The sequence below is a fragment of the Sorex fumeus genome, unplaced genomic scaffold (genome assembly GCF_029834395.1).
Source record: "Sorex fumeus unplaced genomic scaffold, SorFum_2.1 ptg000021l, whole genome shotgun sequence".
Taxonomy (NCBI): domain Eukaryota; kingdom Metazoa; phylum Chordata; class Mammalia; order Eulipotyphla; family Soricidae; genus Sorex; species Sorex fumeus.
The window spans coordinates 5383870-5644976 of record NW_026606078.1 but is presented as its reverse complement, the minus strand read 5'-3'; the positions used below and the strand labels follow the sequence as shown (position 1 = coordinate 5644976).

Sequence of the window (261107 nt, the reverse complement as noted above, 5' to 3'; positions counted from 1 at the left end):
TAAAACTGGCTTTTACTAGGCCAGAGAGTATAGGGATTTAGGCATTTGCTTTGGATTGACCCTTATTGGTCTCTGTTGAACCCCGATACCATATATGGTCCCCTAAGCATTGCCAAGAGTGATCCCTGAGTGCAGAATCAGGGGTAGAGCCAGAAATTTTGAAGATAAGTTATGTAGGATCTACTGATAGATGATATGTGTATTGAGAAAGATATGAGTTTAGGCTGACTTCAAAGGTTTTTGTCTAAATAAACATTGCATCAGTGACAATGAATATAAATATCATTACTCTGTCAGTCAAAAGTCAAAGATGGTCAATTTGTGAGGTCTAGGGATAGTTTTATGTCAAGGTATCTGTCTTGAAAGCTCAAACTCAAGGCCAAGTTACAGCACTTGCACTGCATCATTTGCCCTGAACATGATCTCAGAGAAACTAATCATAGGGAATCCCTGTCTTAACAACAGTGTTCAGTGTTCATCATATCATAGTCAAGTGAGTGCAAGCACCACAATTAAAGAGAGTGATTCCCTGCTGCACCACAATTGATTGTGTGAACAGCATTGACAGGTGTGCAACCCCTATCAAACATATGTGTAAACAGCACAACTAAGTGGGTGAGCACAATTTTAAAAAGGAGAGAGAAAATTTTTAATTGTTTGTTTTGGGGGGGTCACACCAATATGCTCAGGGCTTACCCCTGGCTCTGTGCTCAAAGATAACTTCTGGCAGAGCTCACAGGACCATACACAGTGCTGGGGATCAAAAATAGGTTGACTGATACAAGGCAAGTGTATGCAGTACCTTAACTCACTATATTTTCTCTACAACGTCAAAGGTTTATTTTATTTTTCAGTGAAGCAAGATATTTTTTCCCCTTGTTAATGCTATGTACATTTATAGATATTTAGATTCTGAATATAAAACAATGAATGGTCTATAGACTTTTTTAGTACATCCTCATATATCTGTTATAATTAATGGAACTCTGCTCTAATGGTGCTTATTTGAATGTGTTGGCCAATAGGGTAGCAAATTCAGAAGCAAGATAGTTTTCATTAAACAAAACTTGTTTAGCTATATGTGAGATGATGAGGTCAGAGCTATAGTACAATGGGTAGCCATTTGCCTTGAACATGGCCAACCAGGGTTCAGTCCTCAGCACCTCATATGATCCCTGAGCACTGATAGGAGTGATCCCTGAGTATTGAGTCAGGAGTAAATCTTGAGCACTGGTGAGTATGGCAAACACACAAACAGAAGTGAGAGAGGAAAACAGAGAGAAAATTGTGTGTTCATGAGAGAATACTGGTTTCTCCAGAGTGGAAAAAGCTTGCAAAGAGGTATAATGACAAGCATGTGAAATATAAGCTCAAAGAAGAACACAGACTCAAAGAGCAAACAGGTTTATTTTTATTAATATTTTTTCCTATGGGTCTCCCAAGAAATGCTTAGGGGTCTAGGAAACACTCCCCTAGTACTCAGCTTACTATGGGGTCTGAGATTTACCATTCAAGTCTAGCCATGTGGTGCTGCTCAGCTGCAGTGCTATGGGTTCCAGGGTCACAACTGGAGGTGCTCAGTCCAGGAGTTCTTTTTTGTTTGTTTTGCAAGGAGCAGGCAGGTGAATTGGGAAACTCTGGAAACATGAGCAACTTGGGGGGAGGGATTACACCTGGCTGTGCACAGGATTTACTTCTGGCTCCTAACTCAGGGATCATTCTGTCAGTTCTCAGAAAACCACGTAGGATGCCGGAGATTGACTGGAGATTGAACCTGGCTCGTCATGTGTAAGGCAAGCATCTGTCTCCAGTCCCAGCTATGAATAATTTTGCATTAAATTTCAGGGAGTTAATTAATTATTTGAAGTCCTGGGGACTTCAAAAACCAAACAAACAAAAAAATCAAGTCCACTAATGGGCCTCAAAGGAGCCCTTAGAACTCTGGTTAAGAACCCATCCCCTGGGGACCAGAGAGAGAAATAATACAGCAGGTAGGATGTTTGCCTTGCACACAGCCAACTGGGGTTGGATATCCAGTATCCTATTTGGTCCCCCTAACCACTACCAGGAGTAATTCCTGAGTACAGAGGCAAAATTAACTCTGAGAATCTCCGTGTGTGACCTCAAAAACAAAAACAAAACAAAAGAACCACCCCTTGCTCTTTCAATGAGATAGACTCTTCCAGTCTCCTTTCTGGGTTACTCCCTCCCCTCCTTGCTTACTGCTCTGGTGCTACATACTCTCTTGGTAACTGCATTTACTTTCTTGGTTTTTCATTTATTTATTTATCGGGTGGGCTGGAGTGATAGCACAGTGGGTAGGGCGTTTGTCTTGCACGCGGCTGACTCGGATTCAATTCCTCCGCTCCTCTCGGAGAGCCGGGCAAGCTACTGAAAGTATCCCACTTGCACAGCAGAGTCTGGCAAGCTACCCATGACGTATTCAATATGCCAAAAACAGTAACAAGAAGTCTCACAATGGAGACATTATCGGTGCCCGTTCAAGCAAATCGATGAACAGTGCTATAGTGGTATGTATTGGGAATGTTGGGGGCCACACACAGTGGTGCTCACAGAATATTCCTGATTGTGTGCTCAAGGGTCCCTCCTAGTAGTGCTTGGGGACTGTTTTGTGGTAACAGGAGGGACTGGAATCAACCACATGCAAGAAAAGCACCTTACCTACTTTACTCTCACTTCAATCCTGCTTTCTTGGCTTTTTACAATACCAAAGCTATGGCATAGCAGTAGGGCATTTGCCTTGCGCGCAGCCAGCCTGGCCAAGCCGGGTTCGATTCCTCTGCCCCTCTAGAAGAGCCCGGCAAATCCTGGCAAGCTACCCGTGATATATTCGATATGCATAGTAACAAGTCCCCAAAAAATGGAGACGTTACTGGGCCTGCTCGAGCAAATCGATGAACAATGGGAGGACAGTGACAGCGATATACCTACAGAAGCTTTTTGGAAGAAGATCAAGGCCAGAGAGATAATAAATATGGTCAAGAGTTTGCCTTGAACGCACCAGATCCAGAGTCAATTCCCAGCACTTTATATGGCACCACAAACCCTACCAGGAGTAATCTCTGAGCACAAAGCCAGAAATAAACCCTGAGCAGAGATGGGTGTGGCCGCAAGACAGAAAACAGCAACCAAAAGGTCAAGATCAGTTAGATCAACCTGAATTAGAGAGATTTATGTGATTTCACAGTTCCTAACTGGTGGGCATGATAGAAATTAAGGTTGCGACTAATTCTCCATTAAGTACATTTTGTAAAGGATTAATAAAAAGAAAAAAATCATCCCTATTTACTGAGTTATATTTTTAGAATATAGAATTTCTGGGCAATAATAAATATTTTTAACTTATCTACAAAAGAAAAAAAGGAAATCAAGAGTTAATTGTTGCAATAAACATTTCACAATCTCCTTTCAGATCTCTCTTCTTCTGAACTCCCCGGGAGGTCACAGTGACAGATGCTTATCAAGTCATGTTCCCTTGAGCCTTCTTGTACTGTTTTCCATTGTTTTGTTTTGTTTTGGACACACCCTGCCATCCTCAGGGCTTACTCCTGGCTGTGTGATTAGGGATCACTTCCTGCTTGGCTCAGAAGATCATATGCGGTACCAAGGAGCAAGCCAGGATTGGTCGTGAATAAGACTAGAGCCTTACCTTTGTACTATTTTTTTGGCCTGAGTCATCTTTTATTTTGAAAAAAAAAGATTATTTTTTATTTAGGCATTATAAAATATTCACTTGATCACTTGCTCACTTGACATCCCGTTACTCACTGATTTGCCCGAGCAGGCGCCAGTAACGTCTCCATCCCTGTCACATGCTAGTGTAGCCCAATGATAAAATATTAAACATGATAAAGTGTTTAATATTAATGTTTTAGATATATGATGTTGCGGTTCCACACTGGTCATCAGAGTATCAGCATCCCTCCCCTGCTTGTTGGTAACCTCATGCTCCCACCACTGAACAATATCAATTCTATGGGTAGCCTCTCAGGGGCTGTTATAATTGACTGTCATTTATTCCCATAGTGTGTCTTTATATTCCACATATAAGATCATTCCTCAAATTTTTTTTTCCATTCTGTTTTTTTTAAACCACAGCTTGTGATGCTCAGGGTCTACTCCCACCACAAAACTCATGGTCACTCCTGGCATCCATGGAGGAACATGGAAATTAGGGTCTATGGTATGCAAAACATGCATTCCCACCTGTTGAGAGTTTTCTGGAGCCTTATCCTCAGGCCTTATTATGAGCTTATAACATTTTCTGAACTGTAACTTTTCTTTGGATATGCTGGTTGTAAGGATTAATTATATGTGTCAATTTAGAGCATAACATCCAGGTATTTGGTCAAATATGAGTCTAGATGTTGCTGTGATGGGATGTTTAAGATGAGATTAGCAATCAAATTGTTCCAAAAATTTGAAATTTCTCATCTACTAAAAGATGTTTCCACATTCTCCATCTTATTTTGATATTTTAGCACTTTAGTTCATATAATATGTTCTCAGCAGTCTTCTCAAAGGGATAAACACATCAACTCAGTTTAGCATCTTGAAGATTATGAGTATTTTTCCTCCATCTCTTCTCAGGAATAGGAGAAAATTTCATTTTAATCAGCACTAGGGTCTCCTGCCCGCTGGTAGCTACACCAACCACCAACTTCTGGCAATTTAGGATATGCCTGAATAGGCCAGAAAGACAGTACAGGAGTTAGGTTCCTCAGGGCTGCTGTAAGTAACCCCTGAGCACACAGAGTCAGGATTAAGTCTTGAGCACAGTAGGTGGGGTCCCCCCCAAAAAAAAACAGATATATTCTTATCTGTAGCTACTACTATTAGTAGTATTAATGCTATTATTATTTTTGGCAAAAGTTCAAGGGGCACACCTGCTGGTGTTCAGGAATCATTCCTAGAAGGGCTCAGGGATCAATTTAGGAGATAATTTATAGTGCCAGAAGTTGAACCTGAGTTGGTTGCATGTAAGGCAAATCACCAGCCCTTTTTCCATACATATTTATCAAGGAAGTATATAATCTCCATTCCCTTTTTTGTTTGATGATCAGGGGTTGCATAGACCAAATTGTGGTGCTCATACACCAGCTAAACAGGGTCACTGTGGTGGTAACACACTGGTTTGCAAAGGGTTATACTCCTGACCTAATGCTCATACATCTTCTGATTGTGAAGCTTGCAAAAGGGCTTGCATTTTTGTTGTAATGCCCACACAGCCGGGTATGTGCTGAGACTGCGAGACTCTTTTGTGTCTTTGGGACCTTAAAAAGCAGAGTTGCAGGAACTATTCTGGCACCTGTTGTTAGCACCTGTTAAACTCATGACCTCATTTTGTAAGACTGGTATCTTATGCCATTGAGCTGTCCCCTTAGGTCCAGAAGGAGTATAATTGAAGACTATCACAAAAGTAAAGTTACAAATGACTCAACAATTTCACTCCTCAATATATACCTGTTCAAGGTGACTTGGGTTGCCTCAAAAAATACCATATTTCAAGTGGCTTACATTACAAATTTAGGGGCCAGAGTGATGGATAGCAGGTAGAGCACTTGCTTTGCATAAGGCCCACATGGATTTGATCACCAGCATCCCATATTGCTGGATAACATTGGGTTGTCCTTGTTTCTCCTGCAGGGAGCTTAGGTTTATTAAGTTACTCCCAAAACAGTGACCCTGAAGTACACCCAATTCCATCAAGTACTAATAATCCTATATTGCCTTTCTCTTTCCTTTATGTCCTTTGCGTGGATTATTTAGCAATGTCCTTTTCATATAGACATAGGAAGACAGTTGATGCTATGCTTTTATAGCTTGGGAGTGAATTGGCTCCAAATAATATTTACTCCTGGGCATCAATCATATTTACCTGTCTTAAATCTTAGTTGCCTTTACTTCCTACCATCCCCGACGAAGACAACTCAGGTGCCAGGTCATTCGTCACATTGACTTTTTGACCTAGGTACATGTAACTGTTGCATTCAGAGATGGTCGATCCATTGAGAGCAAACATCAACAGCGACATCAGTCAGGCAAGACCATCGATTAAATATGATGTGGTCAATTTCGTTGTGGAACCGTCCACCAGGAGACTCCCATGTCCAGCATTTAGATTCGGCCTTCTGGAATTGTGAGTTACTATGGATGGTCTTGGTCGACATGATGAACTCAGACAGTCTCTCACCCTGTTCATTCCATTCTAGGCCATGGGTCCTGATGTGGAGTTCTTGGGCTGATCTTCTTGGTCATTTATTATTGTTTTGATTTGGCAAGAAGTCTGTTGCAATTTGGGTATAATCAGATGTTTTCCCCTTAGGGCTCCTTTACAAAATACTAACGTTAAGCGGTGGGGTTAATCAGTGGATGGAAAATTACAGAGAACACATCAAGGCAAAGGGTTTCTTGCTAAACTGATGTCACAGGACTCTGGAGAAAGGTAAGCCAAAGTGATTCAACCATTAAGGGTCAGAGATGAAGAATTTGATCAGGTATCTCTCAAGCAATACACCTCTCATTTCTCAGGTTATAATTGGCACTCAATCATACATGTCAAACTTATTTATTTTCCTTTTAGTTTCTTTTACCTTTTTTTCTTTTCCTTCTTCTGGAATTGTGAGTTACCATGCATGGTCTTGGTCGACATGATGAACTCAGACAGACTCTCACAATGTTCGTTCCATTCTAGAACATAGGTCCCTATGTGGAGTTCTTCGGTTGGTCTTCTTAGTCCTATCTTGGCATTAAAATCACCGACAATGATCTTGTAGAAGGTGTGGTCTTCTTTATAGAACTTCTCCAGCTCCATGTAGAACTTCTCAATTTCTCCTTCATCATAATTGGATGTTTGTGTGTAGACCATATGGGGTGGTTAAACCATATGTCAAGGATTAAACCCTGGGTCAGCCAAATGTAAGGCAAGTGCCCCTTACCCACTGTACTATCTTTCCAGCCCTGAAGCCTAATGTTAAAATGATGGAATTTGGGGCTGGAGTGATAGCACAGCGGGTAGGGCATTTGCCTCACATGCGGCCGACTGGGGTTCAATTCCCAGCATCCCATATGGTTCCCTGAGCACTGCCAGGAGTGATTCCTGAGTGCAAAGCCAGGAATAACCCCTGAGCATCACCAAGTGTGACCTGAAAAGCAAAATAAAATAAAATAAAATAAAATGATGGAATTTGATTCCTGCTAAGAGTATTTTCTTCTGGGCACACAGAGTGTTATTTTTAAGTGTGTTCTCACAAGGCAGAGATTAAAAAAAAAGAAAAAAGCACAGTGGTAGGGTGTTTGCCTTGCGTGCAGCCAGCCCAGCCGAGCCAGGTTTGATTCCCCCACCCCTCTCGGAGAGTCGGTCAAGCTACCGAGAGTATCTTACCCGCACGGTAAAGCCTGGCCATGATGTATTCAATATGCCAAAAACAGTAACAACAAGTCTCACAGTTTGTTCTGAGACGTTTCTGATGCCCGCTTGAGCAAACAACAGGAAAGACAGTGCTACAGTGCTATAGCATATTAACTTTATTGTAAGCCACTTACAAAAATATTGTAATCATGTTACCTAATCATAATAAAAAAAAGGAGGTTTTTTATTTGGAGGGGGGAGGACATATCCAGCAGTGCTCAGGGCTTACTCCTGGCTCTGCAGCCAGGGATCATTCCTGGTGGGACTTGGGTACTATATGAGATGCTAAGGATTGAACCTGGGTTGGCTGCACGCAAGGCAAGTGCCCTACCCCACTGTACTATCATTCTGCCCCCTGTAATGAAAACTTGTAGATAAATGTACAAAGCATCATTATTCATAACAGTCAAAGAAACAGAAACAACCCAAGCAGTCATCAAGTAATAAAAGAATAAACAAAATGAGGTATACATACATCATATGTATATACCAAGAGTATCCCGCCTGCACAGCAGAGCCTGGCAAGCTCCCTGTGGCATATTTGATATGCCAAAATGTCTCACAATGGAGAAGTTACGCTTGAGCAAATTGATGAACAGCGGGAGGACAGTGCTACAGTGCTGTGTCCATACAAAAAGGACATTGCTTTAAAGTAAACTATGCTAAGGATGGAGAAAAGCAATATTTAACTTACAATATAAGTTCAATGTCCTAGAAGGATCTGATCTTACAAGTTAACAGAATCTGATAGGGAAAAAGGTGATTAACTGGTTGGGGAGAGCACAGAGAAGAGTTCACAAATAAATAGTGGCATGGGAGTGTCTCCCCCCAGAGTGCTTAAACCTAAGCTCCCTTGTGGCAAGGGAGAAACACATACCAACGTTATCCTAAAATGTTCAGAGCTATACTCCAACAGTCTGGCTCCTATATCATATACATTGGAAAGATTCTCCTACCTGAAGATCTTTGTATTCCTTTTTCTTTAACAGCTCTTCACCGGGTCAGAGCTGTACCCCACGTAACACCAGGAGTGATCGCTGAGTGCAATCAGGAGAAAGCCGGGCACAGTTGGGTGCGGCCCCAAAACAAAAACTAAACTAAGACTAAAGGCTCTTCAGGGTTGCAGTAAGGCTACTTTCTGACTGAGAACTCAGCTTAAACTCATTTTCTGGGGACCGGAGCGATAGCACAGCGGGTAGGGTGTTTGCCTTGCATGCAGCCAACCCGGATTCGATCCCTGGTATCCCATATGGTCCCCCAAGCGCTGCCAAGAGTAATTCCTAAATGCAAAGCCAGGAGTAACCCCTGAGCATTGCTGGGTGTGACCCAAAAAGCAAAAACAAACAACAAAAAACCCCCTCATTTTCCTCAAGGAGCTCTTACCTGAATACGCAATATAAGTAGTCAACCTTTTAAAATTATCTGATATGGGCTGGAGTGATAGCACAGCGGATAGGGCGTTTGCTTTGCACACAGCCAACATGGCCAACACAGGTTCGATTCCCAGCATCCCATATGGTCCCCCGAAGCACCACCAGGAGCAATTCCTGAGTGCAAGAGCCAGGAGTAACCCCTGAGCATTGCAGGGTGTGACCCAAAAAGCAAAAATAAATAAATAAATAAATAAATAAATAAATAAAATTATCTGATAAGGGGTCAGAGATATAGCTCAGGTGGTAGAGCACATGCATAGTATGCATGAGGCCCTGAATTCGATCCTGGCACTACTTTGCTAGATATGGAGTCTGTGAATTTTTTTTTTGGGGGGGCACACCTGGCAGTACTCAGGGGTTACTACTGGTTCTGCACTCAGGAATTATTCCTGGTGGTGTATGGAAGAACATATGAGATGCTGGGGATTGAACCTAGTTTAGCTACGAGAAAGACAAGAACTCTACTCTCCATACTATCACTCCATCCCCCTATTAAAATGTTTTTGTCTGCTCAAGCTGTAGAGACAGCATAGTGGAGGAATATACTTTGAACATGACTGACTCCAAGTACCACAATGAGTAAACTGCTGAGCATAGAACCATTAGTAAGCCCCAAGCACCACTGGGTGAGACCCCAGAACAACTTCCCCCTGTCCCCCCAAAACACACACAAATTTGTTTACCACTTACTGATAGTGTTACCTAGCTACTAGTCTTTCTGTAAATTATTGGGGGGGATGGGAACAGAAATTTTGCAACAAGTTTTCCATATTTGAATAGATAGACTTTCATAAGTTTCAATCACTTGATCACTTGACATCCCATTACTCATCGATTTGCTCGAGCGGGTGCCAGTAATGTCTCCATTCATCCCTGTCACGTGCTAATGTAGCTCAATGGCATCTGCTCATTCTAAGGAACACAAACAGCCTCAAACCAATCGTTCAGGGTCTTGACGAAGAAGTCTGACCATCTCGTAGGTGGGCGGCCACGCAATCTTTTGACGTCCCGAGAATCCAGTTGGTAACATCTCTAGTCCAGCGGTCATCCACTACCTCTACTACCCAGCTACTGACACGCTCCAGGACGCTTTCCAGCCCACGTGGCCTGCACCATATTTGATTGCATTGAAATATGGTTTGAACCATGGGAACACCTGCAAGGACGATTAGAGGCTGCTCTAAAAGCCTCTATCCCTCTCGGAGAGCCTGGCAAGATACTGAGAGTGTTCCGCCCACACGGCAGAGCCTGGCAAGCTATTCGCGATGTATTCAATATGCCAAAACCAGTAAATACAATGGGTCTTATAAGCTTCAAATGTAAAAGAAAAAGCAAACAGTGAAAAGATCTCTTCTTGCTACTCCTGTTTCCCAGTCTGTCTCAGTTCCTAATTTAGGAATAAGTTATACAAATATTTTTCTTTCATTTCATTTCATTTCACACAAATGGTAACTTAATATACAATCTCTTAAGCAATCTTGTATTTTCTTCTTCTCTTCCGGTAACTTGGAGATCTGCCTAACTTAGGAAGGGATTTATTTAAGCAATACTAGGTCTGGATACAAAGAACCATGATAGAACAAGAATTAGAAAATGAAACAAACTCATGCAGTGGGTTGGTCATCTGCCAAATGAATGGAATCTTCCTGGAGTACCGCAGAGATGTCATAGTGTCGTAGGTGTTATTCCAGACAGACCCTGGCACCACATAATTTTCCTCAGCATTGCTGGCTGCAGCCCTGGAGACCCACAGGTGCTGCATTGGAGCACCAGGGGATCTTAGACACTGCAGAGCCCGAGCAGCCATATCCTTGGACCTCAGCATTGAAGTTCAGACCAGTTGTGCATAAAGTGCTGAGAACAACACTTGGACCTATGGAAACAAAATGGAACTGCCTAGCTTAGGCCATAAATTACCAATGGAGAACAGAGGAAAGATACTAAAACCTTCTGAGGACACTCTTTTTTTCAATAGCACTGTAGCACTGTCCTCCCATTTTTCATCGATTTGCTTGAGCAGGCCCAGTAACGTCTTCATCATGAGACTTGTTGTTACTGTGTTTGGCATATCAAATATGTCACGGGAGCTTGCCAGGCTCTGCCGTGCAGGCGAGATACTCTCGGTAGCTTGCCGGGCTCTCTGGGAGGGGCGGAGGAATCGAACTCGGGTTGGCCATGTTGACTGCTTGTAAGGCTGTGCTATTGCTCCAGCCTAAAAATTATTATTATTATTTTGTTGTTGTTTGGGGCCACATATGGTTTTGCACAGGGCCTATTCCTGGCGCCGTCCCCAGGGATTACTCCTGGTGGTGCCAGAGACTGAATAGCGCTTAGCCATGTGCAAGTCAAGCATCCCACCCACTTTACTATCTCTCTGGTCCAGTAGAGCAGTTTCTTATGATGTTTCATTGAATGCCACTTCACCCTATCAACATTGATGGTGGAAGGTGGCGGGGAACAGGATTGCTATCTGGGGCTGCTGTCAGCTTGGAATTTGAATTTCTTGATCATGTCTCCATGGGTCTTCTCTGTGTACTCCCATTTCCTCCCTCATCCCAAAGGTGGATGTGCAGATAGAAGTGTTCTTTCCCAGTTTGTTTCCTTTCTGTTTTGTGTCCTAAGTTGCCAGGATAAATTCTTACCACCTGAGACTCTGAACTGGAAAATGAATGAATATTCAAGTCACAAATTGTATAATCTCTGGGCGGCTAGGGAAAGCCCTGACGGCCGCTCGCCCACCCTAGGCAGCCCAGGCCATGGGCAGATGAAGGAGGAAGCGAGGGCCAAGCCGGTTGATGATCAGTTGCCTTTTATTCCATTCTTTTATTCTTTTATTCCAGTCTCTCTAAGCTCCCCATTCTAGTCTCACCCGTCTCTCCGCGCACCTGCTCCCGCATTCTTCCCCATAATTCTTCTCCCTCTGTCCCCCTTGCTAGTCTCTCTGTGCTCCATCTTGCTGCCCTGACCTCTCTCTCTCTCTTCTCTCTCGTCTCTCTCCAACTCCCCTCCCCACCTCTCTCTGACTCTCTCAAGTTTCTCTCCAACTCCCTGTTTCTCTCCAACTCCCTGTCGTACTGGGGTTAGTCACCACACCCCATCCGCAGCAAAATCAACATATCAAAAACCCTTCTTCTGCTCAAGGGCAAAATACCACTTAGGGGTGTTTCTTTCCTTTCCTTAGTCCAATAATTTCATTAACATCTTAATTCTACTTCTTAATATTAGATATTTTGTATGGACACAGTAAGATATACATTGAGCTTATAGGTTGGCTCTCCTGAGTCTCGCCATAGACTCAGGCTACAGTGCTCAGGCCGGATTAATCACTCCTAACCCTAGCAGGGTCCAAATCAAGTTATTGCTTTTTGGATCATAACAGCATTTGTCCATGACCATGCTGGCGCTTTGACCAGGCCCATTTCGATGCCAGAGTAGCACACAGCTCACAGCTTGCCCTGGGTCCATCCAGTCCCTTGTCGGGCCCCTACATTTGGGGTGCTAGGAAGTAAGGGCAACTGAGGCTTAGGTTGAGAGAACAGATGCCCCAGAGGTAATATTATCTGGAGTCAATTAACTCCCATGTTACAAAAGCATAGCATTACCTGTCTTCTTGTGTCATACAAAAAGGACATTGCTCTGAATTAACTATGCAAAGGACTTAAGGAGAAGAGAAAAACAATATTTACAAGTCAACAGAGCACATAGAAAGAAGTTACAAATAAACACAGAGGAATGGGAGCACTGTGATGGGAGTAACCCAATAAACCTAATCTCCCTGTGGCAAGGCGGAAAGGACAAACCAATGTTAACCTACAACAAATATGCAATTATTCAGTAAGAACTTAGTTTCATTATATATTGTTTTACTTAAAGTTTCATGTAAAGGCACAGTTTCCAGGAGGCTACCCATGATATTTATTGAGCACTTACTATACACAACTGGGGAGAGGTAATTCACCAAAATAAACAAAAAGGAGCAAGGAATATGATTTGCAAGAATTAGGATGAAAGAACGGACATAAACAAGTTTATCTATAGAAGCTATGCTTTTTTTTTACATACAAAATAAGAATTGTTAAGCAAAACAATCTAGGTCACAGTAGGGGCTCAGGGTGCTTTTCCCTCTTCTGTTTCTGTTTTTGGGCCATAAGTGGAGGAGCTATCCAGAACCTGTTGCTTGGGGTCACTCCTGGTGGTACTAGGGACTATAAGGTACTAGTACAGGAGCAAACCTAAGTCTCCCTCTGCAGACCAAATTCACTAGCTCTTTGAACTATTTTCCTTTCTTTCTTTCTTTCTTTCTTTCTTTCTTTCTTTCTTTCTTTCTTTCTTTCTTTCTTTCTCTCTCTTTCTCTCTCTCTTTCTTTCTTTCTTTCTTTCTTTCTTTCTTTCTCTCTCTCTCTCTCTTTCTCTCTTTCTTTCTTTCTTTCTTTCTTTCTTTCTTTCTTTTTTCTCTCTCTCTTTCTCTCTCTTTCTTTCTTTCTTTCTTTTTCTCTCTCTCTTTCTTTCTTTCTTTCTTTCTTTCTTTCTTTCTTTCTTTCTTTCTTTCTTTCTTTCTTTCTTTCTTTTGCTTGTTGAGTCACACCCGTCAATGCACAGGGGTTACTCCTGGCTCTGCATTCAGGAATCACCCCGGTGGTGCTTGGGGACCATATGGGATGCTGGCAAATGCCCTACCCGCTGTGCTATTGCTCCAGCCCTGAACTATTTTCTAATGGCTGCAATTGTTTAATCCCCCCCCCCTCCTCCTCTTTCTCTTCCTCCTCCTCCTCCTCCTTCTCCTCCTTCTCCCCGGGTGCTTAGAGGCCACTCCTGGGTGTGCTGGGGGACCACACGCGATATGGTTCGGAATAAACTGGGGTCAGCCATTGGCTAGTACATTAACCCTTACGATGGCACATTATTTAAGTTGAAGAAACACTACTTTTTTTTAAAAATTTATTTATTTATTTATTTATTGAATCACCATGGGAAAGGTTACAAAGCTTTCAGGTTTAGGTCTCAGTCATGCAAATATCAAGCACATTTCCCTTTACCAAAACTTATTTTTTACCATGAAGAACCCCAATAAAACCCCACCCCCACCCCTCCCAGTCCCTGGAAGAAACACTACTTTTTAATCACGACTTAAAAAACATTTCCAGATGCCTTACAGTGGTTGGTGCTTCTCATTATTAGCAAGAAAAGGGTGTGGTAGGATAACAGAAAGACCCTCTATAATGCCTTTTGTTTTTTTGGTAGCACCAGGGATTGAATTTGAGGTCTCATATATAAAGGCATGGACTATTCTACATTCTTGACCCAGTCACACACCTTTTATTGGTTAATTCATTCCTTTGTTAACTTAAGGCCATATTTCTGCTTTGTTCTGAAAGGTCTCTACTAAATATGTAGGTCTAAGCTATTCTCTTATTAAGTTTATATCTAGGTGGAAGGAACAGTTTCTTTTAGTTATAGCATTATTATAAAGATATTTTTATTTGGAAAACAATCCCCTGCTAGAAATATAGCTTATGGGCTGGAGCAATAGCACAGCATGTAGGGTGTTTACCTTGCACGCGCCTGACCCAGATTCAATCCCTGGAATCCCACATGGTCCCCTGAGCACCACCAGGAGTAATCCCTAAGTGCAGATCCAGGTGTAGCCCCTGAGCATCGCCCGTTGTGACCCAGAAAACAAACAAACAAAAGAGAAAGAAAGAAGGAAGGAAGGAAGAAAGAAAGAAAGAAAGAAAGAAAGAAAGAAAGAAAGAAAGAAAGAAGGAAAGACAGTTTAGGCTTTAGAGATTAATCAAGTTCTGGTGTCAAGGTCAAGGGAACATTTCAAGCAAGCATGAGTCAGGCTTGAAGATGGAATGTTTACAATGTCTCTTTCATTTTGTTTTTTGGGTCACACTTCCCAATGCTCAGGACTTGCTCCTGGCTCTGCTCTCAGTTATCACTCCTAGTAGTACTGGGGGAACCATATAGGATGCTTGGGGTTGAACCTTGGTGAATTGCATGCAAGGCCTTACCTGCTCTGGCCCTATCTACAACTTTTTTAGGTGAGAATAGGTATAGTAAATGCTAGGACAAGAAGTGAAGGAGCAGGAGTGATAGTACAGTGGATAGGGCATTTGCTGTGCACAGAGGATGACTTGGATTCAATTCTCAGCATCCCATATGGTCCCCTGGACTCACCAGGAGAGATTTCTGAGCACAGAGCCAGGAGTAACCCCGGAGCATCGCCGGATATGACTCAAAAATAAATGACAGGAAGTAGGTTTAGTGAGTTCTGATTATGAAGCTAATTATTCCATGAGGGAATTTTTGAACAAAGACATAACATGAAAACAAATAATTAAGGTTATTTTGGCAGTTGTGTGCAACATGGGGTAATGAAAGAGAAGGAAATTCCAGTAAAATACGTTAGGTGTCATTAATTATCTCTAGATGCTATTATGCTATTCCAAGTTAGGAGGAAGTTATTGGTCTTTTGTTGGAACAGTCACTAGTTAAATGGTTCTCTTAGAACCATGATAAAACACAGTTAACTGATATAAATTCTTCTAAAAACTATCATAAAATTAATACTTGGGTGACTTGTGGTTTCAAAAAAATGAGGATGTCTTTTAATATTAATAGAAGTCTTCATGGTCCTTGATATTAATTACTTATAAATTTATCAAACCAAAAAATAATTTTCATAAAAATTGTTAGAAAAGTCTGTGTCTTTTGGAATAATCACTTTGTTCAAAAGGCTCATCATTGTTTCAATAAACTTCATTTTCAGTTTCCTTTAACTAGTTTTATCATGTCCAATTCTCCATTAAGTGAGTTACTCTGTCATCTTTAAAAATTCAGATGGGGCTGGAGAGATAGCATGCGATATAATATTTGCATTATTATTCTTGCATGTGCCAAATCAGGGTTCTATCCCTGGCAACTCATATGGTCCCCCGGAAGTAATTCCTGAGAAATTCCTGAAGCACCACCAGGAGTAATTCCTGAGTACAGAGACAGGAGTAACACTGAGCATAGTTGGATCTGATCCCTTCCCCCCAAATCAGGTGTTGAGGTGGTACCTCAAGGGGCTCAAGGGGCCTTGAATTTGGAGGCTCTGGTTCCAGCTTTGGAACATGGTGCCCAGGTAGCACACAGCCCTGCATTTCTGGGCCTTAGCACTAAACTCTCAGGTCCACAGTGAAGGACAATGAAACCAGGGTCCAAGCATCCTTGTGACCTCCCACCTCTTGCCCAAGTCAAAAAATGGATGTTAGAAAATAATTTATGAAAGCTAAATCTCTAAAGGTTTTATTTTTGGTGTGTGGGTGGGTTTTTGGGTCTTACTTGGCACATTTTTTTATTCTTTTTTTTTTTTTAATTTTTGTTAGTGAAACACCATGAGGTACAGTTGTAGACTTACAAATTTTTGTGCTTGTATTTCAATTATACAATGATCAAATACCCATCCCTCCACTGGTGCCCATTTCCCACCACCACAGATCCCAGTATCTCTCCCACCCCCCATGCCCCCCATCCCACCCTGCTTCTGTGGCAGGGCATTCTCCTCTGTTCTCTCTCTCCTTTTGGGTGTTGTGGGTTTGCAAAAGAGATATTGAGTGGCAATCATGTTTGGTCTATAGTCTACTTTCAGCATGCTTCTCCCATCCTGGGAGGATCCTCCCAACACCTTTTATTTGGTGCTCTCTTCTCTATCTGAGCTGCCTTTTCTCCTAGCATATGTCATGTGTGACTGACCTCCAAGCCACGGAGCAAAATTTCTGGTACTAATCTTGGCCATTCTTGGGTGTTAGTCTCCTATTTTGTTACTTTATGTTCCCCAGATGAATGCAATCTTTCTATGTCTATCCCTCTCTTTCTGACTCATTTCACTTAACATGATACTTTCCATGTAGTACCACTTGAATGTAAATTTCATGACTTCATCTTTTCTAACAGCTACATAGTACTCCATTATGTAGATGTACCAAAGTTTCCTTAACGAGTCATCTGTTCTTGGGCACTCAGGTTTTTTCCAGATTCTGGCTATTGTAAAGAGTGCTACTACTTTATAAAAATAAAACAAATTTTAAGAAAAAAAAAAGAGTGCTGTAATGAACAAACAAGTTGGCACATTATTTACCATGCTCAGGGGACCATGTGGGATGCTGAGAATTGAACCTGGGTCAGCCACGAGCAAGGCAAATACCCTCCTCTTTGTACTATTACTCAGACCCCCTTAAATTTCTTAAAATTTTTATTCCTCATTCTTTACACCTATTTTATAATTTCTAAGTGATTTAATACATTTTGATAAGATTCGTATCTGTAGCCCACTTCTATTTCATTTATTGAGGTTAATAACTTCCATTATTCATTATACTAATTCTTAGATCTTCAAATACATTTTTTGTACTGCAAAAAATATAACTCAAATATTTTCACTTGATCATTATCCTTAAGTGTAGAGTACTTTAAAAACATTGTGTGGGAGAGGAACAGACTCAGAATGATCTGTCTCATATGTGGGACATAAAGAAACTTTGTAGGGTAGTATCAAATGCCCAACGTCAATAGAAAGGAAAAGCAGGAGAACTGATCTTCAGTAGGAAGCTTGACACTGGGGCAGGGGGTAAGTTAGGAATGGGAACACTAGGCAATGGGGGAGGGGAAAAGTGCTTGCCACAGAGGCAGGCTGGAATGTGGGAGGGAACTGGAGACATTGGTGGAGGGTAGTGTGCATTGGTGAAGGGATTGGTGTTCAAACATTGTATACCTGAAACCCATAAATATCTGTGTCACTGTCATTGTCACTGTCACTGTGCTCCTGTTGTTCATTGATTTTCTCGAGTGGGCCTAGTAATGTCTCCATTTTGAGACTTTGTTGTTACTGCGTTTGGCATATCAAACAAGTCACGGGTAGCTTGTCAGGCTTTGCCGTGTGGGTGAGAAATATCTGTGTAACTTTGAAAATCATAAATATATTTTTAACTTTGCAATTTACTGTGATTCAATTAAAAAACACATTTTGTAGGGGCTGGAGTGATTGTACAGCAGGTAAAGCACTGCCTTACAGGTGGCTGACATAGTTTTATCTTGACACCCCATAAGCGTCCCCTGTGCACCACCAGAGTGAGCCCTGGAACGCACAGCCAGAACTAAGTCCTGAGCACTGTTGGATGTGGCCCTAAGCCCAAAATAAATAAAATAAAAACACAGTGCATTACACAACAGCCAATATTGCCAATGTTTCCCTGATCTATGACAGAATGTCCCTAAGAGAATGATTAAAGAGGGGCTGGAGCGATAGCACAGCGGGTAGGGCGTTCGCCTTACACGCGGCCAACATGGCCGACCCGAGTTCGATTCCTCCGCCCCTCTCGGAGAGCCCGGCAAGCTACCGAGAGTATTCGATATGCCAGACACAGTAACAACAAAGTCTCCAATGGAGACGTTACTGGGCCCGCTCGAGCAAATCGACGATCAACGGGAGGGCCTTTACTTTACTTTATGAGCCAGTTGTAACCCCTGTGCTTCGCTGAGTGTGACTCAAAAAGCAAAAAAAAAAAAAAAAGAGTAAAAAATGATTATAAAATATTTTACAAAATTAACTTGAACTACTGGGTTACTGTAATTAATATTATTGCTGCTGTGCTGTTATCTATTTTACCAGGACAGGGTAAACTATTTATTTATTTATGTAGGAGTACTGCTATTTATTCAGTCACTGATTAGCTGATTGAATTGGGCATGAACTCCACCTTACCTTTTTTTTAAATTTTTTATAATTTTATTTATTGAACTCGGGTCGGCCATGTTGGCCGCGTGTAAGGCGAACCACCATAAGAGCAGTTACAAAGCTTCCGGGTTTAAGCCTCGGTTCATACAATGAAACACCTGTACCTTCACCAGTGCCCATTCTCCACCACAAAAAAACCCAGTATACCCCCCTCCCACACCTTCCCCCTACCTGTGGGGCAGATGATTTCCACATTACTCTTTCTCTACTTTGATTACATTCAATATTTTGACACCTGACCCACCATTATTATTTGGGATTTTATCCCAACACTCAGATCTGCTGAAAAGGCAACAGTAGACAATTTGCTTTCTATTGCTGGTTAAGAATAACATATGATAAATAGCAGTACTCCTACAAAAAACAAAAAAGAATAACATATGATGTCGCATGGCTGTAGTAGTGGCCACATGATTTTGAAATTCCGAAATTTTAACACTTAAATTTGGACTGATTTCTGCCAAAACCTGCTGTGTTCCGAGATTTGTTCCTGAGTCTCTGGGATCATGGCCGTTAAGCAGCTTGATCAGGAGCCAGAAAGGCCGTTCATGGGTGGCAACTCGGGATCTCTTTGGGGTGGGGAGGAAAGGGCCGGCTCCACTTCCATCCCTTGAGGCCCCACATATCTCATCACTGTGGGCCCAAACCTGACTATCCAATGGCCTCTGGAAGATGGTGGCCATGAGCCATCTAGGGGGAGCAGGTGGAGGGACGGCACCCTTTCCCCGCTGGGGTAGCCTTGCGACAGTAACCTACTACATGGTCGGGACGCATTTCTGCCAAAAGCTGCTGGGTTTCGAGATTTGTTTCTGAGTCTCTGGGATCATGGCCATTAAGCAACTTGATCAGAAGACAGAAAGACCATTTGTGGGCGGCGACTCGGGGTCTCATTGGGGTGGGGAGGAAAGGGCCGGCTCCACCTCCATCCCGTGAGGTCTCACGTATCTTGTCACTGTAGGCCCAAACCTGACTGTCCAGTGACCTCTGGAGGATGATGGCCACCGGGTCGCCAGGGGAAACAGGCCAAGGTACAAAACCTATTCCCAACTCGGGTGGCCCGGCACTGGTAACCTATTGCAGGGACCAGACACATTTCTGAAAAAAGCTGTTGGGTTTCAAGATTTGTTTCTGAGTCTCTGGGATCATGGCCATTAAGCAGTTCGATCAGGAACCAGAGTGGCCATGTCTCCAATTATATAGCTGAGCTGGAGGTGGTTTGTGGGTGTGTCTCCCACAAACCTAACTTTTGGCCCTTTACTTTCTTGGTAAACTTTGCCCCAAGTTTTTGGGGTTTGGCCAAAGGCACAGCAACAATTTTGGGGTATCTGGAAGTCTGCAGGTACCATCAGGCTGATGATGCACTCGCCTCACAGGTACAGATTGACCTGCTGGCGGCACCAGACACCCTATTTATTTATTTTTGATAGCACAGCTAGTAGGGCGTTTGCCTTGCACGCAGCTGACCCAGGTTCGATTCCTCTGTTCCTCTTGGGAGAGCCCAACAAGCAACTGAGAGTATCCCGCCCACACGGCAGAGCCTGACAAGCTCCTCGTGGTGTATTCAATATGCCAAAAAACAGTAACAAGTCTCATAATGGAGACATTACTGGTGCCCGCTTGAGCAAATCGATGAACAACAGGAGGACAGTGCTATTTATTTATTTTTGCTTTTTGGGTCAAACCTGGTGATACACTCAAGAATTACACCTGGTGGTGCTCGGGGACCATATGGGATGCTGGAACTCTAACCCGGGTTGGTCACATGCAAGGCAAATGCCCTACCTGCTGTGCTATCACTCCAACCCCGTTTTTCTTTTTGAGCCACACCCGGCTGTGCCAAGGACTTACTCCTAGTTCTGTGTTCAGGAGTCACTCTTGGCAGTGCTCAGGGAAATGTATGTGGTTCCAGGGATCAAACTGTATGCAAGGCAAACACCTAAACTCCTATATTATCCTGGTCTATGTCTGTGAATATACTTTATTTTGCCATGCACTATGCCTTTCAGGTGGTAAAACCTGATATATTTAATCACATGACTGCAGTATTTATAAAATCAATTAAATAACAGGACCAAGCCTGCAGTTAGCCAGTTGGAGGTGGTAGAGCTTTGGGTGTTCCGATGTATTGTATCCAAATTGACTTTAGTGACGCATTTGTCTTGCCTGTAGCCAACCTGAGTTGAATCACTGGCATACTACATGGTCTCCTGAGCCTTGCCAGGCTGATTCCTGATAGCAGAGCCAGGAGTAAGTCCTGAGCACTGCTGGGTGTGGCCCACAAACCAAACCAAGTAAAAAAAAATTTAAAAGGGGGGTCCAGGAACGTGCCTCTGCAAAACAGAACCATCCCTCTATGTGTGAAACTTTGATTCCCAGCACCACCCCACATCATGTGATCCCCCGCACACTGCAACCAAATATATGTCTCCTAGTGAGCACTACAACCAAGTGTGTATGGGTCCCAGACATCCCAACAATGACAATAAAGGGGAAGGGAAGCGGGAAAAGACTGTAGCACATTTGAAGACTGTAGCACTGTCCTCCCATTGTTCATCAATTTGCTTGAGTGGGCACCAGTAACGTCTCCATTGTGAGACTTGTTATTGTTTTTGGCATATCAGATACACCACGGGGAGCTTTCCAGGCTCTGTCGTGTGAGTGGGATACTCTCGGTAGCATGCTGGGCTCTCCGAGAGGGGCGGAGGAGTTGAACCTGGGTCGGCCACGTGCAAAGCAAATAAATGCCCTACCCACTGTGCTATAGCTCCAGACCACCATGAATAATTAACAAAATCAAATGTAATATGTTTTTCTTTTCAAAAATGAAGCAAATTTCTACTTCTAAAATGAACATTATTTATTTTGAGTTAATCATCCACTGAAAATAGCTATAAATATTCTTATCAAGTTATGGGCTGGAGCGATAGCACAGCGGTAGGGCGTTTGCCTTGCATGCAGCCAACATGGCCGACCCGAGTTCGATTCCTCCACCCTTCTTGGAGAGGAGAGTATCTCGTCCACACTGCAGAGCCTGGCAAGCCACCCGTGATGTATTCGATATGCCAAACACAGTAACAACACAATCTCCAATGGAGACGTTACTGGGCCTGCTCGAGCAAATCGACGAACAACGGGAGGGCCTTTACCTTTTAGCTTTATCAAGTTATAAAACTGTTCATTTGAAGTAATCAGAGAGATAAGGAGGAACTGGGAGGACACGAGCCTGAAAGAGGGTCCAGGAGACAATGCAGAATTTAGGGTGCATGGATGTGCTTCAGCTGAGTTCTTTTCCAGCACCACATGGCCTCCGTGCATCCCTGAGTATGCACAAGAGCACCACCAGGTAACCCCTTATGGTTCCTGGTACTGCAAAGCCCAAGCAACTTCATATGCTCACAGGCTTGATTTCTTAGGTATCATCAGGAGGTGCCCAGGATCTCCTTGAGTACCACCTGGGAGGTATACCCTGAAAAAAATCTGAGAGAATAAAAGCCAAGAGAAGTGTAACTCCAAGCAGTTGCTGAAAGGTCTAATTGGTGTTTCTCAAAATGAACAATAGATATGATCCTCAGTCTTACTTGGAAGGGAGGGGGCACTTTCTATTTGCTCATTTAAAGAAAGTACATTCCTAGAGGACACTGTGTCTTTTTTTTTTTTTCTGGAAAAAAAATGGGGACAATGAACCAAATAAGTTTTAGGGACTCTATAAAAAAATCAGTGTTTGTCAACTGGGACCTCATTGTTGGTTGGTAAGATTGCTCAATTGCCTATGGAAAATAGTATGGAGTTGTCTCATACAAACACTTCAACACTTCTACCGTGTGATCTAACAATTCCATATATATATGGAATATATATATATGAGAGAGAGAGAGAGAGAGAGAGAGAGAGAGAGAGAGAGAGAGAGACTATAAGGTAGATAATACAGTGATGTCTTTCTTTGGTCCAGGGCAGGACGACAAACAATTTTTGAGATAAATGGCACACTATGTGAAGACATATCTAAATGGGATAGAAGAAAAAAGTCAGGAGTTTATGTTTAATGGGAGAGGTGAGGAGAAACAGGGACAATTACCTTGAAGCATTTACAACATCAGGATTAAGGGGTGCAGTGTCGCTAGCAGGGCAATCCTTACCCGTGGGGAGAGTACGTCAACAGCCTTTTGATACCTTTTGGCTTCCTGATACCCCCAAATTGCCGCTGTGCCTCTGGCCAGAATCCCAACAACTCGGGACTAAGTTTCCAGAGAAACTAAATGACCAAAAGTTAGGTATGTGAGAGTCACGACCACAAACCATTTCCGGTTCAGCTATACAAGGTCATTTATCAGCCTTGCTTCAGAGACCCATAAATAAATCTCAAAAGAGATTAAAAACAAAACAAAGCAAAACAGTTAATCTCAGATCCGTGCAAAGCTAACAGACCTGGGTAAATGGGGTGATGGATTGGGGGGATCAGCCTGATGCCCGCACAAGCAGAGCTCCCAGCAGCTGCTTATTTCCATAATCCAAAATCACCGCCTTGTCCTGGGCTGGACTCCACTATCTCAGGATGGACCTCACAAAGATAATCTGCTGAAAATTCAGGTATGTGCATTTTGTGACTGAAATCTCCAGGCTTTCTCAGTCAGGATGGGCTACATTCTCCCACCTCCCTGTACTTCCATAAGTCACATCCATACCCCAAAGTTCCTTTAACCAAGTTAAAATAGCTACTCCAGCCTTACCTTCCTGATAAAAATACTGAACACCCTGAACAAACATGATGACTTCTTGGTACCTGTATTGAAAACCATAATGCTCAAAAGGAGAGAAAGAAAAAAAGTGCCTGCCATATTAATGGCAGGCTGGGGAGAGTTGGGGGTTGCTGGGAGGGAGACAGGGGACACTGATGGTCAGAAATGTACGCTGGTGGAGGATGGGTATTGGGATCATTGGATGATTGAAACCTGATCATGAACAGCTTTGTAATGATCTATTTCAAGGATATTGAATTAAAAAAAAAGTTAAAAGGTTAAAAAAATCTGGGCTGGAGCGATAGTACAGTGGGTAGGGCGTTTGCCTTGCACATGGCTGCTCTGGGTTCGATTCCCAGCATCCCATATGGTCCCCCGAGCACTGCCAGGAGTGATTCCTGAGTGCAGAGCTATGAATAACCCCTGTGCATCGCAGGGTGTGACCCCCCCCAAAAAAAAGTTAAATAAAATCTGTGAGGATTAGACGAAAAAGAAAATAATTATCAAGACTGTTTTTTTTTTTTTTTTTTTTTTTTTTTGCATTTTGAGTAACTCCTGGCTCATGCACTCAGGAATCACTCCTGGCGGTGCTCGGGGGACCATATAGGATGCTGGGAATCGAACCTGTGTTGGCCATGTTGGCTGCATGCAAGGCAAACGCCCTACCCGCTGTGCTATCGCTCCAGCCCCAATTATCAAGACTGTAAACCATTACTTTGCAATGACTACAATAGTTCTGAAATGTTCCTGAGCAGCAATTAGCAACACAGGAGAGTAAAGAATATGTACCTTCTGATTTAGCCAGGATTAGGATTAGGATTAGGCCTAAGGATAGGAGGAATATGACTTGAGATCAAGTTCTTAAAAGGCTCCTTTTGCCTTGTTTATGTGAAGCCCCAGTTCAATCCCTGGCTCCATAAAACAGAAACAACAATCAAGCAGCTTCCTGAAATGAATGATTGTAGGGCATAGATTAGAATATTGGGGCTGGGAGAGAGAGAACAGCTGGTGGGATGCTTGCCTTGCATGCAGATGACCCATGACCCAGATTTGATCATTGCCATCCCAGAAGGGCCCCCAATCACTGCCAGGAGTGATTTCTGAGTGCTGAGCCAGGAATAACCCCTGACCATCACAGGGTGTGATTCCTCACCGCCCCAAAATTCAAGTCAGGAAGCTGACAAAGCAGAACTGATAATTAAAAATCTTGTTGAGGTCAGAAATTGGTTTGTGACAACAAAACTTGTCACTGTCACTGTCCTCCCCGTTGTTCATCGATTTGTTTGAGTGGGCCCAGTAGTCTCCATTGTGACACTTGTTACTGTGTTTGGCATATCGAATACGTCATGGGTAGCTACAAAACTAGGACTAATTAATTTTTCATTTTGATAAAGATTTCAGTGGAATAAAGGGAGGACCGAGTCACACCTGGAAGTATGCCATACATGATGTTGGTGATTTGAACCAGTTTGCATGCAAGACAAGTGCCTTACCTCCTGCACGATTTCTCTGATCCCCAATATATCTTTTTAATCCTGAGACCAGATAATGTGAAAATAAATGCTTTAGAATTATACTTTTGTTTTTGGGCAACACTTAGCAGTGTTCAGGGCTTACTCCTGGTTCTGTGCTCAGGGATCACTCTTGGCAGGTTTGAGGGACCATATGGGGCACCAAGGATCAAACCTGTGCAAGGTTAATGCCCAATCTATTGCAGTACTTCTTCTCTGTACCCAGGGCCTCACACATGCAAGTGCTCTACCACTAAGCTAGAGATCACTGGTACAAAATGAGGTAATTTTGGGGAGGTGGGGGGCTCTCTAGCAATGTTGGGAGCCACCAGAGCTATATTTGGAGGTGCATGGAAGGCATTCTGTACCAGCAACTCAACCTGGGGGCAGGAAATAAAAAAGCCTTTGTTTTTGATTTTGGCTCACACCTGGTGATGTTCAGGTGTTATTCTTGGCTCTGCACTAAAGAACTACTCCTAGTGATGTTCGGGGGCTGGGAGTGAACCCAGGTCAGCTGCATCAAGGCCAAGGGTCCAAACTGTTGCACTATCTCTCTGGCCACTGAACCTGCCCTTTGAGCTATCTCCCTATTCTAAAGATACTCCTTTATACAGGGAGCGAGGGGGAAACACTTAAATCTATGTGGATCAACTATTTTACTGATTTAAACTACTCACACTTTCTTCTGTTTAGTTCAAAGAAAAAAATTAATAAATAAAATACAAAATGACTCAGCCATAAAAGTTCCCAATATTAAGCATGTATGTCACTAGCAGAAAATAAAAATGACAAAAGAACCATGAATAGCATTAGGTCAAAATTTGATTAGATAAGGAATGATCTACTTACGCATTTTTTTATAAAGGTAAATAATTTGCCTATATAGTTTGCATTATGTACTTTTGAATATTTGTGAAACATTTTTTTGTTATGATCAGAAACAAAAAGTCCAAATTTCCAGTGTAACACTCATAATTTTAAAGTTTAATAAATTGAAATCGGAGATCCAAATTTTTTAAACATTATCATCCAACTTCTCAAGATTTCAGTGGAGTGCTTAGATGAAAACTTATCAAAGTATTACATCTGAATAATTACATTATAAAGTCAATCAACCAAGATGTACTTTTGAGAAATACACTTGTCAGAAATATAAATTTTTAAGTTGCTTAAACTTCTAATATAGGAATCAGGGTCATATATTTTCCCCTATCTTTTGGGTAAGACAGTTCTAAGGGGCTTAGGGCTGAAGATTACATGAATTAGTCAGGGTTAAGGCATTTCATAACTTGTGCCTGAAATTGTAGCTTTGGCTAAACCCGGCAATGCACAGGGGTTACTCCTGGCTCTGCACAAAGGAATTACCCCTGGTGGTGCTCAGGGGACCATATGGGATGCTGGGAATTGAACCCGGGTGGGCCACATGCAAGGCAACTGCGCTACCTACTGAGCTATCACTCCAGCCCCATTGCTTTTCTTTCTATTAACCGGATATTAAAGATGCCTATTCTTTCCCTTTCCGTTGTCACCAATTATTGTGGAGTGGATGAGGGTTGTGAAGATTTGTGATGTGGGCAGGAAGGGTCTACCTAAAATCTTACAGCTTTGGTATCTGAAGTAAGCAACAGCTTACTACTACTACTGAAACTATAAAAGAATCGAAAAGTGCCATCCTCTGATACTTTATAGCTTCCCCCCTCCCCCCCATGGAAATATATTGCTCTAACCAGAGCTCTATTGACCAGTTTTGGGAATAATAATTTTAAGAAAAAAAAAAAAAAGCATTTCAGTTTGCATGTAAAGTTTTCTCTTCCCTTCGGTTTTGGGTCACACCTGGTGATGCTCAAGGGTGATTCCTAGCTCTGTAGTCAGGAATTACTCCTGGCAGTGTTCCCTAGAGATGATATGAGTCAGGTGTGTGAAAGGCAAGTGCCTTACCCACTGTATTATCTCTTTTTGCCTGTAAATTTTATAGCCACTCTTTCAAGAAAAGAATTTGCTTTGTTGGGAAGGACAAAAAGGGGAAAAGGCCCACAGTGTTTACTGCTTATCACCATCAGCTTTTTGATTGACTATTTAAGGGCGAAAGTTTCAAAGGAGTGAGTAGACCGAGATGTTTTAAATAGCAACTTTAGGAAGAAAGAGGATGTCCTGTGGTCTTTGGGTCAGGGAACTGTGGAAACTGGTTCCAAGTAGTCACTGGCTTGGAACCGGGGTAAATGAACTGAAAACTGGATGTTATCTGTATAAAAATTCCTGGAAGTCTTTATTGACAGAATCAATAGACCAGTTTGTGGCAGAGTTGGCTGGACAACCCCATCAAAGCACACTAGAAAACTGAAATTAGATCTATTTAAGTGTGGTTTCTTTTGATTCTTTCAACTTTTTTACATGATTATTTGTATAGTAGGATTCTAAATTGAAACCATCTCACTCACATTGTCCTTATTCATTCTGATCCTGGAGATCAAAACCTTAAAAAATTTTCAAAGATGATTAAAACAAAAAACCCAACTAATTTAAGCTATCAAGCCTAAACGAGAACTGCTTACTCTTCCTCTTCTTTGAACATTTTACTTAAGTGGCTTACTAGAGCTACGAGCTCAGGGTTTCCACCACATGCATCTATTTGTTTATAGGCTTTAGATTCAAGTTCTTTAAGAGTATTCCGAGTATATTCAAAAGAACCTACATCCTTGAGATAATGTACACAGTATTTTTTAATATCTATGTTTTCAGTTCTCTGGCGCAAAATATTCTGCACCTGGGTGCTTTCAGGTCTTGACCAAATAGCATGAATAGTAGGGAATGAGAATTTTCCCTCTGTTAGATCTTCACAAAAGCTTTTGTTTTCACTATATTCTTTGGAGTGTAGATTAGCATAATCATCCCTAATTTGGAAAAAGAGGCCAAGTGTATCGAGTAGAGGCTTTAAATCTTCTTTGTACTCAGAGAACAACTGCATGAGACCTACTGCTAATCCAAATAGTCCACCTGTCTTTTGTAGCACCATAGTTTTATATTCTTCTTCAGTAGGACAAATGTAATTATCCCTCCAATAAATATCTAGGCCTTGTCCCTTATGAAGTTCCAAAAGTTGACGTGTAAAAATTTTGACTGCATGTGGATGATCAAGCGTTAAGACTTTCTCCAGGCCAAGAAAGTACACATAATTTGCAGAATTGATGACAGAAGGAATTCCATAGATGCTATGTGCCACTGGAAAGCCACGCCGAAGTTTTGAGTTGTCTTCAATATCATCAATAAGTAAACTGGCGTTATGCAACATTTCCGTCACTTCAATGATAATCTAACAAAAGAGACAGTTAAAAATTTTATTTGAGTGATTAAAAAATCTTATAAATACATAATAAGTAGCTTATGAGAATTTTCTTTTTTGGGGGGGAGGGTTTGTGGATGAGGGTGGGGGGAAGAGAACCCAGTGGTATTCAGGAGGTCCATAAGTGGTGCCAGAGATTTGGATGTGAGTTTTGGCTGTCAAAGCCAAATAGAAGTCAAGTGTCTTAATCCTATATTATCTCTCTGGCCCAAGAGTCTTGGTTTTCGTTTTCATAATTATTTAGCAACTTCAATATAAAAAATACATGAACATTAAACTAGATTAAGAGCTAAGAATGTTTTCACATGACATTTATTAAATTCTCTAACCAATTCTGACATGTTAGAATTGCCTAATTACCTGTAGTTTGTCTTCAGGAACCTTTAGCCAATGATTAAATGCCTGTGAAAGTTTGGTTCTCACTTGTTTACCTGAAATTAAAGAATGAAAAATGGATAATAAAATTAAAATTTGAATTAAAAAGCATTTAGGAACTTTCTCTAATACTTATCGAACTTATTAATTCTAGTCCTATTGATCCCATGCAGAGCTTACTTTCTACTGCTGGAATCCTGTGTCAAAATTCGCATATGAAGTATACACTCAATCTTTTAAAATTTGGGAAGCAAAGATTCTGAAACAGGTCAGTACAAGCATCTTACCCATTGTATTATTTCTCTGACCTCAGGCTTTCACTTTTCATGTAAGTTTTATCAACAAAGTGAAAAGGAATTTAGTCTAGTTAAAGGAATTAACACTATTTCAGAGAAATATAGGTCGTTTTAACAAAACATACCTTGTTATCAAATTCTCTCAAAAAATGATCTCTTAAAATTACTGATTATTGAATTAGGGTTTCAGGGACTTGAATAGCTCTAATTCCTTGCTATCAAAAACATTACTGGGACCGAAGAGTGCTTGCCTTACAACTGACTGACCTAGGTGTGATCCCTGCATTTCATTTGGTCTCTCAAGTTCACTAGGAGTAAGCCACATGGGATGCTTGGGATTGAACCTGGGCTAGGTGTGTGCAAGGTAAATACCTTATCTGCAGTACTATATCTCCAGTACCCCCATTTTTAATATTAAGTAAGATTTTCCGAAGTCCACAGTTTAATCTATGAACATCTATTCTAGTATAGTTCTCTCAAATGCACTTGCTCAGTGTGCTCAGGGCTTATTACTGGGCTCTGCTCCAGGGACCTTTCTGGCTGGGATGGAAGTAGGGGCACATACAGGTTGCTGGGGATCAAATCTGGTTCAGCTGCATATAAGGCAAGCACCTTTACCCACTGTACTACCTCTCTGGCCCTATGACTTGGTTATTATTTATTTATTTATTTTTGCCTTTTTGGGTCACACCTGGCGATGCACAGGGGTTACTCCTGGCTCTGCACGCAGAAATCACTCCTGGCGGTGCTCAGGGGACCATATGGGATGCTGGGAATCGAACCTGGGTCGGCTGCGTGCAAGGCAAATGCCCTACCCGCTGTGCTATCTCTCCAGCCCCAACTTGGTTATTTTTAACCTACGTAGTATCTAACTGCACTTAGTGACAGAGATTCCCTCACAATTAAAATGAACAACAAACATTACAAATTCCCTTGCTACTTTTCCTCTTTCTTCCTCCACTCTCAAACCCATTTACCATCTCTTGTTGCAAAGGTATGGACACCAATACCAGGGCAAATAAACAACCAACAAAAAAATCATTCAACTTCACCAACTTCATAAAATCTTTTTAACTTCATAAAATCTTAACAGCAATTGTTATTATTTTTAACTGATTTTAAAAGTTGAATCACCATGCATTACAAAGATATTTATGATTTGTTTCAGGCATATATTGTTTCAATCCATTCACCAGTGCTCACTACTCTCCACCAATGCCTCCAGTTTCACTTCTGCCACCCAACCTGCCTGTGGCAGGAACTTCTCCCCCCTTGTCCTAATGTTTCCTTCCCTAACTTATCTCCCCCACTCCTTCCCCAGTGCCAAGCTTCCTACTGAAGACGAATTCTCCTGCTCTTCATTTCTATTGCCCTTGGGCATTTGATATTCCCCTATGAGGTTTCTTTATATCCCATATATGAGAGAGATCATTCTGAGTCTGTTCCTCTCCCTCTGGCATGATACTCTTCAGATCCATCCACATGGCAGCAAATTGCATGATTTTATCATTTAAGGCTGAGTAGTACTCCATTATGCATATGTACCTATTTCTTTATCCAGTTATTAGTTCATAAGCATTTGGGTTGTTTCCATATTTCAGCTCTTGTGAGTAGTGCTTCACTGAACATAGGAGTGAAGATATCTTTTCTACTTTGCATATTTGGACCCTTGGGGTATAGTCCAGGAGTGGAATGCTGGGTCAGATGGAAGTTCAATTCCTAGTTTGTTGAGGAATGTCCACACTGTCTTGCAAAAATCTAAACCAGTTCAAAGTCCTAACAACAGTGAATGAGGGTCCCTTTTCCCTCACATTCTCACTAACACTGGTTGTTGTTTTTTTTGATGAGTGCCAGTCTCTGTGGTGTGAGGTGGTGTTTTATTGTTGTTTTCATTTGCATTTCCCTGATGAGAACTGATATAGAGCATTTTATCATATGCTTTTTGGCATTTTGAAAGTGATTATTATTATTTAGCTTTTAATTATTTATTTAAATATAACTGAATCACCGTGAGATAGTCACAAGCTTTCATGTTTGGGTTATAATCAGACAATGATCAAACACCCATCCCTCCACCACCAACTTACCAGTAGCACTGCACTGTAGCACTATCCTTCTGTTGTTCATTGATTTGCTCAAGCGGGAATCAGCAATGTTTCCATTCTGAGACTTGTTATTACTGTTTCTGGCATACTGAATATGCCACGGAGAGCTTGCCAGGCTCTGTCTTGTGGGCGGGATACTCTTAGTAGCTTGCTGGGCGCTCAGAGAGGGACGGAGGAATCGAACCTGGGTTGGCCGCGTGCAAGGCAAACACCCTGCCTGCTGTGCTGTCACTCCAGCCCAACTTATCAGTAAGAATAATAATTTTAGGGGCTGGAACAATAGTACAGCGAGTAGGGCATTTGCCTTGCACGCAGCAGACCCGGGTTCGATTCCCAGCATCCCATATGGTCCCCTAAGCACCACCAGGAGCAATTCCTGAGTGCATGAGCCAGGAGTAACCCCTGTGGAACGCTGGGTGTGACCCAAAAAGCAAAAAAAAAAAAAAAAAAAAAAGATTTTTTTTTTTTATGTAGGAGTATTGCTATTTATCCAGCCACTGATTAACTGATTGAATTGTGCATGAACTCCACATGAATGATAATTTTGTAGTAGTATAAATAAGTTGTCTGGCCCACCTTTAAGTTACTTCAATAACCCTGAATCTCTCTATGAAAATAGGTTATTTATTCCCTTTGTCTTTGTTGTTGGTTTAATGTTTGTGAAGGGTTACATACTTGATTGTGATGCTCAAACACCTTGTGGTAGAAACATCTTTTGCAGTTATGTTCTATCACATATACAAATATAATTTTAAAGAGGGTCTAAATAATTAATTCTGAGTATGCTATCTAATGGCTTAAAATATTACATCCAGGGCCTGGAGAAACAGTGTAGTGGTTTAGAGTACCTGCCTTGCAAGCATATGACCAGGTGTTTAAATCACCAGCGTCCCACATGTACTGAAAATAATTCTGGTAGCAGAACGGTTTGAGCCTGGCAGCTATGCTGTCTGTGATGCCCAGCACTTCAAGCCACACTATACTCAGGTGTTTGTGAGTAGCACACAAAGGAGGGCAGCTCCCAGTGAGTACCTAAAATGTGCAAATGCCACCATCAGGAAGTGCATTTAGTGGAGTGATGCCTGGCAAGCACAAGTGTAATTTGTGTGCCTCAACTCAGAGCATAACTCTAACTCTGGGGACTGAAGCGGTAGTACAGGGGTTAAGGCACTTGACTCGCATCAATCCCCGGCACCTACCAGTGAGCACTTCCAGAGGTCACTTGAAACAGTCAGCAAGGAACAGCCCTGGCCACCACCAGCTGTGGCCCAAACCACCTCCCTGTCCCCCAGAAAAAGAGTTCAACCCTGGTGAGCACATATCTAAGTGCCACCCCAAGGGAGCATCACAGCTACAAATGTGTGAGCACTATAGTTGGATGTATACAATCCCAGTTAGTGCTACAACATTGCAGTGATAATAAAGTGAGGTGGGAGAGATTTTCAAAAAAGCAGGGAGGTGGGTGGAGTTATAGTACAGTGGGGAGGGTGTTTGCCTTGCACGAAGTTGACCTGGGTTTGATCCCTGGCATCCCATATGGTCCCCCTAGAAATGCCAGGAGTAATTCCTGAGTGCAGAGCCAGGAGTAAGCCCTGAGCATCTGAGCATCCATGGGTGTGAGCCAAAAAGTGGGGGGGGGGGGGGGGGGGGGGGGCAGGGGATCAGAGAGATTTTTAAAAAGCAAGGGATGGAGGAATGGAGTGCATGTTTTGCATGTGGGAGGTCAGGGTTTGTTCCCTGGCATGATATGGTCCCTGAGTACCAATAACCCTTACATACAAAGAAGGGAGTAGCCTTCAAGCACTGCTGGTATGGAGCAAAGATAAAAAGATTTAAACTGCTTTAAAAGATGTTCGAATATAAAGAAGAAAAACAATTACTTCCAGATAATAAGAGTTTATTTAAAAAAAAACTTACAATAGGAATATCCCTTTACCTTCCCTTTACCAGCGGTAGGGCGTTCGCCTTCCAAGCGGCCAACATGGCCGACCCGAGTTCGATTCCTCCGCCCCTCTCGGAGAGCCCGGCAAGCTACCGAGAGTATTCGATATGCCAGACACAGTAACAACAAAGTCTCCAATGGAGACGTTACTGGGCCCGCTCGAGCAAATCGACGATCAACGGGAGGGCCTTTACCTTTACCTTTACCTATGTCTAACACTCAGATCTTGTCCAGCGTGATCATTCCCAGCTGTTAAGGGATATTCTTGATAACCTTTCAGGATCAATATTGAAAACCACAATGCCCAAAAAGGAGCGGAGAAGGAGGGGGGGAGAGGGGTGAGGGAGGGGGAAGAGGGGGAGAGAAAGAGAGAGAGAGAGAGAGAGAGAGAGAGAGAGAGAGAGAGACAGAGAGAGACAGAGACAGAGAGGGAGGGCGGGAAGGAGGAACGGGAAAAGCGCCTGCCATAAAGGCAGGCTGGGGTGTGTGGGAGGTGATGGGAGGGAACCGGGGGATACCAGTGCTGGGAAATGTACAATGGTGGAGGGATGGGTGCTAGAATACTGTATGACTGAAGTCTAGTCATGAACAGCTTTGTAAGGGTCTATCTCACAGTGATTCAATAAAAAAGTAAAAAAAAAAAAAGTTATAACAGTTCATTACATAGGTAAGTTCCCCCCACCCCCTTTTTGGATCATACCAGCGATGCTCAGGGGTTATTCCTGACTCTGCACTCAGGAATTGCTCCTGGCAGTGCTTTGGGACCATATGGGATGCTGGGGATAGAACCTGGGTCAGTTCCGTGCAAGGCAAATGTCCTACCTACTGTACTACTGCTCTGGCTCCTACATAGGTTAAGTTTTATGGTTAAAATGTAACTTCAAGGGTTGGAGAGATAGTATAGAGGATAAGGTGCTTGCCTTATATGTGGTTGATATGGAATTGAGCTTCCATATCCCATAAGGTCCCCTGAGCCTCACCAAGAGTGGTCCCTGAGTGCAGCCAGGAGGAAGGCTTGGGCACTGCTGGGTGTGCCCTCCTCACCCCTAGCAGTTGTTTTTTGTACAATAATAGGTTGTTACTATTGTTAGCAAGTAAATAGTAACGTTTTATGATAGCCCAGTTTTAGACAGTCTTTGTTAATTTGTTACAAAAGAAGTCTAGTAATAGATGGGCAGAGTCCAGGAAAAGTAGAACCTTATTTCTCAATGGGATTTCCTAAAATAAGAGTTAGTTACTAGTTGATAAATAAACTTAGCTCAAAAGCAGTGTTGTCTTATTAAAAAACAGAGTAACTTTCCCTTTTCATTTTCCATTTCTATTTTCCCTCTAATCTTCTGAAGCAGTGATATTAATAGGTTTATCTTCCTTATGGTCTGCTAGAGGGCTGGAGCGATAGCACAGCGGTAGGGCGTTTGCCTTGCACGCAGCCAACACGGCCGACCGGAGTTCGATTCCTCCGCCCCTCTCGGAGAGCCCGGCAAGCTACAGAGAGTATCTCGCCTTCAAGGCAGAGCCTGACAAGCTACCCATGAACTGACTTATTCGATATGCCAAACACAGTAACAACAAAGTTTCCAATGGAGACGTAAACACAGTAACAACAAAGTCTCCAATGGAGACATTACTGGGCCCCGAGAAAATCCATGAACAACGGGAGGACAGTGACAGTGAAATAGTCTGCTAGAATAGACATGAGTCTGATCATGTCATGATGGTTTCCAATGTACAGCTAGGAAGCTACTACTTTGTCTGTTTTTGCAGAATAAACCCAAAGTTTCCTATATGGAAGCAGTCTACCACTGAGTACATTCACAATCTAGAGCTATCACTCTATGAATCTTATTAACAATTTATTCTTCCAAGCCTCATGAAGAACAGAAATGCAACGATATTATAGAGATGCATGCTTTCCAAGTCAGAGTCCTGAGTATGATACTACGATATAGTCCTATGAACATGACTAGGAGTGGTCATACCCCCAAGCCCTCAAATACTGAATAAACTGTTCATTTAATATGTGTGCTCATAAAATAAAAATGTACACTTTAAAACAGAAAAAAAGTGCTTATTGTGAATGTGTTGGGCTGGAGCGATAGCATAGCGGGTAGGGCATTTGCCTTGCGCTCAGCCACTATGGCCGACCCGAGTTCGATTCCTCTGCCCCTCTCGGAGAGCCCGGCAAGCTACCGAGAGTATCTCGCCCGCATGGCAAAGCCTGGCAAGCTCCCTGTGACATATTCAATATACCAAACACAGTAACAACCAAGTCTCACAATGGAGACGTTACTGGGCCCGCTCGAGAAAATCGATGAACAACGGGAGGACAGTGACAGACTGTGAATGTGCTGAGAGTATCATTAGACTATAGCACATTATGGGGCTAAATAGGCTTCTATGATTTACTTATGAGCACCTTTTACACTTTCATAAAAAAAAAATTTCAAGTTCCAAGTAACCAATTTGTCATTTTGTTTTGTTTGGGGGGTCACAGAAAGGATTACTCTTGATTTTGTGCTCAGGGGTTACTCACAGATTATTTGGAGGATCATATAGTACCAGGAATTAAATCCTTCTGCATGCAAAGCATGCTCTCAAGCCTACTGAGTTCTCTCTCTGATCCCAAGTAACTTTGATTAATAGTTGAACTTTTGTACCAAAAACCACACATAAGGCCAGAGAGAGAGCTCAAAGGGTCAAGTATGTGCTTTATAAGCAGTAAGCACGGGTCTGATACCCAGTAATGCATGTCCTTTGAACACTGCTGGGAGATTCCTGAATACCAAACTGGGATGAGCCCCTGAACACTGGCTAAATACCCAAAAACTAAAAGAAAAAATTTAAAACAATTAGGCTGGAGCAGTAGTGCAACAGGTAGGGCAGTTGCCTTGTACACAGCAGGGTTCAAATCCTAGTATCCAATATGGTCTCTGAGCTTCACCAGAAATGATGCCTGAGGACAGAGCCAGGAATAAGCCCTGAGCACTGCCCAAAATCTAAAACAGTAACAAACCCCCCAATGTCTACACTTAAATTAGAGCTTCAAGCTTCACATATATGAGGCCCTGAGTTTTCATTCCTCAGTATCAATACCAAAACCAAGGCAACAGTATAAAGCTATGCAATGTAAAGCAACAGTGGAATATGAATGAACATGGAAGATAAAATTTGAATTTGAAAAGGAATCTTTTGGGGCCAGAGCGACAGCACAATGGGGAGAAAATTTGCCTTGCATGTGGCCGATCTGGATTCAATCCCCAGCATCCCATATGGTCCTCCAAGCATAGCCAGCCTGAGTGAAAAGCCAGGAGTAACCCCTAAGCATTGCTGGGTGTGTGAAAAAAAGAAACAAAGAAAAGGAATCTTCTGTTCTACAAATTGGTGTAACTTATCCTTATAGCTGAACAGTAAGGAATAGGAATATGCAGCATTCATAAAGAATAAAACCTTGGGTAAGGGAAATAGTACAAGAGTGAAGGCTCTTGCCTTACATGCAGCAGACCCCAGTTCAAATCCCTGACCTCCAAGCATTGCCAAAGTCACTCCTGAGTACAGAGCCAGGAATAGACCCTGAGCACTTCCATGTGTGGCCCACACTGCCCTTCCTGTCCCTGAAAGAACAAAATGCACATTTTTGTATTTTTGGTTTTTAAGATGTGATAATTAAATTTGTGTGTGTGTGTGTGTGTGTGTGTGTGTGTGTGTGTTTGACTATGCCAAGCAGTGCTCAGAGCTCATTCCTGGTGAAGCTTAAGAGACCATACTGCATACTGGGGTTCAAACCTAGGCTGCATGCAAGGAAACTGCCCTATCTGCTGCACTGCTGCTCCAGCCTGATTGTTCAGTTTTTTTTCTTTTAGTTTTTGGGTCACACCTGGTGATGCTCAGGGGTTACTCCTGGCTCTGTGCTCAGGAATTACTCCTGGCAGTGCTTGGGGGACAATATGGGATACCAGGGATTGAACCTGGACTGGACGAGTGCGAGGCAAGCACCCTATCTGCTTTATTATATCTCCTGCTCAGATTACTGAATTTTTATCTAAAACATACTCCCCCCCCCTTTTTAACTTAAAAAAAAAATCAATCTACTATTCTCTGAGCTTGTGCAATAGCACAGTGGGTAGGGCGTTTAACTTGCATGCGACCCACCTTGGTTCGATTCCTCCACCCTTCTCGGAGAGCCCAGCAAACTACCAAGAGTGTCTCGCCCACACAGCAAAGCCTGGCAAGCTACCTGTGATGTATTCGATATGCCAAAAACAGTAACAAGTCTCACAATTTGTTGTGAGATGTTACTGGTGCCCGCTCAAGCAAATTGATGAACAACGGGAGGACAGTGCTACAGTAATACAGTGCTACTACTATTTATAACATTCATTGAAAATACACAGAGCTAGAAAATTTACCCTTTCTGCATAGTAATATTTGAATGACTAGTTATGGGTCAAAACCAAACTGTTACCTGGTAACTGAAGTAAGTATTTGTAGGGCTCTAGAAGAACTTTTTCGACTGTTTCTTGAGTCTTCTCCATTGTTTTTAAATTTCAAACCTGACCTGTTAAAAAGGAGAAACATAAAAATTGTGTTAACTATCTTCAGTGCCAAATGACTAATTTGAATCTCAAAGAAAAAAAAATTTTTTTTTTTTGGTGTGTGTTGGGGGGCATACCTGGCAATGATCCTAGTTTTACTCCTGGCTGTGCACTCAGGAATCACTCCTGGAAGGGCTCAGGGGGATCACATGGGATGCTGGGGATCAAACCAGGGTCAGCCACGTGCAAGGCAGGCCTTTCCTGCTGTACTACTGCTCCAGCCCAAACACTTATAAATCTTAAAAAATATTATGCTTTGTGAAAGAAGACATCACAAAAAGATCATGTATTTTATTTTAATGAAATATTCAGAATAGACAATCTATAGAGACAAACTAGATTAATGATTTTTTAAAGTTAGGATAAAGGGAAAAGGAGGATTATAAATGAGTATAGGGTTTATTTTTGGAGGATTCAAAATGTTCTAAAATTAGATTGTGATGAATATACTAAAATTCTGTGAATATAATAAAAATCACAAACTTGTAGACTTTCAATAGATGAATTATATGGCATACAAATTATCTTATGATAAAAAAAAGTAAAGATATGGGGCTGGAGTTATAGTACAGAGGGTAGGGCGTTTGCCTTGCACGGTGCTGACCCGGGTTCAATGCCCAGAATCCCTTATTGTCCACTGAGCACCGCCAGGAGTAATTCCCGAGTGCAGAGTTAGGAGTAAGCCCTGTGCATCGATGGGTGTGACCCAGAAAGAAAAAAAAATCTAAAGACATGTAAGTGATTACACTGGTCAAAGTATTCATCTGAATTTTTTTGTCAAGGAACCAACTGGTGTTGGGCATTAAATCTGGAGCTCCCACATGCAAAGTGTGTGCTCTAGTCCTCTGAGTCATCTCTGCCCTATTTTCACTTTTTTTGTTTGTTTTGTTTTGTTTTTGGGCCACACCCTGTGGTGCTCAGGGCTCTCGGTTTAGGATTACTCCTGGCAATACTAGGGGTAATACAAGGTGCTGGGGATCAAACCCGGATTGACCATAAGCAAGGTAAACACCCTACCCATAGTACAATCTCTCCAGTCTGTCACTTAAATGTTTGTTGTTTCTGGGTTACACCCAGCGGTAGTGGTATTTGGGGATACTCTCAGTTCTGTTCTCAGGGAACCCACAAAGTACCAGGGATTGAATCCAGGCCTCCTGCATGCAAAGCATGTGCTCAGTCCATTGAGTTATCTCTCCAGTCTTACCTGCTTGGATAGTTAGTGGTTACCTTAGTTATAAAACTTAAACTCTTTCTTAATCAACTCCAAAAGTTTTCAATTATTGACATCAAACATCAAAATAAATCCACATAATTATATATTTCTGTATTTGACTATTTACATAAATTACTAAGTAACTTTTCCCCCTGTGAGCATATTTTACATTATTTAAAATTTGCTCGAGCAAGCAAAGCAATTTAAGGCAGGCTCAGAGTGATATAGTACAGCAGGTAGGGTGCTTGCCTCACATGTGGCTGACCGTGGTTCAGCCCCTGGCACCATATAAGGTCCCCTGAGCACAGAGCCAGAGGTAAGTCCTGAGCACTGCTGGGTGTGACCCCCCAAAAAACCCAAACAAAACAAATGAAAATTTAAGGGTTTTCCCTTAAATTTTTAACTCCTTTTAAATTTTTAAGGAGTTTTTAACTCCTCTCATGTATTTTCTCTATAATCTCAGGGATTTTAATTTTAATTACCTAAATTATATATAATTATAATAAAACATATAAATATAAAATATAAAATATATAATTATATAATATAAATACTCCTATTGGGACTGGAGATAGAGTACCATAGGTCAGGAGCTTGCTGTGCATGCAGCTAACATGGGTCCAACCCATGAGCACAGAGACAAGAGTAAGCCCAGAGCTCACTCAGTATGGCCCTTTTTAGAGAAACAAAAAATTCCTTTATGGTGACAAAGCGGTTATTATTAATTTGTGAAGTAAAATATTTTTGAGATATTATCGATTCTTTTTTTATTGGGTAAAGGTAAAGGCCCTCCCGTTGATCATCGATTTGCTCTAGCGGGCCCAGTAATGTCTCCATTGGAGACTTTTGTTGTTACTGTGTTTGGCATATCGAATACTCTCGGTAGCTTGCGGGGGGGGGGGGGGGGGTGCTGGTTCACACTTGGCAGTGTTCAGGGGGACATGTGCAGTGCTAGAGATTTAACCCTGTTACTGTATCTCCCATCTCAGGGAGGACAGTAACTCTTTATTTTTAAATTTTTTGATTGTAGGGCTACACCCAGTGATGTTCAGGGATTACTTCTGGCTTGGCACTTAAGAATTACTCCTGGAGGTGCTTAGGGAAGCATATGAGATGCTGGAGACAGAATTCAGCTGACCCACATGCAAGGCAAACTCCCTACCTGCTGTATTATAGCTCTGACCCCAAGGAGGGTAGCAACTCTAAGGAAAATATGATTCTAGAGAGAGAGAGAGAGAGGGAGAGGGAGAGGAAAAAAAACTTATAAGGAGAATGTGGGGGGGAAAGGAGCATAGGAAAAACCAAGAGGACAGAGAGAGTTCGCCTTACAATCATCTGACCTGGTTTGGAACCCAGTTACCACAGTTGCCTAAGTACCCACAGCACAGAACCATCCAGGAGTAAGCCTTGAACATAGACAGGTGTGGTGCTCAAAATAAAAGAAAAAGGAAAAGAAATTCATATCCCACACAACCTACAGTACTACAGTGAGAACCCCAGAGTGAATGTTGTAAAATAATACAAATCTGGCTACTGAGAATACCTCGCCCGCACGGCAAAGCCTGGAAAGCTATCCATGACGTATTCGATATGCCAAAAAACAGTAGCAACAAGTCTCAAAATTTGTTGTGAGATGTTACTGGTGCCCGCTCGAGCAAACTGATGAACAACGGGAGGGCAGTGCTACAGTGCTTCTAGGGATTAGATTCTGTCTTTAGTTGAAAAAAAAAAAATCAAAGAAAAATGATGAAATAAAGGTTTTTTATTAAGGACGATACCCATTCTCAGATATAGGCAAGGGTTTAGAGAGAGTAAGGAAAGGGAGAGAGAAAAGGGAGGATGTGAGGGAGAGAAGGGGGGGTGTTACTGGCACTCTGAGATGCCAGTAACCCCAATACTGCAGGGCTGTAGTGACTGTTCTGAATTTTACATTTAATGTATTCTAGAATTTACCCATTTTCTTTCATGTTGAATCTGTTTGTTGTTTATATGGCCACACCAGGCAGTGCTCAGGCTTATTCCTGGCTCTGTGCTCAGGGATCACTTATGGTGGTGCTTGGGGAACCATATGAGGGTCCCAGGGATGGAACTTGGGTTAGCTGCATGGGAGGCCAAGTGCCTTACCTGCTGTACTACGGCTCTGCCCTTTACTGTTCCTTTGTAAATGTTTGTTTTGGGGTCATACCTGGAGGTTCTCAGGGCTTACTCCAGGATTCAAGCTCAAGTAATATTCCTGGTGGTGCTCTGGGATCATAAGCAATTCAAGGCAAGTGCTTTACCCTCATACTCTATCTCTACCTCTCCATTGCTATTTTCGTTTGTCCTATCAGTTACCCAAGTAGTTGCTCTGATATGCTTGAACAGTTTAGTTTTCTTACCATTGTGTCTTATTTTTGGTTTTTGGGTCATATCTGGCCGTGCTCAGTGGACCATGTGGCACAGGGAAATCAAAGCCTCACACACATAAGGGAAGTGCTACACTTTGATTTACCTCTTTGCTTCCTTTTGCTTCTTAGGATGATGACTCGAATGGTCTCTAGAATTCTTAGCATAAAGGACAGAAAAGTCTGTCTTTTTCTATTTTACTCTGGAGTGGCTAGGTGGTTTTTGGGGGTGTGTGTGACAGGAATCAAACCCTTGGCTTCACACATATAAAGCCCATGCATTACCATAGAGCTCAATCTCTGGCTTGTCTGACTGATCACCCTGACAAAAAAATCATCTTAGCAATATAAACTCAAAGAAAAAAATCTACATCAGCCTTGACTGAAAATAAATAGATCACAAGGGGAAACAATATGTGAAAAGACAATATGTGAAAATAATCTAGGGGCCCAAGAGATAATATAGTAGATACTTGTCCTCCATGTGGCCAACCCAGGTTGGATCTTGGGCACCACATATCATCCCCTAGAGCACCATCAGGAGCGATCCCTGAGTGCACAGCCAGGAGTAAGGGCTGAACACTGCACCCTCCCTCAAAAAAACCCCCAAAACCAAAGAAAACCCCAAAATGCCAATTTAGTAACCTATTACCTATACTATTTGAATTTTGACACTTTATTTCTTTATACTTTTTGGATCATACCGGAGGTGCTGGAGTCTAGTCCTGGGTGTTTGCTCAGGGATCATACCTGGTGTAGGGGTGACACCACCTATGATGCTGGGAACATTGCTTTCTTCCTGATCTGGGCCACAAGCTTAGCCCAAGGGCCAAGGAAAGGGGAGGTTGGGAGAGTGTGTGTGCGTGTATGCTTGAGTGCGTGTGTGTGACACATGGTGCTGGGAATGTAACCCACATCTACCTGCATCCTAAATAGCTGTACTGTCTTCTGGTCTCCTGTTACATCGCTTTTAAAAGCAATTATGTGAGGGGGGAAAAAAGGGAAATAATCCCTTACATAAAATATTTCTCAGGGGGCGAGAGAAGAGATGAGTACAGTGGGTAGGGTGTTTGTCTTGGACTCTGCAGATCCGAGTTTGATCATCAGGATCCCTAATGGCCTCCTAAGTACCTCCAGAAATAATTCCTAAGTGCAGAGCCAAGTCAGGAGTAACCCAAGTATCGCTGGGTGTATGTGACCCAAAAACAAAAACAAAACGAAACAAAAAGGGTCATTCATATCCTTCTTTAAACTTTATTTTTTTTCCATAAAAAATTGTATTTCACAAAAATCCCCACTTAATTTTTTCTTGGGAATTCTGGGAGATGTGGGTGGTGACAGGTTCAGTGCAAAGGTGGGGGGAGGGAGGGAAAAATGAAATGCTGCTAGGCTCCATGTGTGCATGTGTATACACATGGGGGGGGGGGTGGCAGGAAACACAGGATGCCAGAAATGCAACTCATGCCCAGCTTGCACCATCTCCCAGCCTTCTTTTACCTAACTTTGTCTTTTTCCTTTTTTGTTTCTGGGCCGCACCTGGCAGCACTCAGGTCTTACTCCTGGCAGCCTTGGAGGACCACATGGAGTGCTGGGGATTGAACCTGGATTGGCCATGTGTAAGGCAAATACCCAACCTCTGTAACTATCTCTTATCTCACTTCTAAAAGCAGTTAAAGGGAGAAAGATATAATGATTTCTTAGGTAAAAGGTTACTCAATAGAATCACAGGTAGAAACAAACATGTATCTCATATCCTCCTTTATTTAAACCGGCTCATAAATACAGCTCCTTCAAACAGCGAATGACTGCATTCAGGGATTAAAAAAAACAAAACCAACCCAAACAAGGAAACAATCACAGCATTTGATTAACACCCCAAAACCGTAGAAACAAGGGCCAGGAGGACTGGCCCATGGTGGGAGTACAGTTAGGACAGAGAAAGGACCACTATGACAATGATTGTTGGAAACTATCATTCTGGACAAGAATTGAGTGCTGAAAGGAGGTAAAATGATACCCTTTCAGTAACAGTATTGCGAATCACAGAGCCTAAAAGGAAATGAGAGTGCAATAGAGAAATGGAGAGAGAGGGAGAGAGGGAGGGAGGGAGGGAGGAAGGGAGGGAGAAGGGGGTGAGAGAGACCGAGAGGGAGAAAGAGCAAGAGAGAGCAGAGCACCAGCGACGTGTCTGCCTTAGAGGCAGGTTGGGAGTTCGGAGCCGAGGGGAGGAAATGTGCACTGCTGAAGGGCTGAGTGTTGGAACATTGTATGACCGAAACGCAATCACGAACAACTTTGTAACTGTATGCCTCAGGGTGTACTCAATTAAAAAAAAACACGAAAAAAATCGCTCAAATAGGTGAGAGCAAAAAAAAAAAAATCTTTTTCTTTTTCAGCTTTCATCAATCAATCAATGAGATCTGCGGAAGACCCCAGGCACGGGAAGAGGAGGAGGAGTCAGAAAACAAAACTCTATTCTATTGACAGTAGGCTTCCTAACAGGAAGTTCCTTCTGGAACGTTCTTTCGTTAAATGACTCCAGTTAAAACCGTAACCGTTTCAGCTCTCAAACTCGTTTGCGGGGCACCACCTCTCTCTCCCTCCCTGCCTCTGTCTCTTTCTGTGTCTTTCTGCCTCTCTCTCCTCTCTCTCTTGCGCACACGCACACACACACACACACACACACACACAAGCGCGCGCGTGTGCTTTCACGTTTTTCTCTCACTGGGTTTGAATTCACCCGGCAAGGGCATACCTTGTACCCGTTTTCCTACCAGGTCCGCGCTCTGTAAGTAACGGGAAAGAGCGAAAGAACAGACGCAAAGTGCCCCGCACCCGCAACGCCTTCGGGAACTGAACTCCGGGCAGACTTCCTTCCTCGCGGCTGCCACTCAGCTCCCTTCAGACTGCAGCCTGGTCTCAGACTCGCCCAACTGACTACCAAATCGGTGCGCAGCCACCCAGAGCGGGATTCATCTTTCCGCTCAAAATCCGGAAAAGGATGGCCGGGCGAAAACTGCCGGGGACCCGGGTTTATGTGAAAAAAAAAAAAAAATCCACAAAAACCTAGAGACCGATTTTCCAGAGACGTCTTGCTGAGCGGCTTCAGGGTGCGGGAGGGTCCAACTTGCTCGGCTTTGAGACCCCCCTTCCGCCCCCTGGGGTGGTCACTCACCGCTCCCCCCTTTCTCTGGCGAGATGGAAAATTCATACACTATCCGGTTCAGCATCCGGGTCCTTACCCTCCTTTCTTTCTTTCCTTTCGGCCCCGCCTTCCAGTCTCTCCTCCACCCCCCCCCACCCCATCCGGGTTCCCCCCAGTCGCCACCACCGCCACTCACAGTTCAACGATGATCTCACGACTTTCACACGGCCGGGCCGGGGGTACCAGCACTGAGCATCAGCCTCCTACTTTTATAGTTCAGATCAAGCCTCCTCGGGTTGGCTACATGAATCCCGGCCACTATTGCTCCACAGAACTCTCCGCCTTCCTCAGCTGCCAGCGACGCCGCATTACTCGGTGCAAGAAAATGCGCCATCCCGCTTATACTGCGCAGGCGTTGTTGCCACCTCCCACTGCTTGGTCGCCCCGCCTCCTTTCCCTCCCTCTCCCTCCCCCTTCCCCGTCCAGCCAATGCAGGCGCGGGGCATTGAGGGTCTTGCAGTTCTCCGGGGCCAGGGCTTGCGCATTGGACCCCCAGGCTGGACTACAGATCCCGGGAAGCTTTGAGGCGTAACTTTCTGTTTCCATAGAACTGGTGGGAAAATGGCGTCGTTGTTTGTATCCCGAGGACCAATGAGCTCAGGGGGTGGGCGGGTCCTGAAGAATTCCATCCAATCCGCGGGCGTCCGAGGGGCCATCCGGGAACGAGGTAGGGGAGGGGAGGAAAAAATCGAGGGGCGGGGAGAGAGACGGGAAGGGGGGGACCGGGGAAGGGGGGGGAAAGCGATGTTTGCCCGTCAGTCGAGTCCGGAGTAAGGAGCTCGGGCGCCGGAGCGGAGGGAGACGCTTGGAGCTTTTGCTCGCCGCCGCCACGGCCGCTGCTTGGATCTCTGCCCGGAGGGAGCCGCAGAGGGTCTGTCGCCGCCGTCCTCTGGAGGGCAGCGCGACTGGGGGCCCGGACCTCCAGTCCGGGAGGGATTTTTCGTGGTCCCCCTCCCCCCAACGAGGGAGCCCGAGCGGCCGCCAAACAAAGGTACCAGTCGCCGCCGCGGGAGGAGGAGGAGCCGGAGCTTCAGCCTCAGCAACCGCTGGACCCGCCGCCCTTCTTCCCCCATCTCTCCCCCTGGCCTGGCTGGTTTTGGGGCGGGGGGGGAGTAGGGGAGAAGGGACTCCGGACGTGCCGGGGTCAGAGCTCGCCTCTGTGGAAGGTAGGGCATTTTCGGAGGCGCTCGCGTTCTCGTGCGGGGTTCCTTGCGGGGTGGGGGAGTCATCGGGCCGCGTCAAGGAGCCGGGGACGATCGCTGTGGCCGTCTCCTTCCGAGTGCCCGAATCCGGGCCTCGGCCTCCGGGGAGCAGCCCCCCCAGTGGGGGGCCCACTCCCCTTCCCGCAGTTTCGGGAGTCCGAGCCGTGCCCCGGCCTGGGGGTCGCGCCCTCGGCGGCTCAGCGGCCCTCGGCGGCGGAGGGGGGGGGCGCCCCGGGCCAGCGCGGGAGGGGAGCGGCCCCTCTCCCCCTCCCCGCCCCCGGCCCGTGGGCCTGTCCCCGGCGCCGGGCTCGACGGGTCGCTGGTGGGGCCCGCTCCCACTTGTCGGGGCCCCGCGGGCGACCGGGACGTGGGCAGCGGCTCCGAGGTGGGTCGTCCTGCTCGGCGCCCCGAGCGAGGCTCCTTCCCCTCCCCCCGTTCCCGCGCCCCTGCGGCCCCCGCCGGGCTCCTCGAGGCCCGGCCCGGCCCTTCGGGTCCCGACGCCCGGGCCGGGGCGCGCAAGGCCTGCGGGGAGGGCGGGCGGCCCCGCGGCCCCGCGCCGGGCCCCGGCTGCTGGGGAGTTTTCTTCGCTGACAGAAATGGCGTCATTGTCGGAGACGACAAACTCCATCGCGTCCCGACAATGGGGACGGGAAGCCGCCGAGCTGTGTAGGTGGCCGGGTTGGCGGGGGATGACGAGACCGGGGTGGGGGGCGGTGGTTCGCGGGAGGTGGGGAGACCCCGAATCGGCCTTCGGTTTGCCCGCGGTGGGGGGCGGTCGCCGCCGTCGCGGTCGTGGTCGGCGCCGGCCTTCGGGGTGCGGGCAGCGCCGGGGGCGCTCCCTCCGCCGCCCCCCGTTCGGGACCGAGAAGCGGGTACCCCGTGGTGTTGACCGGGGGGGTGTCTTTTTGTTTCTTCTCTCAGGTGCAGGTGACGCGGGTGTTCTCGAGGGGAGCCTCGGCCCCGGATCACCATGAAGGTAAGATCGCCCCGGGCAGCCCGACCACCGCGGGCGCGGGATGAAGTAGGAAGTGGAGGGGTGGGTCGGGCGAGCGCCGGAGGAAGGTGTGCTTGGTCGCCGGGTGCCGAGGCCTGCCCCAGGAAACCCCGGGGGTGGGGGGCTGGGGGTGGTGGCCGCCGGCCGGGGGTGGCCGCGGGCCTCGCTCAAGGAGTTGGAGCCAGTTGAAAGATGTCTCGCCGAGGCCCATTTCGCCCGTGTTGAACGTGTCTTTTATTATTTATTTATTTACTTATCTATTTATTTTGAGGGGGGATGCGGGGGGGGGGGAGGTTGCAGGACCGATAGGATAGAAATGCAAGAATTAGAGTGGTTTGGAAGGTAAAACAGAAAAAGGACAAAAAAAAGCAGGTGAAGTCATCCGATTCTAGAAGCCGAACTGTATATTGGGGTGCTCGCGAGGTTACGTTGATGAAGCAGGATCTCATTTATTGTTGTAAACAGGACTTGGGAATTTTAGCGGAATTTGATTTAACCGGGAAAAGAATTTGGAATGGAGAGGTTCTGAAAGAGAATGTTGGTGATCTTGAATGCAACTTCTTCCAGAGCAGTTCTTTTCTTGGGTTTCCAGGGATTTTGGGTTTGGTGATTTGTTTTCCTTTATTGATCCTGTAAATTGTCAGATGCTATTTTGCGTTGTGATGAAACTGAAGTGAAGGGGATTGGCTGGGTTCCTTTCAAATGTAAATATGTCCCCAAAGTGCAATTTGCTTAATTGTTGGGAGAGATTAGAGAAGTAGAAGTCCTCACTTTTTTATTTGAGAGTGAGTGAGTGAATGATGTGGTTTTTTTTTTTTTTGGTCTTTAGAATAAAATGCTTTAGCTATCTGAAATATTCAGATTAAACTAGAGGGCTCATTTATAGGCTAGCAGATAGTTCTTAGAAGTTCTTGAAAAAGGATAATGTGTTTCCTGTAGAAAGCAACAGATAGTACTTTAAAACGTAAATGTCATCTATTTTTGAACGGTTCTTTTAAATCACTATCCCCTTATTCACCCTTTTTCCTATCCTGGCCCCCTTCACCTGTTTCTTTCCTGTGTGTCCCAGCCACCTCTCCACCCTCCCCGTTGGCTCCTGCTGTGGCCCCCTCATTTGCCATTTTTCACCTGTGGCCTCCTTTGACACCCACTCCTTGAGAAACACTTTTAAAGATTATTCGTAAAAGATTTTCTTCACTTTTCTGCATAAAAACAAGTACTGCATTTATATTAAGATATCGTTTATGCTTATGGAAAAAAGTGAAAACTGGCTACTTAAATTTCAGCTATGCCAAGTAATTAAGTTCAGTCTCAATTTTCTTATTTTTCTTTTTGAGTTTGGAGTGCTCTGAACAACTACATGACACAGTTTTTTTTTTTTTGCTGACTTTCTGTCTCACTGTCATGTAAAATGAGAAAATAATCGGTAAGATTCAGAAACTATTCCCTTTTGTTAGTCATTCAGAAGCTATCTGCATTTCATGTAAGTGCTGTAGAACAGCAACAAGTGAATTCGCTAGGAAAAGTGAATTCACCTTATCTTGCTTGGTATTGTATGACAATCTATTAAGAAAAGTTTCAGTTTGAATAATGTAAATATGATCTAAATCTGAATAATACAGCATTTTGTTTGGAATAAATACTTTAATCTCACAACTTTGTATGTAAAGCCTCATACATCTTAGGTTAATGCTTGGTTAAAGGAACTAGTAAATTGAAGGTCTTTCAGATTTAAATGTTCTTTTTTCCATTTTTTCCTTTCATTTACTCCCCCTGCACCCCAGCTTGTCTGAGAAATGAAAGTATATTGGAAACTTTAGTCTTAAAAAAGTTTTGCAGTATTAGGAAAATGTAAATTTCAGGTTATGGTTTTAGAACTGCTGGGTTTATTTATTTATTTATTTTTGCCACAAATTTGGTGGTGCTCAGGGCTTACCTTGACTCAGTGCTCAGGATCACTCCTAGCAGGACTCAGCAACGTATGTGGTGGTGAACCCATGTATAATGCATGCAATGCAAGAGTGCCCTAGCTGCTGTACTATTGCTGTGGCCTGAACAGCTAGTTTTAAGTGCTCAGTATTTCCATTATTACTGCCTTTAAATGAAGATTCTATTAGCATTAAGAGAAAAAGGATTACTATAATGAATTTCTAATTTTACACAAAAACTTACTCCAAAAGCTTAAGTTCTCTTTGGGAATATACTAGTAACATAGTAGTAAGTCCTAGAAGCACAGCCAATTCTTTTTTGGGGGCGGGAGGCCATATCTTGTGGTGCTCAGGGCTTACTCCCGGCTCTGTACTTAGGGATCTCTTAGCAGGGTTTGGGGATCTTACAGAATGTGTGTAACCAGACCTGGGTATGTGGCTTGCAAAGCCAGCACCCTGCCCGCAGTCCTATCTTTCTGACCTCTTTAACATGTTTTGTACATCTTAATATTTTGTGTAGTAAAAGTTGAGAAGTTGTCCATATTTAATATTTTACTTTAACAAAATTGCAATTAGAATTAAGTATTGATTGTATTGAGCCTTTTTGTGTTTCCTTTTTGTGTTCTCTTTTTCTTTAAAAAAATTGAAATTTTTGGGGCTGGAGTGATAGCACAGCAGGAAGGGCGTTTGCCTTGCACGCGGCTGACCCGGCTTCAATTCCCAGCATCCCATATGATCTTCTGGGCACCGCCAGGAGTAATTCCTGAGTGCATGAGCCAGGAGTAACCCCTGTGCATTGCCAGGTGTGACCCAAAAAGCGAAAAAAAAAAAATTGAAATTTTTTTTATTGAACCACCTTGAGATATATACACAGTTACAAAGTTGTTTATAATTGAGTTTCAGTGGTACAATGTTCTAACACCCATCCTTTTACCAGTGTACATTTCCCATCGCCAATGTCCCCATTGTCCCTCCCCACCTCCATGGAAGACACTTTTCTTCTCTCTCTCTCCCTCTCTTCTTCCATCTCCCTTTTCCTCATAGGCACTGTGGTTTGCGATACTGTTGCCACAAGGGTATCATGTATATTACTTTACCTTTTTTCAGTACCCAGTTTTTTTCCAGAGTGATCATTTCCAGTCCTTGTCTATCAGAACTATACTCCCCCACCCACTTTGGCAAGCTTACTACTATGGACCAGTCCTCGTAGCCCTCATTTCTATTGTCTTTGGATATTACTCTCATGCTGTTTTTTTTTTAAATTATCATCCATCATTCTATGTCTGTCCCTCTGTCTCTGACTCATTTTGCTTAGCATGATACTCTCCATGTCCATCCATGTATATGCAAATTTCATGACTTCAGTTTTCCTAATGGCTGTGGAGTCCATTGTGTAGATGTACCATAGTTTTCTTATCTCTTCATCTGTTCTTGGGTGTTTGGGTTGTTTCCAGATTCTGGTTATTGTGAATAGTGCTGCAATGAACATAGAAGTGCAGATGCCTTTTTTGCCTTATGTTTTTTAGGCTCTAGGGTACAGGGTATATTCCCAGGAGCATTATTATGGGGTCTTATGGGAACTCAGTTTCTAGTTTTTTGAGGAATATCCATATTGTTTTCCCAAAAGGCTGGAAGAACAACATGCCTACCAGTAGTGAATAAGAGCCCCTTTTCTCCTTTTTTTTTCTCCCACATACCCATCAGCACTGGTTGTTCTTGTTCTTTTTGATGTGTGTCAGTCTTTGTGATGTGAAATATCTTATCGTTGTTTGGTTTGCATGATGATGATGTGGAGCATTTTATTTATTTTTTTGTTTAAAGATGATACAGTATTTTAATGAAAATAAATTTTAAAAGTACAAAGATTTTCTTTTGTCTAATATTTTCTTTGGTTAGATAATTTTCTTTATTGGATAGTTTTCTTCTATTGTGGAGCATTTTAACATGTGTCATTTGGCTATTTATATTTCTTCTTTCAAGAAGTTTCTGTTATCTCCTCCATTTTTTGATGGGGTTGGATTTTTTTTTCTAGTAAAGTTCTGCCTTATATGTATCTTGGGTATTAACCCCTTATCAGATACATGTTGGGTAAATAATTTCTCCAATTCTGTGTACTTTATATCTAGGTCATCATTTCCTTTGAGATACAGAAACTTCTTAATTTAACGTAGTACCATTTGTTTATGTTTGCTTCCACTTGCTTGGTCGGTGGTGTTTCATCCTTGAAGACGCCTGTAGCTTCAATGTCAGGGAGAATTCTGCCTACATTTTCCTCTATTTACCTTATGGATTCAGGTCTGTTAGCAAGGTGGCTGGAGCGATAGCACAGCGGGTAGGGCGTTCGCCTTACAAGCGGCCAACATGGCCGACCCGAGTTCGATTCCTCCGCCCCTCTCGGAGAGCCCGGCAAGCTACCGAGAGTATTCGATATGCCAGACACAGTAACAACAGTCTCCAATGGAGACGTTACTGGGCCCGCTCGAGCAAATCGACGATCAACGGGAGGGCCTTTACCTTTACCTTTTGAGGTTTTCCCTGCTTCACTTCTTATTTCTTATTCCTTTATCAAAGATTAACTGATCATATTCCTGAGTTCTCATCTTCTTTCATTTTTGAGGGGAGTGGGATGTTTGGGCCATACCCAGTGGTGCTCAAGAATAGGATCATTCCTGGTGGTCATCTAGGTGTCATGTATGGTGCCAGGGATCGAATTGGCCTCACGCAAGATAAGTGCCTAGCTCTCTGTCTCCATGCTTTTATTTTTTGTATTTAAATGAAAGAATTTATTTTTTAGAAGGATTTATGTTTATGATATTTTACCACATATTTGTATTTTGAAGTAATTTTTTTTTGTTTTTGGATCTCACTTGCTGGTGCTCAGGGTTTTCTCCTGACTTTATGTTCAGGTATAACTCTAGATGTTGGGACTTGAAGGACTATATTGGGTGCCAGGAATTGAACTCAGGTAGGCAAGTGCCCTAGTATCTCTCTGACCCCCTGATGTAAGACTTTCTATTTTTATTCTATTTGTCACAAAGTTTTTTTTAAAAAAAAGATCATTATGTGACAGTATATTTTGGTAATTGAAAGACTCCTTAGTGATGCTTAGGTTCTTTGGGCTACCGGTGGTGCTCAGGGCTTACTCCTGGTTCTGAACTCAGGAATTACTTCTTGTGGGGCTGGGACACCTATGGAATGCTAGTAATAGAACCTTGGTTGGCCCTGTGGAAGGCAAGTGCCCTAACCTGATGTCTCTGGCTCTGGTTCTAGTGATGCTTTTTTTTAAATGTTGCTTTTAAGATATGCAGATAAAGGGCCCGAGAGATATTATAGGGATTAAAGCACCCATCTTGCATGGCACAAACACCAGTTATAACCCCGCACCACATAATCCTTGAATAACTTTGGGAATAGGCTCCAGCACCACTAACTAAGGCTCAGACCCCACCTCCACCCTAAATGAAGTACTGAAAAAAAATGTATTTGTCATTTTCAATGTTAAAAAATATTAAATTCTTTCAAGAATGTATTTAAGTAGAATCCTATAACTGAATAGTATGCTCTGTAATGTGTGATTTTTGCCCAGTGTGCTTTTGAGAAATTCCTAACAAAAGCATTTTTGTGCTTTAACATAGATCAGGATGTTGTTACCTTGGACTTATTTTTGTTTGTTTCATGGGCAATACTCGGCAATGCTCAGGGTTTACTCCTGGGTCTGCACTCAGGAATTATTCCTGGTGGTGCTTGGGGGACCACATAGGATGCTGGGGATTGAACCCAGGTCTACCACATACAAGGCAAATGTGCTAACTGGTATGTTATCGCTTTGGTCCCCAGTCCTTATTATTTTATTTGGGGGTCACATACAGAGGTGCTCAGGGCTTAAGCCTGGCTGTACACTCAGGGATCACTCCTGCTGGGCATGAGGTCACCACAAGGTGTATCAGAGAGCGAATCCAGGTTGACTGCTTCCAAGGCAAGTGCTCTACGGATGTACTATCTCTCTAGCTACTGGATTTATTTTTCACACTTTTTTTTTTTATGGGGGTAGGGACACACCCAGTGGTGCACAGGACTTCTTGCTTTGTACTCAGGGATCTCTCCTGGCAGGTTTGGGGCACTATTGGGGGTGCTGGTGATTAAACCTAGGTCAGCCATGTGCAAGGCAAGCCTCATACCTGCTGCACTATGACTCCAGCTCCTTTCTTTCATACTTCTGATAGACCTTTTAGTTTCAGTGGTAGTACATTATTACTGAAATGATAGATAATGATGATTATTTTTGGGGGGCTGTACCGGGCTATGCTCAGAGCTTACTCTCTGACTCTGTGCTTAGTGGTACCTCCTTCCTGGGCCTGGAGGATTGACCATATATGGTGCTGGGGATGGAACCCAGGTCTGCTGCTTGCCAGGCAAGTTTCTTCCCACGTACTATCTTCTTACCCCTAATATGGTAGATTATTACAGTTTATAACTTATAAAACTTATAAGAATCATGCTAGATTCATGTTCTATTTCGTATTCTGTGTCACATGGTGGTACTTAGGAACTATTTCCTGCTTAGTATTTGAGAATATTCTTTATCAGTGCTCAAGGCACCATGTGGTGACCAAGACTGAATTTGACCTCTTGCATACAGAGCATGTACTCAAGTTCGTTGAGCTGTCTCTTGGGTTACCCAGTGATGCTTGGGTTACACCTGGCTCTGTGTTCAGGAATTACTCCTGGTGGTACTTGGGGGACCATATGGGATGCTGGGGATTGAACTCATGTTGGCTGCGTGCGAGGCAAACACCCTACCCGCTGTACTATTGCTTCGGCCCCGTTATTTATTTTTTTTTCCAAAATATTTCAGAAAGAACTGCTGCTGGGTCTGGGGTGGTAGCTCAGTGGTGAAACAATTTCTTTGCATTTGTGGAACCCTGGATTTGGAAGGAAAACAATAGATAATACACATACACACGCACACACACATACATATGTATGTATAGAGAATATAATATGGAGGATAACTAGACTGGAAGTAGGTAGAATGATTACAAGACTGTAAAGTTCTGTTGAGTGATGGTAATGGGTCAGCTCTGGGAAGTGGTTTGTATAGAATGTGAGGATTACAGAATTTGAGTAGACTGTATGTGACAGAACAGTTGTGCTTTCTGCTGCTCTACTGAGAGAGGACTAAACTCTCTTCTCTTTAATACAATTTTGCTGTGTTGGGATAGAAGGAACACAGAGAGCAGTGAACATTGAGTTGGGCAGTACTTTCTGTATGTTTTCGGGGGCCACCCATAGCAGTGCTCAAAATTCAGTGATACTCTGTGTGCCTGCAGGGATGGTTCAGTGCTTGGGTCTGGTGATGCTAGGGGATGTCAGGGCCAATCAGGTGATGCTCAGGAGCCACCAAACCATCCATCCCCAGTAGTACTGGGTGGCCATGAGGACTGCTTCTTTGGTGCTGAGGGAACCATGTGGTGATGGCACTTGAACTCAGGGCCTTGTTAATGCCAGTCATATCCTCAGCACTTTGTGCTCTTTTCCTCACCCCCTTTTTTGTATTTTTATTTTATTGGGGGGGGGGGAAGACAGAGAGAGGGAGAGAGAGAGAGATGCTCAGGAGAGAACACAGATTTCTACAGAGGCAGAAAAATCTATTTTAATTTTGTTTTTCAATTAAAAAAATTGAAAAAAGAAAGAAAAAACAAAATCTGCCCTTTTACAGTCAGCAATTTAGTGGCATTCATGCCTGCTTCCGTAAGCTTAATCAGTGGCTGAATAAGTAGCAGTACTCCTACATTTAAATAATAAATAAATAAAAACTTAAAGTCTACAGTTCAGGGCTGGAAAGATAGCTCAGCACATATGGTGCTTGCCTTGTACCTGGCAGCCCATGGTTTGAGCCCTGGCGTCCCATGCGGTCCTCCAAACACCACCAGGAATAATTCCTGAGTGCAGAGCCAGGAGTAACCCCTGAGCATCACCGGGTGTGGCCCCAAAACAAATACAAACAAAATTTTTACAATTCAGAATTTTTACAATGTCTTCTAAGAGTTTGCATTTATCAGTACTGTTAATTCCACAACATTTTCATTTTGTCAAAAGGAAATGTTCCCATTACCTGTTTTTCCTTGTTCTCTCTTTCCTGTTTTCCTCCTCTGGTAAACACTAATATACTGGCTATCTTTCAGAATTAGGCTGCTCTGGATATTTTCTATTAGTGTAAGCATACAACGTGTGGCTTTTTGTGTCTGATTTCTTTCCCTTAGCTGAATAACTCTCAAGGTTCATTTATAGCTTGTGTCAGTAGTTTCATTGCAGAATGATATTCCATCTTAAAATGTACTACATTTGTAAGTCTATAGTTGAATATGTAGATTATTTTTAATTTTTGATAATATGATGAATTGAGGAAGTGTCAAAAGCATACAAATATGTGCTAGCTTTTGTGGTGTTGATAATCAATAATCAGATTGAGAGTTGAGTTTAACTTTAGATGTTTTGTGTTATTTTGACATGTGACTACCAAGGAGTTGTCCATTTAAAAAATGCATTCGGGGGGCCGGAGTAATAGTACAGTGGGTAAGGCACTTGCCTTGCGTGCAGCTGACCTGGGTTCAATCCCTGGCATCCCACAGGGTCCCCTGAACCCTTCAGGAGTGATTCCTGAGTGCAGAATCAGGAGTAAGCCATGAACATGGTCATGTGTGGGCCTTTCAAAAAAACAAATGGGCTCATTATTTAATTAACACTATGTGGTGTTGAGGATAAATGCGTGAACATTCTATTTTAATAGGCAAAATAAGAACAATCATACAATCATAATTTGCTCATCATGAAACGGGCAGTATGAAAGTAAATAGGTTAGACAATTTGGATTTTAGAGCAGTTGGTACTATTAAATAAGATGATCAAGTACTTTTTTTTTTTTTTTTTTTGCTTTTTGGGTCACGCCTGGCAATGCACAGGGTTATTCCTGGCTCTGCACTCAGGAATTACTCCTGGCGGTGCTCAGGGGACCATATGGGATGCTGGGAATCAAACTCAGGTCGGCCGCGTGCAAGGCAAACGCCCTACTCGCTGTGCTATTGCTCCAGCCCCTCAAGTATGCTTTTTGAGAAGACCTTTACACCAGAATTTGATGGGAAGTATGTGAGGTTATTGGAAATGTAGCTTGAAAGGTAATTCATTATGCTTAGTGAACTATGCTCTCCTGTCTTAAATTGTGAGTTGTGACCCAATATGCGCTCACACAGTTTTTTAAAAAAAAAAAACTGTTTAAAGGACTGGAAAAGTAGTACAAGGGTAAGGTACTTAACTTGAACTTAACTTGCCAACACTGATTCAGTTTCATTGCTGTGCTTGGTCCCTGTATATCACCAGTAAGTGATCCCTGAGCACAGAACCAGGAGTATGTCCTGAGTCCAACACTCCTCCAGTTTCTTTTGTTTGTAAATAAATTTCTCTATGAGTAAATGTTTGATTTATGTACTTTATATTCATATATATTCACATATACAGTATTTTCATATATATTCAAATATATTCATATGTATGAATACTCATATTTCATATTTATTCATATATTCACATATTTATATGAACATACAGTAGCACTGTAGCACTGTCTTCCCGTTGTTGCTCGAGCGGGCACCAGTAATGTCTCCATTGTGAGATTTGTTTTTACTGTTTCTGGCATATTGAATTCATCACGGGTAGCTTGCCAGGCTTTGTTGTGTAGGCGGGATACTCTTGGTAGCTTGTCCTGCTCTCCGAGAGAGGCGGAGAAATCGAACCCGGTTCCGCCGAGTGCAAGGCAAACCCCCTATCTGCGGTGCTATCGCTCCAGCCATACAGTAAGTATATAAAATTTACATGGTTATATATGGCCATGTAAAAATTTCTCATGCAAAAACGTGGTTGTGAGTGGAAAAAAATTAAGAAAACTGAACTACACAAAGACCAGGGTTGCTGGAATGGAATAAAGTGAATGGGATCAGTGAGGGGGTCAGATTAGACCAGATCACTTAGGACACTGAAGGTATTATATGTAATATTTGGCTCTTATCTGACAGCTATAGGGACCAACTGCAGTTTTGGTGTTTCGTTGGTTTATTTTTGGTCTATGCCTGGTTGTGTCAAAAGTTCTGACTCAGTGTTGGAAGGTCTTTCCTGGTGGTGCTCAGGGCACCATGCAGTCCTAGGGATTGAATCATTACCTCATATATATGAACTCTCTTCCCGGGCTTCCAATTGCAGTTTTGAAAACAGGAGTAATAGAATCAGAAAGTAGCATATTCTCACTGTATTTTAAATATTCTGTTATTAGAACATGCTGCATATAAGTCAAAGATAGAAGATGACCAGTTGAAAAACATTTTTAAATAAGGGATAATGGTGGGATGATGGTTATTGGTGACCTCCACATTCAGAAGGGGAAGGATTGCAGATTCTGTATGTTTTTTTGAAGGTGCAGCTGACAGGAGTTTCTGTCAGATTAAATGTGAAGGAAAGAAAATGCATCAATAAGGACAAGGTTTATTTGTTTGACTGCAAACTTGAGGGTTATGTAATTTTTGGAAATGAACATTTATATTTTATACTTGTGGAAAAAATACTATCTCATTTATGTGTGTCAAAAATGCCTCCATAGATGATATAGACAGGCTATATTAAATTTTATTTCCAGTAATGGGTTATTAAAAAGAGCTGTAAACTTCCATTCTTTATGTTTCATTTTCTTTTTTGTTTTTTTAATCTAAAGTTGTTGTTGTTGTTATTATTATCATTGTTATTATTATTTGGCTTTTTCAGTCATACCCAGGGAAGCTCAGGGGTTACTCCTGACTCTGCACCAGGAATTACTCCTGGAAGTGCTTGGGGGACTATATGGGATGCTGGGGATCAAATCTTGATTCGCTGTGTGCAGCCTATTGTACTAGCACTCCAGTCCCTCTTTTTTCGTTTTTAGCAGCCACATTTGGTAGTGCTATAGGAATCCCCAGCTATGTTAAAGAGAACTCTGTGGTGCAGGGGCTTGAGTCACATGTAAAGCAGGCACACACCAGCTCATTGTGCTGCCTATAGACCTCTATTTGTTTGTTTTGTTTTGTTTTGGACCACACCTGGAGGTGCTCAAGGTTTACTCGTGACTCTGTGCTCAGGATGACTTCTGGCAGCCTTGAGATCCTGCCTCTGTGGTGCTGGGGTTAGAACCCCAGTCAGCCTTGTGTGTATTAGGCTCCTTTTAAAAAAATTCCCCCACCCTCAGGCCCCTATTTTTAACAAATTGTTTGAAAATAAGAAATCTCTGTGCCTTTAATTTCAGTGTTACAGAACAAAGGTATCTCTGCCTTGGTTATATGTTTGTGCATACTAGTATTTTATGTAGGATGGCATCCATTGAAAGCAGTATTTTATGTGGGATGACATTCATAGAAATCATATTAATCCTTTCTAATATTCAGATCTTGCAGAATTTGTATAGAATGAATTTTGGTAAGGCAAAATGAACATAGACTTTTGAGATTTTGTTGTCTAGGTGCAAAGCATAACTTTTTGCTTGTAAATTTGAGTAGACAGGAAATTATTAAAGAAAATGTTCCAATATTACTTTCTTTTCTGTTGGGCCTGTTTAAAAAAATAGAATGGGTATTGTCCTGGGTAATTGAAATATTTTCAATTACTTTATACCAGATTATCATCATTACTATTATCTTTGTGTGTGTGTGTGTGTGTGTGTGTGTGTGTGTGTGTATAGGTGGGGGTTGGGCCACACTTGGTGGTGCTTGGGTTACTTCTGGCTCTGCACTCAAGAATTACTTCTGTTAGTACTTGGGACCATATGGGACGCCAGGAATCGAACCAGTCAGCTGTATGCAAGATAGGTGTCCTGCCTGCTGAATTACTTTCTAGTCCCATGAATAAATTGTTACATTTTAAACTACTAATCAGAAGCTTTAAAAACTTTGAAAGAGAGCTTCTGTCTAAAAATTATTACATTTCTGCTCTGTCAGGCATAGTGAATCCTTAAAATTTTCCGAGGAAGATAACGTAAGATAATGTGTTTATACAAATTAGATCATTTTCATACTAAAACTGGAGAAAGTCTTTAGATTTGGGGAGGAAAAATGTTAAATACATAGCTGGAGGTGACCCAGAAAACAAACAAACAAAAAATAAAGCAAAAAAGACAACCACTGACAGAATCCAGAGAGATATAGTCAGGCTAAGTGCTTGCTTTGCAGGTTAAGTGTTTGCAGAAGGAGGTCGGATTTGATTCATAGTATTGAATAGTTTTCTAGGTGATCCTTGAGCACAGAACCAGAAATAGCTCCCTTAGCACTGCCGGGTGTGGCCCCAGAACAAAATATGCTACAGCTTACTGAAAATCTAAGACAGATCTATTAAGGTAAGCTTACAGTCAAACTAAACGTCACTGTTACTTAATTTTATTTTAGGCTGCTAATAGAAGGTAGTTAAATTATTACAGTGTAAGGGATAATTGGGGTGTAGAGCATTAGTACAGAGAATAAGGCTGCTACTACCTTGCATAAGAAAAACCCTGGTTCGATCCTGGGAACCACTAAGCAAGGGGATAATTGTTTGCACATCCGTATATCAATATTAAAAAAGTAATAATCTGCTGGTCATCAGATTCTAATTAAATTTTGTTTTAATTTTTATTCTAACAGTGCTAGGTGTGGGTCCCCGAGCCCTCCAAATAAAGTAAGTGATGAGGGGAAGAATCTTAAACCAGTACCTTAATTGAGCTGGGGAGATGGCTCAAAGGGCTGGAGTACATGCATTTTGATCCTTTATACTGTAACGGTCCCCCCCAGCAGTCTCAGATGTAGTCCCAAACAAATATTGAGAGTTCCCAGTATTTTTGTTTGTTTTTTGTGCCACTTCTGGTGCTGTTCTGGTCTTAGGCTCTAAATTTAGGGATCACTCCTGGAAAGCTTGGGGACTGTATGAGGTGTTGGGGATTGAACCTAGGTTGACTGTGTGTAAGGTAAGTGTGCCATCCACGGTACTATGTCTCCAGCCCTCCTCCCAGTATTTTTAAATTACTACTCATACTCTACTTAGGAGATCTGTGTATGGATATCAAGATTTCTAAGAAATATTTACATTCTTAATCAGTTATATACGAAATTTTGTATGGTTATATTTTGTATGCTTTTTGGGGGGAGTGTTACTATATATTTCATTAGCGTTTTGACAAAATTGACAGTACAGATGTTAAGAATTACAGTTCAGGGGCTGGAGCCATAGCACAGCGAGTAGGGCATTTGCCTTGCCCATGGCTGTCCCAGGTTCGATTCCCAGCATCCCATATAGTCCTTGAGCACTGCCAGGGGTAATTCCTGAGTACAGAGCCAGGAGTGACCCCTGTGCATCGTTGGGTGTGATCCAAAAAGAAAAAAAATTACAGTTCAGTATTATTATTAACTGATCTGCTAATCATGTTAATAGGAGTAATTGTTTGCACATCCTTATACTCAACATTAAAAAAGTAATAATTTTCTGGTCACTATACTAATTAGTTTTTATTCTAACTTAAAAAAATACTGTAGCATATTCAGAAGTTTTTAATCATCATTCCCAAAATGTTAGCATTTACATAAATGTGCATTTAGTTTTGAATGTTTTATTTTTAATTTTTAAGACTATACTGATCTTTTTCAGTTACAACTGTCAAATTACTTTGGGAATTTGGGAATATAGTGTTAGTGCATTGAATATCATTTATGAAAGTTATAAAAATTAATGTATATTTGATCTTTTCCATTATTTTGGAAAATATATTTTTCCGTTAATTTGGCTAATGGGTCATCCCAAACAAGGGAATATAGTTGATTAACATGGTGTACTTTAAAATTTTGTTTGGGGTTAGAGTGATAGTACAGTGGGTAGGCGTTTGCCATGCATATGGCTGACCTAGGTTCGATCCCTAGAATCCCATATGGGCTCCTGAGCACTGCCAGGAGTAATTTCTGAGTGCAGAACCAGGAGTAATCTCTGAGCTTCTCTGGGTAGAACCAAAAGCGCCAAAATAAAAAAATAACCCAAATTTTGTTAATCTGGTATGAGTGTTGAGAGGCTGATTCTCTAGGCCAGTGTTCCTTTTGACCTTGCTTCCTGCATGTGGCATTCCAGTTCTGTGGGTTGTTACCTAGTCTTGTGCTGTGGCATCCCTGTTATGTGATTTTCACCTCTGACCCTTTTGGAATATCCTGAGGTCCCATAGCCCCCATTGAGAAATGCTGCTCTATTTCATTATTCACAAATATAGCACTGTACTCCTGTTGTTCATTGATTTGCTCGAGCGGGCCCAGTAACATCTCCGTTGTGAGACTTGTTGTTACCGTGTTTGGCATAGTGACTGTGTTTGGCATATTGAGTACGTTACGGGTAGCTTGCCAGGCTTTGCTGTGCGGGTGAGATACTCTGGGTAGCTTGCCAGGCTTTGCTGTGTGGGCGAGATACTCTGGGTAGCCTGCGGGCTCTCTGAGAGTGGCGGAGGAATTGAACCTGGCTCGACCAGGCTGGGCTGCATGCAAGGCAAACGCCCTACCGCTGATTTTTAAAAATCCTCTTTGCCTTTTCCCCTTCTTTTCTATTGTTGTAATGATCAGGGGTCACCTAGATGCCTGACTGTCTTCCGTATTTAGTTGTGCTTCCTGGGGGTTGCAGTTTAGGTCGTGTTTGTCTTGTACACTCTGCCACAGTACTCACCACGGGTTATAGTTCTGCTTGTGGTGCTTTCTGAAAGGTGCAGCCTTCTGTTGTGTTGGAACACATTATGGTCCCTAGTGCCTGCTGGGAGGTTGTTGAAGTGCTAACGTGTGTTTGCCAGAGGTTACACTCGTTGGCTGTGGAGCTTGCACATCTTTTGAGATGCCCACTGGGGGTTGCACTTCTTTAGTTTCAGTGCTCTCACGCAGTGCTCAGGCACACTGTAATGTAATTGGAAATTGCTTGCTGGACTTGAAATCACCAAGCAGAGCTGCCATGCTCAGACAGAAGGGCTGTCAGGATGGCGCATATGGTAACAGACCAGAGAATGAGCTAGTGGTCTTATACTTGTAATGAAGGTGTTCTAAGCCACTGAGCTATCACTGGACCCGTTTTTATGATTTTTAAGGAAAAATTTTTACAGAAGATACTGTATCAGTTTTAGGTAATACAGTTAGCTATCAATTGTATGATAATTCTGTATATTCTTTCATACTCATGTTTGTCAAATTGTAGCATTTCTTGGGTAGTAGGATAAATAGTTTAGAAATTAGTTGTTTTGTTTTGTTATTGGGTTATACCCAGTGTGTTCCTAGTGGTGCTTTGGGACCAGACTATGTACTGGGGTTGGGGATTGAACCAGTATCAGCCACATGCAAGGTGACTCCTGGCTCTAGGAAAAAAAAGAAAAGAATTGTTTTTTGAGTCATACGAAGCAGTGCTCAGGATTTACTCCTGGTTATGTGCTCAGAGGTCACTCCTGGTGGGGTTTAAGGAACCAACCCCAGGATGCTGGGGATCAAAACTCTGTTGACTGTGCACAAGGCAACCACTCTATATTATCTCTTTGGCCCCTGAGTCATTTTTATAAGTAACAGGATGCTAACTTTTAATTTGATACTCTTGTAGGACATATTTACTTTTGACAACATAGTGATAATGACTTAGTAAGATCATTGCAAATCATACTCTTTTTATCTTTGCTTCAACAGCAGAAATGTAGATTATAAACTATTAAACTTTTGAGTAGATGGCATTTAAAGATTCAGGATCAGAGAGGCAGCTCAGTGGACTAAGGTGCATGCTTCCATGCAGGAGCCCCAGTTTCAATCTTTGATATTGTGTGGGCTCCTGAACATCACTGGGAGCAGTTTCTGGGCATTGAGCTAGGAGAAGCCCCCAAGCACTGCTGGGTGTTGTCCTTTCCAAAAACATTTCTCTTCTTGCTGATAATAATTATATGTATATGACTGTAAAAAGTTCCTTATTTCAAGTATCCAGTAAGGGGCTGGAGAGATATAATACCCTGAGTATAGCGCTAGCTTTGCATGCAGCCTACCTGGGTTTGATCCCTGGCATCCCATGTGGTTCCCTGAGCACCACCAGAAATATTTCCTGAGTTCAGAGCCAGAAGCAAACCCTGAGCATCACTGGGTATAGCCCCAAAGCAAAAACAGCAACTAAAAAGTATCTAATAAACACTAAACTTAGTGATTAGGAGCATATAACTTGGGTGAGAGTGATAGTGTAGGGGTAAAGCACTTGTCTTGAATATGGCTGACCTGGGTTCCATCCTGTGCACTGCATATGGTTCCCTGAGCGCCACCGGATTAATCCCTAGGCACAGTGCCAGGGGTAATCCCTGAATATGACTAGATGTGGCCCCAAAACAAAACAAAACAAAATGCCATGTATGGCATACAAAAAGTAAAACAAATATATCATGTGTGGCATAGTGCTGAGCAATTAGTACATGGTTATACCTGTGGCCTCAAATCTAAAATAACATAAAAGAGGATTAAAAAAAAATTTTTTTTTGTTTGTTTTTGGATCACACCTGGAGATGCTCAGGGTTAGGCTCTGCACTCAGGAGTTACTCCTGGCAGTGCTCAGAAGACCATATGGGATGTCAGGGATCAAACCCAGGTTGGCTTTGTGCAAGGCAAGTATCCTACCTGCTGTGCTACCATTCTAGCCCCGACAAAGGAGAGATTTTTTTGATGTACTTACCTCTTGAGATTGTTTGAGGGTGGTTAAATGTAATAACAGCATCTATATACTCAGTTCTCGATAAATTGAAGTTTTATTGATTCTATAGAAAATATGTGCAAACTAGTGAATTTAAATAGGCTCTGAAGGTGGTGTTTTTAGTGCTTTTTAATTTGCAGTTTAGTGGAAGTTTCATCAGGTGACAGAGGGAGAACTGAAAATATTTTATTAAATCCATTTATTTTGTTTTTGGGGTTTGGGCAACACGTGGTGGTGCACAGGGCTTAATCATGGTTCTGAAGAAAAGCAAAGTTCTGTTTAAGTTATCAATAAATAAATAAATAGAGGCCTAAAAATAGTATAGCAAAATTGCATGAATTTCAATTGTGAGGTCATAGATTCAATCCCTAGTCTGTCTACAGACACCAAGCATAGTGCGTGCTTGGTCCCTGGACATCTGCTCTCTGGAAGCCCCAGAATCACAAGTATGTTGTCTCCATTTGCACCTCATCCATGTGAGTGCAATCACTGCAACTAAAGATGTGTGAGCATTGTGGCCAGGAACACCGCCCCAATGAGTATGCGTACATACAATACAGGCTGTAGCAAGCACTGCATCCAAGTGTGTGGGCACTACAACTAGGAACTGTGTGTGATTCTCAGTCATGGTAACAAAACAGCTACTACTATTAGGGCAGTCTAATTGTACAAAATTGTTATTAAAGGTATGCAGTGAGAGTTATCATGAAAGAGCCTCACTTCGAATGAAAACTGTGCTCTCTAAAGATGCTAATGCTGTTCTTGGGGTTTGCAGTAAGTTAGTATTATTTGGGCTGCAGAGTTAGCACAGAGGACAGGGCACTTGCCTTGCATTTGGCTGACCTAGTTTTGATCCCTGGCATCCCATATGCCCTCTTAAGCAATGCGAGGAACAAATTTTTGAATGCAGAGCTACTTGTCTTCTGGGTTCATTGCATACAGTGGTCTGCTGTAAGGGTAACCTTTCTTTTTATGGGGGAAATGGTTTGGAGCCACACCCGGCAGTACTCAGAGCTTATTCCTGGTTCTGTCCTTAGAGATCATTCCTAACTGGGCTTGAGGGAATGTGTCAGGTGCATGGGGTTGAATGTGGGTTGGCCACATGCAAGGTAAGTGGCTTACCTGCTATAGTATCTTCAGCCCTATAGTTAATACTTTTAAATGTTATATCCCATATCCCCCTTTTTTTATATATAATTTTACATTTTTTAATCACTTGAATTACTATGTTAAAAAGTTACTTATTATTAAGTTCAGACAATGTTCCAAAGCCAGTCCCTTCACCTGTGTCCACTTCCCTCCACCAGTGTCCCAGTTTCCCTCCTATACTCCAACCTATCTCTAGAGTAGGCACTTTACTCTAGAGTAGGCACAGTACAGTGCTATTGTACTGGTTTTCTTTCCCCTAATTTATCTCCCCTATCTGTAATCCAGTTACAAGCTTCCTACTGAAGAACAGTAATCCTTTGTTGTTAACAGTAACTGGGGGTTGCACAATACTGCTTTTGGTGCTCCCATTTTTAGTTGTGATTGGGGGCTTTGCTTCTTGGTTGTGGTGCTTGTACACATGGTCGCTGGGTTTGTACTCATCAGTGGTTTAATGCATTCTGGGTTTTTTTGTTTGTTTGTTTGTTTGTTTTTGTTTTTTGGTCTCACCCTAGTGGTGCTTGTAGTTTTCACCTGATTCTTTGTTCAGGGATCATTCCTGATGGTGGTGTTCAGGGGACCGTATGAGGTGCCAGGGATCAAACCCTGGCTGCCTGCAAGGCAAGAGCCTTACCTGCTGTACCTTTGCTTTGGCCCTGGCTTATGTTTTTGTTTTTGGGTCACACACAGCTGTGCTCATGGTTTACTCCTGGCTCTATGCTTAGGGCTTACTCCTGGCTCTATGCTTAGGACTCACTCCTGGCTGTGCTCGAGGTACCATATTTGATGTGGGACTTTAAACTTGGTCATTTGTGTTCAAAGCAAGCACCTTGCCTGCTGTGCTATCTGATTCCTCTCTGCATTCTGTAGTAATGCTTGCTTGGTGTTACTGCAGTGTTCACATAGATGCTTGCCATTGATTGCACTTCCGATGCTTCCCAGGGGTCTGAACCCTTAAATTGTGATTCTGAAGCACACCCTGCTGTGTGTGGTGAGAAATCACTTGTGATACCAGGAATCACAGATAGCAGATCTGCCAGGTGCTCATTAGGGATTAAATTTGCAAACTTGTAAGGTAGATATATAAACCACTGAGCTATTTCATTGCACCAGCACTTTGTTTTTTATTTATTTATTTTACTTTATGTTTTTTAAAGTTAACTAATCATTAGTTATTTTTAAAAAAGTTTCCTTGAGGAAGAACAACAATGATTTTTCTTTCTCCAATTTGAAGAAGCATTTGTAACTATGTAGAATGATTTGTCCAGTGATACGCATTAAATTGATAGCAGAATCTTTTCTTTTTTTTTCTTGCACTTTGTTGGTTATTTATTTTTATTAGTGAGACACCATGAGGTACAGTTGTAGGCTTACAAATTTTGTGCTTGGGTTTCAATTATACAGTGATCAAATGCCCATTCCTCCACCAGTGCCCATTTCCCACCACCATGGATTCTAGTATCCCACCCACCCCCCAGACCCCCATCCCTCCCTGCCTCTGTGGCAGGGCATTCCCCTCTGTTCTCTCTCTTTTTGGGTGTTATGGTTTGCAAAAGAGGCATTGAATGGCAATTATGTTTGGTCTATAGTCTACTTTCAGCATGCTTCTCTCATCCTGAGAGGATCCTCCCAACACCCTTTATTTGGTGCTCCCTTTTCTATCTGAGCTGCCTTTTTCCCTAGCATGTTGGCTGACCTCCAAGCCATAGAGCAAAATTCCGGGTGCTAATCTCGGCCATTCTTGGGTGTTAGTCTCCTATTTTGTTGCTTTGTGTTCCCCAGATGAATGCAATCTTCTATGTCTGTCCCTCTCTTTCTGACTCATTTCGCTTAACATGATACTTTCTATGTAGTACCATTTGTATGTAAATTTCATAACTTCATCTTTTTAACTGCTGCATAGTACTCCATTGTGTAAATGTACCAAAGTTTCTTTAACCAGTCATCTGTTCTTGGGCACTCAGGTTTTTTCCATATTCTGGCTATTGTAAAGAGTGCAGATCTCCCAAACTAAAAGACCCCAAACAACAAATACTTTTGGGATTGGAGAGATAGTAACAATGGCTAGGAAACTTGCCTTATATGCAGCCAACCTGGGTTCGATCCCCAACACTCCACCCTGAGCACCACCAGGAGTAATCACTGAGTATTGCCGATGTAGCTAAAAAATCAAACATGAACAAACCAACATTTCATAGGCTAGGAGAGAATTCAGATGGTAGGTCCCTAAACTCAGTTCTTGACTCTGTGTCTCTAGTACCAGGGGTGTGGTCTTGGTGACACTTAGGTACTGCTCTGTGACCTTAGTGGCCTCTAGCGACTGTCATGTAAGATCTATTAAATATTTTATGAAATTTTGAAATGAATGTGGTAGGAGTTGGAATCAGATACTGAAGAAAAGAGATTCTTTTAAGGTACATAAATGTATTTAATATTTCAATTTTCAGGCTTTTAAATACTCTGTTTTGGAGAGGAGTTGGGCCACACTTGGGTGGTGCTCAGGGGTTATTCCTGACTCTGTGGTCAGGAGACTCATAGCCTTGCTTGAAAGACCATATCAGTGTTGGAGATCAGACCAGGATTGTGGCTGAAGCAACTGCCTGCAAAGTGTATGCACTGTGCTGTCTCTCTGGCCCTCATAAATCCCATATTTTTATGCAACACAGAAAACAGAAGATGCTGAGTTCCATTAAATTTTCATAAAATGTCAAACTTTGTTCTAGAAAGTGTAAACTTTGTGTATTTAGAAATCAGTGTTGGGTTGGAGAGATAGCACAGCAGGTAGGGCGTTTGCCTTACACACGGTTGACCTGGGTTCGATTCCCAGCATCCCATACGGTCCCCTGAGCACCGCCAGGAGTAACTCCTGAGTGCAGAACCAGGAGTAACCCTTGTGCATTGCCAGATGTGACCCAAAAAAAGCGAAAAAAAAAGAAATCAGTGTTGAGATCCGCATGGTGACCTCTGCTGACCCTGGGGAGCAATCTGGGGGGCGACCTCGAGGGCAGCTGCAGTTGGTGCTGTAGCCTGAGCTGTGGGGCCCACCCATCCCACAGAGGCCGCTGCTATAGCCAGTTGGGTAGGAGGCGGTCAAACTCTGTTAGGGCCGCAGTCGCAGCCTTGCTGCTCTGAGTCCTGTGTACCTCGTGCCAGATCCTGTGCTCAGGGTGCCTTGGTGAAGGGTGAGTTCGAAGTGGTGATCATGGTCTCCTCCCGGGCCTCAACTGCCTCCATGAAGCAGAACAAGCAGCAGTGGCAAAACTGTACCACTACACCCCTGTCTTGGTGGCAAGGCTTGCCAACCGTGAAGCCGCAGCTCCGCATCAAAGGGTCTGTATGATCTGGACCAGTAGAATGACCTGTACCTGGCTATCACCGATCACCATTGTTTTGCCAGTCTCTAAAGCAATTCAGGAGTTCATTTAATATATATTATTTAAGCATGGGTAATGAACTTGAATATGACAGCCTCTGCAGATTCTAGATCACCCAATCTGGCAATGGTTTTTAAGTATTGTTGCAGGATAATTAAGAAATTAAAGACTATTACAATGATGAGTAGCACAGTGGTAGGGTGTTTGCCTTGCATGTGGCCGACCTGGCCCACCCGAATTGAATTCCTCTGCCCCTCTCGGAGAGCCTGGCAAACTACTGAGAGTATCTCGCCCGCATGGCAAAGCCTGGCAAGCTCCCTGTGACGTATTGGATATGCCAATAGTAACAGCAAGTCTCACAGTGGAGATGTTACTGGGCCAGCTCGAGCAAATTGGTGAACAACAGGAGGACAGTGCTATAGTGCTACAATGATAATACATTTTACAGAAAATACGTTTTACTGACTCTCATCAGAAAAAAGTAAATGCTGCCTTCATTATTGAATGATGATATGGCACCATTATTGTAAGATAATCTTCATTGTCATCATTGAAGCATTAACAGGAGGACTGTGTCACTATAGTAGAAAAATGGAAACATGCTCTATCGTTCACTTTCAAAATTGTATAATCCTGTCACATCCCACAGCAGACATGTAGGTAATGGCTAAGCTTCACAGCTTCATTACTGATCTTGGATGAGATGCAGGCCAAGCCACTGAAACTCCCTGCTACAGGGAGTTTGATCCTCGGGCTGAAAACTCTGGGGACTCTTAAGAGGGAGGGAAGCTGAGAATTGTCCCATTTCTACAGATCCAGGAGCAACATCTCCAAATTCCACAATACTGACAGCCTTTTAGGAGCTTACCAAATTAGTTGGGAAAGTAGCATAGAAGCCTGCCAAGCTCAAATAAAAACAGTATTGCAGAAGACTCAGTTAGCAACAAACAGCTCCATAAACCGTCCCACAATTACTTGATTTTAAAAAATTTTTATTTTTAATTTTTAAAATTTTAATAAAAGTTGTTCATGGGGCTGGAGTGATAGTACAGTGGGTAGGGCATTTGCCTTGCACGTGGCCGACCCAGGTTCAGTTCCCAGCATCCCACATGGTCTCCCGAGCACCACCAGAAGTAATTCCTGAGTGCAGTATCAAGAGTAACCCCTGTGCATCGCTGGGTGTGACCCAAAAAAGCAAAAAAAAAAAAAGTTGTTCACAATAATAGATAACATTCAATATTTCACTACCAGCCTCACCACCATTACACCTTCCCACCACCATTATTTTGAAATTTCCTTCTACCACTCAAGCCTGCCCCAAAGGCAGATGCTAGATAATTTATTTTGTATTGCTTATTATGAATAGAGGGCTGGAGCAATAGCACAGTGGGTAGGGCGTTTGCCTTACAAGCGGCCAACATGGCCGACCCGAGTTCGATTCCTCCGCCCCTCTCGGAGAGCCCGGCAAGCTACCGAGAGTATTGGATATGCCAGACACAGTAACAACAAAGTCTCCAATGGAGACGTTACTGGGCCCGCTCGAGCAAATCGACGATCAACGGGAGGGCCTTTACCTTTACCTTTACCTTTATTATGAATAGAATGAGATGTCTGTAAGGGTGTATCTCACAGTGATTCAACAAAAAAGCCAAAAAAAAAAAAAAAGGATGAGATGTTGCGCTACCACAAAAGCAGCAAGGCATTCCTGGGATTCTAAAATTTCAAATAATTGGAGTTTGGAACCATCTCTGCAGTGAGCTGCTCGTTTCCGAGATTCATTTGTGAGTCTCTGGATCATGGCCATTAATGTGCTTACATGGAGGCTGGAGGCAGTTTATGGGCATGACAGCCAGAACCCCAGCCAAGGAAGATGGGATGGGACGGCCCAGTCCTGACACCGTAAGGCCTGCCTGGCGTTTTCAGTCCCTGGTCCCGCCTACCTGGGATTTTCAGTGGATTTATTCTCTTGTGTGGGAGGCCGAGGACCAGTCTGTGGAGATTGGCCATGAGGGTGGCGGTGATCGGGTTCTGGAGTTTTGCGGCTGTTGGCGTTCTGGTGCAGACGGGGAGAGGACGCCTGCTCCCATCTGAGATGTCCTGGTGAAATCAACCTGGCGCATGGTCCAGAGCCGTCTCTGTAGCAAGCTGCTTGGTTCTGTGTTTGTGATTCTCTCCATAATTAATGACTCCGTTCTGAGATACAACAATTTCACATTTTTGTTGTTGTTGTTGTTGTTGTTTGTTTTCTTCGGGGAGGTGGGAGTAGGACAAAGGTTATTCCTGGCTTAGGATTTTTTGGTCTTGTTTGTTGGTTTTTGGGGGGCAAGTCTAGGGATTACTCCTGGCTCTGCACTTAGGAATTACTCTTGGCGATGCTTGGGAGCCATGTGGGATGCCAGAAATCAAACCCAGGTCAGCTGTGTGCGAGGCAAATAGCCTACCATCGCCACTATTTCTCTTGCACTCTCATAAATTTTTTCTTACTGAAGTGTTTTTCAATAATTCCATTTGCTCTTTTGTGGTAACAAGCAATATAAAGTAAATTTTTGCCTGCTAAAGGGGCATGCAGGGTGGGGGGGGTGTGGGGAACTGGGAGACAGTGGCAAAGGGAAGGTCACACTGGTGGTGGGATTGGTGTTGGAACATTGAACGATGAAACAACTATATTATGAACAACTTTGTAAACCATGGTGTTTAAAAAAAATTAAACATAAGGAAAAAAATCAGTGTCAGTGGGTACTTCATTCTTTGTTGGTGCCAGACACATATGTTTTTGTATGTATATTATAGTTGCTATTAATGAAATCTAGCCGCACATAATAGCCATTAAAGGTTTGCAGTGAGGGTTAGTGAAGAAGTCTCACTTCACTGAAGAAGTTAGACTTCTTCACTAACCCTCACTTTAAAACTTACAGTCTTCAATGACTACTTCTATAAAGGCCAAGGCTGTTTTTTGATTCTCAGTAACGTAAGAAAGTTTATTTTTATAGCTGGCCTCTGTATACAGAGATCTGAGCAGATATTTAGAATCAGAATGTATAGTTATATACATTCGCTTCGCTTTATTTTAGGACCACTCCTGACTGTGCTTTTAGGGACTACTCCTGGCTCTGTGCTGGTAGCGGTGAAGGGGAGCTTACTTGACTCCTTCTCTGGAGAGTCATTCTGTATGTGGTGTCATCCCATACTTGAGTCTCCTCCATACAAGACAAATTTCGGCCCTCAGAGCTATCTACCCACCTCTTGGCAATTGTACCTTTTGCAGAATGGTGTCAATATTAGTCTTTCTAAGACTATGTACTTGTTATTGCTGCTGTCACGAAATGCCTTACTTTTGGTGACTTAAAAAAATAGTTACTGTACTTTTGGTGACTTAAGTCAAGTCACCAAACGGTATTTTGTGACAGCAGCAATAACAAGTACAAAAATTTGTAAATCTACAACTGTACCTCATGGTGTTTCACTATTAAAAATCTAAATAAAATAGTTATTATTTTAAAGTTCTAGAGGTTAGATATCTAGAAGTGGGTCTCCCTGGACTGCATTCTTTTCAGGTTCTAAGGGAAAATGTGTTTTGATTATTTTTTGTTGTGTGATGTCCAAGAGCAAGCTCCAGAGGCATATGCTCTACCAAAGAATTACTTCCCCAACCCTTGATTTTTCTTTCAGCTTCTAGTTGCTCTAAACATTCCTTTTGCTCATAGTCTTGTCTCCATCTTATTTATCTATTTATTTATTTATTTACATTGAATAAATACCACCGTGAGATACAGTTACAAAACTTTCATGTTTGGTTTTTAGTCACACAATAATTGAACACCCATCCCTTCACCAGTGCATGTTCTCTACCACCAATGTCCCCAGTATTACCCCCCCCCCCCGCCCTTTCCAACCTTGCCCTTGCCTCTGTGGCAGACAATTTCCCCCATACTCTCTCTCTAGTCTTGGGTATTATTGTTTGCAATATATCATCTCCATCTTCAAAGCCAGCAAGCAGGCTCTTATATATGGTTGCAACTCTGTCTCTGTGGCCCCTCATTTGATTTAGGCAATGAAACCTTTGTAATTTCATTGGTCCTATCCAGAAGGTCAAGAATAATCTTTATTTCCAGAAACCTTAAATTTTTACCCAGAATCTTTTTTTGGAGGGGTGCCCCCACTCCTGGCTCAGAAGTCACTTCTGACAGTGTGCCATACAGGGTGCTGGGTATTGAATTTGGGATTGGCTGCATGCAGATGAAACACTGTAAACCTCTGCTGGGTATTAGGTTATGGACATCCTTGATGAAGGTGGTTCTGTTTACCATAGGCTCTTCAATTTAACAGTTATTTAGCCTTTCATGCATTTTAAAAAAAATGAAATAGTTATTTTTACTGTTTGGGGGCCAGGAAGACAGTTCAGATGGTTGGAACACATGTTTTGTATGCTGAATTCCTGGGTTCAGTTTCTGATATTGTATGGTCCCCCAAACACCAGACCATTTGGAGTGACCTCAGAAACATTGCTGGGCCATAGCTCAGCACCCACTCCATCCCATCACATTACCATTTACTACAAAAAATTTTATAAAAATTGAAATTTTTTGTCAGATGTGTGCAAACCTTGCACAGAATATACTTAGAAGTGCTTCTTGTTTTTTTCTGTTTGGTGAATATTTGGAGTCTCTAAGGTAATTTTTTTTTGAAGTAAATAGATTTTATTTGGAGGATTTTTAGCTATGGAGGGAGTGAGAGAGAGAGTAACGTACTCAAGAGAGAACACGGGCTTCTCTAAGGGCAGAGAGAGAGAGCCCCTACACACATCCTAGCATTAGACAAGAAAACATGAAAGTACACATCTCAGGAGGGGAGATGCGGCCGACACATGTGCTCAGGCACCACATGTGCTCGGCCACGTGGGCGCAAGCAGTACATGGGCTCGGGCAGCGTATGCGCCTGGAGTCTCTAAGGTAATTTGAAGGCTTGGTAAACCTGGAGTTAAGCAGTTAAGATGTCAGTGATTCAAAGACTTCCTGGTGTGAGACTTTCTTACTGTTGTTTACCTGTCATTTGACTCTTACAGAGGCAAGCTTTTGTTTTAGAATTTAGCATTTCCAGGTTTTTATTGAGGATAAGAATTTATAGCAGTGTTGAAAAAACAGTCAAGTTCTAATTTGAATTATTTTATTATTTGAACCTGGTCTAGTATTAAAAAAGGCACTAATATTTAATTCTCGGGGCAGGGGTGTCACACCCAGTGATGATTAGCTTACTCCTGGCTCTGCACTAAGGAATTAACTCCTGGTGGTACTCTGGGAACATGGAGGATGCTAGGGATTGAACTCGGTTTGGCTGTTTGCAAGGCAGATGCCCTTTCCACTGTACTATCACTGTAGCCCTCAGTTTTTAATAGAGATGATAAATTCAGTTACCATTCTACATTCTAAAGTGTTTTAGAAAGCAAAGAGGATATTTTAAGATGTCTTACTTGTCACATCACTCTGATTATAGGGGGATGACTTTGTTGTTCTGATTCTGATTTTACCTAGTTGCATGACCTTTTACAATTTAATTGTCTTATTTTCAGCATTTCAAAAAGAGAATGAATTTCTGCATTTATTTTAATACATAATTTATTGCTGTTAGGTATATACAAATTGCTTGTTATTTTGTTTGGTTTATCAATGCCAAAAACTAATAATATATAACATGTTGAATAGGGAAACATTATTTTTACTTCATGTCTTCAAATTATTAATAGTTTAGAACAGATTTTTCTTAAATTAGACAGAGGATATGCCTTTCTCAACCCTCTGGCCTGGAGGCTGCACTAAGGAATAATGGGGGATGGTATCCTTGGGTATAACAGGGAGGCAATTTCTTTTTGCTTATTGGAAGATAGATTTCCAGGTGGCACTGAATAATCAATCTTTTCTGAAGTAGGCTGTAGGCAAAAACGTTTGGGACCTTTTTTTTTTTTTTTCCCCCGTTTTGGGTCACATCTGGCACAGGGGTTGCTCCTAGCTCATGCACTCAGGAATTTCTCCTGGAGGTGCTTGAGGAATCATACGGGATGCTGGGGATTGAAGCTGGCAAATGCCCTAACCTCTGTGCTGTTGCTCCAGCACCCGTTTGGGAATTTCTGGTTTAAGATGTGTACTTAGTATGGCCAGTGTGCATATATCATAAGTTAAAGAGAGTGCTTAATATCCATGTCTTGCCAGAAGCCAAATATATACAGGTTTGAGGAAATAATTGTTCTTGGAGGTCCCTCACCCATTTTTTTTTTTAATCATACCTGGCGATGCTCAGGGGTTACTCTTGGTTCTGCACTCAGGAATTACTCCTGGTGGTGCACAGGGACCATATGGGATGCCAGGGATGAACCTAGGTAGGGCACATGCAAGGCAAACGCCCTACCTGCTGTACTGTCATTCTGCACCCCCCCCAACCTAATTTTTTGGCATTTATTCTTCCCTGTAGTGTTAAGTGAAAAAAGGAAATTAAATGGAAAATTTTCACTTGAAAATAAGTTTTGTGAGCAAGATCTTTAATGTAAAATTCAAGGATATAAACATATGAATGGGAGATAATTGAGCTTTGGTCATTAGGAATACAATTTTTGAAATCAGGTTTAATTCTTATCCTGGCACAGTTATGTACTGAATTGTGACCTGGGCATTTTTGATGCTCAGTTTAAAATCTTGGCAATGAGGATAATAATAAAACCTACCTTCTAGAGAGATTGAGATAATTCATACAAAGCGTTTATTAAGATGCCCAACATTTACTCCATTAACAAGAGCTGTTACTTGATGAAACAGAAAATGCGGTAGAGGCTGAGCACTTGCTTTGCATGCTGGATGCCCGGGTGCCTGTCACTGCATTGTTTTCTGAGCATTAAGCCAGGAGGAGTTGGCCCTGAGTAGCCAAGAGTAGCTCACGAGCTAGTCAGTTAATAAAGAAGGGATAAATATTGTTCAGATGTATTGTTTTGAGCACTGTTCTCAGTAGGAATTTACTTTGAGGCATGTGTAATATTAAGTTTTCTAAGGGCTACATTAAAAAATAATGGGGCCAGAGCAACAGTACAGTGGGTAGGGTGCTTGCCTTGCTTGCTGACCTGGGTTCAATCCTCAGCACCTGGTATGTTCCCCTGTGCACCACCAGGAATGATCCCTGAGTGCAGAGCCCTGAGCACTTCCAGGTGTGATTCACCCCCTCACCCACCCAAATAAAACAAACAAATAAAACAAATAAAAAACCCAAATAAAACAAGCAGCTAGAAGGCCGAGGACATAGCTCAGAAGTCTGATGTGCATACTTAGGTATGCTGGAGGCCTGGGTTCTATGTTGATATAAGTTTCCCATGTACCACCAGGTGTGAACCAAAAACAAAGCAAACAAACTGTACCGCATGGTGTTTCACTAATAAAAATCTAAATTAAAAAAAAGAGAGATGCTGGAATACAAGAGATATTACAGTAGGTCAGACATTTGCCTTACACGTGGCTGACCCAGTACCCGATATGGTCCCCTGAGTCTGCCAGGAGTGAACCTTGAGGCAAAAGATGTTTTAGAGCTTGCCAGGCGCTGCCATGCGGGAGGGATACTCTCAGTAACTTGCTGGGTTCTCAGAGAGGGACAGAGGAATCAAACCCGGGTCGACCGTGTGCAAGGCAAACACTCTACCCGCTGTGCTATCGCTCCAGCCCACTTAAAAATATTCTTTTTTTTTTTTTTTTTTTTTTTTTTTATTTATTGAATCACTGTGGGAAAGGTTACAAAGCTTTCAGGTTTATGTCTCAGTCATGCAAATATCAAACACATTTCCCTTTACCAATACTTATTTTTTTCCCATGAAGAACCCCAATAAAACCCTACCCCCCACCCCTCCCCGTCCCTGTGAGGCAGATGAATTCTAGTTAACACTCTATTCGCTTTGATTAGATTGTTTCAATAAAAGATTCACCACTATTATTTAGAGTTTACCCCCCCCCCCCCCAAATCAGACATGCTGAAAAAGCATTGTGAAGTGATTTGCTTTCTACAGCTGGGTTCAAGAATTAAATGTTGGTTTTGGATTTCTGCTATTTTACCTATTGACCCTGGAAGTATTTCTACTGAAAGTCAGATAGTTAAGAAATTGGTTTCTGTGTTCTGGAGTCGTGGCCGTGCTGGAGAGCCGCTCGTGGGGGGCAACTGGTGGCCTCGGTAGGGCGTGAAGGGTGGAGCGAAATGCCCCCCTTCCCATGAGGTTTTAGTCGCCCCCACACTCCCGGCTCATACCTGCTGTTCACAAGGCTCCCATGTGGCCGCCATCTTTCTTTCCAGAGAGGAGAGGGCGAATGGGGCAACACCCTTTCCCCTCCGGCAGACTTGATGGGCTGGATCAACGCATAGTCCGTTCACTTTTCTGCTCCAAGCTGCTGGGTTCTGCATTAAGTCCTTGTGCTTCTGGGGCCATGGCCGTGCTGGAGAGCCGCTCGCGGGGGGCGACTTGTGACCTCGGTAGGGCGTGAAGGACGGACCGGAACGCCCCCCGACCCATGAGGTTTTAGTCGCCCCCACACCCCCGGCTCATACCTGCTGTCCACAAGGTTCCCATGTGACCGCCATCTTTCTTTCCAGAGAGGAGAGGGCGAATGGGGCAACACCCTTTCCCCTCCGGCAGACTTGATGGCCTGGATCAATGCATAGTCCGTTCACTTTTCTGCTCCAAGCTGCTGGGTTCTGCATTAAGTCCTTGTGCTTCTGGGGCCGTGGCTGTGCTGGAGAGCCGCTCGTGGGGGGCAACTGGTGACCTCGGTAGGGCGTGAAGGACGGACCGGAACGCCCCCCTTCCCATGAGGTTTTAGTCGCCCCCACACCCCCGGCTCATACCTGCTGTCCACAAGGCTCCCATGTGGCCGCCATCTTTCTTTCCAGAGAGGAGAGGGCGAATGGGGCAACACCCTTTCCCCTCCGGCAGACTTGATGGCCTGGGCCAATGCATAGTCCGTTCACTTTTCTGCTCCAAGCTGCTGGGTTCTGCATTAAGTCCTTGTGCTTCTGGGGCCGTGGCTGTGCTGGAGAGCCGCTCGTGGGGGGTGACTGGTGACCTCGGTAGGGCGTGAAGGACGGACCGGAACGCCCCCCTTCCCATGAGGTTTTAGTCGCCCCCACACCCCCGGCTCATACCTGCTGTCCACAAGGCTCCCATGTGGCCGCCATCTTTCTTTCCAGAGGGAGGAGGGCGGAAGGGAGCAACACCCTTTCCCCTCTGGGCAGAAATGATTGCCTGGATTAACGCATAGTCCTTTCACTTTTCTGCTCCAAGCTGCTGGGTTCTGCATTAAGCCCTTGTGCTTCTGGGGCTGTGGCCGTGCTGGAGAGCCGCTCGTGGGGGGCAACTGGTGACCTCGGTAGGGCGTGAAGGACGGACCGGAACGCCCCCCTTCCCATGAGGTTTTAGTCGCCCCCACACTCCCGGCTCATACCTGCTGTCCACAAGGCTCCCATGTGACCGCCATCTTTCTTTCCAGAGAGGAGAGGGCGAATGGGGCAACACCCTTTCCCCTCCGGCAGACTTGATGGCCTGGGTCAATGCATAGTCCGTTCACTTTTCTGCTCCAAGCTGCTGGGTTCTGCATTAAGTCCTTGTGCTTAAAAATATTCCTATGTAATGTAGTTAAGGTATGTAGATTTGTATATAATGCTGTTTTAATTTGTTGACTTCATTGGGTAGGCATATTAATTTATATATTTCTTAGAAGAGGTGTGGAGAAGATATAGCACAAAAAGAGTTAGTACTCATTTTTTGCATATGGGGAGGTCTAGATTAATCCCTGGTATTTCATGGTCCTCTGAGCAATGTCTTGCAGTTCTTGTATTTGTTTGTTTGGTTTTTGGACCACACCCGGCTGTGCTCAAGGGTTACTCCTGTCTCTGCACTCAGGGATCACACCTAATAGGACTTGAGGACCATATCGGGTGCTGGGGATTAAACTTGGGTTAGCCGCGTGCAAGGCAATAGTACAGCTTCCTGCTATACCATTTGTCCAGCCCCCCCAAACCAAGATAATTTTTAAAATTAAAAGCTTTAAAAATATTTGGAGCTAGAGCGATAGATAATACAGTGGGGAGGGCATTTGCCTTGCATGAAGTTGACCTGGGATTGATCCCCGGCATCTCATAAGGTCCCGCAGCACCACCAGGAGCACTACCTGAGTGCAGAGCCAGGAGTAAGCCCTGAGCATTGCTGTGTGTGACCCAAAAACAGCCTCTCCCCTCCCCCCAAAAAACCCTTAAAATTTATTTTTAAAAGATGTGAAAGGATTGATAACATGTTAACAGTGATTCTCTTCAGAGAGAGTGATTGTCTTCAGAGAGTGAGAGTATAGAAAAATTTTAAAAACCTTTCTTATACAGTTGTATTTGCTTCCTTATACTGTTCTATTAAAAAATTTCTACTTGTATTTGTATAGTGATTATTAATTCAAACGTAGAAAAAAGGGAGAGAGTGAAAATCTGCTAGGTTCATATAAATCTTTGCTTTTAATTCTGACATTTTAATCATAAAATGTTGATTCTTAGTGCTTTGTTCTGACGTGATTTTGTATTCATATCATTTTTTCAGTATTAAAGACAATATTATTAAAGTAAAATGTCTGGTACTTGGTGATCCATTAGTAGAATAGAAACTATGGTCTTGATAGGTCCTAGGTTTACTGCCCTGCACATAACTATACAAATAATATGTATAGTTATGTGGATGTATCGGGAGTGTTTTGTGGAATCTTAGGAGAGTTTCTTATTTATTCATATCTATAATCTCCCTTGAAACTTACATATTTTTCCTAAGTGCCTTAAGGCAAGCTCTATTTTATTTTGGCTTTTTTGAGGTTACACCCGGTGGTTATTTGGGATAATTCCTGGCTCTGCATTCAAGAATTACTCCTGGCATGCTAGAGAACTCAGGTTGGCTGTGTGCAAGGCAAATGCCCCACCCCTGTATTGTCCCTCAAGCCCCTTTGAAACTTTCTTCATGACTTTATATGCTTCAGCTTTTCTCACCTGTAAGTATATTTCCAGATGATTGTTCTACCTACCTGGAACTATAGGAATGAATTAGTTCTATTACTGGTAGCAGCAAATCTATAAATTTATCTTGTTCTGTAAAAACTATAAAAATTTCTGCCCAGAGAGATAGATATAGAGGTCAAGGCAGGTCTTATAACCAGCCCTGGTTTCATCCATGGCAGTACCTGTGGTCTCCTAAGCACACCAGTAGTGATCCCGAAAGAGAGTCAGGAGCAAGCCCTGTGCACCACTTGGTCTGTTACCAGGGTTGAGGTTGGCCCTAAAACAGAAAGAAAAGTCAAGAACTCAAGTTTTACACACCTCCTGGATTAGACTGCTACCCCAAACTTGATGAGATCATGATTGTTAAATTCCCCACCCCCCATCATGCTGGGGGATCATATATAGTGTTGAGAATTAAAAGTGGGTCAATTGCGATGTGCTAGGCAAGTGACTTAACTCCTGCATTGTTTTTGTTTTTGCTTTTGTTTTTGGGGTCACACCCGGCAATGCTCAGGTGTTACTCCTGACTTTGCACTGAGGAATTACTCCTGGTGGTGCTCGGGGGAACCATATGGGATGCTGGGAATCGAACCCGAGTCAGCCGCATGCAAGGCAAATGGTCTACCCACTGTGCTATTGCTCCAGCCCCTGCACTATTTTCTTGGCTCCTAATTCTTTAAAAAAATTTTCTTCTCTGTATGGGAGGTGTCCCCAGCAGTGCTTGGAGACTAGGGATCCCTCCTGGTAGTACCCTGTCCAACAGTATGTTTTTAATGTTTAGTGCCTGGGCTTGGTTATCCTGTGCTTTTTTGTGGGGCGGGGGGGAGGTGGCTTTTAAGCAGTGCTCAGGTAGTTAGGTGGTTAACCTGAGGATTGTGGTTTCAGGGTCTGCCAGGGCCAAGGGTGGAGGTACTTGGTGGTCATATATAGTACCAGGATTTGAATCTGGTAACTAAACCATCTTTTGGCCCCTTCCAGATTTTATTTATTTTTCAGATACACCTGGTGGTGCTCAAACTTATGTCTCATGTTATTTTTGATGGGGTCTTAACACTCAGTGCTCAGAGGAATCCTTGGTCTGTTACCAGGGTTGAGGGCAAGGTCCCAGCAGTGTTGAGAATATTTCTGAAAGTCAAACCCAGGGCCTCACATATACAAGGCAAGTGCTCTGTCACTGTGCGACATCTCCAGTTTCTTTTTTTGAGGGGAGGGGCCCAACACATCACTCAAGAGATCTCAGAATCCCTCCTGGGATTGTTGACCAAATGAGTCGGCAGTTCAGTGTGAATGAGGATCCAAAGTTGTCATGTTGTTCAGGTCCTGTGGGGTTGGTGATTACCCAGGTCACTCCTGCAGTGCTTGGGAGCCTTGAGAGTTACTCTCAGTGTTGCTTGGAGCCCCCAGGGCCTTGCCCTGAAGTGTTTGGAAGACCATGTGGTGCCTGGGATCAAATCTGGGTCACCCACATCAAGACATGCGCATTACCCTCTCAGGTCTCATAGTTTTCTTGTGAAGTCTTTAGGGTTTTCTATGCACATTAAAGTGTCATTTGCAAATAATGACAATTTTGGAGGGCAAGAGGGTCATACCCAACTATGCTCAGGACTTATTCCTAGCTCTGCCTTTAGAGATTACTCCTGGTGGTGCTTGTGGGACCATATGGGGTGCCAGGGATGGAACCCAGGTTAGCCTTGTACAAAGCAAGCACCCTATGCTATGCTCTGGGTACTATTGCTCTGCCCCAACAAATGATGATAGTTTTATTTATTTTGCAATTTGTATTCCTTTTAATAGCACGGTGGTAGAGCGTTTGCCTTGCATGCGGCCAGCCCAGCCGAGCTGGGTTCGATTCTTCCGCCCCTCTCGGAGAACCCCTCAAGCTACCTAGAGTATCTTGCCTGCGCGACAAAGCCTGGCAAGCTACCCATGATGTATTCGATATGCCAAACACAGTAACAACAAGTCTCACAATGGAGACGTTACTGGGCCCGCTCGAGCAACTCGATGAACAACGGGAGGACAGTGCTACAGTGCTAATTCCTTTTAAAATCTTTAAATTGCTTAATTGCTCTAGTAAGAATTTCTAAAAGTGTGATGAAAACTTCAGGAGTACCTACCATGTAGAGCTCCTCTCTGCCTTACGAGCATGAAGTTGATGAGGCTGTAAGTTCCTTCTGCAGCACTACTCTGTATGCCTGAGAATAATAATCCCAGCATTTCTGCTACTTAGGAACCTTGGTGCCACAACACAGTGAGTACTATCTCTTGAGAATGCACCACAAACAAGTTTACTACCACTCAACTAAAATGTATGAGCACTCTATTGTGAGAACACTGTAATAAAGTATGTGACTCTAGTGAGCTTTATAGCCAAATGTGTGAGCACTATTAAGTGTGTTGACTCCAGCAGACACCATGCAAGTATTGCCACCAAGTGTATGTGACACCCTGCAATCACAGAAATAACAAGGGGAGAGTAGTAATGATAAAAGGCATTGTTACTGACTTAAGATTTTCGAGGAAAAGCTCTCAGTCTTCTAACCATTGAATATGATTTTTGCTGTGGGCTTGTCATTTATAATAGGTTGAGTTATGTATTGTCCTTCCAATCTCATCACAGACGAGCATGCCAGAAGTACCATAAATTTAGTTATGGTACTTATACACATGTTTGCCAGGCCATTGCCTTAGCCCTGGTGCTTACATATCTTTTTAGGTTGTGTTTGTACAGTGTTGCATGCTTTGTTGTGGTGCTTGTGCACACCTGAAGTGTGGAACAGCTGGAAATTGCTTGTGATGTTGGCAGTCACAAACATAAGATTAAATTGTCTGGAAATAGTGCTTCATAGTTTTCTTGTGATGTCATCATGTGTCAGGATGATTTTTTTTTTTTTTTGGCTTTTTGGGTCACACCCGGTGATGCACAGGGGTTGCTCCTGGCTTTGCACTCAGGAATTATTCCTGGCAGTGCTCAGGGGACCATATGAGATGCTGGGATTGAATCCGGGTCAGCCGCGTGCAAGGCAAATGGCTTACTCGCTGTACTATTGCTTCAGCTTCGTGTCAGGATGATAGTCATGTATAGTACTATCTAGCAAGAGTGGGAAATGTCTTGCCTGTGGGCCATATATAACCTTCAGAATCTGGTACTTGATGAGACAGACATGTATGTTTTGCCTGTGGGCCATATAAAATTTACAAGCACTGGTACTTGATGGGACAGACATGTATGTTTCTTGTCAGCTGCAATGACTTGTCTGCCTATGTATTGCATGGCCTGTGAATGATAGAAATGTACAAATGAATTTTGGGGGCAAAGTTTTCTCATCCCTGCGGTAAGGATGCTATTTTGGGGTTGGGGGCTACTTTCTTTTTTCATTAGAACTTTTTTTTAATTTGCTGGTGGAGCTGTTTGGGTCTTACAGATTATTTTGTTTGTTTTAGTAAAATTTTTTTTTTTCTTTTTGGGTCACACCTGCTGATGCACGGGGTTACTCCTGGTTTGCACTCCTGGCAGTGCTCAGGGGACCATCTGGGATGCTGGGACTCGAACCCGGGTTGGCTGCATGCAAGGCAAACGCCCTACCCGCTGTGCTATCTCTCCAGCCCCAGTAAAATGGTTTTATTTAAAGAAAGTGCTATTTAAGAGAGAAAACTGGCTTTTCCAGACAGGAAAACTTGTTTTCTTTGAGAAGGTTTTTTTTTTAACCAAGTACAGACATTTTTTTTGGGGGGGGGGTGCCTGGGCCTCACACATATAAGGCAGGTGCTATACCTGAGCTGCATCCCTAGCCCCCAGTTTTTAAAGTGGAATGAGGTCTTGTCCAGTTGTCATGTTGAGTATGCTTTTGTGTTTGTGTCTGTGAAGGAATTTGTCCATTTAAAAGTTTATTTTTCTCCCTTTTTTTGGTGCTAGGGAGGGCATACTCCCCCCCCCCCCCAGGCACATCTGGTGCGATGTTCAGGGGTTAACTTTTGGCATTGTGCTCAGGAATTAATTACTCATGTTGGACTGGGGTGCTGAATTTGGGTCAGCCTGTGTAAGGCAAGTGTGCTATCTGCTTTACTATTTATTGTTCTAGCTCCTCTAGTTGAGATTTTTTGACACATGAAATATAATACATGTCTAGGTATTTGATGCTCATATATGCTAATTCCAACATGATAATGCTGTGTTGGTTTTTAGGGATTGATAGGAATATCTAGGAATATCTTTGTTTAGTAACCTTTGAGTGATAGACATTGAGAATTTTGCCATGGTGGATGCAAGGTATTTGGGTATTTCTGTATAATCTTATCTTTTTTCTTTTTCCTCTCTCTCTCTCTCTCTCTCTCTCTCTCTCTCTCTCTCTCTCTCTCTCTCTCTCTCTCTCTCTCTGTCACACCCAGCAATGCTCAGGGGTTACTCCTGGCTTTGCACTCAGGAATTAACTCCTGGCGGTGCTTGGGGGGACTGACTATATGGGATGCTGGGGCTCGAACCTGGTTCAGCCGCATACAAGGCAAACGCCCTACCTGTTGTACTATAACTCTAGCCTCTTTCCTTTATCTTTATCTTATTTTTTCTCTGGTGCTTGAGATTGAACCCAGGTTTCATGATGAAAGGCACGTGCTTTACCACTGAGTTTAAAATGCCCTGCTCCGTAAACATTTTCTTAGGATATAGTTAATTTACTTGGAAACTGCTTCATCTTTTGGAATCTTTAAAAATGCTGGAGCTATAGCACAGTGGGTAGGGCGTTTACCTTGCAAGCGGCCTACATCACCGACCCGAGTTCGATTCCTCTGCCCTCCTCGGAGAGCATCCGAGAGTATCTTGCCCGCTCGGCAAAGCCTGGCAAGTTACCGGTGACGTATTTGATATGCCAAACACAGTAACAATTGTCAAAATGGAGATGTTACTGGGCCTGCTCGAGCAAAATTGATGAACAACCTGAGGACAATGACAGTGAAAAATGTGAGGAAGATCTGAGCAATACTCATTTAAGGACTAATTATTCTCCACTACCAGAACAGGCTTTCTTAAGTAATACCCAAGGCCATAAATTCTTTTTTGTTTGTTTGTTTTTGTTTTGAAACCACACCTGGCAGTGCGTACTTTCTGACTGTACTCAGGGATCATTACTCACAGGGTCAAGGGAATGTATGGTGTGAAAAAGTATTCCCCCTCTCCCATCCCCCTAACACTAGCACTGTTTCCTGGTATTCCTTTCTAATTTTTCCTCCCATGGCCTCAGGTACTTTGCTTGTACCATGTACTGTAGTGAATTCTCTACTGAGTACTCAAGGGAACATCTGTAGATGTCTAGGGTTCTCTTTCTGTGCAGCCTTTTTCTCTCAAGCAAACTGAGTTCTAACTACTTTGTCTCCCTAGACTTTTGTCTCTGTTTTCAGCTCTGTTTTTCTTGCCTTACTTTCCTTTACTTATGACATAACCTAATAATGCGCAAAGAAATAAAAATTAGGGGTAGTTAATAGCATTCAGCTTATTTAGGAGTATCTGTCTCTTTTCTTCCCTCAGTGCTCAGTGATTTGAAACATGTTTTTAATTTGTGCATTGGCAGCTGTTTGATTTACTTGTCAGATTTATCTCTGGGAAAGGAAGAGACAAGTACTTTCTTTAAAAGATGTTTTTTGGGACGGGGCAGAGCCGTAGTACCGCATCCAGCAACTAGGGCATTCACCTTGCACAAGCCTGACTTGGGTTTAGTCGCTGGCTATATGGTTCCCTGAGCATCACTGGGTCGTGGCCCAAAAACAAATGAAAAAAGATATCTTGGAATTGGAGAACTAATTAAGGAGCTAGTTAAGGAGCCTGTTTTGCACAGTAGAAATGACATCTGCATCTGTATGTTCATTACAGCACTGTTCACAATAGCCAGAATATGGAAACAACCGAGAACAAATGACTGGTTAAAGAAACTTTGGTACATCTACACAATGGAATACTATGGAATTGTTAGGAAAGATGAAGTCATAAAATTTGCTTATAAGTGGATGGTCATTGATACTATCATGCTAAGTGAATAGTCAGAAAGAGAGGGACAGATATCGAATGACTGTACTCATTTGTGGAATATAAAATAATAATATGAGACTGACACCCAGGGTCAGTAGAGACAGGGTCAGCCTCATGAGCTGGGGGAGAAGGCAGCTGGAATAGAGAAGGGAATCACGAAATCAGTAATGGTTGGAGGGATTGATCGGGTTGGGAGTTGTGTGCTGAAAGTAGATAAAGGACCAAATGTTATAGCCTCTTAGTATCTATTTTGCAAACCATAATGCCCAGAAGTAGAGGGAGAGTAAGGGGGAAATTGTCTGCCATAGAAGCAGGGGGAGGGTTGGGTTGGGTTGGGGTATTGGGGACATTGGTGGTGGAAGGTGTGCACTGATAGAAAGATGGGTGTTCAATCACTGTATGACTGAAACTCAACATGAAAAACTTTGTAACAGTATCTAAAGTGATTCAATTTAAAAAAAAAAGAGAGCGAGAGAAGAAAAGAAACCTGCTTTGCATGAACCAGCCCCGATTCAGTCCTGAGTTTCACATGGTCCCCCATGCAGGCATTGTTGGATATAACTCAGGAGGCTCTTGGGCACTGCTGAATATAGTAGTGTAGGCCTTTGACCACTATTAGGGTGGTTCTGGTAATCCCTGACATCTCAGGAGTCTGATCAGTATCACATCCTAGGACCCTTCATACTGGACTTCTGGCCCAGTTTGCTGAGAATCTCTGGGAATGAGGGCTCCACAGTTCCTCCCTTCCAACACTGCTTCCAGCACCGGAGACCCTCTAAAATAAATTTCAAAAAGATATCACACTTTAAAAAAGTTAACATTTGTACCATGGAGATTATTCAAAGAGCAGGAGTTTACCTGTGGGAAGTTAGAGTTTGAGCCCAGCCACTTCTTTGAAAGTCCCTCAAAATTTGCCAGGCCCCTCCCCAAAAAGTCATGATTATAGAAACACAGAATTAAAGCATCAACATTTATGCCTAGTGTCTGTTGAAGAAGATGTAAGTAGTTTCTAAGTTAACAACAATTCTGGAATTGGGGCTGATGATATTTATGTTTGTGAGTTAGTTACAGGTTAGTTTGTTGTCAAGAATTTCATTCTGGGGGACAGATACAAAATGATTTCCTTCATAATCTGGGGCATGAAGAAACATAATAAGGACACAACAAATGCCCAGTTGCAACGGAAACTGGTCTGTAGTAGGAGCATATCACTCTGCTGGGTTGGGGGATGAGACACTGGAAAACTATGGTGGAGGGAAGCTGGCACCTGGTGGAGGCTGTGGTTTTGAATGTTTCATGCATGGAACCCTGCTATTATCTTGATTGTAAATTACTGTGCCTGAAATACAATTAAAAAAAATTTCATCCTGGGCGGATGAGCTCAGTGGTAGATAACTTGTCATCCATGGATGTGTCCCTGGATTTGAGCCCTTACTCTGCCCAATAAAAAATAGGAATTTTTTTTTTTTTTAGGAATTTCGTTCTTTTATCGAGCATATTTATTCCTCTATTGTTCACTTGCACTGTCTTTTACATTGTGCTTATTTAGACTGGATACAGATACATTTTGATGTCATAGATGTTACTTTTGGAGTACATGCCTTGTGTTGGAGACAGAATTTACATCCTGTTAGTCCAAAATGTATGGGCCGGAAAGATGGCTCAGTGAACAGGAGCCCAATACTTTGTATATAGGGAGTCTGGAGTTTAATTTCTGGCACTTGCTTGTCTCCCCAAGTGCTTCTAGGAGTGACCCACAAGCACCTAGCCAGGAATAGCTCCTAAGTACAACTGGGTGTGTCTTAAAACAAAAAGGTTACCTTTAACTGTATTTTCTGAACAGGGCTTCTTAATAGGATTTTTCCACTAGAAAATAACCCACCCAACTTGTTGTTTGGCCACACCCACCAGTGCTCATGACTTACTCCTGGTTCTGCACTCAGGGATAACTCCTGGTGGGAGTCAGAGGACCATATGGGATACTGGGGATTGAACTAAGGTCACCCTTATGTCACCTTGCACCTTATATTATCTCTCTGGCCCCTGGAAACACCTTCACGATCACGATCATGATCATCCTGTTATTCGTCGATTGCCTCGAGCAGGCCCCAGTAATGTCTCCTTCTACCTAGCCCTGAGATTTTTAAAAAAGTGCCAAATTCAAGGCTCTTTCAGAGTTAGGAGAATGAGACCCATCATTGTTACTGGTATTTGGCATATTGGGTATGCCACGGGGAGTTTGCCAGACTCTGCCGTGTGGGCAGGTTACATTCGGTAACCTTATTGGAAACACCTTATTGCCCAAGAAATTGCTACACAACTCTGTGTATATAGGTAAATTAAATAGGTATACAAATATAATCATAAACTGTTAATAATTCATAAAGAAATTATTAAATAAGTTTGTTTTTTGTATTTACTCTTTAAAGCTAGAGTCCAGAATAGATTACCCTCTGTGAGTTAGAGGCATCATAGGGTATGAAATTAATGCTAAAGTTCTTGGGTTAGTCAATGTAAAAATTTATCTGTTAAATATATAAAAGCAAAAGTGGGGATATAAACAGTTTTTCATAATAACGAAGATTAATGGGCAGCCTGGATGAGTACTAGGATAATGACCTACTGGAGACTGTTACTAGTCAGGAACCTTTATTTTATGTAGTGATTGTATTTTATATTTACTTGCTAGGGGAACCATTGTGCATGGTGCTCTAGCCAGATATTTGGAGACCTTTAGGGCCCTTATCAATCTATGGAGCTTCGCCATACAATGCAGGAATGGGAGGACAAAACTCAACCCAGAGCCTTTCACATGCAAACCCTTTATGGATCTCTTGAACCACATCCATTACTCCTGGGTGACTTTTTAACGGAAGCACTGTGAGATACATAGTTACAGAGTTGTTCATGATTGGGTTTCATTCATACTGTATTCCAATACCTTCTCTTCACTAGTGTACATTTTCTACCACCAGTGCCTCACCTCTGAGTGACTTTTTTTTTTTTTTTTTGCTTTTTTTGGGTCACACCAGCAATGCTCAGGGGTTACTCCTGGCTCTGCACTCAGGAACCACTCCTGGCCGTGCTCGGAAGACCATATGGGATGCTGGGAATCGAACCTGGGTTGGCCACGTGCAAGGCAAATGTCCTACCCGCTGTGCTATCACTCCATCCCCTGAGTGACTTCTTAAAAAAATTTTCAATTTTTGGGGCTGGAGCAATAGCACAGCGGGTAGGGCATTTGCCTTGCACGCAGCTGACCCGGGTTCGATTCCCAGCATCCCATATGGTCCCCTGAGCACCGCCAGGAGTAATTCTAGAGCGCAGAGTCAGGAGTAAACCCTGTATATTTCCAGGTGTGACCCCCTCCCAAAAAGCAAAAGAATTTCAATTTTAAAATTATTTTTATTTTTAAATTTTTTGTAGGGTGTGGGGGTGGTGGACCACACCTAATGCTTCTGCCAGAGGTCTGTACTTAAGAATTACTCCTGGTCTTGCAGTGCTGCTCTGTTCAGATGGTGCTGATGTTGGGGGTTGGGGGGCTGCCAGCACCGTACTGGATGGTGATGAGGTAAAGTCCTGGGGCTCAAACTCAAGGCAAAGCATTGTGCCACCAATTTGAGCTATCTCAAGGTTGCTGTAATTTTGATTTTTCTTTGTAAAAAAACAAACTGGGTTTCCTGCTAGGAACTTGTAATTTCCAAATCATGACATTTAAATATTTTTTAGAAGTGTGGCATATCCTGAGTTGTCTTACTTAAAAAAATTATTCATTTTAATTAAATCATCATGATATACAAAGTTACAATGTTGTCCCTTATTGGGCTTCAGACAGTGTTCTAACACCCTTCCCTTCACCAGTGTACATTTCCCACCACCAATGTTCCAAGTCTTCCCCGCCCTCATCATGGCAGACACTTCTTCTCTGTCTCCCTCTTTCCATTTCTATTATTTTTAAGCAGATTCATTTGCACTTGAATAAGGTTGCTGCTTCATTAGCGAAAATAACATAAGAGTAAAGCTTGAAAAAAAAATATATAAAATCAACCAGGAGCTACACAGATACAAAGTTGTTCAGTCATATAATGTTCCAACATCCATCCCTTCACCAGTGCACATTTCCTACAACCAGTATCCCCAGTTTCCCTCCTGCCCAGCCCCTACAGTCCGCCTCTCTGGCAGACACTTTTCTTATCTTTGTCTAATTTTCCTTTTAAGTACTATAGTTTGTAATATTGTTTCTGTAAGGGTGTCATGTATATTATTTGATCTCCTTTTAGTACTCAGCTTTCTCCAGAGTGATCATTTCCAAATCTCATTACCATAATGGTCCCTTCTCTGTTCTAACTGCACTCTCTGTCCCCCTTTTTTTGCAAGCTTCTTACTATGGACCAGTCCTCCTGGCCCATGTTTCTGTGTCTTTCGGTATTAATCACATACCATGTATTTTATTTTTAAATATTTCCCAGAAATGAACGCAGTCATTCTGTTTGTCCCTTTCCCTCTGATTTCACTCAGCATAATACTCTCCATGGCCATCCATGCATAAGCAAATTTCCTGACTTAATTTTTTCTAACTCTTGCATAGTGGTCCGTTGTGTACATGTAACATAGTTTCTATATCCACTCCTCTGTTCTTGGGCACTTTGGTTGTTTGTTTTCTTGGGACCCCAGTTACTGCTGAATTTGCGGTCAAGACTTACTCCTGGTGGTGCTGGGGAGACCATATGTGGTGCTGAGTTGCAAGTGATGCTTAACTTGCTGGGTTGCAAGTTAAGTGTCTTCCCTGCTGTGCTATCACTCTGGTCCCAGGAGTAAACTTTAAAGTCAAAATATGTGGGCTACTTCTGTATAAATGAGAAAGTGCTTGATTTTTTTTTTTTGCTTTATTTTTTTTTTAATTTAGAGAAATAGAAGAAAGTAAGTTATGTGTTAATGTATGGTGTGATTTAGAAATCAAGATAGAGAATTTTTGTTGTTAGGGGACGGGTTATTGCTCTTGATATTTTTTGTGGTGGTATTAGGAAAACATGAATGTAAACATGCTTGCAGATGCACATGTATATGCATGTACTTATATATAACTTGTTGAATATGCCCATATCATGCTATTCTGAAGATATATTTCTAATTCCATTTTGACATCTTAGACTTCTTTATAGCCTTCCCACTTCTTTCCTTTTAAATTTCTTGGGACGTGAAAAACAAGACCTTACTGTGTTCTTAGTGTATTTCCTGTTTGATCATTTGATCAGTGTAACAGATCTTCTTACCATGTTGCTTATTTCCTCTCTATTCCTACTCCTACTTTGTGCCACAAAGTTTGGTAACATACTCTCATGTCTTGTGCAGCTTCTCTGTGTTACCTTAAATAGTAATCATCTGTCTCTTACCTCTCAGGCCTCACCGGTGCACTACTATGTTACATATGTCCTTAGTTACTATAGGAAAGCCTGGCAAACTAGTATCTCACCTGCACGGCAAAGCCTGGCAAGCTACCAGTGATGTATTTGATATGCCAAAAACAATTTGTTGTGAGACATTACTGGTGCCCGCATCAAGCAAATTGATGAACAACGGGAGGACAGTGCTACTATAGGAAAAGGAAGGGAAGTGACTCCAGAATTTTTTTTGCTTTTTGTGTCACACCCAGTGATTCACAGGGGTTACTCCTGGCTTTGCACTTAGAAATTACTCTTGGCAGTGCTGAGGGAACCGTATGGGATGCTGGGAATCGAACCCGGGTCGGTCACATGCAAGGCAAATGCCCTACCTGTCTTGCTATTGCTCCAACCCCCAGAAAATATAGTCAGATTGCATAGTCAGTTTTATTTTGTAAATTTTTAGTGTATCCTTTTAAAAATGTGCATTTTAATTGTATGTACTTTCTTGTTTTGGTTTTGAACTGTACCTGCCACTGCTCGGATGCTATTCCCAGTCTGCCTGGTGCCCAGCCTCCAGCATGCAAGTCATGTGCCCTTTTGAGTTACTTCTCTGGCCCTTACACTTAGTTTTTAAACTGTTACATCACATCCTTTGTTGTGTAGATGGAGAGTATTTTTGATTCATTTGTTAGAAGTATTGCCTTTATTGGGACCAGAGTGATAGTACAGCTAGTAGTACTTGCATGAGGCTGATTGGGGTTCGATCCCAGTACTACATTTTCTCCTAGCACCTCCAGGAGTGATCCCTGAGCTCAGCACTTGGCATAGCCCAAACCAAAAAATGTTTCTTTTGTTTTTAATACTTCTGAGGTAGAAAGGTTTTTTTTCCATCAACGTATCACTGGAGCGATAGCACAGCGGTAGGGCGTTCGCCTTACAAGCGGTCAACATGGCCGACCCGAGTTCGATTCCTCCGCCCCTCTCGGAGAGCCCGGCAAGCCACCGAGAGTATTCGATATGCCAGACACAGTAACAACAAAGTCTCCAATGGAGACGTTACTGGGCCCGCTCGAGCAAATCAACGATCAACGGGAGGGCCAAAAAAAAAAAAAATAAGTGCATTGGATTTACTGAGTATTTTAACATAATATATTTTTGTTTTCTAATTCTCTTGGCCTCATTGGGACAGTCTTAGTAATCAGCTTAGTGTTTACTCTTCTTTTTTAAGCAAAATAGTTTTTATTGAAAGAAATTTAGAGCGGTATGAAGGTAGAGGAAGAGAGCGAAGGATTTATGTTAACATGGGCTTCTCCGGAGTGGAAAAAGCCTAATTTTCACTCTTTTTTAAAAATGATGAAAACGTTATGTACAAGTTTTGCTTTACAAAAAGCAAACGCTAAATAACAGTATTTCCTATAGACACTTTTAACATTAGTCAGCACTTAGGAGAATTGATTCAGCTGTTGTCTTCCTAAAACTTACATATTTGGTATATTCTAGCCCTGGGGCACATTTGAAATTACTGTCGAATCATCATACACTTTTTTGTTTCCCTTGCATTTTGGTTTCTTCAAGGATTATAGCTAATAGGAAAATGGCTTATGCTTCCTTGGTGTAGTGTCCCCATGTTTTAATGCTTTCAGGTATTAGTTAGGGCACATAGTTGATTGACGAGAAAAATAAAATGTGTAAGTGTACTGAATAACTGAACTGTTGCCATGACAACTAGAAAAATGGTATTGTTTGCTTAGCAAAGGGGATGTAATTTAATACTTTCCTTTTTGTCATCGAGATACTACATAAAAACATTTTATTTTAGCCTCTGAGGTGATCTATATTTCTAAAATCAGGGAAGCAGAACTAAAAGTTGTTCTGGTCGTTAAACATGTATGCCTAGCAGAGTTGGTGTTGGTGTTGGTTAAAGGAATCTTCGTTAACTTCGTTAACTTATATGTACTTCTATATCTTAATCTGTTAACATGATTGTATACTTCTGTTTTGAGCCAAAATACAGTAATTCTAACACATAAGGAGTGTATGCTCTGATTACTGAGCCACATCCCTGGCAAGAAGTCTGGTTTTAACTATTATAATACTGATGCATCGATATAATCATTATTTTATAGAACATAGAAAGTACTAGATATATGTACTCTACAATGCCAATTGCTACAGCAAATAATACGATAAATTCATGTTAATCTGGGGTTATTGCTTTGTAAGCCATGATGCATAACAATTGTAATCAAACAAGGTTTAGGAATAGGTAGTATACATATGAGACAGAATGTCTATAAATTAATTGTTGAAGACAAATATTAGTGTACTGGGGGTTTATTATGCTATTCTATTTTCTTTGGAATGTTTAAAATGCTTGTTAGAATATATTTTAAAACACAAAGATGCACTTGTAAGTAAGCAGAAAGTTTTTATTTTAAATATTGGATCTTTGGAAGACTAGAAAAAAATAACAGTCATATACACAGTCTTCCGTTCTGCCTTTTCCAAAGCTTACTCCTTCTTAACAGTTGTTTTTATTTATTTACTTACTTTTGCTTTTTTGGGGGTGTCACACCTGGCGATGCACAGGGGTTCCTCCTGGCTCTGCACTCAGGAATTACTCCTGGCCGTGCTCAGGGGACCATATGGAATGCTGGGAATCAAACCCGGGTCGGCCATGTGCAAGGCAAACGCCCTACCCGCTGTGCTATCACTCCAGCCCCAACAGTTGTTTCTATACTACACTTTCTTCCCTATGTGTAATGACACCTAGGTCTTTATTTTCACATTTGTAGAGTGGAAAAGTATAACATGTGAAAGGCATTAACACAATACCAAACATTTTTGAATTGTTTTTTTTCATTGTATCTACTACTGCAAAGGTAAAGGTAAAGGTAAAGGCCCTCCCGTTGATTGTCGATTTGCTCGAGCGGGCCCAGTAACGTCTCCATTGGAGACTTTGTTGTTACTGTGTCAGGCATATCGAATACTCTCGGTAGCTTGCCGGGCTCTCCGAGAGGGGCGGAGGAATCGAACTCGGGTTGGCCATGTTGGCTGCTTGTAAGGCGAACGCCCTACCCGCTGTGCTATCGCTCCAGCCCAGCTACTACTGCAAAGTATTTATTATTCAATTTCAATAATTGACAAACTTTGTACTTTTTTATGGTGATAAATTACTTAGAATGAGGCGTTTTCTCCCACATTTTAAAAAGTAAAAAGTAGAGTGCTAAATCTTAATTTGCACCGGAATGATAGTCCACACTGTTTCATTAGTACTGAGTAATTGTTAATAGGAATATACTTCAGGCATTACAACTCATGTGATTTCTAGTCTTTACCTTGTTTTTCTCTTGTGGAGCTTAGCGAGAGTTTTAGTAGCCTGCAACTCATCTAGCTAGTAAAAGGAATAGAGCTGGGATCTGGACTTGGTTTGTCTGCTTTGAATGCCTGTGCTGGGTCTCGCATGATGGTACAGCAGGTAGGGTCCTTACCTTGCATGTAGCTTACCAGGGTTCAATCCCTGACACCCCATATGATCCCCTGAGCCTCCCATTAGTGTTCCCTGAGGGCAGAGCCAGGAATAAACCCTGAGGACAGAACCAAAAGTAAGCCCCTGAGCACTGCTAGTTCTGACCCAAAGGGGGTGGGGAGTGGTGGGAGTGATTTGTTTAAAAAATGAAATATTTGCTTCATCCTCAGTCCATGTACATGTGTACTTTTTAGTTGATTTTTATTTCCTACATTTTAGTTTGTTTTCTCACCAGTTGTTCATGTTTTAGCACTGTGATATAAAAGGACACTGCCCATCAGGCAAGATGTGTTTATGGAAGAGATTTCAAGTTCCAAAGAATAATGAGCCCATTTGGGTTTTTTTTTTTTTTAGAATAATGCGGAGTATTAGTTGGACTATAAAATGCATTGATAGTTTTTTGAAATTTTTGGAGTAGTGTTTCTTTGATATTCTTAAAGTTTCTAGCTTATCTTGGAATATATTTGTTTTTTGTTCTTGTACCACACCTGGCTTTGTGTTCAGGGGTCACTCCTGAAAGGTGATCAGGGAACTATGTATGGTGCTGGGACCAAACCAGGGTTGACTATGTGCAAAGAAAGTACCTTAATTCCAGTATTGTCTCTCTGACCCTCACACTTACGTGTATTGGTCACGACTGTTAGAACTAATTTATATTTAGTCAGTTGAAATTGTTGATCACACCTATGTGTCTTGGTCACAACTATTAGCACGTTTATAGCAATAGTCAATTAAAATTGTTATTTTTATTATTGTTATATAACAGCGTTTCCTACCTCATGGAATTTGTACAGAATGTTAATGTGTATTATTTAGAGAAATAGTCTTCTTTGGACAAATAGAGAGGGAAATTATCTAACTTTCAATTAACCTGCCTTGGTAGCTCAGTGTTGGGTGAGTGGGTACGTTGTTTCTTTGGTCCTGGGGTTTTGAGGTTTATCTGGATCATTCTGTTGGTACTTAAGTGCTTTTAGGGCTGTACCTTGAGATGCTAGGAGTACCATGTGGTGCTAGGAATCCATATTGGGGTTGGCCTTACTATAAACATCTTGACCATAATATAAATAGAACTTTCAGTATAAATATATGTCCTCTGCAGAAATGTATATGATTTTAATGTCAGAGATACTACATTAAGAACTAAATCACATGATGCATGGTGATTCATTAAAATAAAAAAAATTTAAACAAAGAAGTAAATCACATGAAGAAACTTAAATTATTATTCAGCAGAAGGTGAACCTATGTTAAAATAGTTTTTGACACTTTACAGATTTGATTTGCCAGTTTAAATGTTTGTAATTTCCCTCCTCTGAGCCATTCTCTAGAATTATCTCAATAGGTATATAATACACCCATTCTGAATTGGGGTAGCTATGACCTAAATATTAAAAGTAATTTTCTCAGACTTTGAGCTTTAGAAATATTCTTCTAGCAAATTGACCTTTTTGAACTAATTTACATCATTAGCTATTAAAATTGTGTTTATATATATTTCAAGATTAATGTTTCATGTTTTGATGAGCCTTTGGTATAATTTTTGTAATAATTTTCTCTTAGAGTATTGTATAGATGCACTCAACTAGTCTGGCACTCAAAAGTTTTAATAGATTAGATTTGTGATCTTGATTGTGAGATAGAATTTTAGAGTTTAAGTATAATTATGTTTATCTGCATTTTTTAGGCCCTTGATGAGCCTCCCTATTTGACAGTGGGCACTGATGTTAGTGCTAAATACAGAGGAGCCTTTTGTGAAGCCAAGATCAAGACAGCAAAAAGACTTGTCAAAGTTAAGGTATTGTATACATAGACAATTTAAACTTAATAGTTTAATATAAATGTTATATTGAGCAAATTAAATTAGATATTGAACTTTTATTTGGTGTGTTTTGAATTTTTATACTTGTTCCATGCAACGTGAGTTTAGTTTTAAGAGTGATTTTAATATTTGGCTTCCCGGCCACATCTGGTGATGTGCAGGTCTTACTACTGGCTCTGCATTCGGGGATCACTCCCAGCAGTGTTCAGGTTACTTGACCAGGTGTAGTGTCCGGAATCAACTCAAGTTGGCCACATTAAGGCATGCACTCTGCTGAAATGTCTGACTGACCCCCAAAGAGTGATTTTTTACTTGTTTATTTTTGGTGTGGTATTACTTTACTTTTGATGTAGAGATTGGATAGTGCCTCATATGGTCATTTTATGAATGAGCTATATCCCATGTTCTAAGGAGGGACAGTTTAAAAATACATATGATTGTGGGGGCAAAGTCATTCTTTTTTTTTTTTTTTTAAATTTAGGAGTACAGCTCTTTATTCAGCCACTGATTAGGCTGATTGATTTGGGCATGAACTCCACCTTACTTTTTTTTTTCCATTTTTTATAATTTTATTTATTGAATCACTGTGAGAGCAGTTACAAAGCTTTCGAATTTAAGTCTTGGTCATACAATGAAACACCCGTACCTTCACCAGTACCTATTCTGCACCCCCAAAACCCCCAGTATACCCACGTTCCACACCCTTCCCCTACCTGTGGGGCAGATGATTTCCACATTACTCTCTCTACTTTGATTACATTCAACATTTTGACACCTGACCCACCATTACTATTTGGGATTTTACCCCAACACTCGGATCTGCCAAAAAGGCAACAGTAGACAATTTGTTTTCTATTGCTGGTTATGAATAACATATGATGTAGCATAGCTGCAGTAGTAGCCACATGATTTTGAAATTCTGAAATTTTAACAATTAAATCTGGAGGGATTTCTGCCAAAACCTTCTGGGTTCCAAGATTTGAGTCTCTGGGATCATGGCCGTTTAGCAGCTTGATCAGGAGCCAGAGAGGCTTTTCATGGGTGGCAACTCTGGGTCTCGTTGGAATGGGGAGGAAAGGGCCAGCTCCACCCCCATCCCGTGAGGCCCCATGCGTCTCATCACTGAGGGTCCAAACCTGACTGTCCAATGGCCTCTGGAAGATGTCGGCCACCAAGCCACCTAGGGGGAGCAGGTGGAGGGACAGCACCCTTTTCCCCCTGGGGTGACTCGGCGACAGTAACCTACTGCTGGGTCCGGATGCATTTCTGCCAAAAGCCGCTAGGTTTCAAGATCTGTTTCTGAGTCTTTGGGATCAAGGTCGTTAAGCATCTTGATCAGGAGCCAGAGAGGCCGTTCATGGGTGGCGACTCAGGGTCTTGTTGGGACAAGGAGGAAAAGGCCGGCTCCACCCCCATCCCGTGAGGCCCTGTGTGTCTCATCACTGTGGGCACAAACCTGGCTGTCCAGTGGCCTTTGGCGGATGGTGGCAAGGGGGAGCAGGCGGAGAGACAGCACCCTTTCCCCCTGGGGTGGCCCGAAGACAGTAACCTACTGTGGGGTCCGGACGCATTTCTGCCAAAAGCCACTGGGATTCGAAATTTGTTTCTGAATCTCTGGGATCATGGCCATTAAACAGTCTGGTCAGGAACCAGAGAGACCATGCCTCCAATTTTATAGCTGAGCCGGAGGTGGTTTGTGGGTGTGTCTCCCACATACCTAACTTTTGGCCGTTGACTTTCTTGGTAAACTTTGCCCCAAGTTTTTGGGGTCTGGCCAAATGCACAGCAACAATTTTGGGGTATCTGGAAGTCTGAAGGCGCCATCAGGCTGTTAATGCACTCGCCTCGCAGGTACAGATTGCCTGCTGGCGGCACCATACCCCCCAAAGTCATTCTTAAGTCATTTAAAGTCATTTTATCTAATTGGAATAAAAGTAGACACAACTATTTTTTTATTGTTTTGATATTTTGGTATTTTGATGGGCTGGAGAGATAGCACAGCAGTAGGGCGTTTGCCTTGCACGCGGCTGGCTCAACTGAGCCAGGTTCAATTCCTCAGCTCCTCTCGGAGAGCCCGGCAAGCTACCGAGAGTATCTCGCCCGCACGGCAGAGCCTGGCAAGCTCCCCGTGACGTATTCGATATGCCAGACACAGTAACAAGAAGTCTCACAATGGAGATGTTACTGGGCCCGCTTGAGCAAATTGATGAACAACAGGAGGACGGTGCTAGAGTGGTATTTTGGTGTTTGCTTTCAGTTTTGAGTCCACAACTGAGGTGCTCAGGGCTTACTCCTGGTTCCGTGCTCAGGTATCACAAATGTTAGTATTCAGTGGACCATATGTCAACCTTGTACAAGGAAGGCAAACATGTTACCCATTGTACTATCTGTCCAGCCTCTAGATCACAACTCTTGAAACTATATAAGAATTTAATTAAATTAGGGCTGGAGCGATAGCACAGCGGGTAGGGCGTTCGCCTTACAAGCGGCCAACATGGCCGACCCGAGTTCGATTCCTCCGCCCCTCTCGGAGAGCCTGGCAAGCTACCGAGAGTATTGGATATGCCAGACACAGTAACAACAAAGTCTCCAATGGAGACGTTACTGGGCCCGCTCGAGCAAAGAATTTATATAGTTTAAATTTTTAATATTGTATTATTATTTATTATTTCTTTGAAATTTTTTTTGTACATTTGTGTTTTGTATCATATATTACAGAGAAAGAAATAGTTTACTTATTATTAAAAACACAAGTGAAGTCTTTAAAGGTCTATTGAGTGGGAAACTATGCAGGATAGTTAGTTAAGTGAGGCGGCGATATGAGGATGAGATTGATCTGATTTTTTTGTCTTTAAAGGATCTATAATCCAGATAAACCCTAGAGGTGTTATCCTGCTGATAGTTATCAGTATCAGTACTGGATTTTCCCCCATGCTTACATGTATGCTTTTTTCCTTGTTGGTGAATATGTGAAAAAAGTGCCCTGGTTGACTTTAATTTTTACTCCTAATCAAGAACCATTGTGATGAAGTCTTAAGATTATTTTATTAACAGAATAATGTAAACTATATTCTGCTGGTCTTGGTCCCACCCTACTTTCTGTTTTCACTTAGTGAGGATGATGAGCTTTGTGATTTTTTAAATTTGATTATACTGGAACTCTTAAAGTTCTTTTATGGTGACCTTTCCTTTTCTGTTTCACACGTTTGTATTATCTGAGAGCATTTTTTTTTGCTTCCTGCTATATTAGAGATGAAGGGAAAACTTTGTTTTTAGTCACTTGTCTCACTTTTCCAAACAGTTACTACTACACGCATAACGCCTCTCTGTAAATTAGATAAAAACCCTCTGTCCCAGTGGAGAGCCTCTTTGGCATAGCCTGTTATAGAGATAAACACTTTTATGCCCCTTAGAGAAATGGGTGCCCTTTGGATAAGAACAGTGATTGGTCTTCAGAGCACAGACTGACTTTTAACCCTGACCTCAAATCTCTGAAGTGTGTACCTGTGTAATGAATGAATTAGGAAAATTCATTCTTTCCTTGCAGTTAGTAACACGAAGAAAACTGTTAGTACCAGTGCCTACAAATAATGGATATCTAAATAATGGATATCTGCTGCTTATTTTTTTGTTATTGTTTTCCAAAAATCTGTTTATAATTCAAAGTTATTTTCTCAGCAAATATGGTAGTTTATACCAGCTAGTTTATCTTCCAAAGTTAATAAATTTTCAACAGTTTACTGATACAGTTTTTCCCCATTAGTTTTCACTTATTGATCACTTTGTGCTAAACTTTAAACTTTAAATTTAAACTTTAATGTTGAGATCTGTTTTCCACTTGTAAGTAGTTTGTGGTCTAACTGAATGACACAGATACTTAAATACATAATTTGAATAAAGTATGATACTTGCTTTTGTGTTAGATAGACATGCCTAGGATGTTGTGAATTCAAGACACCTCATAGCTTTACATGCACTAGTTCTTTGATTTTGGACTATTTATACTTATTATTCCTCAGTCTTTCCAGCAAAATTGAATCATGATACTTTTCTAGTAAGGTTGTTACAAGGTGATACATGATATTTGAAATTAATGATCACTTGCTTTGAGTACCTAATCATCTGGGAATTTCATCTCCCTCCCTCCCTCCCTCCCTCCCTCCCTCCCTCTCATTTTATTTTATTTTGAAGGGAGAGATGGTCTACACCTGATGTTGCTCAGGAACTCACTTCTGGCTTCAGGAACCATGTGGTGTTGAAGATTATATCCAGTGCTCTTGCACGGAGTGCACTTCAGTTCTTTGGCCCATTTTTCTGGCCCACCACTCTCTCTCTTGTTTTTTGGTGGGGAAGGGAAAAGGAAATATGTAACTTAAACAAATCCTGAGAGTGTTAAATAAATATAAAGTATGAGATGTCAAACATCACCAATTTAGTCTTGGAAGTTGTTGAAATAAGTTTTCCAGTTAGTGTAGATAGAGATTGGGTTCTGTGTAAGCTAGGAAGCTGTTGGTTTTAATTGTAATAGAAACAAATTTATGCATTACTGAATTTGTGTTGCTTAATGGTTTCTATTGTTGGTGGCTAATTAAATTTATAATCTCTAGGTGACATTTAGGCATGATTCTTCAACAGTGGAAGTTCAGGATGACCACATAAAGGGCCCACTAAAGGTAATGCATTTATTAATTTATTCATTATTCTAGGAACATTATTATGCATTATTAAACATAATTGTACATAGCTCTTTTTTGCCTTCATTACCTGTTTTGTTATTGAATAGATAAATGGGTAATTATCTCTAGATTGATAGAAAAGATAAATTCGGTATTCAGTAAAACCTGATATGATAACAAAATTAACAGTTTATTCAGAAATAAAATGAACCTTAAGGCAGCATGGGGGCCAGAGCGATAGCACAGTGGATAGGGCGTTTGCCCGGCACGCGGCCATCCCAGGTTCAATCCCCAGCATCCCATATGATCCCCCAAGCACAGCCAGGAGTAATTCCTGAGTGCAAAGCCAGGAGTAACCCCTGAGCATTGCTGGATGTACCCAAAAAGCAAAAAAAAAAAAAAGACAGCATGGACAGTCTTTTATTTACTCATCCACTTGGTTTTCACCTGATGATGAATACTAGGGATTAAATGATAAAAATTTTATGATGAACAGTACGAAAGTAGCAGAGAGAGGGAAAAATTTTCAGAGCTTTTAGTTCTTCGCATCAGCTACTACTAGGTGAAAGATTAAAGGGCAGGGCCTAAGATTATCATCAGTGAAACAGACTGGATTTGGGAAGAGGTGGTCTTAGAGGTGATTAGTGATAGTGGTGAGAATCTTGGGCACTTTGGTTTTATTTATTTATTTTCATGCTTTTTGGGGTGGGGGCATACCTGGCGATGTGCAGGAAATACTCATGGTTCTGCACTCAGGAATTACTCCTGTCAGTGCTTGGGGACCATATGGGTTGCTGGGGATCAGACCCGGGTTGGCTGCATGCAAGGCAAACACCCTACCCTCTGTGCTATCGCTCCAGCCCCAAATCTTGGCCACTTTGATGTGGTGGGTAACAGTAACTTGTGCCTGTTAGTACTGCTGTATGTTAGTACTGCTATAACCATATTACCTATGGAGCCCCACCCTACTCAGACCTGTCTGCTTCCACCAACCACCAGAGACCCAGGGATTAGAAGGATTACCTATACTATATTAAAAAACAAATTATTAAAAATATGCTAAGAAGAACAAAACAATAAAGTACTGAATGGTTTCTAATGTCTAATAAACGTTTTAAGTGGTGAACTTGCTTATATGTAAAGCCTGATTTTAAGTATTTTGTTGTTTTTGTTTCGTTTTGGTTTTTGGGAGCCATACCCAGTTGTGCTCAGGGCTTAATCCTGGCTCTGCACTCAGAGATCACTCCTGGTTGTGCTCAGGGAATCATATAGGGTGCCAGCGATTAAATCCAGATCAGCTGTGTGCAAAGGAAACCCCTACCTGCTGTAGTATCACTCCAGCCTCTGAAATTCAGTTTTATTTCTTTGAATTCATTTGTCCTCATTGTCCATTCCAATAAATGCTGCTTTTTTAAAATTTTTCTCTTAACGAGCAAATTAAAAGGGAATGTGTTGATAGCTACTGTATGTTTTTTGAAAATGGACATTTTTTCTGATAGTTTTATGAATTGCAAATTTTGTGTGCAACAAAAACCCTTTACTGATGAAGCTATTAGATACGTAGATGTTGTAGCTATCAGGTTCTGTTGTGGTTGGCTTTAGAAACTTTAAAATACAAACTGCCTATGTAGTAGGTACTATGAAGAATTGAAATTTATAATTTTTTCTTTTGTTTTTATAAATATTATTGTGGCTATTTCTGTTCTGTAGGTTCTTCCTGTTGTTATCATATTCGGGAACCAGACTCTGGGATGGAACCAAGGGCCTCATACAAACTAGGCATGTGTTCTACCTGAGCCATACACCCAGTCCTTGTAGTGCCACTTTGATATTACATGTACAAATTTATCTCTTGCAGAATCTAAAGGACAAAAATAAGTCCATTCGTAATGAAATTTTACTCTCTATTAATGCTGAGTACTTGCCATTTTATGTACTTCATGTATAATATATTTAATATTATTTCTTGTATTCACCCAAGATCTCTCCATAGAAGAGGAAATTGAGAGGAGAGAAGACATTCTGGCCCATTGCTTATAATAGTAATGGTAGAGCCAGAATTCTGGTATTTTCACAGCCTGTAGTTGAAGCATTGATCCCTTAGGGTGCTGTAAAATACACATCTCTCTATTTGCATTTTTGATCTTTAGGCTACCACCATAGCTAGAACTAGCACCTTACAAAAACCAGTTCTACAAAGGGATAGAAAAAACTTTAATCCACCTTCGTCTCCTTATTTTTTTGGTCTCCTATTTTTTTGGGTCATGCCTGGCATGCTCAGGGTTTTATTCCTGGCTCTGTGCTCAGAAAATACTCTGGCGGGCTCAAGGAACCCTATGGGGTTTCAGGGATCAGACTCAGATTGGCATCATGCAAGGCAAAGGCCCTGCTCACTATGCTGTATCTCCAGCCCCCAGGTTTGTCTCCTTTTACAGCCTCCCTGATTGTGATATAATTGGTTTACTTGATTTTTTAAATAAATCTTTTCTTTGTGATTAAGACTTAGGAGCATTCCGATTTTGAAGGAAGTGAGTCTTAGTAAAATTTAAGATTATAAAAATATTTTTGTAAATTTTGATCTATAGATAAATTTTTGTAAAGTAGATTTTGTATTGTTTCCTTATATACTTTGTTGCTTTCTATCAGCTGGTAGAAAATTTCAGTATTTAGTCTTGTTCTTCAAGCCCTTGAACTTGTATCTGACTTACTTGTCTCTGTGTCTTTGCTTTTTCCACTCTGAAGAAGCTTGTGTTCTCTCTTGAACATGTGCTTCCTCTCTCTTCTCTCACTTCTAAGTAAGTTTCAGTAAAAACTATATTTGCTTCCTAAAGATTTTTTTTTTTTTGGTGGGGTGAAAGGCAGCGGACCCAGAATAACTGTGACAGTTGTTCAAACCCACTTCGGACTGACTTTCTTTTCCTGCAAAGTTAGAACTTTCCTTTCCAGTCTGAGTCTGAAGTTCCTCAGTAATTGAGTTGTAGGAATTCATGCTGTGCAGAACAAGTGGACTCAGGTGCAGTTTGATGGCTGCCTCTGGGGGGTGGAAAGATGTAAGCCTCTGTGCCCTGTCAGTGCTTGTAGTAAACTTTGCTAGTCCTATTACAGCCAGGCATTTCCTTAATCGCTGGTAGCTGAGGTGGGTCATCCAGAGAGGTGGAAGCAGTTTTTTCTTGAGTTGACCTCTCTAGCTCTCCCCACTATCTGCCAGCCTGCAACAAAATAGTGGCAAACCTGTGGCCTTGGCAGAACTGAGATTACTAGGCACTGGATTTAGAGGGATTCGGGAAGGAGGATGAGGACCAAAAGGATACTGTTGGAGCGTCTTGTGCTTCGGTGGTGGTGACATCGTGCATCAACACCATGGACATTATTATAGCCTCTCACTTAGACTTCAATTTTAAAAGCAAAATTAAAATTTGGCAAAAAAATAAAGCAAAATTTTAGTGTTTGGATAAATGTTTTCTTAGAAGAAATAAATCTACTAAAAGTAAGAAGTTTATGGAACTGGAGCAGTAGCACAGTGGGTAGAGTGCTTGCCTTGCATGTGACGGACCCATATCCCTTTTGGTCTCCTGAGCACCACAAGAAGTAATCCCTGAGGGCATAGCCAGGACTAACCCGTGAGTATTGTGAGGTGTGGCCCAAAAACAAAACCAAAGTTTTTACTCTCCAGAGATTCATTCATCATTTGGGGCATTTCATAAGTAACAGTTTCTTCTGACCACTTTTTATTTTTGTTATCACAGTAAAGTATCCGTAAATAACATCTTTCTGGTCAGGTGAAAAATATTTTAAATGATTGTTAGTAGGGCATTTTAGTTCTGCTGGGTATGGGGGGAGATGAAGTCTTAGGGATACAGCTCAGGGCCTCATAAATGGAAATTTATGCCATAGATTTTTTGTTTCTTTTGGGCTACCTACTCCCAGTGGTGCTCAGGCCAGGCTTACTTCTGGTGGGGCTTAGGGCACCATATGGGAAGCCAGGGATCAAAGCTAGGTCTGCTGCATGCAGAGCAAATGCCATTCCCATAGTACTATCAATACAACCCCTATGCTCTACATTTTAACTTGGGGGGAAAAAAAACCAACCTTGTGTGCTATTCCCAGAAATGCTTAGGTTCTGCTGGGCTGTGTAGGATTGAACCAGGGATTCAAACATGATAGGAATTTGATTTATCACTTAAACCACATCTTCAGCCCCATTCTTTTATTTGTGAGTGGTGGGTTGGGGGGACTGGGGCACACTGGTGGCGCTCAGGGCTTACTTTTGTGTCTGTGCTCAGGAATCACTCCTGACTATGCTCTGGGGAATATATGTTATTCTGGGGATTGAACAGGTGTTGGCTGTGTGCAAGGCAAGCTTCTACACTCCTGTCCTATCTTAAGCCCTGCAACCCCCTTCTAACTCTTAAGGAGACCGTGTGTTCCTACCCTTCTGCCATTGTCTTCTTGAGGAAGAGTGGTAATATGTGACAAGGAGAGTTGTCCTCTAAAAGCATTCTGAGAATCCCTGAGATAGTCCCCATGAGTCTATTAAGGAGGTTGTAAGGATAAAACCATTTTTATGACAACTCTTCAGTATTATTTGCTTTTTAAATTATATTAACATTTTACATATGGGTTTAAAGCAGTGGTGGGAAAAACTGCTGGTACTTAACATCAAAGAAAGCAGTGATTATTTTACTCTGCGTTTTTTTTTTTTTTTAAATAAAAACAGCTTAAGAGATTGGAGTGATACCACAGCAGGTAGGGCATTTGCCTTGCATGCGGCTGACCGGGATTTGATTCCCAGCATCTCATATGGTCCCCCAAGCACCTCTAGGAGTAATTCCTGAGTGCATGAGCCAGGAATAACCTCTCTGTATTGCCGGGTGTAACCCAAAAAGCAAAAACAAACAAACAAAAAAAAAACAGCTTAGGGTTGATTTATATATTTTCTAAAAACTTTTTCCAACTTCTTTCTAATAATTTAGGTTGGAGCTATTGTGGAAGTGAAGAATCTTGATGGAGCATATCAAGAAGCTGTTATCAATAAGTTAACAGATGCGAGTTGGTACACTGTCGGTAAGGAAATAAAATTCGAAATGTACTTCTGGACTGGAGATATTACAATGACCAGAGCTTGTGCACCCTACCCAGATTCTATTCTCCCACACTGCATGGTCTCCAGGTATCGCCAGGTATAGTTTCAGAGGCCCCTTAGCTCCCTGGCTGGTTCAAATAATCTCCAGCACCACAGGACACAAAGACCAGTGCATCCTTCCCTCTTGCATTAAACTGCTTATCTGCTTGGCCAGGAATCGCCATTATGGTGTCTGGCCTCCTGAAAGTCATCCTCTTCTCCCCCACTATATATTTTTAAAGTACTGTAGCACTGTCCTCACGTTCATTATTTGTTTGAGCGAGCCCAGTAATGTCTCCATTGTGAGACTTCTTGTTACTGTGTTTGGCATATCGAATATGTCACGGGGAGCTTGCCAGGCTTTGCCGTGCAAGCGAGATACTCTTGGTAGCTTGCCAGGCTCTCCAAGAGGGGTGGAGGAATCGAACCTGGGCTGACTGGGTTGGCCAAGTGCAAGGCAAATGCCTTACCCGCTGAAAATTTTCTTTCTGTTCTAGCACCATAGATTGTATTATTATGATAATAGTTTTTATCTTAAAAATTGATCTTATGGACTTGAGATCCTTAAAGGGTGGAATACATGATGCTAACCAGATATTTATCCTTGGAACTGGGTAATCTAGCATTGCAGGAAACATCACCCAGGTACCACTTGGTGTGACCCTGAACCAAAACAGATGAACTTCTTTCATGCATATGTGCATATAATATAATTTGAAATTGTTTTTATTATAAATTAAGTTTATAGTATTCTTTCCCACTTTTAAATTGTATCTTAAATTTGTGACACCGCAGAGATAGTCCAGTGGGTTAGATACTTGTCTTGCATGTAATATTCCTGGGCTTGATGCTCAGCAGTCATATTGGTCCCCTGAGTATTGCCAGGAGAGAAATTTGTTTTCATCTTATCTATTTTAAGTGTATATTTCACTGGTATGCCTGTTTCAAAAAAGAAGTTTCTAACTAGTTTATTTTATATTTGATAGACTGCAGTATATTTTCTCTGATGGTATTGTCAGTTTTCTTGTTCTTAAATGCTGGATTTAATGTGTTTTGTGTGTATGTGTGTGTGTGTGTGTGTGTACTTAATGTTTTTGTCAATGCATGTATACTATACTGTTTGCATTGAGAAATAGAGATTGAAGGGAAGTATACTTTAAAAAATATCAGTAGAGGGGCTGGAGTGATAGTATTGTGGATAGGATATTTGCCTTGCATGTGGCTGACTCAGGTTTGATTCCCAGCAACCCATCTGATTCTCCCAAGCCCTGCAAAGAGTGGCCCTTGAATGCAGAGCCAGGAGTAACTCCTGAGCACTACCGTGTGTTGCTCAAAAAACAGAACCAAAATAAATATATAAATACCATCAGTAGGAGGTCAGGGGCTGGAAAGATAGCACAGCGGGTAGGGCGTTTGCCTTGCACATGGCCGACCTGGGTTCGATTCCCAGCATCCCATATGGTCCCCTGAGCACCACCAGGAGTAATTCCTGAGTGCATGACCCAGGAATCACCGCTGTGCATCACTGGGTGTTACCCAAAAAGCAAAAAAACATGTATATCTCTATCTATCTATCTATCTATCTATCTATCTATCTATCTATCTGAGGTCAAAGACATAGGGGTTAAAGTACTTGTGTTACATCCTGCTGATTCTGGTTAGAATCCCCCATGTGTTGTTGTTATGAGCATCAAGCCAGAAATTGTCTCTAAATTCCACTGAGTGGAACAGCCCCCCAATTCCTTGCAGTGGTTAGGGAACCGTGTGGTTCTGCAGTCATTTTGTGTGAAAGGCAAGTTCCTTAATCCGCAGACCATCACTCTGCACCCCTTTGATTTATTAGTTTTTATTTAAGCACTGCGATTTATAATACTGTTAATAGTGAAGTTTTAGGCATACAATAAATATTCCAACACCATCAGCTTCCCTCTACCAATAATGTCTTTTTACTCTACAAAGAAATACTTTTCAACTGGGTCAAATTTATTCTCCGGAAGACTAACACCCAAGAGTGGCCGAGATTAGTATATCAGGAATTTTGCTCCATGGCTTGGAGGCCAGCCACACATGCTAGGGGAAAAGGGATCTCAGATAGAGGAGGGAGCACCAAGTAAAGGGTGTTGGGAGGATCCTCCCAGGATGGGAGAAGCATGCTGAAAGTAGACTATAGACCGAACATGACTGCCACTCAATGCCTCTTTTGCAAACCACAACACCCAAAAGGAGAGTGTGAGAACAAAAGGGAATGCCTTGCCACAGAGGCAGGGTGGGATGGGGGAAATGGGGGGAGGGGAGGGATACTGGGACCTGTGGTGGTGGAAAATGGGCACTGGTGGAGGGATGGGTACTTGATCATTGTATAACTGAAACCCAAGCACAAAAATTTGTAAGTCTTACAACTGTACCTCATGGTGTTTCACTTAACAAAAAAAAAATTTTATTCTCCTGGAAAATTTTTGATAGCATCCAGAAACATTATTGATTGTCAGTAGTGGGATAGGAATGCTACTAGCATCAAATAGCTAGAGTCACAGATGGCTGTTTAATATTCAGTAGAGTGTAGGACAGCCCCCATGACAAAGAATTATCTGATTTGTTGTAAAATTGTGGTAATTCTGAGATTGAGAAACCCTACTTTAAATAATATAGAATAATTTTAGCATTAATCTGGACATATTAGTTGCAAATTCGGTTTCCTATTTCTTACGTAAACCTGTCCATATATATTAGCAGGAAAATTTGTCTATTCATTTGAAAGGGGGTGAGTTAATATTTAAAATGATTTTTTTACTGAAACATCAACTTCTGTTTTTATTTGGTGTTTCTTTTTCAGAAAAGTTTATTTTTAGACATGTTTTTTTTTACCCCTAGAAATTTGCAAAGATGCAAAAAAAAGAAATTTGCAAAGATGCTAATTATTTGAAGTTGTCTTTTGTTTTTGGAACCTCACTTGACTGTCCTGCACTTAGTCTTTTGTGCAGGGTTCTTTTTTGTGTGTGTGGCGTCATATATGGTGCTAGGGACTGAACTGAGGTTGATCACCAAAATACCTTACTCTTTGTACAGTTTCTCTGACCCCTGAAGTTGTCTTTTTGAAAATGTGGACAGCTTCAAATATAATCGAAAACAATAGCTGTACTTACACTTGGAAAGTTAAATGGCGTATGTAATTTTATTAAGTGTGAGAAATTCTTCAGTAATTTCTATTTGCCTCTTAGTATTTGATGATGGAGATGAGAAGACACTGAGACGATCTTCATTGTGCCTAAAAGGAGAGAGACATTTTGCTGAAAGTGAAGTAAGTTATCATTTAATGAATGACTCTATCCTAATATGTGTTGCAGATGCAATTTTTTTTCATAGCTAAAGAAAATTGTTAGAACAGTTCTTTGGTACACAGCATAATGTATCCTATGGAACATTTTTAAAAGACTTGTATTTGAACCTTTAATATGTGAAGCACTGTCTTTTTTGTCTTAAGGTATTTAATTATAGAAAGGTATCTGATTATATATACTTGGACCTTGTCATCATGAAAGATTATGTAGATACTATAAACAGTCCTGAACAGCTACTAGCGGACATGATAGTTTTTCCTCAATGAAGTCTTTGCTGACTGCCCAGTCTAGAATAGTCCTTTCTATCTCTCTTAGACTTAGGTTGAATTGGTTTTTGTTATATATATAATTTCTTGACATCAAAAACTTATATTGTTTATTGTCTGTCTTCCTCACTAGAATATTTCACAAGGTCAGGGCTTTTTTAAGAAAGTCAAGCCTGACCGTTCTTTTGTTCCTAGAACAGTACCTGGCACAGTGTCAAAACTAAATAAATATTAATTGAATTAATAAGTGAAGTACTTTGCCAGTGTCTTTACTATTTTATATTTGTTATCAGATCTACAACTTTATTGCATACATACTATTATTATCTTTAATTTACAGAAACTAGAACTGATGAGCAGAGCTTCATAGCACTTTCTGGTACCAAAGCCATTTTCTAAAATTGAAAGGTATTACTACTAATAATAGAGGGTGCTAGGGACTTAACTGAGGTTGGTTACCAAGATGCCTTACTCTTTGTACTGTTTCTCTGATCCCTGAAGTTGTCTTTTTGAAAATGTGGACAGCTTCAGATATAATCCAAAATAATAGCTGTACTTACACTTGGAAAATTAAATGGTTTATAAAGTTTTATAAATCAGTAGCTTGCAATTCAGAATTTTAGGTGAACATATTGTTAGTGTTACATTTACTGTCCTACTTTATAAATACTAATAAGTGTACAGTAGTATGAACCATCATTTCATTTTTACTGGACACTACAGAATAATGTCTTTGGGAATATCCTAATAATTTTAATTTGAGACCGTTTTGTTGGGGCTGGAGCAATAGTACCAGGTAGGGCATTTGCTTTGCACATGCAGCAACCTGAGTTTGATCCCCATGCATTCCATATGGTCCCCCGAGTACTATCATGACTAATTCCTGAGTGTAGAGCCAGGAGTTACCTGTCAGCATCACCGAGTGAAACCCTCCCCCTCAAAAAAAAAGAGGACCCTTTTGTGAGAGTGTTTTGAGTCACACTGGACTATTCTGAGAGTTATTCTTTAGGAATCACTTTTAGTAGTACTTGGGGTACCCTAAGCAGTTTTCCTGTTCATCTAAATGCATAGTAGCATCTCTCTGTTCCCAGACTTTCACTTTTTATTCTTTGGAAAAGATTTTCCTTTTCTTTAATTGATTCCGCTCTATTTCAATTTGAAATTTGAAACAGGATCTTCATACTCTGATTCTGGCCTATATCTTAGTCTCATTCAATCATATATTTCTAGATTATGGCACAGAACTTTTTTCTTGGTTCCTGTTTCACCTTGCTCCTCCTAAGACCACTAGATGTGCTTGTTCCTCTCTATGAAATTTTATCTTGTTAATCATTTATTCTTTTGTGCTTCTTTTGTTCTTTTATGATCTTTTTATTGCTTTTCTGTTTTCCTTAAAAGAATTTAATCTGTTTTTTTGGGGGGGAGGGCGGGGAGCTAGGGAACTAAGCAGTTTTTTTAAAAAAATTTAATGATAGGCTCTTTTTTTCTTTCCCAGCAGTATTTACCACTCAAGTGCTTTTAATAGGTTTTTGTTAAATTAATGTTTTTATTTCATTCCTTCCCCTCACCTCTTGCCTTCTGATTTTGTTGCTTGAGATGGAGGGTTTGTAGTCATACCTGGCTGTGGAGCTTTGCACATTTTTAGTTGTGGTACTTGCCAGGGTTCACTTTGAAGTTTGGCAGATGTATTCTCTGAGGTTTGCATGCCTTTAATTGCATGCATTCATAATATTTATCTAGTGAACACTCTTAGTTGAGCCCCATCTGTTATGTTTAGTGTTCACTGAGGATTATTGCAGAGCTTACACATGTACTGTCCTCATCACAGATCACACCCCTTTGTCTGGTGTTCACACATAACTAGTTGTGGTGCAGCTGGAAATCACTTCAGTTTTCAGGGTCTGCAGATAGCAGAGCTTTCAGACTCAAACCACAGAACAGTCAGAATCATACTCTGCACATGTGGGACATGGAAGGTTTGAACTTGTGACCATAGGCTTTAAGGGTGACTCTCTAAGCCACTGTGCTAATTATGTGGGCCCAAGGTACAAATCTTTTGAAAATCATTTATTTATATCGAGTCCTTATATTTATATCTGTGAAGATAAAAATTTGAGGACTTGAAGACTTGATTTTTTTTTCCTGTTAAATGAAGGCAGGAAACGCATTTTGTTTTTGTTTGGAGAACTTCAAATTGAAGTAGTTCATCTGAGAGATGTAGTACAGAGTAAGAAAGTATCTCAGCATTTTTCTTTTAGTTTCAAGGAGGTTCTGTTTTACCATGTGCATCCATACATACTTTACGTTTTGCTGGAAGGCATATAGAATGCTCTGTTACTCCTTATCCCATCCCTGTAAACTAGGAGCTGGTCTAGATACTGGGGATACAAGATTAGGCCAAGTGGATCATAAGTAGATCAGACCATGGGGTAATTTATTGGAGGTGTACAACTTTTAATGATAATGATTAGAAATAGTTTTTCCCCTTTTGGCAGGGTATGGGACACATCCAGAGGTGCTCAAGATTTACTCCCTGGCTCTGCATAAAAGGACCGTTTCTGGCAGTGCTTGGAACCCACTATGGGTTCTAGGTATCCGACTTGGGCTAACCTTGTAATGAAGGCACCCTATCCTCTGTACTATCTCTAGCCCCAAAGATACTTTGTAATTGTAAAGTGTATTGTACTCTGAATACCCAGCCAGGAGTAGCACTGAGAAATGTAATGTCATCTCTACCTTTAAATTGCTGTTTTAAATTTTTACTTTTTAAAAGATTTCTCAGAAGATTGTTACTGTTGGTAATGACTTTGACCTTTGAGAGGAAGGCCGCTTTGTTCTTGCTCTATTTTGAATCATTAATTCCATTAATAAATTACATTCCTAAAGATTCAAATTCAAGATTTCCCTGATATGAGGTCATAAGCACTTTGCACTGTCTAAATTCCTGATTGTAGCAGTGCCATAATCAACTCATTGAGTAAGTTGCCCGCTGCCTAACATATGTCACAAGTGTTAAAATCTATTAGGGTTCATAATTTGAGTATTCTGTGAAAATAGGTTCATTAGTTGATATTCTCTTTGATTGAATCAAAAACTCTTAAACGTTAGTTAAAATTTCAACTCAGTACTATCAGTTTCCTTATAGTACAGAAGATTGAGTGCCTGCCATCCAAGGAACCAAGGATGTGGCTAAGCAGTACAGCACATCTCTTACCTGTAAGGCTGTGGATTTGATCCCACACAATCATTTAATATTAATAGAAGTCCAGCTCCATATTTCCTCAAGCTCAGTTTAAGTAACAAGGCGGAAGAGATGTCTTCTCGGCTTCAAGAATTTTCTTTACCTTTTATTATAAATGAAGAATGTGTTTTTGTTTTTTTCCTCTTTAGTAAGGGAAAAAACATTCTCCTTTCGTCTTTTCTGTCACTGTAAAATTAAGGTTTTTATAACATGAATTGAAGCTTGGTCTAAGATACTGTTACAATTTTTATTACTATGGAGAGATTGTGTTTTATATAGAATTCTTTTATGTGACTCTTAGATAACTCTTCAGAAACCCTAGTATTTTCTTTCCTAATATGTAAAATGACAAGATAGCTTAAAATAGAAATAGCAGTATAGAATTTTCTGCTTTCAAGAGAGCTATTTTTTAAATGAGGAGATTTGATCTATGTATTAGTTTGGTAGGAAGTGAATACAGATTAATTTTCTCTATCATAGTGTTTTGAAATTTTTTTTCTTGGGAACCACAAGTAGAAGTTAATGACAATTTAATGACTTCTAGAGAGTTCCATTGTGGCATATTACTATATTTGAGCCAAGTTTGCCTCCCAATAAAAATTTTAAATGCCCAACTTAAAAAATGAATTTAAAGATAACTTTGCCCCATAAAAATTGTGCTTTTGTTTCTCATTTGTGTTTTTTTTGTTTTGTTTTGATGTATTTTTGGTTTCTTTTGAACTGGCCTACAACCACCAGTTCTCAGGGTTTTCTTCTGGTTCTGCACTCAGGGATCACTTCTGATGGGGCCCAGGGAATCATATGTGGTACAGGGGTACAGAGTATTGAGTTTGGGCTGGCCATATGTAAGGCAAGGGCCATACCTGCTATATTGTCACTTCAGCCAAATTTTGTTTATACTTTGAAAAAAGTAATAGTCAATGGTTCATGGGCAGTGTTGTTTTAACTACCTTAGTTTTTGGTTATGGGTGCATAGTCATATGTACTTTAAAGCATCTTCTTATTTTCTAGCAAATGATGCAAAATGCATTATTAATGTGTTTTCTCTTCACATTTTAGTTCATTAATCTTTCAACAAAATTTTCTGTTTTAAAAAGTTAGAAACTATCTTTTACATGGTCAGAGTGATAATACAATGGGTAGCACACTTGCTTTATGCTCAGCTTAACCACGTTGGATCCCTGTCACCCTAATATGGTTCCCTGAGCACCACTAGGGGTATCCCTTAGTGCAGAGCCAGGAGTAAAAACTGCTGGGTGTTACCCCAAAACAAACCAAAACAAATTACCTTTTAAATATTAGAAGCAGTTTGTATTTAAGTAACTCTTTAAATGCAAGTTTATAGACACTGCAAGTTTATACAGCCCTTTGATTTGTAACTTTGAGATGCCTTTAACCTGAGTTGATCTTTACTTTAAAACTTGGTGTTCACGAAGTATCTGCAATAATAAGGATTCTATTAGAGGGATAAAAGTAATAACAACTATGGGTTGAAGCGATAGCACAGCGGGTAGGGCGTTTGCCTTGCATGAGGCCGACCCGGATTTGATTCCCAGCATCCCATGTCGTCCTCTGAGCACCACCAGGAGTAATTCCTGAGTAGCATGAGCCAGGAGTAACCCCAGTACATCTCCAGGTGTGACCCAGAATGCAAAAAAAAAATGGAATAAAAAGTATAAAAAAATCTTCAAAATCTTATGAAAGGATTATCACAAATTGATATAAAGATTAGTCGAAATTGTATTTTCAGATTTGATACCATATTTTAAAATTTATAAATCTTTTAATGAAATAATTTGTTCAGAAAATTATATTTTAAATAATATATTCAGAAAATTTTAAAGAAATAATTGAAATGAAGAGGATCATTCTAAAATCTTTCTGCTTTGAACATCAATCAGTTCTTTCCTTGAAACCTTTATTCTTATATAGAGTGAGAAACAAGGATTGCCATATGTTGTCTGTTGATAAATAAAATGACATATCCATCTATTGATTTTTATCTTTACATCAATCATAATACTGGATGCTGCAGCTTTGAAAGAGGGGAACATAAAATATTGAATGTAGAAAAACTAATACTCATTTCCTTTAAAAAAAGATTTAGTAGACAAAATGTTTGCAAAGTAAGTTAGCCTTTCTGGAGCTTTTTCCAAGCGTTTGATTTTTTATGATCATCTTGTTTATTATATTTTATAGATTGTCATTCTATGTATGCAAAGAAAAATATGAACTATAGTTGGCTTTTGTTGTTGTTGTTTTTTGGGTCACACCCAGTGATGCTCAGGGGTTACTCCTGGCTCTGCACTCAGGAATTACTCCTGGCGGTGCTCAGGGGACCATGTGGGATGCTGGGAATCGAACCTGAGTCGGCTGCATGCAAGGCAAACGCCCTACCTGTGTGCTATTGCTCCAGTCCCTATAGTTGGCTTTTAAGAGTTGGTTCTATAAGTAGGATAAGGATATTTACTCTATCATTCTCAAGTACAGTTTTCCACTGAGCTGTTTTGTATTTTAATCATTCTTAGAGATCTGTTAACTCTCAAATTGATAATAAAAAGCACCTAGAGTAAGCAGTTAATTTTTTTCGACCTTTTTTTTTGTAACAATGGGCTTAATCATATTTATTTTAATATATTTGTTACTAGAGATTTTATTTTGAGTAAAGTTGTACCTTAATCTTCCTTGGGGGAAATTTTTAGTCTTAATATAAGTATATATTAAAACTGATTAAAACTGATTTGGTTTTAAAAAGTGACCAGATTGCAACATAGTAACTTTTGATGGGTTTATGTTCTTACCCACAGACATTAGACCAGCTCCCACTCACCAACCCTGAACACTTTGGTACTCCAGTCATAGGAAAGAAAACAAATAGAGGAAGAAGATCTAATCATATGTAAGTTCATATCATAAATGTTAGTTGAACTTGAACTAATTTCTTCCAATATTGTTTTGATAGCTATCCATTTAAATTTGTAATGTGCAAAATACCAAATGGATTTGATGGTAATTTCAGAGCTAATAGTACTTTTGGACTCCTTAGCATGAGTGCTCAGCCAACTTGAATAGCTGTGTATGTACATTACATTTCTTGATGCTGTAGTCAAAATAGCACTTGTTTGCATTCTTGTTTACATTCTTTGTTTTCCTTATATTGTGCTATTTTTTTATACTGGTATTTTACGATAACTGTTTCACTCAATTCTTAGCATAAATGTGTCTACCGTTGTGTGAACCATTTTGCTCTCCCACTCTTTGCTTTAGAAATGGAGATGTTTTCTTGTCCTCTGAGCACTAGAAATCATTGCATTTGTCTAATTCACCAAGTATTTTACTACTTTTTATTGTAGTATTTACTTTTCTTTTGTGTTTTTTCATCTCTCTGATAGCAGGAACTGCTTTTAAGTTAACATGTATTCTACATATTTGGGGCTGGGGCGATAGCACAGCGGGTAGGGCATTTGCCTTGCATGTGGCCAACCTGGGTTCAATTCCCAGCGTCCCATATGGTCCCCTGAGCACTACCAGGGGTAATTCCTGGGTGCAGAGCCAGGATAACCCTTGTGCATCACCGGGTGTGACACAAAAAGCAAAACATGTATTCTGCATATTTAACAAATTAGTTTCAATTTGTTTTGAAAGACAAATAATTCATAGCAAAATAATAGAAATAAATGGCATCAGACTTTTCAATAACACTAGATGATAATAGTATAATAAAGAATGGAAGTCTTTATTTAATAAAGGATTCAAGGACCAAGAATATATTTTAGCAATTGAGCATTTGCTTTTCATATTTGATGCTCTAGGATCAATCCCAGTACCATATAGATAAATGAATTGTATATATGTCTATTTATGATACCATATATTATGATTGGGTAAGATGGCTTAAGTGGTAGAGCATTTGCACGGAATGTGTGTGATCCAGAGTTCTGTCCTTGGGGTGGCTCTGGTGGCCTCTGAGCACCACTGAATCTGAGTAGAGAAAACTTTATCAGTAGGATGGAGGGGAGGTGGCTTAAATGTGAATTAAGTTCTTGTATCAATGGGAAGTTAATAAAATGTCTAAAATATATAAATAAGTACTAGTAGAATAATACCATTTAGTTCTAGGGCAATAGCTCAAAGGCATGGAGCACATGCTTTGCATGCACAAAACCCGTGGTTTGACACCTGCCACTATATGGTTTCTTAAATACTACTGGGAATGATCCCTGAACACTGAGCAAGGAGCAGACTCCAGCAATACCTGGTGTGGCCTTAAATTAAGAAAATAAATAAAGAGAATATTATCCAAGAGTTGGTAGGTAGTTACTGCCAGCAGACAGTTATTAAAGTAAGTAACTCAGGACCAAAACCATAGTACAGTGGGTAGTGCCTTTGTCGTGCATGTAGTCAACCCAGATTGGAACTTTGGCACCCCACATGATTCCCTGAGCTTGACTTGGAGTAAGCCCTGAGTATTGCCTGGTATTGCCCAAGACTGTGCCCCTTCCCCACCTTCCATCCCCCCAAAAGAAGAAATGAGTTGAATTTTTGAAAAGTTCATTGCAAGTGGATCCTTTCTAGCCAGTAAAATTAGATGTTAAAGTTAGTGGTATCTGAATTTTGGTGATAGAAAAATTATGGAAATATTAGGTTCAGCTTTACAGCAGACTCATGAAGGTAGGTATTACCTATCCCAGAACAAAAACCAAAAAAAGATGTCAAATTCTATAGATCTCATTTGTGGCTAAACTATGTCTTAGTTTTTAAGAGCATGAATTGTAGAGGCAGATTGGCTTGGATTTGAGTTCTGCTTTGGCATGCCTTTGCTGAGTGACACTGGGCAGATAGTCTTATGCCTAATTTTCTCATCTGTAAGATTGAGATTAATATTGTTATTTGTTTCTTTGTTTAAATCAATGAATACCAATTCTTAAACTCCATCCAAGTACTAGGTAATACTATGTATTAAATGGAAAAATTTTCATGAAATATGGCATATGTATGACAGGGTTTCACTTTTATATAATAAAAACTTGTATATGGGAAAAGTTCTGGGGCTGGAGCAATAGTATGGCAGGTAGGGTTCTTGCCTTGCACATGGTTGACCTGAGTTCAGTCCCCGGCCACATATCTTTTCCTGAGCTCAACCCAGAATGATCCCTGAGCACAGACCCAGGGGTAAGTCCTGAGTACTTACCGGGTGTATCTCCCCCAAACCCCCAAAAAAACAAGAGAGACAGAGAGAAGTATTTAATAGAAAAACCTGTCTTGCTTTTAGGAGTACAACAGGTACAGCACTTGCCTTGCATGAGGCTGACCCAGATTTGATCCCTAGCACCCTATATGGTCCCCTGCCAGGAGTGATCCCTGAGCACAGAACTAGAAATAAGCCCTGAGTTTTACCAGGAGTGTCTCAAAACAAAACAAAATTTCTGTATGTATATGTATTTATATTTGTATTTATATATTCCCATTTTTATATATTAAAGAGAAAGGTTTTAATTGAGATTTTATTTTAGAAAAATGCATATAATTTTAAATTTTATTATTCTACAACTGCCATCCAGAAATATAAAAGTTTAAAACACAATCTGGGTCAGGCCTATAGCTCATTGGTGGGGCATATGCCTCACTTGTATGAGAGCCCTGGGTTTAATTCCTGATATCACACATCACACACAAAAAGATACTTATATCACAAAGACTGGTATACAAAATGAACATAAGCTATAATGTGTTAAAGAAGTGTTTTGTGAGCTGGGGAGATAGTTCAATGGGCTAGTGCAGTAATCTTTGTATGTAGGAGGCCCCGTTTAATCTCCAGCACCACCTGTCTCCTTAAGTACTATGTGAGCAATGTGCCAGGAGTTACCTTTGACACCCCAAAGTCCAGCAACAGTAGAAAATGTTTTCTGTTTTTAAATTAAAAGTCCTTTTCAAATATGAGAATAAAATGCAGTTATAATTGAGCAAGTTATTTTCCAAAGACTAGGAAATATTGTGATGTGACTTTCCTGTTGAGAAAAGATTTGTGATTGGAATTCTTTTGTACATGTGTGAAGTATGAAATCACAAAGGTGAGAGTTACTAGCATATAAGTTTATATATACTAGTGTTATATAAGACATGAAAACTAGTGACTGAAATCCAATCATGAACAACTTTATAACTTTAGTTTTTTGTTTGTTTGTTTGTTTGTTTTTGGATTTTTGGGTCACACCCGGTGATGCTCAGTGGTTACTCCTAGCTCTGCACTCAGTAATCACTCCTGGCAGTACTTGGGGACAATATGGGATGCTAGGGATCGAATCTGGGTCAGCCATGTGCAAGGCAAATGCCCTGCCTTCTGTACTATCACTACAGCCCTGACAATTTTAACTTTGTATCTCGTGGTGATTCAATTAAAAAATAAGAAACTAAGACTAATTCTTCAATAATACTGGTTTTTGTTTATCCTTACTTACAGTTGTGGTCTTGCTCACGGCCAAGAGATAATGTTCATTGTTAGTTGATTTATGTATCTTCAACCAACCTTCTTCTTTCCTTCCCTCTTTCCTTCCTTCCCTCTGTTTTTGAGACACAACCAGTGGTTCTCAGAGCTTACCTGGCTCTATGCTCTGGAACCATTCCTGGTAGGTTGAGGTTTGGATCACCATATGGGGTGCCAGGGATCAAACTTGGGTCAGCTGCGTGCAGTGCCCAACCCTCTGTATGATCACTCCAGCCTCCTCAGTTATCTTTTAATGACCATCTTTCAGATTTTTTTTGTCTTTTAAGTTTTTTGACCATACCTGATGGCAGTGCTAGGGGCTTGCCTCTGGCTCTATACTTCAGGTATCACTCCTGATCAGGCTCAGGAATGGTAGAAATTGAAATTGGGTAGGCTGTGTGCAAGTCACATGGCTTATCCACTGTACTATCTCTCTGGCCCCTACTTTAATTTGTTTAAAGCAAGTTATTCCCCTCTTTCCTTTTTATTAAAATCAGTGTATAACCTGATCAAAAACATTTCCCCTCCCCCGCCACCGGAGACACTATCAGAAGTATTCAGGGGCTATTCCTGACTGTGCTCAGGAGTGACTCCTGGCAGTGTTCAAGGGAACATTTGTAGTATCTGAGATTTGACAGTTAATATCCAACATAGATAAATATTCAGCCTGTCAGGCTATATAATGTGTATTTTTTATTTATATGTAATAACTAGAGATATTGGGCTGGACTGATAGCACAGTGGGTAGGGCATTTGCCTTGCATGCGGCCGACCCGGGTTTCATTCCTCCGCCTCTCTCTCGAGAGTCCTGCAAGCTACCGAGAGTATCCCGCTCGCATGGCGGAGCCTGGCAAGCTCCCCATAGTGTATTCGATATGCCAAAAACAGTAACAAGTCTAACAATGGAGGCATTAATGGTGCCCACTTGAGCAAATTGATGAATGATAGGGGACAGTGCTATAGTGCTAACTAGAGACATGCCATATTATATGAATGATAATAAATATAACTTTTGGTGTTTGAAATCTTTTTTTTTTTATTTAATGTAGGAGTACTGTTATTTATTCAGCCATTGATTAAACTAGATTGAATTGGGCATGAACTCCTCTGATGTTTGAAATCTTATACTTGTTAAATCTTAAGAATTTAGAATTTTATAAAGATTCAGATGCATTAATTAGCCAAAGTCCGAGTCTTCTCATAATTCTTCTACAGATTTAATATATGATATCTGTGACATTGTGACTTTCTGTCTTGCTAATGGTAATGGTAATAATAAAGAGGGTGTCCTTAAAACCCTTCCTGAGTGAGTCTTCTGTGACTACTTTTAAAAAAAAAAAAGCAGCCACCAGTAACTATTATTAGTGGTTGATTTTTATGGTAATTAGTTGTGTAATCTCCTGGAGGCTAGGGAAAGCCCTGGCAGCTCTCCATTGTCACCTGCCTTTGGTGGTCTTGGGCCACTCGCCCACCCTGGATGGCCGATGCCATGGGCAGAAGAAGGAGGAAATGAGGCCGCCTGGCAGGTTGGTGATCAGTTGCATTTATTCCATTCTCCCATGCTCCTGTTCCAGTCTCACTAAGCTTCCCATTCTATTCTCACACTGCCCCTCGTTCCCCTCTCCTCCTGTCACTCCCGCTCATCTCTCCACACTCCATCTCTCTGCCCTCATCTCTGGTCTCTCCATGCACCTGCTCCTGCATTCTTCCCCTACATTCTTCTCCCTCTGTCCCCCTTGCTAGTCTCTCTGCGGTCCATCTTGCTGCCCTGCTCATCAGCTCCCCAGCATTGGGGGTAGACACCACACCCCATCTGGTGGCACAATCAACATATCAAATGCCCTTCCTGATCGCCCATCAGGCTCAAGGGAGGGAAATATCACGCAGGGGTGTTTCTCCTCTCCTTAGTTTAATAACCTAATTAACATCTTAATTAGCATCTTAATACTACTTCTTAATATTAGTTATTTTGTATGGACATGGTAGGAGATACATTGATCTTGTGGGGTGGCTATACTGGGGACATCTCACTATAGATCTCAGACTACAGTGCTCAGGCCAGATTAATCTTTCCTAACCCTAGCAGGGTCCTATCCAGTTGTACTTTTTGGATCGTGACAGAATTTGTCCATGACCATGCTCTTATAGTTAAGTATTATGGCACTTTGGCCAGGCCCATTTCGATGCCACAGTAGCTCACAGCTTACCCTGGGTCCATCCAGTCCCTAATTGAGACCCTGCTTTTGGAGTGTTAGGAACTAAGGACAACCGAGGCTTACGTTGAGAGAACAGATGCCCAAGAGTGAATATGATTTGGAGTCAATAAACTCCCAAGTTACAAAAGCATAGCATTAACTGTCTTCCTATGTCTGTACAAAAAGGACATTGCTCTGAATTAAGTATGCAAAGGACTTAAGAAGAGAAAAACAATATTTCAAAGTTAACAGTCTGATTAGGAGATAAAGGTTGGGGAAGCAGAGCACAAAGAAAGAAGTTGCAAGTAAACACAGAGGAATAGGAGCACTGTGATGGGAGTAACCCAGTAATCCTAAACTCCCTGTGGCAGCTGGAAATGACAAACTAGTGTTATTCTACTAAGTGAAGAGATAAATTTTTCTCCTTGAGGAGTTCTACTAATTTGAGTAAAATCAGATGAAGTCTGTCATTACTATTCCAAGCTATATGTCTAGATAAGGTTTTGTGATTTGCTAATGTGAAGAAATGTTTGTTTTTTTCCTGTTACCTACTTTATAAGTAGGGACTTAAAATGCTATATGTGTCATTCAGGAATAAACGTTGATAATATACTTTAACCATGATCAACTTTTAAATGATGTGGTTTGCTATTAAAATCAAATAGTAATATTAATCATTTGTTCTAGAATGCTTGATGATGTAATAACTTTGTTCATACTTATCCTGAAATATATAAACATAAAAGGCTAACATTGTCATCCCTTTGGAAAAAGTACCAACGCCAGTCTCACTACCAGTGTGACCTTCCTTCTACCATTGTCCCCCAGTTTTCTTCCCGCCAGCCCAAGCCTGCCCTCTTGGCAAGCACAAAGTAATTTATTTTATTTTGCTTATTACAATGAAATGGAAGTGGAGTTAGGAAAATGTAGTTTGAGAGAAGAAAGTTTGTGAAAATTGTTATTTACTTCTAGCTTTTAATTATACTCCCTCTGTCATCAATTGGATGGTTTTCAGTAGTTTCTTTTTCTACTGGCATTTGCTATCCATATAATTTATTCATCTAATATATATAGTCTATTATTGAAATGACTTTAACATAATATGAAAGATCATATTGAACATTTTCTCAGTACTTGGTTTGTGTCTATTATTATAAAAGATAGCATTGGTTGGGGCTGGAATGATAGTACAGTGGGTAAGGCGTTTGCCACATTGATCCCTAGAATTGATCCCTTACATCCGATATGGTCCCTTGAGCACTTCAGGAGTAATGCCTGAATGTAGAGCTAGGGGTAACCACTAAGCATCACCAGGTGTAGGCCAAAAACAAAAAATAAAAAAGGATAGCATTGGTGATCTCAAAAGAGTGTCTCCTTTCCCCATACTGATTCCCAGTTAAGATCTGCCTTTCCTTTTAAAAATCAACTTTGTACTGGAAATGTAAAATTATTATCTTTAAAACTTGAATCTGAGAGTGAATGAGATAAATAATATAGAGTAATTTTGTGTGTTTAATCTGGGCCTTCAACATTTTGAGAATTTGAATTTTGAGAATTTGAGACTGATGTTTACTTTTTAATATTGCTTATAGTCTTTTAAATTACACAAAATGAACCCAAGAATTTTTAGGAAAATTATTTGCTTTCTTGTAATAACTTCTAATTAATTGTTTTGCTGGTTTAAGGAAATGGGATTTCTAGAATATCCATATTCATCAACTTTTTAGTATCCTTTTGGTAAAGATAAATGGAAATACTCTTTTTTTTTTTCCTTTATAGACCAGAGGAAGAATCTTCATCATCCTCCAGTGATGAAGATGAGGATGATAGGAAACAGATTGACGAACTACTAGGAAAAGTTGTATGTGTAGATTATGTTAGTTTGGATAAAAAGAAAGCACTCTGGTTTCCTGCATTGGTGAGTACCTTAAATATTAAGGAACATTAATTTTCACCTATGTCAATTCATGAGGAAAGCAGTTGATATCTTGCTAGTGGCATCTGACAGTACACAGTGGGAAAAATCATTTTAACATTATCCAGATCACTTTAAGATTGGTCTGTGACTTCAGTTCTATCCTCAAGACATGAGACTGGCATTTAAGACTTAAGAGAGAAGAGTGTTTTGTCTTTGGATACAAAAAAAGCATTCAAAAAAGACAGTCATGATTATTGTAGAGGCTAGACCTATGGAAGTTATTTTATTGCTCTGTTCTGGTAGAAAATTTGTAATGCAAAGTCCAAATATCTCTAAATCTTCCATGCAAAAGAAAAACAGAAACTTTTCCACTGTGTCTACAAATTCTGTCATGGTCTTTTAGCAAAATTATTTTGTCTTGTTTTGTTGTATGCCTTCTGGTGTTTAGTTTGGTGCTCTGGAGTTGTTCTCAGAAATCCTGAAGGGAAGGGAATCATTTGGTACCTGTGATTGAACCTTGGGTACCAGCATGCAAATTATGTGTTCCAGCCCTCTGAGCAGGAACACATAATATCTTGTTGTTCCCTCGCTTCATGTTTTTTATTTCTTGTACTTAGTTTAGTGTTTTGCACAGAGGTAGTACCCAATACATTAAATAAATTTAATTATGATGAAAACTAATGAGAAAATTTTGTTTCAATAGCAATGAATATTTTATGGTGTCTTTGTCCTTCCACATTATCCACAACCAACATTTTATACCTAGTAGTAAGTGCAAGGTTTGTACTAAGAACTTCAAAAGGATTTGGAGATTTCTGAATTAGAGCAGTGTTTTGCAAACACTGGGACAATTGCAGGGGGTGGGGGTGGGGGGCACATTAGTAGCCTTATGTGCAGTTGTTTTGTTTTTGTTTTTTTGGTTGTTTACTTAAGGTAGATTTCTAGTGGGTCACTGAGTGATTTTTCTTCTTACACTTTTTGCTACTTTGGGTTTTGGGTCACACCTGGCAATGCTCAATGGTTGCTCCCGACTCCTTCACTCACGAATTACTCCTTGAAGTGCTCATGGGACCATATGAGATTCTGGGGGTTGAACTCAGGTTAGCCATATGCAAGGACTTACTAGCTGAATTGTCTCTCCACCCACCCACCCTTTTTTTCCCCTTGAAAAGGCAGCAGAACAAATTTGGGAAGCTCTATGTTTGGAGAATTTGAAAGGCTACATAAATTGTCCCTGCACAGCAGAGCCTGGCTAGCTCCCGTGGCGTATTTGATATGCCAAAAAACAGTAACAATGATGTGTCTCATTCCCCTGACCGTGAAAGAGCCTCCAATGTGGCACCATTGGGAAGGATGAGTAAGGAGAGGCTGCTAAAATCTCAGGGCTAGGACAAATGCAGACGTTCTGGTTCCTGCTCCAGCAAATCAATGAATAATGGAATGGCAGTGACAGTGACTTAAAATTGTCAGGGTTTTGGTCAGCAGTAAGTTAAATACTTCAGTGTCAAGTTATGTGATAAATTTTTTCACTGCATAACACTGAGATTAATCTTAGCACTGTATCCCTAGGAAGGGCCCCATGGCCCCTGCTTGGGATGTCACACCCCTTTAAAAAAATCCACTAATATTCTTTTTAAGAATTTCTATTGCGGGTTGAAGAAATGGTACAATCAGAAGGACGCTTGCCTTGAATGTGGTCAACCCAGATTTGATCCCTGGTATCCCATATGGTCCCCAGAACACCACCAGAAGAATTCCTGAGTGCAGAGCCAGGAGTAACCCCTGACCATTGCCGGATGTGGTACAAAAACAAAAACCAACAAATTACTTTGAAATTATGTTTTTTAAAAGTTTTGTGTCTTGGGGCTGGAGAGATAGTACAGCGGGTAGGGCGTTTGCCTTGCACGCGACCAACCCGGGTTCGATTCCCAGCATCCCATATGGTCCCCTGAGCACCGCCAGGAGTAACTCCTGAGTGCAGAGCCAGGAGTAACCCCTGTGCATTGCCGGGTGTGACCCAAAAAGCAAAAAAAAAAGTTTTGTGTCTTATTCCACAAGGTGACCATTCAATTTTCAGTTAGTTTTTCAGTATTCATATGTCCTCACTATAATAGTTTCTTTAATGATGAGAAAACTATTTAAAAATTTCTGATAATTATGTTTACCATTTTGTTATTTTAAAAAAATCTTTGAATTATTGATATGATGTATTCTCTCCTCATCCTAAATTATGGTTTTTAGACAACTATAAATGTATTTTGTAAAATGTATGAAATTGAGGGGCTGGAGTGGTAGCACAGCAGGTAGGTGTAATTCCATGAGCACCGCCAGGAGTAATTCCTGAGTGCAGAGCCAGACATAACCTTTGTGCATTGCCAGGTGTGACCGAAAAAGCAAAAAAGAAAAAGAAAAAGTATGAAACTGAGTGCCAGAAAGATGTTTCAATGGAGTTGGTGCATGCTTTGCATGTAGTTGAGGCCTGGGTTCAATTGTTGGCGCCGCCTTTTCTCTTGAGCAGCATCAGTAGTGACCCTGAGCTCAGAGACAGGAGTAGCTCCTGAGCAGTACTGCCAGGTGTGGCACCAAAACTGAATTTTAAAAAAAGTATCTATGCAGTTGGGTTTTGAATCACATAATCTTGACATAATCATGTAATAATAACTTGTTTCTATTCTATGAACTAGCTTTATAAACAATAAATTTTAGGAAAAGAATTTGTCAACAAAGGAAAAATTTAAGTTATAAAAATAACTACCTTGCTGTTGAATATTCACCCTAGCTAGACACTGTGCTAAAGCTACTTAGTAGCAAAAATAGTATTTAATTTTAATTGAGTCTAAAAATCAGTGCTCTTTACTCCCCCCCTTTTTTAATGTGTGTGTGGGAGGAATCATACCCAGCAATGCTCAGGGCTTCCTCTTGGCAGCTCTGTGCTTAGGAATTACTCCCGGCGGTGCTCGGGGAACAATATGGGATGCTGGGGATCAAACCAGGGCCTGCCACATTTAAGACAAATACCCTACTTACTGTACTATCACTTCAGCCCTCTTTGCTCCCATTTTAAGAGGAGATTTTAGTTTTTGGTTTTTTTTTTTTTTTTTATAATTTTATTTATTGAATCACCATGAGAGCAGTTACAAAGCTTTCGGGTCTAAGTCTCGGTCATATAATGAAACACCCGCACCTTCACCAGTGCCCATTCTCCACCACCAAAAACCCCAGTATGCCCCCATCCCACTCCCTCCCCCTACCTGTGGGGCAGATGATTTCCACATTACTCTCTCTCTACTTTAATCACATTCAATATTTTGACTCCAGACCCACCATTATTATTTGAGATTTACCCCAACACTCAGATCTGCTAGAAAGGCAACAGTAGACAATTTGTGTTCTATTGCTGGTTATGAATAACATATGACATTGCGTGGCTGCAGTAGGGCCATGTGATTTTGAAATTCCGAAATTTTAACACTAAAATCTGGAGGGATTTCTGCAAAAAGCCGCTGAGCTTCTAGATTTGTTTCTGAGTCTCTGGGATCGTGGCCGTTAAGCAGCTTGATCAGGAGCCAGAGAGGCCATTCGTGGGCGATGACTTGGGGTCTCATTGGGGTGGAGAGGACGGGCCCGGCTCCTCCCCCATCCCGTGAGGCCCAAAATGTCTTGTCACTGCGGGCCCAGACCTGACTGTCCAATGGCCTCTGGAGGATGACGGCCACTGAGCCGCCAAGGGGGAGCAGGTGGAGGGACAACACCCTTTTCCCCCTGGGGTGGCCCGGCGACAGTAACCTACTGCGGGGTCCAGAGGCATTTCTGCCAAAAGCTGCTGGGTTTTGAGATTTGTTTCTGAGTCTCTGGGATCATGGCCATTAAGCAGCTTGATCAGGAGCCAGAGAGGCCGTTCGTGGGCGATGACTTGGGATCTCGTTGGGGTGGGGAGGACAGGCCCGGCTCCCCCCCCCCCCCCACCCCATCCCGTGAGGCCCAACAAGTTTCATCACTGTGGGTCCAAGCCTGACTGTCCAATGGCCTCTGGAGGATGATGGCCACCGAGCCGCCAAGGGGGAGCAGGCGGAGTGATAACACCCTTTCCTCCCTGGGGTGGCCCGGTGACAGTAATGTACTGTGGGGTTCAGATGCATTTCTGCCTAAAGCCACTGGATTTCGAGATTTGTTTCTGAGTCTCTGGGATCATAGCCGTTAAGCAGCTTGATCAGGAGCCAGAGAGGCCGTTTGTGGGCGATGACTTGGGGTCTCGTTGGGGTGGGGAGGACAGGCCCAGCTCCACCCCTGTCCCATGAGGCCCTGCGTGTCTCGTCACTGGGGGCCCAGACCTGACTGTCCAGTGGCTGTTTACTTTCTTAGTAAACTTTGCCCCAAATTTTTGGGGTCTGGCCAAAGGCACAGCAGCAAGTTTGGGGTATCTGGAAGTCTGAAGGCGCCATTAGGCTGCTGATGCACTCACCTCACAGGTACAGATTGACCTGCTGGCAGCACCATACCCCCGAGATTTTAGTTTTTATGGTTCACAAAGCTTCATTTTTAATTCCTACACCATTTCTTCTCTAAACAAACTTTAAATGTTGTTTTTTCAGCATCTTCCTTGTGCTTGCTCTCTGTGTATATTTTTATAAAAAAATAAGTAAAAATGTATTTCTTTATAATACTACGCAACCTAAAAGTGAACATTTTCTAAACAAATTTTGATATGTGTTAAAGTATATATTCAAATGTAAATACTAAAGAGAACCCCATTTCTGTCATTTTAGGAAATGCTTTGGTTAATGTTTTCTTGCCTAATCCCAGTCTCTGTTGGTCATGATATAGTCCAGCATTTCTTGACCAGGGGCAATATGGGCTTCATGTGTTTTCTGGGTATTCCCAAAGGACCACAGGTGGAAATTGTATAAATGGAACATAGAACAAGGTTGGCATGGAATAAGATTGGAGTGTAGCCAGTCAGCGAGGGGGAGTGAGCCACAAAGCAAAGTCAGAAGTAGGCCATGGTTGGAAAGAAGTTGAGAAACACTGATGTATACACCCTATTCTACTTTTATTGTAACTTTTTGTTTCTGACTAGAACGTGAACCACAATCTCAATATATTCATAGCCATACTACTCTTACAACAGTGCCAGAAAGCAGTGTTCGTAATCCAGAGAGTTTGGAAGAACATAGGACATAAATTTAAAATTACTTCTGCATATGGTCCTTGGAGATAGCTCTGAGGACAGGAGCACATGCCTTGCATGCACAAATTCCCTATTTCAGTCACCAGTGCTGCATGACCAACTAAACACTGTCAGGTATAGTGGGTAGGCCCAAACAGCACTGTATCATTAGGCCTAATCAATAACCTGTCAGGCCCAAACTACTGGGACTAATATTTGGAGTGCATTAGCCCCCAGGCACTGCTGGGAAGGGAGCTGCCCCAAACTTACCTCTGTGTCATTTCCTCCTCCCCGCCCCCTGCAGTCTTGTATGTTTCTGTGTAAGTTTACTTGTTTATCTGCAAATTAAAATTAGTTTTGAAACTTTAACGTGGAACTGATTTTTAAAGAATTTAGATAGCAGATACATAACTATTTTAAAAGTTGCTTTTAGTTATAATAATTTAATGCTTTTCTTTAAAGGTTGTTTGTCCTGATTGTAGTGATGAAATTGCTGTCAAAAAAGACAATATTCTTGTTCGTTCTTTCAAAGATGGCAAATTGTGAGTATAAATCATGTGGTATGGGAAATCTTCTTTTTTTTTTTCAAATCAGGATGTTAGGTGGTGTATTTTATTTCAGTGACCTTAGACGCTTAGACTTTTTTTTCATGTAGAAGTTTCAAAGTATGATTATTTTTACATCATGAAGGGTAGTAGTTTTCTGTATCCCTACAGAATTGTGTGACCAGATGAGGTATGTTGAACCTTATTGGGCAAATATATTAAAAGAATAACATTGTAAGGTTTGGTGTTTAGGTTTTCCAATTCTGAAAGTGATTTTAAAATACTTGGGCCAGACAGCTCAATGACTACTTTTCCTGTAGACTGTCCATGTTTAATCCCTGGCACTACACACTTCCCTGAACACCACTGGGAGTGATCCCTAGGCATCAAGCTGGGAATAGCCTCTGATTGAACATGGTGGTGGGGGTAGCCTAAACACCAAATCTAAGTAAAGCGAAACAAATGAGCAGTCTCAAAAGGTGGGAGCAGAGCACTTGCCTAGCAAGCTCTACTTGCTGAGTTAAATTCCCAGCACTGGGGCTGGAGCAATAGCACAGCGGGTAGGGCGTTTGCCTTGCACGCGGCCGACCCGGGTTCAATTCCCAGCATCCCATATGGTCCCCTAGCACTGCCAGGGGTAATTCCTGAGCGCAGAGCCAGGAGTAACCCCTGTGCATCGCTGGGTGTGACGCAAAAAATAAATAAATGATTAAATAAATAAATTCCAAGCACTGCTTAATCCCAGCACCACGAGATACGACTGTGATGCCACCTGGCACTTGCCTAGCCCTAGCAGTGCTGCTTCTTGGGTCAGAGTATTAAATTATCTGTCCCATAGGTGACCTCCTCTCTCCATTCAGTGTCAGTGGAAATGAATCCTACTTGAAAAGGAGAGGCTGAGGGGGTGAGGGGGGAACAAGATGGCAAACTGGGCCTAGGTTGTGGGGGTAGAAGAGGAAATCTGGGAACATTGGTAGAGGGAAGTTGACACCGGTGGTTGGATTGGTGATGGAACATTGTGTGTCAAAGACCCAACTATGAATAGTGTTGTAATTCGTGGTACTTTAATAAAATAATTTTTTTAGAGAGAAAAATGTTAAAGTTGGATCTTTTGATACAAAACTAATGTTGAAAAGCTGATTAGTAGGAACTATATGTGATACATATGATAGGACCTCTCCTATTTGCTTGCCTCTGATCCCTTCCTCATGATCGGAGAATTGCATGGAAGACAAATTGCATATTAATATTTGTTTTGTAATGAATTAAGTACATACTCATTAAATTAAAAAATTGTTTTGTGAATTTGCACAGGACCTCATTTTTTAAATTGAGAAACATTTAAATTAAATTTTTTTTTTCTTGGCCCATGTTTGGTCATGTTCAAGGAACATTTCTGGCAGGAATCTGGGAAGTACATGAAGTGTTGGGGATTGAATCTAGGTTAGCAGCATGTAAGGCCAGCACTCTAACCCTATGGACAATCTCTCTGGTCCAAACATTTAAATTCTAAATTGGCATTGGGGGTGAAAAGATAACTCAGGAGGTAAGGCAGTTGTCTTGCCATGGCTTATTCCACTTTAATCTCAAATACTGCATACAGGTGCCCTGAGCATTATTAGTAATTACTCCTGAGTGCAGATCAGAAAGAACTGCTGAGTAGCACGAGGTGTGGCCCAAAACTTCTTTTTAAGTTTTTTTTGTTTTGTTTTAAAAAACTTTCAGTGTCTAATGTAGTTCTTTCTTTTTCATTTGGTTTTGCTTTGGGGCCACATCCAGCAGTGATCAGGGCTTACTTCTGGCTCTTTGGTCGGGGATCACTCATGGTAGGCTTAGGGAACCCATATATGACATGTTGGGGATTGAACCCAGTTGGCTGTGTGCAAGGCAAGCACCCTACTTGCTGTCCTGTATTTCTGAACCAATATACTAATGATTGGTGATTATCCCAAGATAATGGCAAATTCTTACTGTATGAAATCAGTTTTATTATTGATTGATATATTCTGCCTACCCAATCGTTATTTCAGGTTTGGTTTTTTGTTTGTTTTCGTATTAGCAGGGATTCTTTGATTTTTTGAGATCACCTTGTAGTTTATAATACATACGTTATGTTAAAGTGGAATACTTTTGCAGATGGTAATTTAATATCCTGCCTAGTTTATTTTTGGGGGTCTTGAAATCCTGTGTGTATTTTCTTTTGTTACAGTTACAAGTGTTCCCATATTCTCATCTTTTCTCTATGTGTAGTTGAACTTTGTACCTCAAATTAAGCTCTCCTACTAATTTTCATATTTTTTTCTTTAAAATTAAAAAATGTAGTACTTCAGTACCAAGAAAAGATGTCCATGAAATTACTAGTGATACTGCACCAAAACCTGATGCTATATTAAAACAAGGTAAGAATGATTTTGGAATTGTTGTTAACTTTAAAACTATTTCTCCTTTTAATCGTCTTTAAAAACCTCCTTCTACCTCTCCCTCACCCAGCTTCTCCCCCTCTCACCATCTCCTCTCCCTTCCCCATGGGTCTGGAATTCTAACCTGGGGCTCCTGCATGTTTTTCTTCAGTCCTCTTTTTTTTTTTTTTTAAATTCCCATTCCCGGAGCCAGAGTGATAGCACAGTGGAGAGGGCGGTTGCCTTGCACGCTGCCAAGGCAAGTTTGATCCCTGGCATCCCATATGGTCCCCTGAGCATCGCCAGGAGTCATTCCTGAGTGCAGAGCCAGGAGTAACCCCTGAGCATCTCTGGGTGTGATCCAAAAAGCAAAAAAACAAAAACAAAAAGATTATCATTCGCTCCTTTTGTCAATGGTTATGGTGGTGAAACAAACCTGGCTTTAGTACTCATTTTTTTTATATTATGCTGTTGTGCGCACTGAAGTTTGAAATTCAGATTGCTGTGTTTGCACCTTGGTCTCAGTGCTCATCAAGGTTTGCATTTTTTTTTTTCCTTTTTATTCTTGTTTTGATTTGTATTGCTTTGATTATACAGTGCTTGTACATGTACTGACCAGATACCATACTCTTGAGTAGGGTACAAAAACTATGGCTGTGTGTATTGGGGTTGCTTTAATGTCCACACATTTACTTACTGAGCTGTCATACTTCCTAGTGATGGTGCTCACATTTTTCAGTGATTCTCACTGATATTTACACCTCTTTCCTGTGCTTAAATATTTCCGGTGCTTAAACATTTCCGAATGTGGTATACCCAGACTTTACATTTTTTGCTAGGGATACAGCAGAAATGCCAAGTTCAAGTTGCTGAGCTGTCAGGATTGCACTTAGCACATGTTGAGACAACTGGGAATTTGACCTTGCAACCATATGATTTCCAGGCAGGCATTCTAAGCTACTGCACTGTTCATTTCTCCAGGTCCTTAGAACGGTTCTAAAATTGAAATCTTGGGGCTGGAGCAGTAGTACAGTGGGTAGGGCATTCGTCTTGCACTTGGCCCACCAGGGTTCAATCCCTGGTATACCCTATGATCCCCTGAGTACTGCCAGGAGTAATCCATGAGCATTGCCAGATATGGCCCCCAACCCTTCCCTCCGCCCCCATAAAAACAACAACAACAAAAAACCTCTTTTGTTCTTTAAGATACTTTAAAGTTATTTTTCTGTGTTATTTGTGCTTTGTAAATTTGTGTGCTTTTAATCATAGCTTTTCTTAGTTTTGTAATTAGAGTATAAGAAGTTTATCATCAGCTGTTACTATAGTCTGATTTTGACCTAATAAATATTGCTTCTTTAGAATGAAAATTGCTATCAAAGTGATTTTTTTCATAGCTACGGTTTTTTCATGGATTTGCAGTATTAGGTAATTTCAGAGCCTTAGCTTCACAAATATTTGTATATTATTCTTAGCACTCCAACCACCAGAGTTCCATTGCTATGCCACCACTAAAAAAGACACTTCTTGTTCCCACACATTTCCCTTTAATATCTAATAACCAAGAGCTATTTATTATTTTTTTTACTGGCTTGTTTTCTTTAGTCATATTCCACATACGAATGAAACTATTCAATAACTGTCTTTTAGTTCATTATTCTACTTAAAATTCTCACTTTAATTTTTATTGTTTTGTTTTTGTTTTGGGCTGGAGCGATAGCATAGCGGGTAGGGCTTTCGCCTTACAAGTGGCCAACATGGCCGACCCGAGTTCGATTCCTCCGCCCCTCTCGGAGAGCCTGGCAAACTCCCAGAGTATCTCGCCCACACGGCAGAGCCTGGCAAGCTCCCCGTGATGTATTCAGTATGCCAAACACAGTAACAACAAGTCTCACGATGGAGACGTTACTGGGCGCGCTTGAGCAAATCAATGAATAATGGGAGGACCGTGACCGTGACCATGACCGTGACCGTTTTTGTTTTGGGGTCATGACTGGTGGTCCTCGGCTGTACTCCTGGCTCTGTGCTCAGGGATCAATCTTTGCATGACTTGGGGGGCTATATGTGGTGCCAGGAATCTAATCCCAGTTGGGTGCATGCAAGGCAAGCACCCTATCTGCAATACTATCTTCCTGGCCCAGTGCCTTATTGATTAAAAACGAAAAATACTGCTTATTTGCGGGAGGTTGAGTTGGGTAACATTTGGCAGTACTCAGGAGCGACTTCTGGCTCTGCTCAACAAATTTCCTATTGGTGTGTTGGGGATCAGACATGGTGCTGGGTATCAAAACGGTCAGCTAATCACCTTAATCTCTGTACTATCCTTCTCACCTGTTTCATTGATTTTACACCTAATAGTACAGTTTCTTTTCTTTGTTAATGACAGTGTGGCCCCAAAATCATGAGCACAGAATGTTTTCCTTTCATTTTTTGTTTTTAACCCTATGATGCCAGGGCTCAAGCTCAGGTCTTGGCTTGCATAGAAATTACGTGATTTGGGGCCATGAAGATAATACAGTGGTTTGGGCACCTGCTTTGCCCATGCCTGACCCAGGTTCGATCTCTGTTACCACATACAGTTCTCTGAGCCCTTCCAGGAATCCTCCCTGAGTACAGAGCTAGGAGTAAGTCCTGAGCACAGCTGGGTGTGACACCAAAGCCCAATTAAATACTTAAAAACAATTTAAGTGTGAACTATCCCATTGAGTCACATCCCTGACTGTAAATTTTTTAATGTATATATATATTTATTATGTATGTTTATGTACAGATTATGTTTATGTACAGATATAAACATATAAGAAAATAATATATGTAATAGACTTACAATTTACATATTACAAATTAGCCATGAAAATAAGAACTTTAAATGGTAAAAATAATGAGGAATATTAGGAAGTGTACATGCAAAAAGTTAAATAAGGTTAAACTAAACTATGTTTTTCTACTGTCATACTTCAGCTTCCTCCAGAATTTTTGGCGATCAGATGGCTTTATAAAGCCATATTTTTCTTCATCTATAAACCTATAGATGAAGAAAGCTATAGGCAATAGACCAGTGGGAAGATGACTGTAGTACTATTTGTGGAGGCAAGGGAAGGCCAAGACTATTTTCCAGTTACATTATATTTTTTTTAAATTTTTATTAGTGAGACTACATTTAATAATTTGCAAGGCCTGCATACATTTATTTTATAAAGTAGTTCACAATATTTGATTACATTTAATATTCAAACACCAATTCCACCACCGTTGTACCTTCCCACCACCATATTTCAGATGTTTCTATCCCAAGCTCCAACCCCTGCCCCAAAGCAGAACCGAAATAATATATTTTGTATTGTTTGTTATGCAAAACCACTAAAATTGCTCCCAAAAAGTCTCCTTAGGAGAAAGAGTGTGAAGATTGTTGTATTTCACCCATGTGCCATTAATCCCTTCTATAAGAGATCACTAACATGTCGTTTTAAAAATATATATTAATAATTACATATAATATATGTAATATATAGGTACACAAGGTTCAGCCTTTACATAATCTGTAAAAAAGAAAAAAAATACTTCCTTCTAAGATTGGTTGCCTCCTACTTTGAACCCCATCAAATGTGGTGCAGTACTCATGGAGTATGAGTAGAATGTGTAGTATGAAGTGTCACACAGCTGCATTTGTGGCCACGAGGTCCAGGAATAGGTTCACTCATAGGTGATGCTTGGCCGAGCATGTGGAGAGCGCCCATGAGCGTGGTGGTGGTTGAGTTCTGGAGGTTTTCAGCTGCCCGGGCTGGGTGCCTTGGGAGACGGGAGGGGTCTCACCTGCCCCCTCCAGGTTGCCCTGAATCGTAAATTTGTTTACAACTCAGGTGTCTATCATTGTAAGCAATTTTGTATTTTTTCTTTATCAGGTTCAACAGTTTTTGTATAGTCTGTTTAGAAGTAAAGCATTTATGATTTAGACTTTATTTCAAATTATTTTACCATAAAAGTTTGTTTAGCTGACTTTAATTCTTTGACATTTATTCAGGTTTAACTATAAATGTAGACAACATGTAATAGATTTTCAGGTGTTGTGTACTTGTTACAGTGAGTCTGTTCTCTGTGTATAATACTGTAACAGTTATTTGTTAGATAAAGGATTGAGGATTACCTTTCTTAAAATTGTTTTTAGGGGTTGGAGCCAGTAGTACAGCAGGTAGGGTGCTTGCCTTGCCTTGACCTGGGTTTGATCCCTGGCACCCCATAGAGGTTCCCAAGCCACCAGGAATGAGCCCTGAGTACAGAGGCAGGAGTAAGCTCAGAGCACTGCTGAGTGTTAGGTGGCCCCCCTAAAAGAATAAAAAACATTTTTAGTAGACAAGAGTAAATTATTTTTAGAAGAGGAAAACTTAATTACTGTTTTATGTGAGGTTTAAAAGTGTAAATCACCTACCAGTATTTTTTTTTATTAATCTGCAAAACAGCTGCCCAATGCTTTAATAATGTTAGGATTAAGTGAATTTTTCCATTAAAAAACAAGTTTTAGGGAGATAACTTATAGAGCACATGCCTTTGGACCCTGGATTCAGTTTCTGAATCAAATGTTGCCTGCCTCACGTACTTTCAGCACCACCAGTATAACTCCCACCCTGATAGTCATCAAACACTGCCAGACTTGGTACGAGTGGCCACACAAATAACTGGTCCGGGTCCATGACCATGCTCTTGACTTAGAGCTAAGTATTGTGGCGCTTTGCCCTGGCCCATTTCAATGGCATGGTAGCTCACAGCTTGCCCTGGGACCATCCAGTCCCTCGTCAGGACCCTGCTTTTGGGGTGTTAGGCAACTAAGGGCAACTGAGGCTTAAGTAGAGAAAGCAGATGTCTAGGAGTGAATATTATTCAGAGTTAATTAACTCGCAAGTTACAAAAGCATAATATTAACTGTCTTCCTGTGTCCATACAAAAAGGACATTGCTTTAAAGTAAATTATGCAAAGAATGGGGAAAAGCAATATTTAACTTACAAGTTCAGCATCCTTAGAAGGATCTGACCTTACAAGTTAGCAGAATCCGATTAGGGGAAAAGGTGATTAACTGATTGGGGAGGAGAGCACAGAGAAGAGTTTACAGATAAACACAGAGGAATGGGAGTGACTCCCGAGCACCTTGATGGGTGTCACCCGAAAAATCTCAGCTTCCTTAGGACAAATCAATGTTATCCTACAGTCCACCACCACTGACTTCACAGAGCGGAGCTCTGTCAGGAATGACCTCTAAGACAACAAAAAAGAATAGTAGTATATATTATGAAATACCTCAAAAATGTTAGCAGTATGGACACAGCAGTGTTTTGTTTTATTATTTTGATTAATATTTAACAAAACGGTTGTTTGAATTTTTTTCAGTTCACATAGCTTTTGTTCTTTTCTCTAGCCTTTGATCAGGCACTTGAATTTCACAAAAGTAAAACTATTCCTGCTAACTGGAAGACTGAACTGAAAGAAGATAGTTCAAGCAGTGAAGCAGAGGAAGAGGAGGAGGAAGAGGATGATGAAAAAGAGAAGGAGGATAATAATGAAGAGGAGGTAAGTAGAAACAGATGATGCGTTTTAAAATAAAAATTACAGTAAATAGTAGCACACTTATATTAAAATAAAATAAAAATTACACTTGAATATCTGACTTTTTTGAGGATCAGAATTGCATAGTCACTGATCACTTAAATATTTTTAGTATTATAAATATTGTATTATAAGTTGTATTTATGATGTTCATCATAATTTTGTGGTTTGCTTGCTTGTCTTAACAATATTATCTTGGAGCTGGAGAGATAGTTATGGGTAAGGCATTTGCCTAGCATGTGACTCACCCAGGTTTGATATTTTGGGCAATACCAGTAGTATTGCTCAAAGGCTCTTCTTGGTACTGTGCTCAGGAATGACCTCTGGTTATGCTCTGGGGACCATAGGTGGAGCCAGGGATTCAAACTGGGGTCATATGTCTGCCAAGCAAGTGCTTTGCCCCCTTACTGTGACTTTGGTCCAGAGACAGATACTTCAAAAGGCTGGAGTATATACTTTGTAGATGGGATGCCTGAGGTCTTCTGGGTATTGCCAGTACAACCCTCCTCCAGACCAGACCATGAGTAGCTCCTGAGCATCTCCTGTTTTGTTTTGTTTTGATGAAAACAAAACAAATACAGTCTTTTGAAATTAAAAACATTATTTAGTTCTTCCATTAAAATTTTAATGGAAGGGCTTGCTGTGTTTTTGTTCTATCATATTATCAAATACCTCAAAAATGTTAGCAGTATGGACACAGCAATGTTTTGTTTTATTATTTTGATTAATATTTATTTTAACAAAACGGTTGCTTGAATTTTTTTCAGTTCACATAGCTTTTGTTCTTTTCTCTAGCCTTTGATCAGGCACTTGAATTTTGATTAAAAGTACCTGCCTAGAGTCAGGGAGAGAAAACTCCATAGGCTGGACTGCATACTTTATATGCAGGAGGCCCACGTTTGGAACCCCAAGTACCAGCAGGGATGACCCCCTCCACCTCAAGCACTGAGCCATGAGTGAACCTCTGAATACCATCAGGAGTGTTGCTAAAACAAAAACAAACAGAAAAAGAAATACCTGCCTTATATAACAAAACGTTGCTTTCACATGCTTACTACCATTGTATAGCTTACTGCTGCCTCATAGAAAGTTTGCATCTGCATATTTTATTAAAATCCTGAAAGAATATAAAATTTTATCTTTTTTGTAGTTTCAAAGGAATAATTGAGACATTAGAAAGGTGAAAGCCTTTAATTTGAATGAAAGTCTTTAATTCAAATTTATGATGTAAATGAATAGACCTAATAAGATCATAAAGAAGATAGTTGTGAATTTTGTGTGTGTATGACGGGGAATGCCACACTTCGAGATACTCAGTGGTTATTCCTGACTCTTCCAACAGGAATCGCTCCAGGCAGTGCTCAGGAGACTATATGGGATGCCATATGGGGATTGAACATAGGGATTGAACCCATATTGGCCATGTGCCCATTGTATGATTGCTCTGGCCTCACCTGTGAAACTTTATGGGTGAAGGAATTGAAGTTTGGGGGACAAAGAGTTAGTACAACAGTTAGAATGCTTGCCTTGCACATGGCTGACCCAGATTGAATCCCTACCACTCCATATGGTCCCTGGAGTTTCACTAGGAATGATTTGTTAGACCTGTGCACCCTCCCACCCCCGGGGGGAAGAAAAAGGAGTTGAAGTTTTTAAGATTTTTGTTTATTAGAGCTGATAATTCAGATTTAGCAGTACCAAGACGAGATGTTTGCAAAATTGTTGGTGACATTTCATTATTGAACTCTATGAATGTTTGAGTGAGTAGTGCATTTACATACTGAAATGACTTGACCAACATGATATGTTATATCGTAGGTTACTTATGAAATTCTTCAGCTAAGTACAGTAAGCAGGTGTTAACTGAAAAAGAATTATTTTGGAGTTTATCTTGTTATATAGTATTCTGTGATAGTAATATGTAGAATAAAAGTTTCCTGATTTTTAAATCTTCTCTCCAACTGCGTTATGTTTAAAATGCTAACATGTGGGCTAGAGAGATAGTTTAGGGTGTAAGATGCTTATCTTGCATACAGTTGACGCCAGTTCAGTCTCCTACACTACATATGGTCCTCCCTTTGAACACTTCCAAGTGTGGCCCAAAACCAAAATAATAAAAATAAAATGCTAAAATGAGTAGTCAGGGTTGAGTAGATAAAGGGCTGGAATGCATGCTCTCTTTGCATGAGCCCTAGTTAAATCCAGGCTCTATATTGTTCTGGTACATGGCCCAAAATGAAAAGTAATCATAGTAATAATAATAAAAAGTGAGCCTTCAGTCCATAGTTTCAAACCTCTTCAGTGATGATTTGTCACTTCAGAATCTCCTTAATAGTGTACCTTACCCTTTTTTTCATCACTTCTTTTGGTGTTCCCTCCCACTTCGAACTTAATGCTGTGACTTATTTTTGCACTAACCTTTGTCTGCTGTTCCTTTTCATTTCCTCATCATCAGTCTTGCACATTTCTGATTAGTTTTCAAAATCATGCTTAGTTCTTACCTGTAGAAAGTTTGAGCCATTACATCCCTCATCTCAAGAAAATTAGTCATTCCATTTCCTAATCTATATTACAACGGTTTCATATTTTTGTTGTACGTGTGCACACATATTCATTGTGTATAAGCTCAGGGGCAGAGACTCTTGCATTCTTACAGTATTGTTTACAGTATGTGATCATTAATATTTTAGTTACCCACATTTCTGTCACTTAGATTTATGTTTTACAAATGATTCTTTTTTACAAATCTTTATCCAGTTTAAGTATTTTCTTAAATATATGCCCCCTTTTTGGTATCAGGAATAAATTAATCAGTTTATTGAAATCATGTATTGAGGGTCCAGTGCAATAGTACAGCTGGTAGGGTGTTTGCCGTCAACCCAGGTTCAGTCCCCTGCATCTCATATGATCTCCCAAGCAACGCCAGGAAAATAGATTTCCTTAGATGTATCAACTTAACAAAACCCAGCATTGTGTATTGTGTTTAAACTGAGAAATAGGCAATTAGCATAAGCAATTTAATTGTTATTTATTTCCTTTCCAGGTAGTATGCCTAATAATTTATCAATATGAGGTTTGATTTTTAACATAGCTTTATTTTCCTCTAGTGATTTTTGAAATAAATGGCCTGGGGTCAGGGTATAGCTTGGGTATCTGAGGTCTTGAGTTTGATCCCTGATGCCACATAGCCAGCTGAGCATCATTGGTTATGGCCCCTATAATCAATAGATACAAAAAAATAAGAGGACAAATCTTACACATTGGTATTAGGCACATAAGTTTTAAAGTTAAACGTTATCTTTAGATTTATTTAGAAGACCAGTTGAGAAGTATGCTCCTCTTTCTATTAGAAATACATGTGTCAGCTAGAGTAACTGAAAATATGTGTATTAAATTACTTTTTCTATAGTTACTCCTAATCATGTCCTATAATGCACACTCTGTTTACTTTTTCTTTATTTTGTTCAGCACCTCGCATATTACCTTATACTTACAGGTGCTTGTTAAATGCTTGTTGAATGGATGATAGTTCCTTTATCTTACCCACTACCCTGCTCCTTGCAGGTTTCTTCAGGAGCAGCTCCCTACTGCCACAGCCCCTGGCCACAGCAGCAAGAAGCTAGTCCTTCCCCCATTATTGATAATACAGGGAACTATTTTATTACTTGAAGATTTCCATAAGTTTGAATCTTCAGGTATTGTAGATCAAGTTTGTCCCCACTTAATTGTTTTTTTTTTTATAAGCTTGAACTACAATAAAGTGGGGCTGAGTATAATGAAGGATATTTAGAGCTAATGGGAGCTAAACTCATATAAGTCACTGAGGAGCAATAATAGAGTCCATTTTTTTGTTAGACTGACCCAGTTAGATATGTGAGAATAGATTTTCTTGATCCTTTTACCCTGAATTAAATACAGGTGTCTAATACAGTAAAAATTCATAGACTATCATGGTATTCTCATTTCTTACATGAAAATTTACATGTGAGGGAGTTTCAATATTGAAATACATTTTAGGATTTATTCCTTTATGAAATGTGAAAGATCTAGGCTTTTCTGGTTTTTAGTAACTTAGTATTAAGAAATATTTGGTAAGAAGCCTCTGAAATATTTAGTATATCAGTCTTTATTGTTGGTAAACTTTTTGCTTATTTAAGTGCTTATTGTGAAAATATTTTTCTTTGACTAAAATTAGGAAGAAATAGAACCATTTCCAGAAGAAAGGGAGAGCTTTCTTCAGCAGTTATACAAATTTATGGAAGATAGAGGTGAGCATTTTCTCCATTCATTCTTAATATAGGAAGTCTGTAGATAACTAATATTTTTAAAACAGGAATTTTGATCATTAAACTCAATGTTACTGGTGTTCCTGACTTTTTTTTCCAATAGAGACATAATTTATACATATAGCCTGATTTAGTATTTGTATAATGCTGTCACTTTCATAGCTAGTATCATCAGTACTGGACAAAATGTTATATGTTAGATGGAATGGTGAATTGGACAGTATTTTGTATTTTGCCTATCTCTTCCACCATTCATGAGACCCCAAAGAACCCTATTACATGCAGAATAGTAGCAGAGTGAGAATTACAATACCGTTCATTGGTGCCTATACAGATGGCTCTTGTTAAAGCATCATCCATGGAGCTGGAGCAATAGCACAGTGGGTAGGGTGTTTGCCTTGCATGTGGCCGACCCGGGTTCGATTCCCAGCATCCTATATGGTCCTCTGAGCATCACCAGGATTGCTGAGTGCAGAGCCAGGAGTCAGCCCTGAGCATTGCCGGGTGTGACCCAAAAAGCATCATCCAAAATTATCATTTTATCTTGTTACAAAATACATATAAATCTGTATTATCTAGGATTTCTATATTTAACAGATTACTTAACACAGGGCCGGAGTGATAGCACAGCGGGTAGGGCGTTTGCCTTACACGCAGCCAGCATGGCCAATCCAAGTTCGATTTCTCCACCCCTCTCGGAGAGCCCGGCAAGCTACTGAGAGTATCTCGCTCGCACGGCAAAGCCTGGCAAGCTACCCGTGACGTATTCAATATGCCAAACACACTAACAAGTCTCACAACATTACTGGGCCCGCTCGAGCAAATCGATGAACAACGGGAGGACTGTGATAATTACCGTGATAATTACTTAACACATACATGCCATACATTTATGAGATGAGCCAGTATCTTATGACCAACCCAGCCGTAGAACTAAGAGAATTAAATCATCCATAGTAAGTCAGAAATAAAGAGTAAAAGTATCAAGATGAACTCTGATTTTATTTATTGCATTTGCCTAATGCTGTAATTAAAAGGGCAAAGATTGTCACTGGAGTGATAGTACAGGGCATTTGCTTTGCATGAAGCTGACCCGACCCGGGTTCTGTCTCCAGTATTCCTTATGGTACCCTGAACCCACCAGGAGTGATCCCTGAGTACAGAGCTAGGAGTCACTGTGATCCCAACCCTCTCCTATACCCCCCAACCCCCATACAGGGAAAGATTGGGAGAAAGAATGAATGCTGACCTGAAGTTACTATGGCTCTGAGACTCTTGTGTGTCTGCTCTTAAGATTATAGTTTCTTTTTCCCTGGGAAGTTGCTGAAAAGGGTATAAGGATCGTGAAAAACTTTCTAGTTTAAGGAAAATAATAAAATAAATGATATTTGGAAAGTGCCACTATACTCTGGAACTGATGTTTCTTCAATCTTGGTAACTTGCAGAGCCAGGGTGTACTGTCAGGTGTGGCCCCAGAAAAGCAAAACAAAACCAGACCACTTGTTTTGAGGCACTTGACCTTTAATTATTTTAACAACTATTTCATTTGAGCAAATCTGGTTTCCATAATTTCTAACAAATGTGTGTTTCTTTTTAAATTTTACTTTAGTATTTTATCGAGACAAATCATAAATTTTCAGATTTGAAATTCATATAAAAATTAATGAAACAGACCTTATTGTTTTTCTTTTGGGCCACATCCAGCAGTGGTTAAGGTTTACTCCTGGCTCTATACTCAGAAATTACTCCTGGCCGTTCTTGAGGTACCATATGTGGTATTGGGGAGTAAACCCAGGTTGACCAAGTACAAGGTAGAAACAGCTCTCTTTGTTTTCTTTTTTTGTTTGTTTTTGCTTTTGTTTTTGGGCCACACACAGTGGTGATCAGGGGTTACTTCTTTTGCACTCAAGAATTACTCCTGGCAGTACTTAGGGGATCATATGGGATGCTGGAATCAAATACAGGTTTGCCTCATACAAGGCAAGTGCCCTCCCGGCTGTACTATTGCTCCTGCCCCCCAGTCTGCTCCCAGAATGTTTTTGATTGGGGCCAGAAAAATCATAGAGCTGTTAAAACATGTACCTTGTATACGGCTGATCCAGATTTGATTTCTGGTACTACGTATGATCTCCTGAGCACTGCAAGGAAATACTCCTGAGCACAGAGTCAAGTATGTGGCTGTAAGGTCCCTCCTTCCCCCCAAAAATGATTGTTTTGATCAACAAAGGATTTAAAAAAATTTCATATACCTGCTATATACTTGGTAGTGCTGCATGATTCTAATGTATTTTGTATTTAAAAGGTACGCCTATCAACAAACGACCTGTACTTGGATATCGAAATTTGAATCTCTTTAAGTTATTCAGACTTGTACATAAACTTGGAGGATTTGATAATGTAAGTATTATTATAAAAGGTGGAATGTTTTTCATTAATATTTTATCATCTAAAAGTTAACTATTAATAAAATGAAAATAGAGAAGAAAATGGGAAGAAATTTGAAACAGAAATAGCTTCTTCAAACCCTTTAAAATTTTTAAAATGAACTGCATGATTAACTATTAGTTTGAAACTTCCACAGATTCCAGGGTATATTTGAATCATTGCATAACCATATTGGTAAAATTCCATGTCCCCGGCATAATACTGAAAGCTCCCAATATTCAAACCAGCACACAGGTATACATTCATATATACATACACATACTTACCTTTGTATGATCTGAAGAAATTATCTTTAGATTACCATGATGTATAATGCACAATCATTTAGGAATTTTCTGTACCTCATGATGTCTCACTAATAAAAATTTTTTAAAAAATTTAAAAAAAAAAACATGCTTTGAAAAAAAAAAGTGTTCTTAAAAAATTTTTCTTAAAAAGTAGGGGCCAAAGTGATAGCACAGCAGGTCGGGCATTTGCCTTGCACGTGGCCGACCCAGATTCGATCCCCGGCTTCCCATATGGTCCCCCATGCACCGCCAGAAGTAATTCCTGAGTGCAAAGCCAGGAGTAACCCCTGAGCATTGCTAGGTGTGACCCAAAAAGCAAAAAAAAAAAAAAAAAAAAAAAAAAAAAAAGTATGTTCTATAGAATAAGTGTTATATTGTGGTCCATAGAATGATTTTGATGTATTAACTTGAAAGGCTTCTGGTTTATATTTTGGGGGAACAGTATGACAGTATGGGGTGAAGTCTCCCTAGCAGTACTCAGGTGTCCCAGTGACGACTCAGCAGGTGTTGCTCTAACCAGCAGTATTTGTGGGTACTAAGGTCATAAAATAATTATAAACCAAATTCTTTAATTTATACTTTGATTTGTACTTTATTGAGATTGATATTTTCACTCCAGAGGCTGAATCTATAAACATTATATATATACATATATATATGCCTTTTTTTAAATTATATTCCTATCTTTTAGTCTAAGAGTTTTCATTTCCTTTTCGTTCTTTAGATTGAAAGTGGAGCTGTTTGGAAACAAGTCTACCAAGATCTTGGAATCCCTGTCTTAAATTCAGCTGCAGGATACAATGTTAAATGTGCTTATAAAAAGTAAGTTATTGTAGTTTAATGTGTTCAATATTTTATTTAATTAGGATCAGATTGGAAATTATAACTGGGAATTATTTTTACGAAAACAATATGAAATTTTTACTGGAGCAATCACTATATAATAGCTTTATAGATAATATTCCATTAATACTAGATCTATGAGATAGTCTGTGAAGAAATTTCTTGTGGCCAAGTAAATTTAAAAAGTTCTTTGAAAGGTTAAGTTGCCATCTGCACTTGTATATTCATTGCTGACCTGTTTACAATAGCCAAAATCTGGAAAAAGCCAAAGTGCCCATAAACAGATGACTGGTTAAAGAAACTTTGGTACATCTACACAATGGAATACTATGCAGCTATTAGAAAAGATGAAGTCATGAAATTTGCATACAAGTGTTTCTACCTGGAAAGTATCATGCTAAGTGAAATGAGTCAGAAAGAAAGGGGAGTCAGAAAGAAAGGGACAGACATAGAAAGATTGCACTCATCTGTGGAATATAAACTAACAGAATGGGAGACAAATACCCAAGAATAGTTGAGATAAGTATCAGGAGGTTTGCTCCACAACTTCAAGCTGGCAGCACCTGCTGATAAGAGAAGGCAAGACCATGTAAAGGGTGTTTGGAGGATCTACTTGGGATGGGAGAGGTATGCTGAAAGTAGACTATAGACCAAACGCGATGTCCACTTAATACCTCGACACCCTACAGGAAAGAAAGCAAAAGGGAATGCCCTGCCACAGAGGTGGGGGGCAGGGTGGGGGGGTGAAGGGCTGCTGGGTTCATTGGTGGTGGAGAATGTGCACTGGTGGAGGGATGGGTACTCGATCATTGTATAACTGAAACCCAAGCACGAAAGTTTGTAAGTCTGCAACTGTACCTCATGGTGTTTCACTTATAAAAATTTTTTTAAAAAAGAAGAAGAGGGAAAAAAAAAGTTAAGATGCCAGAGGTTTTTTTTATTCTATTTAGTTATTATTTCTCTAGATTTTGGGGCCACACACCCAACTGTGCTCAGGACTTGTTCCTGGCTCTGTGCTCAGTGAACATTCCTGATGCCGTAGTTAGTTTTTTTTTTTTTTTTAATTTTTATTAGTGAGACACCATGAGGTGCAGTTGTAGACTTACACATTTTTGTGCTTGGGTTTCAGTTATACAATGATCAAACACCCATCCCTCCACCAGTGCGCATTTCCCACCACCAATGAACCCAGCAGCCCCCCGCCCCCAGCCCCCATCCCACCCTGCCTCTGTGGCAGGGCATTTCCCTCTCTCTCCTTTTGAGTGCCATGGTCTGCAAAAGAGGCATTGAGTGGCAATCATGCTTGGTCGACAGTCTACCCTCAGCATGCTCTCCCATCGTGGGCGGATCCTCCCAACACCCTTTATTTGGTGTTCCCTTCTCGGATTACTCTAATGTTTAAATGAGATCTTACATGTACGAAAATTTAGATTTCAAGTACTGACAAACAGTGCTCAATAATTCAATGCTATTTTTTGTGCTTTTAATAGCTACTATTATTAAAACTCTTCATTTAAGATCTCAGCATAGTTTTTTAAAATTAAAATGTTTTTCTTTGAAAATTTTTCTGTTTAGGTTGTAAAGGATTGAGAAGAACTGAACTAGGATAAACTGAAACATTAATATGGCTCACTAAAAACGTAAAATATAGAACATAAGTTTACAAACCATAACTCTCTGATATTATTCTGAAAAGTTCCCCAAATGTAATTTCTCTTCATGTTTCCAGATATTTATATGGTTTTGAAGAATACTGTAGATCAGCCAATATTGAATTTCAGATGGCATTACCAGAGAAAGTTGTTAACAGGCCATCTAAGGAGTGTGAAAATGTAAAAGAAATAAAAGTTAAGGAAGAAAATGAAGCAGAAATCAAAGAAATAAAGATTGAAGAAGAGGAGAACACAGTCTCAAAAGAGGAGAAGTCTAATAGTGATGATAATGAAAGAAAAGAAAATATTAAACCCTCTATGGTAAATCAGTTTTTAGTCCTAGCTGCTTCGGTACATTTTCTACATCCTCTATAATACTTATTTTATAATTTTATGGTTTGTTGTTCATTTCTTTATTAAATGCTTTTTTAATTTAAATTTACTATTTAAAATAGCTGTTAACCTAGTAATTTTTGGAATGGCAGGGGTTTTTATTTTGGAGGATTGGGGAGTAGGGGAGCTTTAAAGCAGTAGGCTGTCTTGGGAGCACCTTCCAGTGATTAGTCACCAACGGGGCTGTCAATTCAATGTGAGGGTTCCAAGATATGGTGCTGCAAGGATCTTGGGATTACCCTGGCTACTGACACTGCTCAAGGACTGCAGGGCTACATCTGGTGGGGCCTGGAAGCCTGTTGTAGGACTACACCGTCCAGTGCTCAGAGAACCACTAGGTGCTGGGGATGACTGCATGTAGGGCATTCTTTCTGTTAGTACTGATTATTACCTTCTCTGGTTATCAGTTAAGACATGGATTTAAGTTGACAATTTTTACTTTTGTTAGTTTAGATCCTCTGGTCTTTTTCTAGGGAAGTAAAAAGAACTTACTAGAATCTATGCCTAAACAGTCTGATCAGGAAAAAGAAGTTAACATGAAAAATCCAGAAGAAAATGAAATTCTGCAAGACAAAGATGATGAGACAACTAGGGTAGATGAGCCCCTCAACATAAAGGTAGAAGCTGAGGAAGAAAAAGCAAAATCTGGGTAAGAAATATGTTTTTGGTTAAGATGCATTTTACTGAATGAATTCTTGTGTTTGCTCCTTTTTATATTAGGGTATGTATAAATCTGAATTTGACAAATTGTAGAATACTGAGTGATTTGGATTTAAGTAAATTGCGTTTTCTTCCTTCAGAGACCCTGCTAATATAAATTTGTTGCAGTGATCTTATTTTGATCCATTTTTCTTGCTCTCATCATGGAAATTTATAGTTTTGAGCTAGAGAAAAGAACTGCTTATTGAATTAAGCCCTGGAAAATAATTAGATAATATATATTCGGTTTCTTCCAGTGTTTTGTAAGTGGTATGTTGGGCATAGGATTTGAGAGTTGTATTTGTTTCTTTAGCAGAATATGAGAATGGAAAAAAGAGTATCAATTAGATTTTTAAAGACCAGGGTTATGTTGTTTTTTTATAAGACTATAGCATGTATTCGTTTTGGTCAGTTTGGAATTAATGGGTTTTATTTATTGCAATTGGCCTCCGAATTTTATTGGTTATTGATATGTAAACCTCAGCATATCCATCGTTAGTGATCTGTTTGAAATAAGTACAAACCAGTACAGTCAAATTTTATAGTAGATTTTTCTGAATTTTGGCTACATCATGCAGGCAAGCAGCAAAGAGGAAAATATGCTTAGATGAATGTAGTAAAAGGTGTGTTTATTCCCTTTTGTTTACATCTATGTGTACAAATGTATATCCCAAATACTTTTTACTGTTGGAGAAACTTTCAACTTTAGTAAATATTCAGCACTTACCTGAAATCTCCTGATCATTTTATATAGTGTCCTAATGTGTTTATATAGTGTTTTGGTCATAGTCTGCAGGTAAACATGGAAGAAAAACCGGAGATAATACAGTAAATGTGTTTGTTCATTATACTTGTTTATTTTCGTGTTCTTATGCTTGTATGTTTGAAATGTTCCTTGATGCAACATTAGACTACTTCAACTTAAAAAACTTGGTTAGGATTCAGCTTTTTTGTCTAAATATTTGATTTTTAAATTTTCAGATATTTCTGGCACATCTGGAAGGCACTATGATGAGGCTGTAATTTCTTTTTACTAATAAGTTTATATTAAGTTATATGTATTTTTTAATTTATTATATTTATAAATGTATCATACCCACAACTTGAAACTTTTCTCGTGCACTGCCTTAATTTGTAGATGTTCTTTGGAAGTGTTATATGTTTGGGATATCCAGAATTAACTTCTGGATTTTATCAGATAAGTGCAATTAAAAATGTAATTAGGTAGTATAAAGAATTTTGTGTTCTTCTATAGCCCAGGTATAGGAGATAAAATAATTTATGTAACATGTCTTGGTTCAGTGCCAGGGCCAAACAATTAGATCATCTTGTTTCATTGTTAAGAATATGGCATCAAGCTGAAAAATTGTGGTATTTGTCTCAAATGAAAAATCTTTGCTGCAATATTTGGTTTTCTAAAAAGTAGTTCTCTGAAAGATAACGTGTCTGTTGTATTGTACATCAGCTTAATTTATATAGTTTTTTAAAAGAGAACTAAATGAGTGGAGAGAGAGAGTGTATGCGTGCGCATTGTACATCAGCTTTTTTTTTTTATCTTTTATGCTTGTTGTATTTTTTACATTTAAAGGTTATCTTTCTTGGCATTCTGCGTTCTGTCTGGTTTAGTTCATTTGCCTCTGATTTTATCTGTATGTTCTTAGGAAGAGAGTTGGAGTATTTTCTTTGGTTGATAGCTAGTGATTATGTTGTTTGCTTCTTTATACTTCATTATTTAAGTGGGTTTCATATTTGTGCCTGAGGTTGATATTAATGCAAATTTTTATCATTTTTATTCATCTAGATAGTAGATTTTCGTTCCTGATTCAATGAAAGTTTGCCCTCACTACTACTACACAGAATTATGCTTGGTATCATTTGCATTTACTAGTTGTATTTTTTAGTGTATTATTTAAGTTTAGAATTTACTTTCCTTTAAAAAGATTTTACTATTAATCTCTCTTTCTCTTCTATATGATGATTCTGAGGTGCATAACTCACTTTTATTGTGCCCATTAGAATACACTTTCTTTCCTTCTTGACAATAAATTTATGATTTGGACTATACTTTTAAAAAGTCTTAACTATTTTTTAGTTATATAACGCTAATTTTAAATGGTTAAGTTCATCATCTGTAGCACCCTTTCTGATAGTTCTTTAACTATTTTAGCATTATTGATAAATATTTCTTCATTATGAAATTATCTAGTGTGTTTTCAATAGGTTCTTTTTCTTTCTTCCTTTTTTTTGTTTGTTTCTGGGTCAGAAACCCAAAAAAGCACTGCACCCGGCCATGCTTAGGGATACTCCAGTACTCCAGGTTCTGTGTTCTTGGTTGTTGTTTGGGGGACCACGTGGTGCCGGGGATTGATCCAGTGTTGGCCACATTGAAGGCAAGCGCCTTAATCCCTGTACTATATCTCTGGTCTCTGAAAATTCATGTTTTCTGAAAATATTAGAATGTAGCTGGTTTTATTTAGGCTTTAATTTTTGAGGACATATTCATTTGTATGTAAATTAGACTTTGAAATAGAAATGATTGAGAATCTTTGTAAACTTTGTGTGATGTATTTCAGAAAGAAATTGGCACCTTTGGTACATTTGTGAATTTATACTTAATTCTACTAGTCTATTAGACTCTCCCTTTCATCACTTCAACCCATCTATATATAATGGGAAAGAGGGGGATTTTAAAAAGCACTATAGTAATGCTTTGTATTACTGATTTTTTTGTTGCTATATCATTGCATGATGGGAATGATAGAAAAAGTATGTTATTTTTTAAAATACTGTGTATAAAAATGTAAAAAATGGTATTACTAGAGGAAGGCTTTTTCTGTTAACATTTTATCCATTAACTTTAAAGCTTAATTTGTTAGCTGTGTTGGTTCTGTTTTTATATTTACTCATTTGTCAGATGTATAATGATTCATTATTTTAGGGAGAAAACCATTGTAATAGTATAGACATGTTTCAAGGCAGATTAAAATCAAATGTAGTTGAGAAATTTATATTGAAGTTAATTTTTATAAGCCTAGTGCTTGGAATGATTGTAATTTATTATTTTCTCTAATTTGAATATAGATTTGTAACTAACATAAAATAAATATGAATGCTCTATTTTAGAAAATACATGAATTTGGAAGGTCAGAAGTGTTGCTTCTGGAATGATTTTCATAATTTTGTATTATTTGTAATTGGCCTCATATATTCATTTCTTTTAAATTTCAAATTTGAGAGGATTGGTAGCAGGTAATTTTCAATAAATTTGTAACAAAGATAGCTAAAGTAATAACTTGACATTGATGTTAGAATATTTTTATGTAAGGTAAAATAATTTCAGTTATAATATTTGTAATTTTGGTTGGAGTAACTATAAAGGTAGAGTAGTCATCGGATAGTAAAGCATTTCATTTTAAAACCTAAAGCTGAAAGTATTTGACTGAAAAATAATTTATAGTCAGAATGGCTATGAAGTTGTAATGATTTTGTTTGTGTCAACTGAGATGTAAAACATTTTTATAATAAAACATGAGAAAATCGTTAGTCAACCCTAGTAGTTTCTTGCTATTCAGCATGACATCTGTTCTTCTGGCTGTTGGAAATTTTCCTATAATGCACTTACTTTCCAGTCTTCATTTCTCTTAAATGTATCTTTCTGTAACCATGGTCATCTTATACAGTTTTAGTTTTTAATACTAAATTGAAACTCAGAGAATTTCTTACACATGGAACCTGCTGTTCCCGGAACAATCACAGCCACGATTTTTATCAATATATGTGGTTTGGAACTGAAAAGCTTATGAAGTGTCTTTTATTAACTGCAATTTTTTAAACCTTTCAAGAGATGAAACGAATAAAGAGGAAGATGAAGATGATGAAGAAGCAGAAGAGGAGGAGGAGGAGGAAGAGGAGGATGAAGATGATGATGACAACAATGAGGAAGAGGAGTTTGAATGCTATCCGCCAGGCATGAAAGTCCAAGTGCGGTATGGACGAGGGAAAAATCAAAAAATGTATGAAGCTAGTATTAAAGATTCTGATGTCGAAGGTGGAGAGGTCCTTTACTTGGTGCATTACTGCGGATGGAATGTGAGGTAACTTGAGTTTTAGCTAGTGATTACTACCTAAACACACTTACAAAATAATTTTCTATATTAAAATTGAATTAATGAATTATAGACTTGTTAGTGTTCTAATTGAGTCATAGTACCATATAAAAAATACGTAGTTTTTAGCATGTACATGCCTCACTTAGTGACGTCCTATTTCCTGTTTAAAAGACATCTCCTTAGTTTCCAGAAAATTAAAGTCTAGTGATTGAATTTTTGTATCACTTATAGATTTATAGAGGTAACATTATTGGTAAAATGATAGAAAAGGCTTATAAAAAGGTAAAAAGAGTTGAGCTTCTTGATGTCTACAGCCAATTATTTGGCTTCTTGGTCTCTTGTATTTTCAGCTACCTTGTCACATTGCTTCTTCTTTGTAATCTTCTTAAGCCATCATATTTCTTTCCTTGAGTAGGCAGTATTTAAGTTGTGATTTCTCAAGTCTTTGCCTATTTTAAGAAAGTCTTATCTTCTCATTAACTCCTGCATTATAGTCTTGTTCAGAAGTCTTCGGTGGTTATACGTTCAAACCAGTATGACTAAAATATAGTTTACTTTCTGACTGCAAGGACTGAGAACTGAAGGCAAAACTGAAGTTTGTCTTTATGTATATTCAGTGATTTAAGATATGGGATTTTTTTTTAACAAGTTTCCTTTGGTTTTTTTCAGAGAAATTTTGTATTTGAATTTTAGCTGATCTGGCTGATCTGTCAGATCATTTTTGGAACAGATAATTTAGATATCTGTTTAAATTTTTTTTATTTGGAATATTTGGTACTGTATTTGAATTGATATTCTATAAATTATAGCCTATGATATAGTTGAAATTCTTAAAAAGTTTACCATTAAAATGGTAGTTTTATAGTATGCCTAGTGTGTGCCTAGTTTCTTTTAAGAAAGACTGCAGTTCTCATGCTTTAAATTCTATTGAGATTGGAAAATTACCAAGAGAACTTCTAAAATTCTGTGTCTTAAGTTTGCTATTTCTTAACAGTACAATAGCTAGCAGTTTAAGTTGAAGGCGATGTTGAGTTTTGTTTGATCTCATTCTGCGTTTCTTACCATTCAAGAAGATTAAGTTTTAAATTTTAAGAATACTGGTTCATGTCAGGTTTAGATATGGTAGTTATCCTGAAGTATAAGGTTTTCCAGATACTGCTTTTGAATCTTGTTCCTGTGTAATTATTCTTTTGGCTCTTGGTTCTTGTGCTGCCTCTCAAGTGCATGATCTATTTATTTAGTTTTTACTTGAAGGGTTGGCTGTTACTGATAGTGCTCAGAGGAAGGTTCTTGGTACCTGATTAGTTGCTATAAAAATATTTGTTTGGTCTTTGACATTCATTTACTAAGTAATAATCCTAAAGATAGATGAATAGCCATATCATCTTTTACCTCTCCCATTTATTCTTTCTATTGTTCTAGACTTATAATAAGGCAGTTTTCCTATTCTGTGACTAGTGGATAGAACTTGCCCTCCACTGTAACTTTTCCCTGCAATTAGAGCTTGATTATATTAATTGTCTCATTTAACAGAAGAGGCTCTTAGTAGATAAAAGAATTGAGACACCAAATTACTCTGCAAGTTAGGTATTTTTGTGTTATTCAGTAAAGATTGAATAAGGGAAGAATTAATACCATCCCAAGAACACTTGATTTTAGAGGGTAGAAAGAATAGGTTGAGTAGAGTAGGTAAGATTTTTACAGTGAAATATTTAAGTTTAAATAATATAGACAAGGAATATGAGACCTAGTTCATCAAGACTTGCTTGTGTTACTGAAAAGGAAGCCATCTACTCCTGACAAGTCAAGCTTTTATATAAGAACTTTCACAAAAGAAGAAAACTTAACCATCTTGATGAAGACATAGGGTGGATCTCTGCACGTTCCAGCATCATAGAGAAAACAACTACTTCAGTAAATTAAACAGTTAATGTTCTTGTAGTCAACAAAACAGTATTCCCATTTTCCTCTGCAATAATGATGAATCTGTGTTACTGGTGAATAAGCAGTAATTAAAAAGATTTTTACTGTTCTTCACGTGTGAAGCTAACCTAAAGAGGACTACAACGTATCCTCGTCAGCTCTCCAACTATGTTCCTATTGTTTAGGAGACCATGTGCATAACCTATAAATTTATAATTAAGAGATGTAAAAATTAGAGACGAAGATTTATGCATGAAGTTCATAAAAATAGTTTTGTCTTCAGTGCTGTCATTAATTGCAGTAAACATTTTGGAAAATTTTGTATGGAGCTATTTTTGTGAGTGTTTGATCTGAAACATCCCTAGTATGGGATTTCAAATACATCAGTATTTGATCAATGTTGACCCACTATTCAGTTTGACTGTCAGTAATCAAGGAGCCTGGAGTTGGACTAAAGTTTTTAAAAATTTATAGTGAGGCCTACTAACTGCATTAAAATGTTCCCTGAGGTACAAGAGATACTTGAGTTTCAACTAAGACATCTGTGGGGTTGGGGATTAAGGACTAATCTCCCCAATGCTGCTCATTATTCAAATATGTTTCCTTTATTTGACAAATAAAAATTTAGCATCTGTGTGCCAAAAACCATCTAAGGAATTATCCTGTCCAAAGAATTACCCCACCACCAACATTTACAACCCATTCATTGTTCCATCCCTTATTTTTTTCTTTTTCGTGCTGGACTTCAAATCTAGGACCTCACACATGCAAGGCACACTGTTGTACTTTTGAGTGATAGGCCTGACCCTTGCTTTTACTTCAGTCACTTGTTAATAGTCATTTTATTTTTACCTCCCAGCCTTTCCTGATCCTCTCACTAGCTTTGCAGAATTGCCAAGTAGTATTTGCCTAATAAAAATCACAAGAAGGGTGGGAAAGAGGGGTGTTCAAGAATGGGATATGGCTCAAAGAGCTGGAATGAGTGTCCACTTTGCAGGAAGAAGCCTTGAGCTCAATCTCTGGCACTACATGATTTGTAGTGCCCTGCCAGTGTCAAAAAACGAGCACCTGTGCAACTGATCCTGACTACAGGAAAGCGAACAATGAGCGAACAACCTCATTGACTTGGTCTTGTTTTAAATTCATGATTGTGAACTTCAAGTGGGCTAAAGTAGGATTACTCGCCTACTTTCTTAAAATACCATTCTATACTGTTTTTTTCCTCCTCGCATCCTCCACTTCTGTCCCTCTTAGCTAAGGACCTTGCTTGTCCAGTTGAACACATGAAACAAAAGAATTTTAGCAGACTTCCACTAGATCTATCTGTGCATCTGTTGCCACATTCTCTGCCTTTTTGTTTTTGGCCATAGGTCAGCGAGCTTGATATTATCAAAAGCCAGACTTCTGATTGCCATTCTTCCTTGTCTAAAACTCTTTTCATTGCCCCCTCCCCATATTACTAATTATGACTACTATCTTTGGAATCATTTCCTTCCCTATATAGTCCTGTGGTATTTTTCTAATCTTAAAGCCTACTTGATTTTTTCTCTGCTGTCATTTCCTTGCTCTGTTTCTATTCAGGCAAAATAATCTTGTTACCCTGTTTCTCTTACTGTTTGTGTAAACCCACTCCAGTTAAGCTTGCTTTCTTTTTCCTTTGTGATGGCTAGTTAACTTTTGATCCTGTCCTCCACAACTATCATCAGTAACTCCATGTAGCCAAATTTCTTTCCTATATCTTGATCTGTTACTTTCCTTCTGTGGCAATTGATTGAGTTCTCTAATCCTTCCATTTAACTTTTCGCCTCAGTCTCAGCTGTTGGAACTGAACTATTTTTATCTTGAGTCTTTATTTGAGTTGCTTTTATAATAGTAAATTTTTCTAAATTGTACTTTGGTGCCAAAGGAATTTGGTCTCCTGGAATAGAGCTTTTACCTAAGACTTTTCTTGTTCAAATTTCTCTTATCAGAACCAGAATACAGGTTCCTCTTGGTATATGGGGTCTGGAGATACTATTATCATTGTATTTATTAGTATTCAGGGTTTGGGGCTGTTTAGTAGTCCCCAGCAGTGCTGAGGGACTACTCCTGGGCTCTGCTCAGGGGTCACCCTGATGGTGTTCAAGGGAACCATATGCCATGCTAGGTATCAGCCACATTCAAGGCAAGAGCCCTAACCCCTGTAACTTTTTCAGATCCCACCATTACTTTTATATGGAAAAATATTTATGTGTTCCTAGATCCACAAAGTAACCTGCCAAATCATATCATATTGGAATGTTCTGCCTTCAGATTTTAGGGAAAACCTGTACTTTCACTATAAAGGTTCATTTGAGTTTATAAACAAAAATTTTACAGTTCTATTTTCGTTCTGTCACTATCGTTTTCCACATCTAGAACAGTGCATACTTGATCATTTGCTAAATACCATATGAATATCAAACAACATTGAGCCTCTTTTTCTTTTGACCATATCCAACATTGCTTGGAGGCCACGCAGCCCCAGCTTGGAAAACCAGCCCAGCAAACACACTTTGGGTCATTTCTCCAGCTGTACGCTGACCCTTTTGGCAACAAAATGGAAGTAAAGCAAAACATTAAATAAAAGGGACCGGTTTGTAAAAAGTCATACAAAAAAGTTTCTATACTGTTTCTAATTGTTATGTTATTGAGGAATTGTCAGTCTGTGTTCCACAGACACTAGACCATTGTGCATTAGTGAGTTCCAATTTCTATCCTTGCCAACAATTGTTTAAAAAAAAAAGTAAAACTAAAATATTTATTATAGTTAATCTAGTAGGTAAGAAGTGGTATCTGTGTTTTGCGGGGAGAGAACCACACCAGCTGTGCTCAGGGCTTGTTCCTGCCTCTGTACTCAGGGATCGCCCCTGGTGATTTAGGGGACCATATTGGATCCTGGGGATTGGACTCCAGTCATCCTACACACTGTATAATCTCTCTGTCCCTCAGTGTGATTTTGATTTGCATTTCTCAAACAATGTGATATTGAGTATTTCATGTACTTATTGGACATTTATTTATATATTGACTTTGCCAAGAAAATGTCTGTTCAAACACTTCAGCCATTTTTAATTTTTGTTGTTATTATAGGAACTCTTTATATGTCCCATATTATTCCTTTGATTTGATTTGCAAATATTTCTCTTATTCTCTAAAACCAAATTATTGTCTTTTCAAGTTCAGTTAACAAGTTTTTTCTTTGTTGACTGTGATTTTAATGTTCTGTCTTAGAAAACTTTCCCAAATCCAAGGTAATTTGCCATGTTTTAATAGAATTTTCTATTTTTACCTCTACTATTGTTATTTTAATATATTTACTATATTTACTTCATTGGTTCATATGACTCTGGTAGTTAATTTTTTTTCAAATGTGCAGAAACCAGCCCTAGTAATATTTGAGGGCCACCAGAGCTGTATCCAGCAGTAGAAGGGATGCCATGTTGTGCTTTGGACTGAATTCAGGATCTCACACATGCTTGTGCTGTACCACTGATTTATCTCCCTGTCCTTAGTAGTCAAAATTTTTACTTCCTTGGCTCATATAATAACCCATCTTCTCAGTAGCTACAATGAGATGGAGAGTGTGTGAGACTGGAATCAATTTGATTATAAATGCATATATTCAATTATCTTTTAATTCTGCATTTCCCATTTTCCCTTTTGAAATTCACTTTTTGGCTTAATACCTCTATTTCCCTTTTTTTAAATAATATTTTGCATGTTTGCTTTTTTCTTCATGTGAAGATCATTGCCATATTAGAAATACAAAGTTTTTTTTTTCCATTTATATACTTTGCACTAATGGTCTTAGAAAACAAGGTACTCTAGAAAATCTCTTTATTTCTGTTGTGTGAAAGTTGAATGGTAAATGAAGGCCATTTGATAATAGTTTCCAGGTAAATTTCCTGGCACTTATTTGAGTGGGAAGAAAGAGAACATTACACAAGTCTAGTTCATCAAATCTTTCTGTAACCTTTGCATTCCCCTTTTCCTGTATGTCACTTTTTCTTTTCATAATACCTCTGTATTGTCGTCTTCAAATACTTGACCACAACAAACCCTTATGTCATAGTCTCTAGCCTATTTGTGTTTATGATATACAGATCACATTAGAATTAAAAGGTACTATGGCATACAAAGGGTTTTGTTATGGCTCGTGAAAAATTCTTCTGTAGCATGCAACTGCTTTGGATCACAATTTTCTGTGTTTTTAAGAGAAGTTTAGGGGCTGGAGAGGTAGTACAGTGGGTAGGGCATTTGCCTTACACACGGCCGACCCGAATTCGATCCCTGGCATCCCATATGGTCCACCAAGCACTGCCAGGAGTAATTCCTGAGTACAGAACCAGGAATAACCCTTGAGCATCGCTGAGTGTGGCCCAAAAAGCCAAGAGAGAGAGAGAGAGAGAAATTTAAAACAAAGCTTGTAAAGGTGAATAAAGTATACATGGACAGTTTGACTGAGGGTGGAGAGATAATAAGAGGCTAAAGTGCTTGTTTTGCACTTGAGCTTCTAGACCAGGCCCTGCCTTGAGTCCTGCAGTTGCTCTAGGACCAGGCCTGGAAGTGGGGGAAGGGGAAGAGGGGATGTTCCAGGCTTTGCTGTGGCCTTCCGCAGTGTACAGACACTGGCTCAGAACTGCTGTTTTGTATGTGACTGACCCCTCTTTGGTTCCTCACATCTCTCCTGGACACCACCAAGAGCAACTCTTGAGCATAGAGCCTGAAGTAGCTTAATAAACCCCGAGTACCACCAGGTATGGCCCAAATCCTTCCAAAAGAAAGGAGTAGGAGGAACTTGACTGTATTTTCTATTTTGTTCTGTTTGGGGATTTGAGGCTATAACCTGGTGCTGAGGGCCTGTGTGTGATGCTGTGGATTGAGCCCAGGTCAGCAGCAAGCAAAGTAGTATTCTTTGTAACCATAGGACCTCTCTGGCCCAACTCTAGAGAGGGAGAGGGAGGGAGGGAGGGAGGAAAGGAGGGAGAGAAAGAGAGGAGGGAGAGATGAGAAAGTAAATAAGTAAAAAGAAACAGAAAAAAAAAGATTAATAAGTTATTTTGCAAAAAAAAAAGAACTTTTTTTTCTTTAAATATTCTTTTTGTTGTTTTGGGTTGGTTATTTTTTCCCATCATTTTATTTTGTGAAAGGGCCATGATTTACCAAGTTATTCATAGTTGAATTTTAGACATATAAAGTTCCATCACTGTTCCCTGTCACCAAGTTCATCTTACCTCCACCAGTGTTACCAGGTATCCTCTCTCATCCCCACCCCAGCCTCCCATATCAACAGGCGCCTTTTAAAGTTTCTCTGTTTAAGTTTTGGTCTCATGATTTCAATGTTGTTTACTCTGTGGTTTGAATTATTTAGCATTATCATTCTTTTTTTTTTATTAAATATCCGTGAGATAGACCACTGACAAAGCTTTTCATAATTGGGTTTCAGTCATACAATGATCCAGCATCCATCCCTCCACTAGTGTACATTTCCTACCACCAATGTCCCATTTCCCTACCACCACCCCCCAGCACCCCACCCCTCACTCTCAGCCTTCCTCTATGGGAGGCACTTTAATTCTTGCTCTCTCTTTTTCCTTTTAACACTCATTGACCCTTGGCCCCTGGTACTTGTCTGTCATTCTTCCTCCCACCCTCCACTCATTAGCTTTCCTTCTCCTTCCTACCTGTACTTTGGGACCAAGGATGATTTACGCACCCTGCCCCCATCCCACCCATACTTAAATCATTGCATTTCTTCATCCAGTTACATACAAGTGGTATCATCCTGCATTTATCCTTCTTATGGCTTACTACATTTAGCATACCTTCCAGTTCCGTCCATATTGCAGCAAATTGCATGATTTGCATCATTCCTTACTGCTGCATTGCTTTCTCTGTGTGCATATATACACACATCTTCATGATCCACTGATCTGTTGTTGGACATCTGGGTAGATTCTAAATCTTAGCTATTGTTTTGAGCCTGCGATGAATAATAGTGTGCATAAGTCCTTTTGAATAAATAAAGCAAATGCCCTCCCCACTGTACTGTATCTCCAGCCAAGATTATTCTCTTCAGAGTGTTTATTACTAAACTGGATCTGTTCTATTCGGTAGTTTATTATAGATTATTAGGCACATATAATGTAAACTTAGACCTGTTCCACTTGGTAATTATTTATAGGTTGGCAGGTACCTCAGTGTATTTGTATGAATGTGCACAAATGCTAATTCTATAAACTTAGCAAATATCAAAACAAATTTTTAAAGGGGGGTGGACACCCAGTAGTGCTCAAGAAGTACTCCGGGCATGTTGCTTAGGCATTGCTTCTGGCTGTGCGTGAACGAGAACCATACTCTGGTGCTGTTGAGGCAAGATAGAGGTTGGGCTGGAAGTTGTTTTGAAGTTACTGTCTGCATCACAATATAAGTGCTCTCTCACAGTTGTTAAACTTTTGCAGTAGTCTAATAAACCTGGTAACTGTCCTGTATGACATTGTTCTTTAATATTACATATTACCTCTGCTTACAAATCTGAATGTTTGGTTCATTTTACATTTAACTTCCCTAGCGTATCTTACTGGAAGGAACATTGATACACCATTTTTTTGGTTGTTTGAATCATTTGGTATAATCATGTTCCTAAAATACGGCTTTTCTTTATTATGATGAATGCCATTTCTTTGTGGAAAAAAGAGTGTTACATGAGTAAAAACAATATTCGTAGCATGCTTAAAATTATATTTTTCTAGTATATATTTTTGTTTTCCATTAAGTACATGACTAAAGGTATTATGTTTACAGGGACATTTCATGCAATTTCAGATATTCTCAATCTAAAAATACAAGTGTATATTTAGATTATTAAAGAAGCTTCACAAAGTAGGTACCAGTAAAATTGTTTTATAACATTTAAAAATTAATAGCTAGTGGCTGGAGTGATAACACTGCGGGTAGGACATTTGCCTTGCATGCAGCCAACCTGGGTTCGATTCCCAGCATCGCCAGGAGTAATTCCTGAGTGTAAAGCCAAGAGTAACACCTGTGCATCACAGGGTGTGACCCAAAAAGCGAAAATAAATAAATAAAAATTAAGCGAATAAACTGCTGTATTTTTCCTTCCATATTTTCTTACTCATTTGAAGTGGCCAAATGGGGCTGGGGAGATGGTCCACAGATCCCTTTAGCTCTGCCAGGGCAGCCCATGTACACCACACTAGGCGTAGATCATGAGCACATGTGTATGAAACAAACCCCAAAATATACGTATAATAAAGGGGAAACTTTTCTTTCCTTGTTAAGATACTGAGTAAATGTGAGGATTTTAAGAGCTTCATTAGGGGTCAGCATTAAAGGACCTGCCGTGCAAGTATGAGGATATGAGTTCTGTTTCTGGTGCCACCTAATTGAATGGATGCGGTTCAAGTATGCATTGAAAGTATGCAAGCACAGCAACCAAGTGTGTAACTCCACTCATCACACAAGCAGCTTAGGGAAGGGAAGACTATTAATTTAGCTATACGACAAAAATTAGTTATTTTTGTATAGGCAAGATACAAAATATGTATCATCCAGCAATTGTTAAATGAGCCCATTATAGAAAATATTATTGATCTAGTATATTTAGTTAATGTTTGTTTTATAATCATTTCAAAATTTTTGAATATTATCTGTTCAGTTTTATTCTGCATATGATTATTTTTAAGCTCCAATTTTGTATTTTGGATATATATATTATAATGCTAATATTTCTTTGAAAGGGACTTAGGTGGATTTAGGAATTGGTCTGTATTGATGTGAGCACTGTATCAATTTGTGTATTTTAACTACTTAACTAACATTCTTTTCCAGTTTTATTATGATTAGGTGATTCTTAGATGAGTTGCCAACACTTTCATGATAATCATAAAGCTTTCTTTTTAGAACTCAGCTTTTCTCTGGTGAGAGCAAGTATGTAATGGTCTCTGAATGGTTCTTTTAGATTATGTAAATATTTTAACACATTTCGAAAATTGGAACATTTGTGTGACTTTTTTTCTGGAAAGTCCAGAGGTTTGTATTGTCACTTTATAATTGCTGTTTAATATTGTCTTCTCTGTTAAGTCATAAGCTCCTGAAGTAAGGAGCTATTTACATTTATTGCTGAATTTAAGTGCTTAGTACAGAGCCTGTCATAATAGGTACATAAGAAGTCTTTGTCAAAAGAGTAAGCCTCTCATATGTTTCTAGTCATGTACTTTTATTTAGCTTTTTATATTAGATATTGTCTGGTTCAGCTCTTTTATTTATATAGGTCAGGGCACAGATCAAGTGACATTAGTAAAATCAAAATGAAACTGGACTCCATCTTATGTACTGTTGATTTGGGTGGGGACACAAGATTATGAATTTTTTATATAAATATGTTGCTCTTCCTTTTCTTTGAAAAGTATTGGTAAATTAGAACACTTGAATAATATTCTAATTAGTAATTATATGTAATGGAAAAATGTTCTATTTTTAAAATGCAGTGATCTGTTACAGCTATCAGTTTCTTTATTTTTGATTTTTGTTTAGGGGGCATACCCTGCTGTGCTCAGGGCTTTCTCTTAGCTCTGTGCTCAGGTATTTCTCCTGTTGAGTCTTGAGGGGGACCATATGGGATGTGGGGGATTGAATCAAGGCAAGTAAGTGTCCAGCCCACTATACTATCTCTTTGACCCCTGTCAGTTTGTTTTCGAATCATCTTTTTGTTTCTTACAAGATTAAAGTGCTATTTTGAACTTTATGAAAGTGTGAGTCAGGGTGGGGAAGAGTGAGCCATACCAGCAGTGCTCCAGAGCTACTCCTGGCTCTGTGCTTGAGTTACTCTTGATGGTGTTAAAGAGACCATATGATGCAGAGATTAAGACAGGGTCAGTGTGCAAGGCAAATGACTATAGTATCTTTCTGGCTCCATGTTTTGTCATTATTTGCTGTTAATCTTTAATCAGTTTTCCTAATCTATTTGGTAAGAAATTTGAAAAAATTTCTGCCACCAAAAATTTTGTAATTTTTTCCTCATCCTGGGTTGGTTCATACCATACATTTTTAGTGAGATTTTTTTTTCCAGTTGATCTGTTATTATGAATGAGAGACTTGGCATGGCATATATGATAGGCAATCCATTTCTATTTTCTGTATCCGTACGGTATGTATTGGTAAAACTCATGCTTGCAAGGTCAGTTTGCTTCCATGTTTTGTTTTCCTAGATGTGTAAAGCATATTCTCATTCTATTTTGAGGGGAGGGTGGGCACACATAATGGTGCTCAGGGTTTACTAATGACTCTGTGCTTTGGGATCACTCCTGGCATGCTTGGAGACTATTTGTGGTGCCAGGGATTGAACCCAGGTCAGCTGTGTGCAAGGCCAGCAGCCAGCCCACTGTAATAGCTCTCTGGCTTTAGGCATATTCTGATTCTAAAATCTATTATTATACCTTGTATATTTGATACAAAGCAAAAATCTAATTAAGAAAAGAAAAAGACTGAAATAGTATCAGAGCAAATATCAGAACAACTACCTGAACAAACTAAAAACACTGAGAAAGTGGAAGAAGCTTAAAAGTTCTAACATTAGCTGATATTTATAGAGCTATGTTACCATGTAATTACATCATGGTAAGGATAGCTAAAGAGTTTTGTTATCTGCCTAATCAATACTCTTTCTTTGTTCATACTTTATAATTGGGTGGCAGAAAAAGTAGTCACCATGTAGTGTTCTACAGCTCATTCTACTTCTACATTCTGCAGCCCAGGCAGTGGGCTTCAACCTCTGTCTTTCTGAGTATGTTTGTGTATACTTTGTATATTCTTTATATGTTCTTTCTAACTCCATTATTCCTAAGATAATTTAAACAGCATGTTTCCTCTGTATATAGTTGATTTCTATTAAAATAATAGAAGTAGTAGGAGCAACGTCTAATGATTCACATTCAACTTTGCTGAGGATGGAGATATTTTCTGTTGATTTTTCACCTTTGCCTTAATTTTTGGAAGGATCTAAATTGCTTTAAGTAGCATGAGTGGAGTTTCCAGTATTGATGGAGAAAAGTAAAGAAGTATAGCTACATAGGTTCGACTGCTGTGCCAGTATAAATACCGAAAAGTATGTGTTTGGTGGGAGAATATTTGCTCTAAAACTTTTTGAAGTGGTTACATATTTAATTCCAAATAGGACGTGCAGTCTTTATACAGAATAAACTAAGTCTGTTGTTGCAAATGATGTGAGCAGAACCATATACTTGAGATTATTTAAAGTCATTGCTGGAACTTTCCTATTTCTTTCTGACTCTCCAATTATCACTGTGACCTTCATCAACTTTCAGCAGATACAGACATAACCCTTTTCCTGGGATTGAACTCAGTTTTTACTGTACCCAATTTGTACCAGCACTGGCACTCTGCCTGGGAGTTACCACACTGAGGTTCATGCTAAGTCAGGAATATAATAGGTAATAATCAGGTCATTTAGTTCCTGAATTACGGCTTTTATTTATTAACTACCTCTAGTAAATGATACTTTAAAAGTTTTTTTTGATTCATGTTCTGCAGTGGTCTTCCTCAACTCATGGCCAACTAGCCTCCAGTTGGCCCTTAGGATATAACAGATGAAAATTATATAAAAGGGAGAGAGAATGATGTGAGACTAAAGGGCCCACAGCAGAAAAACAGGTGGAAGGGGGCTGTGGTCAGAAAAGGGTTGAGAAACACTGCCCTTGACTTGAAAATATCACTGATAGTTTCACAATGAATTCATATAACTTTCATTGTAAAAGATTATTCGTTTTTATATTTTTCCAGCTGGGTTATTTGTTGGTTTTGTTTTGTTTATATTAGGGCCATATTCAGTGATGATGCTCAGGTGTTATTCCTGGCTCTGCAGACAGGAATCACTCCTGGTAATGCTCAGGACTATATGGGATGATGGGGGTTTGAACCTGGATTGGCACACTCAAGACTAGTGCCTTACCACACTGTATTATTGCTCTGGTTCTGCCAGGTCAGTTTTATAAATATAAACCATTGTACCTTTTTTTTTTTTTGCTTAAACAAATAACTATTGTACTCATGGTAAATTGTACCATCAAAATCATGTATATGGTCAACATTGGAGCGGAGATGCCATCAAGAACTGCCTGCTCTCAACTTTGGGTACATATGGGAAGCATTTTAGCATGCTGAAAAACTTGATATTGTAATGGTATTTTTAGTATTGTATGTTAAAATATTTTTTTCTAGGCAATTTTACATTGTCCATAGTTATAATACTATGCTTTTTTTCTTTTAATCATACAGTGTTATTTGAAACTGGTGTGTATTAACTTCTTAATGATCTATAGGGAAAAAATGATAATTGCTGCTTAACAACAAAACAAAATAAATTTAAGAATTATAGAAAGTAGTATGATTTCTCTTAACAGTTACTGTACATACTTAATTTCTCTTCAGTGTACAAAATAGGGAGTTCTAATTTTGGAGTCCAGAGATCTTGCTTTTTAATTTTGACTCAGCCAGTAGCTGACATTCTATCCTTGGACAAGTCAGTTCATCTTTACTTTGAGCCTGGATAACTTTATTCATCAAACCAGGAAGTTGGAGTAAAGGATATCCAAGCTCCTTTCCAGTTCTAAACGATTATAAATTTTTTTAATTGGTGGTTGCTTCTGTGGTCTGGTATACGCTTGAATATTTATTTTAATTTTCTTTCATTTTAGATATGATGAATGGATTAAAGCAGACAAAATAGTAAGGCCTGCTGATAAAAATGTGCCCAAAATAAAACACCGTAAGAAAATAAAGGTAAGTGCTTGTTTGGCAATAAGTCATAGCTCTTAATTAAAGACATTTTCATCCTAATATGAAAATGTGGACTTTGATGGTGTGGAGTTTAGTATTCATAAAGTTAGAATGTAAACTGATTTTTGAAGACCTTTTTGGTTCCAATATTGTCTAAAGCCACCTAACCATCTTTAACTTATTCATTTCAAACTGTTTTACTTCCTCTGGCATCTAGGAGTTACAAACACATGTTTGGGGGCCATGGGTTATTACAATAACTGTGAACTACTCAGAGGAAGAAAAGAGGGTGTTTGTAGGCGAAAGAGTCCCTATCTGCAAATTTTCTTAATCTTTGTGAATATATATATGTAGTGTTTTAGAAAATCTTCACAAGACCCTATTTACTACATAGATTTCAGGATGATCTGTTAATGAGCTCCAATGGAAATTAATGTTACTTTCATGTATAATTATTCTTACTCATATTGTATTTTGTAAATATCTTGTTAGGAAATAGACTATTAACAGAATTTTAGAATATTCTTATTCTTAATGGCTTTTCTATTTTGACTGGTATTTAAGTTGGATTTCATAATTTTTCTGAAATTTAGTTGTCTTATTCAAAGTAAGGAGCAATTTACCTTAATAGAAATCATGCTTTATTTAGCATTGTTTCTAGTTACTAGAATTTTGTGTGTATGAAATTAATGTAATCTGGGTAACATCTGATTTTCAAAGCAAATTTTGCAGTGGTATTTCTAAGGTAGATAATAGGGTAGGGATGGAAAAAGCAATATTAAAATATTAAATTGTGGGACCACAGCGAGTAGGATATTTGTCTTGCACATAGCTGACCTAGGTCTGATCGCCAGCATTCCATATGGTCCCCAAGCAGAAACACCAAAAAAATACTAAGCTAGGGAATGGGAATTAGAGCTCAGCATGTAATAATACTTGGCTTGCATGTGAGAGACCTTAGATTCTATTCTTCACACCAGAAGAATAGAGAGAATACTTAGGAAGTCACTATTTCAATATATTGTAGTATGTAAATTTAGTGTTCAATTAGTTTTTAACAGCATTACAAATATATACTTTATGATAAATTATGACTAACAAGAAACTTTTTTTCCTCCTTAACCTAGCATAAATTAGATAAGGAAAAAGACAAAGATGAAAAGTATTCTCCAAAAAGCTGTAAACTTCGGCGCTTGTCAAAACCACCGTTTCAGACTAATCCATCTCCGGAAATGGTATCTAAACTGGATCTTACTGATGCCAAGATATCTGAAACAGCTCATATTAAATCTATAGAAATCACTTCTATCCTTAATGGACTTCAAGGTAAACATAACAAACATCTCTTTGTATGCAAGCATTTGAATTTTCTTACTGTAAATAAAATTCTATAGAGATAATTCACTTGGGGGCCTAAGAGATAGCTCAAAAACTGTGTGCATTCTTTTCATGCGGGAGGCCTGCATTTGATTCCTATCTCCAAGTTGCTCCTAGGGCACCTACTACAAAGCCTGGAATAGCCCCCTGAGCACCTCTGATTGTGGCTGCATCCTCACTAAAAAGAAAAACAAAAACAACAAAAACCACAAATGCTGGGCCAGGAATATGATTCGGATGGTAGAATATATTCCTGACGTGTGTGAGGTCCAGGATTGGATCCCAGCATTCTGTACTTCTATTTTAGATACTCATCTCTTTCTGTTGCGAATGGTTTTCTTTTGTTGAGAGTGCCTCCCAAGTGACCTCCCAGCCAGTGCTTGTAACAGGCCATTCCTTGCAGTGCTCTTCTGGGCTATGCTGGCTTGACAGTTCAGTGCTCATTCCAGAGTAAAGAGTCTTTATAGAGAGAATAACAGAGATAACACAGACTATTATTTCTCTGATGATTAATATTCTCACAGAACCAGGAACAGAGTGAATTGTACAGCAGGTACTTGCCTTGCATACAACTAACCTAGGTTTGATCCCCAGCATGCTGTTAGGACCCTGAGTCTGTCAGGAATGATTCCTGAGTGCACCCTAGGAGTAAACCCTGAGCACCACCAGGTATGACCCCAAACCAAAAATTTTAAAATATTTTAGTATTTTAAAAAAATGAAATCCATTCTTCAGAAAATCTTTGGGTTTTTTTAGTTTTTCGTTTGTGTTTTTTTTGAAGAGCTACTCCCAGCTTGGTGATGTGGGAGCCTCTTCTGGTGGTGCTTGGTGGGGGGGGGCTCATGTTATATCTAGGCTCAGACCCAGATCTCCTGCATACAAAGGATGCACTCTAGCATGTTGAGCAATCTTTTTGGTTGTCACAAGTTTTTTGAATAATTTGTGCATTGAAAATACAAGGTTCAATTTTAATTTTTCATTTTGGCAACCAGATTGATATAGCGGATAGGATGCTTGCCTTGCACACAGCAGACCCAGGTTCAATCCCTGAGCCTCCTACGAGTATTCCTGAGTATATACACAGGAGTATCCCCTGAGCAATGCTGGGTGTGGCCCCAAAATAAAACTAAGCAAAAATATCTTTTTTTTCCCCCTTTTTTATTTCGTTGCCTCACCTGATGGTATTTCAAGGTCTACTTCTGGTTCTGGGCTCAGGGCTTACTGGTGCTTTAGGACCATGTACTAGGGATGGAACCCTGATCTTCTACATGCAAAATCACAAAGTCTTTTAATAATCACGACTACATCAAAAAATTTTTTCTTTTTTTCTTTTTTTCTTTCTTCCTTTCTTTCTTTTTTTTTTTTTTTTTTTTTTTTTTTGCAGTACCAGTGATTGAACCCAGGGCCTCACACATGCAAGGCAAGTGCTCTAACCTGGGCTACCTTCCCACCCCTCATTACTACATTGAAAATGCAGACTGTAATTTTACGGGATTATTGTCTTTGGGATTAGAACGATTTAGGACTCCTAACTCTATTTAAACATTTGGAGAAGTTTCTTTCTTAATAATCTGCTTTATAAAGATGTAATATACAGAAATCAGAGCGGTAGCTCTATGAACTTAGCACATATTTTGTACTCAGGATATTTAGGTTCAATATCTGGCATTGCATATAATCCTTTTTTGTTTGGTTTTGTTTCGGGGCCACACCCAGTGTTGCTCATTTCTTACTTCCAGCTTTGTACTTAGAGACCACTCCTAGAAGTACTCTAGTGACTATCTGGTGTGCTGGGGATCAAACCCACGTCCCCTGTGTGCAAGGCAAATGCCTTAACCCTCCCTAATATTGCTCTGGTTTCATCATATAATCTTCTGCGCTCTGCCAGGAGCAGTTCCGAAGCACGGAGCCCTGAACTCTACCAGGTGTAGCCACCCTCTGCCCCCCAAAACAAAGAAAGGGAGTATTATATAGGCAATAAAATTTATAGCAGGGAATGTGGCTCAGATGTAAAATACTTGCTTGGCATGCATGAGGCCCTGATTTGATCCCTAGTACCACAGGGGGGCAAAATCCATTTCTGAAACCAGACAAAAAATTAAGGGCTGGAGGCTTCCTTTAAATGCAGGAGATCTGGGATCCATCTCTCATAGTCCCCTGAGCAGCAGCAGTAGTAGCTCCCTGTTTAGGGGTATGGCCCCAAAACAATAATTTAAATTTGCAGCTTTAACAGTTACAGTTTGTATAAGGTTAGGCTGATATATACAATAGCATAACTGCTTTCATTTATCATTGGGTAAATACTTTAAGTTTCCAGAGATCGGTGTCCCTAACTAATAAATGCAGACAAGAACTGGCAACTGAGGATGCTATAAAGCATGAGAGCTAATATATAAATGCCTGGGATAGAGAAGGCGTTACTAGTGTTCTGGTCATACTCATTGTTTTTCCTTTTCTCCTTTTCTAGCTTCTGAGAGTTCTGCCGAAGACAGTGAGCAGGAGGATGAGACTAGTGTTCAAGACGTAGATAATAATGACAAAGACGAATCCAAGGTTGATCATTTGACCCACACTAGAAGTGATCTTATTTCAAAAGAAGAACAAAATAGTTCTTTGCTAGAAGAAAACAAAGTTCATGGAGATTTGATAATATCCAAAGCAGTCTCAAAATCCCCTGAAAGTTTAAGAAAAGATGTAGAGGGATTATCTGAAGATACTGATTATGAAGATGATGATGAAGTCACAAAAAAGAGAAAAGATGTCAAGAAGGACATCATTGATAAGTCTTCAAAGCCACAAGTAAAACGTGGTAAAAGAAGATATTGCAATACTGAGGAGTGTTTAAAAACAGGATCACCTGGCAAAAAGGAAGAAAAGGCCAAGAACAAAGAGTCACTTTGTATAGAAAATAGTAGCAACAGCTCTTCAGATGATGAAGAAGAAGAAAAAGCAAAAGCAAAAAATACACCAACTAAGAAATATAATGGTTTAGAAGAAAAAAGAAAATCTCTACGGACAACTGGTTTTTATTCAGGATTTTCTGAAGTGGCAGAAAAAAGAATAAAACTTTTAAATAACTCTGATGAGAGACTTCAGAATAGTAGAGTTAAAGACAGAAAAGATGTCTGGTCAAGTATTCAGGGACAGTGGCCTAAAAAAACGCTAAAGGAGCTTTTCTCAGACTCTGACACTGAGGCTGCAGCTTCTCCACCTCATCCTGCACCTGAGGAAGGGCCAACAGAGGGGTCACTGCAGACTGTGGCGGAGGAGGAGAGCTGCTCTCCCAGTACTGAGCTCGAAACACCACTGCCACCATCCAGTGCCGAAAGCAAACCTGCTGAAGAAAAAGCAGTGGAAGTCATTGACAAAAAGGCAGAATTTCCAAGTAGTGGCAGTAATTCAGTGCTAAATACCCCTCCTACTACACCTGAGTCGCCTTCCTCAGTCACTGTAACAGAAGCCGGTAGGCAGCAGTCCTCTGTAACAGTATCAGAACCGCTTGCTCCAAACCACGAAGAGGTTCGAAGTATCAAGAGTGAAACAGACAGCACAATTGAGGTGGATAGTGTTGCAGGGGAACTCCAAGACCTACAGTCTGAAGGGAACAGCTCCCCAGCAGGCTTTGATGCAAGCGTGAGCTCCAGCAGCAGTAATCAGCCAGAACCGGAGCACCCTGAAAAAGGTGAGGAGCAAAATATATTTGTTTCGCTACTTTGGGATTTCCCCCCCACTCCCACCCACCCACAATTAAGTGATTTCACAATATCTTTGTTACAGTCTAAGGTGTTTAAGTGAAGTACTTGTGTGGACATGGTAAATACTGAAATTCAAAAGATGATTTGAGTAACGAATAGTGAAATGCATTTTTCAAAGCTTGAAAAGGACTTAATTTCCTTTGCTTTAGCCATCCAGGACATTTTATTTAGACAGAACACATGCCAAGTCATTGCACCGAGACCCAAATCCGAATCTATTAAAAATTATGCACCAGTTCACTATAGAGCATGATGAGCAGATTAAATATATTTCTGTAACATTGTTTTTTGCAATTGTAATGTGCAGTTTCTCACAAACATTTTGATTTGTTGACAGACCCCTCCACCCTTAACCAAATACTGTATGTAGGGGTTTGGAGCAACCAACTGTCCAGGCACTGCTTTCCTCAGACAACCGTGTCAAACTGATTTTCAAGCCTGACTAACTTGTGTGAGTTTGTAAAGGAATTTGATGCTTTCTTAGATGCATAGCTTCCAAATTGACAGACCAATGTATATGTTAATAAACTACAGTAATACTCTTTTTATTTTCTGTGGAGTTGTTAAAAGTGGAAATTCAAAGTAGTACTTTCTCCAAAAGTATTAATATTAGTTTTTTGATTAGTGCCATAATTTATACTTTAGTCATAGTTTTTCTTAAGAACCATATCACTCTGATGTATTACATCAGTGTTCTCTAGACCGGCACTTAGCTTTAAAATGTACTTTTCCTTTAAAAAAAAAAGTAGAGTTGTGGGGCTGGAGAGATAGCATAGCGGGTAGGCGTTTGCCTTGCACGCGGCCAACCCAGGTTTGATTCCCAGCATCCCATATGGTCCCCCGAGCGCCTCCAGGAGTCATTCCTGAGTGCATAAGCCAGGAGTAACCCCTGTGCATCCCCGGGTGTGACCCAAAAAGTGAAAAAATGAAAAAAAATAGAGTTGTAGAATACATATTCTGTATAACAGATCAGGTTTTATTACGTTACCTATAGGCTGCTCACTAAGCTTAAAGAGACAAGATCCTGATTGGAATATGATTACTCACTCAAATCTTTTTCCCTTTTTCAGCTTTATTAAGATAAATTTGATATAACATTTTCACACAAATCTTGACTTAATACATCTTTTAAAATATATAGTAAATAAATAGTTGAATTAATTAGGAATGTGTTTGTTTTTTGGGTTTTTTTTTTCCACATTTATACCCAGATGCTATGATTGTATTTCTGTGCCATTCTATCTCATGTAACTGAATTATCAAGGCACAAAAAAATTCAGAATTAAATAAGATTTATCATACAGTTAAAGAGGCCTTATGCAATATAATGTTGTAAATATTATTCCTGAAGAGATTTATCCTAACCATGTTATTCATATGAAAGATTAAAATATTTTTGGCCCAGGAGTTTGATTTGTGATAAGAGTGCACACTTCCCTCCACTACAGTGTTAGGGATTGGACCCAGGCCCTTGTGTAAGGCAAGCTCTCTACCACTGAGCTATATCTCCAGCTTAAGTTCATGCATTTGTATGTATGAGGTTTTGGGTTCAGTCTCTGGGACTAAAAATTTTTTGAATTTTCTACTAATGAAGTATGATGGCTTATTTTCTGATGGACTGTCAATATTTTCCTTTTGAAGCTTAATTTTGTTCTTAAAAGTTTGCAACAAACTGGGATCAAAGCAATAGTACAGTGGGTAGGCTGATTGCCTTGCACGTGACCAATCCAGATTTGATCCCTTTTGTCTCATATGGTCCCTTTTGCAACCGCCAGGAGTAATTCCTGAGTGCAAACTCTACCCCTGAGCATTGCTGGGTGTGACAACAAAATGGGGGGAAAAAATAGTTTACAACTAAAGGGGCTGCAATAGTACAACATGTAGGATGCTTGCCTTGCATGAAGCTGATCCAAGTTCCAGCCTGGCCAGGAGTGATTCCTGAGCACAGAGCCAGGAGTAACCCCTGAGTATTACTGTGTTTGACCCAAAATCAAACAAAAAAGTATGCAACTACAGGAAGCAGAGAGGTGCCTCTGTCAGCATTGTACAGTTCTTGGAATGATAGTATCGTGGTCAAGGCGCTTGCCTTGCTTGTGGCCAACCCAGGTTCAATCCCCAGCATCCCATATGGTCCCCCATGCACCACCAGGAGTAATCCCTGAGTACCACTGGGAATGTCTTCCCCAAGAAAAGAACCAATAACATACAAAAAAGGAAAACATAACTACTTTGGAGTAATTCCTACAGAGATGATGTTTCTTCAGATTGATAAACTGGAGGCCAGAGAGATAGGACAGCAGGTAGGGCACCTGCTTGCACATAACTGACTTGGATTTGATCCCCAGCATCCCATATAGTAGCACCACTGGAGTGATCCCTAAGCATAGAGCCAGGAGTAAACACCAAGCACTTTGGGGCATGGCATAAAAATAAAAAGAGGGAAGAATACCATTACAAAGATATAACTATTTTAACCAATAATTAATCGTTTCTGTTTTACTAAATTATAACATTTTAGTTTTTATTTTCAGCATGTCTGATTTTCAACTACTGCTCATAAATTTCAAGAACCGTATTTTCATTTGTAGCTAATTTTTAAAAGAAAGATGAACTTATTTGATTTTAAAAAATATTTTACTGGACCAGAGTGATAGTATAGCAGGTAGGGTATTTGCCTCACACATGGACAACCTGGGTTCGATCCCTGGCATCTCATATTGTTGCCCGAGCTCTGCTAGGAGTAAGCCCTAAGCAGAATTGGGTGTGACCCAAGAACCCAAAAAATAATTAATAAAAATTACTGGGGGGAAGTATATTTTATTAGAGCTGGAGAATTTCCACCCTGGGAGCCCCTCCACTGCTGGATAACCTGGATAACTGAACTTTACTGTGGCTTCTGAGCAATCCCACATTCGTTGAACCCCCATCCCAGATGGATGAGAAGATGTTGGATTGGCCCCAGCCCCTCAGCACCATTCTGAGGACAACCACCCCCCAAATTTAACTAATTTAATGACTGTTTGGACATTAAATTTCTGTGATAGTATATGAATCTAATAAACTTATATTTAATAAATTTAGTGATTGTTATATGCTTCTAAAATATATGATTAAATTATACCAAGGAAAAGATTAGGTTTATATTATGTTATTTAATAATTTTTTTCCCATCATAGCTTGTACAGGTCAGAAAAGAGTGAAAGAAACTCAGGGAGGAGGAAGTTCATCAAAAAAGCAGAAACGAAGCCAGAAAGCAACAGTGGTAAACAACAAAAAGAAGGGAAAAGGCAGTAAGTGTGAACCCTCTAATGTTCTAAATGTATAAATAACGGCAAACACATTTTTATTTTTACCATTAAGATATGAAGTAGTTCAGTAGTTTGATTTTTGTCTTTACTGTCAAAATGTTAAACAGTGGTCAGAGAGATAACTCAAAGGGCAGTCGGATTCTTTGCATGCAGGATGCCAAATTTGATCCCTGGCACCACTGGTCTCTAAGGAATGTCAGGAGCAATGCCAGCTTAGTTTGACCCTAAAACAAAAAACAGACAAAAGAAAGTTACACATATGTTAAATAGCACAAATGATAATAGAAATTGGTTTTAAACGGATACCCAATATAATACAAACATCAACATCTTAGTTTTGGTGCAGAATTTTTCCCACTTGTTATTATGTGTGTTACATATATTATGAAACACTTTGATTTTATTATAATGAAATTGGTTGCTGTAGGACTAGAGAGATACTACAGAAAATAAGATGCCTGCCTTGCATGCAGTTGACCCGGGTTTGATCACCGGCATCCCATGTGGTCCTCAGGTACTGCCAGGGGTGATTCCTGAATGCAGAGCCAGGAATAACACCTGAGTATCACTGGGTGTGACCCCAAAACAAAACAAACAAGTTAAAAAGCAAGCTTTAAAAAAATTAAATTGATTGCTTTAATGTATCTTTAAGGCAAAAACAGCCATTAAGAGAATAATCAAAATCGAGAGCTTTAAGAGTTAAAATTACAGTAATTCCAATTTAATATCTCTCTCGTGTCCTGAAATATGTCCCCTAAGAGCTGATAGAAACAACATTTTAAGTATGTACCAATTTATTATTTAACTTTAGCAATGACTTTATCCATCTACAGGAATATATCCATATATAGTGTATTTCTCCTGAGAGCTGCACATTTTATCTCTCTCTTTTGTAAACGAAGTGAGAAGCAGAAAATATGTAAAGAATTTTTTTTCAGGTGTCCCACACTGACCTCCTGCTGCTCTTCCAGGAGACTCCTGCCACCTCCACTGCCTGACCTTTGCTTTCGGCCGGCTTGGCTGCACTTCAGTGCAGAAAAGGGTTATTCGGCCAGCTCCCCGAGGTTCTGCTGAGCCCATATGACTTCCAGGCGGTGAATATGGCGTCCCTTGGGCCCCGGGCGACTGTGCTCAGCAAGGCCAAGAAAGCCAGGCTGAAGCAGACCACTGCATCAGTGTGTGGCCAAGCCTTGGGTGGCTTAGGTTGGAGTTGCCAGGGGATCAGGAGCAGTGGGGAGGGGGACTGGGAGGGGCATTTATTTACAGTGTGTATTAAAGATGGTTGGAGTTTCTTTATTCCCAAAACAGCTCAGTAGGAGGAGTTACTGATTCTTAACTGGAATACTTTTTCAGGCTTGAGAGCCTAAGTATATACTTTAGGTGGGATAACTATTATTAAATGCAAAATAAGTAAATTAGTTGTTAGTTATTTGGTGTAACAAAGATTTTTTAAAACGATTTTTTAAACTACATAATATTTTTGTCTCCAAAACTTCCCTGTTTAAATGATATTTCTTGGAATAGAGAGAATACAAGGTTAAGGCTCTTGCCTTGCATGCGGCCCATGCTGGTTTCATAACCAGCACTGCAAATGGTCCTCCGAGAACCACTGGGACCCTATGCACTGCTGGGTTTGACCTCAAATCTCCAGTAAATAAATTTAATTCCTTCAGTAAGTTAAATGACATTTCCTTAAGTGGGCTTTCTTTTGTTAGTCAATTAATATTTATATAATTTGGACATACAGTGTTTGCTATGTTCTCCCATTTCAGTTGTTGGGCCATGCTAGGTAAATCAGAATCAGGAATCATTCTCTGATAATTTAATATAAGAGATTAACTCATATTCTTTTGAGAATGGGTGTTGGGTCAAATCCAGCAATTCTCAAGCTTACTCCTGGCTCTGCTCCAGGATCACTCCTAGCAATGCTCCAGAGATGCCTGCAATGACAGGCACTAAACGGGGGTCTGCTATGTGCAAGGCAATCAACTCCTGTACTCTCTTTCTGACCTAATCCTTTAAATAATCCTTTATATCCAGAAAGAATAGCTCATCACCTATTCTCATGGTTAACTGTCAAGTTTAAGCATTTTCATCTGGGAGTTTAATCAGCAAAGACAGATATAACATAATTATCACATAGACTTTGAACTTCTTCACCAATACTGAATGTATTTCCCAGCATAAATCCATGATTTAAGGGCAGAGGAAGTGCCTCAGTGGTATACATGAGGCCCTGGGTTTAGAAACCAGCACTCTATGGTCTTCCATCACACTGGGTATAGTCCTGAAGTACAGCTAAGATGTGATTTAAAAAATAAAAATCAATGAACAGAAAAATTTTATAGAGATCAAAGTGGTTGTACAGTGGGTAGAGTGTTTGCCTTGCACACAGCTGACCCATATTCTACCCCCAACATCCCAATATGGTCCCCCCATCCTGCCAGAAGTAATTCCTGAGTGCAAAGTCAGAAAATAACCCTGAGCACTACCAGGTGTGGCCCAAGGCAAAAAACAAACAAAAGCCAGTGGGGGAAAATAGGTATATGTCCTGTGAACTTAGCAAGAATCAATTTATTTTTAGGATCCCGAGAGGTAGTATACCAGGTAGGGGTCTTGCCTTGCATGCAGCTGATCTGGGTTCAATACCTAGCTTACCAGATGGTTCCCTGGAGTATGTCAGCAATAATCCCACCTTGTAGATCCAGGAGTAAGCTCAGAGCACACAATGTGTGGCCCCAAAACAGGATAAAGAATTAGTTTTATTCAGCTAGCTACAATGTTAGGAGAAAATTCATTATATGTATCAAAACTTAGACTTTATTCCCAAAGATTTCATTATATGATTATATATCACTGTGACTAAATAGAAATGTATTACATCTACACACTGTAGCACTGTAGCACTGTCCTCCCGTTGTTTATCGTTGTTTATCGATTTGCTCTAGCGGACACCAGTAACATCTCCATTGTGAGACTTGTTACTGTTTTTGGCTTATCAATACCTCACGGGTAGCTTTCCAGGCTTTGCTGTGTGAGCATACTCTCGGTAGCTTGCCGGGCTCTCCGAGAAGGGCAGAGGAATCGAACCTGGGTTGGCCTCGTGCAAGGCAATGCCCTACTCGCTGTGCTATCACTCCAGTCACATGTACACAATATTTAAGTAATGGAAAATTGAAATTTTTCTGAGTTATTTTTAAAGATGCTATTTTCTATTTTCTATTTATTCACAAAATAGAGTATGAAACCATTCAGATAATGACTGTATTTGATAATCTACCAGGTAAACTGAAAAGTTAGAGTAGCTTTTTAAAACTATTATTTGGGGGCTTGAACAATAGTACAGCAGATGAGGGGGAGCGCTTGCTTTGCATACAGCCAACTGTGATTCCATCCCCAGCATTACATATGGTCCCCAGGCCCCCGCCAGGAATAAACCCTGAGCAGTGCTGGGTATGGTCCAAAAAATGAAAAACACTATTATTGGCAATTCAGGTAAGGAAGGACAGTTTTTCTTTCTTTTTTTTTTTTTCTTTCACTGAGATGCTACTCCATTTGTATGTGATGAATTTTCAGGTTTCTATGTAGAAGCTGTTAAAAAGTTTACTGTAATAAATTTGCAATTGTTCACTAAACTCAGACAAATTCTCTGATATTTTGATGCTTATTAATCTCTTAAATTTTTCAGCAAACAGTAGTGATAGTGAAGAACTTTCTGCTGGTGAAAGTGTAACTAAGACTCAGCCAGTCAAGTCAGTTTCCACTGGAATGAAGTCTCATAGTAACAAGTCTCCTGCAAGGACACAATCTCCAGGAAAATGTGGGAAGAATGGTGATAAAGATCCAGATCTTAAGGAACCCAGTAATCGATTGCCCAAAGTTTACAAATGGAGTTTCCAGATGTGTAAGTGATAAATATTTTTTCTCAAAGAATGAAATTTTTTAAATTGTAACATAATTTTCTTCCAGAAGTGATGTATATTAAATCAGTACAACTCTTGATGGTATTAGTGCTAAAAAAAGAGACCATACTATCCATAGTCCCTCCTTACTCACCTTACTCACAGACTGCTTTTATTATCTATTATCCACAGTGAATACAATTGAAAATTACTACATGCAATAAGAGACTTTCAGAGAGTGCCATATACAGCTTCCATTGAAGTGTATAGCTGTCATTGTCCTGTTTCATTATTAATATTTTGCCATACTTGAGTTACAAATTACCTCAGTATATGGGCTGGAGCGATAGCACAGTGGGTAGGGTGTTTGCCTTGTATGCAGCGTACCCGGGTTCGATTCCTCCGCCCCTCTCAGAGAGCCTGGCAAGCTACCGAGAGTATCTTGCACAGCGAAGCCTTGCAAGCTCCCCGTGACTTATTCAAATATGCCAAAAACAGTAACAACAAGTCTCACAATTTGTTGTGAGACGTTACTGGTGCCTTCTCGAGCAAATCAATAAACAGCAGGAGGACAATGCTGCTACAGTGCTACACATTAAATTTTCTCATAGTATTACAAGTAAATTTATAGGAAGAGGCATATGTAGGGTTCAGCACCATTCATAGTATTCTTTCATCCTCTGGGGTTTTGAAACATATCTCAAAGCCAGTAAGAAGGATCTACCATAGTAACCAATTGTAATATAATCAATTTAATCTTTATTTGAATAAAGAAATTGCTAAAAGAAAACTTTTGAAGCAGTTGAGGCAAACATTAACACTGACTGTATACTTAATATGATGTCAGAAAGTCACTTTAGTGAATGGGGACTATAATTCAAATGGGTAGTATACATGCTTTGCTTGCTGGACCTATGGTTTGATTCTAGTACAGTATAATCCCCTAAGCATCATTCTGTGAGTAGCCCCTGAACAACCCTAGATGTGGCCAAAAGCTCCCTTCAAAAAATTATTTTAAAATAATTAGATATTTAGAGCCAGAGAGATAACAAAATAATAATTATAATAGTTTGGTACTATGGGTAGAGAGTAGATCACAGTCACGGTCCTCCCGTTGTTCATCGATTTGCTCGAGCGGGCCCAGTAATGTCTCCATCGTGAGACTTGTTGTTACTGTGTTTGGCATATCGAATACGTCACGGGTAGCTTGCCAGGCTTTGCCGTGCGAGATACTCTTGGTAGCTTGCCAGGCTCTGCCGTGCGGGCGAGATACTCTCGGTAGCTTGCCGGGCTCGCCGAGAGGGGCGGAGGAATCAAACTCGGGTCGGCCATGTTGGCCGCTTGTAAGGCAAACGCCCTACCGCTGTGCTATAAATTGGTAGTACAGAGAGTAGATGGGAATAGAATATAAGTGAGACAAGATTTTTTTTTTAGTGCCACTGAGTGATTGTTGTTATAAGGTGCTGAGTTACACCACATGTGCTTTTGCATATATGAGGAATTTCTTTTGTTGTTGTTTTTGTTTTTTGGACCACACCTGGCCATGCTCAGGATCATTCCTGGTGGGGCGCAGGGGACGGTTTAAGGTACCCCAGTCAGGAAGCACCTTACTTGCCATACATCTCTCTGAACCTGCATAAAATATTTTTGATGAAATAGATTACTGCAGAATATATAAAACACATGGAGGTAATTCTTAGAAGATTAAAATTATGTTTTTAGAAATTGCCCTCCAATTTTAAAGTTGTACCTACTCATTAAGACGCGTGCGCACACATGTGCACACCCGCGCACGAACCATAGAGATGGTACAGCAGGTGGGGCACTTGCCTTACTAACAGCCAACTTATGTTTGATCCCTAGCACGCCATATGGTCCCTGATGCTCGCCAGGAGTGATCCCTAGTCCAGAGCCAGAAACCCTGAGGACCTAAGTTTTTGATGTGGCCCCAAAACCAAAAAAGAAAAAATAAGATTGTATCTTTTTAGTGTCCTTTAAGTCTTATTTCTAAATATTCTAAATATGATTTTTAAACAAAATACTATAGTGATACTATGTGTGAGTGTGAATTTTGCATCCATGTTCTACTCTATAAATTTTATTTCTATAGTTCTTTTGTGCATTAATGTTTTGTAAAAAAAATACATGTAGTAACGATAGCTTTAAATTCACAGCGGATTTGGAAAATATGACAAGTGCTGAACGCATCACAATTCTTCAAGAAAAACTGCAGGAAATCAGAAAACATTATCTTTCATTAAAATCTGAAGTAGCTTCAATTGACCGGAGAAGAAAGCGTTTAAAGAAAAAAGAGAGAGAAAGTAAGGTTTTTTTTTTTTTTATATTGCATCACTAGATACTCAGTTACAAAGCTGTTCACGATTTTTTTCAGTCTACAGTATTCCAACACCCATCTGTATGGTGTCCACTTCCCACCACCAATGACCTCAGTTTCCGTCCTGCCTCCCCTCCCTTCTCTATCCCAACTGCCTTTTCCTCAAGCACTTGAAGCAGGCTTTCAATTGTGGACCAATTCTCCTGACCCTTGTTACTACTGTCCTTGGGTATTAGTCTCATAATATATTTATTTACATCCAACAAATGAGTTCAGTAGCTGTCTGTCCCTCCTCTTCTGACTCATTTCACTCAACATGATACTCCCCGTATCCACCCACTTATAAGTAAATTTCATGACTTTATTTTTCCTAACTGCTTCATAGTATTCCATTGTATAGATGCACCATAGTTTGTTTAATAATCAATCATCTGTTCTCAGGCACATGGGTTGTTTCCAGATTCTGGCAGTTGTGAGTAGTACTGTGATAAACATAGAAGTGCAAATGGCATTTCTGTAGTGTGTTTTTGGTCCCCCAGGGTATATTCCAAGAAGTGGTATTGCTGGGTTGTATGGAAGCTCAATTTATAGTTGTTTGGAGAATACCCATATTGGTTTCCAAAAAGGCTGGCCCATTGCATATCCACCAACAGTGAAGGAGAGTCCGTTTCTCTCCACATCTACGCCAGCACCGGTTGCCCTTGTTCTTTTAACGTGTGCCAGTCTCTGTGGTGTAAGATGATAATTTCATTGTTGTTTTGATTTGTATCCCCCTGATGATTAGCAATGTAAAGCATTTTTTCATACGTCTTTTGACTGTATTTTTTTTCTTTGGGGAAGTTTCTGTTCATTTTTTTCTTGCCATTTTTTGATGGTGTTGGGTGTGTGTGTGTATGTGTGTAATATTCTGCCAGTGCCTTATTATCTTGGACATTAACTCCTTATCAAAATGCGTATTGGGTAAATAATTTTTCCCAATCTTTCCTCTTAAGGTAAGTTTTTTTTTTTAAACTTAAGCAGTTAAAAAAGCAGTTGTGGGGGCTGGAGCAATAGTATAGTGGGTGGGGTCCTTGCCTTGCACATAGCCAACCCAGATTCAATCCCCAGCACCACATATGGTACCCTGAGCCTGCCAGTAGTAATCCCTGATCACAGAACCAGGAGTAAGCCCTGAGCGAGCCCTGTGGCCAAAAGCAAGCAAAAAACCATAAATCTGTTGTAACTATATTTGCATTTGAATCCTCTGTCTTGTTTTCATTATAAAAATGTAAAACTTTCACTGGAGAGGTAGTACGGTGGGTATTGCCTTTCATGAGGCCAGCCCATATTTGATCCCAGTTACCCATATGGTCTTTTTTTAGCCTCACGAGGAGTGAGCTGTAGCACAAAGGAGAAGGAAGACCTATGCAATGCAGGCTATAACATTTTTAACTTAACTCTAAATTTTTAACTCTAAATTATCTCAAATTATAATGCTCATCTTAGTCGAAAGAATAGTAATCGTCATCTTCCTATAGCTTATATATACTCAAAAGTGAAGCAAACAAACAAAGGCCCTTAAAAGTATCAGATGGTGAAAATCACTGTGAAGAGATTACAGCGATGTTAAGGCTGTTTATAGTGAGATAATGGTAATAATCGGATAGATAGTGTTTGATTTTAAATGTTCGCGGGTCTGGGCTGAAGCAGTTAGGCGCAACAGGTAGGGCATTTGCCTTGCAAGTGGCTGACCTGGCTTCGATCCCTGGCTTCCCATTTGGTCCCCTGAGCACTTAAAGGAGTAATTCCTGAGTGCAGAGCCCTGACCATTGTCTGGTGTGACCCCAAAAGCCAAAAACAAACAAAATAACCCACAGATGTTTAAAGGTCGTTTTCACTGGGGTCTGAATGAGAAGTATAAATGAGAGAAGTTAAAATTTGAAGAAAGATCTCTTTTGCTTGGCTTGTGTTGGTCCCAGGATAGGTATTAAAGTCTTTGTCCTGCCCAGAAGCTCCACAGCCACCTTTGAGATCAAAAGTGGCATGACAAGCAGTGCAAGAAAGCACATTTGGGCACTGGAAGGCCAACCCTTTCAGAGCCACTTCCCATGCAAAGGGAATTGCGCTGGAGAAAGTTGGAGTTGAAGGGCCAGAGCAATACTACAGTGGTAGGGTGTTTGCCTTGTACATGGCTTACCCAGGTTTTTTCCCCAGTATCTGACAGAACTAGTTCCTGAATGCAAATCTAGGTGTGAGCATCGCCTAGTATGGCCCCAAAACCAAGAAAAAAGAAAGTTGGAGTTGAGGTCAAACAGCCAAATTCTGTTAGGAAATGTGTGAGTTCAGAATGATCAAGATTGGCCAAAAAAATCACGACCTTTGTAGTTCTTAAAACTATGAATAGAGGGCAGGAGTGATAGTACAATGGGCAGGGCATTTGCCTTGCACGTGGCCGAAGAAAACTATAAATAGAACATGTCATTTCCCTGTTTAAAATATCCCAAATATGCAAATGTGGCTGGAGGCTGGCTCAAGTGCTGGAATGCATGCTTTGCCAGTGGGAGAACTCGGTTTGATTGGAATTGACTCTTGAACACTATTGGGTTTGCCTCCTCCCCCTTTTCCCAGGTCTGCCTCCACCAAAACTACCCTTCCTTTGTGACAGGTTTTCTGCTATGACTAGTTCTCCTGGACCTTGTTTCTTTTGTCTTTAATTATTCTCATACTGTGTTTTCTTATATCCTGCTAATGTGTCCTGTCATTCTTTTTGTGTTCCTCTACCTTTGACTCATTTCACTCACCATGATACCCTGTGTTCATCCACATATAAGCAAATTTCATAGCTTTAGTTTTTCTAATGGCTGTGGAGTAGTCCATTGTGTAAATGTACCATAGCCTCTTTATCCACTCATCTGTTCTTGGACACTTGGGTTTTTTCCAGATTCTGGCTATTGTGATTAGTGCTACAGTGAACACAGGAGTGCAGATGTCTTTTTTGCATTGTGTTTTGGGACCCTTGGAGTATATTCCAAGGAGTGGAATTGCTGGGTCATGTGGAAGCTCAGTTCCTACTTTTTTGTGGGATGTCCATATTGTTTTGGACAAAAAGCTGGACCAGTTGATGTAGCTGTTCTCTGTGATGAGTGCCAGTCTTTGTGGTTTGAGTTTCTCATTGTTGTTTTGATTTGCATTTCCCTGATGATCACTGATAGAGAGCGTTTCTTCATATGTCTTTGGCCATTTGTATTTCTTCTTAGAGGAAGTTTCTGTTCATCTCTTCACCCAATTTTTTGTTGGGTTGAATTTTTTTTCTTGTAAAGTTCTACCAGTGCCTTATATATTTTGGATATAGGCTAGTGATGGGCAGATAATTTTTCCTAGTTTTTCGGTTGATTTTTGTATTCTGGTCTTCATTTCCTTGGAGATGCAGAAACTTCTCAATTTGATGTAGTCTCATTTGCTTGTGTTTTCTTCTACTTGCTTTGTCAGTGGCATTTCATCTTTAAAGATGCCTCTCCTTTCAATGTCATGGAGAGATCAGCCTGTGTTTTCCTCTGTGTTAAAAATGTGTCAACTGTCACTGTCACTCTCCTTTCGTTGTCCATCGATTTGCTCAAGCAGGCCCAATAACATTGTGAGACTTGTTACTGTGTTTGGCATTTCAAATACGTCACGGGGAGCTTGCCAGGCTTTGCCTTGCGGGTGAGATACTCTTGATAGCTTGCTGGGCTCTCTGAGCGGGTCGGAGGAATCGAACTCGGTTGGACATGTTGGCTACATGCAAGGTAGACGCCCTACCCACTGTGCTATTGCTCCAACAATTTTTAAAATTCTTTGCTAGGGGCTGGAGAAATAGCATAGCGGGTAGCCTTGCACGCAGCCAACCTGGGTTCGATTCCCAGCATTCCATATGGTCCCCTGAGCACCGCCAGGAGTAACTCCTGAGTGCAGAGCCAGGAGTATCCCCTGTGTATCGCTGGGTGTAACCCAGAAAGCAATAAAATAAAATAAAATTCTTTGCTAATGTAGTGTTTGTGTGAAATAGCTAAAGCCTACAACTGTAAAATTTAGTGAGAGAAGAAAATTAAGAAAACTGAAATGGAAAAATTAGAATAGGGCCTATAAAAGTACAAAGTGTCTTATCCTAAGAAAGGAATATTAAAGACTAATAAGACATAGAACATTCAATGTAAAAGTGATATTAATTATTAAAAGTTTATGAAATCCCTTAGTTATTTAGGAGTTAATATACCTTCCTTAATCTAATAGAAGACATCATGAGTGAATGCCATACTCAGTGCCACTGTGAACTTTGTCTTGTCCTTTAAAAAAGCTATAAAACTTCAACGTTTTATATAAAACTGGTTTCAAGACTATGAACTCCCTAAGCTCATCCCCAAAGTTTTGTATTGTTTCTTCCAATTTGAATGATAGTTTAGCTGGATAGAGTATTCTTGATGAGCTGTATTTTTTTTAAAATTTTTGTACTGTATTCTTCTGCTTTATTCTGACTTATAGAGTCTCATTTTAATTCTGTGGGATCTCTTTTATATGTAATTTGCTTTCCCAATCTTGCTGCTTTCAATATTCTGTCTTCAGAATATTTCATTTTGAGTACGTTGTGTTCTAGAGTTTTCCTAGTTGGTCAGTTTTTGCTGATCAACTTAAGGCCGCTTGGATCTCAGTATCTGTGATCCTCAAGTCTGAGAAATTCCTATAATTTCTTTAAATATGAATATAATTTCTTTAAATATTATTGTTTTATTCGTTTTACTTTCCTCTTCTTCAGGAACTCTGATGATTCTTATTTTGATCTGCCTTCTTGAGCTCATCCCATAGTTCTCTGGAATGCTTTTCAGAAATGCTCTGTGATTTCTTTTCAGACTATTTTCTACCTTCTGTTGTTTTCTAGAAGTTTATTTCATATCATCTTGGAGCTCCATGATCTTTTGCTCACCTACTGTTAATTTCCTGCCAGAATGTCTCTGTTTTAAGTAACGTACCATGCTTTTCATTTCTGCTTGTAGTTTATTCATTTTAGCACTTAGTCTTTCTTCCGCACTGCTGGCTTTGCTGACTCCTTATGTTTTTTGATCTCATTAAACAGTCTCACAATGGTGTCACTAGAGTCATTGTCTGAGTATTTACTGAACTGATCAGTGGTGTTTGAGCCCTTTGTGTTCTTATTTTTGCTCACTGAGCATGGTGGGCTTCTATGTATTTTCCCGTTGGGTTTGCTGTGCTCCTACTGAGCTTTGAGTAGTGTGAGAGGAGGAAGAGCTGTCACACAGCTTTAGGAGTTATAAAGCTGGGCCCCTTGCTATGGTGGAGTTCTGATGTGGGGACTGCTGAACCTAGCAGGAAGGGAGGAGAATACCTACTCCTGTTGTGAAAAAGCCAGAGTTGTCAGGAGAACTATCAATCTACCTGGAGAGGTGTGACAGCATGTAAGGCTATGGAATCGTGAAGGTGGGCCCGTTTGCTGTGGCAGAGTTCGAATGTCAATGGAATTGCAACTTCCATTCCAACTTTAAGAACAGGGACCCAAGAGAGAGTACAGAGATAAAGTACTTGCCTTGCACATGACTTGACAGGGTTCAGAGTACAGAGATAAAGTACTTGCCTTGCACATGACTTGACAGGGTTCAGTCCCTGTATATGTATATGGTTTGCTGAGCACCACCAATAGTGGTTCTTGAGCAGAGCAGGGAGTAAATGCTGAGCACAGCTGGGTTGGCCCAAACACCAAAATAAGAGCAAGTTAGAGAAACAATTAGCCTTCCATTTTCATTGTTATTTAAAACCCCAAGAAATTCCAAACACTGAAAGATAATAGGGGGAGGCATAAGATCTTTGAATAATTTATAGATTTTTATTATTGGGTTTATAGTTCTTATTGATGTTTTATCTCAGAATGCCTGTTTTCTATTTTATTTTCATTTCTGAATATACTGGGATCGCAATTTCCCTCTTAGAGAATCATTCTCTAGTACAGTGATTTTTACATTCTATGGATCAGCATCTTTTCTTCACTGATCATCAGACTGGCAGTTAATTACTAAATTAAACTAGGGGTTTTTAGAATTTTTTCATACCTGGGTCCATCATTGGTCTTCATTCCAGTCACTACAAATCACCCCTTTAATCTGCCTTTTCCATTATTGTGAAATTTGGCACATACAGGTACCTAAACGGAGAAAATTTTTAGTTAATTTTTTGATGGTGCAGGTGGCTGATTCTAAGACATTTGCTCTACAACTGGAGCTACATCCCTGGCTTCAGAATTTGTTTATTTTGGGCCACATCCAGCAATACTTCATCTACTCCTGGCTAAATGCTTGGGAATGATTCCTAGCGATGCTTGGGGAAATGAAGGTGATGCCAGGGATTTGAGTCGGTGGTAGGATGCAAAGAAAGCACCTTAACCACTATCTTTTTGACTTCCAGAATTTTTAGAAGAAAAGACTTCCACGAATTATTGGATTTACTTTTTAAATCTGTTATTGGTTTGATTTCTCTTTTCTTAGGTGCTGCTACATCCTCATCCTCGTCTTCACCTTCATCGAGTTCCATAACAGCAGCTGTTATGTTAACTTTAGCTGAACCATCAATGTCCAGCGCATCACAAAATGGAATGTCAGTTGAGTGCAGGTGACAGCAGGACTTGCTAAAGCACTTTGCACTTAATGGCTGTTGAGGGCCACGTCTTTTTTTATACTGCACAGTGGCACAAAAAAAATCAGACAAGCACTATTTTATATTTAAAAGTTGTTTCTTGACAAGCTGACTTGGCACTTAAGTGCACTTTTTTTTATGAAGAAAAAGTACAATGAACTGCTTTTCCTCAAGCAATAATTGTTTCCAACTTGTCTGGGAATTGTGTGTGTGGTAACTTGAAGGCCTTCCACTGTGGCAAATGGAGGCTTTTCACTGCCTGTAAAGACAATACAGTAAGCATAGTTAATGGGTGGGCCAGAACATGTTAAGATAACTTACTGTATATGTATTCCCTTGTATTTTGTTAAAGCTGGAACATTTGATATTTTTCCATTTATTTATGAAAAAATATGAACCTATTTTCATTTGTACAAGCTAATTGTTTTTTAAAGCAAGTCACCTTAGGGTGGCTTTAATTGTATAAGTCAAGCACATGTAATAAATTTAAAACCTGCAGTTAACAGGATATTAGACATCAGTCCTGGTAACCAAATATTAAAGATTCTCTTTAAAAAAGACTGCAAATGTTTACAGGTTTGAATTAGGCTAAAAGGTCTTACAGTGGCTTTTCATGCCCCTTCAAATTGGAATGGAACTACTGTACTTTGCCATTTTTCTATAAATCAGTATTTTTTTTTAATTTTGATATAATACATTGTGTGAAAAAGAAAATGGCTAATAAACTGTATTAAATCTTAAACGATGTATAAAGATTGTACTTAGCCAGTTCAAAGTGTATATTTATTCATAATGAATTATAACAGTTATATTTTTGTGTTTTCTTGTAAATGTTTCTTTTTCCTTAACTACAGATAATTCATTTGTATTGCTTATTTTATTATGAGCTACAACAAGAGGACTTCAGGAACAAGTAAACTGTATTAGTATGCTTCAAGTTTGTTGATAAGAACTGTCTAAAAAGGATGGTTGTTATTTTAAATATCTAATAGGGGTGGTAGGCCTATAAAATTAAATGCCTTGTATAAAATCCAAAATGAACGCAAAATTGTTTTCACTTGTATTGACTTTATGTTGTATGATTCCGATCTCTGTTCTGTTTGGCACTTGTATTTAATTCTACACCTTTGTAAGACATTTGTATATTGCGAATGTGTTCATTCAAGCTATTTAATACCTGGCACTGTTAATACACAGTACTTTGCTGTACAGACTGTTTTACTGTTTTAATTGTAGTTCTGTGTACTTCTTTTGGATGGGACTGGCATGTTTTATTTGTTTTCTGGCAATACGACGTGAGAAATTCAAGCGTTTTGTTGTAGATGCTAACTTGTCAGAATCCTTTACATTCAACTTTTCTAAGAAAAGCATTTCCAGTCTTGTAGTGTGTGCTTATGGTAACTAATTTTGTTGAAAATGGTTTCAAGTTACTCAAATTTGTACAGGACTGTAAAGATTTGTTGACAAAACATGGAAGAAAAGCTTATAGAATAAAAGCTATAAAGTATATATTAGGATCTGCAAACAATGAAGAATTATGTAATATATTGTACAAATGTAAGCAAAGGCTCTGAAATAAAATGCCATAGTTTGTGAATCCTTGATTTTGTTCCTAAAAGATTAAATAATTTTAGTTCATTTCTGTACGTGATAGCTGACTGGAGCATATTCTTTCTCCAGATGTCTGTCACTAGGGGTTAATTGACATACAAAAGGGGAATATTCTATTGTATAAATTGAAAAGACCCCAGCCAGATATGAGAACTATTAGGCATTCTTATACATCTTCACATAGATTAATTTGCTTGATTCTGAATATAGGAATACTTCTGACTGATAGGTTTGTCTAAAAAAATGTTCAAGATTTTTTCTTTAACGCTTGAAACCATTACCAGCAGCAGCAGCTTCTTCCCCCCCCCCCCCTTTCTTTTCTTCCTTTTTTTGTCCTAATTGAACTTTTGTGGTCTCATACTCTTAGTGCACTCTACTCCATTACACATTGAAATCACATGGACATTGTTAAACAGTGTTCAATCATAATACTCCTTCCTTAAGGACTCCTAATTTAATTGATCTGGGATACTAAATTTTGTTATTACTTGGTTTGGGGGCACAACTAGCATTGCTCAGGGATCCAGGGACCCTGTGCGGCACTGGGGATTAAACTAAGGCTGACTGCGAGCAAGACAAGAGCTTTAGCAATGGTACTATTTCTCTGACCCAAGTCCACTGGCCTTTGGGTTTTGTTGTTGTTGGGGCCACACAACGTTTAGGGGCTGCTCCGGAACTATATGAGATACTGTGGATGAAACTAGTGTTGCCGGCAGTAATTCGCTAATGTTACTTTCATACCTGTAATCTCAATTTCCTAACAACCCTTCCTCCCTTCCTATCCAAGAAATCCAAGGATAGTGGGGTCATGTTTTTCCTCTGCTCTGATTGACAACCATCTCCCAGCCTGACTGTTCCTTATTCACACTTTAATGCTTTAAGACTTCGGCAGCACATACACTAAAATAAAAAGACTCCAGCGGTCCCAAAATGAAAGTTCTTTCAGTGGGACAAACTAGTGCCTGAGCCAAACCAGGATTCAAACCTGCCAATCAAGTGGTTTTAGTTTCTCTGAGCATGGGGGGAGGAGTCTAGTGGCGGAAGGGGCAGGGCTTTGAGAGCGGAAGTAGCCGTGACCCGGAAGCGCGGACTCACGTGTTGCGGCTCTCTGTAGCCTGGGAACTAGAATGGTTTTAGAAGGGAAGAACAAACGGAAGAAAAAGAAAACCCCCCAGAAGTGGTGAGTGGCGCGTAGCTGTCTACCGGGGCAAAGGTGCGCATTGGCGATCTCGGCGGGTAACCGGTGGGGCGTGGCGTGGTGACGCGGTATGTGGCTTGGTTATCTAGGGAGAACCCGGAGGATGGCATTCCAGGGAATCTCGCCGGGGCCTATGTGGTTGGACAAGTCTCCGACAGTTTATTCCTCGGCAAGTCTTCCTCCAGATGCAGCACAGGTCGGCTGGCGTCCCTCTTCAGCTCTTGTGAGCCGCAGTTTCAGCCCCTTTACGTGCCGGTGCCTAAAGTAAGTCAGAGAAATTTGTTCTGAATAGATGATTTATTTTGTCTGGGGGCGCCATTCGGTTGGTACTCTGGGAACCTTATGTGGTGCTGTGCTCTAACCCTGGCCTCCTGCAAGCAAAGATTTCGCTCCCACCTGCTTGAAGTATCTCTCCGCCCGAAATAGATTGAGTTTAAAACTAGCGGTGTGTTTGCAGGCTAAGAATTCTAAAGTGGGAAAGATGGGATTAATTGTAAGTGATCTTATATGACTGAATATACCAGTGGAGGGGAAAGTCTCCAATTTAGGAAGGCTGCTAAATTAAAAACTGGTGAGGTTTCAAATACTACTACAAACTTTTCAAGGAAAATACCAACAAAAGGAAACAGGATGAGAAGAAAGAAAATACATCCCCAAATAAAAAACCACGGTTGCAGAAACATACTGAAAAAATGAACGTGAAGAAATGTTCTGATGCAGAGAAAAAATTGGCGAACAGGTTGGTAAAAGTCTATTAGTTGATGATTATGTTATAGTAGATGGCGAAGCGGGTTTTTTTTTGTTTTTTTTTTTGGTATGGGGAACTTGAACCCCAGGAGGGTACAAGAAAAATATGCCCTTTACCATCATATCTTTGGCCATCATATTTACCATCATATCTACCATCGTATCTTTGGCCCCTTAAATTCTAATTGCAGGAGGAGGAGGAGATTATGACAGGAATTGGCTGCTCTGTTGTTCCTAGTAGTAGCTATTCCTGGCTTTGTTTCTTGGGCTACTCCAGGTGGTTCTCAGGAAACTATATGCTGGGCAAGGTATGGAACCTAGTTCCAAGTCAGCTGCATTCAAAGCATATGTCTGTTTCTCTAGAGCCCCAGAAATTGGTATTTGGTGAGTGGAGGATTTGGCTTTCACACCAAGGTGCTGTTTTTGGCTCTGTGCTTAGGAGTGACCCCCGTTGGTGCAGAAGGACCATATGTGGTGCTGGAGATCTAACCCCAGCCCACTGCATTTCAGACAAGTGCCTTAACCCCTGCACTATCTCTATCTCTGCAGCCCCAAAGTCTCATTTTAAAAAAATAAATCTAACATCGTAACCATTCTACAGCATGTGTCCCTGTTTGTTACCATTCCTTCAATCCTTTACTTCAGGATTTCTGAAAAAGGATATGGTGTACTCTCATTCTTTTCTTTATTTTTTTCTGTGTACTTGACAAACTGAGAAAGCTTGTTGCATTTGCTTTGGTTTGATTCTTTGGGTTTTTGGGCCACAACCCATGCTGCTCAGTGGCTATGCCTGGCTTTGCTCAGGATTGACTCCTGGGGATGCTTGGGGAACTGTTTATGGTGCCAGGGATTCCAAATAGTAAATCTACTAAATAAGTCACATTTATGATTTTACCTCTGTTCTCCCTTCTTAGGGACTGATGACCTGCGTCAGTATGTTGAAGTACATGCTTTGCATGTAGAAGGCCTAGGTTTGATCTCTGGCACCACATTGTCTTCCAAATACCCCAGAAGTGAAGTAGCCAGTCACTGAGCACTGCAGAGTGGTGTGGCCCAAAAAACCATTCTTCCTGTTACCGAAGGTCCCAGCCCAGATGTTTTGAACTGCTACTCAGATTTGACTCACACATGTGCATTAATATTTTTTACTGTGTTTGCCATTTTAGGATATTAACATTGACAGTCTGTCCTCTTAATATTCCAGAATTATTGTTAAGTAGGAAAGCTGGATTTTCTTATTGGCCAGATTGATTTTGAAAACTTTTTTTGCATATTAACCTTTATAGACAACCTTCTATACTTCTAGAATTCTATAGCCAAGAATAAAACTATACATTGTTATTACAAATTAAACATCTGGGCATTTTAATGAACCAGTTTTTGTTTGATGACTTCTCTTTGATCTCCTATTAACTAGTACTTTAAATAGCACTGTCCTTCCATTGTTCATTGATTTGCTTGAATGGGCACCAGTAACATCTCCATTGTGAGACTTGTTACTGTTTTTGGCATATCAAATATGCCACTGGGAGCTTGCCAGGCTGTGCTGTGTGGGCAGAATACTCTTGGTAACTTTCCGGGCTCTCCGAGAAGGACGAAGGAATTGAACCCAGGTCGGCTGAGAGCAAGGCAAACAGACACCCTACCCGCTATGCTATCACTCCAGCCAGCAGTTTAAATATACCCTTAAAATTTGAACTGACGGGGTTGGAGTGATAGCACAGCAGGTAGGGTGTTTGCCTTGCATGCAGCCAACCCAGGTTCGAATCCCAGCATCCCATATGGTCCCCGGAGCACCGCCAAGAGTAACTCCTGAGTGCAGAGTAACCTCTGAGCATCGCCGGGTGTGACCTAAAAAGCAAAAAAAAAAAAAAATTTGAACTGACAGTGGAGTGTGGTTAAAGTGCTGCCTTGCTGAACCCAGTTTGATTGCTGGTACTATATATCTTCCCCTAAGCATTACAGGTGTGGCCTCAAAATAAAATAAACCTTTTTTTTATTCTTTTTTTTATGAACTACTATTTCTAAAGATTTATTTGATTTTTTTTTAAGTTTTCTAAAGATATATTTGATTTTTTAAAATAATGTTTTAAGATTTTGGGTTTTAAAATTGGGTTTTCATGAATGGTAAATTTATATTTGGAAGGTAAAATTAGGAGAGAAATAGTTCTGGTCAATATTTTGCTCAATACTGGACCTGATTTTCCTCTGTATATTTTATTTTGTCTTAAAAAGAGAAAATGCTCTAGCAAGTGCTGATTTAGAAGAAGAATTTAACCAGAAAAGGGGACAAAAAAGGAAAACTTCTCAATCTGCTACTATAGTAGCAGATAAAAATGTACTTGACAATGTAGATCACACAGTTGTAAATCAAAGAAAGAAGATTCAAATCAACCAAGAAGAGGAGAGATTAAAGAATGAGAGAACAATTTTTGTTGGGAATTTACCTGTCACATATACTAAAAAGGTGAGTCTGTGGACTGTATTGCAAAAATTTAGAGAATTTAATTCATGACTCTAGTTACATGAGTAAATTTTGTTACTGATTCATTCTTTTTTCTTTTTTTTAATTTTATGTTCATAAAGTTGTTCGCAATAATTGATTACATTTAATATTTCAACACCAATCCCACCACAATTCCACCTTCCCACCACCATTATTTTGAATTTTCCCACCACCACTCAAGCCTGCCCCCTAGGCAGATGCTAGATAATTTATATTGTATTGCTTGTTACAAAAAGCATGAGGTGTTGTGCCACCACTTTCGCTGCCGCATGCTCCTGGAATTCTAAAATTTTAAATATTTGGGGCCCAGAGAAATCTCAGCAGCATGCTGCTCAGTTCTGAGATTTCATTTGTGAGTGTCTCTGGATCACGACTGTTTGTGCGCTTAAATGGCACCTGGAGGCAATTTGCGGGTGTCACAGCCAGGACCCGATAGGGGCTGGAGTTGGGAAGGAGTGGCCATTCCATAATCCCTTGAGGCCTGGAGTTTGCAGTTCAGGGTTTTTTCCATTGGGTTCTGGAAGTTTGCGGCCACCAGGATTCATAGAGGGCAGGTAGAAGGATGACCCCTGCACCCATCGGAGGCTCCCCAGTGAAATTGGCCTCGCACAAGGTCTGGAGGTCTCTGCAGTGAGCTGCTCAGTGAGATTCAGTTGTGAGTCCTACTGGTTTATTCTTTACTGAATAATCGAATATAGATAAATCATTAATACACAACTTCATTATAAATAACTACATACATTGTCCTAGAAATTAATTCTAGTATCCACCTTCTTCTTTCCATTCTTATATTCTCTGCCCTAATTCTGAATTTTGCTAATTTTATTTTAACCATGCAGATGGCCTCCTGTCTGGGTTTGTGTTCCTTCAGACTTATTTCCTATTACATGCCTCTAGAACACACTCTTGTGTAAAGGGGTATTTTATCTCCACCGCTCTGTCCCTGAAACTAGTTTGTAGTATATGCGCAGTAAATACTTGAGGTTTTTTTTAATTAAATTTGGTTTTTTTGTCACGCGCAGCATTGCTAAGGCTTATTTCAGGCTCAGTGCTTAGAGATCACTCCTGGTGGGCTTGGAAGATCCTACGGGGTCTCAGGAATCAAACTTGGGACAGCCGCATGCAAAGAAAGCACCCGACCTGCTGGCTCTGGCCACAGTAAATGCTTGTTTAAATGAATGAATTGAGTTTCTTCCTTTATCTGATCTTCACTAATCCCCAAACATGCTATTCATGTGATATTCCTGCTGTTGGTGATGCCTAGAGTCAAAATTCTTCTCATTTGGGGCTAGAGCGATAGCACAGTGGGTAAGCCATTTGCTTTGCACGTGACCGACCTGGGTTCGATTCCCAGCATCTCATATGGTTACCCCAAGCACTGCCAGCAGTAATTCCTGAGTGCATGAGCCAGGAGTAACCCCTGTGCAATACCGGGTATGACCCAAAAAAAAAAACAAAAATTCTTCCCATCTTTTCATGAAAATTTTATTCCTTAGAGACAAAAATACCAAAAGTACCAAAACAAGTACCAAACAATACCAAAATTTTCAGCAGATTGTGTCTTGGTGAGGTCCGTCTTGAGACGGTGGAGTCAGGCTGGGGGTATGGTGGGCAATTTTGGGTTGTGGAAGCAAGCGGCTGCTGTGGGCGCTGCTTCGGTAAGCACAGGCCAACCTGCCCCTCTCCAATTCACCCCAGTCTGTTCAGCCATTCATTGTTCCGAGATTAACTGTGGCTTTTGGTCTCTTTTGAGAGTTATCTATGGGTCTCTGAAATAACAGCAATAAATGAGCTTGTGTAGCTGAGCCGGTGGTTTGTGCGCATAACTCCCATATACCTAACTTTTGGCCGTTTAATTTCTTGGTAAACTTGGTCCCAAGTTGTTGGGGTCCGGCCAAGGGCACAGTGGCAATTTTGGGGTATCAGGAAGCAGGAAGTCACCATCAGGCTGCTGATGCACTCATCCCGCAATTACAGGTAGCATCATACCCCTGCCATCTTACCTTTTGTTTCAGTATTTGATTTGTGATGTTTTGCAAAACTAGGAAATGTCATTTTACTTCATAGCACAGCTTTAGTTATTTATCTTTCAGTTGAAGGAAGTATTTGGTGTGTTACTCAGCCAAGAAATTATTTTTGTGTTAGAATTGCTTATGGTAACATGATTGTTATAACTGTAGCTCAGTCTTCTCATCTCGAGCTAGTTGTAAGAATATGGGGCCCAGAGATAGCACAGCGGTTCAGGCACTTGACTTCCATGAAGCTCACCCCAACACCCTATATGGTTCCCCATCACCACCAGGAATGATTCCTGAGAACAGAGCCAGGAGTAATCCCTGAGCTTTGCTGAGTATGGCCCCAAACCATACTAAGAACAAAGAACGTTACTCACACATGTGCTCACCAGAGATCATACTTCCTTGGCTGGGGTGGGCAACAACTGGCAGTACTCAGGGTTTACTCATGGTTCTGTGCTCACAGGTCACTCTTCTGGATCACGTGGGATATTAGGGATTGACTGGAATTATCTGCATTCTAGGCAAGCACTTTACCCCCTATACTCACTCTCTGGTCTCTAGAGATTCCACTTCCTTTCTAGAGATTCCACTTCCTTGCCTTGTTGCTTGCGATCTCTTCTGTTTTTGCTCTCACCCGGGGTCACACCTTCTGGGATCACAGATAGAATTGGTGCTGGATCAGACTGTTTGGGGAGGGGCAGTGGAGTGTTGTTGTTTTGGGATTTTCAGCTGGGCTCAGGGCTTATACCTGACTCTGTGCTCAGGGATCACACCCAGGGACCATATTGGGTGCTGGGGATTGAACTTGGGTTGGGATTGTGGGTTTTGTGACTGAAATCTCCAGGGTTTCTCAGACTTGGGATGGGCTACCTCCCCCTACTTCCCAATACTTGGGTTGGGTCCCTATTCAAGACACCCACGTTGTATTATTGCTCCAATCCAGATCATGTTCTGTTGGCACATATCAGACTACAGGAATTTGAATGTGTGGCCATGCGCTTTTGCAAAGCAGGCTAAGTCTCTTCACTATTCCTGTGGTCTTCCACCTCATGTTTCTAATGCTGGACCACTGTGGTATTTCTAATAGCTTATTAAATTCATTTCTGGTTTCACCCAGTGGGAAGAGATTAGAGAATCCCTGAATCCTTGATAGATCATCTTAGTTTGCAATTGGCATAGATATTAGAAGATTACAGAACAAAAATGTATACCTTCTGGTTACTAACATGAACCTATATCATATTTTATTTTACTGTAAGTTTTTGACTTTTTTTTTTAAATGTAGGAGTACTGCTGTTTATTCAGCCATTGATCAAGCTGATTGAATTGGGGACGAACTCCACATTATTCTTTTTTAAAATTTTATTTAATTGAATATCTATGAGAGAACCCATTACAAAGCTGTACATAATTGCGTTTCAGTCATACAGTGATTCATTTCCCACCTCCACCAGTGTACATTTCCCACCACCAATGTCCCCTGTTTCCTACCACCATCCCCCCAACATCCTACTTTCCTTCTGCTCTTATGGAAAGACATAATCTTTCTTTTTTTTTTTTTTTTAATTTTTATTTTATTTATTTTATTTTTTTTTTTATTTTTATTTATTTATTGAATCACCGTGGGAAAGGTTACAAAGCTTTCAGGTTTATGTCTCAGTCATGCAAATATCAAACACATTTCCCTTTACCAATACTTATTTTTTCCCATGAAGAACCCCAATAAAACCCCACCCCCCACCCCTCCCCGTCCCTGTGAGGCAGATGAATTCTAGTTAACACTCTATCCGCTTTGATTAGATTGTTTCAATAAAAGATTCACCACTATTATTTAGAGTTTACCCCCCCCCCGCCAAATCAGACATGCTGAAAAAGCATTGTGAAGTGATTTGCTTTCTACAGCTGGGTTCAAGAATTAAATGTTGGTTTTGGATTTCTGCTATTTTACCTATTGACCCTGGAAGTATTTCTACTGAAAGTCAGATAGTTAAGAAATTGGTTTCTGTGTTCTGGAGTCGTGGCCGTGCTGGAGAGCCGCTCGTGGGGGGCAACTGGTGGCCTCGGTAGGGCGTGAAGGGCGGAGTGAAACGCCCCCCTTCCCATGAGGTTTTAGTCGCCCCCACACTCCCGGCTCATACCTGCTGTCCACAAGGCACCCATGTGGCCGCCATCTTTCTTTCCAGAGAGGAGAGGGCGAATGGGGCAACACCCTTTCCCCTCCGGCAGACTTGATGGGCTGGATCAACGCATAGTCCGTTCACTTTTCTGCTCCAAGCTGCTGGGTTCTGCATTAAGTCCTTGTGCTTCTGGGGCCATGGCCGTGCTGGAGAGCCGCTCGTGGGGGGCGACTGGTGACCTCGGTAGGGCGTGAAGGACGGACCGGAACGCCCCCCGACCCATGAGGCTTTAGTCGCCCCCACTCCCCCGGCCCACACCTGCTGTCCACAAGGCTCCCATGTGGCCGCCATCTTTCTTTCCAGAGAGGAGAGGGCGAATGGGGCAACACCCTTTCCCCTCCGGCAGACTTGATGGCCTGGATCAATGCATAGTCCGTTCACTTTTCTGCTCCAAGCTGCTGGGTTCTGCATTAAGTCCTTGTGCTTCTGGGGCCGTGGCTATGCTGGAGAGCCGCTCGTGGGGGGTGACTGGTGACCTCGGTAGGGCGTGAAGGACGGACCAGAACGCCCCCCTTCCCATGAGGTTTTAGTCGCCCCCACACCCCCGGCTCATATCTGCTGTCCACAAGGCTCCCATGTGGCCGCCATCTTTCTTTCCAGAGGGAGGAGGGCGGAAGGGAGCAACACCCTTTCCCCTCCGGGCAGAAATGATTGCCTGGATTAACGCATAGTCCTTTCACTTTTCTGCTCCAAGCTGCTGGGTTCTGCATTAAGCCCTTGTGCTTCTGGGGCTGTGGCCGTGCTGGAGAGCCGCTCGTGGGGGGCAACTGGTGACCTCGGTAGGGTGTGAAGGACGGACCGGAACGCCCCCCTTCCCATGAGGTTTTAGTCGCCCCCACACCCCCGGCTCATACCTGCTGTCCACAAGGCTCCCATGCGGCCGCCATCCTTCTTTCCAGAGAAGAGAGGGCGAATGGGGCAACACCCTTTCCCCTCCGGCAGACTTGATGGCCTGGATTAACGCATAGTCCTTTCACTTTTCTGCTCTAAGCTGCTGGGTTCTGCATTAAGTCCTTGTGTTTCTGGGGCTGTGGCCGTGCTCCAAACTTAACTCTGACTTTCAGGGAGAAAGATTGGGTGGTTTACTTCTCATTGATCACTTTGTATATAGAGAGATGTCGCGCGGCCACGTAAGCGGCCGCGCGGTTTTGAGAAAAAGTCCTCGTTCCCGCATACTCGAGCTGTGTTTGTAGAGGCTTCTGGTCACCGGGGTTCCATCTGGGGGAGGCGGGATGCGGCACCTACTCCATCTGGAACTTGCGGGTGAACTCGGCTCTTTTTGGAACCTGTTTTTTCTTTTTTTTTTTCCTCCGGGATCCCGCACCCTCCATGTGTTCTTTCTCTTATGCTTAAGGCTTCAAAGATGGCGCTCGACATAATCTTTCTTATGGGAGGTACTTTCCTTCTGCTCTCTCCTTTTCCTTTTATGCATTATAGTTTGCAATGCAGGTGCAAAGAGATAATGGTGTTTGTTCAGGGCATTTGGTATTTTTATCGGGACAGTAAGGCTGGAGTAGCTTTCCAATTGGATGGTCTCTTTGGGGTGTTTAAGTGACTGCTGAAGCTTCCAGAAGTACGGGGAGGTCAGGGGAGGTAGCCCATCCCAAACCCAAGAAAGCCTGGAGATTTCAGTCTCAAAACCCGCATACCCGAATTTTCAGCAGATTATATCTTGGTGAGGTCTGCCCTGAGACAGTGGAGTCAGACTGGGGGTATGGCAGCAATTTTGGATTGTGGGAGCAAGCGGCTGCCAGGGGTGCTGCTTGGGTGGGCACCAGACTAACCTGCCCCTCTCCACTTACCCCGGTTTTTCAGGCATGCATGGGTCCAGGATTAACTGCGGCTTTTGATCCTTTGGAGATTTGTTTATGAGTCTGAAGCAAGGCTGGTAGTAGAGCTTACATGGTGGCGCTGGACTTGGTTTGTGGGGGTGACTACCAGTGCTTCCAGGAGTATTGGGAAGTAGGGGGAGGTAGCCCATCCCAAGTCTGAGAAACCCTGATTTCAGTCAGCCCTGGGGAATGGCAGCGATTTTGGATTATGGAAGCTAGCAGCTACTGGCGCCTCTGCTTGGGTGGACACCAGACTAACCCACCCCTCTCCATTTACCCTGGTCTGTTCAGCCGAGCACGGGTCCAAGATTAACTACAGCTTTTGATCTCTTTTGAAATTTATTTAGGGGTCTCTGAAGCAAGGCCAATAAATGAGCTTGTATAGCTGAGCCTGAGGTGGTTTGTGGGTGTGGCTCACAAACTTAAAATTTAAAACTTTAAAAATTTAAACTTTTTGGAGGGTGGTCACACGGCAATGCACAGGGGTTACTCCTGGCTCTTCACACAGGAAAGACTCCTGGCGGTTCTCAGGGGATATATGGGATGCTGGAAATCGAACCCATGTCAGCCGCATGCAAGGCAAACGCCCTACCCACTGTGCTATCGCTCCAGCCCCCAAAATTTAAACTTTTGACTGTTTAAATTCTTGGTAAACTTGGCCCCAAGTTGTTGGGTCTGGCCAGAGGCACAGCGGCAATTTTGGGGTATCAGGAAGCCTGATACCAACAGGCTGCTGATACACTTACTCCGAGGGTACAGGTTGACCTGCTAGTGGCATCATACCCCCCAAGTTTTTGACTTTTTACTGGATGCTTAACCTATGTTTTCCAAAACGTTCTTAAACTCAGCAATAAAAGATAATCAGTTTTATTTTTTAGCACATTATCTCATGTTCTAAAAATAGACTAAAATGTTTGTTTTTCTTTTAGAAGCTGAAGTCACTTTTTAAAGAGTATGGACAAATAGAATCTGTACGATTTCGTTCTCTGGTATGTGTTCTCCTTCAAATTCACATATGAAAACTTACTGCATTTAAGACAGACTTCTTTTGTGGAATTAGGGAGATGAGGAGCACTTGACTTTAACCTTTTGAATAAAGGGTTAAATCTAGCTCAAGGTAAGAGTTGATTTTACTCTCTGGTGACTCTTGGATTTCATTAAATAATTAATTTACTTGGTAAAATTATATCATTGGTTGGGGTCAGAGAGGTACAGGAGGTAAGGCACTTACTTTCCATTTGGCCGATGCAAATTTGAATCCCCGACTCCACATTTGGTCCCTGAGCAAAGAGATGACTCCTGAGCACAAGAGTCAGAAATAGCCCCTGAACAACTGGATGTTGCCCAAAACAAGCAATAAAAGATCTTTGATTACTAAAGCCAGCACTGTTTTATTTACTTATTTTTAATTTTTAATTTATTTTTTTTTTATTTTTATTTTTTGGTTTTTGGGTCACGCCCCGCAATGCACAGGGGTTACTCCTTGCTCTGCACTCAGGAATTACCCCTGGCGGTGCTCAGGGGACCATATGGGATGCTGGGAATTGAACCCGGGTTGGCCGTGAGCAAGGCAAATGCCCTACCCGCTGTGCTATTGCTCCAGTCCCAGGCCAGGACTGTTGTAGAGCCTGTGAATGAGTGACTTATTTGCTGTATTAGTTGGAAATGTTCATACTTGAGGCCGGACAATAGTACAGTGGGTTGTTTGTCTTGTAGACTACTTCCCTAGGTTTGAACCCTGGCACCCCATATGGTTCCCCAAGCTCCCCAGGAATGATTGATTCTTGAGCATAGAGCCAGGAGTAAACCTGAGTGTGGTACCACTAGGTGTGGCCCAAAAAACAAATAGTACTTACCAAAGACATTCAATATGTGACTACTATAAATAGTACTTATGCTCAGAGAATAAACAAAGAGTTAAGGAAAATTAATTAAAAACTTTATAAACGTGTAAATGGTATCTAATTTCACCAACTAAACATTCTAGGTCAATTATCGGCGTTCCTTGGAGCATAAAATAATCACTTTTGTATCTTTAGAGACATATAATGCATATATATGAGCACATAGGAAATGTTACTCTGTTCCCCACACCAAGAGTGAGGATCACTTGATTCTGCTCAGGGGACCATGTGAGGTATTCTGGGCTGGAACCCAGGTTGGCCCTGTGCAAGGCAAGTGCCCTGCCTAGTGTACTATTCATTCTCTTATCTCTTACTTATAACTACCCTTTCCCAAGTGATTCTCTAAAATGGAGGTTTTCAACCTTGACATCATGAGTATTTTTTGTGTGTGTGCTAGATAACTTTTTTATTCTTGGAGGAGGCCCTGAATATCATAGGATGCTTGTGGTTGCATTCCTGGCCTCTGCCTGCTGGATCCTGGTAGTCTTCCCCACCCCGACTGTAACAATCAAAACTCGCTGTAGCCATTGCTGTGTGCCTGTTTCCAGAAGGCAAAATCTGCTGCTTCTCTAAAAGTTCAGATTTCCTAAGATTTTCACAGCCTTGTTTCCATCATATCGTGCTTGCTTTTCATATTTTCCACACACTTTGTCCATCCTACCCATTTCTCACATATGACATCCACTTTGCTGCCTTGCCAGTACCACAGGTTCAGCGTCTGACTGTGCTTCACTCCAGCCTTTGTTGCATACTGATTTGTTATTCCATTCCCCACACCAAGAAGGGAGGGTCACTTTCGGGGCTGCTCAGGGGACCATGTGAGGTATTCTGGGATGGCATATTATTTGATGCCACGTAGACTGCACTTCCTGGACTCCATTCTTGGCTCATGCAATCTATTGCTAGCCTGTTGTTATACCTGCCTGTTTTCATTGTGGTTTCTTCCCCAGTCTTTCTTTTTCTATTGTTTCACCTGAGTTTTTGTTACTCTTTTTTTTGTTTGTTTTTTAAATTATTTGTTGTTACTCTTACCTCTACTATTATCTTCCTATCTTCTGTCTTCTTCTGTGTGCATGCATGCATGTGTACATGAGTGTGTGTGTGTGTGTGTGTGTCCCCATATCTGGTGTATTAGGGCCATTCCTGCTAGTGCTCAGTGTGTGTCTCTGTGTATGTATATGTGTCTGTGTGTCTGTGCTTGAGACATTCCTGGTAGTGCTCATTGTGTGGGGGTAGGCTGGGGGGATACGGGGGTGCACCTAATAGTGTTCAGAAGCCACTAGCAGCAGTGTTCAGGGGACCATGCAGTTCTGGAGATTGGCCCTGGGTCTCCCACTTGCAGAACTTGCCTCCTGCCCTCTGAAGTCTCTCCAGCTGTTACTAAGACATTTTGAATAACATGTTCACATTTGGATGTGTTGCTTTATTTCTTTGGTTCATTTTGTTGAAACAGTTTTCCTTAGGGGACAGTGTGTTTACTTGTTCATCACTGGCAGATTTTGTCAGTAGCGTTAGAACAATTGTTTTCTGATTCAGTATTACCTAAACTAGAACAATGTTCTTTCTATTCTTTTTTTTTTCTTTTTGGGTCATACTGGGTGATGCACAGGTGTTACTCCTGGCTCTGCACTCAGGAATTACTCCTGGCGGTGTTCAGGGGACCATATGGGATGCTGGGATTTGAACCTGGGTTGGCTGAGTGCAAGGAAAACACCATACCCACTGTGCTATTGCTCCAGCCCTGATGTTCTTTCTATTCTAAAGTAGAGGGACCAGAATGATAGTACAGTGAGTAGCACATTTTTGCCTTGCATGTGGCCAGCATGGGTTCAATCCCAGGCATCCCATATGGTCCCCTGAGCACCACCGGAAGTAATTCCTTAGTGCAGAGCCAGGAGTAACCCATGAGCGTTGCTGGATGTGACCACCCAAACCAAAAGTAAATAGAATAGAGGTTGAGGATAAGATCAGTGATAGAGCACTTGTCTAAGTGAGGCCTTGGGAGTTCAGTCTCCAGCACTGAAAAAAAGTTTTCTCTAGAATGTTTCAGACATGCATTGGGGTTAGATATTTAAAATTCAATTAATTAATGTTTAAATGATTGACACCTGTATCACCTGTTGTCCCATTGTTCATCGATTTGTTTGAGCGGGCACCAGTAACGTCTCCAATTGTCCTAGCCCTGAGATTTTAGCAACCTCTCCTTACTCGTCTTTCCCAATACTGCCAACACTGCGGTATTGGAGGATCTTTCAGGGTCAGGGGAATGAGGCCTGTTTTTACTGTTTTTGGCATATCAAATAGGCCCTGGGTAGCTTGCCAGGCCCTGCTGTGAGGGCAGGATACCCTCGGTTGATACATTATTTCAAATAATGAATGATTTTTTTTTTTAATCTCTTAAAAGATTCCAGCAGAGGGTACGATGTCCAAAAAGTTGGCAGCAATAAAGTAAGTTTATTTATTGGCTTTTCTTTATCTCTGGCTTTTCCATCTCTCTGCTCTTTCCCTTCGTTATTATTGGCATGGTGTGCTGCTGATGAGGGAATTATGCACACACTTGGCTTGGTTGCCTGCACATTTTCAGGTTGGTGCTCGCTGGATGTCAGTGCAACAGCTTGTGGTACCTGATTCAATAATTTTTATTTTGTCATTAACATAAATTAGAAACTCAAAGTACTATAATAGAACTTACTAGAAAATTCTCCCTTAGAAATGTTAAGAAGGTTTAGTGAGGCTGCTGTTTGGAAGAGAATAAGAAATGTTTCTGCTCAAATCTTGTAGTCTGTTAGAAATACTGATTTTTGTTAATTCCAGGACACACTTTTCACTTGTGTGTGTAGGGCGGGGGTGTTGATTCACACCCACCATTTCTCAGTGACTACTTCTAGCTCTGTGCTTGGTAGTCCCTCCTGATGCTACTCAAAGGATCGTGCAGTACCAGGATTGAGCCTGCTTCTCCTGTATGCCAAGCAGGAACTCCTGCCCACTGAGTCTATTACCAAGCTGTCTTCTACAGAGCAGAATTTTGGCTCTCATTTCAGCAGTGCTGTTTGGTGATCTGGTTGGGTACTGGCCTTAAGGATGCTGACCTTTTCACTATTCATTATTCACTCAGCTACACATACTTGTGTGGTTTGTACTTTACAAGAAAAATCAGGGCCTGGGAGATAACCCAGAAGACATGCTTTGCATATCGAAGTCTGTATCTCTAAGCACATTGCTGGTAGTAGTGCCTTCCTCTCCCAGCACACTTGGTATGACACATTCACATACATAAACACACACGTTTCGTGGAGAGATTAGGTTTTCTCTCATGCCTTTGAGCTGTAAGATTATACCGTTTCTGCATTTGCCCTCTCAGTGATGAGTAGTAAAACATAGTATAGGCTTGAGAGATGACCCAAAGGACTAGAGTGCGTTCTTTGTATAAGAGAACCCTGGATTCAAATCTTCCACACTAGTGTTCCTTGAGCACTGCCAGGAGTAGCTCCAGGAACTCCAGTTAAAGCCCCAAAGCAAAACAGACAAAAAAGGCATAAGCTGCATGTTTCCAGTACTGTCTATTGAGTTATTCTTTAATATTAAGGATTAAAAAAGATGATATTCTGGACTCAGAGTGATAGTCCGGTAGTACAGACTTTATCTGTGAGTACTTGAATTGTTTCAAGGTACTAAGGTTTTAGAGGGGAAAACCTTTTCTTCCATGTATGTGACTGACCCAGGTTCGATCTTCAGCATCCCTTGTGGTGCCCTGAGTCCACCAAAAGTGATTCCTGAGCACAGAGCCAGGAGTAACCCCTGAGCACCACCAACTGTGGCCCCAGAACAAATAAAAAATGAAACTTCTTCCAGTAATTCTATTTTATTTCTTTACTTGGTTTTAGGTAATACCCCATTGTGCTCAAAGCTTGCTCTTGGCCCTCAGCTCAAGGGTCATTCCTGGTAGTGCTTGGGGTACCATATGCAGTGCTGGGGATCCAACTTTAAGGCAGGAACCTTCTGTACCATCTCTCTGATCTTAAGAATTATTATCACTTGTGTTGATTGGGTATAAAAGCAAGCTTAGGGCTAGTGCAGTAGCACAGTAGGTAGGGCGTTTGCCTTGCACGCGGTCGACCCGGGTTCGACTCCCAGCATCCCATATGGTCTCTTGAACACTGCCAGGCATAATTCCTAAGTGCATGAACCAGGAATAACCCCTGTGGATTGCCGGGTGTGACACCCCCACACACACAAAAAAAAGGGAAAAGAAAGCAAACTTGATTTGGTTATTCTAAGATTAACCTATTTTTACACACTGTCTTCTTCCCTTTTTCGAGCATAGGCGTAAAATTCATCCTGATCAGAAAAATATCCATGCTTATGTTGTATTTAAGGATGAGAGTTCTGCTGCAAAAGCATTGAAAAGGTAATTTTCTTTTTGATGTCTCAACAGGATTATTTTATTTAAATATGCGTAAGTAAGCATTTCACTCCTTGGTTTCACCTGAGAGAAACATTATGGTAAATCTGAGCTTATTTTTAAGAGCCGTTTTTCTTTTCCTTCATATTTATAAAACAGGAATGGAGCCCAAATTGCAGATGGATTTCGTATCAGAGTTGATTTAGCATCTGAGACCTCATCTGTGAGTACTGTTTGAATTGTTTCAAGGTACTAAGGTTTTAGAGGGGAAAACCTTTTCTTCTGTGTGGAGAGACGTGAAATCAGTGATCAGTTTGAAGGAAAACAGCTTTTGCTTACTGTGTTCAGGAGTGTACGTCAGCCTCAAGAATGGCCTTCCAGGGCCAGAGATCAGTGGATAAAGTGTTTGCCTTGCACACAGGCGTCATGAGTTTGACCTCTAGCACCGCATGTGGTCCCATTATGTCTGCTCTTCATTCCCCAGCAACTGCACCAGAAGTGATTATAGTTTACAGAGCTCCAAGTAAGCCCTGAGCATTGCTGGGCATGACTCCAAAATGAAACAGAAAAAAGAATGTGATCTTCTACTCTCTATGAGTTGAATGATCACAGAGAATTAGGCTGGAAGATAGATTAGAGATTATTGGGGCACTGCTCTATTTTATTTTATTTTTGTTGTTGTTTGTTTGTTTTGTTTTTTGGGTCACACCTGGCGATGCCCAGGGGTTACTCCTGACTCTTCACTCAAGAATTATTCCTGGCGGTGCACGGGTACCATATGGGATGCTGGGAATCGAACCCAGGTCGGCCACGTACAAGGCAAACGCCGTACCTGTTGTGCTATCACTCCAGCCGCCAATGCTCTATTTTATAGTCTGAGGACAAGAAAGTTAAATTAGTGCCTTTGCTGCTGTGGTCAATACCTCAGTGGTCATTTTCCTGGAGAGCTTGAGAACCCGTTGTTAACAGTATTGTAAACCACAGAATCTCAATCAATAGAAATGTTAAAAATAAAATGTCAAATTATTCATCAATGGGGCTGGAGCACAGTGGGGTAGGGCATTTGCCTTGCACATGGCTGACCCGGGTTCAATTCCCAGCATCCCATATGATCCCCCTCAGTGCAGGGCCAGGAGTAACCCCTGTGCATTGCCAGGTGTGACCCAAGAAGCAAAATAAATAAATAAATAAGTTATTTATCAAATGTTTTTTGAGCCCCTATGCATTATCAAGCTAATATATAGTTTGAATTTTCTGGTACTTCACACTAAAGCTGAATAACAGCAAATGGGCTAGTCAGGGCACTGCTTTGTGATAATACTGTCATAATATGCCCAGGATGCGTTGTCATCTCTGGAATGATGCTCTTAGGGAGGTGCCAGCAAGAAGGGACAGGGACTAACGAGATGATGCAGTAGGCAGGACACTTGGCTTGCACGTAGCCAACCCAGCTTTCATCCCTGGCATCCTGTAAGAGTCCCCAAGCACTGCCAGGTGTGTGTCTCTTGAATGCAGAGCCAGGAGAAGCTCTGAGGTTTGCCTGGTTCCAAAACCAAAATCAGGACAACCCCCACCGAAAAAAAACCAGGAGGGACAGTGGAGGGTTGCTCGGAGGGTAGATATTAGGGCAAACGTGCAGGATAAGTCTGAGAGCTAGGGAGATAACTTCATGGTCGGTGCACATGATGGGTGTGCTGGATGCCCAGCTTTGGTCCCTGGCACCCCATGGTCCAAAAGCACCCAAGCTAGCATGCCAGGAATACCCTCTGAATATTGCCAGTGTAGCCTCCATCACAAAAAAAAAAATAGAAGAAAAGAAATAAAGGAGCGTGTGTCTGTGACTTGAGTAAAACAGCTCTTAGAAAAGAGGAGGGAAGATTTTGCTTCCTGAAGAACAAAACTTGAAACGCTGCTCCTGGGAGAATGTGATGAGAGATAAGCAGGAATCGTTGCTGTTAGAGAACTGGAGGCCAAATCACAAAGCCCTTGGGCTTCCGTGATGAGTGTGGGTTTTGTCCAGGCGCGTCTTTACAAGCTTCAGTGATGTGACCAGACATGCATGTGACAGACCCTTCCACATTGAATAAAGCGTGGGTTGGGAGAACTCCCAGCAACACGCGGAGGCCATTTCTGTCAGTGTCACAGCGACTTGCCTGAGAAGTGACCGAGCCTCAGCAGCAGCCCTGGCTCCGTTTGTGGACCAATATAGCAAACTGCCCCAGGGGCCAAATCCACTTGCTGCCCACTGTGGTTAAGGAAGCTGGATTGACTCTGATCGTACCTACAAGTAATGTCGTGTTGCACTGTAACATGTGTCACCAAAGTGAGGTGTTGCAGTAGAAACTGTGTGGCCTGCAAAGCTTCAGATCTTTGCTGTTTGGTACCACTCCTGATGCAGAACAAGTTTGCTGCCACTTCTGTCACCTGTCTTTCTTGAGCAGCCCTGTGGTACTCCAGTGATGAGAAGAACCCCTCCCTTCTGGGGTGCTTTTTTCATTCTGGTGGGGAGTGAGTGAGAAGGAAAAAGCAAACAAGAAGCTGGCATGTGGGGCCAGAGTGATAGCACAGCGGGTAGGGTGTTTGCCTTGCACGCGGCTGACCCGAGTTCGAGTCCCAGGATCCCATATGGTCCCCGGAGCACTGCCAGGAGTAATTCCTGAGTGCATGAGCCAGGAGTAACCCCTGTGCATTGCTGGGTGTGACCCTAACACCAAGCAAACAAATATGTAAATAAAAACAAGAAGCTGCCATGTGGTTGGGCGAGGGAAAGAGAACAGGATTTAGTTTCTACTCTAGTGAGTGATAATAAATGTTCTTTGTATTTCAGAGGGACAAGAGATCAGTGTTTGTGGGGAATCTCCCGTACAGTAAGTTTCTTTCAACCAAGTACTTCTCATTAAACTAATGGGGAAATACCAACTGCATAATAAGAAAACTTTAGTGTTTAAAAAGCACAGAGTGTAACCTGACTGATTTTCATAGACATCTGCTGCACTCGTTATCTTATTAAAACTCCCCGACTTTCTGAGCCTTTCCAAGTCCTTATTTCGCTCTTGAATTTGTTTGTAGAAGTCGAAGAGTCTGTGGTTGAGAAGCACTTTTTGGATTGTGGCAGCATTGTGGCCGTAAGAATTGTGAGAGACAAAGTCACAGGAGTCGGCAGAGGCTTTGGCTATGTCCTCTTTGAGGTAATGCACTCATGGCCTTGTGAATGCACTGAAAGAATTGGTCACTGCTGTCTCATCATTGAGACTTAACTATCATTTGCACCCTCAAATTTGGGGCTGGAGAGAGTTCAGTGTACTGGGATGTACACATTGCTCTGGTCCCTCATTGTTAATTTGGGTAGGAAGGTGGTGGAGTAGGGCCTATCCCTGGAAATGTTTGGGTCCTACCACCTGTCAGTCATGGGACCAAATTGTGCCGGGGATGAAACCCAAGAAATGCAAAGTATGCATCGCAGCCCTTTGAATTCTCCCTGTCCCTTCCTGTGACTTTTTTTTTTTTATAGCTGTACTTATAACATTTGCAGTCTTATGTGTGTTTTCTTATATGAACATCTTCCATTCAAAGCTAAAATACACATCATACAGGTCTTTGCTAATCTTTCTCAAAAACTGGATATTTGTAATGTTCTTTTTTTCCCTGCTTATAGAAGTGGTTATACTTTTTTTATTCTAATGTTTTCCTATATGTTTTTAAATTTTTCATTATGCTAGAAATGTGACGTTTCAAATTTCTGTTTATTAGGTATTAATTTTATTAATTTTTTAATTTTTGAGTGACATCCATTTGGGGCTTAGGAACTACTCTCTTGCTCTGTGCTTGGGGATTACTCCTAGTGATGCGATAGGAACAATATGTTGCCAAGGATCAGATTTGGGCATCCTGCTGCAAAGCATGTACTGTGGCTTGTGGAGCTATCTCTCTGGCCCCACTTTACTTTTTTTTTTTAATTATTTTTAAAAATGGGGATGTCAGAGATAATATAGTAGGTAAGGCTCATACCTTGCATGCAGATGACCCGGGTTCTGTCCCTGGCATCCCATATAGCCTCTTCTGCCAGAAGTGATCTCTTAGCACAGTTGAGTGTAGCTCAAAAAAACCCAAAAAGTAAAAAATTGGAGGTTGTGGAACCATATCTTGCAGTGCTCAGAGCCTGTTACTGGCTGGGAGATCAGATGCAGTGTTGGAGATTAGACTAGAACCTGCAGCCCACAAGGCAAGCACCTTATCCCTATAGTATCTTAGACCCCTGTTCTTAATTTATTGGGGGCCACCTAAGGGTTCTTGGAGGCCCCACCAGCGATTCATGGACAACCAGATCAGTGGTTCAGTGCAAAGGCCTGAGGATGTGGTGCCACTCTGTCCCTCAGTGCCCAGATAACAGCCACCTCAACAATGCGGGGGGACTCCCAACTCAGAGCCTGCAATACACGGGGCTACCAGGCTGCACCCAGTTATCCTCAAGGACCATGTGGTGCCAAGAATTGAATCCAGATTGGACACTTCCTGAACATGCACTCTAACCACTGTGCTATCCCTCAGCCCCTATTTTTATGTGAATTTTGTTATAGTAGTGTTAATATTTATGCTTTTGGTATAGGTTTTTGTTTCGTATTTTGGTTTTGGGGTCACACCCAGTGATGTTCAGGATGTAATTGTGGCTCTGCACTTCAGTGAGACCCAGGGAACCATTTGGGATCCTATGGATCCAGGTCTGCTGCAGGCAAGGAAAGTACCCCACCCACTGTACTATTGCTCTGGCTCCTGCTTTTGGTATAGAAAGAAAATTTTGTACCTCTACCACCACCAGTGTTCACAAAACCATCCACCGTGGACTTTATTAATGTGATCCTCCTTAAGAGTCTTGTTTTGTTTTGTTTTGGGGGCCACACCCTGTGGTGCGCTAGGGCTTATTCTTCATTCTATGTTCAGGGGTCACTTCTGACAGTGCTGGGGGACCACAGGAGATGCCGAGACTCAAAACCTGGGTCAGAGATGTACCAGGCAAGTGCTCTGGGGCTGGAGTGATAGCACAGCGGGTAGGGCATTTGCCTTGCACGTGGCTGGCCCAGGTTCGAGTCCCAGCATCCCATATGGTCCACCGAGCACCGCCAGGAGTAATTTTTTTTTTTTTTTTTTTTTGCTTTTTGGGTGATACCCGGCAATGCACAGGGGTTACTCCTGGCTCTGCGCTCAGGAATTACCCCTGGCAGTGCTCGGGGGACCATATGGGATGCTGGGAATCGAACCCAGGTCAGCCGCTTGCAAGGCAAACGCCCTACCCACTGTGCTATTGTTCCAGCCCCGCCAGGAGTAATTCTTGAGTGCAGAGCCAGGAGTAACCCCTGTGCATTACCAGGTGTGACGCAAAAAGCAAAAAAAAAAAAAAAAAAAGGCAAGTGCTCTATCCTGCTGTTCTGTCTCTCCAGCCCCAATCATTTTTCAGACTCTTGATATGGGGGCTGAAGAGTAGGGAGCTTTTCTTGCACACAGTCAACCCAGGTTTGATCCCCAGCAATGCATATGGTCCACCAAGCTCTGCCAGTCATGATCTCTGAGCATAAAGCCAGAAGCAAGCCCTGAGCACTACTGGGTATGACCTATAAAACAAAACAAAAACTTGATATGTACCTATGAGTTTTATAAAAGGGCTGACCTACCTTCTGTCTCACCATTACTGTATTATAGCTGTGTCAGTGTTTCTTTTCCCAGTTTCTTTTCTGTTACTTGATAAGTTTGTTAAATCCTTTAACCGACAGCTCCTGAATGTTAAGGGATATTGGGTGGTTTTGTATTTAAATAAAAGCATAATAGAATTTGGTATTTAATCAGAATCCTGCAGCGTGTTCAGTCCTGCATTTCAGACTATAACAGGAAGTTTCTGGTTCTCAATTCACCTACTACGGCAGGCTGCTGGCAGAAAATCTTAAGGGAGTGACATATAAAATATTGCCTGTGAGAGATTCTGTTAGTCGAAACCTCATTTTACAGTGTGGAAAATAAAGCCTATTGGATTGTGATTTTTCTGATTATTTGCCAAGTAGCTTAGTGTGCTTCCTGGGGAAACACTCTAGGACATGACTGAAACAGAACTATGAGCATGGCTACCGAAACGCTTAGACTTGAACTTGAGCTTCTTTATGGAAATCGGATGCGGTTGGGAGGGTTGTATGCAAGCTTGGAAATTGCTGATTCACCGAGTTGGCTGGTTTTTTTTTTCGCACAGATGTGTCTCTGGTGGACATTAACACATTAATCTTTATTGCAGAATACAGATGCTGTGCACCTTGCTTTGAAATTAAATAATTCTGAACTGATGGGAAGAAAACTCAGAGTCATGCGTTCTGTTAATAAGGAAAAAGCAAAAGAAAGTTCACATCACCATTTGAAAAATGTCAGTAAGCCTAAGCAAAGTTTGAATTTTACTTCAAAAGATGTCGGACATCCTAAAGGATTGTTTGTTGGAGAGAAGGCTATTCCTACTAAGAAGAAAAAGAAAGGACAGAATAAAAGTGGACAAACTAAGAAACGGTCAAAACAGAAGTAGCAGTCAGAGCTGTTCATCCCATTGCATATTGGTGATGAAGTTGTTGTAAAGCCTTACGTAGATTTTTCAGAAACATGGATGATGTCTGTAAAACCTGCAAATTTTTAATTGTACCTTTGCCTTTGGAGCATTAGATGTACTCGGATTCATCACTGGATTGTCACAACTCAGTGACGTTTTGCCTTTTTATCCATGTGGACTGGCATTGGATCAAGCTGAATGCCACTGAGTTACACAGCAGCAACTTGTTGGAGGGCTCACAAGAAACCAATATTAGAAAACTGTAGGCTTTTTCCACTCTGGAGGGTTCATGTTCTTTCTTGAACCGTGCATCACTGTCTCTTTTCTCTCACATTTCTCTAAATAAATTTCTTTAAAACTACCCTGTGGGTCAGAGTGATAATGCAAGTAGTAGCGTGTTTCCCTTGCCAACTACCGACCTGGGTTCAATCCCCACCACAACACATGGCCCCCAAGCACCTCCAAGAGAGATCTCTGTGCACAGAGCCAGGAGTAAATCCTGAGCGCAGCTGGGTGTGGTCCAAAAGGAAAAAAATAAAACTCTTTCTCCTCACTAAAACGCAAAACAAACAAAAGCACTGTTAGAGCTGATGAGATAATAGATGATTTTAAACTCTTAGTGAACAGAATTTTTCCCTGAGCACTGCTTTGGGGCCCCAGGACCATTCTTGGTGATATTTGATCTGGCTGTGTAGGCCAATGTGACTTTAAATGGAACTTAAGTGGTTTTGTATTATTATGGGCTGGAGCGATAGCACAGCGGTAGGGTGTTTGCCTTGCATGGCTGGCCGGCCAAGCCGGCTTGGATTCCTCTGCCCCTCGGAGAGCCTGGCAAGGTACCCAGAGTATCTCGCCCCCATGGCAAAGCCTGGCAAGCTACCCGTGATGTTCTGATATACAAAACACAGTAACAACAAGTCTCACAATGGAGCCGTTACTGGGCGGGAGGACAGTGCTGCAGTATTATTATGTGTTAGAAATAAGTAGCAGTCCATAGAATTGCTTGGATTGAAGTGGAAGTTAAATTTTAAAATGAGTAAATATAAAGAAATAAAAGAAGGGGCTGTACTGAAGCACAGTGGGTAGGGCATTTGCCTTTGCACACGTGTGACCCAGGTTCAATTCCCAGCATCCTGTATGGTTCCTCGAGCACCGCCTGGAGTAATTTCTGAGTGCAGGAGCCAGGAGTAGCCCCTGTGCATCGCCGGGTGTGACCCGAAAAGGAAAAAAAATAAAAGAATCTTTATATTGTTTGTACCTGAATAAAAACCTCTTTCGGGAGCGGGGGTTGGGGGTGGGAGCATTGGATCGTACCAGGCTGTTCTCAGGAACTATTCCTGGCTCAGTGGTTCGGGGACTATAACAAATATTCAAATATTGTTATGACAACTAATATTCAAACTAGAATTGATAGGGTGCAAGGCAAGCACATTAACTCCTGTACTGTATTTCTGGCTCCAGAGTATCTCAATTTTAGTGAGAAGGGTGACCTGCGATTTAATCACAATCCCTAAATAAAAATTGTTTTTGGGTGAAGGAAATAGGACAAAGGGCCGGAGTGCTTCCCATTTGGGAGACCCCACTGCCACGCAGTCCCCCAGCATCACTGGGAGAATCCCTGGAACTTAATGCAGGTATAGACCCCAGCAGCAAGTGTGACTCAGAGATAAAAGGTGAACTTAGTCCTGTGCTAAGTTCCTCCCCACGTGGGGAGTTCCTGTAACTCTTCTCAATAAACTTTTCTGCTTTCTGAAAATGAAGAAGGGTCATTTTGAGGTGCTGGGGATCAAACCCAGGACCTCCCTCAAACAGGCAAGACAACTGGTGCACTCCATCCCCTGCCCTGGAAGAAAGGTTTTGAGGAAAGTTACCTAATTGCTGCTCATTTGCTTCCTTTCTCTTACATTTATGACAATTGTAGTTCATGGGTTTTTATTGCATCATTCTAACAACTAACCTTGGCAAATTGGATACAAAGCAGATTCCTATTTTTATTTCTATTGTTTATTTTGTATGTTATTCATTTTTTGGGTTTTGGCTATGTGCGGTGGTACTCAGGGCTTACTCCTGGCTCTGCACCCAGGGATCACTCCCAACAAGCTCGGGGTACCATATGGGGTGCTTGGGATGTGAGGCAGGCAGATAGATAGGAGAGTTCCCATGGCAATGGAATTTCTGAGAAGTAATAAAACCAGTAACACTAAGCTGCAGGAATTAAGGCCTAGGGGGCAGAACGATAGCACAGAGAGTAGGTATTTGCCTTGCACGTGACCTATCCGGGATCAATGCCTGGCATCCCATATGGTCCACCAAACACCACCAGGAGTAACTTTTGAGTGCAGAGCCAGGGGTAACCCCTGAGCATATCTGGGTGTTGCCCCAAAAGCGAAGAAACAAAGGGGAAAAGACCTTGTGGAGGCTGGACCCCACAGAGACACAAACTTCAGCAGAGAAAGAGTCTGCAGTTAAGGACCTGTAGGAGATTTATGACACCTGAAGGACCCTCACCTCTGACAGAGAAACTCCAGACCAAGGCAACCCCCCTTGGCAAATACCCTACCAAGGAGCTCTTACCTAGCTCAAAATCCTCACGTGGAGGCAGGTTGGAAAAGTCCTATAAAAGCCACCTTGAACAAAGGAAGGGCACGCTTACGCTGCCAGTGCCCATGTGCTGCTTGTGCCCACATGGCCAAGCACATGTGATGCCTGAGCACATGTGTTGCCCGCATCTCCCCTCTTGAGGTATGTACTGAGCCTCTCCTCTCCCCCATTTGGAAGACCCCACTGCCTTCTCCCTTGAGCATGCTACTCTCACTTTCTCTTCCTCCTTCCCCTTCCTAAAAATTATAAATAAAATCTGTTTTTACTTCACTGTTCGTCTATTCCTAAAATTCCTTTCGCCAAGGAAGACAAGAGCCCATAGATGTAAGGCCTTTTGTTTTCTACAAAGAGCAGATTCTCGCTCCATCCTGAGTCCTAGTGTTTCTAGTGGGATCTGAAGTGGCAGAGGTAGGTAGGTTGGGAGAAAGAGACCATCTCTCTCCTCTCCGCCTCACATAAGCCACCCCTGGGGGCCCACCAACGTCAGATCAAACCCAGGTTGGATGTGTACAAGGCTAACATCTTACCCACTGCATTATTGCTCCAGCCCCCCATTGTTTATTTTTTTTAGTGTATTTTAAAAAAAATTTTATTAGTGAATCATCGTGGGGTACAGTTACAGACTTACAACTTTCGTGCTTGCGTTTCAGTCACACAATGGTCAAGTACCCATCCCTCCACCAGTGCCCATTTCCCACCACCAGTGGTCCCAGCATCCCTCCCACCACCCCCGGTATTGTTTATTTTTTAATTTATTACCCTTTTCACAACTTTGCACTGAGATGACTGGATGTGTCACATACTTGGTTGTAGTTGGGGGTGTGGCGGGGGCCTAAATGGGGCTGCTGGATCCACACACAGCACATGTGGTGATCCACAGCTTCACACTGAGCTGCCCTGGGCCCTTAATTTCCATTCTCGTTTTAGAAAATATTCTCACAGGAGTACAAGATTCTTCATTAATGTTGCCTCACAAATCTTACCAAGCCATGTCTGTTTTCAGGAGGGAGGGGTAGCAATAAATGAGGGGGCTGATCTGTGACAGGAGGAAAGTGCTAGATATTTCATTGACATGCATAAAGGGGCTAGGGGACAAAGGGTCATTTCTATTGAAAAAAAAAAGTCTTGGAGGCCTAATGTAAGAAAAATAAAACAAGGCCACGAAGATGGCTTACAGGGCAGGAGAGGGGCTGGAACCATACTACAGCGGATAGGGCATTTGTCTTGCACCCGGCCAACCCGGGTTCGATTTTCAACATCCCATATGGTCCCCCAAGCAGCGCCAGGAGTGATTCCTGAGTGCAGAGCCAGGAGTAACCCCTGCGCATCACTGGTGTGACCCAAAAAGAAAATTTAAAAAAAGGGCTGGAAAGAAAAAAAGCTGGAGAGCATACTTTGTGTGCAGGGGACCTGGATTCAGTTCCTAGCACGGGCATGCTGTGTATAGTCTACAGCCCTCCCCTCTTCCCCCAAACACAAAAAGATGAATAGAGTTTCTTTTTCCTTTTCCAAGAGTTTGATATTTGGGGCCTGGTATTCCCTATCATACATAGAACCTTACTTTTTGTCTTTGTTTGAGGTCTGCACATGGCTGTGCTCAGGAGTTACTCCTGGTTCTGTACTAAGGGATCACTCCTGGTCAGCTCTGGAAGCCATCTGGGGTGCCAGGGATTGAACCCAAGTCTTCAACGTGCAAGGCAAGTGCCCTACCCAGTGAACTATTGCTCTAGTCCCAGAATGTTACCTTTTATAACTAAGGTTCAGCAACTACTTAGTGATAACCAATTTTGATATATGATATATATATATGTATGTATGTGTATATATATAAATATATATATATATATATATATATATATATATGTTTCACAGTTAGACGTATTTGGAGGCTTGGGGACATTCCTGGCAGTACTCAGGGACTACACCTGGTGGTGCCGCATATCAAATTTGGATTGGCTTCTCCTGTACTGTTGCTCCAGTTCCCCTAGTTAATTTACATAAAGATGGGGTTGGAAAGATAGCACAGAGGATAGGGATTTGCCTTGTGTGTGGTTAACCTCGGTTGGATCCTTAGCATCCCAGTTGGTCCCCCTGAGTGGAGAGCCAAGAGTAAACCGTGAGTAATGCCAGGTATGGCCCAGAACCAAAATTTGTATGAGATGCTTTGTCTATAACTAAAGACTATTGAAGACGTAGATGCTTTGCTTTTGCGAGGTCCAGTTTTGATCCACAGATTCACCAAGAATAGCTCCTGAGCACAAGTGAGTGTGTCCCCTCCCCTTGAACACCCCACCCCAAAATTTAGAATAATTAAGGGTTCAAGGGCGTGGATGCTACTCTCTAACTTCTCTTTGTATAAACATATTGCCTGGTATATTATATCTTAAAACAGTGACCTCTACTTTTAGCCCATTTTTACTATGCACAGGACAGAGATAAAGAACAAAAGCGATAGCACAGTGGGTAGGGTGTTTGCCTTGTATGCGGCCGACCTGGGTTCGATACCCAGCATCCCATATGGTCCCCCAAGCACTGCCAAGGAGTGATTCCTGAGAGCAGAGCCAGGAGTAACCCTGTGAATTGCTGGGTGATACCCTCCCCCACAAAAAAAAAGGAACAGAAGCTTAAGGCTTTTGGTTTTTCAGAAATATTAACTTTATGGCTATAGTCTCACTGTCACTGTCCTCCCGTTGTTCATCGATTTGCTCGAGCGGGCCCAGTAACGTCTCCATCGGAGACTTTGTTGTTACTGTGTTTGGCATATCGAATACATCACCAGTAGCTTGCCAGGCTCTGCCCTGCGGGCGAGATACTCTCGGTAGCTTGCCGGGCTCTCCGAGAGGGGCGGAGGAATCGAACTCGGGTCGGCCATGTTGGCTGCGTGCAAGGCAAACACCCTACTGCTGTGCTATTGCTCCAGCCCGGCCATAGTCTATGCAAGTTTTTTTTTTTCTCTTTTGTTTGTTCTTGGGCCACAACCTGGTAGTGCTAATGGGGTTATTCATAGCTCTGCACTCAGGAACCAGTTCTAGCGGTGCTCAAGGAGCCATATGGGATACTAAGGATCGAACACAGGTCAGCCGCTTGCAAGGAAAATGCCTCCCTGCTGTACTATCACTCCAGCCCCTCTACTCAAGTATTTGAGAGTAGAGTTCTAGCCTCATGTGTGGCCTTATGTCTTTCCAGCATACCTAAATCTTAGGACATAACTTGTTTCAGTTGAGGTGTCACAACTTTAGGGATGGGGAAAAGTCAATGTAAGTGTGCAGAATATAAGAAAGTATTGTTGGTGATACTGTTATTTGCAAATGCTTTGAGCTCAGTAGTTTGCTTTGTAATGTGTACCACCTTCCCACCCTGCCTCATCTCGGTCCTGGCAGGCAGCAAACACTTTTGTTTAATTTCCAGACTTAAGAAAGGGCTCCGGGTTCGTTATCACGTAAGCAGGACTTTCCTAGACTCCTGTACTATCATGCAACCCTGATTTAAGTCTTCTATACAACCTTGCAATAATGTTTCACACCCACCACCTGAAGTTTGATCAGATTTTATAGTTTAAAGGCACAGTTATTTTCAGACATGAAATACATTTGATGTCTTCAGGCCACTTCTGCCTGCTGGTTAATTTGTGGGTTTACATTACTTCTTCAGGTTCAGTAATGACTTCAGTGCAATGACTCCACTCAGGAGCATGCTATAATTAGGACTACATTTTAGTGTTGGAAAAGAGAGGGCCAGAGAAATAGCACAATGCGGCAGAGTGCTTGCCTTGCACATGACTGACACAGATTCAAACCCTGGCTGGTTCTCGTCCCCCGACCCCCCACCCCTCCAGTCTTGCCAGGAGTGATCTTGGAGCTCAAAGTCATGAGTAAAGTCTGACTACTCACCTGGTGTGGCCTCCAAACAAACAAACAAACAAACAAAAAGGGATACAAATTGGAACCTGCCAAAGAGAGATGCAGAGGAAATGGTACTGGAGAATTCCACATTCTCTCCCAGCATAGAAAGGAGACCATGGTCCTATCACCTGCTGCACTTGCATGTAAGTAATGATGATGTACTGGGAATCCCGCCTGCCTGTGAGTTTCTGCTTGCAGGAATGGGGGGATGGCCCAGTGGCTAGGAGCATGCCTTGCAATGAGGCATGCTATTCCAGCATGCCACAAGTGTGCAATCTCCAACACAGCCACTTAGGTCTGAACGTTACAACTAAAGTGTGCCCCTGGCATGCACCTAGAGAGCACAACCAAAAGAGGGTGGAGTGGGATTGCCAACCGGATATGCTCAAGAGAGCCAAGAGAGTACTACTACAACAGCGCAGTAACAGCAAGAGGGAAGAACACACTCTCTAGAGCCTTTTCCTTCTTAAGAGGTAAAGGTTATAATTCACTCTCACCTGAATTATAGCCCCAATGATTTTTCTGATATTTGGGCCACACTCAACAGTGCTCAGGGCTTCTGCCTCTGCTTTAAAATCATCCCCAACAGGGCTCAGGGGACCATGTGATGTGCCGAGGATTGAACCCAAGTCTCCTGTGTGCAAGGCTGTACTATTGCTCTGGCTTCTGCATGGGTCTATTTTGTTTGTTTGTTTCGGTTTGTTTTGTTTTTGGGTCACACCCGGCGATGCACGGGAGTTACTCCTGGTTCATGCACTCAGGAATTACTCCTGGCATTGCTCAGGGGGCCATATTGGATGCCGGGAATCAAACCTGGGTCGGCCACGTGCAAGGCAAAAGCCCTATCCACTGTGCTATCACTCCAGCCCCATCATGCCTGTTTTTTGTTTGCTGTTTTTCTTTGGGGGAAGGTCACACCCAGCTAGGCACAGGGGTTACCCTGGCTCTGCACTCAGGAATTACTCCAGGCGGTGCTCAGGGGACCATTTGGGGTGCTGGGCGTGTAAGGCAAACGCCCTACCTGCTGTGCTATATCGCTCCAGCCCCATGCCTGTTGTTTTTAAAGGAGGTTCTCCAGGGGCTGGAGTGATAGCACAGTGGGTAGGGCATTTGCCGTGCACACGGCCGACCCAGGTTCGATTCCCAGCATCCCACATGGTCCCCTGAGCACCGCCAGGAGTGATTCCTGAGTGCAAAGCCAGGAGTAAACCCTGTGCATCGCCGGGTGTGACCCAAAGAGCCAAAAATAAATAAATAAAAAAACCCAGCTCCCAGAATAAAACAGCAGAGACTCCTGCCCCCGCGTCTGGCTGTCCTCGCTGGGGCCCCTTGGAGGGGGGCGGGTTGAGTTTCCCTCCCCACCCTGAGCAGATATCCTGCAGCCGAAGATCTCCAGAACCAGCCACAACCATGCTGAGACCAGACCCCACACGCATGAAGATACCGGCAGAGGAACAAAGGCATGTGGGTCCCGGGGTTGAGATCTCCAAGCCTGCTTGGATCGGGGCTGAGCATCCTCCACCCAGACCCTCCATCTTCCAGTAGTCAGGGGTCACACCCACTAACCTCCCTGGGCGCCATGTAATCCCATCAATGGCCAAGACCCAGAGACTATAAAACCCAGCTCCCAGAAGTGTGCTGCTGCATTCGCGGCTGCGGGACATCTTATTATCTCATTCCTACTTTGGACAACCTGGCAGGCTACCGAATGTAACCTGCCCACACAGCAGAGTCTGGCAAACTCCCCGTGGCGTACCCAATATGCCAAACACCAGTAACAATGATGGGTCTCATTCTCCTAACCCTGAAATAGCCTTGAATATGGCACTTTTTAAAATCTCAGGGCTAGGACGAAGGAGATGTTACTGGGGTCTGCTCGAGGCCATCGACGAACAACAGGATGATTGTGATCGTGAAATAAATAAATAAAAATAAAGGATTCTCCATTTAGTTTTTTCTGCTCCTTGAGATCAGAGTGGGTAGGGCCTGCACACTCTGCACATCTTGCACACAGCCAACCTGCGTTCAATCCTTGACATTCCATACTCCTGAGTACAGTCAGGAGTAATTCCTGAGCTCAGAGTCAGACGTTAACCCTGAGCATTGCTGGGTGTGACCCTCAAACAAAACAAAAATCATAATTTTCTCCTCTCCTGATATGACTATATTGTAGCATCCTAATTTTTTTTTTTTTTTTTTTTTTTTTTTGCTTTGGGAACACTTCTATTGGTGCTCCAACCCACTCCCGCTTTGGGGGGTGGGAGGAGCAAGGGTCACTCCTGGTGGTGCCATAGGTCTGGCTGGAACAACAGGGCTCAGGTAGGGTGCTTGCCTTGGACTCAGCTGACCTAGATTTGATCTGCCCTCCAGAAATGTAGAACCAGGAGTAAGCCCTGAACACTGCCACGTGTGTGGCCGAAAAAACCAAAAATATGCGGGGATCCACCAGACCTCCTGCGAGCAAAGTATGCGCTCAGCCCATTGAACTATCTCTTTGGCCCCTGCAACATTCTTTTTTGTTGTTCATTTTTTTGGGTCACACCCGGCGTTGCACAGGAGCTACTCCTGGCGGTTCTCAGAGGACCACATGGGGATGCTGGGAATCGAACCCAGGTCGGCCGCGTGCAAGGCAACCACCCGACCCGCTGTGCTAGCGGTCCGCCCCAACATCCTTTTTCAATCGAATCACTTGAGTGTAATGCTGTTGCACAAACGGCTGAGCCGGCACTTTGAAAACTCATGAAATTCAGTGTCCCAGCTCCCCGGTGCACTAGGAGAGTCCGTTGAAACATTCCTGAACACCTTGCACCCCTGACACGAGCAACGCTGTCAGCTAAAAACCTAGACTTTGTGCGCGACGGACACCCACCCCCTCGGCTTTTAATTGTCACTTAGAAAACCTGGACCCCCTCCCCCCACGGGAACGCCGGCGTCAGAGTAGGACGGCATTAGCAATGGGGGTGGGATGGGAGAGACGTCAGGCTGGTAAGGGGGGGTGCGGGAAAAGGAGGGGACCCTTGCGCAGGCGCAGAAGCGGTGCGACCGCGCCCGTTCAGGCACTGCCGCGGACGCCCCTGGGGGCCTCAGACGCTTAGGGCCGGAAGTGGCGTGAGCTCGGCCTTTCCGCGTCCCTCGCGGTGGGCGTCGGGTCTGGGCGGCTCCGTCCGCTCTGCGGGTTCGCGGCCAAGAGCGTCTGAGCGGGTCGGCGGCCGCCACAAGCCCACTCCGGGATCGGAAGATGGTCGGCCGGAACAGCGCCATCGCCGCCGGCGTCTGCGGGGCCCTTTTCATCGGCTACTGCATTTACTTCGACCGCAAGAGACGGAGTGACCCCAACTTCAAGAACCGACTGCGAGAACGTGAGTGCGCGCCCGCGCCGGGGTGGGGGTGGCTGGCCTGGCGGCGCGGGAGCACGCGTGCCCCAGGCTCCCCTCCATCTTGGAAGACCGGGCTTTTTTTTTTCCCCCCCATTTTTTTGTTTCTTCCCCCTCTGGGTGCCGTTGCAAATTGCACTCTCGGCTCGTCGTTAGACTGAGATGGGGCAGTAGCTGCGTCCCTGCCCCGGGAGAGCGGCTGGGCGCTGCCCTGTAACTTCGTGCTCGTAATTCGAGAGCCGTTCCCGGGGGCTGGCGCGATAGCACAGCGAGGAGGGCGTTTGCCTTGCATGCGGGCGACCCGGGTTCGATTCCCAGCATCCCAGATGGTCCCCCGAGGAGTTATTAACCGCCAGGAGTTAATTCCTGCGTGCATGAGCCAGGAGTAACTCCTGTGCATCGTCGGGTGTGACCCCAAGAGAGAAAAAAAAGGAAAGAAAAGAAAGTCGTGCCTTGCCCAAGTGCGCCAAAGCCAGCGTGTCGCGCATTCTTAAACCCTCCTGGGGGCGGAGCTCCCATCGCCTCCAGGATATGAGTGAATGCGATAGAAACTGCAGGGGAGTCCAAAGGGCTTGCGCCCCTCCTGTGGCGCGGCCTTATTTCATACCTGCGACATCAGCATTTTTTTTTTTTTAAGTTTGCAAGTGGGGAAGTCGTGGTCACCAGAACCCTTCTGGCATTTGGGATTTGGGGAGCACACGCGCTCGCCCACCATTACAGCGATTTGACTGCTGGGATAGTTTTCGCAGCTTTTGCTGGCTCGGTGAAAAGTTCCCGGCGGGACAGTCCAGGAAGCGAGGGTCCTGTGACCGCCGAAGGTCTGGAAGTAGTTGAGGGGTGGGGTGGCCACGTGCGCGGATCGCGCCCGCCACCTCCGATGCCGCGTCCGAGCGCCCGCCTGTGTGCGGAGCAAAGCCGAGCTGTGTAAAAATGCACAACCGAAGGTACGGTTGATTCGTGGAAAGAATAGTTTTTGGATTCAGGTCGGCAGTCTCCACGCGAGTATTTTTTTCTTTTTCCCAAACTGTGCAGTGTAAAAAGCCACGTGCCTCGGATTGGTTTTGCGAAGGGACTTTGGAGCCCTCCATCTCTATTCCTGAGACACGACGGGCTCCATAAATGCTTCCCATTGAAATTGGGTAATCCTGCAGTTTTCATAAAATAGTTGCGGGTGGTCTTGCAGATGTATAGCCCTGTTAAAAAAGAGGGTAACCCTGGGACTGGAGCAATAGCACAGTGGATAGGGCTTTTGTTTTGCACGCGGTCCGACCCAGGTTCAATTCCCAGCATCCCATATGGTTCCCTGAGCACCGCCAGGACCGGGAGTAATTCCTGAGTGCAGATCCAGGAGTAACCCCTGTGCATTGTCGGGCAATATATGTGTGTGTGTAAATATATATATATAGGTAAAAGGTAAAGGTAAAGGCCCTCCCGTTGATCATTGATTTGCTCGAGCGGGCCCAGTAACATCTCCATTGGAGACTTTGTTGTTACTGTGTTTGGCATATCGAATACTCTCGGTAGCTTGCCAGGCTCTTCGAGAGGGGCGGAGGAATCGAACTCGGGTCGGCCATGTTGGCCGCTTGTAAGGCGAACGCCCTACCGCTGTGCTATATATATATAATAATATATATATAATAACCGTAGACTGGGGAGGTGGGGTTCATCCTTTTAATCACGTATATTGGCTTGTGCTTGGGACCCCCGAGGCTGTGTTGGGTTAGGCAGAGAACTGGACAGGGGAGAAACACTGCAGCCCTATTGTTGAAAACATAAGGAAGGGAATGTTTGTCCGGAGGTCGTAAAGCCTGATTATCTGATACTTTAACAAATAAGACTTTAAAAATGGGGAACTGGGAGGATAGAACCGTGGGTAAGGGTGCAAGGGCGAACGGTGCATGCTCTGTAGGTTCGATAACTGGGCCTAGGTACAGGCCAAGGATCACAGGAGTGGCACCAGGACCCCAAGCACCCCCCCCCCCCACACACACACACCCTTATTCAGAATGATTTATCAGTCCATTTAAAGGTAATCTTGGGGGTTGGGTCAATAGCACAGCGGCTTGTGCGCTTGCCGTGCACACAGCGATCCCTGGCATCCCATATGGTCTCCCCAGCACTGCCTGGTATGACCCAAAAAGCAAAAAATAAATAAAAATAAAGGTAATTTGGTAAAAGTGTGCAGCGTGCATGCCTTTCAAACGACCTACTTGGTTTCCATACCCCGCCCGACACACCATGTTGTCCCCAGAGCCTGCCAGGAATGATCCATGAGTACACTGCCAGGAGTAAACCCTGAACATACTGGGTGTGGGCTCCCCTCCCCCAAAATAAAAAAAAACCAGAAATAATGATACTAATCGTGTTATTAGCTGGTTTTGAGAACTTAAGAGTTCAGTGGGGGCTGGAGCAATAATACAGTGGGTAGGGCTTTTACCTTGCACGTGGCCGACTTGGGTTCGATTCCCAGCACCTCCTATGGTCCCCTGAGCACTAACAGAAGTAATTCTGAGTGCAAAGCCAGGAGTAACTGCTGTGCATTGCCGGGTGTGACCCAAAAAGAAAAAAAAAAGTTCAGTGGGAGAAATAGTACAAGAGACAAAGTATTTGCTTTGCTTGTGGTTGTCTGATCCCCAGCACCACCTGTTTCTCCTGGGCACCACCGCCACCCCCAAAGAAACTTGAAGATGGTCTGCATTTATTTTTGTAATTTAATTTCAGTGTAATATTTGCAAGTGATGAAATGACTATTCCTTGGATTATTCTTTAAGTCCCTGTTGTGTCTTGAACAGATCATGCTTATCTGTTTCTTTGCGTGCCTATTTCCACTCTGGAGAGGCCTGTATCTCTTCTTGAACACACACACATCTTTCTCCCCTCACTCACATCTTTCTAAATAAGTTTCAATTAAAGCTAGTTTTCTTTTTAATTATTTATTTATTTGGCTTTTTGGGTCGCACCCAGCAATGCTCAAGGGTTACTCCTGGCTCTGCATTAAAGACTGACTCCTGGTGGTGCTTGGGGGGGGACCACATGGGATATCGGGGATCGAACCTGGGTTGGACGCGTGCAAGGCAAATGCCCTTCCTGCTGTACCATCACTCCGGATCCTTAAAACTCATTTTTCACCAAGGAAAAAAATGACTATCTCATGTCAATCATTTTGACTTGTTCTCTATTTTGTTGTTTGTTTAAGGCTACAATTGTGATGCTGCCCAGGAATTTTCCTTTCCCTGGCTCTCTGCTCAACCCTTGGCAGTGCTCTGGGGTTCGTATGTGGTGGTGCATTACCCACTGGACTACCTCCAGTCTTGGTTTTTAAATTTCATTTATGATATTGGTTTTGGGTCTACATTCAGCCGTACTCAGGGATCTAACTGGGTTCTCCTGCATGCAGGTCAAGTGCTGTCCCTTTTGCCTTTCACATGTATTTTTTAAAGGAGACAAACCTTGTGTGATAGTTTTACATAGCCACGTTTTGAATTCTTTTCTAGCAAATAGAGAAACAAGGCTAGCTTTTGTTTCGTGTTTCAGTTCATGCTGCTTGGTTTTTCAGTTTGTTACCATCTGTCCTTTTATCAGAGATGCTAAATGATAACATTCTAATAATCTAATAGTGTACAAAGAATTGAGACTTGGAGAGAAACATAACTAATGTAACAGATTAAATGTCTTATGAAAGCCAGAATCGATTTATTTGTGGTGCTTAGGGTTTAGTCCTGGCTCTGGTTTTAGGGATTACTCCTGGTGGTGGCAGGGGTCTACTCAGGGTTGGTTGGGTGCAAGGCAAGCCCCTAAATCCTGACCTATTGCTCCAGCCTTGTAAAATTTTTTGTTTTTTCAAGCACTGTGGCTTAGTCTAGTACTGCACCCTCCACCTGTAACAGTTATATGAGGTCCTGTATTTGTAGAATGCTTTAAGATTTTCAGAGGACATTTTCTTGTTTTATGGCTTTTTATTTTCCATAATGAAATTAAGCATGTATTATCTTTGGTGAGATGGGAGATTTGCAGAGATTGCTCAAGTAATCGGTATTAGACTTTTACTGTTCTTTCCTGTATCACTTGGTTAGTCATCGATTTTTATCCCCCCCCCTTTTTTTGTGGCTTTTTGGGTCACACCTGGCAATGCTCAGGGGTTACTCTCCTCGCTCTGCACTCATGAATCACTCCTGGCAATGTTATTTGCTTTTTGGATCACACCCAGCAATGCACGGGAGTTACTCTTGGCGTTGCTCAGGGGACCATATGGGATGCTGGGAATTGAACCTGGGTTGGCTGTGTGCAAGACAAATGCCCTACCCTCTGTGCTATTGCTCCACCATCCCCATCGGTGTTTTTAAAGTTTTTTTCTTTTTGGATTACTCCTGGCTCATGTACTCAGGAATTACTCCTGGTGGTGCTCAGGGGACCATATGGGACCCTGGGAATCCAACCTGGGTCAGTCCTGTGCAAGGCAAATGCCTTACCCGCTGTATTATTGCTCCAGCCCTGCCCCCATCGGTTTTTAATAACCAGGCATGTGCTTAATTTTTTTTTTCCTTAGTTAGCCAGAAACTAGTTCATGAAGTGGTGTACTTCTATTTTGTTTTGTTCATTTTGCTTTGGGGCCACATCCTGTGGTGTCCAGGACTTCTGGCGTTGCTCAGAGGACAATATGGTATGCTGAGGATGGAACCTGGGCCTGCCACTTGCAAGGCAAGTGCTCTACCTGTCCCTCCAGCCCTAAAGCAGTGCGTTTCTGAGTATTCTTTCCTTTTGAGAGGGGGGCTGCGGAGGACACTTTCTCTTGTTTCTTTTCTACTCTTAAGAATGCCAGCTAGTTTTTAACATTTAATAAAGATGGAATCTTTTGGTTCTAGAAAGAGAGCTCAGATGGCTGAAGGGTGTGCTCTGCCCTGCCTTCAGGGGTTCTGGGCTTAATCTCTGGTACCCTGTACTTCCAACTACAAACCAGTTATAGCCCCTGAGCACTGCTTGGATGTAGATAGGTAGTTCCTCCCATACTTCCCCCCCCCCCCCCCACTGTTATATTTGTTGTGGTAATAAACCCAGCAGTGATTTACTTCTTGTATGGGTCTGTCCTGTGTAAGGGAAAGAGGGGAAGCTTAGGGTCATTTTGTTTCACAAGAGACCCAGCTGTTGGAACAGATTCCATCATGTGAATTGCAGGTGCTGGTGCTCCAGTAGGAGGGAAAAGTGGCCAAGAACTGTTGCCTGTAACTCATTGTCTACAGTGATTCATGTGACCCTGACAGATTGCCCGAGAAGAGCAGAGAGTCCAGTAGTCTGCGATGTTTTGCAAATAGGACTGTCACTGCAGCTAGCTGCCTTTAATTCTCTTCTAAATAATGATAAAATGAAAATATTCCATTTCTTACAGGAAGAAAGAAACAAAAGCTTGCTAAGGAGAGAGCTGGACTTTCTAAGGTAATCTGTTTTTGTTTAGATTATATTACATATTTTATAGAACTTGTATTAAAATTAACTTCAAATGTGAATTTTGAGAAAATTAGTTTATATCAGATCTTGCTACTTTATAATTTGTTCAAGAATGATTAACTCATTGTACTCGGAGATTTATCTCGTCTTCCATTTTTCTCTTTGTTACATGAGCAGCAGGTCATTTACTGTATGAGCAGTAATTAAGGGGCGATAAAGGGTTGAATTTTCCTTTCTCCAACTTCCTTCCAAAGAACCACATTATCATAATTTCAGAAGCTGTAATGGTATTCACGTATACACCCACTGATCTGGAATCCCACCTTCCAACCTATAAACACCCTCCACCCCGCTCTGTAGAGGTTGTGATGGTGACCGTTCACACACTTGGATGTGGTGCTTGAGGGGAGTCCCAGTTAGTTGTGCTTTATACACAGTTGGCTGCAATCACAGATCACATACCTTCTGTGTGGTGCTGGGGATCGCGCACAGCAGTGCTGGGATTGCACGCTGCATGTGGGTTAGGTGCCAAGAATTGAGCCTATGGCCTCAGGCCTGCTCTGAGCCATCCCTGGGCCTGCTGGCACTTTTTTTTTGGTCGTTGTATTATATAAACTTAGATATAAATCTTTTTACTCATTTTTTTCTTTTTATAGATCCTGTGTTCATGATTATTTTTAATGACTGCATAGGTTTATCTGCTTGATTTAAAAATATTCTGTGACATGGTGTAAGTAAATAAGTAAGTAAATGTTACCATTGTGCATATAACTTTTTAATTGAAATGGTTTCATTATTTGGATTCCCAGGATTTCTGCTCCTGGAGCAAAAGTGGTTCTTTGTTATGGAAGTTGAGGCAAGGAAAAAAAATACAGAATAAATACAAAAATTAAACAAGTTACGTTATTTTGAAATAGTTGATGAGTAAAGCAACACACGCTTACTGGCAGGATGTATTACGATGAAGTTAAACTGGAAGGAGGCCCACGGTTTGGTCTCTTAGGTCCATATCTTTCTAAAACATTAGCAGTGTTTTTTATTTTTTCATAGCCTTTTCTTTCTTACGCTAAAAATAGAGGTGCGACAGTGTGTACTTTAAATCTATTATTACTGTTTTTGTTTTGGTCTATATCCAGTGGTGTTCAGAGAGCTAAGTAGGGTCAGCTGCATTGTAAGGCCAGGTGCCTTCATCCCTGTGCTATCTCTCTGCTCCCCCAGTGTGTATTTTTAGATTATGGTATGATAAAATTCTTGTCTTTACGGGGCAATAAATGAAAGATACCTCATTTTCAGAAATTTGCTCTTCTATGTTGGGTAATGAGTTAATAACCAAAAATGTTACATTAAAATAGGACTAAATTTTATTAGAAATTATAAAATAGGCTTATTTTATGTTTTAATTAAAAAAAAATACTGTTTTTTTGGCACCATACCTGGCAGTGCTCAGGGATTATTCCTGGCTCTGCACTGAGGAATTACTCCTGGTGGTGCAGGGTGCCATAGTGGATGCCAGATTTCAACCCAGTCATGCTCTACCCATTGTATCATCACTTGGGCCCAAGCACCTTATTTTATTTAAAAAAAAATTTTTTTTTAAATTTTTATTAGTGAAACACCATGAGGTACAGTTGTAGACTTACAAATTTTTGTACTTGGGTTTCAGTTATACAATGATCAAATACCCATCCCTCCACCAGTGCCCATTCACCACCACGGGTCCCAGTATCCCTCCCACCCCCTGTCCCCCCATCCCACCCTGCCTCTGTGGCAGGGCGTTCCCTTTTGTTCTCTCTCTCCTTTTGGGTGTTGTGCTCTGCAAAAGAGGCATTGGGTGGCAATCATGTTTGGCAAGCACCTTATTTTAAAATGTGTCTTATTTTTTGTTTGTGACTGTACCTGTTAGTACTATGCTCTGGGGACTCTGGAGTGCTAGAGCAAATGTGGGGACCAGACACACACACACACACACACACACACACACACACGCGCGCGCGCGCGCGCACACACACACACACACACACACCCCGCCACCACCACCCCTCACCCCCTGTGCATTTTGTTTCATGACCCTGAAATGCCATAAATCAAAATCTTCATCCACACACACACTTAAACTAAGCATTCAGTCACATCTATTGAATGTTTTGCCTAGCTTACTTGGTTACTTACTTGGCTTACTTGGTCATTGGGACACATCCAGCAGTGCTCAGGAATCCTGGCGCTTCTCAGGGGACTCTGTGTGTGTGTGTGTGTGTGTGTGTGTGTGTGTGTGTAATGATCATGATCATCCTGTTGTTCATCAACTTCCTCGAGCAGGCACCAGTAACGTCTCCTTCATCCTAGCCCTTGAGATTTTAGAAAGTGCATATTCAAGAATCTTTCAGGGTCAGGAAAATGAGACCCATTATTGTTACAGGTTTTTGGCATATTGAGTACGCCACGGGGAGTTTGCCAGACTTTGCCATGCAGGCAAGATGCTTGCGGTAGCCTGCCGGGCTCCAGAGTAAGAACTAGATAATACAATGTCGCGTGGCTGCATTTGAGGCCGCGTGCTTCCGGGAGTTAGGTTTTATAGTCTCTGGGTCTTGGCCCTTAATGGGATTGCCTGGCGCCGGGAGCAGTGGGTGGGTGTCACTCCTACGAACTGGAAGATGGGGGATATGGGTGAAGGAGGCCCAGTCCCGATCCAAGCAGGCTTGGAGATCTCAGTCCCGGAGATCATATATATATGATGCTAGGAACTGAACCCTGGTTGGCCACGTGCAAGACAAACACCCTCTCTGCTGTACTATCACTCTCGCTCCTTTGGCTTAACTTTGGAGGTGGAAAGGTCTCCCAAGCAGTGCTTAGGAGGCCCTGGTCTTTTTTCAGGGAACTTTTTGGCCTGCTTGGTCTGGAAGGTCAATGTGAGGGCTCAAAATATGGTGCTGCTTGGCTCTGGTGCCAGGGGATTACCCAGCACCTCCACCCCCCCATCCCCACCCCACCTCATCCCTCTTGGTGCTTGGACCTCCAGGCCATATCTGGTGATGCTCAGGACCCTTGTGTGTTTGAGACGGGATCAGTGTTACTACAAGACGTTTGCCTTAATGCCAGTACTATTTCTTTGGGCTCTGGCTTTTTTTTTTTTTCCTTTTTAAGAGCTGAGTTCTATATAGCTAGCTGGTAGCATTATATTTTACCATAGCCATTCATTCTGGTAATAGATGTGCCACCCAGCACTGCTCTTCCCAGTCTGGAGTAGCATAGCCTGGCCTTGGCACTGTGACCAGCGTGGTTGTCTAAGATCAGATTGGTCCCTGGCCCCTTCTGAGTACTAATTGAATGAGCCCTCCCCCCCAAAGCAAAAATGACTTGATCTTTGATTTTTTTTTTTTTTAGTGGGGGAGTTTGTGGCTACAAGTGGGTGCTCAGGACCCACTTACTCCTGACTTACTCAGGAATTACTCCTGGCAGGGCTCAGAGAACAATAAGAGATGCTGGGAATATTGAACCCAGATTTGCTACATGCAAGGCAAGCACCCTGCCCACTGTACTTTCTCCAGCCCCCAACTGATCTCTTTAGATAAATGAAAAATCTACACAAAATATTGGTTTGAGACTCAAATTAAATGGCAATAAAATTTGAAAAATAGTAAAATAATGTCTCGTATGCTTGACATATTTATACTCTTAACTGTTCTATTTTCAGTTTTTTGTTTATGGGTTTTTGTTACGTTCAGTTTTTGGGGGGATTTGAGAGCCACACCCGGTTGTGCTCAGGACTTTTTCTGGCTCTGTGCTCAGATATCACCGTAAGTGGTGCCAGTGTTCATACTCTGGTTGGCTGCATGCAAGGCAAGTGCCCTCCCTACCCGCTGTACTTTCTACCAGCCCCTGCCTCATATTTTTAAGAACTGCTCAAATAATGCTTTTATTTGCAAGTATATTTTCCCTTGAACTTATTTAAATGTGAATATTGAACTAAATCTTGTGCATGTTCTTAAAGAATCTGTTTTTAAGAAAGAGCTATTCAGCTTTATTTATTTATTTTGTTTTGCTTGCTTAGAGGCATCATTGCTTATATTCTCATAATTTTGGCACCAATTCTCTAATGTTCTTTTTCCAGTTACCTGACCTTAAAGATGCTGAGGCTGTTCAAAAATTCTTCCTTGAAGAAATACAGCTTGGTGAAGAGTTACTAGCACAAGGTAATAATCTTTGCAGGACAAGGAAAACTATAGTATTCTTCACACTAATGCATGTGTTTTTTTTTTTATAAGAGGTATTCTAAATATTTCAAGAGAAGTTTTCATATAATACAAAAATTCTTTTTCTCCAATAATTTCTAAGGAGTATATCATTTTTTCATATTTTATTTTGAATCAGTTTATGGTCTGTTGATTTGGAGAGAAAATAAAATTGGGTTACTTTGGGCTAATTTAGAGTACTTTTCTGCTGACACATGACCTCGTTTATAGATGTGTAAAATAGGAAACCTTAGGGGATTTATTCATCTATTCATTGTTTTTAGGACCATGCTCAGTGGTGCTCAGGGCTTCTCCTGAGTCTGCGCTGAGCGATCACCCTGGGCAGTGCTTGGGGGTCTCACGGGGTGCTGGGGGTGTTTGTGCCCTGGTCAGCCACGTTTGAGGCAGACACCTTTCCCGCTATATTATGGCTCCAGCCTAATCATTAAGAAATTTAAACAATTTTTTTTGGTTGGGAGGTGGCAATAACCTGTGATGCTTGAAGGCTACTTCTAGTTTTCTGTTCACTGGGGGGTCTACAGCAAATTTTTCAACTGTTGGGCAACTCCTATGGGGGTCCTGGTTTCAGGAGCTAGGGTTTGGGAGATTAAACTTTTTGTTTTAGTTTTCGGGTCACACCTGAATGTGCTCAGAGATCAATCCTGGTGGGGCTTACGGACCTATATAAGGTACCGGGGATTGAACCCCAGGTTTGCTTTGCGCAAAGGCAAGTGCCCTACCCGCTATACTATTTCTCCAGTGCCCAAGGAGTATTAGACTTTCTTGACACTTTCTGGGGTGGTGAGTTGGGGATACCACACCTGGCAGTGCTCAGGGGAGCATTTGAAATGCCAGGGGTGGGCCACTTGCAAGGCAAACACCGTACATTCCATCCTATTACAGTGGTCCTGTTTTCTCAACGTCCGGCTGTCTTGGTGTTTATAGGAAGAAATGGCTTATAGTCACTATGATTTCTCTTTACTTGACCATGGTCATATACCTGGTTCAGAGTTAGTGGTTTAATCTGATCTAGAATTCAGCTTTATGCTCAAGGTTTCTTGTTCTGTTTTGTTTTGTTTTTGGGTTACTCCTGGCGATGCTCAGGGGACCATGTGGGATGCTGGGATTTGAACCCGGGTCAGCGTACAAGGCAGACACCCTACCCACTGTGCTCCAGCCCCAAGGTTTCTTGTTTTTATTTTGCTGTGAGAGGGCTCCCAAATGCCGAGCATGCACTCCAACCTTTGAGCTCTCCAGCCATTAAGAGTTCTTTGTGGGAAAGGGTGGCCACTGGGCTCTCTGCTGTATGTAGTGCTCAGGGGGTATTATTGATTCTGTGCTTGGGAGTAACCCTCACAGTCCTGCAGGACCCATATGAGGCGCAGGGGATTGAACAGGATCAACTGCATGCAAGACAAGCATTTTACCTCCTGTGCTGTCTCATTTGATTTTATATTCAAAGTAAAAGGGTCCCATTGGGCTGAGGACATAGCTGAAAGGGATGGAATATATGTTTCACATAGCATAGGTCCTGGTCTGATCCCTAGCACCACATGGTTCCCTGAACCTTGATAGATACTGAGCACTGCAGAGTTGGTCTCTTTGAAAAAAAGAGAAGAAAAAAAAAGCATTGCTGGGGCAGGTTTAACTCTGGGGTTTGTGTTTGTTAAAATGGTCATGGGGCTGGAGCAATAGTATAGCGCGTAGGGCATTTGCCTTGCACGCAGCCAACCCAGATTCGATTCCCAGTTTCCCATATGTTCCCCTGCGTCAGAAGTAATACTGAGTGCAGAGCCAGGAGTAGTCCCTGTGCATCTCCGGGTGTGATCCAAAAAGCAAAAAAAAAAATAATGTAAATGGTCGCATCATGGCTGGAAGGTAGTTGGCCTTGCATGCGGCTACAGTGGCCAACACCCTAGTTTGGTGTGACCCCAAAACAGCAAAAATAGGGGGATGGATTTGCAGGTAAAGTTTTACTGAAGGATCCTAATGATAGGGAGAAGGTAGGGGGAGAGAAATAATTTGAAGTCTGAATTATTTTATATCAAATTAGCATTTATCTCAAAACAGCTTTGAAGAATCATTAACAGTGATTTCTAGGACAAAGCTTAATTTCTTTAACACCTAATTTTCATTGCAATCATTACAGAGTTAGACAATGTTGTACTCCATGATTTAGAGCATTTGGGTTTTTGTTTCCTTTGGATGAAAATTTTTTTCTTCTTTAAGATTTAGATGATTGCTACCATCTTTATCATGTCTCCCCTTTTCCAAGAAATGTTTTTGAAGACGTAATTGTTACTTTGATGGTAAATTAAACTTATTCATTAATAAAAATAGGGGCTGGAGTGATTGTCCAGCGGGGTGGGTATTTACCTTGCCTGTGGTCGACCCAGGTTCGATCCCCAACATCCCATATGGTCCCCTGAGCACAGAAGTGACCCCTGAGAATTGCCGGGTGTGACACCCCCCCCCAAAAAAAAAACAAGAATTTTCTTACTAGTACAATTATGTGGCTTTTCCTCCATGCAAATGAGGAAAGTGGGGGACTGGAACAATAATACAGTGGGTAGGGTGCTTGCCTGGCATGTGGCAGCAAACAGGATTTATCTCAGGTACCACATAGGTCCCCATAAGCCCTGCCAGGAAATGATTCCTCAGGGCAGAGTCAAGAGTAAATCCTGAGCACTGCAGGGTGTGGCCCCAAACAAACAAGAAACATAAATGAAGAAAATGGGAGGTTTAATTATAGTGATGAAGTTCTTAAATTCTTACACAGGTCATTATGTTATTTTTATAACTTTGGATTTTTGGGGGGAGGGAGGGCAAAGTTATTAAAGTAGCATAACATCCTGTTTATGCAGTATTGCCATCACTCTTCAATTTAAGGATGGTTATGCATCGTAGGGGGGTGGGGGATTGTGAGTAGGAGAGTTTAAGAACAGGGAAGGCGTTTCCCCTAGCATAACACGTTCTACGGGGCATCCCAGCATGCTCAGGGTTATTCAACTCAGCTGTCATGTTGCCTTCTGGTTAGAATTAGGGGAAAGGTCAACATCAGAATAAGTCAAGCAGAAGCCTCGCCAATTTGGGCGGTTAATCTAGAGGTCTTATGAAAGCATATTCCTTCTGTGCACCCCCAGGCTATTCCAAGAGGGATATATCCCAAGAGGCAAAATTCACATAGGTGGAGGGTATACAGTGAGACAGGGCGCAACAGAGGAAATGAGGTCAGAGGTAGGCCACAGTCAGAAGAGGGTTTATACTCTTGATCTCGGGATATATGGGTGATTCTAAGTCTGCAGGTGCAGAGAGGAAATAATTGTGCCTGTACTGAATTGCTATGGTTGTTCATTAATGGCTGTTTTCTAGTGTTTAGAATTAGGCAGTGTCTTAGAACACCTGTATGTATATGTCTGCATTAGCAGAATTAGTATCTCTAGGCACCCATGCAAATTACCTAGAGTTCAGTGAAGAACAACGTTTTGATTTCCAGGTCACTGGAGCGAATGTGGAACTTTTTGATAGAGTCCCAACTCTTGCGGAAGAAAAAAAGTCACTGGGAAGGAGGGCGGAGAGCAGGTGTTTGGGTCACTCACTCTCTTGGTGTAGTGATCAGGAGAATGGTGGTTTCTGTGAGCTGCATCTCTAGCCTAGTAGTCATAAGTTTTCCCTTTAGTTTGAATAGTTTAATCTTCAAATTTCCTCAGGTAAAAACTCTTATAGGAGTCAATTCTCAGTGTATACTAGTTCGCCTTTAATTTTGTTGTTCTGTTTTGTTTTTAATTTTGTGTTAATTTTGTGTTTGTTTGGCTTTTGGAACACACCAGACTGTACCTGGGATCTGTTCCCAGCTTGGGCCCCCACAGGCACTCCAGCCCTTTGAGTCCTCTCTCTCCAGTTCCTGGTCATATTCTTATGTTGTCTTTGTTGTTTCAGCAACTGTGATGCTCGGGGCTTATTCCTGGCTCTGTACTCAGGAATCATTACTCCTGGTGGGTCTCAAGGAACCATGTGGGATGCTGGGGACTAAACCCAGGCCGGCCACATACAAAGCAAACACCCTACCTAATGAACTGTCACTCTAGCCTGGTCCCGTTCTTCTTAATCAGGATTCTTCATGTGAACTTTAGATTTACTGGTTTATTATAAACTTACTGCAACTTCCATCATTACTAGCCAGCTGGAAAAGCTGAATAGGGGAAAGTATAGTGAAGTGTGAGGGATTTTTTCATGCCTTTTGGGCGTGCCAGCTCCACAATTCATAGGATGTAATGGGTTCACCAGCCCAGAAGGCTAGTCTGTTATTTCCCAGGGAGATAATTCAAAGGGCTGGAGCGTATGCAAATTCCCGAATTTGGTTTTCATCAGCTCTGCCAACTGTGCCTGTGCTGGCCTGGAGTCCACATCTCTGGTGTGGTGTTGAACCAGAACTTGTACTACTGAGACAAGTAGTAGAGGTAATGATTCCTGGACCTCAAGCACCACTGGCCTTACCCAACACCCAGTTAATTTCATTACATGCTTAGAAATCCATTAATGATGCTGTCACCTCCAAGGAGCTAAAGATGAGTAGTAGACTGCAGTTAAGGTTGTGTTAGTAAGTGAATGTGTCCTGAGTCTAGGAAATGATTAGGCAATGCTGGATCTACAAAAAAGATGTGCTGATTGGATTCAGAAGAGATTTCAGGCCTTCATGGAGTCATTTATAAGCAGCGTGATTCATTTAACAATCATTGTGTCTAGAAACTCAGAAACTGGCTGAATAGATCAATACATTGACATAAATCAGATTGAAGACCCTGGAAAGAATGTTAGGAATAAGACACAATGCCATGCTTATCAGCAGCTTGTGGAATAAATGGCTGAGACACACCCTCCCTGCCTCCCAAAGCATACTTAGTGCATGTCTTCAGACTTGCTGGAGTTCTAGAATATTGACACTTGAATCGTACAAGGGGTAAAAAGGAAATGAATAGAGAAGGTCTGAAGTCATTTTCTACCATCATTAGTTGCTTTTGTAAAGACTCAGAATGCATTCTGTTTTTCCATTTGCTTTTGCAGCATCCTTGATTTGCTTTATGGTATGACTTCCCATAAAGAGAGGGAGCACGTTTGATGCTTTTTAAGCAGAGATTCTGCAGTGGTCCTGGGTTTCATAGCTTGAGAGGTTTAGGACAGGAGAGAGATTGCTTAATAGTCAGAGCACATCCTTTGTGTGCAAGAGGCCACCATCTTCAGTCTGCCATCACCACCTAGTATTGCTCAAACAGACCCAGCAATTCCTAAACTTTTGGGTCCTGGTATAAATTAAGAACATTATTAGTTCCTAACTCAGAATCAGCATGATAGTAAAAATCATATCAATCGAACCAGAGCGATAGTGCAGTGGGTTGGCTGTTTGCCTTGCATGCAGCCGACCCGGGTATGGTCCCTGGCATCCCATGTGGTCTCCTGAGCACCTCCAGGAGGAACCCCTGAGCATTGCTGGGTGTGACCCAAAAAAGCAAACAAAAATTCGACCAGTCATGAAGAACAAGTGCTTTTCCAGTTGTGCTATATTGTTAGGTCCTTTAAAGGGTTGCCCTGGGGTCAGAGAAATAGTACAGCAGGTGCTGCCTGACCCAGGGTGGGTTCCCTGAGCACAGGTATGGCCCCTGAAACAGAAGGATTGCTTACACAGAAAAGTATTACACAAAAGGATAGTTAATAAGCACAGAGTTCTTTGAGGGTAGCTGTAGCAGTAGTACCGTGGGTGGGGTGCTTGCCTTGCATGCAGCTGACCAGGGTTCAATCCCCAGCACCCCGTATGGTCTCCCCAAGCCCACCAAGAGTGATTACTGAGTGCAGAGCCAGGAGTTACTCCTGAGTACCACCTGATGTGGCCCCAAAACAAATAAACTGACATGTCCAGAAAAGTTCTTTGAGGTTCTCGGAACAGAGTTCTAGAGTTAAAAATGAGATTAACTGTGAACAGGTACCACATAGCTAATAAATAAAACCTTCAAAAATTATAAGTCTTAAAGTATCTATTAAGTATATATAATATGACTCATTCTCAATGTCTTTATAATTGGTCATATGGATGTACTACAGCTTTTGAGATTGAGGTTTTTCTTGTAAATCTTTCAGGTGAATACGAGAAGGGTGTAGACCACCTGACCAATGCCATTGCTGTGTGTGGGCAGCCACAGCAGTTGCTGCAAGTGCTACAGCAAACTCTTCCACCACCAGTGTTCCAGATGCTTCTGACTAAGCTTCCAACAATTAGTCAGGTAAGTATATGGAAGGTAACAAGTAAAGATGCGTGGAATCTGAGAGAAGTTGGGGCTGGAGCAATAGCACAGCAGGTAGGGCATTAGCCTCGCATACGGCTGACCCGGGTGTGATTCCCAGCATCCCGTATGGTCCCCTGAGCACCGCCAGGAGTGATTCCTGAGTACAGAGCCAGGAGTAACCCCTGAGCATTGCCTAATGTGAACCAAAAAGCGAAGGAAACGGAAAGAAATCTGAGAGAAGTTTAGGGACATTTGTATTTAAAATGAGTCTTGTAAACATGATAAAGTCGTGAGAGACCCAGAAGATAAACACAATGCTTATAATTTGAACATCCAAATTAAGAGGCATCTAGGTTTCCTGATAGAACCCTGAGCAAAGATTGGAGTGCTTATTAGGCGTATCAGGGAATCTGTTAACTTATTAATGTGTTAATATGTTATTAATTCAATACTTTATTGATGGTTATTTAATGGTTAGTTTATTATTAGTTTAATGATGAATGAATAACTACTGAATGTGAACTTGTCCTGTTGGGCCACGTATTGGAGGGAGTGACCCCTGGGCTCTAGTTACTACTAGCCTACCCCCATGCCCATCCGTATGTCTTTGTGTAATGACCAGGCTGAGGAGAATGGAGCATGGGTTTATTATCCGTAAAACACAGAAAGTATATTAGCGTACATGTGGGGGTGATGAGGTCATAAATTTTTACTGACTACCATACAGCAGTGTTATGCTTCCTAGAATTAGAAGTGGAAGTACAGTCATATGGGTAGAATGTGGAACAAATTTTATGTTGAATTTGGACTCCTGATTACATGCCTTTGGTAATCAGTTTTTCTAATTTCTTTTTTATTTTCCCAGAGAATTGTCAGTGCTCAGAGCTTGGCTGAAGATGATGTGGAATGAGAAGCAAATGTCAACTTAATAATCTCAATTAAAAAATGTTTTAAACTTTTAACTCGGAAGATGAACAGCTCTGGGGGAATAAGGGCAGATATGCTTGTTGTGGACTGTCATACACTGAAATCTACCAAAGTCCAGTTTTACTTTGTGTAGATCCATTTGTCTTATTTATTTTTCCCAGTGAAAAGTGTATTTTGATAGAGAGCTTTTCATTTTATAAATACACTATGAGTTACTGAAATACCATTGATTTTTGTTTATTCCTAAAATGCGTGATTAAGGTGAGCATACAGTCTCACATAATTTGCATTAAAAATAATCTGTGTTCATCAAATTTTGAAAAATAGGAAAGCATAGGAGAGGAAAAAGCTGAAGAATGCGCATTTTTCAAGCTAAATACTTCCTGCTGTGTATCCAAAAATGAGTGGAAACTTGGTAGATGTCAGAGCTCAGCAGTGAAATCTGTGAGGCCAATTTTTACATCCGATATCTGAAATAATGTGAGGTGCGCTGCTATGCTGCTCATAACTCCCATCCTGTGTTTTTCTTAAATCAGTGGATTTAAAGGTGTTCTGGGTTTTAGAAGAATATGTGTAGTTATAGGTAGCACTGTAATTAGATTTATGTACCTTTCTGATCTAGCCATTTGAACTTTGCTAGTGACTCTGTCCAGTTAACTTTTCTCGTTTATAAAATGAGACTGGTCTGCTGATGCAGAGAATTGTTTTTCTCAGCTTCTACTTCTAATTTGCTAACTTGGTTCTGTCGGCATCTTCAAATCCAACTTTACCCTCGGGTGGGTATACTTGGGCAATTAGACCTTGCCAGGGGAGGGCCCAAACCCCATGCCCAAAAAAGGCGCAGGTGACACTAATTTTCACTGAAATCATAAGGTTCTTCACTTCTCTTGTAAATTAATTTTGTCTTTAAGTTAACTGGGATGATAATGCTTGTAATTTTTTTCTTTGCATTTATATTCAGTGTGTCTCCTAATCTTTTTCCTGTCTGGTTCGTTTATCTTGTTGGTGGGAACAAGGTGTAATCTTGGAGCTGAATACTTGTAGAGAATGGAGCTGATAGGACCTCTGATTTTCAAAATGCCATTCAGCGTCAGATCTGAGAATAAAGACCCTCAGTGTATCTGTGAATTGAGCAGCTTTTCTCATTGCGCAGATTTCTCTTTTTAAAATTTAAAATCGTTAAAACACTAAACTTTGGAAGACCCTAGAATTTTTAAATTTTATGATTTTTTCTTGAACATTGGGTTTTGTGTTGGCTGTCATTTAGTGAAGAGTATGGAGTATGGTCATTTTTTGGGCCACAGCCTTTGGAAAGTCGGATTAAACCTTTGAGCTTACTTCCATCTTTACTTCCATCTTTAAAACTAGACCAGGCAACTCATATTTAAAGACTTCTCAGAAACCTTCCAGGCTTATGACATTGAGTAAGTGGTTGGTTTCGTTCACTTTTGTTTAATTTTGAGATGCCCATGTGGGCTGACCAGTGGAAACACACATGCTGTTAAATTTGTCCAATAAGGAGCCCTAATCAAGGCACTGTCATCAAATTAACATCTGGTTGATGAACCTCTGTCCTGAACTGCTCAGCAAGAGGATGGGCCCAACTAAAGGCTGGGTGAGAGTTGATGTCGTCGTCTTCTTATTTTTTTTTTCTTTTTGGGTCACACCCGGCGATGCACAGGGGGTTACTCCTGTCTCTGCACTCAGGAATTACTCCTGGCGGTACTCAGGGGACCATATGGGATGCTGGAGATCGAACCCAGGTCGGCCACGTGCAAGGCAAACCCCTACCCACTGTGCTATCATTCCAGCCCCTTGATGTCATTTTAGACATGGGGAAGTTACAGGAATTTAGTAGAGCCCTGCTATATATCCCTTGGCTTCCTGGACAGTGGTCTGCTCTGATAGCTATGCTGGGTGGAGGGGCAGGGAGTGAGACCTTCACTTGAGAGCTGTTTGAACCACATACGTTTTCTTCAATTGCAGGTTTAGATGCTTTAAATTAATACTGTTTTGAAAGTCAGCTATGTTATGTTTGAACATACCAAAACTCCCCAACACAGTTGATCCTTTCCTGAAGAATGTTGTTGGTTGCTGGCCCCAACCAAGAGTTAGAGCAGCTTGGATTTACCTGCCAGTTAGACGATACTGCAGTGGGCACACTTTTGACAAACACTTGGGAATAAGCGTGTGTGTTTTACATACATGATAACATGATTCTTTGGGCAAAGATCTGTTCTTAGTTTCACTTCTGTGTTTTGTGGGGGTTTTTTTGGGGGGGGTCTCACCCAGCGATGCTCAGGGGTTACTCCTGGCAGTGCTTGGGGGACCATATGGGATGCCAGGAATCAAACCCAGGTTGGCAGTGTGCAAAGTAAATGCCCTATCCACTGCACTATCGCTCTGGACCTTCCTATGCCTTATGTTAAATTGTAACGTTTATTAGATCTCTTTGGATGAATTAAGTATATCCCCCTTCTCCCCCCATTTTAAGGGGTATTTGGGGGCCAGAGAATACACCTTGGTTTGATCCCCAGTATCCCATATGGTCCCCCACAAGTAACTCCTGAGCATTAACAGGTGGGCCCCAAAACCAAAAAGGATATTCTAGAACATTACATAAATTTTTCTTTGCCTCTAGGTTAGGCTGGAGCGGTACAGCAGAGCCGGTAGGGCGTTTCCCTTGCCCGAGGCCAGCCCTCTCAGAGAGTCCCGCAAGCTACCGAGAGTATCTCACCCACACAGCAAAGCCTGGCAAGCTACCCATGACATATTTGATATGCCAAAAAAAAAAAATAGCAACAAGTCTCACAATTTATTGTGAGATCTTACTGGTGCCTGCTCAAGCAAAATCGATTAATAACAGGAGGACAATGCTACCTCTCTAGATTACTGTGCTTTTTTTTTTTTTTTTTTTTTGGTGGGGGTGGTGTTTTCCATCAATGCTCAGGGGTTATTCTTGCCTCTGCTCTCAGGGATCACTGCTGGCAGTGCTCAGGGAAAAATTTGTCCTGGGTGAGTGGTGTGCAAGGCATGGACTTGACCCCCTGTACTATCACTCTGGCCCAGCTCCACTGCATTCTGGAAATAAGTACAGTAAAGGTACTAAGGCCTCGTTTTGGTAAGGGGCTCAAATGCTTGAGCCCTGGGCTGGAGAGATAGTGCAGTGGGTAAGATGCTTCCTGGTACATGGCTGAGCTGGGTTCAGTCCCCTGCATCCCATAGGGTCTCTTGAGCTCCGCCAGGAGTAACCTCTTCCATTGCCAGGTGTGACTCAAAAACAAAAAGACTCAAATGCTTGAGCACTTGCGGCTGTCTGTGTGTGAATTGAAGGCAGAGTGAAGTGGTACTCCAGCCTGGAGCTTGGTGATCAGGAGTTCAGTGTGTCCTGGCCGTGCCAGCATGGATCAGAGAGAACATCCGGATCCCACTGGAATCCTAGGACTTGCCTGCATCGAAGTGGACTGAACTGAGCTGGTCTTTTGTTTCCTGAAGAGTGAGCATCTTTGGAGGTTTTTAAAAAAAGAAAAAAAAGTTAGGACCTGACTCGGTTTACCAGAGTAACAAGCCTAGTTCTTGGAGGTGAGCATGTTTTCTTCAGTGATACAGGCATTTGCTCATCCAGCTCACTTGAAGAACACAACTTTGTGATGCCAGCAACGACTGATTCTTTAACTCTTCTGTGGTGGTTTTCAAGCTCCCATTGCATTGCCTATTAATTGGGACTCATTAATACCTACTGATTGTCTCTACTAGGACTGCTCACTAGTATTCATTTAATTACAGTTTCCTATTAAGTAGGGCTCTAGTAGAAAGTAGAAACTCAATTTCAGAGAAATAGTAATTTTTGTTTTGCGGGGCACTAAGGGGTAGTACCATATGTGATACCGGGAATTGAACCAGGGTAAAATCGTGTAAAAAGGCCTTAAACTCTGAACTACCTCACCATCTTGAGAAATAATGACTTTTTTCTCTGTCTATCACTCAAGATAGACCTCCCCTATCTTCGCTTCTTTTAGTGTTTTTTTTTCTTTTTGGGTCACACCCAGCAATGCAGGGCTTACTCCTGGCAGTGTTCGGGGGACTATATGGGGATGCTGGGAATTGAACCCAGGTCAGCCATGTGCAAGGCAAACGCCCTACCCACTGCTCTCTCTCCAGCCCCTAGTTTCATTTTTTATTTTATGTTTTTGGTTTGTTTTGCAGTGCTCAGGGTTTATTCCTGATTGCACAGGAATTACTCTTGGCTGGAGTTGGAATCTTTTGGAGTGCCAGGGATCATAGCCAGGTACAGGGCAATTACCTAATCCACTGTCCTATCTCTTCCTGCTGTTTCATTTTTGCAAACAGCTCAGACCCATTGCGCTGGCGCGTTTGCCTTGCGGCGACCCGGGTTTGATTCCTCCATCCCTCTCTGAGAGCCTGGCAAGGTACTGAGAGTATCCCGCCCACGTGGCAGAGCCTGGCAAGCTACCTGTGGTGTATTCAATATGCCAAAATCAGTAACAAGTCACAATGGAGACGTTAACTGGTGCCCGCTGGAGCAAATCAATAAACAATGCGAGGACCATGCTATTGAGCTCTCTGTAAGGTGTTCTTGAATCCTTAGCATCCTCTAGGTTAATTTTCCCCCTTTTCCCTGCTTAAAGAATCTGTGTAATGTTTCATGACTAATGGAGAGCACAGAATTTTTTACCTCCAGCCTCACTAAGATACGATTTACATGCAGATACTGTATGTATCGAGTCAGGGAGATGCCTAAAGGGCTGGAGCACATGCTCCAGACTTGATCCCAGGCACTACCTGGTCCCCTGGGCACGGCTGAGTATGACCACACACAGTATAAATATGTATTTATGATAAGTGAGTGATTGGGGGCCATACCTAGCCTTGCTCGGGGGCTACTACTGGTCCTGCACTCAGGAATCACTGCTCTAGGGACCATAGAGCATGCTGGGGATCAAGACCATGTCTGCCACATGCAAGGCAAGCAGCCTATTCGCTGTACTATCTCTCTGGCCCAATAAGTGGTTTTTTTTATGTCAATATACATTATAAATACTGACAGTGTACATTATAATTACTATAAATTGTACATCACCTTATTTAGTATGTGTGGTGAGAATCTATAAAATCCACCTGTATAATATATGAACTCTACTAACCATTCCGTTTACTTCTTAAGAACTTTATCAAGGAGTTCTGGGAATTTTGTGGGGCAAAATAGCAGTGGTGGGACTTGCAACTTGCTCTGTGCTCAGGGGATCTTATGTAGTGCTGGGGATGAAACCAGGTTCAGCTGAGCAATTAAGTGCTTTTCCCTGTTCTATCCGGCCTTTGGGTTTTTCTTTTGATTTGGAGGGAGAGATAGTACAACAGAGAGGGTGCATGCCTTGCACGTGGCCAACCCATGTTTGATCCCAGGCATCCCATATGGTCCCCTGCATACAGCCAGGAGTCATCTCTGAGTACAGAGCCAGGAGTAAACCCCCAAGTATCACTGCAAGTGATCCCAAAACAAAACCAAAAAAGATGAATGCTGCAGTAAACATGAGAATAATAGCAGGGGAGGGTCCTTTGTGGCTTTGGACTATTCTGGATGACACTTGGGGCTGCTTCTGGCAGCGCTCGAGATGCCAGGGATTGGACCTGGACCTGTCCCATTCTAGGTATGGGCGCAGCCCTTTGAGTTCTCTCTCTGAACATAAGTTCTCTGAGACTGTGATTGCATTCTCCTTTGAATATATGCCCCAAAGTGAGTCAGCAGTGTCATAGTATTTGGGGGCCACACCTGGTAATGTTCAGAGGCTTTTAGCTCTGTGCTCAGGGATGACTCCTGGAGGTTCAGGGACTGAACCAAGGTTAACTGGGTGCAAGGCAAGTGACTTACCCTTATGTATCATCTCTTTGGCCCCAGTATAGGTTTTATTTATTTTTTTTTAAAGCCATTATTTATTGACTGACCGGATTACAAAAATATCATCAATTCAGTTCTTCAGTTAAATCTGCTTTTCTCAATCAGGTCTTCCCTGTTGCCATCCCTAGCATCTCCAGCTCCACTTAAGGCGAAACAGGTGATCTTTTCCCTCACTTGGCCTCATGGAGAAGATAATTTTTTTTAATATTTTATTTTTAGCTTTTTGGGTCACACCCGGCGATGCACAGGGGTTACTCCTGGCTCTGCACTCTGGAGTTACTCCTGGCGGTGCTCAAGGGACCATATATGTGGGATGCTGGGAATTGAACCCTGGGCGGTCGAGTGCCAGGCAAACGCCCTACCCACTGTGCTATTTCTCCAGCCCTGGAGAAGATAATTTGAAGTTGGTTTCCTCTTGGAAGCATTTCCAACAGTATAGATTCCATGAATCAGATCCTCCATGCAGATGTCGTATTTACCAAGAGATCAAACAAGTAATGCGTTATCTGTTAGGACAGTTTACCTTTTGTGGATTTTGCGACAACAATGTTTGTTGATCAGTTCATTGACTGGCTTTGGTTTAGGTCCCCATGCAATATATGATTTCACGCCTCTAAGCGTGTTCACCGAGGTCTGCTGAGCTTAGCAAAAGTGCCACTGAGGACTTGGCACAGGCACAGAAACCGCAACACCTTTTATCTATTTTGCTTTTTGTGTCACACCCAGCGATGCACAGAGGTTACTCCTGCCTCATGCACTCAGGAATTACTCCTGTGTGTACTCCTGGGGGACCCTATGGGATGCTGGGAACCCCGGTCGGCCATATGCAAGGCAAACGCCCTACTCACTATGCTAGTGCTCCAGCCCTGAAACGGCAGCACCTTTTGCACCTTGGGACTCACACCATTGATACTTTTGATCCTGATGACATACCATCAAACCTATTCTGTACGTTGATTCCTAGCAATAGTATTTAGATTTTTCATCGTTTTTCTCCTTTATGAAGCTTCTTTTGGGGAAGTTTCTCTGATAGGTGATCTTCAGCTTAGCAAAGTTCCTCAACTTTTCCTTTAGAGTTTCTGGCTCAGAAAGAGCCCTGGTTTTCACCCTCCATGGTTCCAGCCTGAAAAAAGGAATTTTTTTTTTACTGTATATTGATTTTTTTTTTTTTTTAGATTTTTATTAGTGAAACACCATGAGGTACAGTTGTAGATTTACAAATTTTTGTGCTTGGGTTTCAGTTATACAATGATCGAATACCCGTCCCTCCACCAGTGCCCATTCTTCACCACCAGTGATCTCATTGATACCACCCCCCACCCCCCCATCAGCTTCTTAAGCAAAAGTGCGGTTTAGGGTTGAGGGTGAGCTTTATTATTTATTTTTTTTTTTTCCTTGTCTTCTCTTTTTATTTCTTTTTTTTTTTATTAGTGAAACACCATGAGGTACAGTTATAGACTTATAAATTTTTGTGCTTGGGTTTCAGTTATACAGTGATCAAGTACCCATCCCTCCACCAGTGCCCATCCTCCCCCACCATGGGTCCTAGCATCCCTCCCACCCCCCATCCCCCCCGTCTCACCCTGCCGCTGTGGCAGGGCATTCCCCCTTGTTCTCTCTCTCTTCTTTTGGGTACTGTGTTTCGCAAGAGAGGCATTGAGTGGCAATCATGTTTGGTCTATAGACTACTTTTAGCATGTCTCTCCCACCCTGGGAGGGTCTTCACAACACCCTTTATTTGGTGCTTTCTTCTCTATCTGAGCTTCCTTTTCACCTAGCACATGTGGCTGGCCTTCAAGTCATGGAGCAAAATTCCTGGTACTAATCTCAGCCATTCCTGGGTGTTAGTCTCCCGTTTTGTTGCTTTATGTTCCCCAGATGAATGCAATCTTTCTGTGTCTATCCCGCTCTTTCTGACTCATTTCGCTTAACATGATACTTTCCATGTAGTACTATTTGTATGTAAATTTCATAACTTCATCTTTTCTAACAGCTACATAGTACTCCATTGTGTAAATGTACCAAAGTTTCTTTAACCAGTCATCTGTTCTCGGGCACTCAGGTTTTTTCCAGATTCTGGCTATTGTAAAGAGTGCTGCAATGAACAAACAAATGCAGATGTCACTTTGACTATACCTTTTTGCCTCTCCGGGATATATTCCCAGGAGTGCTATAGCTGGGTCAAATGGGAGATCAAATTCTAATTTTTTGAGAATCGTCCATACTGTTTTCCAAAAGGGTTGGACCAGCCGGCATTCCCACCAGCAGTGAAGGAGGGTCCCTTTCTCGCCACATCTGCGCCAGCACCTATTGCTTTTGTTCTTGTGGATGTGGGCCAGTCTCTGTGGTGTGAAATGGTATCTCATTGTTGTTTTCATCTACATCTCTCTAATGATTAGTGATGTAGAGCATTTTCTCATGTGCCTTTTTGCCATTCGGATTTCTTCTTTGAGAATTTCTTCATTTCATCGCCCCATTTTTTGATGGGGTTGGGTGTTTTCTTCTTGTGTAGTTAACCAGTACCTTGTATATTCTTGATATCAACCCCTTGTCGGATGTGTATTTGGTGAATATTCTTTCCCATTCTGTAGGCTGTCTTTGTATTTTGGTCACTGTTTCTTTTGAGGTGCAGAAGCTTCTTAGTTTAAGATAGTCCCATTTGTCTATCTCTGTTTTCACTTGCTCGGCCAGTGGCGTGACATCTTTGAAGATACCATTATCTTAACCATTATATTAACTTCAATATCATGGAGAGTTTTGCCAACTTTGTCTTCAATAAACATTATGGATTCCGGTCTGATGTTGAGGTCATAAATCCATTTCGATCTTACTTTTGTGCATGGCGTTAGGCAGAGATCTGAGCCCACTTTTTTGCATGTAGCCGTCCAGTTTTGCCAGCACAATTTATTAAAGAGGCTTTCCCTGCTCCATTTCACTTTTCTTGCCCCCTTATCGAAGATTAGATGATTATATGTTTGGGAGGAGATGTCAGTATATTCAACTCTGTTCCATTGGTCTGCAACTCTGCCTTTGTTCCAGTACCATGTTGTTTTGATTATTACTGCTTTGTAGTAGAACTTGAAGTTAGGTAGGTTGATTCCTCCCATTTTCTTTTTCCCAAGAATTGCTTTAGCTATTCGTGGGGGCTTATTGTTCCATATAAATTTCAGGAGTGTTTGCTCCATTTCTTTGAAGAATGTCATGGGTATCCTTATAGGGATTGCATTGAATTTGTACAGTGCCTTGGGAAGTATTGACATTTTGACAATGTTGATTCTCCCCATCCATGAACAGGGGATATTTTTCCATTTCCTCGTGTCCTCTTTTATTTCCTGAAGTAGTGTTTTGTAGTTTTCTTTGTACAGATCCTTTACTTCCTTAGTTAAGGTGATTCCTAGGTACTTGATTTTCTGGGGCACAATTGTGAATGGAATTGTTTTCTTCATGTCACTTTCTTCTCTTTCACTATTTTCATATAGGAAAGCCATGGATTTTTGGGTATTGATTTTATATAGCCTGCCACTTTACTATACAAGCCTATTGTTTCTAGGAGTTTCTTGGTAGAGGTTTTAGGGTTCTCTAAGTATAATATATCATCTGCGAATAGTGAGAGCTTGATTTCTTCCTTTCCTACCTGGATGCCCTTAATATCTTTTTGTTGCCTAATCGCTATTGCAAGTACTTCCAGTACTATATTGAACAGCAGTGGAGAGAGTGGGCATCCTTGTCTCGTCCCTGACCTTAGGGGGAAGGCTCTCAGTTTTTCCCCGTTGAGGATGATGTTTGCTGTAGGTTTGTGGTAGATGGCTTTAACTATATTGAGGAAAGTCCCCTCTATTCCCATTTTGGCAAGGGTTTTCATCATGAATGGGTGCTGGATCTTGTCAAATGCTTTCTCTGCATCTATTGATATGATCATATGATTTTTATCTTTAACAAAAGAAAAGATATGATGGATTATGTTGATTGATTTCCGAATGTTGAACCATCCTTGCATCCCTGGGATGAATCCCACTTGGTCATGAGGTATGATCAAAAAAGGAATATTTTTAATTTTTTAGAGAAATTGTCATATTCTTTTCCATAATGGCTATTCTGATTTATGTTCTCAGCTAGGGTACACAAGGATTCACTTTTCTCCATGTCCTTTCTAACACTTCTTTATCCTTGTTACTAACCTTCCAGAATAGGTGTGAGACTAGCTCTTTTATGTTTTGATTTGTATTTCCTTGATTATGGGTATTGAATACTTTCATATATTTGGCCGTCTGGATGCATATGGAAAATGTCTATGCAGGTTCTTTGCTCCTGTTTAAATTGAATTATTTGGGGCCAGAAAGATAGTACAATGGGTAGGGTGCTTGCCTTATATGCAGCCAACCTGGGTTGGATCCCCAGCACCACATATGATCCCCTGAGCACTGCACTCCATGAATGATTCCTGAGTGCAGAGCCAGGAATAATCCCTGAGCATCACCTGGTGTGCTACCAGCACCCCTCCCACGCCTCCCATTGGGTTATCCCCCTCCCCCCTTTGGTCTCCCATTGGATCACTTATTAGCTAAATTTGTATGTATTCCAGGGCCTGGAGAGATACAGCAGGTAGGGACATTGCCTTACATGTGGTTGACCAGGGTTCAGTCCCTTGCATCTCTGGTCCCCTGAGCATTGTCAGGTGTGGCCCAAAACCAAAAACTCGAATTGTATACATTATTTTTGGGATATCAACCCCATATCAATAGATAATATGTAAATGTCCCATTCTATCATTGTCATTTTATTCCATTGATTTTTTTTTTTTTTTGGTCATACCCTGCAATATTCAGGAGTTACCACTGTCTCTGTACTCAAGAATTATTTCTTGCAGTGCTCTGAGGACCATCTGGGATGCTGGGATTGAACCTGGATCAGCCACATGCAAACACAGTGAATGAGGGTTCTGTTTTCCTCACATCCGTGCCAGCACTGGTTGTTTTCATTCTTTGTGCTGTGTGTCATACAGGAGTGAGATTACATCTTGTTTAATTGTGCAGCTCCCTGGTGATTTAGAGCATTTTCCAATGCCATTTAGCCATCTGTATGTCTTTGAGGAAGCTTCTGTTCATTTCTCTGTGCTGTTTTCTGAGGGGTTGTTTTCTACCAGCACTTTACCTATTTGAGATTAACCAAATATTATCTGATGTCTGGTAGGCAAATATCCTCTCCCAGTCTGCGGGATGGCTTTTGATTCTCTTGTGATGCAGAAGCTTCTGAGTTTGATGTAATCTATTTGTTTATCTTTGCTTCCTTTTGCTTGACCATGGGGACAGTCTTCTTAATATATGCCATTATCACTAGCCTGAGGATGGTATCTGATCCTTTGATTTTCACATCTCTAATAATAACATCACGGTCACAGTCCTCCCGTTGTTCATTGATTTGCTCAAGCGGGTGCAGTAACGTCTCCATCATGAGACTTGTTGTTAACTGTGTTTGGCATATCGAGTACGTCATGGGTAGCTTGCCAGGCTCTGCCGTGCGGGCGAGATACTCTCGGGAGCTTGCCAGGCTCTCCGAGAGGGGCGGAGGAATCAAACTCGGGTTGGCCATGTTGGCTGTGTGCAAGGCAAACGCCCTACCGCTGTGCTATTGGCCCTTTATCTGACAAATTTGGTGCAAGTATTCTCTCTTCTTTGGTTGGTGAGTTTATTTTGAGACATTGGTGGAGGGACACTGGTACTGCTGGTGGTTGTGGTGTTGGGACATTGCATACCTGAAACTTTATTGTTAACAGTATGATCATGGTGCCTAAGTAGAAATTGAAAGGAAAAAAAAAATAGGAAAGATAGGCCGGAGAAATAGTACAGCAAGAAGGACCCTTGCCTTCCACGTGGTCAACCCAGGTTCGATCCCCAGCATCCCAGAGGGTCCTCTGAGCACCACCAAGAGTGACTCCTGAGCACAGAGCCAGGAAAATTCCTGGGCACAGCTGGATGTGGACCCAAAACAAAAAAAACAGAAAAAGGAAAGGTAAGAGGTAGAGAAATTAAATAAATGAAGAGAAATAAAATAAATTTTAAAAAGTGTAAACTTGGGTCTGGAGAGAAAGGGAAAGGGTGGGAAAGGGCCCTGCCTTGCACGCAACCGACCCAGATTTGATCACTGGCTCCCTTATATCGTCCCTGGAGCCTTTCCAGGAGTGATCCCTGAGTTCAGAACTAGGAGTAAGTCCTGCGCACAGCCTAAAATAAATCAATAAAAAGTGACGCATTTACAGCTCCAGATGATGTTTTACTAAATTCGTGCAGCTGTGCGGGTGGGAGAATAACAGGATACGGGTGTGGAGTGCCTCGTCTAGTCACTCAGTTGGGTTAAGACTCATCTTGGTATGCACTAAGTCATCAGAGTGCTTTGAGGATTCGAATATATAAATTCAAGAAAATCTTGCTTTTTTACCTTAGGGGGCCACAGAGATAGGACAACAGGTGAGCACTTGCTTGCTCGTGGCCAATCTGAGTTTGATTCCCAGCACCACAGAGATACTTGAGTCCCACTAGGAGTGATCCCTGACCATAAAGCCAGGAATAAGCACTGAGCACCGCTGGGTGTGTTTGCTCCCAATCCCCCAAAAAAGAACCCCAGATCTATCAGATTGCCTCGTGGAGAAAGGAAGTGGAGAGGCTCCTTGGGAATCAAGGGGTATGAAATGCTTCTCATTTATGCGGTTTGTGTTTCCTGACACTTCTTTACGACTATTCTTTCCCAAAGCAGAAAGATAAACAAATTAACTTCTTCCTCAGAGATCTGTGATAAAGAGAATGCCAGGAATATGTACCCCAGCCTCTCAAATATCAGCTCTAGAGCCTTATTCCTGAAACACTTCCTTTTCTAGTTTGCTCTGGGCATCAGAGAGAAAGGTAATGCCTCTAAGTTTTGGTAAGTACTTGTCCTTTAAGTTTGAATCCCCAGGGAGTAAGTCCTGAGCACATCCAGGTATACCCAAAAGCCAGAAAGAAAAAAGAATGTTTATTTTGACTTACTAAAATTGGTTTACAATGTAAGTTATTTGGGCCACACCCAGTGGTGCTCAGGGCTTTGCACACAGGTATCACTCTAAGCAGGCTTGAGGGACCATATTGGACACGGGGATCAAACCCCATCAGCGGTATACACAGAAGCACCCTACCCACTGTACTTACTGTTGCTCTGGCCCTACAATTTAATATTTAGTTGATCAGGGTTTCCTGGCCCTCTTTGCATTCTTGGCCTTCACTGCCCTATGTGACCTTCCCCTTACAAAGGAAATAAGATCTGTAGTTGATTCCATGCTGAAAAGCCTGTGTTAAGAAAAGGAATCTCGGGGCTGGAGCGATAGCACAGCAGGTAAGGCGTTTGCCTTGCACGCAGCCAACATGGTTGACATAGGTTCGATTCCCAGCATCCCATATGGTCCGAGCACCACGAGGGGGGATTCCTGGGTGCATGAGCTAGGATCAACCTCTGAGCATCGCTGGGTGTGACCCAAAAAGCAAAAAAAAAAAAAAAAAGGAATCTCAGGGGGAGAGAGAGAGAGGATACAGAGGGTAGAGCTCTTGCCTTGCAGTGTCCAATCTGGGTTCAATCCCCAGCACTGTATATCGACCTCTGAGCACCACCAGGAGTGATCCCTGAGCACTGTTAGGAGTAAATCCTGAGCAACCCCAGATGTGGCCAAAATAAAACTCATCTCCGTGAAGCTGGAGAGCACAGGAGTAAGGCCTGATAGGGAGGTGATTCTAGTTTGATTCCGGGTATCCCATTATGGTCTCCAAACATTGCCTGGATTGACCCCTGAGCACAGAGCCAAGAGGAAGCCCTGAGCACTGCTGGATGTGGCCCCAAAACAGCTGGGGAAAAAGTACATCTCCCTAATCAACTTTTTAAAAAAAGCTAACTGGCATTATTACAGATCTATTCCTCGTCATCAGCATACATGGAGTCCCTGACTTGCCCCTCTGAAGACACCAGAGTTTTTAAGAAAGGATGGATTGGTGCTCCACCGAGTTATATTTCAAGCATCAATAAGCTTGCAAATTGTGTCTCCATGAGACAAGAGAAAAGTAGTAAGTGGACTCATACGATTGCTGCATCTGCAGTCAGAAGCTATTGGCTGGGATACATGGAAATTCTGTCTGTTGTTTGTACTGGGCATGTGGCAGCTGAGATGCTGACCCCAGGATTATGTCTTTGATTTTTGATCGTATCAGGCTGTGGGAACCTGGGCTTTGATCCATGGCCCCACAAACACTCTGCACCAGGCCTCAGATCTAGGGGGGCATGTTGGGGGCCCGCGCCAAGCTGGCGGGGTTGACTTTCTCCTCATGCCTCATAGATCTCTCTCTGTACACACTGTCCACTGTCCTCCTGTTGTTCATCGATTTGCTCGAGCGGACCCAGTAACGTGTCCATTTTGAGAGTTGTTACTGTGTTTGGCATATTGAATACTCTTGGTAGCTTGCCGGGCTCTCTCAGAGGGGTGGAGGGATCGAACCCAGCTCGGCTGGGCTGGCTGTGTGCAAGGCAAACGCCTTACTGCTGTGCTATTGCTCCAGCCCCAACATTTGTGTTCAAAACTTACTACTTTTTTTTTTTCTTCTTGGGTCACACCTGGTGATACACAGGGGTTACTCCTGGCTCTACACTCAGGAGTTACTCCTGGCGGTGCTCAGGGGACCGTATGGGATGCTGGGAATCGAATCGAACCCGGGTCGGCCACATGCAAGGCAAACACCCTATCCGCTGTGCTATTGCTCCAGCCTCAAATCTTACTACTTTTTAAAAAATTTTAGTCATGCGCTGGAGCGATAGCACAGCAGGTAGGGCGTTTGCCTTGTATGCGACCGGCCCGGGTTCCATTCCTCTGCCCCTCTTAGAGAGCCTGGCAAGCTACTGAGAGTATCCTGCCCACACGGCAAAGCCTGGCAAGCTAATCGTGACGTATTTGATATGCCAAAAACAGTAACAAGTCTCACAATGGAGACTTTACTGGTTCCCGCTTGAGCAAATTGATTGTTCAGGATTTTTACAAAACCCAGGTCTCCCTTCTCATCAGTCTTTGCACTGCCCTTGGCAAAGTTCTTGTCAACTGTCCTGATTCAGAGTGCTCCGAGAACCATTTGTGTCAGGTAGACTGACATTAAAGTCTGAACTGAATGGATGACCAACCAGCTAGTACTCTCCCCCACTTCTGTTCCAGGCCCCGAACCTTGGGCGGTTCCTGTTGTGTGATGAGCCACTATGGTTGGGACAGGAAACCTTTTGAGAATTTCCATTGGGTTACCTAGAATCAGAAAAGGAGCAAGGCTCTAGTGCCATCTAGTGGCAGCATCTATGCCCTGCGCCCAGTGCAAGGATGTCCTGGGGGGAGGGGGTGGGCAGTGTGGGTCACTCAGACACCTATGAGCTGTGACCTAGAGCAAACCTCTGCGAGCCTCAGGACTTCGGGTCTCAGCATCTAAAATGTGATTACTCTGTAGAGTGTAGCGATCACTAATAGCAAAGTGAAAATTTTTAAACTTTTTTTTCTTTCTTTCTTTCTTTTTCTTTGGACCACCTTCTACAAAGCTCTTTACTGGAGGGACCATGTAGTGTCAGGGATCGAACCTAGACATCCTACATGCAAAGCACATTATACTATCTCTTGAGTTCCTGAACATTTATTTAGTTAAGGAGAAAAAGTTTGTTCTGCATTAAGCTCCGTAACAGCCATAATCCCAGAGACACACAAACGAATCTGAGAACCGAGCGGCTCTTGGCAGAAATGCCTCCAGACTTCGCATTAGGCCACCTTCGCCGGGCCACCCCAGATGGGAAAAGGTGTCATCCCTCCACCTATTCCGAGAAGCCCGGTGGCTGCCATCTTCCAGAGCTCATTTGAAAATCCAGGTATGAGCCAGCAGTGATGACACACATCGGGCTTCATAGGATAGGGGAGGAGCTGGTCCTTCTCCTCTTGTACTGAGATGCCATCCACGAACAGCCACCCGGCTACTTACTAAGCTCCGTAACGGTCATGATCCCAGAGACACAAATGAATCTCGGAACTGAGTGGATCTTGGGAGAAATCTCTCCATCCCTAATTATTAAAATTTTAGAGCGCAACCATGCAACATCATATGCTATTCATAACCAGCAATAGAAAGAAAATTATCTAATGTTGCCTTTTCAGCAGGTCTGAGTGTTGGGGGAAAATTACAAATAATAACGGTGGGACTGGTGTCAAAATCTTGAATGTATTCAAAGTAGAGAGAGTCATGTGGAAATTGTCTGCCACACAGGTAGGGGTAGGGGTGAGATGGGAGTATACTGGGGTTTTTGGTGGTGGAGAGTGTGTACTGGTGAAGGGATGGGTGTTTGGTCATTGTACGGCCGAGGCTCAAGCACGAGGGCTTTGTGACTGTTCTCACAGTGATTTAATTTTTAAAAAAAAGTTTGTCCTGGGAAATATACCATGTTGACATTTTAGTTTCAAGTCCCTCCCAAATTTTTGGTTTTGTTTTTATTTGGACTACATCAGGTGATGCTCAGGATTTACTTCAGGCTCTGTGCTCATAGATCAGCCCTAGTGGTATTCAAGGGACCATATGTAGTGCTGGGAATTTAACTAGGGCCGGATGCAGGCAAGTACCTCCTGCACTCTTTCTCCAGGCCCCCAATCAACGTTTTACTTAATTTTTATTAGGTAGTTCACAATATTTGATTACATTTAATGTTCGAACACCATTTCCACCACCATTACATCTTCCCACCACCATATTTTAGATGTTTCCATCTGGATCCCCAACCCCTGCCCCAAAGCAGAACCAAATAATTTATTATTCATTACAAAATAAGCCGCTGCAGAGGGGCAGGCTGCCCACAAGGGTGCTGCCACTTCTGGGGACTCACTTTCGGGAAAGAATTTCCTGGGCTGCACTCTGGGGCTCCTGCAAAGGAAGCAGGGCTGCAGCAGTGGCAGGTGCGGGTCTGCGTTGTGTTTGTTGGTTCCTGAGAAGGTCTGGAATGCCAGCTAGCGTTTGGAATCAGGCCACGCAGCTCAGTGGTTCTAGTGGTTCAAGCAAAAACAAAAACAAAATCAACCCAAAGCTTTCTGCCCTTACCTCTTTACTCTTACAGTGAGGTAAAACAAAGGCTGGATTGATTGGTTTTTTGGTCTTACCTGCTGTACCACTGGGAATACTTTCTGATCAAACTGAAACAACAATGTGCTTCAGGTATGGTTGGAAATGGAACCTGCTTCCATTTTCTCTTCCTCCTTTCTTTAAGTCTCCCTCTAGACTTGGCTTTGTTCTGAACAGATGTTTACCTTATCATCTCAGTGCAGCTGTCTTGGCTTTAGAATTACGTTTTCCTACTCCAACTCTGGTGGGAATAATTTCCATACTGTGATTTCTGCCATGATGTTCTTGGCTCTCAATTCTGATCCAGCAGTTCTGCCTCTTGGCATCTGCCCCTGAAACATAAAAACACTAATACAAAGTGGTATGTGCACACCTACGTTTATTTCAGTGCCTAGTATAATAGCCAGACATAGAAACACCCCGAATATAGGGGCCAGAGTGATAGTGTTGCCGTGAAAGTAGATTTTCCTGCACTGTTGGGTTCTTGAGAATTATATGAAAGATTTGCACACAAAATTCAAAAGATTAAGAGTTTATTGGGGGCTGGAGTGATAGCGCAGCGGGTAGGGCACTTGCCTTGCACATGACCAATCCGGGTTCGATTCCCAACATCCTATATGGTCCCCCGAGCACCATCAGGTGGTGATTCCTGAGTGCAGAGCCAGAAGTAACCCCTGTGCATGGCCAGGTTTGACCCAAAAAGCCAAAAAAAAAAAAAAAAGCTTATTGTACAGATAAAGTAGATGGGTCTGGGTCCCTCTCCAGTTATCCAGGCTTCTCCTATACCCATGGATGATATTACCAGTTCTGTGCCTGGTGCTGCCCTGTTCCACCAACAGCCTCCCTGTCTTGTCCCATGCAGTCTACTGGCCACCGGTGGACAGCCACCAGGTCCCATCCCTGTGTGGCTCTCTCTGTCCTGTGTGTGCTTTCCCCAGTCTCTGGCCATGGCCACGTGTGTGTGAGCAAGACCTTTGTGCCCTGTCCCTGTCGTTGGGCCTCCCAGCTATTCCCCAACAGTTCCTGTCCTTCTGTCCTGGCTTTCCTAGTCTCTGGCCACTGACACATGCGCCTGGATGAGACGATGCACTCAGCACCTTATCACTACCTCGGCATCTGAGCCTTGCCTCAACCTGACCTTTGCTGGGTGTCTGAGCCCAGCCTGTGTTTTGCCCCATCCGGGTCTCTGCGGCCTGCCTGTCCTCAACTATCTGTCTGGGCGTGCAGCCCTCCTGATCCTGGAGTCTGTGTAGAGAGAGATGCCGGGCGAGAAAGAAGCGGCTGAAGAGAGAACCAGAGATGGGGCTGTGGGTTCCTCTTATCTGCTCCATATCCCACCCCAGAGCTGTCCTCTGATCTGTTCTGATTGACACCCTGTTCCATGATGGAGATTGGAAGTCACCGAGTAAGTTACCTGACGTTCCACACTTCTGCTCTTGCTGTAGTAGCAGTCCAGCCTACAGGGTGCTTGCCTTACATGCTGCTGGCCCAGGTTAGATCCCGAGCCCTGCAGGAGCCAGGAGTAAGCCCTGAGCCCAAATATAAACAAATATGCTAAAAGAAACCTAAATATCCAGGAGAAATGAATGGATAAAGAAGGTATGGTATACCCAGTGGAATATTTATAGCCTCAGGGAAGCATGAACTCATGCAATCTGCTGCAATTTGGATAGAACTGGAGGGCTTTGTGTTGAGTCAGAGGGAGAGGACAAAAACTGTGGTACCTAGAGTAACATGCTAGAGAACAGAAAGCATCAATTGTGGGCAAACCCTTGGCCCTGGATTACAGAAATGGAAATGCCAAGGAAGGGCTTAATAGGAGGGTGGACTAGAAGGAGGAGGTAGATTGGAGAGATTCTGCTCAGGGGCTTGGACACTTCGGTGGTATAGAGGTGAGGTAACTTCATTCATCAAAACTTTACAAGGGAGCCGGAGTGATAGTACAGCAGGTAGGACATTGGCCTTGCACGCGACTGACCTGGGTTCAATCCCTGGCATCCCATATGGTCCCCCAAGGACCGTTAGGAGTAATTTCTGAGTGCAGAGCCAGGAGGAACCCCTGAGCATCGCTGGGTGTGACCCAAAAAGCAAACAAAACAAAACTTTACAAGCTAATACTATTGTAGACATGTGAATCAAACTAATAAATTAAAACAGGCTGCTAAGCAGGTGAGCTGCGGGGCTGGGGGCAGCCTGGGGACATTGGTGGAGGCTGACACTGCTGGTGGGTTTGGGAGTCAGAACATAGTATACCTGAAAGTCTTGAAACTCTATTGTCAATAGTGATGCCTAAATTAGAAAAAAGAAACAGAGAGAGAGAGGAAGGAGGGAAGGAAGGAAGAGAAAGAAAGAAAGAAAGAAAGAAAAGAAAGGAAGGAAGGAGAGAAAAGAAAAATTCGTTCTTGGCATTAAAAAAATTTTTTTAATTGAATTGGGGTGAGGTAAACAGTTTTCCAGATTGGGTTTCAGTTATACAATGTTCCATACCCATCTCTTCACCAGTGTATATTTCCTACTGTTATTGGCATTTTATAAGCAAATTTATGTAACCAATGCCATTATGAGGACAGACAGAGGAAATGGTGACTTCATGTCTAGATGCTAGGTCTCATCACTGCACATGGGCTTGAAGTAGGGAGGGAAAATCACACTTGATGCTTTCCCCTCCGTTGACATCCGTGGAGGGCGGTGTGCGTTGGCCCTGCCGCGGCTCTCCCCGGTGCTGCTGAAGAAGCGGGAGCAAAGCCAGATCATCCTACAGCTGCTCCTGCCCCTCTGGCGGGGACCTCGCAGGCAGGCAGAAATGCGGCCTGTGACGCTTCCACTGCAGCCTAGATCCATGCTCTCAGCGCTGCCCCAGAAGACCGAGAGTACCAACAGTCAGAAAGGGGTGTCTCTGGCGGTGACCCTTACCTTCTCTCCTAAATCTCTGCTGTTCAACGCCTTTTAAACTGCCAGTGTCTCTATATACCTATATATTTTGAAAAGCCAGTTAGGAGAATAGTTTGTGAAAAGGGAATCATCTATAACATTTTCTTTCTTTTCTTTTTTGTTTTTTGTGGCACACCTGGCAGTGCTCAAGGCCTACTCTTTTTTTTTTTCTGTGCTTTTGGGTCACACCTGGGGATGCACAGGGGTTACTCCTGGTTCATTCACTTAGGAATTACTCCTGGCAGTGCTCAGGAGACCATATGGGATGCTGGGAATCGAACCTGGGTCGGCCAAGTGCAAAGCAAATGCCCTACCCGCTGTGCTATCACTCCAGAATCAAGGCTTACTCTTGATTCTTATTGTTACTGTGATGCTCAGGGGCCCATATGTGGTGTCTGGAATCAGAACTTGGGTCAGCCGCATGCAAGACAAACGAACTACCTGCTGTACTCTCTGCCACTAGCCTTTTCTGTAGAATCTGCTCAGGCACTTTTAAAAGATTTATTTCTGTTCACATATGGCAGTGCTCAGGGGTTACTCCTGGCTTTGCACTTAGGGATCACTCCTGACAGGCTCAGATGACCACACGTGGTACCAGGAATCAAATCCCGGTCGGCTGCATGCAAGGCAGGCTCTCTACCCACTGAACAATCTTTCCGGCCCCTCTGCTCAGGCTCTTATGTCAGTCTTATAGTTTGGATTTTAGTAGTTTTTCTTTTCTTTAATATAACTTTCATTCAGATACGTTTATTTAGAGAAATGTGAGAAGAAAGACAAATAAAGGACGTGTGATACATGTTGGGCTGGAGCGATAGCACAGCGGGTAGGGCGTTTGCCTTGCATATGGCTGACCCAGGTTTGATTCCTGAGCCCCTCTCGGAGAGCCTGGCAAACTACAGAGAGTATCTCGCCAGCACAGCAAAGCCTGGCAAGTTACCCGTGACGTATTCGATATGCCAAAAACTGTAACAAGTCTCACAATTTGTTGTGAGATGTTACTGGTGCCCACTCGAGCAAATCGATGAACAACAGGAGAACAGTGCTACAGTGATACATGTTCAAGAGAGAACATGGGCTTCTCCGGAGGAGTAAATAGTCAGATGTTAGTATTTCACATTTGGAGCTATCTCCTCGTTTCACTTCAGAGAACGTATCTTACTGGCCAACCAGATATCTTTGTCTCCAAGGTGAGGATCGTTGCTCGGAATTGGTCTAAATTATTTCAGCTTTTTAGTGGGAAATAAGATTTCACCTAATAAGAATATACAGTTGTGTGAGGACACCCTTACTAAAGGAGGGAGAGTTTGTCTTGGGGCCACAAAAGCAAGCCTGGCCCTGTGTTCAGGAGTGACCCCTGGCTGTGTTCCAGAGACTATATGCAGTGCTGAGATCAAACTATGGCAGGTCACATGCAAGTCCTGGCCCTCAGTGCTATCTCTGTAGTCCAAATTTTAAAATTTTAATTTAATTTTGTTTTCTGGATACATCTAGCTGTGCTCAGGGGTCCTGGCAGGCTCAAGGGACCATATGAGGTGCTGAGGATTGAATTTAGGTTAGCCATGTGCAAGGCAAGCAACCCCACCCACTGTACTATACTCTGGCCTCTTAAATCCTTTTTATTTTGCTTTTTGGGTCACAACCAGAGGTGCTCAGGGGTTACTCCTGGCTCTGCACTCAGGAATCACTCCTGGCGGTGCTTGGGGGATCCTGGGAATCAAATCCGGGAATCAAACCCGGGTCAGTTGTATGCAAGGCAAATGCCCTAGCAGCTGTGCTATTGCTCCGACCCCTCATATATCCTTTTTTAAAGTAAAATTTTTCAGGGGTGTTGGGCCACACCTGGTAGTGCTCAGGGGATCATTTGGAACTAGGGATCAAACCAATGGTCAGCTGCATGCAAGGCAAGTGCTATAATCCAGCCCCTCCAAATCTACCAGGAGTGATTCTTGAGTGCAGAGCTAGTGTATAAGGCAGTATAAGCCTTTTATGAAAGGTTTCCTTAATTTTTTTGGTTTGTTTTAGTGTGTGCTCTAGGGATCAAATTCACGGTCTTATAAATGCAAAGAAAACACCCGTTCACTGAGCTCCATCCCTGGTCTCAAGAATCTTCTTTCAGCTGCCTTATGCCCTTTCAGGTTGGACCGTGGGACTGGCTGCATTGTTGTTCTTTCAAGACAGAAGCCTCCTAGGTGGAGAGGACTCCTGTTGGATAGTTGGGAGCTTCCAACTATTTTATTTATTTATTTATTATTTTGGGGGGTTCCGGGCTTACTTCTGGTTCTGTGCTCAGGAATCACTCCTGGTAGGCTCGGGGAACCATAGAAGGTATGGGGGGGTCAAACCTAGGCCAGTCCGTTTGCCAGGCAATGCCCTACCCACTGTACTATCACTCTGGTCCCTCTAACTTATTTAAGAAATGGATTTATAGAGTTTTTCCATAGGCTCAGCAGGGTACCCCCCTCCCATCTCTCCTAATGTTTTTTATTCTTGTGAGTCTATTATGAAAGGGCCAAGTTTGCTAATTTTTGCTTTTTATTTGCTACATCCAGCTGTGCTTAGGGCTTACTCTTCACTCTGTGCTCAGGGAGCACTCTTGGAAGTGCTGACAAAGTTGCTGACTTTCAGTCTAGGGAACCTTTTAGGTAAACTATGAAAATCTTAAAAAATTAACAGATTAACTAGTGTTTTTTTTTTTTTGCTTTTTTGGGGGGTCACACCCAGTGATGCTCAGGGGTTACTTCTGGATCTGCACTCAGGAGTCACTCCTGGCAGTGCTCGGGAGACCATATAGGATGCTGGGAATCGAACCCAGGTAAGCCGCGTGCAAGGGAAAGGCCCTACCCACTGTGCTATTGCTCCAGCCCCAACAGAGTAATTTTTTTGCTCGAGCGGGCCCAGTAACGTCTCCATTGGAGACTTTGTTGTTACTGTGTTTGGCATATCGAATATATCACGGGTAGCTTGCCAGGCTCTGCCGTGCGGGCGAGATACTCTCGGTAGCTTGCTGGGCTCTCCGAGAGGGGTGGGGGAATCAAACTCGGTTCGGCCATGTTGGCTGCATGCAAGGCAAACGCCCTACCGCTGTGCTATTGCTCCAGCCCTA

At 41.6% G+C, this 261107-nt stretch overlaps 4 protein-coding genes and 1 non-coding gene across 9 annotated transcripts; 4 read left to right on the top strand and 1 right to left on the bottom strand.

Moving 5' to 3' along the window:
* Positions 1 to 25913: 25913 nt before the first annotated feature.
* Positions 25914 to 44709, bottom strand: GGPS1 (geranylgeranyl diphosphate synthase 1). Its single transcript, XM_056113651.1, has 4 exons — positions 44482 to 44709; positions 37414 to 37506; positions 28594 to 28664; positions 25914 to 28203 (listed from the first exon to the last, which is right to left on the bottom strand). Exons 2-4 carry the CDS (start codon positions 37481 to 37483, stop codon positions 27442 to 27444), a joined length of 903 nt encoding a protein of 300 aa, XP_055969626.1. The 5' UTR covers positions 37484 to 37506; positions 44482 to 44709; the 3' UTR covers positions 25914 to 27441.
* A 358-nt stretch (positions 44710 to 45067) lies between these two features.
* Positions 45068 to 187893, top strand: ARID4B (AT-rich interaction domain 4B). Of its 5 annotated transcripts, none has more exons than XM_056113646.1 (24): positions 45068 to 45336; positions 46469 to 46523; positions 95412 to 95522; positions 100154 to 100219; positions 105196 to 105286; positions 108563 to 108642; positions 114997 to 115088; positions 122648 to 122786; positions 128416 to 128495; positions 130821 to 130897; positions 136303 to 136454; positions 140686 to 140758; positions 143079 to 143173; positions 144233 to 144330; positions 146081 to 146324; positions 146870 to 147045; positions 150938 to 151189; positions 164884 to 164968; positions 166093 to 166291; positions 168810 to 170024; positions 173274 to 173387; positions 177094 to 177309; positions 179482 to 179628; positions 186149 to 187893. In XM_056113646.1, the coding sequence occupies exons 2-24, from the start codon at positions 46518 to 46520 to the stop codon at positions 186274 to 186276; spliced, it is 3936 nt and encodes a 1311-aa protein (XP_055969621.1). In that variant the 5' UTR covers positions 45068 to 45336; positions 46469 to 46517; the 3' UTR covers positions 186277 to 187893. The 5 variants fall into 5 exon arrangements, with proteins under 5 accessions (XP_055969621.1, XP_055969622.1, XP_055969623.1 ...); XM_056113647.1 differs by having other exon boundaries at positions 45068 to 45511; positions 146909 to 147045; XM_056113648.1 differs by having other exon boundaries at positions 45068 to 45511; positions 150938 to 151081.
* Positions 187894 to 188965: 1072 nt separating this feature from the next.
* RBM34 (RNA binding motif protein 34) lies at positions 188966 to 211626 on the top strand. Its single transcript, XM_056113650.1, has 11 exons — positions 188966 to 189087; positions 189195 to 189369; positions 189711 to 189844; positions 192088 to 192319; positions 199315 to 199374; positions 202694 to 202737; positions 204614 to 204697; positions 204851 to 204914; positions 207519 to 207558; positions 207761 to 207879; positions 210966 to 211626. The coding sequence occupies exons 1-11, from the start codon at positions 189035 to 189037 to the stop codon at positions 211242 to 211244; spliced, it is 1284 nt and encodes a 427-aa protein (XP_055969625.1). The 5' UTR covers positions 188966 to 189034; the 3' UTR covers positions 211245 to 211626.
* Positions 211627 to 220860: 9234 nt separating this feature from the next.
* TOMM20 (translocase of outer mitochondrial membrane 20) lies at positions 220861 to 239137 on the top strand. Its single transcript, XM_056113612.1, has 5 exons — positions 220861 to 221127; positions 226526 to 226572; positions 230693 to 230774; positions 236946 to 237088; positions 237957 to 239137. Exons 1-5 carry the CDS (start codon positions 221007 to 221009, stop codon positions 237999 to 238001), a joined length of 438 nt encoding a protein of 145 aa, XP_055969587.1. The 5' UTR covers positions 220861 to 221006; the 3' UTR covers positions 238002 to 239137.
* Positions 221625 to 221760, top strand: LOC130023048 (small nucleolar RNA SNORA14). The gene has a single exon (XR_008792367.1). It is a non-coding gene; the product is annotated as a small nucleolar RNA SNORA14 (small nucleolar RNA).
* Positions 239138 to 261107: the final 21970 nt, after the last annotated feature.

What these genes read in the sequence shown, in the direction of transcription:
- GGPS1 (XM_056113651.1), bottom strand. Translation starts at nt 37,483, where the DNA reads ATGGAGAAGACTCAAGAAACAGTCGAAAAAGTTCTTCTAGAGCCCTAC. An exon ending in ATACTTACTTCAGTTACCAG is followed by an intron (nt 28,665 to 37,413) that starts GTAACAGTTTGG and finishes CTTTAATTTCAG; the next exon opens with GTAAACAAGTGAGAACCAAA. An exon ending in TTCCTGAAGACAAACTACAG is followed by an intron (nt 28,204 to 28,593) that starts GTAATTAGGCAA and finishes CTCTTTTGTTAG; the next exon opens with ATTATCATTGAAGTGACGGA.
- ARID4B (XM_056113646.1), top strand. An exon ending in AGGATAATAATGAAGAGGAG is followed by an intron (nt 136,455 to 140,685) that starts GTAAGTAGAAAC and finishes GACTAAAATTAG; the next exon opens with GAAGAAATAGAACCATTTCC. An exon ending in ACCGGAGCACCCTGAAAAAG is followed by an intron (nt 170,025 to 173,273) that starts GTGAGGAGCAAA and finishes TTCCCATCATAG; the next exon opens with CTTGTACAGGTCAGAAAAGA.
- RBM34 (XM_056113650.1), top strand. Translation starts at nt 189,035, where the DNA reads ATGGTTTTAGAAGGGAAGAACAAACGGAAGAAAAAGAAAACCCCCCAG. An exon ending in GCTGCAAAAGCATTGAAAAG is followed by an intron (nt 204,698 to 204,850) that starts GTAATTTTCTTT and finishes TTTATAAAACAG; the next exon opens with GAATGGAGCCCAAATTGCAG. An exon ending in TGTGGGGAATCTCCCGTACA is followed by an intron (nt 207,559 to 207,760) that starts GTAAGTTTCTTT and finishes ATTTGTTTGTAG; the next exon opens with AAGTCGAAGAGTCTGTGGTT.
- TOMM20 (XM_056113612.1), top strand. Translation starts at nt 221,007, where the DNA reads ATGGTCGGCCGGAACAGCGCCATCGCCGCCGGCGTCTGCGGGGCCCTT. An exon ending in AGAGAGCTGGACTTTCTAAG is followed by an intron (nt 226,573 to 230,692) that starts GTAATCTGTTTT and finishes TTCTTTTTCCAG; the next exon opens with TTACCTGACCTTAAAGATGC. An exon ending in AGCTTCCAACAATTAGTCAG is followed by an intron (nt 237,089 to 237,956) that starts GTAAGTATATGG and finishes TTATTTTCCCAG; the next exon opens with AGAATTGTCAGTGCTCAGAG.